We start from the raw sequence: 243,793 nt of genomic DNA on the forward strand, positions 1-243,793 counted from the left end.
GTAGCGCCACCTGTTGGGAAAGAAGTGTAGATAGTGAACGTGGATATGTGTCACCTGAATTAAGATGAAATTGCACAATGCATTTAAGACATATGGTAGCTTATGTAAAATAGGTTAGAAGAATTCAAATATTTTATATATTAAATTTGGTGAAGAAAATTAAAAATGGATGCGCTCCATTTGGCCATGGCAATGTGCTGCTTGGGCAACCATGGGGAAAGTTGATTAAATGGACTGCAGGAGACAAACAGGGTTGCAGGTATAGTGTTGAATTATTGAATTATTGAATTATGCAGCGATCATTGTGGCTAAAGGTTAATTTCATCTTCTAATTACTTTAAAGTGTTGGCTGATATAGAGACAGTTACCTTTTTTTGATTTGGATTCAGCCATGACAAACCATGTTCAAGGTGTCCTGTGGAGTTTTCCTCTAAATGTGCAAAACTTATGTTTGCACCACCACCATCCTTCTAACCGCAGCATAAAATATGACCATCATATTCATGACTTCACCCTTAAGAGTTGGTGTGAAGCTTAGAGTATGGTGGCTCTGGTTGTCCTGCTTCTGTTGTCTCCCGGTTAATCAAAAAATGGACATCTATCTGCTCAAACAAGTCACCTGAAACGTCACATACATGTCAATCAAAGTGGCCATGCTGTTAATTATGTAAAAAATTAAGCATTTGAACCGGTGAGTTATATAAAAATTCTCAGTACAGATGTCATGAACAGGGAAATTAGCTATACAGTCCAAAAAAAAAAAAGATTTTTTTGTACCAGGCTGTAATCATGTTCTCAAGTGATGATTTGAGGAACTGTAGTGTTAGGCACATCCGCATAGACTTCACTTTACAGCCATGTAAGTTGCTGCTTGGTTCTAACAAAGATGATGAATGCATATCTTTGCACATTACTGCCACCTGTAGATCAGTGGATTAGTGTGACACCATTGGCAGGAATATATATCACACCAATGGGGACCCACTCATAAATACTGCTACATGGCGCTAGAGGTCAGAAACTTCACAAGTTACCTACATGTTTATCATTGTGGTGATATGTAGTGTATGGAGTAGTTTCCTTGCCAATTAAGGTTGGCAGAAGGAGCATGTACTATTTTGTGTCAAATTTAAATGGAACGGCAACCACACCCACGCCACTTGGCTGTGCAGGTGGGGGTTTTAAAGACAACCTACAGCAATCAATCTCTTTTGGCAGGTTGGCCTACACTGAAATGTGCAGATTGAACAAAGGGAACCTTTAGGAAGAATGAATTTTGTTTTTTATGTCTCATGGTTCTGCAAAAATGCTGTCCAAACCAAAAATGAATCACTTGTTCTTTGGCACAAGGCTGAATTTTTTACAAAAATTAGTAAAATATGTGATCAAACCAAGTTCTGTACTTTTTGAGATATATTGCTAACTAACAAACAATCAAACAAACAAGCACACAGTCTTCAAATACAAAGTCAAAAAATAAAAAAAATCTCTCTGGCAGATGTACCAAAGAATACTTTTGTTCGTTCTGTCTCACTTCCACTGATGCCCATGTGTATGTAGACACAGGCTCTCTCTCTCTCTCTCTCTCTCTCACACACACACACACACACACACACACACACACACACACACAGCCATATCAATCAAGCTATTCCAGGAAGCCGGAGAATAGAGAGGAGATAGGCAGTCCTGTTCTCAGATGCAGGTCTGCCAAAGAAAAGCTGTTGGCTGCTGCCAAGGTTGAGTGAGCATATTGCCTCGTAATGGAAAAAGAATAGAGAAGCAGACACTGCACATTGTCTGAAACTCTATCAAATGATTCCTCTGTCTCTCTCTGCACAGCAACTGTGACACAGTGTCTGATAATGTTGGGCTTGTGTGTCTGTGTGTACCTATGTATGAGACTGAGAGTTGTGTTTGCCATCAAACGTGTGACATATTTGATGTGTTCAGTCATTTGGCATGCCTGAGTGTGTGTTGTGTGGTTTGGTGACTAGTTGTCGGAGCAGCTGTTGATCACCGATAAAAAATAAAAAAAAAGTTTCATTTTGCAAAAAACAAACACGGCGTAAGAACGCTGACAATTCCTGTACAACATCTATCTTCCTACGGCTGCACTCACACCTCTTACAAGAGACAAAAATAAATGTTCATCTGTCAGAGACGATGAAATGGACCATAGATTGCAACATTTCACACAAAATTACTTTCTCATCATCACAAATAATCTGTCTGAATGGGTTTATGCCCAAATATCCATTTCAATAACACTTTGTGGATGAAAAGGGGAAAAAAAGAATTCTAGATGTCGAGAATAAAAGAACTCACTGCACATCACTGGGAGCTGAGAAGCATCTTAAGTGGGATTTTATTAGTTTATTCATTAGATTAGAAAGTTAGCAGTGCCCTGGTGGAAAGATTCACACCAGACAGCTGCCAAGTACATTTACAGTTTTCTTTTAACTGCTCCTCGACAACAGCTGAAAGTGAACTGTTTGTGCACAGTCAGGATGGCAGGACCAAGAGCACTGATTCAGTTCCAGACAAATTCAGGTTATTCCAATCACACGTGATAGGGTGCATTAACAGAAGGAGAAATAGCATAGCAATTACTTCATTATTCTTTTGTTGTTGTTTTGATTTTAACATATTTTATACAGGTTTTATACAATACACTTTTATACAAGTATACAAGAAAGTTTAGACCAAAAATCAGAGCAAACAACTTGGGAAGTACATTACAGTATCATCTGCATACAGCTGATTTTGCAGATATGTTGTTGCTCAAGACCTTTTTGCCTGACTTTTGTATGTATGCTAATTAGCAAAAAATGTTTAACTGTAGACTATTATTTGTTTTTCTGATGATAACCAGCCTTGGAAGAGTGAAAATTACAAGAAATCGTGCCTATAATAAATGAACTTTTGCTGCATGATAAAGTAAAAAAAAAAAAAAAAAAAAAAAAAAAAACATAGTTGAAATTCCTGACATTACAGAAATTATGCTTTGTCCATCATCCATCCATTGCATGATATACACCAATGATAGGACTTTGATAAGACAGATATTTGTCATTACTGCAGGTCAATATCAGCATTTACAGGTTAAAAGGTCAAATTACAGGACTGATTATTTGACAGTGTTTTGTACAATTTCCAAGTCATCCATTTTCTTGGTCTTGGTCATGGGGGAGCAGGCACTCAGCAGGGACTGGGTTAGAAAAACAGTACTCTTGACATCATATCAAAATGTCAATCATTTAAACAAACATTAAATTGATTTTACTGTTTACTTGTCTGCAGACAGTCAGTGTCAGCATGGTTTACTTTCCTTAACAGCATGCACTTTCAATCAGACTGCAAGGTTATAAGGTATGTATATGGTTTTAATTTATCTTTGTCAAGGAAAATCCATAATTTTACCCTGGAATTAATTTTCATGATTTATTAGTGCCACATATCAATCTGTATTTAACACAGTTTGGCACTCACAAAATTAAGGTCATTGTGAATAACCAATGCGTTGAAGTGTTAAATACTCAGTGAAAAGCAGACTTCTTCTCTGTCTATTATACAAGAGGCAATTTCATTTTAAATGGATTTTAAATTAAAAGCCCATGGATGAAAATCTCTTCTTTCTTTTTCTTTTTTTTAAATGTTTTTTGGTGTTTATTTTTTATTTTCCAAATGTTTCTTGTACATAAAGGGCTTTGAATCTGCCTCAGTGAATGAATGGCATCATACCTGTGTGATTACACATCAGATTTTAAATAATGAAAATGAAAATACAGGTCCTGACCTTTAATTTAATTTAATTGTGGAAAATAGCTCTGAAACATAGCAAGAAAAGAGAACATCAAGATGTTTTGGGTTTTTGTTTTGGGGTTGTTTTGTGGAACTGCAGTGGAAACATATCAATCATTCGAACTGACCTCAAGCTCATATTAAACACACAGCAGGGATTCAGCTTAAGTTCTTTTCAGTTTTACACACCATCGAACTGTTGGCTTACCTTTGTCGACATTTGGTAGCCCGCTGAGCCCTTTTATCAGCTGCTGACAGGTGCTACACTATTAGTATCCGCTCATCTCAGTCTCATTCACACTCTCGCCACTGTGCTTGTGTGTGTGCATATTGGTGTGTCAGTGTCAAAAAAGCATTGTGATGATGGTGTCACTGTCACAGTATTGGTGTGTGTGTGTGCATGTTTTGAAAAAAGTGTGTGTGTGTGTGTGTGTGCGTGCGTGCGTGCATGCGTGCGCGTATGTGTGTGTGTGTGCGCGCGCGTGTGTGTGTGCATGACAGCGACACACAGAAAAAAAACACATTAAGCTGATGCTGTCATCTCCTTTCCCGACTTTCTTCTTCTGCCAACAAACAATACCCACCTGTGCCAGTTGCCATCACTCATGACTGTCTCTTCATCTCAACACAGAGCGAGACAGAGGGAGAGAACAATGGGATACACCTCTCTGTTTCCCACAACACACACACACACACACACACACACACACACACACACACACCTCAAACATGCCATGACATTTCATTAGGGAAGATTTTCAACACAATTTTCAGTTCTCAAATGTCAACACTACTGCACCTGTCTGTACCTGTTAGGTTTTGTCCTACATTTGTGTCATTCGTGTATTGTTTAACTGTCTCGTAATGTGTCAGCACCAATTAACCGGGGCAAATCCTTGTGCATTCTTTACAGCAGGCAGAAAACAGCAGTTTGATGCTTATTTCTTTATTATTATTTTTTTTGTTGAACAGATGCAGCACACCAATATGCATTTATACGTGTATTTATCTGGTAGCAGAAAGAAAGAAAAGAAAGGAATGCCATATTCAAAGCCTTGGTGGCCTTGAAAACAGAGTGAGCATGAAACAAAGAGTCACTAAGACCTACATTAAAACAATTACATATTTCTTTTAGAGGAACAATAATTCTTTATTGCTTTAGGAATGATGCTAGCAGCTTTGTGAGTTTCTGCTTAGGCAAACATTACATAACATGATGGCAATGACTATTGTAGCAGGTGTCATCTTAGTTTAGCCTGATAACATTTGGTAATTAGGAGTTAAGACTGTACAGGTGAGGTTGGTGGGAATCATTTTTCAAGTATTTGGTCGTAAGTCAGAGTAACATAATCAAGTTTGACCCAATGGTCAGATGCAAAAGGAATCCTGGAATGTAACCATTAATGTCTGGACTAAATGTCATTGCAATCCATTCATAGTTGTTGAAATATTTCAGTTTGAACCATAGTGGTGGACTGGCAGACTTCAATCAACCACAAACAACAGATTCAGATCATTTCTTTAAAATGACTAATTTAATAGAAATCTGCAGAGGAAATTTGCAGCAGTTACCTGATTAAATGCCTCTGTCTTTAAAATAGTTTTCTTCCAGCAACACCTAATAATATAAAATTAGAAAGACACACAACAAAGCGTTTATGTATGTCTCCTTTTCCTAACAGCCAAACCTTTAAATTGTTGCCTACTGAGTGTTTGCATCTTCGATTTGTTGTTGTTATTGCAATAATCACAGCAGTAAACACCCTATCTCTTTAATTGTATCATCCATTAACCTTTTTTGATACGTTATGATGCTTCTGTGTAATGTAAAGCTCCACTAAGCAAGTAATTTGAAGCAGAAATAGCAACACTTAAGTGCCTTTTAACAAGGTAGTCATCACTGTCAAGTTTTGTTCTATCAAGTCTTATGGTGCACAGATTTTTTTAACATGACTGAAGGCATAAGCACAAGTCAAAATAAACCGTAAATCAATGTGTGAGAAGATAATGGCATGGCATGATTGACGTCATTAAAGGAGTCTCAATTCCACTAAGACTAAAATTATGAGCTTTCACGTTGAATGCAGGGGAAATTAGGCCAAAAATAAATAGGTTAAATTAAATTAAGTGTGCAGCTACCCAAATAATTATATCACACATCTTTCAAATGTATCACTTTAGAGAAACCCCTTTGAGTGCAATTGCTTAAAAAATATTCTCATAGAAAATTGCCTCCTCATGCTTTGTGTTGTTTATCCTTCATGGTTTATTTCACTAATCCACAACAAGCCTGTCAAATATTCTGTTACTGTAGACTTATTTACAGTTTCATAGCTTTACTGCAGACTGTATGAAATAATTCTCATTAGGATAGAATACTGGAGCATTTCTGTTTTATATTCGCCATGGCCATTTAAGTTGAGGGCATTGTTTTCTTATTCTGTACTCCAAATCCATTTACCAATCTCTGCAGGGCTCTGTAGACAATCTTTAACCTGATTTTGGACTCACTTATTCTCAGTGCAATAAAAAGTGTTGCTCAGAAAATGTTTTGGATCTTGTTTGTGGCTGTTTGGTTCCATCTTTTTCAAGGATGTCAATAACTCTGGAGGACAAAGTACAACTTGACTTACTTCTCTGTGATTCATGCTCACCTTCCAGTTGGGTGCCAGTCTTTTCCCCGTTCCCCCGGGGCAGGCCTGAATGGAAAAGTGAATGGAGGCGCAGGTGAGACATTGAGAGGAGAAGAAAGGTTAATTGGTTTTGTTGACCATCTGTCTACAAAGGAGGAGGCGGGTAGAGATGGCACACCTCAGGTTGAACAGTAAGGACTAGGATTTACAGGCACTGATTGGCAGTGACCAGTGTGGCCACCTGTCCTATTAATAGAGCAAGTTCATCTCTGAGATTTATTTATTCTTTGCTTTTATTGCCTCTGTCCTTTCTTTGTACACCCTTCTGCCTTTTTGTACTGGCTGCATTTTTCAATCATCTCTTTCTTCACCTGTTTATGTACTTCATAGAGGTTGACTGGGTGACTAAGTAACTTTCTAACTTGCTTTCTCTCCATCTCTTCCCGTGCTCTATGCTCTAAACAAGGTGAATGAGCCATAGATATCCAGCTGAGAGAAAAGGAGAGGTAGCTGAGCGATGCCTTCAGCCAGTCTAAAAGCGTAGAAGTGCTGATTCCCCCGGGGGGCCTGCTGTACCTCCAAAAGCCTGGGAATCTCTCTGTCTGCACTGCTGAGCAGAAAGTGGGTATTTCTGTCAAATAAGGGTACCCACCCAAAGAGACACAGAAAAAGAAATGCAGAGAGAAAAAATAGAAACAATCATATACTGTAACCACCTTTAAGTCCTTTATGTGCAAGCTGGGACATGAAGTCACTTCAGTTTGATAAACTCGGGTTATTTCTGTCAAGCAAGTTAATATAACATACCTTAAGGGCAGCAAATAAAACATCATAAATAAAATGTGAATTTCACTCAGCTCGGAGCTGCAGTTTTTAGCCACTGAATTATGGTTGGGAATGAAAACTGGTTTGTTGCAATCCCAATAAAACTGGATATCTTGGTTGCTTATAGCTGCTCATGATGACCTTGATGGTTTAAGGTTGTAAGGTAGCACCTGCTGTGCACCCGAGAGTGTGAAGCAGGCGTGTGGAAAAAAAGACAAAAGCAAGTTCAGCCAGAGAACAAATAGAGCTTGCGGGCACATGGTCTGAGAAAACTGAAACCTTTGACCATTGATGTTGTTGAGCTATGCCCTAAAACAGCTGGGGCATAAAACATAAATAAAACATATAAAACAGACTTCGAAGCACAGATTTGATAACCATGAGTTTACACTTTTTTCACTTACATACAGCATTTACCACTGAACTAGTAATGTTATATTAATCAATGATCCAACCATCTCCACAGATCTTTAAGAGAGACACTAAAGGAAAAACTCTTCTTCATGGGAGACCAGACAGTTTATAAAACACTTTAGAAATATTCAGCTCACTACAGGAACCAAAGCTGAGAAATTATCACTTACGAGCTTCATCTTTGTGCGTTTCTGCAAAGGGGAGCAAGTCTTAATGAAAAGAGTGCTCACAGTGCTGTCTGCCAAAAGTTAGTAATGATTAAGGTGCTTTATCTGCAGGCTATATTTATACAACATAATATAAAAAAGCTGAGACCTGTACCTGACTAAACTTGACTCCACAGTTTATGCCAAAACATTTTTATCTCCATAGTTCTAACAGAATTTATAATGATAAGGTACTATAATGGGCAGATATAATGAATGCTATAACTTTTAATCATTTAAGTACATTTTCTCCAACTTACATACTTTTACTTGTAATGGAGACTTTTTACAATGTAGGTAAGTCCTTTTAAGGGTCAGAATACTTCGTTCACTACTAACGCTACTGAGTCTAAACAGCAGCCAGAAAAGGTTAGTGTATATGTAGTAGAGAATTTAGAGAGGACCACCAGATATTTTTTTGGAATGAGGAGACAAAATGGAGCAGACAAAAACAGGTAAAAGCAGGACTTGCTTTTTTCAGGTAGATGTAAACAGAATGTCTACTGTGTAGGTAATTAGACAACTGTCTGAGATATTGCATCTATTAACTATGTTAGCAAAGAAGACTGTTCCAAGGTTTAATCAGATTACTGTTATTTAACATCACTTTTATGAGGAATTCCATCATTCACTGTTCACCCCCCTCTGCAGCAACCCTGTCAATGAAAAGGTCAAACATAATTTACTTTACAATTGTACGTGGTGAGTGTTAAATGATGAACCTGCTGGGTCTCTGATTTAAATTGGGTGTGCGTGGGGGAGATTGATTTACAGCCTTTAATTCTGTGAACAGACTATTCCAGCACTACTCTGTACATTGAGTCTAAATGGACAACAAGATGAGACAATCACACATACAGTCAACCTAGAACAATTGCCGTTGAATACCTGAACAGGATACGAGACTGTGCCACACCCCATTCACTATATCATGAACAAAACAACACAGATGTATCTTAAACTTACAAAGATAGGAATAAAAGTACAAGTACAAAAACCCATAAAGTGTGATCATTTAGGGGAAACAAATCTGGTCTTCATTTAGGCCAATGAAATCAGTGTCCAAAATGACTCTATATAGCACATGCATTGTCTCCACCTCTAGAAAGAAGTGAAATATTTTCTATTCCCCAGAACTTTAATGACACTGCAGAGCCGTGGTCAGCCCGTGCATCATGCAGAGCAATAGCATATTCCATGTGTGGTGTGTGTGCGCTGCAGTTCTGCATTCAGATACACAAATCGTTAAAGCTCGCTTAATTTGTCCAACGTGAACTACAACACATGGACATTTCAGCATGTGGACAACATGTGTACTGCTGCAATTTAACAAGGATTTTATGGTGTATTTTAAAATCGGTATATGCATGTGTATAGTACTTGGTGTACATTGTTCAAAGTGGCCACAGCGGAAGAAGCCTGTAGGCTGATTAGGCAGACAGGAAACAGTGTTAGGTGGTCAGAATGAATCAGTCTTTTAGATTACTAGAACTTTTGGATGCGGTCAAGGGAGACACTGAGCTGATATTATTTAAAGATGGGTCACTTTTGAGGACATTCCACTGTTCATGAATAATGTTTCTGACCCTGTCTGCCAGAAGAGAATACTCAAACTGAAAGACACCTGACTCAGCTCAGTCTTTTTTGCAGAACATGATTTCTAGAAGTTATATATTAATTGAAACAATTACTACTTACTGTTACTGTTATGTGGATAAACACTTCATCTGCATCATTTCATTTCAATTTATAGAGTGCCAAATCACAACAGAAGATGATTTGCATGTAGAGCCGGTCTAGACTGCTGCTGCTCTCTCTAATATTATTTACAGAGACCAAATTCAATTCCCAACAAATGTTTATTAAGGATACTAATCAATAATGCATTAAACATTTCAGCCACTTTAGAAAATGCTACAGGGAAGATTCTGCAACTGTAAACATCAAGAGTCACTGTACACTGTTAATATATAGTCAGTTTTCTGAATTACAGAATGCTGTTGGTTAAATGTCATGCATAAACTGCATGTTTAATATTCTGCAAATATCTAGCTTTGTAGTGATCTCTGCCAGAGTGGCAAACGTTTAGCAGCTACATTTTAGCCTAATTAACACTGTTTGAACAGAGGTTTGTTATACTTGTTCATGTCCTGAATCTGTAAAAGCTTTCAGGAGGGTTAATTTGTTTCTGAGCAAGGACTTGTTGAAATGTTTTGAATACTAAAAAGGTAATACAGAGATCAGTAGGCTGCAAATTACTGCAAAAAATATATAACTTTGCAAGGCATTTTCTTCTGACAGTTAGACAAGTCAAGAATATTATAACCCCATGCATCACAATTAACTGCTGAGTTAATTAAACTGACATTCGAGCCACACTTAAGATAAATACAGTGACTAAATGTATATGTAATGTTGTAATCTGACACAGATTGCTTCTAAAACACAAATGTTTTGAAATGTCCCCACGATTAAGATGATGAATGGTGTAAAACATCAATATACATCACAAACACACTTAAAAATGAATAAAACAAAACAAACCCCAAACTTCAGCTATTCATGTTTTATTCCTTTCAGTTCTGTATTGTACAGTCTGTTTGTAAAGTTTGTTCTGCACTGGATGCACAGTTGTGCTGCTCCATAGCAGTCTTTTTGTATTGTCTAATCTTGTCTCTGGGAGCTAGTTATGGAGTGGATGTTGTATCTGTGTCATCTCTTTAACCATCTGAAGGCTACCTGTTTCCTCCTCCTGCTCTGAAAAGGTGTCAATTCCAGTGGTGGAACGCAGCTTCTGGAAAAGATCTTGAGGGTCATTTTTTTGCACCCTCTGTAGCAGTGCAGCCTTTTATTGCATTTCACCAGAAGGACACTGTTATATTCCTATGACATCTTCTGATCACAGCAGTGTGGATGATGACAAACGTCCACACAGGGTAGGCCATGCCTGATGAGAAGAGGTCAGAATGCAGGTGAAAGATTAGGTCCTTCCTGTTCTCCAGAGAGAGAAACAGTGCATATTCTCAGATCCACTCATTTTTAGAGAAGCATGTTGTCTGAAGCAGCTCATTTATCCAGCTGCTTGGCTTCCTATGCAAGTGTCACTATGAATATCCTATGTTGCATACCCAATGTCCAGTGTTGTCAAACCTCTTACTAAACACTGTAAGTGCCATTTGCCATCACTCCCTGCCTTCTTCCAGTCATGTAGATGTGCAGCCAGGCTAAAAGTCTAAGGCACATCTCTATGTTGGGCAGATGCTGCAGCATCTGGACATGGCCTACCCAGTCAAAGGCCATGGATATGTCATTGTTTGCTGTTTTTCATCTGTAGCCACTAACCAAGAACGTTTCCATAAGGACAGTTGAGGCAAAACCTAGGGGGGCAGGCATGCCGGTTCTTACATTTAGTTGGCATCAGTTTATTTTTGATGAATCTTTCCTGCATTTTTTCCAAGCATGGTGTTAATGAGATGGCCCTCCAGTCACTAGGAGTGCTGGGGTTTGGAGTTTTGGCACACATTTGACATACAGCTGGAAGTGTTCCATGCATGTAGGAATTGTTCACAATATGCGTGAGGACAAGGGACAGATGTTCAGCTTGGGCCATGATAGTATGCCCACAAGCTTGTCATGGGTCCTATGGTCCTAAGAGGGCACCTTTGATGAGACCTATACTGCTCAGGGCAGTCTCTCCAGTACACTGTAATAATGTGAAGATTGACTGGGGAGCTGGGGTGTTGGTTCAGGGTTCTGCATAGTAGCTGTTGATCACTTCAGCTACTTGTTTTCTTCCATCCCAGCAAACTGTATTTTCCCTTCAGAGCTTTTCTCACATATCTACTGATGATCTCTCACCACTCATTTTGATTTTCCTTCTTCTGACCCTAACATTTATTTATATTTAAATAGTTTTTCTTTGCAGCTTTCATGAGTCTTTGCACTTTATCATCTGCATTTGTTGAATCAGCATTGAACTGCCATCCATGTCTTGTCGTGTGAACTTGCCTCCCCCCTCTTTAAGGGTATACAGAATTCTTAGGCACTTTATGGTGAACACCTTGGAGTCAGTCTTTTCTGCCTCATGGGTGTCCAATCTGTACTCACCAAGCACCATACCAAGGTCTGCTTTCTTTCATGCTCCTCCAGTCTTCCAACTGTCCTTGACTGGCTATTAGAGGAGAGCAACAAACATTTGTGGTCACTGGGGCCAAGTGTAGGCAATGCAGTAAGGAGCTTATAAAACCTGTTGAGGTTAGTCATGATGAAGTCCAGGATTTATTATCTGCATTTTTTCCATAACCACCTGCTTCATATCTGGATGGAAGTTTTTCAACATCTTAATTGGCAGATGGTTAAATTCTCCACACAGCACCAGACCTATTTAAGGGGAGACTGGTCGGATCATATCCAATGTGTTGATGAGATAATCCACTGTCTGCTGCTGCTGCAGTGTTTTTTCATTCACCCCTGGCGGATGGTAAAGGTCCCTACAACCAAAGTAGATACAGAGCTGGGAATATAGAAAGTTCTTTCTCTTGGCCTGCAAGCTTTATTTAATTTATAAACTCCACTGCATGACATAAATACATTTATTATGAATTGCTACCTCACAGACATATGAAAAAAACTGCTCTTGTTTTTCTGAGAACATTCAGGACAGAATCAGGCAGACCCATCCATTAGTGATTATTCTGTAATGCACTTCATAGGCAGAGAGAAAGACGTGCTGCATCCTCTTACCTTTCAATTTATAATCTTACCTACAGAGGGTTCCTGGGAGTGAGAGTGAGAATAAAGCTTGGAACAAACCTGAAGTAAAGTGGAAACCTTCAAAAACAAAATAAACCAAACGTAAATGTTTTCACCATTTTGCACTGATGTTTTTTAGTGTTTGACAGTCGGGACATAAAAGACCTATCCTAGACAACACAATGTCAGTGACAAGTGGACTTTTGGTGACAGACAACCCCACACAGAATGCCTATTGACATTTGCAGCAGCTTGCTCAGTTCATATAAAGTAAAATACGCACTGAAAAGAATAAGAAAGTATAGCATTTGAATCTTAGATGGAAAGGTGTGACTGACGAAGACTGGTGACAAAGACTGGTAAACTTTAAGTAACTTAAGTAATTGTGCTGCACCCCCAAAGCTCTGACCCTAGAATCGTCCCTGACACCAACTGATACAGACTGGAACAGATCTGGTCCTGTTTGGTCCGATAGACACGCACAAATTATTGTTTATCAATAATGGGCTCCACAGTTGTAACAGAGTAAAAACCCAGCCATCTCTGCCAAGTTCTAAAAATAATCTAATAAAGTTAAAAGCACATAGTCAAGACAAATTATGAGTCACAGCACAAATTAATTTGGCCATGGACATTTTGAGACCTTCATCAGAAGAAACTGAAACTGTGGACTTCTTAAGATTGCATATTATTATCTTAGTTTCTTTTTTTCTGATGATGGTTTAATTTTGTCTTGATAAGTTAACAAAAAAAGTAATTCAGAGCTTAATTAAATCATAGCGTGAGTAAATTAAAAACTTAGATGACGATGAGACATGATCATTCTGTGACCTTTTCTTCAGCTAGGCAGAAGCTATTTTGGTATCTTGAGATAACTCAATAAGTTATAATTTGTCAGTGATAATAGGACACATGATGGCACTAAAAACTTGCAAGCACACACACACACTTATATTCAAGTTGAACCTCTAATTGCAATCATTGTATCTCACATTAGGATTGCAATAATTTAAAAAACGATAGAAAAAAACTTAAGCAGACAAGTGCAGAAGTCCAGATAAGAGAGCTCAATGATTTCAGCCCTAGTCTGTGACTAAAGTCAGTTTATTCAAATCATCAAGAGCAGCAAAGCAGCATTAAACCGATAAAAATAAATATACTCATAAAGGTCAGGTTATTTTTTCTCTTAGCTCCATGAGCAACTAAGATGAAAACTCCTAATCTGAAGTGACAGCTGAGAAGTCTTACACTCTGCTTTAAATTTTATGAATTAATAAAAAGGTGAATGGTTTTTTTAAAAACTGTCACATCATTCCAAATAACAAATCAAATGGTTTACACTGCAGGGTTGTATTGCAATGACCCTGCAGAACCCTTTCAACTTTTTCACTTCCAGGGTTTGGTATTATACAGTACACAGTGGCTCACTGGAGAGGCTTCCCGGGACACTTAATGTAACAGACTGTTAATGTTAGCAGTTCCACTTGTGCCTTTCCTGCTGTAACATGTTAAAATGTCAGTAGGTCTCCTGGTGTCTCTCAGGTGTGTTGCATCGGAGGCTGACTGAGTCAGAACTAACACCACACATCCCCCATATGAGGCTGCAGTCTCTTCATACTCAACCATGTCTGTTTGAAATGACCTTCATATACACAGCCAATTTAGAGAAGGAAACATGTTGGCCCTTGGATTGCAATGATGGAGCATACAGACGTTCACATCCTACACAAGATGAAATTTTTTCACATGGTCCCCTGACTTTTCATTTAGAAGCTTCAACAGGTTAAACTTTATTTGTCCACACTTTGAATACTTAAAAAAACGAATTAACATAGAAAAAGTTATACCTGCTTAGATTTAGACTGTTGTCTGCTTTGTCTTAGCCACACAGAGTTGCTGGCATGATGTAGCTTTATAGTCTTGGTAATCGACATAACCATCGGCAAATTGTTCACTGACAACACTGAGAACACATTTAATTTGTTCTCACTACAATATCAGCTCCTGTAATACAGTGACCACTGATAACAACTAAACCATGATTAGTTTCTGCATTGAAAGTTCTAGGTTAAGCCCAGGGAAAGATCATGGACTGAATTAAATGTGTCATGACCCGGCTCTAGAGCCATGACAAACACACATTTATTGTAAAGAACTCAACAACACAAACAACTTTTACCAAAAACAAACCAAAGAAACAATGGGGTGTGTTAATCAGTCAATCAGTGGTGAAGGCGCATGTATGCATGAGTGAAAATGGGTAGATGCGAGGTGTTGTGTGCCATGAAAAGAAAGAAACCAAAAAACCATGAGGCAGCCTGGAGAGGTGGGTGGAGCCTGCCTGAGAGAAGTCAATGGGTGGAGCTTTATACTCTCCCTAACTCCCAGGTTTCCACCTACAATCAGCTGGGCAAGGAAGCACACTCCAATTACCCAGGGAACCATCACAAATGACAATGGCAAAACTAATAGAGAACTACTTTCCTTATATAACATTTATCCAAAGCCACAACATTTGCCTAATCATAACTCGTAAAGTTGTCTTGTTGCAATGTATTGAATTTCTTGCAAGATTGTGTTTAGTATAACTCAATATAGACATTTATGGCAAAATGTTTTTTAAACAAATAATGTTTTTTTTTCAACTTGTTTCAGATTTTAGAAATAAAATAAAACCTTTGTTCACAAAGAATACTCTCAGCTGCTTAAACAGAAATTACACTTCAATATGCCAGCTCTTGTTTAGCTATTCATGATACTTGCCAAACCTAGCTTTTGAAGTAAAAAAAAATATGTATGTATGTACATTTCCAACATAATATGACAATTGTATTTAAAGAGATATGAGGAGAATAATTTGGCGAGTGGAAAGTTAAGATTGAAATCACTTGCACCTCAACCCACATGTGTTGCTTTATGACCACTGCCAAGTGGATCTTCTTATGTCTGACTTTTTCTGGCAATCAGATAAAAAAGGAAATCTTGGCAGCACCGGTGATTCAATTTTAATAATCCCAACTAAATAGCAGAGAGCAGTGAGCATTTGAATTAAATGCCACATTCAACACTGGCCAGTGACTCTGGGGATTTAAACACTCCTTATCAAATATAAATAATAGTATGCTGCCATTAAGCCACATGTGTGATTTAGATGGATGTGCCCATTAAAGAGTAGCTTAATGAAGTGTCTTTTTCTGTTCTCCAAAAGGTTCAGCAATAAAGTAAAATGAAGATCCATTTCTTTTCATTTATTACGGTTAAACATTCATTTAATATTTCCTTCCTTCTTCTTTGAGAATCAGGTAAGCTTTCAGTGGATCATTAAGACAATAAGGAGTCTGGATTGAGTCTGGGTCAATCACCACAGGGACCATCCTGAAAAGTGTTTATTGTGTATTTTATTAAGATTGTTGTTGACTTGTTTGCATCACACTTCTCAGTGATGACTCATTAGTGTTGCGACAGCTGTCAAAAACTCTGTTGAACAAATTTCATCCAATTGTCAATATAACCATCTGTTCTTCTTATTTCTATCATTAGACGTGTTTTTGTTTGTCCTTATGTGTTTTAACATTAGTATTCAGTCTGCCGCTGCCTTGATTAAACTCCTGGAGAGATTTATTTCAAAGGCGGATAATTACCAACATTATACCTAAATGCCGATTAGATGAGTATTTACCAAAATGTGCCATATAAGAACATCTCTGATATGTCACCTCTGTGGATAAGGTTTGGTTGAGTATTACCAGCTATCACTACTAAATTCAGGTAAGGGAAATATTGCTTTCCACTATGCATCAAAGAACAGTTAACAGTGGATCTAAATTATTACATTATTAGCTAAGTTTCAGGAGATATATTAATGTAGTAATTACAAATTATAGCTTTATTTATTATTTATTACTAATTCTACATACAAACTTATAGCCAATTATTGTTTTGTGATAAACAGCTTTTCCTACCATGTGTGGATTGTTGACCATACAAAAAGGGCTAAAAATTTGATTTTGAACAGTGAATTGTTGACGAGCCTGAGAAGACTCAGCTACTATGACTGTCAGACTTTAAAGAATAAGTTGTTTTAAAAATAAGCTGTTCCCACAAATTGTATCCTGTAGATTATATAGTATAGAACCAGGTGCCAGGAAGGGCTGATGAACGTGGCCATGCCTCATCAGCTGGAAACAATCAGCAAAAATGCTACAAGAAAAGATATACATAGAAGTCAGTGGCAGCAGTAACAGCAAGAGAGGAGTGCAAGAGGTCATCTTGTCAGCTGAACGTAAATACTATATAGAAACCACTGTAAATGCATGACCTCCCCTCTGAAAATATGTTTAACTATGTAGCAGTAATCCAAAGCAATCTAATTCTGACACATGATTTGAAACATTAAACAGGTCTAAAACCTCAAGTGCTACGATGCAGGGGGGCTCATTTCACAGACTTGGATTAAAACTAATCCTTGACGAGGGTATCGCTTTAAAACAGAGATCTCCACTGAAAGGGACTTTCTCTTTAATCCTCATCTGACATCATACTTCACCCTTACAAAGCTTTCAAAATTGTGCAAATATTTTTTACAGATTATTCTCCCTCTGTGACAGGTCCCATGTAATAGGACTGAGGGCAAACACAGGGCACATGAAAATGTTCATTTTTAATTCTGCACAAACCCCACTCACTGAACACACACATACACACACACACACACACACACACACACACACACACACACACACACACACACAGACAAACATGTACAAGGTCATATTAAAGAGTAAAAGTCTCCTTGTGGGGAGCCAAAGTGATGCATAAATGAATATAAAAAGTCCCTTGAACAGACATGTGTGTTTTCTTGTTTACCTTCTGCCACACAGAGTAATAAATTTGGACATTTGCTGTGAGTAAGCATATACTGCATGAGAGTGTGTTTGACATCCCCTCCAAACTACAGCATGTACACTCTGTCAAGTGAGTCTTTGAAAAGAACTTGTAAAGTATAGGAAACAAGAAGAGTGGATGCTGATAAAATGGATTTTACTTGTAGGTTTTCTACTGTCACACCATGTTTGTGTTTGAAGGAATCAGTAGGTATCTTCTGTTGTTCTTTAGTTCTTAAATATCCATTTTGGGAAGGAGATTTAGTCCAGAAATACTGACTGATATTCCAAATATTTCCAAAATACCTATTGGCTTTTATCCATATTTTTAGACCAATATTTTATAGTCTAGACACTGACTTGGCTTGGGAACCGAAGGGTTGCCGGCTCAGTTTCAGCACGGACAACAGTATGCAGCGTGGACTGGTAGCTGGAAATGAACTTGGTTCACTTAAGCAGAATACAGAATCCATGAAGCGGCTCTCAGGGCTGTCAATCACTCCACGTTCCCATGTCCATATATATATACTGTGTATCGTTTGTGGTTGTATTTCAGGGCTATATGTGTAAAATAGAATCCGGGTTTCTGATTATCTTGCATGCCTTTGTGTCTTTGAATGCTTAGGATCTCATTTGAAATTTTTAGTACCAACTGAGTGATCTCAACAGCTAAGGATAAACTCCATCTGATCACTGATAATGTAAAACATGATTGCTAATACAATATATGCTCTAAATTACCCAAATCAGAAGCTCACTTTAATTTCACCATTTTGCCTTCTTAAGTACTGTGTAACTTGTAACGTTGACGAAACACTGGAACATATGGCACAGGATGATCAAAAACGTCTTTACATGGCAACAGAGTAGTCTTAACAAACAGATGAAGAATGCAGTCATGTACACCACACACAAGCACATAAGCTGGATGATCTGTATTTTAGCTTTTTACTGAAGGTAACCATCAGTGTTCCCAGCAGTGTGAAGCCCTTCTTCATCGTCTCAGGATTTTCCTGGAGAAAACAGCATAAAAGAAAATGAGCACTTTGCTCCTCAGGAGCACAGTGGTTAACTACATCTGACAGAAACATAAGACCGAGGGGAAGTTGAGAGCTTGATGTCGGGCTGGCACGGAAGCAGAGAAGAGTATTTCAGCTGATGAAAGGGAATGCTTTAATACCTGATGGTACTAACTCTCTGTAATTGACCCCTTATGGCAGCTCTCTATAAGAGGATGATCTCCAGTGAATTGTAAGCGTTAACTTTTCTAGAAAGATATGTCGATTGGCAGAACGCAACAGGATGGGAATTCGACAGTGTGTGTGTGTGTGTGTGTGTGTGTGTGAGAGAGAGAGCGAGAAAGGGGTGGGGAATTTAAGAGCTTGTTGCTGCCTGTAACTAAACATGTCCATGTGTATCCATCTGTATATGTGTGTGTCTATATTTGTGTGCAAATGAAAGCAAGATCTGTCTATTTGTCTGTTTGTAAGACTATTGGTGCAATTGTCAAACATTTAAGGATTTACACTACAAAAAAATGAATCTTGCCAAACAGCATTGCAGTCACACCCCATACTGTGTATATATTACTGTGTTTTATCAGTAAATCAAGAAGGCAAAGAATTAAAAACAACACAAAAAAAACCTTTTTGAAAAAGAGTTGTATGAACTTTATGTTTCATTAAATAATACTGTCCATAAGCAGTTTACCTACAGTTGTTGATTTTGGAAGTTCCCACATAGTCAAGCATGAATGCACCATGACACAACATCATTAAAATTACTACAAGCAGTTTTTAACTGCTTATTAAACAATTAATTACTCATGGCTCTGCGACTTTAATAAGCAAACAAGACCACGAGTGAGAGGATTGGTTATTTCTGTATACTTATTCTTCATGTCTGACACCAGGTCTCATTCCCTGTGAAATCACAATTTATGGCACAGAGGACAAATGAGCTTATATTTACTTAATTTTCAGGGGCAATGTTTCACAGGGAGGAATATATTACCCAGTTAAGGAAAGGAACCAAGAAACCAGTGTTATATTTTGTGGTTATGGCTGGTGAAAGCAACTTTGTTCAACAGATCGAGAGAATTGTGGATAATTAAACAATGTTAAAATATAGTCCAGAGGAGTTGCTGGAATCCACTCTGGTCTTGGTAGTTTCATATTATCAGACTGTAGACTGTTTCATACTATTTTAGCTGCACATGAAGATACTAGTTTACTTACGTTGATGCACATCCACACTGTCACTCAGCCCTTCTTCTCCAGATAATTAACAAGGGATTTTATGAGTCACAATACTTGTGAATTTCTTCACACACTCACAACACAAGCACACAGACTGTGAGTTCATGAGTTCAAGGAAGCTTGGCACACCACTTTTTGAAGAAGCTATAAAAGAATCAATGAAACGACAATTATTAGATTTTTCCTGGAAAGCTTGCAGTTTCAATATCCTAATTGACATTGATATTGAAATTGATACTCTCTTTAATAAATGCCAGATAAGCTCTTACGGATTTATGAAGCTGTAGGTGCAAATGTCAACTCGATACCTCCTTGTTAGCACTCCATCCCAAGTTGAAAACGAGGTGAGAGGCCTCTCAGCAGGTTATCAAAAGATGGCAAAGAGGACAAAAATAGAACAACTGTAAATTAGTCACCTCATTAAAAGCAAAAGAGAGAAAAAGAATAACTTCTTATAAGTTCAGCCTCGCCAAGCAACATGTTTGTTCTTAGTCAGTGAGGGTCTCTGTCGGTTTGTGATTGTCGGAGGAATTCTGCGTTGGTTATGTGCAATTACTTAGTTGGCATTCAATAAAGCAGTGAAGCAATAAAGTGGCTTTGTGTTAATCCAAGTTTAATTCTCATGAATATTAGATCAAGAAGGGGGATTTCATATTGGGAAGATGTAAAATACTCACTTGAGATTCATTAGCAAGTATATAAAACTCGTGAGAGGAGGCTGTGCAGCTGTTTTCTTTGTGGGTGTTGCATGGATGCTCAGGTTGCCATGATTACTGTTGAACTTGATGGTCGTATAGTTTAAGAAGCTTTTTTTTTTCTTCATTTCAGTTAGTAGATAAAAACATAATTTTGACGCTGACAGACAAATCCATCCATTAAGAACCCGAAAAGGTCTTCTCATTCAGATAGGAATGAGAGAAGAAAGGAATGGACATGAAAACCATGAGTAAGACGGAGAGAGAAGCAATACACTGCAAAGTGAGCCCTCTCCAACACTGTTTGGTGATTTATCCTATTCCTTCTGCCCTCACAACCAAACACATCACACTCACAGCCTCCTGAGCGAGATCATCATCATATAATTGGTTTTAAATCAAGAGGAAGAGCTGAGATAATGCTTCCTAAATCGCATCTCTCAGCCAGGAGGGGGGCCCGAGGAGCCGACCCCGGGACAGTGAAGGGTGTTTTCTCTGCCATGCGCCTTAATTGGTTTATTTGTGATTTACCGAAGTGGATATTTATTGCATTCCAAGTCACAATATAAATCTCTATATAAGCAAAAGGGAAGTGTGTTATGGCACATGAAACAGTTCTGTCATCATGTACGGGAATGATGTTGCAAAATGTAATAAAACAGAGTACATGTCAAAGTTCATGCAGCATATGTACTGCCAGTGTTGTGGTAACAGTGCTAAGCATTAGTCATCCACCACACAAACACTTGTTCTGCTTTTGTTCCCAGTGAAGACAGTCAACGAGAAACTAAAGGGGCATTAAAAAAACATTCCAACATTGAATTGTATAAGGGCAGAGGATGTTGTTTAGCACAAGGGCTCATGAGCAATGTGACAACTGCAGGCAGGGTTCTGTGCCAGGAGCTTTACTAACAAAAATGGTAATTAAACTGAGGGCCATGAGTTAAATAAAAACTTAAAGTTGAAGTCTCTGAGTAAGCTGCCACAGCTTCACCTCAATTGGAACCTACCATGTGCCCATGTAAGCACGGGGTGAGCTAAACAGGTACAAGCAATAAAACAAAAGCCAGTAACAAACAAAACAGTTATCTAGGATATCTCGATTTTGCTGACATTCAACTTTTGCTATCCAAAAGTTAAGTACTCGCAGGTATTCTCCAACTTTGATAAAAGGGTAATCGACTGCAGGTGAGTTTCGCCCTTTCTTCCGCAGCTTCAGCGTGTTCTGACACTCGGTGCTTAACGATCTGATTATGCACACCTGTTCAGTGAATGAACAAATGAGCTGAACCAACACCACAAGCAAAAAATGAACACCATACATCAACGCAAGTAAGTGTGACTCTTTTCACAGGCATAATGCTGCGGAACACGTACAAACAACTGAAACAGGTTGACGTTCCCTTTTTTTGCATATTCTAACAGATGAATTTAAATAATAAGTATAACTTAACTTTAAGACTGCAAAACAGGAAATGTTTGTGTAGTTTTACAAATATGTAATAGTACGTTAAAGGTTCGGATTAAAGCATTTTTTTTTTCAAGTTGTAGCATGTTTTAAAGCTTTCACATCCATGGTAGACTGGAAAATCGAGACAAGAGGCTCTTGGTGTTTTCAGCTAAATTTTAAACCCTCACCTCTGGTCCGGATACATGCAGTCAAAAATTAGCCTCCTTCACAGGGTGGGCGAGCTCAGCCTTACCCCTAAAATATACAGGATGTCCAACGGCTCCGCTCCGGAACAATTGCATACTCAGCCGTCCGCCAACTCACACATAATCCGTTTGTGATGCGCTCAGGTGCGTCTCCGCTAGCCTCCAGAGCGTTGCGAGAACGCACAAGATCTCGTGAATTCACACATAATCGCGCGATATTGCCGGCTGTAGTCTCTTTGACTCCTGCAATGGCATTCCACGCCTTTTTACTGGTGTCCTTATAAAAAGGATGTGAGGTGTCATAAATGACACGCATGATAACCACTCACCTGTTGACTTCAGGTCGGCCCCGCCCATTATGACGTGTTCTTGTAATGAAAATCTCTCTCCGCGGTGAACACGGAGTATTTTATTTTGAAAATAAACCAGGGTTTTATTTTGTATTTTGTAGCAGATTTCCTTCCCCGCACGGTCTGCTCTGTGCTGAATTTATGCGGCTCTGTGCTGAATTTATGCGGCGTGCTCTGGCGTCCGTAAAAATAGAAGCTCTGCGGATCTGTTGCGGAGGGCTGCCAGTCGCCGCAGTCGTTCCGGAGCCGTGACGCAGCGGGACTGGAGACTGTGTGAGCTGACACATTGACTAACATTGAAACGTATCGGTTCCATCGCCGTGACGGAGCCATTCCGCATGCAGTGTATTTTAGGCTTTAGAGACGAGGTGCTCGGAGAAGCTTGGAGTAGAGCCGCTGCGCCTTTCTGTCGTTCATGACTGTACCAACAAACCACAAGTAGCAGGATGGAATACAATGTTTTGCACAATGTTCTAACTATTGTTTTGCTAATGCATTTACATTTTGAAACTTATGTATGGAAATAATAATACAGGTTCACTACAAACAGTTTAAATGCTGTCATTGCACAATCTGGAACAGCATGCATTACGCACCCATCCTGCACAGTTATTCATGCTGACCTTTGAAAAGAGCACTACGCCTCTACAAAATACTCATGGAAAACAGTTGAGGAAAAAAAGAAGCCTTCTACAATGGCCAGTTGTGACATGAGGTGACATTAATTTTGTCCTTTAAATGGGTCAAAAACCAACTTTAGGTCTTAGATCACCAAACTACACAGGAAAAAAAAAATCCCTGTGAAGCATCCAGGTGTATAATTTCATCTGTCCTTGTTCTGTCAGTGGTCCCAGCTGAGGGTGCTACTGGTCAGCATGTCCTGTCCTAATTACTCGGCTAGCAGGGAGGACCACAGGCCCAGATGCACTGGGACTCTTCAAGCGCTGGAGAAAAGGTCCCAGGCCGCTATCTGCACAAAAATACACAAATACCAACAAAGACGCACTATACACATACACAGAGACAGACACACACACACACATATACAAACTCCAAACAACCTGAGCAGAGGTGTAAACTCATCCAGGTACCAGAACTGCATTTTTAGTCGCACAGATATGTATGCACGTATGCACAAACTCACACAGGCAGAGAGGCCCATATGTAGTGGGACTGTGTATCCTTCCAGGTCATTAGCCCCTGACTGTCAGGGTGAGCTGAGGAGGTGGAGGTGACATGTCGTCTCCAGGTCTGCCAGATGTGCTGCTGACACTGCAGACAGACACAACACTTTTCACACACAAAGTTTGTACTGAGGGCATCTCCTGCACGGTAATGGAATCATCTCTTTCTTTGAAGTGTATTCAGATACACCAATACGGGATGAACACTTCATGAAAGTCTGCCAAAGGTATTTTTGGCAAAAAAAAATAAAGATAAGAGCAGAGAAAAACACTCAGCATTTGTCACATTAATATTAAATGTCTTTAATATATTTCAATTAAAACTTTAGATCTGTGTCAATGTTGTTTCTGCTTTGTCTGCATTTTGATCTCAACTCTCTGTATTTTGCAAAATTGTCAGTGTTAATTCTTTCTGAAAGTCAACACTGTGTCACTGCTTATGAACGTTTACACCCTTCCAAGCTTTTGATAGCTTTCAACAAGTGAACCTCAGAGCCATTTCAGTTCCATGAGACGACAAGCAACACTCCAATTCACACTTGTCATCTCCAAACAATTGCTACTGAAAAATGCTGTTAATGAAAAATCAACACCTATGATATAACACTGGATAATTTGTTGTGTTGTGTGGATGTGGCCACATATTGAAAATAAGCCATGAAGTTAAATTGTGGCTGTAAGAAATCTAATAAGTCATTTATACACTTTCCAATGTTCATTTTTTTCCCCTATAGATGAACAAATGTGCTACTGCTGGCTAAAATCTCTTTTCAAAACAGATCCCTCATCTAAAAATGACTCAGCAGGCTGAATGATTATATCATAAAATATTTTAACCTCGGGTCTTGACAACGTTGTACTTTAAACAAACAAACAACAATGACAGGTTGGGTGTTTTGAGCTGATTTCATTTGCCATGTACGTGCAATTGATCCCACACTCACTCCAAAACAGGAATTTAATGTTTTCCACTGAGGTAGTGTTTGTCATGTTTTTGATGAGACCTTAGCATAGATTAATGTGTGAAGTGAAGTGTCTGATAGAAAACAAAAGGTGCAACCTTCTCAAGGACAAAAATTGAGGCATGGTGTCTCAGGTTATATATATTAGGTATATATCAGGTATATTGACTCAATATATCTGCACGGCAATGTGTATGTGACTCCATCAATTATATTTGGATCCAAAGATTTTGAGACCACCTGCTTCATCATTTAACATGTGTCGAATGACGCAGCAAGACCAAATGTGAATTGAAAATTGCTTCTGCCTAACATGCTGCCTAAAACCTCTAAACACCTGTTATAGAAGTGTGTATTTATGAATTATTTTGCACGTCACATTCCACCATGAGTATTGATAACATGATTGTCCAATGTAGCTCAGTGCAACGTTCAGTCAGGAAGGCTATCTTCATGCCTCATTCATTCTCATTTCTCTCTCTGCCTCCCTCCGAATTAATCACTGACTACAGGCGTTTACTCTTTCTGTAAAACCAGCCAGATTTTATCACAATCTCCATCAGCCGATTATGTTGTTACTGTTAAATTTTAAATCTTTTCTCCCCCTCTGTCATTTCAATGTAAAATCATTGGCCATCCCATCTCCATCACAGTCACTTCAAGTTTATCATATTTAGTGTCATGGTTATTTTTTTATTCAAAATAAAATCTCTCATAGTTGAACTGTCTCAGGTATTTGGGTATTCTGCTGTCATGGCTGAAAGATGAGAGCTTTGTTTTCAAGTAGTGAAGAGGAGTGACAATCTTCTGGTTTCTATTTTCAAATCAGACCAGTGAATGCTCCACTCATAAAGAACACTTCGAGTTGTCATGGCACCAGACCTTGTGGATAAGTCTCAACAGCTTAAGCTTTTACTAAGTTTTGTAATTAACAAATATACAGTAAAGTTAGTCAAACCTGCAACATTTCTGATGCCAAACCAATACACATACAGAACGAGATAGAAGTATATGCCCAAAAAGTTGGCATGCTCCTGTTGCAGGACAGTGTAGGAAATGAGAAGAGGCTGCATGGGGAAAACAGAGCTACCGGTGGAGGAAATTTGGCAAAGTTGTACTCTGGGCTTCATGCTGCTGCCTCTGCTCTGGAGCTAAGTTGGCTGGTGTGAAAGGAAGGACAGCCAAATCCCCTAACCCAGAACAAATATGTCCAGTTAACTGCACTACACTGCAAAAAGTGTCAATGTGGACCACTTATTTTAACTTGAATTCAGGCTTATAGCCGAAGGAAATGTTATGATTTAACTTTATGAACAAAAAACTTTATCATAGAAGTAGGTATGGCATTTTTTAAGTTTAAAAAAAAAACTAAAATTCAAATATTTTAATGTCCTATGCTTTTTTTCTCAGCTACTAAAAAGTTTGTATCTATACTTTAAAATTAAGGTCAAACTAAATAGATTGGACCAGCTGCTTCAAAATAATTTGATCACCTCCAACTATTGCAGTATGTTCAGTTCTGGTGCTGTTTAAGGAGGTTGCATTTACAATGTGATTTCACCTCTTCAGGGCACATTTAAATTACTGTAGTCTGTCATACATTCTCATAGATATGCCTATTTGAAGCAAACAGATTGGCAGAGCAGAAACTTTTATAACTGTTAGTTTTGCACCATTTGGGGCTCATCAGTACTTCTTGAGGGGAAGCAACACATTTGCTATTTCATATGTGATAAATCAATTTAAACTGAACAGATACAAATGTGGTTTGTGTTTCATATACTTTAACTCCTGTGTACATGACTCATTCTGCCCCCCCTGTTGCACTTCTCATTTGCACAGTTGATTTCACCTCCCCTCGTCAGGAAAATCAGCAGAGTTGGAATTAATTTTGCTTGACACAACAGTCAGAAGTAATAAACTTTGTAATTTTAGACTTGTTTCACAGTCATTGTCAAGTCTCGTTTTTGGCTGTGAACACTGCCAACTGTGAAATATTATCTTTGCGTGTTGATGTTTCCTCAATCCCGAGGCCACGATTAGAATATTTCTGAAAAAAGGCGTAATGGTAGAAGCATGAGACTGAGGGTGTAAAAGAGCAACACCTTCAAAATTTGTGGTGCAACACACTCCGTATGCAAAATCTGAACTTGCATGTGCGCACACACACACTCTAGACAGGAAGACAACAGGCTGTTTTCACAGTCGTCACAGGCATGAACAAAAAACGTCTACAGAGACCCACCTAAGATACTGAGCATACACACACAGATGCACAAACAGAGAAACACTGAGAGTTTGAGAGAGTCATTGACTTTATCCCCAACTACACCTCCCCTGTCTCACACACACCTGTGCAGTTGTACACAAACCAGTGAGGTGTGTGTCTTTCTCCCTGGTGTTTGTCAGGTCTAATTAAAGAGCGAGTTGCTCACCAGAGGGGTTGATGACACATAAGGGTGTTTAATTAATATTCGAAAGAAGCTACAAGCCGTGGCAGTGTTACGGGACAGGCTGCTGGAAAAGCAAGAGAGGGGAGAAAAAAGGTAGTAGAAAGAAGAAAGAGGGTTATTTGAGGACACTTACCAAACATGAAAGATCAAAATGAAAAAGAAGTGACAAACATTGTTGGTGTTATCTCCAACCTCTAGTACTCCCAGTAGTAACCATAGACAGCGTAAAAATGGAGGTCTATCCATGACGTCACCCACAGGGGTCTGAAGAGCCGAATCTCAGAATGGGGTAACTCTGGCCGGAGCCATCTTGGCAGTCCTGCCTCTACCATGGGCAAAGACATGGCACATCAGTGGACCTGGTGGGCTGAATGATGCCTGGGTGCTCAAACAAACCACCTGTAACAGCACCCATCTGTCAATCAAAGCAGTCACGCTGATAATTATGAATAACTTTGATACTTAATATTTGATTTTATTTGTTGCCGTGCTCACTTGCTGTGTTGTGCTGTGCTGTAGTACAGTTGTATGAGTAGGTTATTGGACTCTAGGTTAGTGGAGACTAATTTTACCACTGACAAACTCCATGCCAAGTTCAGTCAGACTTTTCTCCAAAATTCATTTTCAGTACAGTTGTCACAAACATGAATTTGCTATAAAGACCAAGGCTGAAAACATGTTTTATTTCTCTCACAACTAGCATGTTAATTCAGAGATATTTTGTAATGTTAGCTAGCTAGTTGGTACCAAGTGGAAACCTCTGTGGCTGTGAAGTGAAGCCAATGCAAAAGTGCCAAGAACTGCAGTTTCTTGAACGGCTACTTGAGGCTGGCTATAGAACAGAAGTCAGTCTCTATAAGTCCTCATATTAAAATGTCCAACCTTACAGCAGAAATTTACATTATAATATTATTATCTATAACTAATTTTCCCGTTCATGACAACTGTATTGAGTTTGAATTTCTATACAATTTGCTTGTTCAGATTATATTAAGACTTAGAGTTATGCATATTTAACAGTGTGGACACTTTGATTGACAGGTGGGTGACGTTACAGGTAGTTTGTTTGATCACCCAGGTGTCTTTCAGCCCACCTCAGCTCCACCCACGATGCACATCTTTGTCCATGTGTAGATTACCTGTTAGGGGGCAGAGGCAGGACTGTCAGGATGTACCTCATTCTGAGTCTCATAACGGCTTTTATTGGTGACATCATAATTATTACATTTTAGATTACATTCAGATGTATAAACAATTTGCTGTATTTAAAGCAGCATTTTTGGGGGGGGGACTAAAGTAAGTCCTGGCAAATTATAGATTATACATCAGCAAACAACTGCCCACTTGCAGACATGCAGCATCATTAGCATTCAGTTAAGTGGCTAAAAAGCTCTGCAGAGCTGCAGGTGGGTGATAATTTTCACTTAGTTTGTAACTACAAATGGCCGCTTTCACTACACATGTAGTCATTTGAGCCATTCAAAACACTGATTAGTAGAGCTTTAAGGTTCAACACTGAGCAGTGTCGTGTTTGCACTTGACATCAGGTGCAACTTAGAGACTTCAAGAAGCCTTATTGATGGTTGGAGCTTCCAGCTTCATTGAATGCAGTAGAAGTAGAAAAACTAAAAGTGAGCAAGGTGTAATTGGATGTCGGGAGAGACCAAAGGGAGCGACGAAGGAATGAGAAAAGGAAGCAGAGAGATTAAATTAAATGAAAAACAAGCAGCAGAAAGAGAAGGGATGAAACAAAAAGAAAAAGAGGGAAAGCGTGTAAAATCACTCATGACCAGCAGTGCAGTAGAGGAAACTGTGTGGTATGGCAAATGAATTGTTCTGCAGGAAGCATTTTCATTTGATTGCACACACAGCACAAACCCACTGGAGGGGAGCTGGAGCTGCTCGCTGTGCGTGTGTGTGTGTGTGTGCACACGCACGCTGGAGTACTTACAGTGCTGTGGTTGCTTATAGCTTGGGATGAAGGGGTGACCTAACATTTTACAGCCACCAACTCTCCTTATGATCAAGTACCAAACAAAAAGATCATTTATTCATTGTTTTTCTTTTTTTTCCAAAGGAGCAGCATGAGCAGAAGTTCCTGAGTGCTTACTTTGTGATTCAACAAAAATACTAACAAAAAAACATTTTATGCTACATACTACACTATAGATCACCAGTGCACATAATTCAAGGCAGCAATTAAGTTTCCTTGTAAACATAATTGTCAAAGCAAAATTAGTAGCATGTACACCTCATTTCTCGGAGACAGAGTTGGTTATTTTCCACAGAAACTCACACTCACAACTGTCTTTTCCAGCGGTCAGAGCAAGTAAAAGCTGCATTTTTAGTCATTCTAGCAGCATGGCTCTGGGGATGGCAACATCCATTGGTTGTTTGGTTCACCACTTTGGTTCAGCCTGAAATATCTCACCTCTCAACTATTTGATGGATGAAATGTTGTACAGACAATCATGCCTCCCACCACTTTGGTCCAGACTGAAATATTTCACCTCTCAACTATCTGATGGATGAAATCTTTTACAGACATTCATGCCTCCCAGAGGATGAATCCAGCTGACTTTGTTGTTTCTCTAACTTCTCCTTGTTTCTCTTACCATCAGCAGGTTGACATGGTCCATGGTCTCCAGTCGATGAACCCTACTTACTTTGGTGATCCCCTGACTTTTCTTTTTATGGCACCATGAAGTTGACATTCATGGTTTTCATTTTCTATTCAGTTTAGTACAGAAATTTTCATCATCAGACTTTTCACTTTGTCGCCACCATCAGGTCAAATCGTAATTTGGTAACCTTGCAAGGTATTTATGGATCCATCATTGCCCCACGAGGACTGACTACGTACATCTACGGGCATAGGTTAATGCAGGTGTGTGTGACAATAGTGTGAGAATTGGGTATTTGCCCATGGTAGCTACTAAAGAGGTTAGCATAGAGGCTGCTAGCATCAAGTACCTGACCTTCTCCAAACAGTGAGTTTCGGGTTAACAAACCATCTGGTATAGTCAGATTAGTAATTTAGTAAAATAGTAAAAATCACAAATGTCATTCTGAATGCACCATAGACATCTTCAACTGTCTTGTTTTGTCCAACCAATTTATTATATAATAGATAATAAATGTGTATATATATATATATATATATGTAAATAATGTATTATATAATAAACTGTTAAGAAATGAATTGTGCTGGTAAGACAGACTTCTAAGGTGAAAAATTAAGACGTTAAGAAACACTTCTGTACTTTTGTACGTTTTATGCTTTATATGCTCTGTGTGCCTGTTGATGTGTGTTTTGTGCTTTATTCTCGCCTCTGTGCGGTGCTTATGTAACAAAAGCCACAGAGTACTTAATTAAATTTTGCTGGAAAAAAAAATCTCAGAAAACCAAAGACATGTCTGATGGGAACGTGCAAATTACATACTACAAGTGTTTTTAGTCAGTGGCATGTTGTTCCTGCTTAGCCTTGTCTCCGTGTCTACCCTCAGGCCTTTAACTCTGATCACTCCCAAATGTAATGCTAATGATTACTCGATTTATTTCGATTTTCAAGGTTTGTTCCTTTTTTCCTTTCTTGCCAGATAAGTAGGTACAGTAGTTTGTAGCTCAAGAAATACAGTTTATACCTTTAATTAATATATTTATATATCTTTCCTCTTTGCTGAAACAAAGCTTCATGGGATATTAAAGACAGTGTATTCATTGTTTGTTGTTTTTCCAGAGGGAGAGCTTTTACAAAAGTAGTATATCATATCATATTTTTCTTGATAATTGGTGCAAATAAAAACTTCAATTATGTTTATGATGCCTACTGAACATCCAGTACTCTATACTACACACACTACACTTATAGAAAGGGACTATGCACTACACACACACACACACACACACACACACACACACACACAAATGCTTCAAAGTTTTTCTTCCAACAACTGTCTTGTACACACACACACACACACACACACTTGGCAGCTCTGCCAGGAGGCTTTGAGTCGCTCCATCCTCCTGTATAGCTTTATTTGTTTTGTCATGAAAGCAAATTTTTGAAAACTGACACTTGCCGTAACGAGCATCTGTTTTCACCATCTGTGGGGTATGCAAATTAAGCCAATGAATATTCAGACAGGACTCAGTTTAGAGGCACAAGTCCTCAGGCTTGCTTACAGTTGGTGGAGAGAATCATGTGGACCAGGGAGAGGGGGGGTAAATCTTCATACCCCTGCACTCTCCACCCCTCTATCGTTTCTTTTTCAGTTTAAGCGGGCATATGCTAAATCAAAGCTCTGCTAATTTGGAACATTTTATGAGCTGACAGACGTGTGTGCTTTTTTCGTCCACTCCCATGGACATCTGATATACCTGTCCTTTGTGCAGAAGACTGATTTCCTGTTTCCTCCCACTGTGCTGTCGCTCCACTTCTCTCCCTATCACCCTCTATTTATCTCCTCACTCTCTGACTGTCCGCTATTTGTCTTGACTCTCCACCTTCAGTTTGCCACCTGTGTTTTCTCCTTTTTCCCTCTGTGCTCTGATGTTTCACCTGTTTTTTTTTCCTCAATTCTTTGTTTCCGCACTTTCTGTCACCTCTCGTTCCCTCTCTCCGTTTCTCTTTCTCTAACCCTCCCACTTCATTTCCATTTTTCCACCTCTCCTCCTCTGTTCACTTTCTCCCTACAGTGAGGGCATTCAATGAATAATTCAAAAGCGTTGCAGGATGATAATGGGAAATTAGAGGTGAGACTGTGTAGCTTGTGTGTGTGTGGTGTGTGTGTGTGCAAGATTAGTTGATTCATTCCAGCCAGGAGGCAACTGTAAGGGGCTCTTTATCCATATAAATGATGTCAATAAAGTGACACTTCTGTTTAAAGTTGTGATGTGAGGACGAGTGACAGGCGATTTAGTCATCTCAGGCTGATGGAGTAATGATTGCCGCTTAGTTGTTATGTCAACATTTTTGCTGAATTCCATTAGGTCCTTTCAGTCAAAGCTGGTTTAAGGGGAAGTTTAGCAAAAAAGCAAAACAAAAAAAAAAGCCCTTCCTGTCCTCTGATACCAGAGAGAGGACACCCTGAAGGGCTGCTATAGTTCAAGTGATGCTATAGACAGTTTAATTCATGTTCTTCCGTATTTCTGGTGCCTTTATTTCCACTGATTCATAACGTTTGTTGATTTTGGACACTGATTGTGCTTTATTGCTTAAATGTGCACCCTCTTCGTTCCCAACAGGCATGTACATTCTGCAAAGCCACTATTAGTCAAAGTACTTTACTGAGAATCAGAAACTGAGGGTGAAAGCAGCAGTTTCCATTTTGAACTCTCTCATTTAAATTAAAAATGTTTTTTCACTGTTCACACCAACCCTGACCTACAGTGTGGCCAGTTCAGACACGTCTTCTATTATTTACCCTGCAGAATTTCACCCTTTAACATAAAAAAAAATCAATAGTGTGGGAAGTTCACTGTCAAACTCTATGACATCTCGGTCTCTGCTGCTTTATGCTCAGCACTCACAGATCTAGCCTCGTACTCTGCAAAACAGCTTCTGGTCAGGAAGTTAAATCCAGCCAGGACCTCCTGGTGGTCCTGTATATCCTTGCTCTGAAAGGAGTGTTGTCTGCTGCAAGAATTCAGGTAAATGTGGTTCTCTTGTGGCAACATAAAACATAATTCATGTACCTAAAATGAGAAAACTTGAAGAAGCTGCTGAAAGTTATCAAATAGTTTAACCACTTAAAAATTCAAATAATGTCTTCTACCTATTTAATAACATTTTAGTGATTGCATTTATGATTAGATTTCAGTTTATCAGACTGACTGTATGTACAGCCTCCCTGCTCTGTGACTGTTGATGTTCACAGATTGTGTCTCTTCTGTCAGCACTCTCATTCACATGCTGTTTTTATTGTTGTTTGCTACCACGCTCCAATCGAAGCAGTGAGTGTGAACCATTTTGTTTAATTGTGCGCACAAGTCTAATCACCCTGCAACCCTGTCACAAAACTGACAAGAGTAATCTATTTCTGTTAGATTCTCAATTGAAGACAAATCTCTTTTAATGGATGCTCTGAAGTGCTGCTGTTTTTGTTTTGTTTTTTTGCTTTGCAAATGTTTTGTTTAATTGCGCATACAGGTCCCTACCCCTAACCTACCCTGCTCCTGAATTATCCCAGTTCCCAAAGGTGACAACAGAAAGTATCTCTATCTGTTTTTTACTCTCTGAATGGAAGATAAGTTTCCTCTATTGGCTGCTTTTGAGTGCTGCTGCTGCAGGCGAGCTCATTCACGCTCCTTCAGGGCTTCATTTAACTAACTAACAGTCTAAGCCGTGCAAATCCATCCAGCTGGAGGTGAACGGCAGAGCAAGCAGCTGTCAGATGCAAACTGGCCTCCATCCGACTGAATCCCAGGGCGGCAACAGCAGCAGCAGCAACACTGACAGAGAGGGACTGTCACAGAGAAATTGACCAGGGGGGCATTGTGACACTGAAAGGCAACTTCAAGATAGAGGTGAGGTGGGGATGATCATCTATGTTTACACTGTCATCAGTGTGCGATGTGCAGGTGGTTCCAAGCCTTGACTCTCCTGTTTATGTCCACCTCAGTCAGTAAACTACATAGCATATTGGCATAAGCAAAGCAATTTTACTATTTTAGATTCAAGGCTACATAATCCAGGTTAATGGGCATCTGACACTGCATGAATCAGTCTGACTCAGTTCAGAGAGATCTCAGAACATGAAGTCCATCTATCCTACATACATGAGGTAACAAAACATCTTTTCATTGGTCTTTAAGATTCTAAATGCTGACCATAGACGGGAGACTATGCACCTTCCATATGGTTTTCAACAGACAGTGTATGCTTAATTATGAAGAATGCAGAACTGAGACAAACAACAACAGCAGAGCCCCACCAACAGACTGACACTTCTTATTCTCTTTGGAGAACAGCCTGCATGTAGATTTAAAAGAAGTCAAGATACTAGACACATGACCAGCCTTTCGACTAGTAATTCTAATAATACTGCATGATTTTACATGTTTGGAGCCTGATGCAACCACAACATTGACAGTGAATAACCAGTGATGATTTATGATTTCATACCCAAAGGCCAATATTCAGATATCTCCTCTTTGCTGTGTGATACTTCTCCGGAAATGCATACTTCTGCATACTCAACATTGTACCAGCAAATGTACGTCTGCAGCTGCACACGAACGATGCATGGTCTGTCATCATAAGAGACAATGATTTTTGACAAGCTGCTCACATCTATCACATATCTCTTTTCTGCTCCATGCATCGTCTGTCTTCCTAATAAACTTTGTGTTTCCTTCCATTTTGATGCCTCTGCTAACCTCAGAGAGGTCAAACAAAGATTCAGCTACTGTCTTAGGATGATGACATCACACTGAAGCAGATGAGACAGAGACATCTGTCAGGATACAAGGCTTTGGCTTCAGGGTAGGAACACTCACACATACACACACACACACACACACACACAAACACACACACACACTTGTCCTCAGAGGTTCAGCCCTCAGGTGATGGAAAGAGAACATTACTCCCTACTCCACTGTCTCAGAGCCAGAGCCTCATCCATTCTGGCATAAAGATACACACACACACACACACATTTTCTCTTTTTGTGTTTCACCTTCTCTCACATCCACTTTGTGTCCTCAGGGGGGAGAAGTTCCTATAAGACGTCTATAACGACCCCTGGATGAGCCTCTCAGGCTTCCATATCTACTCTCTGTCCCATAAAGCTGAGGACAGCTCTGACAGAGAGCCGGGAGTCACCGCAGGCCTGCTGGATGCACTCGTAAAGAAACCTGGCAGCGCTACCTCATCACTACCAGAGTCAAAGCTGTGAATGCAGCCATCATTTAAAGTCTCTTCTTTTATACCTGCAATGCTGGAATACAATGGCCTGCACTGCTGTCGTAAACAGAGTCTCATTTACCATTACAGGAGATGTTTCAAATCCAAAGTCTTTCATTCTAAAAAGAAATGAAGGTTAAAATAGGAAGAAATGATACACTTCATAATTGCATTTATTTACTTAAGTGCTTTTCTAATTTCCATTTTATTTTCTAGCTCTAGTGACCCAGTTTACCCACAAAAATCTAAAAAACTAAATTTTATTTGATCAATAATCAATGAAAAAGATTATGAAAACTCCCACTCGACTGCATGTGCCCCATCACCTATTGAATATCCTACTGAACTAGACAGCAAGACAAATGATATAAAATGCCCCATACATTAAAACCTGACTTCTGTGAGAGAGGAGAGCCAAGAAAAAAAAAGAACACACATCAAGATATCATTCATTCCCTGGTACTACAATCATTGCAATTCAAATTTACAGCAATCCTCCTCTGTGCCAGGCACCATTCAGCGTTCATGTACCAAAGCTTTCAAAGTGCATCAACACTGACCTCTGAGCTCACCATGGGGATGAGCATCAGAGACCGGCAAAAACCAAATCTCTCATATTTTCCTCTTTCAAGGTCATGATTTAAACATAAAACCGCCACATGGGGGTATTTCTGTACCAGAAAAGAGATGAATATTCATGCATCCTTGGTCTATCTGTCGGAGCAAAGTTCATCAAAACGTGTCAGTAATTAATCTAATAAGCTAAAACATGATTTTACTGGACAGTACATTAAGTCTTTCTTTTTCCTTTTTTTTTTTTTTCCAGAGTGAAGTAGTGGCAAGGGGCCTGGTTATTATTATTCAAGAGGATATTATTCATCATTTTAAATCTTTAAAGCTTTTAGATGAATACAGATGAGGAGACCCCGATGAAACTGTGGTCAAAAACTGCCAATCCTGACCGGGATGCAATACACTGCAAAAAAAAATGTCCCCATCTTGACATTATGTTCTACTGGTACTTACTGCACAGAGCAATTACACTTACTGACCTGTCCTGTTTCCAAAGCAAATTGAGTTTGCACATTTAAAATTCTTATATAATTAAATATTATTATGTAATATATGGTGTGATTGGTCAATGGTCAATGTTTGTCTTGTTTTAAGATATTTTTCTTTGCCAGATTGCAAATCTTGCTTGGTATCTAATAATATTACTATGATAATAATAATAATAATAATAATAATTAGGCAAACACATTTTCAATAGGAATTGTCTGACTGAAATATTCAGATTTTTATGGATATGTTAGACTGTATTTCTTGACTGTATTTTTTTGCAGTGTAGTGTTAATCTTCCCAGTTCTGGAACAGTGGTAGACTACATGAGTCATAGGTCCCACTTCATATTTTTAATGATGCAAACATCATTAGCACTTAGGGGTGTTTAAATAAAAAGCTATGCCCCAAGCGCCCAATGAAATTAGACAAATATCCGCAGTCAGCTCCTGAAGGTATTCTTCCTCTTGTTCTTTAATAATTCTCTCTTTTTCCACCTTTTTAGCTCGTTTACCTTTCTCTTCTTTTTTAATGATTCACTGTAAAATATTTTAATGGGAATGAGTGGAATAAAATAATATTTCATCACTCCCCAGTACAGCCCCAAAACAGTTGGGTTCCGTTTCAGTTTCAGAACTAAACATTTAAAAATAAAAAGTCACTCTAAATCGTGCTCACAAAAGCAGGGCAGTGTTTTAACTGATAAAATTCCTCAGAATTCTTTATTTCTCCTTGTTTGAAGAGTGTTTTGTTGTAACCTCTTGTGAGTCATTGTTATCTTCTCTGATAATGTTGAAAGCAATCTAAACCACGATGAAAGATAATATCCACTTCAGTTCCTACTCACACACACTGAATATAACTTTAAGCATCCTCAAGTGTACTGGCCTAAAAAAAATGGCGTCTAACTTTACAATACAAGGTGTTACTAAAAACTTTGTGGCAAATGATGGACAGACTCTAAAACTCCTTTCAAACTAAATGTGACTGGATGGCAAATCAGACTCTAACGCAGTGTCACTAAATAGGTGCTAAACAACAGTGAATGAGAAGCCTTTGACCAAACTATTCAGTAGTAGTTAGATTAATCACATTTTAAAGCGAAAAGAAAACACGTTTTAAATTGAACTAGTTTCAAATGTTTTACAGTGTTGTGTATTTTTCTCCTCCTCTGCTCTTACCCTCCTCTCTCCTCCACACATTCTCCTATTTATATTTACTGAGGGACTCCAGCAGGTCCATTACTAGAGGTCAAGACACTATGCAGGGAAAGAGAGATTAACTCTTGGCAATTAGAAGTGAAATTCCCTGGCAATGTTTATTATCCTGCCCCCAGTCTTGTTCTGGGGCCCAGCTGGTGAAATATGGATGTACATTCAATATTTAACATGGGGATATCAAAGTGGGCCATAGCTTTAGAGCCAGAAAAGGGAAGAAAAATTAGGCAACTTTACCCGGGTTATTAGCAGGCATTACTCATGGGGGCGCCAAAAATCTCCAATTTCCTCAGTTTATTTCAGTGCATCAATGTTAGCAAAAACTCAAAATTTGGGATTCATGAATTAATCAAGATTTTTGCTTAATGGACATTTTAAAGCTGGGATCATCCCAATAACTGTCAATCCGATTCACATGTTTAACCAAAGGATTATGCTTATTTAATATTGTTTTGACAATCATGTTATAAAAGAAACATAATCGCTGCCTTGATTATATTCATCAGTAATATTTTTGTAGACTAGGAAGAGCTAAATTCATGGACCGTACGAGTTGGAGAATCGACTTTGAGAATCGAGTTCTACATATGGTTGGGTTTAGAAACCAACAGTGCTTTGGTTAAGGTTACAAAAAGAATAGGTTTTGTTGAACCTTGTTACACATCAAGTCTCACTGAAGTCACTGCAGAATTTTTGTAATAAAGCATAACTAAGTGATGTGGGTAAAAATCTTTTATAATGCATTAGTTCCTATGAGAAGATATTGTACTACAAGAGTGGATATTGAGAGTAGACAAGTTGTCAGTGAACATTTTACTGATCAAAGATTTTGGGACTTGGCCAGGTTTGTAATGCTGGCATCATTGTTACAGTGTTGATCAGGTGGACTAAGCCAGAACAGAGATGCATGGAGAAGGTGAGTTAAGTCACATTTATTGTAAGGAAAGAGAGAAGTGGAGCTGGAGAGGCAAAGAGAAGTTGTCTGGCAGAAACAGAGAGGTGACAGTGGAGGGCAGAGCCAGGCCAGGCTGGATACAGTAGATGAGAGTGAGTGGCGTGGGCAAGCTGGAGTTACCTTGGGGATTAGCAGGCAGGCGAGCAAGGAAGCAAGGCAAGATGAGGAATGATCCTGAAGCACAAGGGAAAGAAGAGCAGCGGCAGGCTCGGAATCAACACAATGAATTAATTTATTTAAAATTATTGTGGTTTGGGTTAAAATAAATGTCGAATTACTTATGCATCCAAGAATAACATGGCAGAGGTACCAGCATCCTAGTAGTGAGGGTCACAGGCGAGCTGCTATATTTGATGATTTGGGTATGAAACCAAAATTATAACCCAGATTAAGACTCCACTTTTACAGTGCAGTATGGGATTATTTCAGATCATTAGATACAGTATAATAATTCTTACTAGACATAAAGACAACACTACAAAACCTGATTTAATTCTGGTGTGTCCATCAGGTACTAAACACACCTCATTTAGATAATTACGTCACTGAATTCAGGTTATCAGGTGTGGATAATTGATAAAAACAGATAAAAACATACAAAACCACCAGTACTGTGATTTCATTTAGTCTTAATGGGACAATACAACCACATTAGAATAATTTAAATATACTATGGGGAGACAAATTGCAAAAAAATAACATTTAACTTATTATATATATATATATATATATATATATAATATATATATATATATATATATATATATATATATATATATGCATTTTAACACTCTTCCCATAGTGATTGACTTTCAACTCTGCGTTCCATTATTTATTTATTTATTTTTTTAAATTGCGGAGGTTAATGGATGAATTTATTCATGTAGTTCTTCTTTGTCACTCTTTTTCTGTCTGTCATTCGTTCTCTCCTCCATAGTCTCTCTTGTCCTCAGCACTTATTTTGACTCCTATGATGAAACAGTTCTTCAGCTTGTTGAAGGGGCGACTTGACACAGAATGCTTAAAAGGCACACAAAACTCTCCAATGTATAAAGGCCTATTTTTCCCCTTTATATGCACTTTTATGTGCATCTCTGTGTCTGTGTGTGCGTGAGCGCAGTTTTCTGTATAGAATATACTACAGACCCTTTCCAAAAAGTGTACTTATTTCCATAAGTCCATTAAAAAGGTTAAACTTTCATAGATTATAGATTCAGGGCCCACAATTTAAACGATTTTAAGTATTTGTTTATTTTCACATATTTTGGGCTTCCAGCTCAAAAAACCCATGAAAAAAATTACTTCTCAGTTTTTGCAGAAAAAAATAAATAAAAAGAAAGAAAGAAATTAGGATCACATCAAATCAATCAAAAGATGGTACTTTCTAAACGATATGTCAATGTTCAATACTTGGTTGGGAATCCCTTTGCCTTAATCACTGCCTCGATGCGCCATGGCTTTGGGTCACTCAGCCTGTGGCATTGCATGGGAGTTATGGAAGCCCAGATTTCCTTGATGCTTGCTGTCAGCTGTTTTTGGGTCTGGATTTCTTGATAATACCCCATAGATTCTCAATGGGGTTTAGGTCTGGCGAGTTGGCTGGCCAATCAAGCACTGTGAGGCATGGGCATTAAACCAGGTTTTGGTGCTTCTGGTGGTATGGGCAGGGGCCAGGTAACCAGGTTTTGGTGCTTCTGGTGGTATGGGCAGGGGCCAGGTCCTGCTGGAAGATGAAATCTGCATCTCCATACAGATCCTCAGCAGAAGGAATCATGAAGTCCTCTAAAACATTCTGGTAGAGACATTCTGGTAGACTGTTGCGGTGACCTTGGATGTAAGAAAGCAGAGTTTACCAACCCCTGCACCGGACATTGCACCCCAAATCATGACTGACTGTGGATATTTCACACTCTACCTCAAGCACCTTGGTTTCTGTTCCTCACCCGTCTTCCTCCAAACCCTTGGACCTTGATTCCCGAATGAAAGGCACACTTTACTTTCATCGGAAAAGAGGACTTTGGACCATTGGCCAACAGTCCAGTCCTTCTTCTCCTTGGCCCAGTTGAGATGCTTCCTACGTTGGCTCAGGCTCAGAAGTGGCTTGACAGTTGGATTGAGAGAATGAAAGGTTAGTGGGGATGGGGATCAAAACCCTCAGTGCTATGGACCACATCTATGCAAGATTATGTTACTGCATTAGATACAGCCTGGTACAAAAAACAGTTTTGGTCTCTGGAGCTAATTTCTACATTCATAACAACTGTACTGAGGCTGAATTTCTATTTAACTCACCTGTTCAGATTATATTAAGGCTTGAAGTTATGCATTATTAACAGTGTGACTGTTGTGATTGACACAGGTGGGTGGGGTGCCATCACAGGGGGCTTATTTAAGCAACCAGGCTTCTTTTTAACTCAGCTCAACCTACCCTCCACGTCTTTGTCCATTTTTGATTTAGTGAGGAGCCAGACGAGGCAGGACTGCCAAGATGTGTGTGTGATACCTTTTGGTTAATTCAGTTTTTTAATATAAAAAAATAGGATTCTCCAAGTGATATTCTTTTAATTTCGTTTTTTTATTATTATTATCATTTTTCTGCTAATTTCTATTTTCTAAGTTCTAAGTTTACTGCAGCAGTTGTAATACTTGACATTGACATTTCATGGCAGGAGAAGCATGGGTGTTACTAATAACATTAATGATAATTCAGTACCATGTAGGTGTGTGAGTCATGTCAGTGAAAATGAATGCCATTACTAACATTATTAGCAGCACCTGTGTATGTCAAGCCATGTCACGCCATGTGAGGAAAGGTCTCTGAAATGTACTTAAATGAAAACTTGAACTAAATGTAACATTCATCAACTAAAATTCAACATTGTACCTACCATATGAGAAAAGTACCACTTCCACAATCTTGCCAGATAGAAATGGTTTAACTTTGTTCAGTGGCATTGTGGGATCAGTCGGTATAATTATGTTTAAATTAACTGACAGAACCACTACCATTATTCTGTGTGTCTGTAAGGTGATCCAGCCACTGCCACCAGACCCAAGCAAACCCGGTGTGATACCAATTTTCCTCACTGATGTTCTTGCAGCTTTTCAGCTCTGTCTTGAATTCTATATTCTGAGAACCTTTTTGAGTTAGAGAGTCCAAACAGCCTGTAGTCCTTCTCAACAATCAGAAGCAATGTCACGCCAAGCCTGTAGTAATGCTACACTTTAAAAAAAAATAAATCTTTTAACACATAAGAAAGAGATTCTTACACTTAGAAAGTGCAAAATGGCAGTAGCTCTGATGACAAACTCAAAACGAATCAATCATTTTACATCTGTGCTTACTTTGTCTGCCATTGGATGCTAAGCAAGTAGAGTGCAGTTTGTTTGTTATAAATCATCTCTCTGTTCTTGCTGCTGTTAATGAGTGCAGTATCACAGAACTATTCAGTACATGTGCTGTAAAACCAAAACTGTCAGCTGAAAGAGACACAGAGCTGCACAGCTGATAGAATTCTCTTGAGGTTTGTTACTGAAAGCACCATTTGATTCATTGTTCATGTGAAAACTTTTGTTTTTTTTTTCATCTTGAGTGTCACCATTGTCCTAATTTATCATTTCATTTTTGCTGTGCGTGCCTTCCATTTTCATTTTGCATTGCTGTGTGGAAAATGTTCTATAAGTATGGATTTACTATGGCTATGTATTTGGATAGAATTGCAACACAGCTTTCTTGATTACAGCTGATAAAGCATGTTGATGATTAATTTTTACATCGAAGTCTTCACCTACAGAGTAGATATGCAAAAGAATCTACATTTTTTAGGATATATATATATTATAAATAAGATCTTGCAGCTCTTTAATGACATTATTTTACAGTCATGTACTTTGTCATCGTACTCTGTTCCACCTGCGTATATGTATAATATGTTCCTTCCTTCCATGCTGGTCTAATCCCTTTAGCTCTGCGAACTTCTTACCCACTGAAACAGATTTCTTGCCCCTAACATGTAAGGCAACATGCAGTGGCACACTATCTGTCCATAGCCATGTAAGCTCACACAGTCGTCCATGGCAGGTACACCACACTGTTTGCCCCCAGAAGATGGAATTACCCAGACAGCCATGGAGCGCTCCAGATGGGGGAAGAGGTGAATCGTAATGCTGTTTACATCAACACCATGCTGCCGCTACTGCCACTGCCTCACCACGCCAAAGATTAACTTAATCTCATGTCACAACTGTAGTGGAAACGATGCTTCCAGAAAGCTTATTTCAACAGAGGATTTTTCAAAAAGAAGGGGAGGGGGGAGAAAAAGCAGCTCGGACTTCTTTAAGTAGACTGTATCCAAGCGTAAAGTGAATTTCCTCCCACAATAAAAAGCGTGTAGATAGTGCTGCTCAGGTGGCGGGGGGCATGCGAAATAAATGCATGGCGTGTCTCTGTCTTTCTCTCTCTCTCTCTGCATTTCTTTTGTTCAGTGAAGATACAGACTCCTGTTTCCTGAATTTGCATTTATATTCCTACATCCTAGAAACCCAAATCTGAGTCAGTAGCTGTTGTCTTCTTGAGGGCACAGTGTTTTCCGGACAGTGAATAATCTAACCTAACCACTGAGTAATGATACAGCATTTGTTCACTGTTCCATCTTCTTTGCTTGTCCACAATAGTGCTCTTGCCCCAAATCTTCCTCTTCTTTTACTCTTGAATTCCTCTCAGCTCCAAAACTCATTTTTCCTTCATTTTCTTCAAACTTTGATCCTATTTCTGCTTCAGAATCTCATTCTGTCATGTCAACCACTTCATACGGTATATTCCTCCGCTTTCCTCCCTTTCCCTCATTTCTCTCCTTATTTCCAAACTATCTCCTTTTTCTCTTTACTCTCTGTCTGCTTCCCTTTACAGCTCCTCTACTTTCACCATCATACTGATTTCACCTCCTTCACCACTTCCTCTCCATCTTTGCCCTCACCTTGCTTTACAGCTCTCTCCCACAGAAACAGATGAAAATACTACTCCCACTCGTCCTTTCCCACCCATGAATTTTTCTTGCCTTTTACCAAACTCCAGGACATCGTAAGGCAGCCATTTATCACGGTGGCGGAGCTAAACCACGTGGCCCGAAAGTATTGAGGCGGTCATAAATCTGAGACGCGTGGGGGGGCATGTTTCAGTCTGTGCAGGAAAGGGTCAGGAAACATTCAGCACCATGTTCACCGTGACAGGACTGCAGATGGCATATAGAGTTTGGCTCGAATCCAGAGCTAATTAGTGGCATGTGAATTTTACCAAAGCATAAGCAGGAATCTGATCTTCATCTGCTGCTCAGCATTCATGGTAAACAGAGAGGATGTGTTGGAAAGCGTGCCATATAATCACATACAGTAGATAGAATACGTTGTTTCAATGACCACTAGTAGCACTACAGAGCAATGGGTTCATGTATGTGCTCGTTGTTAAGGGCTAGATAGGAACCCAGATGCGGACACACAAAGAAGCAGATGAACGAAGTTAAACCAGTTTATTGTTCTTAAAGGCTGGGTTTGGTCAGGGGCCAGGCAGGGAGGCGTGGCAGAGGCAAATGTAACACTCGTATCATGTACATGGACACATATGCTTAAGTGTAATGCAATACACAGGGTTTCTACCATAATCAGATTGTTTTGCAGGTTGAAACTTGGCAGCAATTTGTCAATTGAGAGAGTAAAGAAGATTGCTATCATGCATGCAAACAATACACAATTTAAAATATCCAAAATTTCTTGCAAACATTTTTTTTTTTTTGCATACAAAACTTTGTTTATAAAACTATGTTTGCAAGGAAAATACAGGATACCTTTAACTTCAACTTGCCTTGTGTTAACTCAACCAAAACATGCAAATACTGTGTGATGTTTGCACAGTACCTGCAGGTTGCATCTTAACACAAAATCAATGATGAATACAACTTAGTTTACTTTGTGTATATTTTTTAAATAGAAACACCTGCTATTTATCTAATTGTTTACTGTGTAATTCCAGTCTCTCTCTTATAAATAACTTACATGCAAATGAAACCAAAGGTAAAAAAATAAATAAATAAATAAATGTCTCCCTGTTTCCCTGTAACCATCCTGGATACTTGCCACAAGGCAAGAAGCACAGCAGCAGCAGCAACAGCATGAAACTTTCTTAGCATGAATGGAGCAAATCCTTCAAGTTCAGCCAGAGAACTCAAGATGCATTCATGTTTTCGCTCTGCTATGCTCATTTGCCACAAAAACTGCTTTAAAAGCTATCACAGCCCGGTGTATGCTTGCAGGGAGTAAAGAGGTTAGAACACAAATGCCAAATGTCAGCACTGTTCGTATTACAGTGTTCACATACAATATCTGAAAAACTGAAAATACAGTTTACAGACAGATCATTTATATGCTGGGGTACTGAGCAGTGAAAAAGTGTAAACAGCCATTTTCCCAAATTGCAGAAGACATCATCTTCAAAAAAACATTATGAACCGCACACTTTATTAGAATATCTAATTACCTTTTAATCTTTCTCAATAACCATAGGACCTAATGTAAATTAAGGATACTATATAACACTGGTCCTTGTCCTGTGGTTGGAAATTTTCTCCCTATATTAGCTCTGTGTCTACTGTGTGTCCTCTTCATTATGTGTCTCAGCTAACTACTCCATCCTGAGTACTTAAGCAGAAGTGAGAGCTCTCACATTACATGGAGAACAGAAATGAGAGTCAGCAGCTGAATGCCAACCAGTGGATTAAACATGATAATGATGTTAGAGCTGGGACCAGCATCTGAAGTGAACACTGATTAACATGAAACCATGTGGGTAGTTAGGACACCAGTAACCCTTCTGAGGATCTCTTAATCACACACGAAAGTAAAATGCACACACTGTACCATATGTTCTCATTCAGTTGATGAAGTACCGACAACTGTTTCTAATAGATTCACAGATATAATACTGTGTTCATAATAGTGTGTTTGTTTTTCTTGTCTTCTATACACACAGCAGGAGTGGAAGGAAACAAAGTGCATTTGCTCTCATTACTGCAACAATGACATTTTTGTGTACCTTTACTTATTGTAGTGTTTTTAAAAATCAGCATTTTTACTCAAGACCCAGCAGTTTGTGAATAGTATAGAAATGCACAATAATTAAATAAAAATAAGAATTATGTCCTTATGACCTCAGCACAGCTAAAGAAAAGCTTGCATTTTCATTAAAATGTCCAGTGTGTAAGATTTAGGGGGCTTTATTTACAGAATATGGCAGAAAGGGAATATGATATTTATAAATATGTTTTAATGAGTGTATAATCACATGAAAAATAAGAATTGTTATTTGAAGATATGTTTTTGTTAGCTTAGAATGAGCCTTTTATATCTACAGATTTATATCTCCTCTTCAACGGTGTCCACCATGTTAAACTGCCATGTTTCTACTGTAGCCCAGAAATATTCAATAATTCAATTGGGGCTTTCGCTTTTTTTTTGGCACATTCATTTCTCCATTTAGTGGGACTAGATGGTGGAGGACTTTGTAGTACAATGCAACATATTCACAGTGTACAGCAAACAATAAACTCATGGAGGCTGCAAACTCTTTCCAAATGACAATGTCAACAACCACTGTGTAGCCTAGCAACATACCCTGTGTGTGTGTGTTTGTTTGTGTGGAGTGTATATGGTCTATATGTCTCTGCATTGGCTGCTTCATTCTGCTGTTAAAGAGGCAGGTTATATGTAGCCTAATAATTTCTTGCTGGACCAGCCTCAGTGTGGCTCTTTTTATTTATTGTTGGCCATTATCATTTAATTATCGGAGTTTTGTCCTATTTTCTGGTTAATTCTAATAAGGCTGCATGGAGGAAGGTGGTTGTAATTGATGATCAGTATGCACAGGCTGCAAATGTTCACTAATAGAGAAGAAATATATTGTTGTTTCAGAACATGAACGGCTTGGTGGTGCGATTCACAATGAGGCTGTTGCTCCACTTGTGTACACACACAAACGTTAATGCACTTTATTCTGTAGCCAAAAGTGTTCTTTAATTCTAGTAGTTCTATCATATAGCATTATCATCACCATAAACCCCACACACATTTTTAAAAACCGTATCACACTAACATTTATTTTGAGTGCGTGACCTACTTTTTATTTCTGTCTTTTACGAGAGTACTTTTTACTTGAATAAAATATTCTAGTACTCCTTTCATCCCTGCTCCGCAGTATGTTTCTGTACTTTTTCTGTATTTACACATTTCATTTTTCTGCCTCTGCCTGCACCTGCACACGTTGTTAATAATCATATCTGAAGGACTGTGTGTGTGTTTTTGTGCATCTGCCATTCTCACTAAGCTGTCTTACTATTAACAATTGGCTCCTTTCTCAGTGAAGCTACCCCTGCCAGCTATTGTTGTACTTGCTAGCGTTGGCTGTGCATATAGTTTCACAGTAAGGGGCCTTCTGATGATGAGTTTGCAAAGGAAACAAGCCATCAGCTGCCAGATACAGCTCAGTGTCACTCATTCCTGGGCGCTGGAAGTATGCAAGAGGCACAGCTTTCCTGATTGTTTGTGCTCACTGGGTCTGTACTGTGTGTGTGTGACTGGAATTTACGGGAAAGGCTTTTCTGAGGGGAAGGTGCCTGTTGGTCAACAAACACGACAGGCACATAAGTAATTCCTCATTTGAAGATCAGTGTCTCACACTTTATTAATACAAATATATTTTTTACAATTAAACCATTATTATCATATCTGGCAAGTCACAGAACATTGATCTGAATGTTGGCTGACAATTTGTCGTTATCATTCGTTTTCAGCTAAAACATCTTCTCTTGCAAAACAGTATCTGCCAGCAGCAGCTGAAGAATTTAAGCTATTTAATGGTTATTTTGGGGCACTCATAGCTCTCGGTTAAGGAAAAGATTGTGGTCTAAGACTGAAAGGGTACACAGTGAGGGAGGCACAATGTGGGTCAAGATGTGTCTCCAGTATTCAAATTCTAGTCTTAGTGTTTAATAGAAATTAAATTTAGATGCTTTTTTTTTTTTTTTTTTTGCATTTGTATGTACTCGTCATCCATTGCATTCCATCCATCTTGAGACTTATTTGAGTAATGTCTGTCATCACAGTGAACATCATGTTCAGCATTCTCAACATTGTAGGAAACAGCAGGAAGTACATCAATATATCCAAATATTCGACGGTGTGGTTCTTTAAAGGGTTTTCAACCTAAGGTCAGGGCCTCCACAAGGGGGTCACAAGATGAACACAAGCCTTTCTAAACATCCAGCAGCTACGGAGCAACATTATCATAATTATTCACCTGATGAAAGTTTAGTCCAATATTCACTCTCTTCACCAACTCCCAAGGAAAATGGCTGGTTCTTTAACTAATATATGGTTTACACCAGCTGGTCAGTAACTCTGTATGCTTTTGGTGCTTGGCAGGTTCGGTGGGATTTAAAGATTTTTGTCTTTAAACTGCTGCCGACTGAGGACAATGCTGTAAGAGACCAAAACAGAAGAAAAACTGGGCTAAAATAGAGCTCAGCATTCTCCATGGTTTGTGTGATTCATATAATATTATTACAGCTACTTGAGGAAATTAAATTAACTTGGGAAATGGTTTACAGAAAATGGGTGGCTGACACTCAGTATGAAGTAGTTGCATTAATTGCATAGTTGGAGGTTCAATGGTCCACATGTGGATGTGTCCTTGAGCAAAACACTAAACCCCAAGTTGCTCCCAATGGGCAAACATTAGCCTTGCTATGATGAGTGAACAAGAGGTAAATTAGAGTACATTGTCCATTAATGTAGAAAAGTGCAGTCCATTAATGCAGAAAACAACCTTGAGTATGGTAGGAGACAGACATACCCCCCTCCCCAAGTCTTTTCAGAGCAACAAACAATGCACACATTTTTAATTTCCTTGAAATATAAAACAAACAAAACTAGCTTTAATAAGAGAAATCGCTTGAGATGATTTGACTAGAATATCAATGCTTTATTATGTTGTGTTCCTGTTTCCCTTCTGTTTTATCCCAGCCAAATTCAAAAAAGACTACTGTACTCAGTGGACAGGCTCACACTCACAAAACACACATGCAGACTTGTAATAAGCATCAGACTGCTGTCATAACAGCAGTCAAGAGCTGAATAATGGATGGGAACAAATAGAGACAATTACTTAACAGCTTGTCAATTCAATTAGCCCACTGTTTTAATGGCTTAATCACAGTCATCTCACCCCCTCTCGCTCCCTGTTCTCTGTCTCATTTTCCCTCCCCTGCCTCTCCTCCCCTTTTTTCTATTTGCAGAAGATGACAAGAGTGAGGAGGACAGAGGGAGAAATTAAGCAGTGCCCCGGAGATGCAGGAAAAGAAAGAGAAGGGGCAGGCAGAAAGAGGGGGCAGAAAGACGGAAAGAAATACAGAAAGCAAAGCAAGGGATAGATGGAGGGAGGGAGACAGTGAAGGAAATGATTTATAGGAAACAAAAGAGAACAGGAAGTAAATAAGGACAGAATGAAAAAAACTAATCAACACAGAATGGAAGAAGGAAAAAAGTTAGCAAAACTAAAAATTAGCGAAGACGAAGGGATGGAGGGAAGAGTAAATGAGGGAGAGAAAGGGGAGAGAAGAAAGAAGGAGGAGGGCATTGGTTGTATACTGAGGAATAGAGATAGAACAAGAAAGGGAGAAAGGAAGTTAGCAGTTAGGGAGGTAGACAGACAGGAAGAGGAGACTGGGAGGATGACTCTCAAACACCCTGCTAGTCAGCTCTGCCTGGATGAAGCATAAATGCAACATAACTCCCTCCACTCTGCTTCTGTCTATCTCAAACACACACAGGAATACACAAACATCTGGAGACATCTAGTGTTACATGTATTTACATCTGTATCTTTTTCTTTACGCGGCTGTTTGATTATTGGTGCATTTTTATGTCATAGATGACAACAAGCGGCAACAATATCAAGCTTCGCACAAAAAGGCGTTTGTACCACTGAAAGCTTTAAATTACATCCCACTGCTGAAAACTCAGTAAAAGCCTTATAGCTTCTTTTTTTTTATTTTACAATATTTGTTTGTTCATTTTTAAATAGACTTGACAGAGTTTTCTTAAGCAGAAACACTGTATATGAGGGCACTGAAGTTGTTGGATGTGTTGCTAAAATACTGTATCTCTGTAGCTTAATAAAAGCTCTGACACAACTTCACTTAATGTTGGACTTGATCACATTAGATCAGTGTTTCTCAAACTTTTTACAACACGTACCACCTCAGAAAATATTATGCTGGTGAGCAGATGGGGAGCAGTGTTCTGGATATATTGGAGTGTATTTATGACTGTGGATGATGTGCCATATAAAATTATGCTGCAGTAGTCTATTCTGGATGTGATGAAGGCATGGATCAAGGTTTCAGCAGCAGACAAGGAGAGTTATGGGCGGAGATGAGCTGTGTTTTTTTTTTTAGATTGAAAGGGGGATCTGGTGATTTGGCTGACATGGCATTCAAAGAATAGGCTGCTGCCGAAAATGACTCAGAGGTTGTGACTGTGTGGAGAAGGAGACAGAGTGGAGTTATAAATGGTGAGGCAGAAGGTGAGGGTAGTTTTGGTGAGGGATTTTGGTCCAATGATAATCATGTCTGGTTTATCATAGTTTAGTTGAATGTCTTGCAGTGGTGATGGATTTAGTGGAGATGAGAGACATGGAAGACCATGATGGCATGGGATGTTACCAAGGGGACCATGTAGAGGGTAAACAGGAGATGACCAAGCACTGAACTCTGGGGGACACCTTGGGTCAGAGGGTCAATGGAGGAGGTGCAGTTGTTGATGTTGATGAACTGTTTGTATTTGTGAGATATGACCATACCCAGGAGAGGGTAGTACCAGTGATGCTGAGGGAGGATTCAAGGCGATAGAGAAGGATGATGTTGTTGATTCTGTCAAAAGCTGCAGTGAGGACGACACTATCAAGGTGACCAGACTATAAGGAGAGGATGAGATTGTTGGTAACTTTAAGGAGGGCTGTTTCTGTCCTGATAACAGGTCAATGGAGATGACGTGGACCTTGAGTTGGGAGGCAAAAACACGTTCCATCAGAGATTAATTGGAGATTAGCTGGGAAATTAACATGATATCCAGAGTCCAGTTTCTGTCTAACACTACAGTTTTTAACTAAAAAAAAAAGTCAACATATTAAGAAAGTATTAAAAAAAAGTACTAAAGTACATTGTCTGTTGTACCTGGGACAACACCCAACAGTGATGTCAGTGATGTGTACTGATACACCCTGACAATTTAAACGAAAAGGAGTAAACCACAAGTGCATGTTGGATCTAATGAGGTAAAACCTACAGGAGACACATAGTCCCAGCTCGAGTAAACATTTAGTCAGACTGTTCTTTTGCATACAGGCCTGTAGTTAATCTTTCTTTCCCATTTCTTTGCTATCATTATCTGAGGCTAGTACCACAGCAATACACCTGCATTGTTAGCCTATTACCTCACTACTATCTTTTTTTAAATATGATCGTTTGTTTCAAGGCTTAATCATTACATATCAGTATGTTAAGATAAACAATTATCTTTACTTCATTCACTCTTTGTTGTTTGTACAAATTTTTACTTAACTTTGACTTGAGTCAAACATGATGGATTAAGTTTAGTAGCAACCATTTTTTTCATGTGTAAGTACATGGAAGGCAGGTTGTCAAGTGGATGGTGGGCACTTTGGTTAAGGATAAAAAAAGTTAAAGGTTAAAGGTTAATAACACATTGTGTCTCTGTGCCTTGAGTCACTGTTAATGAACACGCTGCTACGTGTGAATAGTTTAAGAAATATTTTACTACAAACTATTTACAGATGTTTAATGTTATTTGTTGTATTTAGCACATTTCCAAAAAAGTTGTATGAACTGTCAAGAAGCACCTGGTAGCAGCAAGCCACCATGCAAAGTGCTCACCTGGCTCTTGACATGTAGCCAGGAGGAGTCCAGGATTGAACCACCAAGCCGGCAACTAGAACAACCTGCTATACCTGCTGAGCCAAAGTCATCTGGCAGATATGGCACATATGTTCATTAAAAGTGTTTTCTCCATATGTTGATGTTGCATGTCATACCTACCTCTCTCTATCCCCACCGTCTACCTCTATATTGTCCACTATCTAATAGATCTATCTATGAGTCTTTGTCTGATCTCGAACAAAAAAAAGTGTATTTCATGTGTCAAATTAGTCATAAATAAATGTAATTTCCAGCAGACAGTGTTGCCAATACACACAGCGAGAGACACACATATACACACATAGCTAGAGACAAGGATGCATCCACACACCGACACACACACAGAGACACAGCGTACAGTCACAGCTACAGCTGCTACCCCATGCTTCTCTCACCCAGCAGCCCCAGCAGGGTTTGACAACAGCAGACTAGAACACGGAAACATGCAGTTGCCTGGTGTTTCAAATACCACAGAGAGCACACACACACGCACGCACACACAAACACAGACACACACTAACACGCTTCATCTTCATCACATACCGTCTTTGCTTCTAGTTTTTTTTTCTCTCTCTCCAGCTTCCTTCCAGCCGTTTCTCTCTCTCATTTTTCTCCACAGTTACATCTTTATACCAGCTTGACAGTCAGTTCCTTCCTCCCCTATCTCCTTTGCTTTTCTACTCTTGTTCCTCCCTGTCTCCTTCCATTCTTCCTCTTGCCTGAACTACCTCATCTACACTTCACACAGATGACAGAAAGTCATACCTAACCAGTAGCAGTGGGAAAGATAATTATTGTCTTCATCTCAGATCTGTTCATTTCCATTTTTTACACAAATCCATTTGCCACTTTTTCATCAACTGCTAAAACATTACCATTTGCACTACTCCGTGTTAATATTTATTATTCCTTATTTTTTCTAAATAAATATCAATACCTCTGCATCAATACAGTATGTCTCCTCTTCAAGTCCTGGAAACGGATCAGAAAAACTGGATTTGGAAATTGTAGCATTTGTCCTCAATGTTTCTGTAGGTCAATTGACTTCACAACGAGACACAAATGAGCTGACTAATGTCCTGTCATAATCACTGTTAAATATAACCAGTTATCCTAATGAGGTCATTAATTAAGCTAAGTAATGCATTAATTAGCAAATATTTGATGGCAGTATGTGTGCCTTTACATGACAAAAGTGATCTTAAGTAGGTGTCATTATTGTGTTACTGGCTTGTTTACAGTACAGAGTGGTATCACACTCCACGATGCTTTGATGACATAATGTACTGCATTACAATCTGCTATTGTACTGGGATGTTAACTCACAGTGCATAAATAAATGTAGCAACAACATCACTAACAATATGGAAATCTGAACCTGCAGAGCTGGAACTCTCTATTTAACGGCTGACAGAAACACTATAAGTTGAATGAAGAAGAGACACACTGTTCTCTGCCTGACTCTGCTGAGGAGTCCTTTAGAAAGGCTCTGTGACAGTAACATGGTGGAGACAAGGCAGCTGTCCACTGTGAATACATGGACTATCAATAGAGGGGTTGTCTTAAATGCAGTTCACTTGTTTCAGGTATGGTGGTCACCCAGATTTTATTTTATCAAAAGATTTTCTTTTCTCTCAGGAAAAGAAACTAATAGATGCATAATAATAATACATTCTATGGAATACTGTAATGGATGTCAGAATAAACAGATTTTTTGTGTAATTTTTCATGCTTTGTACAATACATCAAATACATTCTTGTTAGGAAGAAACATGACTCTAAGGATGTGGAAGTTGTAGGACTTCACAGAGGAGTGGATGTGAATCTTATTCATTATTCTTTTTATGCGTCCTGTGGTGCCAAAACCATTGGTGAGGTCTTGTGAAAAATGCTTGTGCATGTTGCTCAGTAAGAACACTACTGAACACAATATCTATATAACACCATGAAATCTGAACTTGATGTTGAATGAAAGAAGTATATTTTATATGTACATGACAGTTGTTCTTAGGTGGAGGTGACCTGTTGTATGTGTAGGCATTCTATCTGTGCAGCAACAACGCCTAATCATGTCTTTTCTGGGTTTTGTGAGCTCAGATAAATCCCACCAATGAACTACTCCCACTGAGGTCACGTTCACATGCAGAGTGCACCTTTACAGATCAGGCCCTAATTATATGTACAATCGTGAGAGTAAATTCAATTAAATCGGAATCACTCTGCACATTCTTGTATGTAAATCTGGCCCTTGATGCTTCATGCACACACAGACTCCAACTAAGACTGATGAATTTCCTCCTTGTGAGGTTATTTTAAAGTTTTCTTGCATTAATTGGCTTATATAATGGTCTCTCGTTAGCGTCTTAGTCATTCAGGTCTCTAGCTTGTTCCTATTAACAAACAACTTTGGATTTAGTTTGAAACATTGTTCTTCTGCAGGCTGCTTTGATCAGCACAAAGTTCACAAAGTGAAAACAAAGCCACCTGAGTCCTTTACTGCATCACCCACTCAGATACCAGATCAAAACAGCCTAATGGGAAAGACAATTACTTAACTACACACACCCACGGATACTGTTTTTCACTGTTATTGAAGAACTAGTCTATAACTATCTGAGCACATTAAATCCTACATGATCAGTCCCAGTCTGTTAATTAAATTTCAAGCGTTGGAAACGCCCAGAACGGTGAATAATTTGAAATGCTAATTTATTGTGTTTTTGTCTTTTACACTGTGTTTGTGAAGATGCATAAAGATTCTAATAAATTACCAATAACATAATTTAAAGTCCAAGCTATAACTTTTATGATTGAATCTAAAAAAGTATTAAAGTGTGTAAGATTTAGGGGCTCTATTTACAGAATGTGGCAGAAATGCATACTGTATGTGTATAATCACCTTAAAATAAGAATTGTTCTGGTTTTGCTATCTTAAAATGAGCCTTTTATATCATCAGATATACAGGGGAGATGGGGGCACTATGAAACAATCAATGGCTTTCCCAATACCTGTGCTCTCTCACTCCTCACTCTCATTCACTGTCTACTGTAAGTCGCTTGACCACTGCTTGTTACTCATTCTCCCACTTAAACCACCAGACACAAGCAAGCAAAGGAAACTTCTTTGTGTCACTATTTTGCAGCATAGATTGTGAGACAGACACAGAAGTAGAAGCATGGTACATGACATAAACCACACTACAACAGGGAGAGTATCATAGTTTAGTCCATGAACTCCATGAAACACGTTCAGTTTCGGTCTCATCATCCGATTGGCCATCGCAGCATGGCATTGGGCTGTGTTTTTCCAAAAGTTAAATCTGGCTCAGCTTCTTTGTTACAGGTCGCTGTGTTTATTCAGCACCACCTGCTGCACTACCCCCACTCAAATGAATGGAAAAGCCTCCATCACAGCTAAGGATTTGGTCTGAATCAGGCCTAAATCCTACACACTGGTCTTTTTAGATGTCTTCCTGCTTTTAGATCTTAGTGTGTATATTTCAGTAAAGAAGGTCTCAAAATAAAGGAACAATGATTTGCTATTTGAGATGCATCAGGTCAACCACTGAAAGAGGTCAAATTGTGTTTCCCCCCTGGCATTGAATTTGTCCTCACATTTAGAAAAATAGCTGACAGTGTAAAGCCAAAGCCACACACTGCATGTAAGCCCCAGTCCCTGAGGCTGGAACACATGGCGGCTCTAATAAGGAATAACACACTAATACCTCGATTTTAAGCCACTGTCTGAACACATTTACAGGCTGCCATTTAACTGGCTTCCTCTAATATACCTGTCCTCGTGAAGCTAATGCCTGGCTTCATGCCTGCCTCTGACCTGCCTCAAGTGACTGCCTTCACACAGCTCCCAAAATGTCCACCCTCCCTCCCACTGTTTATTTTCCTTATTAGCATCTGTTGGTCGCCAGTCGAAAGCGATGCTGGCTCTGCACATGATGCCACCACAACAGCTGCCGTGTTAAAGTGTAAACCAGAGGTAGTCAAACACTCGGGGGGGTTGGTGTGCCCTCCATCTGACACCAACTTCTCTGGAGTGGCTTCCTACAGGTCTCCCAGCTGGCACCATAATGGAGGTCATCTGGAGAAATGGAGTTCACTAATGGTTAAATATACTGTATGTCTCAAAAACACATCATGACATGAGGGTAGGGGGTGAATTTGCTTTTAAATTTAACAAAGGACACGGTCTTGTTTTTAGCCCCAGATTTTCTGCTAGGAGCTACCTAGCTAATAAAACATAGAACCTAAATATAAAGGGAAATCTGACATACACATACATACAGTACACACACCAAGACAAGATTAGCAGCAGATCCTTCAAGTCAAGTTAGGGCCTTCATAGCTCAGACTTTTTTTTGTCCTGCACATCCCACAGACACTTGATTGGATTGAGATCTGGGGATTTTGGAGGCCAAGTCAACAACTTGAATTCATGGTGTTTCTAAAACTATTCCTGAACTTTTTGCTTTGTAGGGCATTATCCTCCTGAAAGAGGCCACAGGGAATATAAGTTTACTGTTATTTTTTATTCATCACTTCTCGACCCAAAATAACTTGAATTAACTTGGTGTAACATAACTTGATGGTGTGTGTATTAGGGAGTGGGATGTATTATCTGCAGCAGTCTCACTGCGGGGTAATTATTTATTTTTTTAAAATCTCGACTTGTGGAGCTTTAAATGTGGTTTATTTCTTAATTTTGTTACTCTGTTTTGATAAGTGCTTCACAAAAGCATTTTTTCTTTTTAATGAAATCAGCAAGTTGATCGAGAGCTTAATAACACATTTATGATTGGGAATAGTACCAGAAGATATCAAGCCACATGAAAATGCAATTCACATGCTTTTTTTGTTTGTTTTCTTTCTATAAGTGGATTATTATCCAATGCTCTCCTTCATCATTCTGCAGCAAATCTACCTCCTTAATATCCCACCCCATCTTCTTCTCTTTAGTTTTTTCCATTTTATCCATCTCATGGGCACCCACTATACATATTATAGCCTTTATAGCCAACATTAGAAGGATAAAAGCTGAGAGGAGAGCCTCACAGGCAGCTGGCACTTATTTCTTAACAGGACTGCAAATGAAATTAAAGGTCGACTAAACTCAGTGCAAAACAGCTGTACAGCTGACTTTAGCATCAGCTTTTCAGTATTGCCATCTCAATTTAATCTGATTTTTAGAAATGTGTATAAAGAGTTTATCTAACTAAGACATTGATCCCGAGCACCTACAGGTCTAAATTTAACTTCAAATATCTGAACACTCACACAGGTGTTTTCAGTTTAAAGTTGAGTGGAGTCTTCGTATTAATAAGAAAGTTAAGTGTAAGTTGTACATCTAGACAGTATAAAGAATTAACATATATTCATGACATCACCCACAGGTTTCTGAAGAGACGTTGTAAGCTCAGTGTGGTGGTTCTGGTCACTGCCATTATGGCAGTCCTGCCTCTGCCGCCTCCAGGCTAATCTAAAAAAATGGGCAAAGACATGGATCATTGGTAGACCTGAGATGGTCTGAATGAGGCTTGGGCACACCACAACCCACCTGCACCTACCTGTCAATTAAAGCAGTCACGCTCTTAATTATGTATGACTTTAGGCCTTAATATAATTTGTACAGGTGAATTATATAGTAATTCAGCCTCAGTACAGTTGTCATGAATGATGAAATTAGCTAAAGAGACAAAAAGTGTTTTTACCAGGCTGTAAACATGTTTATTTCTGCTGTGAAGTTGGACATTTTAATACGTGTTCTGTAGTCAGCCTCATGTGGTCATTCAAGGAACTGCAGCTTTGGCACTTACGCACTGGCTTCAATTTATAGCCACCGAGGTTGTACCAGTTTAAAGGCCTTGTGATATCATAGTGGCAAGGTTTATGAAAGATTTTGTAGCTAATTTAAGATAGCTTCCTCCATTTTGCTAGTGTGACCTAAAGTGAGGAAGAGTCAACAGTTTGTACATACCCACACAGTCCACAATTAGAAAAGGTCTAATTAGACAACATGCATGGTTTTCCAATGTGTGCAACGTGGGTTTTAATTACTGCAATCACAAATAATCAGGAACATACTATTAAACAAGCAAATGAACTGCTGGAGGGACTGAACAAATGTTGCAGTAATGGATTTGCACCATGAGGTAAATGTTGATCAAGTGTTATTTGATGACGACCGTGAATAAATCAGCAGGTACACATATGGTTGATTAAAATAACCTTCTGTAGAGAACTAGAAATGTTCTCAAATGCTCAGTTTGTGTTAACAAGACCAACGATTTGATTTATACACAGCAAAGCTAAAACTTAAACCGCACTTCTGGTGGCAAATGAGTTATTTTGTTCACTTTAAAGTATCATTAAAATGATGATTCACCACCTCTAAGATGTGACCTGATGACGTGTGAGGGAATATTGTGATGGTTCATGAGCAGAGGTTGAAATGAGAAAGCTGGAGAGAATAATAATAGTGATGTTAGAGCTGGGCTAGATCCAGGGTCAGGGAGTAAGTAATTACATGGCGAGTGAATAATCTCATTATTAAGAAATCATAGTCATTGGAAGTCTTTTTTTTTTAAATTACTTAATTTCTTGTTAAGTACTGCAAAAGGTTATAAGGAAAAAAGATCTGAATGTGAGATTAGTGATAGTGATATAATGACAATAATAATTCAAAATTACAGTCTATTTCATACGTGGAACAGCAGTCTAAGACTCGGAGCAGATTCGCTTATTTCAGGCAATTCATCTTGCAGCACACATTGTGATTAAGTCTGCAGTCACACACATACAATCACTGCAATCTGAGGATAGTGCAAAAGTGAATTGCCTCGACTCAATTCTGATATATACTCTGATACCCGATAGTTTAGTGCAAAGATAGATGGGATGTTTAGAGCCAGAATAAATGTGCACAGCAGCAATGACAGAAAAGAAGATTGTGCTTTTTTTTTTGTACCCACTGTACTCCTGTGGGTTGTTATGCTGTGGTGTATTTGGTGTGTGTGGCATAAGTTAGACTGTTGCCAAAGTAATACCAAACACCTAGCCCAACTAGCCATCTTACTAGCATTACCTAAGTCTGCTTTTATGTTACCTGTAGCTACTAGCTGGTGCCCACACTAGCAGCCTGCTTGCTAATTGTATGTAGTAAATCAGTGATGCATGATAACCTGGTCAGCAACACAAACCATTTTGTTATTCAGTTACACAGACTGAGACCACGGATGTTACATTAGCAGGCTAAACTAGTTTGACCTGGTCTTTAATCCACTGCCTCCCTTCATCTCTTTAACAGGCTCCTTGAGGCAGGAAGAGATGCAGGGAGCAGGAGAGCAGCTTCAGAGACTTTGAAAAACGTCCAGAGAGAAGATGCCATTGGGGTGCTGCAGTCCTGTCAGACCAGCCCTCCATCCTTTTCTGCCCCACAGGTCTCTTCTGTTCTGCAGCCCTCCACCTCTGGTCAGGAAAGGGCCTCAGGAGAAGGGCAGCGGTACATGGAGCCTGTTGATCTCTCACCCACTCGTTTTAGTGCAGTGGTGGAGATGTTTATGGGGTGGATTAGAGACTCCCATACAACCCGGAGATGTGAGACTCCTGGGTTGTTAGAATATTTCACTCAAACACACATACACATACACACACTTACACATATAGTTTCTGATAAGTTTACTTCTTAGTTTGTGATAAGTTTTAATTTTTTAGTAAAGTTTTTATGGTGCATGAGAAGCAGCAGACATCAAGGACAACTAAACTACAGATGAGTCCCTAGAAAAAAGCCTTTCATCAATGAGAAGCAAAGAACAGTAAGGCTTAGGTTTGCAAAAGACCATAATGATTGTACCGTAGAGGACGGGTAAGGTTATCTTGTTTTTTGAGTCCAATTTTCAGCTTTGCCCAACATCTGGTCGTCTAAAGGTTAGATGCACACCTGGAGCAGCCTACAAGCCACAGTGTCTCGCACCCACTGTGAGGATTGGTGAAGATCTGGGGGTGCTTCAGCAAGGCTGGAATCAGGCAGGCCAGCCAGAGATTTGTCTTTGCAAAGGACACATGAATTAATCTCCGGACCAGGTTATCCCGGGAGAAAACTTGATTCCTTCTGCTCAGACGATGTTCCCCAACTCCTTTGTTGTGTAGACAGCAGCGCCAACATGAACATCTCTGGACCTCTCTGTGTGGACGCCACCATTCTGACTGGATGGAACTTCTACAGGTGAGGATTGTATAATTGTGATGTTTTGTCTCCAGCTGCATCACTCACACAACATAACAACATAGAAAACTTTAGGTCAGACAAGTTTGACTTTGTACAACTCTCAGCTTTTACTCTGCGATTTCTGTGAGAAAGAGACACCAACCAGAGATTTTATTTTTTATTTTTTGCCCATGAAGCACTGCACAAGATCTCCTGTTACCGATAAAAGCACATTTATCATGGAAGATGTGAGATTTTTGAAATGTTTAAATCCACATTGTTTTTACATATTTTACCATTAAGAATGAATCACCATTTTGGCAATATTTTCTGCAGTTTGTGATAAGTTTTAATTATTTTGTGACTTCTTAGTTTGTGATAAGTTTTAACTCTTTAGTAAAGTTTTAGTTTGTGGTAAGTTTTAACTCTTATAATGATCATAATAATGAACCTTTAATTTAAATTTATTATGAATCCATTCTGTAAAGGGCACCACAAAGCAATTACGTTTAGGACACCAAAATAGCTAGCAGCGTCCCCTATCGATAATATCAATACAAATAATGGTATCGGTATTAATCGATACCAGTGTAATAATATCTATACTTCCTGTATACACTGCTGCGGTTTCATCAAAGAGGCAATCTGACTGTCTGTATCTGTGCAAGTGTCCCGCTGCTTTCAAGTACCGCTCCCTTCACAGGCACACTTTGCTCCCTTCCTCTGTTGTGTTTTGGTGTTGTACTGTCACGTGACTCAGCAATGCCAGGCAAACAAGCAGGCCAGCCAGCCTTTGGTCCATGGATTATAGCAAAAAAAAAAAAAATTATTATTGCTTTGTCTGAAATTAGTTTGTCATATTGCCCATTTGTACTTTGTGAAATGTGTTAAGAGGTTATGTTACTTGACAGCATACTGACATGCTTTTGAACAGCTATATTGACACTATTCAATGTAATTTTCAGTCTATGATGTCAAACTGATCAAACAAACAGCGCCCAGATTTAAAAAACAATAAGTGCAACTTTTGCAGAATTGTGACAAGTTCAGGTATACTCCAAAGTCCAGACCAGAGTTGTTGTTTAACACATGTAGCACACAACATGAGACTCTCAGTGTCAGATGTGCTCTCTTGTGTTGACTAAACATTACAAACCGATTCTCAAAATGACACACAGGTCTGTGATGCAGTCAAAAACAAATTTAATTAATAACTTATAATGTTGCAACACGATGCTGCGGACAGGACACAGACAGCAGAGAGACAAGCAGCACCGTGCAGCACTTCAGACCATCAGGAGGACAGAGACAAATATTAATCTGTAGGTTCATGGACGTGTAGTGAGCGAATGAAATAAAATTGCATTTGTCTCACGCCCAATGTGTTTGAGTTGGTGGGAGTCAGTCAACTTACCACTGTGCAAAGTGAGGAGCAAGCAACACTGAAAGTCACAGTAAATGTGTGGCCCCTCTAGTCGTTGTGGCCCTATGTCTTTTCATTAAAAGCAAGTCTGTGCTGGCTCAATTTTTAGATCCCACAGTGGTGTGGATCACGCACAGAGTAAACGATATCACTGGCTGTGGAGTGTGACAATCTGCCGAAGAAATCATCAACCTCCTCAGATCTACACTGATCTCATAAATGGCCTCTGTGAACTTTTAATAGTCGGAAATTCGTCATAGTGATGGAGAGCTTTAATCCATGTTTTGTTCATTACTTGCAAATGGATATGTTCAGTTCACCATCAACATGAGCACATTTGTTAACAACATTGCTAATAGTTGTTGAGTCTGAACCAAAATGTTGGCCTGACGAAACAAAACAACTTTGAACTAGTTGACTGAGAAAGAGTCTATATCAATAACTAATGTTTGTATTGTATGAATCTTTAGAGTTGTGTCTGATGCCTTCTGCGCCTAGCAACCATCTCTTCAAATTCTAAACATTTGCATATTCCGGAACTAGAACTAGGCACATGAAAGACAAAATTCTGTGTTCCATGCAGAAAACCTATAAGAGCACACAAACACAAGAGAGATCAGTTCCAGACACACGTGTTGGATCGACGTTCCCTTGTTACTCTGTTATCGTATTTAAAACTACTTTAACTTTGGATCAAGACTCCCGGACTTGGAAGAAATCACAGTAAGTGAGAAATCCAGGCAAACCTGTAGTCGCTCATAAATTCAGATCAGGTATAGAGGGCACAGTTTTAGAGTTAGCACTTGAAGATAGACAGATAAAGTATCTCTGAGATAATTTCATACAGTTATTGACTACAATTAACAACAAATTGATGTTCTGGTTTGTAGAGAAGAATTACAGCATGCCACGGGAAAGTGAAGGATCTTCAATGGATGACCAGACTAGAAGAGGTAAAAGGAAGGCCAGTCCTGCCCCCAAAAAGGCCAAGAGGAAAAGGACAAGGGTGTCTAAATCTCCACCCCGAAACACCCCTGAGAAGAATGTCAACCGGAGAGTGAAAAGGAAAGTTAGAGAAGATGGAGAGGAGTCACCAAAGACAAAGAAGAGGGCATTTGACATTATTCACCTTACCCAGGATGACGATGAAATGGCTTCCTCCTCAGCGGACACTGGCAGAGGTGGGCAGATCATGTGAAAATGCTATTAATAGTAATGAGATTAATTTATGTAACTTTTTTCAAGCAGTTTAAAGTAGGGTAACAAATAGCAGAATGCTAATGCTTTACATGTGAGGGTAACAAATAGCACATTAACAGAAAAAAAAATAGTGGCAGTGTAAATTGGGATGACAATATTAACATAGATCAGTTCATCCAGATTACAAAGAAAATATTCTCTAGTGTAAAATCTGGTGGCAGATATTTTGGGATTATCCTGTCCACGTTTTGGAATATCTATTTGACATTTTGTGCATTTACACCAGCACAATGGAAGTGAATGAAATTACATATACATTTGGTGCTCACGGCAAATGGTGCCTAAAGAAAATTTAAAAGCAAAATTTATTTCCAAAAGCACTAGCCTGCATGGAATGGATATTTCACCAAACACACAGTGGGCTGTTTCTTTGGTAGTTCAAATAGAAAATGTTGACAGATAATTATCCTTTCCTAACAAGAACAGAGTTGTTGTTTTTTTAATATAGAATAAATGTTGCTGCTATTTTTTTAATGGTGTGAGCTCTACAAGCCAAACTTCATTCACCTCGACTGGGGTGGAGACAGTAATGTCAGCAGGTATCTGTAGACCTAGATGAATAAAATATAAACTACTGTGCATGGATTTAAAAAAAACAAAAAACAATAAAGCATAGTTATATTGTTCTGCTTTGGACAAAGCCAAGCCAACTGTTTCCAGCTGATCTATTATTCATTCAACTAAGATGTTGATGTTCCTCTTGTTCTTTCTCATCTGTAGACAGCAGCAGGCCTTTCAAGGAGGTGTCGGAAAGGAAACGTAGGAGAAAGGCCAGCAATGATGGAGGAAAGCCAAAAAGAAAGAGGAGCGTAGACATTGTGGAGACCACACAGGATGTGACCATAAATGCCTGCAGAGGTGAGTGACTAATTTAGGCTTTAGATTTAGGTTAATGTGAAGAAAAAAATGAGGATTTATATTTGGTATAACATAGAAAGGATTATGATTAGAGCTTTAGGAACATGTAACTGATGTTCCTTAACAAAACCTGTATGTCTGTATCTTTTCAGATAAATTTGAGGACAAATACGTGCAGCAAAATCAACTCGGCGAAGGAGGCTGTGGGTCTGTTTTTGCTGGCTACCGCAAAGCAGATAACTTACCTGTGAGTATTACACACACATACACACACAGATATTCACAGATATCACAGCATTGAGTGAGGAAGTACCAATTTCTGTTTGTGTCTTGCAGGTTGCCATCAAACACGTACCAAATGAGAAGGTGTTTTGCAAACATGTGGTGAGTGAGCAACACCAACTACTGTTGGAATCTGTAATTTTGGTTATCTATGAATCTACGAAGCCTTTTATGATTATTATTTTTATTTTTGGTGTCTCAGGACAATAATGGAAAGAAGATTTCAGTGGAAGTCGCCACTATGTTAAAACTTGCGGAAGGAACAACTGGAGTGGGCACATCAGCATCTGTGGCCCTTCTGGACTGGTATGACCTGGACAAGGAGCTGATCCTGGTGATGGAGAGACCAGTACCCGCCGTAGACCTCCTTAAGTACATCCAGGGCAAAGGAGGCTCCATAGATGAGAATGAGGCCAAGGTAAGCTGCTGGAGGTCCACTGTGTTAAGTATTTCTACATACAGGAATGTAACAACCTGTAAAGTAATTGCTGGGCATTGTGAACACGGCGTCAGTAAGATAATTCTGATATAGCAAGAAACAAGAAAATAGACGATCAGATCTCTGACCCTTCATTCCTCTCTTTGTGTTTCTGTCTCAGATCATAATGAAGCAGTTGGTTGATGCAGCTAAAGAACTTAAAGATAAGTGCATCTTTCATCGGGACATCAAGGTGGAAAATATCTTGATTGAGACAGGCTCAGGGACCCCCCGTCTCCGGCTCATTGACTTTGGACTCAGCTGTTTCGTCAAGGAAAAGTCACGTTACCACATTTTCTATGGTAAAATTTCTAGCTTCTACCCCTGTTCCTCACTAATTCCTGTGACCTGTGACATTTAAACAAAGCTTTTCCTCACCCTCATGTCTTATTGTATATTGTAGGTACCCCTGATCACATTCCTCCAGAATGGTTCCGTCGTAACACCTACCACGCTGGCCCCACAACAGTATGGCAGGTCGGAGTGGTTCTGTATGAATCGGTCCACGGAGAAACACGTTTTGCGACCAAGAGCTTCACCAGGAACAAGCAGAAAATCAGCAATGAGCTGTCCAAAAGTAAGAAAAACAAACTCACATGTAGATGTCTGTCAGCAGACACACATCTGCTTATTTTAGTTCACATGCTGATGGATTACTTTAGCCGTCTGCCTCACCTTTCTCATACCTATTTCTCTCTAGAGTGCCAGGATTTTCTCAAAGGATGTCTAGCCAAAGTCCCCGAAGACCGCCCCACCCTGGAGCAACTCCAGCTGCACCCATGGTTCAGGTAAACACAATTATTGGGCGGCACAGTGGTGCAGTGGTTAGCACTGTCACCTCACAGCAAAAAGGTACCTGGTTGCAACCCTCAGCTAGGGCCTTTTATGTGTGGAGTTTGCATGTTCTCCCTGTGTTTGCGTGGGTTTTCTCCGGGTGCTCCGGTTTCCCCCACAGTCTAAAAATATGCAGGTTTATAGGCTAATTGAAGACTCTAAATTCCCCCCCAACCCGTGTTTGCGTGGGTTTTCTCCGGGTGCTCCGGTTTCTCCCACAGTAAAAAAAAAAAACAGATTTATAGGCTAATTGGTGACTCTAATTTGGCTAATTGGTGACTCTAATTTGGCTAATTGGTGACTCTAATTTGGCTAATTGGTGACTCTAATTTGGCTAATTGATGACACCCCACCAACCAGTGTTTGCGTGGGTCCCCCCAGTCCAAAAAACAAAATGCAGGGTTAATTGGTGACTCTCCCCTGCCTAATAGATAGATTAGTGACATTATGTGCTATTGTGATCAATAAAAGCTCAATAAAATTTAAGCCAATACTTCATCTTTGCTTCATGACCACAGTTCTATTATATGAAGGTTTTGATCTAGCTCCAGTCTTCAGTCTCAGTTATAACTAAATACTAGAAAAGTATTGTGACAGTTTCCAACAATAACATTGCAGTGTATATTGATTGATTTTTGATTGATTGAAGTGTTTATTTCGAATATGCAACAACAATAAAAAGAAAAGTAAGGCAAAACATTTAAACATAGACAACTTATAAACTCCCACCTCTTCTCTTTAAATAATGAATGACAATACCAAGCTTCCTTGCAACTTGTTTAGATATACTTTTATACCCCCATCCAGCTGTAATTACGGAAGCGCATTGCTGCCACCCCCCAAAAAAAAATTCAGCTCAGTATCACGTAATCACGTGAAAAGTTTACGTTATTTCATGATGTGGTATTTTCACATTATAATGTGAAAGTATCACGTTATTTCATGATATGAAATTATCACGTTATTTCGTGATAGGCATTTATCACGTTATTTCATGATATGGTGATATTTTCACGGTATAACATGAAAACATCAAGTATAGTTTTACTTGATTTCATAAGTTTACCAACACGCGTCCCTCACGTCACGGTTCAGTCCATAAACTGACTATGGTTCCTCTACATAACTTAATTCAATTATACTTTAATCTTGGTTTGAGACATGGTGACATACTACAGTTGTTGAGCACTGTAGATAACATTGTTATCAGTATGCGTACTCTCCGAAGGATTTTGAAGAACATGGGGTTGTACCGAAGAAAGAATGAATCTGACCCTCTTGAGGTTGCATCGTTTCTTATTGTTCTTATCTCAAGTGAAAAACCATACATGATGTTTTCACGTCATAACGTGAACATATCATGAAATAACGTGATAAATGACTATCACAAAATAACGTGATGATTTCATATCATGAAATAACGTGATAATTACATATCACGGAATAATGTGATACTTTTATGTTATAACATGATATTTATAACATGAAACTTTTCATGTAATTACATGATACTGAGCCAAATTATATTTTTTGAAGGGTGGCAGCAATGCGCTTCCCTAGTAAATGACAATTGTACACATATTTAAGTTAGAGTTAAGAGCAAACAAGTCAAACTCAAACAAATTAAATACATTATATATTACTCATATTCAGACATTCGTATGTATGCAAGCATGCATACAAACAAGTAACCAAACCCAGCTCAAAATTGTCTGCTGCCGTCTGCCCATCCCCCGTCCCAAAGCACTCACAGGTGGCTCAGAACTGGTTGAGCAGTCTCTCCTAGACGCAGTCAGAGCAGGAGATCTTTGCTATGTATTGTTATTTTAGGTCCTAAAGCACACATGCAGACTGTAAAGTAGAGTTGAGCTGGATACTCTGCTGAAACGAGTATCCGGTACGGATAAAGCACTTTTGCAGTAGGCTAGTCACAGCGCCCCTCTCCTACACACATACACATGTATTGTGTTGCTGTGTCCTGCTCTGCTCACTCACACAGAACACCTCTCTGTCTCTCCCTCAGTCACTCAGGTTCACGGGTCTTTTCCGTTAACTTTAAGGGTTTCTTCAGCTTCAGGTTTGTTTTTACTTTGGTTTCTACTTACTTATTAACCAGTAGAGTTCAGGTAAACGTGGGTTTGTTCAGACGTGGTTCTTGGTACAACGCGACTTGCGTCTCTGCCTGTCGGAGATTTTTATTCTTTTTCTTTTTTAAAAGCTCTAACCAGTTTTTTACTTCATGCAGTGTCTGATGCTGTCTTGCTGTATTTCATTAAAAAAATAAAGGTAGAAGTGGTATAAATCATAGGCATATATCAGAGCTGCCAACTTTTCAAAAAAAAACTTGGAGTGAGATTCTGTAAGGGATGGCCAAAATTTTGTACCGTGCACCCCGCGCACAGACACATATGTGTTTTACCCATGTCGTGCCCTGCATTCTAGTGGTTTGCGGGGCCAAAAGCCATTGATTGGGGCGGCCTACAGGAGATGGACAATATTAGTTACAGTCTGTGAAGCAAAGACAGCTGAAGGAAATTTTGGATTAAGGAGATGCGATTTTCTGCATTCAAGTGGATTTTGAGGAGGTATGCTAAAAATGTGTAATACTTTATTCTGATTTTATATTCATCTGATCATGACTTGTAGGGCCTTCTAAACTTGAGCTAAATATTCATTAAAGAGAAAACCACTGTTGTGCCTATGAGTGTACTGTATGTACCACAATATCGCCTTATTAAATTATAGACTTTTGTTTAAGATTTGACCATGGTATTCATTGACAATCAGTAGTATTCAACCAATTACTTCACCCAAACTTAATCCATTTAATTATTTAATTAATAAATGTATTCTTAAGAGCACTCAGATTTATGTTTAACAAAAAAGTGACACAAGATTAGTTAGGGACAAATGCTTCACCATTGAAAGCCCACAAACAAAACAAATACTGAGCTTACAACATCAGCCTTTGAAGCAAAACATCATAAATCAGTGGATCATAAGAAAATGAAAATAACAATGACAGGTTAGGATTCGTGGGCAATGTTGTACTGTGGCCTTCTTGGAGTACAACAAGTCCATATACTGTTGAAAGTACAACAGGCCAATATTTTTATTTTCTTCAGCGATTGATGTTCCACTGTCGCTTCTCCTCCTCCGACTAGCGCCTACTCGGGACAGGAAACGCAGGAAACAGTAATCCACTGAACTCAGGGTGGGTTACAGTGGCCACTTGCGCTTATCAGCGCCACCTACCCTCGTGGAGTTTACAAAAAGAACGAACGCGTCTCTGCCCCATTTGGACTTTTTTTGGGAGGTGTAAGAAATTGGATGTGTGGCGTGAGAGCGTGTGAAGGCAGGCAAAAACGTGTGTCACACGGCAAAAGCGTGTGAGTTCGCAGCTCTGATATATACATAGACGCCTCATTGAGCAGGTTGGTCTGTTGCTGCGTTACGTTAGCGCGTCCACCATATCGGATGTGGCAGATCTGCCCTGAAAACTAATAAAAGGAAATGGACTTTCTAAAAGTGCTTTAAGTTAATGCTTATTCCCCCATTCACACACACACTAATATATCTGGGAAACAAATAGGCACCAAAAACAACGTATGTAACTTTTAAAGTGATGATTAAAAAAGTTTACTCCTTATGTTTAGGATATAAGTAAGCACCAAACAAACATATGTATTTTTCTAATGCTGAGTGTTTACAGCTACTAATGTGTGTAACACTGTTACTGTGATGATAAATATTGAACATTTAATCTGTGTCTATAATAACCAGATCCTGAAATGTAGATGTGACATGAGGGTTTTCTGAAGAGCACTAACGTTTACGTTTAACTGATTTTGATTAATCATTTTTATATTCACATTGAATATACAGCTTTTTCCGTGTGTTGCCACTCTGCAACCACTCTGCAAACATCAGCACAAAATGGTGGTTGTCAATTCAAAACTGTGTTTCTTGAACCTTCTGCTGCTGGAGAAGACATCTCAAAAGCAGACATGGACACGGTCTCATCCTGTGCTGCCACATTTCCTGATGTGCTTGGAGACACACCCCACTGCACCATCAGATGGCGGAAGATGGCCTGGAACTGGCTGGCTGAGGGATTGTTACTCCAGCCCCCTAAAACACATACAAACACCACATTCACATATACAGTTACCCGGATAATCCAATCCAATCCACTTTATTTATATAGCACGATTTTTAGCAAACATAAGGTTTCCAAAGTGCTGTACAACAAGATAAAACACAATAGAAACACAATAAAAACATGAAGTAGACAATAGACAACAAAATAAATAAAAACCACTACAAGTAAACTAAATAAAAATATGCATGTATACACATAAAATCAACACTCTACATGGTGTCAAAAGCCAATGAGAATAGGTGGGTTTTAAGAAGGATTTTAAAATGAGACAGAGAGGAGGCCTGTCTAATGTGCAGCGGCAATTCATTCCAAAGTTTTGGAGCTGCAACGGCAAACGCTTGATCCCCTCTAAGCTTAAGCTTAGCTTTACACGGGACTCACACAGGAGGCGTTACAGCAGCGTGACGGCAGCGCCGCAGTTTAGCTACGTCCTTTGCCCGGCGTCAACTCACACCGGACGCGTGTCAGCCGCGTTACGGCAGCGGAGCGAGCCGGCCGTATTCACGCGAGATCACGAGAGAATCCTGGACGTACGCGAGACCCCGCGATAAACAGTGTATAAAGAAAACAACAACAACAAACAGCTGACCTTGCTTCTCTGACGTGGAGGAGATTATAAAAAGGATGTGTTGTGTCATAAATGATTGTGTGCTGTTCCACTTCAACAATTAGTCTCTCGACGTTCATATTGAGACCCTTTGATCGATCTTTGATCACCTGGTGCCACCGGTCATTACGTAATGTTGATGTGAAGTTGTAAAAAGCTACATGAACTGTCTTATTTTGAAAGGGGGCGAAAGTTCATTATGTTGATTCTGTGTCAGATTTCCTGTCTGGTGTGCAGTGCTCTAGTGAAATTTACGAGGTTTAGCAGCGGCTCGCGGCAAAAATAGAAATGCTATGGAATCCTTGCACCGTGGCGCAGAGAGACACTTCTGAAGACGCGCCCTGTGAGTGCTCTCATTGACTAGACTGGAAGCTATCTGCTCCGGTGACCGCGGCGCAGCCGTAACGCCTCCGGTGTGAGTGGGCCTTTAGGCACTGTCAGAAGCAGCTGGTCAGCTGACCTGAGAGAACGGCTAGGAGTATAGGAGTGCAGCAGCTCAGAGGGGTAAGGTGGGGCAAGGCCAGAGATTAAATTGGGCCGGAGTCCTCCGGAGCTCAGCTCCACCTCCTCACCTCGGCTGTACAGCCAGGTGAGTTCCCTCTTCTGCTTCAGTGTTTACAATAATTATGAGCGTAGCTACCATTATACGACTTTTTAAAATCATTAGTTTTGACCTCCCCTCTTTTATCAAGTCAAAAATCAGTAGGCTACATCAGTCTGTTCACTCATCGCTGTTTCCAGAGCGCTGTGCCAGAGCTTCATTATTGAATCCGTTCCGCTTGTTTTTTGATATAAAACCCGAATCAATGAAACTGCAGTCCATGTGTTCACTGATACGCGCACATTCTCGCATACCGCACGTACAAACACACACGGTGTTGCTGATGCGCCAGCAGCTTACTGAAACTAAATGTCTATTTTTTCACCTTAATGTTTTTGTGACAGGGTCACAGAGACATAAAATGTCAGTTATAAAATCGTTCAGTTAACTAACTGTTAAGAAGCGCTAAACCCGGAGGTCAGCAGACCATATAGCATGTAGACAGAGAAATGAAAGGCAAAAGACAAGAGATCTAAGTCCTATTTGGAAAGTTGTGAATTAATTGTAATGACTGGCAACTGCTGATATTTGGTTTGATGTTGTGACATGTAAGAAAGTTTAGCAAACAATTGATGTAGATTTATGGTGTCAGATTTAATTAACTATGTGAATTTATGGTGTGAGATGTAAATAAGTAATGCAAATAACAATGTAAATTGATGGGATGTTAAAAAAAAAGATAATATGTGAATTGTGTATATTGTGAATACGTTTTACAAATTGCAGTGTAGATTGATTGTGAAATGTAGGCTGAATAAGTTGCCAATATGTGAATTGGTGTGAGATATAAATAAGTAGGTTATAAATTGATAAAATATGTATTAAACCTATGGTGCGAGGTTGTTTTGAGAGATATTGACCACTGTGAGTGAAGAACAGCTCCCCCTCCTTTCAAAAGCCAATTTAACCACTGCATATGAGTCTTTTATCAGTCGAAGCCGGTCAGACAGTGACTCCTCAGGTTTGATTCACTGTGACCCAGAGTGTTCAGGTTTCCCTTAGAGATACGCCGAATCCCTTCAGCACTGCCAAACCTCAGGGATGCTGTTCTGTAGTCGACATACAGCTCTGACCTCTCCGAACTGTGTCACCCTGTGTGATCCCCACAGAATCAGAAATCAGGAGAAAAAAACAGGAACTACTGACCGTGGAAGAGGTTTAACTGCAGTTTCCATCAGTCACATTTAGAGTCAGAGGCCATAATCTGATTTACAAGGTCAAAGAGCTTCACATATTTGACTGGTTTGTCAGTCATTAATGCACAGCAGTGGTGCCTCCATAAATTGTAACCCTGCCTCCTTGATATTGGTGTTTTATGCTGCAGATTTGCAACAGCAACAAAGTATGTTTATTTATAAATAATTATATGACTAAATTGATGAATTTCTAGATCACAGGGTTGCATGGCGTTTCCTAAGTTTACTAAAATGGTTGGTCATGCTTACAATAATGCACATTACTATCATATCTCCAAAGCTTCATCACCAGGTTGCTAGATTTGCTCTTTTCAGCTCACCTTGTAAATGAAACCGTTAAAACCCCCATTTGAACCTTTAAAACGTGATAAAGCAAACCTGCTTTTACAGGCACGAACACCATTTATAGGGCAGATAAAAGGAAAACATTTAGTTTAAAATTCCGTTTTTTGTTTTCTTTCACTGACACTGCAGCCTTAAACAAATACTCTGCAAATGAGATCAGCCCTCCTAAACTGAATGCAACCATTAATGTGATTAGTTACACCTGTGTTTGCCAAGTCAAAATGCCCAGTGTGGGAAAGGTCTTTTTAAAGAGCCTGAACAGAATTTATTCTGGGTGATTAAACCTCAGCTCAGGTTGAAGTTGGGAGAATCTATGCTGGGAATTACATGAGGTCATTCATTTGGTTCTCAGACACATTAGAATTTTTTTGTCTATGAAATGTATGAGTATAAATCATTCTGACTTCAGTGATCCCCTGACTTTAACTATAGCACCATCATCAGGTGAAATAAAAAAACTATCAAATGCTTTAATTTATGACTAAATACATGCTAAATGAATGCCACTCCCATCAGCCTCAGCTGTACTTTTTGTTTAGTGTTAATTAGTATGTTAGCATGCTAACGTGCTGGCCAAGTTTAGAGAATAAGTTTGAGATGAAAACAGGCAAAAGAGATGTCAGTGAATCACAGACTGTGCATGCCCACACAGATGTGAGGGGAGGTCTAATCAGCCACAATGATGAAAAACATCTGTGTGGGTGTATCAAAGCAGGCTGTTATGACCCAGGGTCATTATTTAGTGTTATGTGTTATTTTTGTGTTATTGTTCCTCCCTGCCTAGGGGTGGTGCTACCACCTTAGGGTCTCTCCCTCTCTCCAGGTGCTGCCTGCCAATTGGTTAATGGACTGGTGGATCAGCTATAAATGGCCGCCGCTGGATTCATTCGGCCTCTTCTCTTGACCTTACTCCCAACTGCACCAGGCCGTATTGTATTGTACTGTGTTGTGTTCTGTTAAGTTGTACTGGTCTGCCTTAGCAGACTTTAGCTTAGCAGTCCAGGTAGTAGTAGGTGTGAGTAGCCCTTTTGGTTTGTCTCTTTTTTTCTCCTGTTTATTTTATAGGGAGGCAGGTTAGAACCCTGTATTTTGTTTTCTTGTTTTGGTTAGGTAAGTTAGTTTTGGGTCAGATTGTTTGGCAAGTCACCGTCTTCCCTGGCATCCTGCTGCGACAGACTGTCCGGTAACGTAACGTGGATGAACCCATCGTCGGTTCGACAGGAAACTTCTCGTTACTAACACGGGACTCACACAGAAGGCGGAACGGCAGCGGAGCGAGCCGGCCGTATTCACGCGAGAGAATCCTGGACATACCCGAGACCCCGCGATAAACGGTGTATAAAAAAAACAACAACAACAAACAGCTGACTTTGCTTCTCCGACGTGGAGGAGATTATAAAAAGCATCTGTTGTGTCATAAATGATTGTGTGTTGTTCCACTTCAACAATTAGTCTCTCGTTGAGACCCTTTGATCGATCTTTGATCACCTGATGCCACCGGTTATGACGTAACGTTGATGTGAAGTTGTAAAAAGCTACATGAATTGCGTATTGTGTTTTATTTTGAAAGGGGGCGGAAGTTTATTATGTTGATTCTGTGTCGGATTTCCTGTCTGGTGCGCAGTGCTCTGTTGAAATTTACGAGGTTTAGCTCACGGAAGAAATACAAATCCTGCGGAAAGCTCGCGCCGTGGCGCGGAGAGCCGCTTCTGGGACGCTTCTGAGCCGCGCCTGAACTGCGCCCGGTGTGAGTGCTCTCATTGACTAGACTGGATTCTATTTGCTACGGTGACCGCGGCGGTGCCGTTACGCTTCCGTTCCGCGTCCTGTGTGAGTTGGCCTTAAGCTACGTCTGCCTGCCTATCACACAAAGCAGGAACTGTTAATACAGAAGGTGGAAGTGAAATTCACTTCTCATCATCAGCTCAAACTTCATTAGCAGAGCTGTCAACCAGAGACCTAAACTGGGCTGTATAACGTAGCGTATGCAATAAAATAAAAGTGTGTAATGGTGTCAGGCAGGCCTCAGTTTGAGAGGTCTGGAGGTTCTTTTGTTAAAAATATATATCTTAAGTATGTAAAATCACTTAACATAGCTATGATAGAAAAGAAAATATTTGGCATTATCTTTCAATAATGTGACGCCTGAGTCTAGACCTGATCTGTCAGACTTGACTGGATGCTCACTTGAATGGTTGAAAGGTTGAAAACACTGAGTCATTGTCACTTTCCAGTTTCTTACTATCAGTGAAGAAAACGGCAGAAATAAAAAACAAAGCAGGAGACAGAGGTTCATTACAGCAAAGAGAACCAATTGGCCACACTATAGTTTTTCCGATAGAGCTGGCTAACCACTGCTTTGGGTGATTATAGATTTATCTATCTCTGCTTCCTCTTCACCTCTTCACACATCACAGACTCTTGCTAAATGTTTCCCTTTGGGGATGAATCAAGGGTGTTTGATAAATTGTGCTCATGTACGAGAGGCTTTTAACTGTTCTCCGTGAACATGAAGCCACTGAGAGTCACCGGAGCATTTCCAATGGCTTTCCCCCATTATGTTTATGTCAATATTGTTGTTTTATTATGTTTTGATTTTTTTTTTATTTTTTATGTGGAGTCTTCTAAACTACACTGTTCCAGCGAGATTAAATATCTTGTTTTCAACTGAAGCAGATTCATTCACAGCACATAAAAGCTGCTGCCAGAAACAGAAGAATAAATAAGTTGCTGCACTAATCAGTATATTTAATATTAACAAAAGACTGTGTGAAAGTTAGTGTTTTAACTAGTGCTGTCAAAATTAACGTGTTAATTTTGGCGATTAATTTTAAACAATTAACGTGTTTTAAAAAATGTACGCAATTAACGTGGTTTTGTTTACAGTTTCTGGTTTGACTGTGTAGACAGGGAGATCTCCAGCTCTTCTCACTACCACATGGACAGTGGACTCCCATTTGTCAGCGAGCTTGTGCTTTCCACGAATACGTACGTTCCTGACAAGTACTCTGTCTCCAACGTCCAGAGCAGAAGGAGTCACACGCTTGTCGAACCTTGTTTTGTTCTTTTCAGCTACCCTGGCAGCACTTCTTGTAGCTATTTTGTAGCTCTCCTCAAGGTGGGATTTGAGGTTCTTTACGTACTGGGAGTGTGACTTCTGTTGCTCTTCTTTGACAGGTAAGCCGAATGCAAGGTCAACCAGCAGGCGTGGCTGGCGTCCGAACATTAGCTCATATGGTGTGAACCCAGTCACTTCACTTCTGGTGCAATTGTATGCGTGGGCCAACGGCTTCACAAAGTCTTTCCAGTGTGACTTATCCTGATTTTCCAGAGTGCCAAGCATGTTTAACAGGGTGCGGTTAAAACGTTCCACTGGGTTGCCCCTTGGATGGTAAGGAGTTGTTTGAATTTTCTGTATGCCTGCAACTTTACACAGTTCTTTGATTAGCCACGACTCAAAATCAGGACCTTGGTCGCTGTGCAGTTTCTCTGGAATGCCATAATGGACGATAAAGTTGTCCCATAAGCACCTTGCAACCGTTCGAGCCTTTTGGTTTGGTGTTGGGATAACCACTGCGTATTTTTTGAACGCGCAAATTTGTGCAGCTCGACTCTCTCTTTCTCACAGCTTTTCAACCTAACAAACAATATAAATATTAAAATTTATTATTTATTAATTTAGTTGGTATGGGATTTTATTGTTTTCTATCCCTCAGAGGATATTTTCATACCAGTCTTTGGCAATGTCTCCAGCGGAAGAAAGAAAGCGTGAGTGTCTCTTAATTGATTCACAGTGGCGTATGCGCCACCCTCTAGTGGAGTAGAGCACTGCACTCCAGTAACCTGTGTGGGTTACATTTACTTCCAGTGGCGGCTGACCCATAACCTTTGGTCAAATGCGCGGTCAAACATCTATCCCATAGACATATATACACAGACACATATACATAGACGTTGCATTGAGCACTGAATCGTACGTCGACGTCGCCGCCATTTTGGATGTGGCAAAGTAGAGCTTTGTTTCCCAGATATATTAGTGTGTGTGTGAATGCGTCTATAAGAGGCATTAACTTAAAGCACTTTGTAGAAAGGCGCTTTATGAAGTTGAGTCCATTTTCTTGTATTAGTTTACGGGCAGATCTGCCACATCCAATACGGCGGACGCAATAACGTATCGCAGCAACGGACCAACCTGCTCAATGATGCGTCTATGTATATATGTCTATGATCTATCCTAACTAAAGGAGAGTCTATGGCGGAAGGATGATAAGGACAGACTTTTAGGGGGAACATTTCATCTTAAAAAGTTGCCCGACGGCTCGTTGGACAAAAACAAGGCAATTTGCAAAGCGAATTTAAATTCCACAGAAGTAACACGACTTTAACATATCACCTCAAAGCAAAACACCCTGCTGAAATTAGCTCCACGGGACCTCGCCAGTCTACACTACAGGAGTGTGGCACTCGTCAGTATATTTCCTCATTCTGGCTTTTTTCTATTTGCACTGTGCATATGTGCACCTTAAGCCAATAAAATGAATGAATTTAAATATACTTTCTCTGTGTTTATTCTACATTAATTTGATAATTTTACATAAATAAATATTCATTATTAGCTTCAGTAAAGTAAGTGCAATTAATTTACTGATAAATTTATTGATAAATTAATCGCGATTAATTACAGACATTTTTGCGATTAATTAGTAAAACATTTTTCATCGATTGACAGCCCTAGTTTTAACATCTTTCAGCTCATTGTAATGGATCATCATGGATCATGGATTTTTAAAAGAAAAGAGAGAAAAAAGAACTTCCTACTAACTAGTCACAGCTTTAAAAGTAGATGTTACAACCAAGGATAATTAAGTTTAATAACTTTAATTCCTAAACCCTAATTTGGTGTAGGCAGCTCTGATGTGTGTAAAAATAATGAAAATCTCATAGAAATCAAATTCTTTTATCTTTGCTTTTTAACTGCTGCAGAAATATTCAACCCTCCTTCTACTCCTGCACTACTGTTGCCTCCATTATGAAAATTACACCACCTCTTGCACCCCTACTTATCCCTATCTCCCCCTTTTCTCCCCCGTTACTGGCAGCTACGACACCGCTCTCATAATTCCTCCTGCTATATGGCTGCCGTCAGGTGATGAAATGGTTTCCTTGACCAGAGCGGGGCCTAGCAGTTGTTTTAGTGTTTGGGTTTTAGCAGAGCTATAAAGCATCGCTGGCTAACCCCAGCTGACAGAGAGCTATATCTAATAGGCCTGTCGCTCTCGTGCCAAATCGCTTGCTGCATTTCAATTAAGGGCTCTTCAGGAGAGAAAAAGGCAATATCAAACATGGAGTGACTCAGAGGTGCATGCAATGCATACATACACAGCACTGACATAGTTCTTTGTAGAAGAGAGATATTACATGTAGTGTGAACAACAGACTTTAAGCTGCCATGTTATTGCCGAAGCTTCAGGGATGGCATTGTCAGATGAAGTGAAATAGCTTGACCTTGGTGATCTTATGACCTTTCATTTAGTGCTGTATCAACATACAGACAACACATTTATTAAAAAATCCATCATCAGAAAACAACAACACTACAGGTGACTGCATGAATACAGATGACACAACTAAAACACTTTCTGGACCCAAAAGAACCAAGGCGGGGCCAACTATTGATTCAAACTCTGACATCATTTAAAGGCCCCCTTCAGTCAAAAATGTGTTTTTGCTCATTCCTACTTCTTTGACCTTCATTGCACAGTGAGTGATTTATCTGCAGTTTGACACTAGAAGGCTGTTTTCACTTTCAAAGGGGAAAAGTTTGTGTGTGCTCACCTTAAAGCTCAGTTTAAGGACACCGCCATGAATGCTGAGGAGTGACCGTCACCTGCCGAGGCGAACTCACACAGTCGACCCTCACACATTTCTTTGCAGTTGATTGAGCAACTTCACCAGCCAAAGTTCCCCAAAGTTGAATTTTATGCAAAGTTAAGGTAAATTCATGCCTGTGAGACCATTCACAAACACAAGAACATACAAGCAGGTCAACTAGTTTGAAAGTCAGTTGTGGCTCAGCAAGTGCGATGTGGAAACTTCTCCAGTGCAAAATTACTTGGAAGAATGATGTGTCCAGTAGTTAAACCTTTCAAATAAACGATTTCCATATTCATAAATATTAGTATTAGAATTAGAGTAGTAGACTTTTTAACAAGGTAAAGTCTGGGTATAGTCTCCTCATGTTACCCAATGTTTTCTGAAGAGAATGTTTTGTGAAGCTTGGAGTGTGGTGGCTCTGGTGGTCTCCATCTTGGAGTTGAAAGATATGAATAACTCCACTCCTGCAATCAAATACATACGGGAGAGAAGCTCCAAGCTTAAGGAGCAAGGGGCATGACACATTCACCTTCTCTGCCTCTCACAAAGACATGACGGCGTGACCCATCAGACCAAGTACAGATTTCCAAGAAATTCTCTTCTTCTTGTTGGTTTCCCTCAGTAGTGGTTTATTTGCAGCAATTTGACCATGAAAGCCTCATTCATGGACAGACTTTTCCAAACAGTTGATGTCTGAGGGGCCTTTAACAGACCATTTCTGAGGCTGTAACTGTAATGAACTTATCCTCTGCAGCAAGGGTAACTCTTCCTGGGGCAGTCCTCATGAGAGCCAGTTTTATGATAGTGTCACTTGAGGAGACGTTCAAAGTTCATGTCATGTCTTAAAAATCCCTAGAATGTAATTTCAAGTAAGCAGTGCATTTCCTGTAATATTTTGTTTCGTTATCAGCCTACTATGTAGTCACATGTGATAGCAAGATAGTAAACAGAGGTGAAATGAATGATTACTCCAAATGGGAAAGTATTAGGAAGAGAAGTACATGATATTAGCTCTGGTTCTTGTACCAGTTAAATATTTTCTATAGTAGTACACTGTAAAAAGTGAAACAAAGTACTGATGGACTGTCATTTTCCTTTTTACTTCACTGGTTCTTGCCATAATATTGGATACTACAGTAGTTCAGTAGAAGTGATGGTCTCAAAGAAAGCAGGAAATTGCACTAATTAGCTTTGGACAAGGCACACCTGTTAATTGAAAATTGTTCCAGGTGACTACCTCATGATGCTGTTTGAGAGAAAGCCAAGAGTGTGCAAAGCTGTCATCAAAGCACAAGACGGCTACTTGGTAAAATATAAAAGTATCATTTTACAATTGAGAGAGAGACAGAGACAGGAATTAGAAAAGAAAACTCTGAGCTTTGTAGATGTTTACAGTGGGACAAAGCTGCAGTCCAGAGTTTGCATCTGGTCCAGTAAGTAAGTGAGTATAAACACTGGGTTGGTTTCCTATATTCCTATATAATAGAGGTTCATTATTTTGTGCATTGGCATAAAAGAGGAAGAGAAATGTTTAGTGTTGGGTGAACAAAGATGTAAGCCGGAGAAATGTAAATGTAATAAGTGTGTGTGTGTGTGTGTCCTTCTCTCCTCTTCAAGAAAAGCTTTAGCCTCTGTACCGTCTGTTCTATTGTGCAGCGACGGTGCCCTCATCAAAGTGAAGCAAAAGGGCGAGGAGAGGGTTCAGCATGCAGTACAAAGAACAGACACTGCAAAGGTGTGCGTGTGTGTGTGTGTGTGCTTCAGTCTGGCACCCACTAGAATGGCTGATTGAGATGCCCTTTGTTTTTCAGCTTCATTTAGAATCAAAATAAGCTTCATGTACACCGAAGTATTCGCAATAAATTTTCAAAGTGTCTCATATGGAAGAAAAATGTGCAGAACAAAAGAAATAACTAGCAGTAGACAAACAAGAAAGATCAGAAACTGTGTTTGATACTCAGTGATACTAAGTATTGAGATGGATTGTGTCAGTTTGAGCAAGCAACCTTTTTAAGTTATGGAAGGCATTTGTTTTTATTTATGGTGATAAATGTTGACTTGACTGAGATTGGGGTCAGCAGTTATGTCAGGTTGATGCAGCTTGAGTTTTAATATTAGATACAGTTGACTTTTTTCAGTAGGCTGTCACTTTTTATTACTCCTTCTTGTTCACTAATGAATTCCCCCTAAACCTGCCCTCTCTTTCACATGAAGTATATACAGTCAAAGTCCTTGCATGCATAAAAGGGATTGCGCATAGAAACATTGCTGCACAGCACTATAAGGGATCCAAAGCTCCTGAGGATACAGATACAGAACACCTGAAATCAGCTTGGCGTAAATACAAAAACATTTTTCACGCAGGGCTCAAATGTGCTTCACAGCACTCCACCTCACACATTCCTCTTAACTTTTTCTTTATTTATAGAACTGTCAACAACTCAACAGTTGGCTCTCCTTTGCAGAAAGGATGCACTACATTCAAACACCAAGGCTCCAAAAGAATAACAAATCTGAAGTGAATGATTACTTGAGACCAAAAGGTCTTTGTCAGCCAATGTTTACATCCTTGAAAGTTGACCAGAATGAAAGTAAAAGCAAATTGTGTACACTGTAAAAAACATCAAACAAACAACAACAATTACAATTATAGACATAATCTGTAAATTAACAATCCAACTGTCTATACTATTCTAAGTATGAAGCTATTAATGACAAATGAGTTATTTCTATCTCCGTACAGTTAAACTACTTTTTGCTTTCTAAAATCACACAAATTTATGTAACATCACTGCCAATAATGCAACTATAGCTTATTACATGCATGTTTATGTTTGTCCATGCTAACATTTTCACATTTTGTTTGTATATTTCAGGTAAATCTTATTTGACGTTTGACGATTATGCGTACTTTTATATTGTAACTCTATTTTTAGATACTCTTTTTTTTCACTACATCAAACAAAATACATAGACTTTTTAAATCTCTATAAATCTCCACTCAGAATCTGTAAAATTACAGTGTTTCCCTGTTTTCCCATTCTTCAAAATATTTACCGCTGGTGCTGGTCATTTCACCATCTTTTAGTATTCTTTTTACAGTGTGGTTGTGTCAGAAAAATGGGATCAGTGTTATAAAAGCCCCCAGGCAGAAATCTCTTATAGCCAGAGGAGAATGTTTCCCCCAAAGCTGAGATATTGTGGAGAGCAAACCAAATACAGGGGGCCAATTAATGCAAAGGAAACATGCCTAGAAATACACACACATGCACACATACATCCACCAAACAGGCTGCTTATCAGAGGCTGGGAGAGGAAGATCAAAGTAGCAACACACAAAGCGTTGAGAGGTACTGTATGAGATTGAGACAGAGCTGAGGAGTATGACACATGATGTGAAGGAGGGAGACAGAAATCAGGATAAAGAATGGAAGAGAGGCAGAAGAACAGGAGGAAGATTGATAGAGAAAAGACAGGAGGAGAAAGAAACAGAGAGACTAAACAGAGAGACTAATTGAGACAGAAATGAAATGCTCAGATCCAACCCATCCAAGAGGAAGACAGACACAGTCAAACGTTTAAAAGCAAGAGTTTCTGGATCTTGTGTGAGGTAGATTGTGACAAGAACTTTGAAGAGGACTTAAAACAGCCGACAGAATGAAGCATCTGATATGGAGAAAAAAAATTACTGCTTTTAACTGCAGGTTTCAGTCTATTACCGGAGGGGACAGGTGTACTTCAAACATCTGTTGTGAAGGTTGAGATATTTAAAATCATTTTTCTTGCAACTCACTCATTTTTCGTCTCAGTTCAGCCAGCACACTCCGGCCTTAAGACCAGTAGTCCTGTAGCAATCAAAAGAAAAGCATAGAAAAGTGGTATTTACCTGTGTGTGTGTGTAAAAAAAAATGTTCCTGAGCAGAACACATTTTAACAATTGAATACCTCTGCTTTATCTAAACTTCTCTTTTCTATCTTTGTCTGTAGCCCCTGGTCATTTCTCTGCCCCTGGCATGTCACTGCACCTCTCTCCTCTCAAACCATAAAGACGACGGCCCCAGTATTTTTCTTCTGAGCAGAGAGAAAAGCAAGAGGCTTCGATCTTAATGCCAGCCAAGCAGAAGATAAAGAACAACGGCGGTTAAGCTTTTTCAACACCGAGACACAAAATTCTGAGAGATAAAACAGAATGGAGAAAACATAAAGCCTGGGCTGTGGATATTATGTGCAGTTCCTGGGAGACCCTGGGCTATGAAACACACAGATAGGAAATTAGATATATAGGAAGCTGCAAACGGCACTCCACAGGTTCACAAAGGTAAAGAAGAAGAAAGATACCATTTTTTATGTTTGTGTTTTCCATGAAGAGAAGAGATGACCCCATCACTAACAGTGCTGCATGAGGTGCTACCAAATGTCTGAGAGTTTGAATAATTCCCAGTCCATCCAGGAAAAGAGAAACTCCTAAAGCTTCCATTGTTTTACTTTTACAAAGGTCCGCAACCTGAAACCCCCCTCTTAACACCATGCTGTGTTTGCACTTTCTGTGCCACCAAAAGAACCCACAATCTGCCCTGGATTTACTGCAATTTATCCTGAAAGTATCGTGGCATCCCAAGGGGGTAGGTGCAGTGGAAAGCCTCCCAGAATGTAGCAGGACAGCAGGTTTACAGACACCAGTTCTGATGTACACGTGTTTCCCTTAGAAAACTGTAATAAATCACAGACCATCTGCAGTTATTTGACTAAGTATTACCTGCAAAATGTGGTTCGACCATGAGGTGTTAGTCTTCTGTTGAGCCGGAGCTTTGACTCGCTGAATTCTTCTTACAACAACCTACCTCACCAGCAACACTGCTGCAACCTTCTTGATTGCTTTGCTTCTTCGAGCGTCTTATGTGAAGATGATGTTGTGCTAAAACACATAGCCTACACCAGAGGTCCGTGCCTACATACAGGCCAATTTGATCTCAAGAAGGCTAGACCAGTATAACCATTGCCTAAAACAGCAACATTTCCAAATGGCGCCATTTCTTTTAGTGTAAAGAAAACATTCACAGTTAATGGACGATACATTTACAAAACATTTGATGAACAGCCTGAAGTCTATTAAATTAAAAATAAGTGCTGTCTCAGTTTTTTCCATATTCAGTCATTCTGCCGTCATTATATGTGCGTTCTGTTGCAATTTACAGATCACTGTGGAACATTTAGTCAACTGTATTTTAATGAAAAAACATTATAGTTTTATTCTATTCTATTTTTTATTTACATCTTTTTTTTCTTTTCTTTTTTTTTTTGCAGTAATCAGTCCAGGGTTGGGAAGAAATTGTGTTTTGCAAAACCTCCTCAAACACACACAAATACACACACACATGTACACATTCACAGCTGGTAGCTGTAGACTTTAACCACAGCGGCTGCTGACTGGCTAAATTGAATCAGCTGGGGGTCAAGGGCATCTTGATGGAAGCCGATGAGGAAAGGTAGATACTCATTTACTCTTCTTCCCTAAAAATAATTTCCCAGAGTCCTCATAAACAACATCATATTTCTTCCCATTTGTACCATATAAGTTATAAGCCACTTTCACATATAACACATGAAGTGTTGCAGTAAAGGCGTGCACAATATCCTGTGCAAGACCAGATACAATAAACTTTTTTTATGGATGTCCAGTTGCTGCATTGACATAATTGCACTGTCCCATACTTTAGCTGACCTTTTCCCATCCCCCTGTATAAAACAATATCTTACACACCAGACACGTATATATACAGTATATAGAGAGCATAGGGTTGATGTTGAAGTCCGATGCTGCAGAAAGCCTCGAGACACACTCCACAGCGTGAATCTTCCCATTGACCTCTCCCATTGAGGAGGTGGCTAATAGGCCAGACCACATGATCAGATCACTACAGCAAGAGCTTTGATAAGCTCTGGCCTTAACCCAACTGTTTTATCTGCTATACCGCCAGGTCTCCTGACGCTCAATATATTGACGTCTCTGGGAAAACCGGATACCTGCTGGAATGAGGTTATAAAAAGACGGGCCGACCTAATCCAGCAGATGCTGAAAATACAGAAATTATTGCAGAGAAACCAAATGAATCAATATGTGTCATAATTGTCCTTGATGGGTAGTTTCACACAAGCGATCTGATTGGTCAAAGACCTATTCCAGCTGTGTGAATTACTCCCATAAAGCTAAGTGCTTTAGGTTGCTGCTGTTATTTCTTTCCTGGTAACTATGGGAGAAAGTTAGTGATCTGTCTTTCTGCTGAAAAGAAAAAAGAACTTCCAGACAGTAAACCTGCAGCTGTTTAAGCCATTCTCATAGTTAAGAATTGTTTGGAGATGTCATTACTTGACTGCATCTTGTATCTACCTGCATTACTGTCATAGAAAAGTCAGGTACAAGCAAAGATTGTGGCATTTGTAGCTCCAATTTATTTAAGATTATTTGCAGCAGTATTGAATATATAGTTATCTCTTCAACGTGAGAGAGAGAAAAACAATACAATAATAATGCAATAATCATTTTTACAAATGCACAGACAGAAATCTGTGATGTTTTCTCTTTTACAGTCGATAACACCTCATTATTTAGAACGATTATCCATCATCAGGGTCACAATGTTGGCATGGCCAGCATGATAGTTTCTTAGGTGGTTTGTTGTGTAAAAAGTTTAAGAAACACTGATATATAGTATATTTATCATAGTGTGAGTACAGGCCAAATATATGTTCTGATAATAATAAATAATCATCATTTTATTCACTTAGAATAAATGAGAAATTCCATGAAGTCTGTCAGCAGAGCATTTTTAGTAATTTGTGTGTTAGTTGATACATGCCTGGTACATACTTTTAAAGTTCATCAAAGAATATCCCTTTATAATACAGACTGATGTCTGTTTGTATAAAGTAGCTATTGTAGCTATTTTGTAAGTGGAAGTCATAAAAATTCAGGCTGATCAGGCTCTAAAGTGAATTTACCCTCCGTATGTAAGGAACCTCAACTGAAGGACGTTGGTCTTTGTTATGAAAGTTAGAAAATCCTTTTCAAAAGCTTCTGGATAACCATTGTCACGTTCTTCGCACTTCAGTGATTAAAAGTAGTTGTGAGTTTTTCCGGACGGTAGATTTCATTCACCGCCGTCTCTCAGATAGATTCGCCTGGCATAACTTTGTACAAATATCCACAAAGCCTGGTTATCTTATCTGCTGATGACATGCACCCAGCAGCATCACTTCTTCCTTTTTCATCTACAGGTTTTACATTTTAGGCACTTGGCAGATGCTTTTATGCACCGTGGCTTTTGATGAATAAGTAGGTTGGAGTACAGTGTCTTGAAAAAGGCTTTTTTTGACTCAAACCCCAAACCTGTGATCTTTCACGCACCATTCTATCTAATCTAAAGAAACAGAGGTGCCATTTTAAAAAGGTCACTGTGTAATCATTGTGTGCTTAATAGCTAATCTAACATTGATTTATATTGTCATGCCAAATTAAGACAATTAGAGAGGTCTGATACGGAGTTGGATTTTGCTGCAATTTAACTGCACAAAGATTATTAATGAGGTGGAAGAGTGAGTTTTATTTTTCTGTTCCATATCACTGCCAAAAGAAGCTCTGTAGGAAACATATTTCCTTGAGAAACACCTTTTATTGTTTTAGTCACTTATATAGTTTCATTTCTAAATATAGGCTAATCTGTGCTTTGGCAGAACGACTGCTAGCTGTAGGCGTCAATACTGTAACTTGTTTGTCTTGTGCTGGAGTTTAAAGTGTACTTGACTGATTTAAAGGAGATTTGTTGGTCTCCGACCAGGTAATAAGCTTCAGTGTGGGTGTGTAGCACTAATTCTGCTGCAGGAACAGACTGCGGCAGCTATTAATCAAAACTAGACGGTCAAAGATATGCGTATCCAACTTGGTATGTCTGCTTCCATCTGTCCTGTCACACTCTTACCAACTTTAAAAGACAGATGTGCTGTTAGTAAAGTTTTTAATCCTTTTGCTGTCCTGAAAATCCATCCCCAAAATCTCAAGTTTTGAATATGAGACACAGGATTTTTCTCTTTGGTGTTACTGAGACAGTCGAGATTATCGTGGCACATACGGTTCCCACCATCATTAGAAAAATCTAAAAGTACTGAAAGCTTTTCAGCTGAGATTTCTCTTTATTATACTGAAATGTCACAGCTGAGAGGAAAAACAGTGAAAAACTAATTGCAAAATTACATTTTTATTTGCTTGGGCAACATTTCAATGTGGAGTCAATTACACACTCTCATACATGCTCACTGTTTTTTATCTTACACAGTATGTGGTAACAGTCCACCATCACTGAGTTTGTTAAAGGACACGGCACAAAATCTCACAACTGAAACCCACGGGTTTATCTGATCAGTTATTTGTGTGTGCATGCTGCCTCCTTGTGGTGAAGCTACTCATTTTTCCTTTCCTGCATTTCAAAATTCCAACTGATGTAGAAAATAGAGCATTTTGCAGAGAAAGTACACTTACAGCTTTTGCTTAACATGATTTGTCTGTCATCCTCTTCCATTTTTAGCCGTATAAATATAAAAGGCTTTTAACCACAAATTTTCAGCTCAGTATGTGGCTGTCATCGTGAAGAGATTCAAACCTTTGAGCCTATTACGATCAAAGGAGATCAAAGTGTCCAGTCTTTACAGCCATGCCAACACAGTTAGGCTGGACATTTACTGCAAGAAGAGCTAGATAACACAAGGCTCTGTACTACAGAGCTCTATAAAAAGAACACTTTCTGAATCTGACAAAACTAATCGTTGATTTATCACCTAGGCAGGTCAAGCATAAAAGCACCAGTCACAAAAATGAAAGACACAGGAAGGAGTGTGTACACAATTTGTGCTTTATTGCCCAAAAGAGATTGCACTGTTTCTACTGTTGATTGCAAGAGCAGTGTTGATCCATAACCTTAACACACGACACCCCCTCCCCTCTATATATATTCTAGCTGAACAGCACAGTGCAAGTCGCATTATCTATCTACCCACTGTGTACCTTGTATACGGACGAGACAGCTGGAAACAACTGACTGAAGGTGACGAGAGATTGATAACGAGTATGTTGATTCGTGTGGCAGTTATGGCATTTCAGCTGAAGGCATGAGACGGCAGAAAAACAGACAGAAAAACAAAAACAACACGCGACTGTGATGAATAGTCAAGAGTCATGAGTTGGGGGAGGGGGAGGGGGCAAAAAAAAAAGAAAAAAAAAAGTGGTCCACTTTTGTTTTTTTGGGTGCTCATGTGAACATCAGGCCATGCAGAGCATGCAAACAAACTATACTCTGATAGTTAGTAACTTAAAATTTTTAAGTTCTGTGTGAGCATGAGGAAACACAGTCGGTACAATGAAGACCATAAATGATTGATAGAGACTTCACCGAAGTCATAAAACAAAGAGGGCCAGCCCCAGGATTTCTGCATAGCAAAATCTGGGCAGTAGAAGTACGAGAAGTACCGTATTAGACAAATACAAACTGATGAACAAAGACAAAGTCTGGCAATAAAATCTTCTCCCATACATTTTTTGCACATTCTAACCTCAACAGTATCTGTCTTCATATAAATGGGTTAAGAACATGACCAGATCCCTCCAGCTGTAGTTAACTTCCTGACTTAATGCTTCATGTGCAGCTCCATTTTCCAAACATGTAAAAAGGTATTTTACATCCCTTACATCATGTACAATGAAAAGGGGTCAGAGGAAACCGAGAAGATGGAAACAGTTGAAAACAAAAATGTATTTTCAAATATTCGTGAAAAGTTGTTTGTTACATTAAAAAAATGGTCTGATTAATTTTATATGAAACACTAATGAGTATTTCAACTTCATATATATTTAAATTATTTTTCCCAATGTATATTACCCTACTTACACTCAGACCTATGACAAAAAGACTATTTTAACAGGAGCGATAGACAGTTTTTGAAATGACTGCATATGTATCAGCTTCTCCTAGATTGCTGCTTGTTTGCATACTCACACCTTTACACTATAAAGTATGCATGACACAACAGGTACTTTGAAAAGCAAACGCTTTGTGCGTCAATTTATATTTTGGCTAGCTGCTGAGAGAAACAAAATGTTAGAATTAAGCATTATATTAACATGTAAATTCTTCCTATCCTTAAAGTGGAGATTAAACATATAAAGACTGTATGCAAGAGGCAAAAAAATAAAAAAATAGACCAACCATAAGGCTGAAACACTCCAAAAAGGACAGATATAAAAGACCCCTAAAGCAAAATATTAAATCCCAAGAAGTTATTAATTTAGAAAAATAATACAAACAACATTCAAATAACATAAGAATAAAAGAAACAGTGAAACTCTCTCTACGCAGACAACCGAAAAGTCATGAACAAACATGATTCTATCTGAAAGACATAATTAGACTCCCTGCTCTACAGCTGGGCCTGTAAAGCAGAGGAAAGCATCGATCAAGCTCCATGACAAAGCACAGCGTCTCAACAATGCGACTGGCCAGGCAGGGAGGCCAACTGGCTCTGTGCAGGTCCGGACATATTGTTCTCCTGAACGCGACTCAAAAGATGTAGTCTCGGGTCATCTTGAGGGACGGCATGGCCTCGTTGACATTTTGGTCCAGGCGGTGATACTCGACGGTGTTGCGCGAACACAGACCGTCTTTCCAGCGTCGGCTCTGAGCCAAGAGGAAGATCTGACAAAAAGAAGAAGAAGAAAATGCGGATGGAAATGGAATTAATCTGATAGATGAACGAGTTTTGTTTGAAGCCTCTGAAGCAGTTCTTTTATTTTTTTGAGGTTGTGGTGTTGAGAAAGCGCTCTAAATGGGTCGGCACAGTCCTCATTAGAAAGTAGAATGCTACAATGCTGGTGCAAGGTCCCAAATCTCAGATTCTGATGATCAAATTACGATATTCCTCATTTAGCTATAAACAACATAACCTGCAAATCAAAAAGATTTCAGAGATGTCAAGATCAAAAATGTTGCTAATCAATTAGCGGATTAATAGTTTCAAACATTTTTTTTGTATAGAAGCAATATACAGAAATAAGAAAAACAAATCACTGGAGATTGCAATCACATGCTGACTCCACAACTATCACAAATGAACTGGCTGCACAGCAAACACTTTGACCCGTCAAAGCTGGAAAAACGTGGGTGAACGTAATAACAGGAACAGCTCACTTCCATTAAATGTCCTGGTGACAGGGACTCAGAACATATAATAGCAGCAGCGCCCTGAAGTAGAATGCAGCTATTAGTAAAACACCTGCTTCAGACTATGACGAGTCAAAATGTCTGCTGTGCAACCAGTCCATTACTGCTGAGGTCTGCCCAGCTGTCGTCATGTCAACACTCACCTTCCTCTTGTTGTGATAGGTGATGTAAACGATTGCCACCAGGAAGGCCAGGATGATCAGGTGAAAGAAGAAGTGGGAGTCCTCGTCCTCCGTGCTGTAGACGTCTCCTCCTTTGTAACGGGTCACCTCCATTTCCTCTGGCTGCGTCAGCCTGTTCACAGTCTCGTCTTTGTCCTCTTCAGTGCTTGGATACTTGGGCTCCAGGGAGTCACCGTCGTCGTCGTCGGTGGTGTCGTACATACCGTCATCGTCCTCCTCTTCATTGATATCTGGGTAAGTATTTGTTGATTCTTTGTCAGAGGTCCCCAGCAGGTCTGGGTCAGTATCCTGTACAGTGGATGGGTTCAGTGCGATGGAGGACTTGGACTCAGAGACGGCTGTTTCTGCATCCACTATTGGTTGGTCTGACTCGGTGGTTTTGAGTGGAGGGGAGGGAGCTTCTGGAGTAGAGGCTGGAATGGATTCAGAAGCCACCGGTTCACCTGTTGTCTCAACTTTGCCTGTTGCATTTTCATCCACATCAGGCATTGTGTTCCCGTCACTGATAGATACTGGCTGTGGATCAGAGGAATCGAAGACGGTGACTTTAGCATTCTCTGTAGATGCTTTTGGTTGAATGGATGATGTGAGGTTTTCTTTAAGTGTTGTGAAGTCATTGCCGGCAGGTGATGCAGGGTTGTTGGAATCTGGTAACTCTGGAGTCTGACCAGGTGTCAAAGGCTCGGTGCTATCCGTTTGCTTGTCTACAGTGGTCAGAGGAAGACTCTGAGATGTGTTTCCCTCCGGATCTTTGTCTGGCAATGTCAAGTAAGAGGGAGAAACAACGTGAGACATTATATACAATAATAATATACAAGGTTACAGACTCAGGTAACTTGAAAATGTCCAAATTCAATCTAAATTTTCTGTTTCAAATCATTTCAAGAGCAACACTTTCATCTAAATCGACATCCTAATCACTCCATCACGCTTTTAAAATTAATATTCATTACTTATAGCTGACTGAAATTTCTACTTCTGCTGTCATGTAACCACACTGTGTGATCACATCAGCAGCTATGACTGGAAAATTAGCTTGCCCTCGTTCTCAAACTGTCATCTAAAAATACCCTCGGGCAAGGCAGTTAACCCTCCAGCTGCCGCAGAAAAGCTGCGACGTGGACATCTGTATCTAATAGCAGCTTGTTCATGTGATTGTGTAACAACATGCATTCCCTTACGGCTTGCCCTAATCCTCTAATGACCACTGCTAACAATGATATATTGTATTGTGAGACAACAATTTGTCAGCCAGCTATCTAACTTTCTATTGAAATCCACTGGAGTGAACACACTTCATTGCTCTCAATCAGACTGACAGATATTTTGACTGACATATTTGAATATGCATCCTTGTGAGGCTGATTTCCATTTTTAAAAATATTAACTCTCAGGAAACTCTACAGCGATTCCCGACTGCGTCTAGAAACGAGAGCTGTCTCCTGCATCTGGCCAGCGTTCCTGAATTAGTGACACTGTTGAACTCATAAGTGTCAACATTATTTCGTCCTGTGGGACTTCGAGGCGTTGCTCAGGAAGGGACGGGAGGAGAACACTAGGGACTTGAAGCACGGAGTAAGACATCCCCAAGAGAAGAAAGGGACTATTCATACACATGAGCCATGGCCAGCATAAATAATCACCGAACAGGAGAGCTTTGTGGCAGCAACGGTTGCAGACTTTGCTGCGTAAAAAACAGCGTGTAGGATATTCAGCCTTTAAGGCTGAGCAGCCGGTTCACACTCGACAAATGTTTTAATATTGATTTCCCTAAATGGCACGCCTCATTAGCAACTAATGCCGGATATGCCTCCACCCAGCAACTAAACAGCTTGTCATTTGGCTGTTTGTTTTTCCAAGTCAAATATATTTAGCAGCTTAGTGGCCGATCATGTAAAAGGTCATCCCTCTCATGCTTTCCAGTGAAGTAACACACCCTGCACACGAACAGAGAGAAAAATTGTTGCATTCAGACACTGATGTGATTTCAGGCTACGAGTGGGATATTGTAGGGAAAAGCTCAGTCACTAATGTCAGATCACAAGACTTGCGCGACACATCTTGATAGGCAGGGATCTTTCTGCATGAATATTTCATGGGAATAACTTGTAGAGAAACATCTTGCTCCTGTATCTTCGTGTCCTCTTGCTGTACCAGTCCATCGTTGTCACAATAAAAAAAAGCATAGTAAACACAGGTCATGCAATCAACACCACAGACCTTATCTCAACAAAGTCAAAGTCCATTTTTGCGAGACAAAGTCTGTCACTGAGAGCAGCCTTTCCTGTGCTCCGGGTTCCTTGATGGTACACTTTAAAAGCGGTGTCTTTAATGAGCGCTGAGGACTGACATTAACAGCTCAGATATATGACAAGGACATCTGGACCGAGTCACTTCATCTGACCACCACAAATCATTGCTGCTTAAGAGTCCCCACAGGGCATCACAAAGTAGGCCCTTAACTTAAACGTCTGTTATATGATAACCCCAGTGGAGATGCCATTGTAGTTAACTCGTTAAATACAGGTTTACAATGACTGGGAGCTTGTCCAGCCTCAAGTTTGATTAGAAATATATGACTTCCTGTTCCTTCTCTTGAGTCGTGAATTTAATGACTATGTCGACTCTTGCTTAAAACAAAACCAACTGAGGACACTCAAGGCAAATTTAGTACTTTAATGAACTGAAGAATAGCTTTTAATAAAAGTTATTTACGTTAGACAACTTTGTTTTTATTTTGACAATCTCGCCACGGATACGCTTCAAAACAAGACGGCCGCAGAGCAGTCACGTTTAAAACCTCAAAACTCCTCATATTCAGCAGATTACTTTATTTTCATAAAGGAACGGAGTAAGAAAATAGCGTTTCTTGACTTTTCCGTGTGGTCGCCTCTCTCTGTCTGTCTGTCAGCTGACACCGTGGAGGCTAACATGACGTACTAGCCAGCTAGCTCCCATAGCGTTAGCTCCCAGGCTAACTAGCTGCTGCTTGAAAAACAGTCACTGACCTCAGACACTTCACGAGACTACCACGTACCTGCCGTCGTGTTGCCAACTGGAGCTGACAGGCAGCTGCCGACCAACAGCTGGAGGAAAACAACCAGAGAAAGAGCGCAGATGGTTCTCCTGCTTCGCCCCATCGTCCTGCACGTCGCCATGTTGATGCGTGAATAACTGGAGAGGCGTGGTTTAGCGTGGCTACAACACCGTGCGTGCGTGTGCGTGCGTGTGTGAGTCAATCATGACGCGTGACCGTGCATGGGATGAGTCAGTGTGTTGTGCTTTCATCCAAACTTGAGTTTCTACCTTAAAGATCTGCTATGCTTATTTATGAGCTAGTCAAAAAAAAAAATAATATATATATATATATATATATATATGTGTGTGGAGAAATACATAAAATAATAGTCATAACTATGTTTTCATTAGTGCAAAATCACCCGAAAATAAGAATCGTTATGTTTGTGTTACTTTTAGTCAGTGCGGGTCCTTTTCCATGGAGTCTGCCATGATCACAGTAGCCCAGAATGGACAAACTAAACACCTTCTCCAGGCTATTTCGAGGTTTTTGGGTGTTTTATGGCCACCAAAGGAAAGAGAGGATGAGGCGAGGTGATTGCAATCAGCAACTACACCGCTACATCCTATGCAAATGATTTAAAATCGACATAGGTCACAAAATATTAGGATATGACAATGGGTATGTTTTAAAGAGGTCTCCAAGACTTCAACCAGAACATTTTGGTTAAGTCCACACAAGACTTATACCTTGTACAGATATACAAGTATTCAAAACACAGGTTCTTAAATCACTGTAAGCTTTCCTCACATCCAATTGACTAACCATTCTGGTAATTTGAAAGCAAAAATGTGAAGATCTGTTCTTTTTATTTCATGTCACTGTGAATCTTGGGGGTTTGGACTGTATATAACTGGACAAAGCTAATAATTTAGAGACATCACCTTGGCATCTCAAAAGACATATCTTATGTTTCAAAATTTTAATCACCAGGATATTTATTTGTGTTTTCACAACTTTTTAAATAAACATGGGTTTATCATCACAAGAGTCAGATCATTATGTAACAAAAGGCAGAAGAACATACAATACAATCAGACACTGGTTCAAGATGTTCTTTATTTAATTCAGGAAATGACAATACTGTCAAGTACACTAAGCATTATTCCCGTAACCAGTTGTGGAAGACTACCATTTCCTGTCCACTGTATTTATTCTTTTTATCCTCCTTCAAAGAAGTACTAAGACTCTTATCCAGAGAATTTTAACTGTGTGCATGATAGGTTTCCTTTCGTTTGCTCGACCAGGAATAATTGACATGTCATTGCCTTCATAAGACTTCACAGGTGTATTAAACTATGCAAGACTGTCAATAAAATAATATTCTTTTTGCTATATGTAACAAAACACGTTTAACACCAAATGCACAGACACAAACAAGTGAGACGAAAACACAGAATGTACACATTGGGGTGTAGTGTCTCTTAGAGCTACTGACAACTGCTTCAACAACATCAGGGACAGCTAACCCTTCCCATCGTATTATATAATCAAGACAGACACCAGAGCTCACCAGTGCAGAAGGGTGAAAATAAAACCACCATGACCATTATGACTTTTGAGCAAGGAGTGCTTAATAGCGCTATGCAACAGCACCATCGGGTGGTGAAAATACTCAACTGTATGCTGACTTAGTTGAACCTAGTTTTGATTTTCCCTTTATCTGCATTGGAAAGCAGAGAGACACAAATTAAAGCAGTATGTATGAATGTAATAAAATGACCACGAGGTGAGTCCAACATGATTGTACCCAAGGCTACCTTTCCCTTGCAAGCTACACAATTCAAGACAAAACTTTATGTTAAACGAGTGTAGTTTTGTTCCGTAACTTGGCTCCTTGTTTGCAAAATATAATGTTCCCTTAAAATGGTCCTTTTAAAAGTAGTAGATCGTCGCAAGAACGATTCGAACCTTATGCTGACTGTAGCATGTCTAGGGGGAAACAGGGGTTTTGTGAGGGCTAGGCTAATCAATAGGATTTGGATTTTTTAATATTTGTTTTTTTTGGGTGGGGAATGTGTTTGTGTGCACAGGGGGGATTGTATAGGCATCTGCCTCATCCTCATCCTCCTATGCCTGGAACTCGAGGCCGAGACCAAGTTTGTGGCCACCAGCGTTAATGTTCTTCCCATCGAGGAGAGCAGAGAGCGTCAGCTTGATGCCTGCAAGAACACATCACATGAAACACATCACAATGAGCCAGCCAAGGAAATGTATATGAATCCATATAACCTTTGCTATGTAATCTTTAAAACAGTCCGAAACAGTATTTTGACCACAATACTGAAGTTCCAACTTTTATGCTCGATCAGAACAGTTTCACACCAGCATTCAACCTTGTACCCCATCTTTCTATACGTTTGCCTCGAGTGTTTACCCTACTGAAACTGTCAATTACATGTCACATCTCTTCTAGTAACTGTTATATTTTCAGTTGGACTTCATCATTAGAATAATATGCATAGTAGCAGGCAGTTTGATGTCACTATAACAAAGAAATGCCTCAAAAACTGAAATCCGTATGTCGAAAACTAACTTCAGATAGACAACTTAAATTGGAATAATCCACATACACAATTAAATTGGCCGTGTCTTACTTGAGTAAAATATTCTAGTTTGTAAACATGGGTAATGTTTTTGTCACCACCCAACTTATAGCCAGACTGCACTTACCTGGCTTCAGAGTCTGAGTGTAGCCCAGGCCCACAAGGCTGGAGTTGTTCACCTTAGCCTGTATGGGAACCACAGATGATATTAAAAAAAAAATAATAATTCATACAGAGAACACCACATATCACCAACAGATACATTTATCATACCAATGCTGGGTAATTTAATATTTCCAAGAAATATGTTAACAAAATCTAAACTGATTCATACTGAATTCTGAAACTGATACTGTGACTCAAAAGTACCACCTCTGAAACACTTTCACTTCAGAATGGCACGTCGCCTCGTAATCACCATGTTACTAATAGCTGTCTCTGCAGCATTTAAGGACTAAGTCAGCCTGGGCCTTTCTGTAGCAGTCAGCCTGCTCTCACTGGCCTTTTTGGCTCAGATGAGGCTGATCTTGATGTATACACATTGGCATCCATTCTCAGGACATGCAGCAAAGATTATGACCTAGATCTAAATGGAGCATCATCACAACACGCTGTGGTACATCTCAGTTCATAAAGTCGACACCCAGAATGTCCATGTAAAGCATGCATTGCCTGACTCATGCCAGTTTTAGAGGCCTATGAATTCCTTGTAAAGAGGAAGTGGAAATTCCTAACAGGTACTACACTCACAGAGAAGGATGCATCAGAATCAATCTGATACTTGGCAGCGATGCCAAAGCGAGTGTTGCTGTTTCCGGCAGTCCAGGCCAAGTTGACAGCTGTCTCCAGCTGGTCATTCACCTTCTGGTAGATAGAGCCACCAAACTCAGTGCCATCATTTCTAAGGAAAAATAGCAGATTAAATTATAAACAAATGTGAATACAATGTGAAGACTGTTTCCCTACAAGAGAGTTTCTCCTCAAATAGATAAATTAAAAGGTTTTGTTTAAACAAAGTGAATGCCTTTCTTTGTATCATGCATGTGTATTAAAGAGCTTCTAAATGGGCGCACAGTCACTAATGTAAAGCCTACATTACACTTCATCTGACCTCACAGTACACTGACACAGACAGGTTTGGCCAGGGGCACAGCAGGAACAAGACTAAACACTGTGCCCTGTCCCTCCCCCTCGGTTTCTCACTGTCCGACACTACCTCACTTTGCCTTTTCACTGAGGACCTTTGCGCATGCCAACCACTCACTCCACCTCACTTGCAATATCGCAAATCCCATCACCTGGGTGTAAAAATAACTGCCAGGCACCTGGATGCCCGGCAGATAGCCAAATGGGCAACCAGTTTGTCAGCCACAAGGACAAGAAAACAGACTTCTGTCTAGTCGAGGCCAGTCGTCTGAGTATAGTATCACCCTGATGAAACATGCATGCATTTTAATGCTGCTTTTACTAATACTTCAAGAATCAAGGTAGTATACATTCACTCTCTTAGCTACCTTAAATTTAAATGGGCATGAACTGCAGCAAATTCACAGCAGAGGGAAGCCAACATGGGTGTGTGATACAATGAAATGATGCATGCTAGCACACTAATCATGACCATCTGCAGCTTTGTGTATTCTTACACATTTGTATGCAGCTGGAACTCGTCAGTCTTGAATCCGACTGCAAAGTTGCTCTGGGTGATCCTGTTCCTGCCAGCCTCAAAGGTCATCTGGTAGCCGGCCAGCCAGCCCTCGTAGCCCACCACTGCGGCGCCATGAATGGCTGTACCATTGATATCGTAGTTGACATCACAGCCAATGTTGATGTGGTCACACTTGTAGCCTGTCTTGATCTTGCCGCTCTTCTTGCTGGCAGGATGTTGAGGAAAGAGAACAGCTTTTAAAATGTCAGAAGCCGAGTCACAGAGCTAGAAACATCGCATCACACTAATGTGACAAAGATGTTAAAGAGGTGCGGATTATCAGGGCTACAGACTGCAACTTAGGCACATGCTAAATATTGTTTTTGTATATCATAGTTTTATCTTTTAGCTAGAGGGCACTAAATTATTATTTATTAAATGGTCAGCACAGCTAGCATCTTTTGTTTTAACAAATCAGCCTCCGTCTGTGACTTTCCCTCATGTGAAACCAGCAGACATCAACAGAAAGCTTTCAGATAAACTGCTGACTTAAGCTGCAGTAAGACATAAAAGAGCTGTTCTTACCCAGTGTTTGGCGAGAAGGAGGAATCGAACGTCAGCTTCAGCCCCTTAGCCAACTGTGGAAAAGGAAAAACGAGATACAGAAAGGATGATCAACTTGTGCTCAACAAGTGTGAGCTACTTGTTCAGATTAAACTAGTGCCAGTCACTACTTGAGTGGCATGGACTACACGTTACTGCAAATAGTAACCCAAATAACGTTTTTTATAGACATTTTAGATTTTCCTGGCCCCCACTCCTATCACTAACCTGATCTTCAAGGGTGATCTCAGTCCCAAGGGTGTTGTCAGTGTTCCACTTTTCTGTGAAGGTCAGTCCATGCTCCGCCCATTTGTACTTGGTCTCCAGAGATCCAGCGACCTTGCTGGTCTCAGTGTTGGCAGAGCCTGTGCTGGTGAACTCCTGTAGATGATCGTATTGTCAGAGTCCTACAGACAGGCCAAACTAGCCAGATACATCACCATGCTACATGTATTACGGTTAACAGATTTAAAATCATATTTGATGCTACACTGACTTTAAAAAAGGTTTTTAAAAAAAAACAAAAAAAAAAACATTTGATTAAAAGTTAAAGTGAACTAAAACATTATACATTTTTAACACCGTGTTAACAGCATCTTCTCAAGATCCATTTAAAAGTCGTATCAGTCAAACAGCAGAGTCTAAGGTGTCCAGGCAGCGTTTAGGAGATCAGATAAACAGCCACTTCATTATCAGCCTAGATAGTCCGGCTGCAGTCTGGAGTGGCAGCTCTGATAAACTCAACTGCAAACGACTTACCAGTCCATTCTCAGACTTCGTTTTCAAGTCCAACTTGATGAGCCCAAAGCCTGAAACAGACAACATTAAAGATCAAAATGAGCAAATCGGCAACTTATGATAACAACCATTCTGAAATATGGAAGAGGATTCTTAAAAGCCAAGCAGCGGATAGGCCTAGTCCTAACATGCAAAATGCTCTTCTATACCAACTCCATCAATATACATACAGTCAGAATAAATAATTGATTTTTTAAAAACAGTTATTGATTAGTTATGCATATGCCACTGACTGAATGTGTGCATTGATGTGATGTGATTGACTGATTGATGACCATGTAGTGTCGACAGTGCTGAATAATGGCTTGAAGGTTGGTTAAATACATCCTGGCTCCAGCCTAAAGCCTCATCCTGCCCTAACCAGCATTACAGCCATCAATTGATTCACCAAACCACACTACACGTGACCCAGAGATCCCCACGTTTACTCTTCATCTGCATCCAAATCTGCAGCCCACCCTAGGAAACGGTCACCACCTTCACAACTTCTCTAAATTTTTAGGTTTTTCTTTGAAGCTGACGAACTCTAAATGTGTCACATGACACGCCGACTAAGGCAGCAGTAAAACCGATTGTGATTTGCAGTGATTCACTCTTCATGGAACACATGAATCAGTCTGCTGCAACAGGCGGGAATTCCCTTGATATGAGGCGGACATCATTCAGTAACCCTTGAACACAGCTGTGTGTATACACAAAACACACCCCAAGGAAAGACACTCTCAATGCAGGCTCTGAACTACTCACCATGTGGTGAGCTAGTGGTACGCTATAAACAGTACACAAACTGGTTTTGAATATTTACTTTCGCTTGACATTTCAGTGAACACTGCGCTCCATGCAGGGACTGAGAGGAAGTGACGCACTGGAAGATGTTCTAGCATATAGAGCGGTAAACCAATAAATATTTCTACCAGTGGTGGAAGGTATAAAAGAAATGATATACAGCATGACGTGTAAATAAAGCTACTTCACTTACTAGAGCCTGACCAATATGAGATAAGTGAGTGAGGCTGGCTGCTTGGTGCTTACCATATCCCTTGGTGAAAACATCCTTGGCAGACTTTCCAAGGTCAACGTAGGTGGGAGGTACAGCCATGATCTGCAAAGAAAAAGGACCATCAAGGCTGTGACTAAGAACCAGACAGAAAACAAAGCAGAACAACAGTCTTGCTTAAAAATAACATCCCTGCTGTCCTCCCTCTGTGTTACAGCTTTAGGACAGCAAGAGGCCAGAAACAGAGCAGAGGGAAAGACACGGTAGACACAGTGTAGCAGAGGACTGACTGATCAGATGTGATGTGCTTGGTGAGCGAGCAGCAGCAGCAGCAGCACTGCTGAGAGAGCGAGAGGCAGGAGTAACTGGAGGTCACTGACAGATAGGAAAAGTACAAATCTGATGAAGTTATTGGCTTACATGAGCTACACACAGGAACACACTGATTCTAACACTTGCGCACACACACACATACTCCTGTCAGTACACAGGCCAGTTTGTATGCGGGTGTCACATTTTGGCATTAGATGTCAACGTCCAGTTTGGGGATTTTAAATACATTCGAATTAAATTCTCCTATTCTGTTTCAGACTATTTGGCATTTTAGGAAGATTTCTGACACTGTGGTCATTCTCCTACATCAAATCTGACGTTTCGAAGTGAAAGAACAATAAGGGCAACAGACTGAAGCACAAAGCAGACTCTTTGCTAACCCACTGGACTGCCTGCTCTCATGTATGTGTGCACGTCTTTGTGTTTCAAAGAACACCCCGTTATGCAAGACGTGTCTATTTCTTCATTAGAATAGATGTAGGTTTCATTTTTCAATAGCACGACAGCTATCGAGGCACACTTGTTGCGCAGGCCTATTGATAACATACATATTCATATTGACGGTAGATAAAGCAGGAATTTGAACAGCAAACTTAAGGCTTCCTATTTCTCAATTAACCAAGAACTGCAACTATTCTACACTATTGCGATATGTCTTCAGATATGATCAACTGAATTGTTACAACAGAACCATTGAGTAGTGGGTAAATGGCAAAATCTTACTGAATAAAATATTATATATATATATATATATAATATATATATATATATATATATATATATATATCTATATATATGTATATGTGTGTGTGTGGTGTGTGTGTGTGTGTGTGTGTGTGTGTGTGTGTGTGTCTGCAAGCAACACGTGAAGGGATTCTATTAAAATGACATGAGTGAAACGAGACTAACCCTGACAAATCTTCACTTGAGTGCCAGTTCAACATTACCGCTGGATTATATCCTTCGAGCAAGTTTAATCAAGTTCATAGGCAGCCACGCCTTTTTTTTTTTGGGCTCCTATTATAATTTGACTTTAACACATTCATTGCATAGCATCCATATGCACATTTCTCTGCACCAACTACTTCACCCCCTCTCAAATTAAGGCCAGCTCCAACACAACAAATGTCTGCAAGTCCCCGGCATGTTGTAAGAGCTGTGTCCACCCCTGACTCATTAAGCAACCCCCCTCATATCCCATGCAGCTTTATGTTTCCATGCATTGTGTTCATAAAGAAGCACTGAGACAGGAAGTGGACCATCTGCAGTGCCAGTTAACACGTACACAAATAGCATGTCCACTAAGCCATTCACCCCGTGCCACAGACACACATAGTAAGCCAACACTGCGCCTGAGTAGTTTTATGGCTTTCACACATGGCTACAGGCAGAAGTGTCAGAGGCTGTAGAGGACAAACCTAAATGTATGGCACGTCATGGAGTAAGTTACATTTTCAAGCAGAAGAGAGGGTTTATATCTTTGTAAAACTTTACAACAGAGCAAGGGCATCAATCATCAATCCCATGGCACGTTCAGGGCCATTCATGAAAATACCACACTTGACTTTGCTTCTAAGCTAAGTTTGGGCTCCATCACTGTCCTTCAGCACCACCTTAGTCGTAGTCTAATTCCCAATTCATCCATTGTGTGGCTGTGAGACAGCCACACAATGGATGTCAAGTGTAGTCTCTCTCTTTAGAGTGAAGACAAGTGTCCACTTGACCCAGACAAAGAGGTTTACGGAGACAGTGAAGGCAGCATCTCTCTGCCCTCGCGTGCTGGGCTAACAGATTAGCATTAGCCTGAACATCAAGGTGGACAACGAGCGAGTGAGTAAAGTTACGGACAAGCAAAGAGGACGTACAGAGTCAAGAGGGTACACTCGTAGGACAGTGGAGCTTTTTATAAATGTGCAGCTAGCTGAATAAGTGCCGAGCCCTGGCCTCTAAACTGTCCAATGACAAGACATTAGCCATCGAGCTAACAGCATTTGCAGAGGCAGCAGGCCTGGCATCTCTGCTGCTGCCCGACGTGCTGCATCTGACTCCGGATAAAAAAAAAAAAAATCAGTTCATGTGACGCAGAGCTCCGGTGGTCAAGAGGTTTGCTGGCTGACAGCAGTGACAGAGCTGTGGGAGAGAAAGAAAAAACGTCCTCTATGTTGTATTTCAGTATTAGACACATAACGTACCTCTGTGTGTCCCGGTCCGGATCGAGAAGGGGCTTGTCAACTGCACAAAGGGAGGAGAGAGGAGGAAGGAGGTGCGGCGTCATGTACGTTACAAGTCACGTAAGCACAAAGTGCAGTTTTGTCACCGTCAAAGAGACAACATTCAGTCAAACAGCGAGATGGTTCACTCCCCTGGTTGGCAGCGGAGAAGCAAAAGTACGAAGGTATCCACTGATCCCACACAAACCCAGGAGAGCCTTCCTCTTGTAATACACTACGTAGGTGAAGTAATAGAGTACGTTTGGTCACGTAGCTAAACTTTCTGTACTTTTACTGAAGTAGCTCAACATCTCGAGGGTACTTTGGCACTGAAGTAGTTTTACACTGTGATAAAGTAGGATATTTAATTACTACTTGATTAAGTGCTACAGAGTTTTCGACATGAAATATTAGGGTACACACAGGTGTTACCAACGTCAGTGTCATTCAGGTGCTGCTGTGGCGCATGTTGGTTCACTGGAAAGTCTCTGCTGCACTAAATGGGACGCAGCCTTAATTAGTGTCATTGGAAACACCTGCGTTAACCATACTGTTTCATGTCGAAATAGCTGCTGTGAAAAAGGTGTATTGCTGTACTTGGCAATGCCATCTGGATTCACTATTACTTCAATTCAATCATTGTTTAAAACAAGAATATAAAAAAAAAGTTTTCAAAAACATGTTGTGTTAACAGAAGCAGTAAAGTTATTGTCAAACAATAATCATGAAAATAGGTAATGTGTTACCTATTGTTTCTTACTATTGTTTTTTCTTGCCGTTTGGGAGCTGCGGTAACAAAAACAATTTCCCTACGGGGATTAATAAAGTACTTCTGTGTTCGCCTTCATACCCCTTCATCCCGCCCCGCGAAAACGGAAATTGCAGGTGGTGAATTATCTCGCATTGCTGCATTATCTCTGGTATCGACTGCGCATTGCCTGGACGCAATCGCAGTGTACCCCGGGCAACATGCAACTCCTGCGGCATCACGGGAAAAAAAACCAAATCTCATTAACAGCTGACCGGAGATCAGCTTTGTGCACCTTCACTACGAACCTCATCCCATAGTTCAGTCCGTACAAGCTGTCCCTGGACAGAAGAGACATTTCAGCATCTGTAATGTTACATCACATCTGTACATGATGCACTCACATAGAGCTCATAGATGACCTCTGATATTATGATGAAAGTCATTCACAGCCTACGACTACAACTATTTTTACTCACTTCTTTTGCTCTGGTATACAGTCCATCTTTAGGGTAGCTATTAAATATCCCTATTTTATTATCCATACGCATTTTGAAAAGCCTGCAGTTTGATTCAATCAGGGATCTCATTATTTAGAATAGAATGATAAATTGTTATCTAATTTCAGTCTTTGAAAGTAATTAAATATATTTACTCAAGTTCTTCAGTCTCCTGCTGCTTTCTACATTTCTGAGACAAATGTACTTTGTACTCCATTTACATAAAATCGGTGTACTATTTATAAAATATGATGCTATTATTACACATTAAACCACCCAACAATATATATAAAGTATACTGTATACAGTATATGAAGTTAAAAGTTTCACCTCCACCGGTTACAACTTGATGTTGCTGACATGTCAATGCAACAGCAATAATAATCCATTATTACAATCTATATAAATGACACTGAAATGCATCATGCTACAAAGATTTTACCAAAGGTTATCTGGGATGTGCTGGGAAGTGTATCTCCCTTAATGCATTCATTAAAACAATATTATGTGTTTAGAGAGACCCCAAAATGGTTAGAATATATAATAAACAAGATTTGAGGGGCACATGAGTCATAGACAGAGATAGAAGAAGTACTCAGATCTTGTACATAGGTAAAAGTAGAAATGCATTCAAAAGTTTTATTTAAATACATGTTCAAAAGTGTTGGCCACAAAGTATTTTTTAATTAATATTATTTTATTAGTATTAAGATTACATCATATTTATCTTATTTTATTCATATTTAGTTATCAAATAAATGTAGTCAAGTAAAAGTAATACAAAGTACAATATTTTGCTCTGAAATGTAATAAAGTATAATGTAGCAGAAAAATATTTTTTTACTTTACAACACTGGTTGTATATTCACAACTTAAGTGTGTTTAGTCTTGTTTTACCCTGCTCGGTTGTGAATGCTGAGCTATGAAATGTTTTGTTTAATTTTGTGTGCAGGATTTCGCAGAAACAGCAGTGCGGTTTAGTTGAGGGAACATTGCCAAAACCTTAAGGCGCTTCCTTTGCAACAGGCACAGCTGGCAGCAGAAAAGCTGACAATAAGACACCTCCAACTGTACCTCTTTCACCCAAATATAATTTATGTGTTCATTATATTTGCTTTGTATTTGATAGATACTCACTTCTGATATTTTTTTCTTTTTTTCAATGTCACTATAGCATAGTAAATCCAGATAAACCCCACAATCAAAATGCCTGAAGTAGTAAAAACTCAAAGCACTCATTAATAAAACCTCCCCTGCCTGATATAAGAAAAGTCAAGAGGTATAAAAGCAAGTTAAGCAATGTCTGATCGGGAAATTACAATCAGTCACCAACCACTTTATGAGTCTGCCTGCAGCTGGTTTATCTATCTGCTCTGTGAACACGTTTGAGTGTTACAAACCATAGCAGCATCCTTTCTGAAACAAAGAAACAAACACAGGATCCTGCAGCGACTGAGTTTGTACGTGTGCTTGTTTAAAAAAAAAATAAGAATAGAAATCTGATAAGAGTGACGGGGTTGAATCCGAAAGAGGCTGTGATAGGTTTTATCCAGTAGATGTCAGTGTTAGCAACAGTCTGAGAAAACTCAGTATTGCCAGTAAGTTGGGTATTTCAGAGAAATGAAGGCACTGTGGTTTAACTGCAGACTTCACTTCTGTGTCTGTATTAAGGATCAAATTTTAATTCAAGCCACAGTGTCATTTATTAAATGTTTCAACAACATTTTAAACGTCAGTTTTTAGCTTTTCTTTACAGCGATTTGTGGGGTTATGATTAATTTGTCAACTTTTAAAACTTAATAGACATTAGGATCAAAATTACATTTTGCTTCAACAAACAAACAGCAACTTTTTCATTAGAATAACACTCCAGTTTTCAGCTTTTTTTCACATAACCTATTGGCCTTTAAATGGTTAAGTCATCCCAAGAAATAAAGAAATCTCAACCCATAAAGGAATATTTAATCGTTCAGCGTATCTGGATAAACTCCCACTGGACAGTTTTTTTTGTTTGAATAAATTCATAGATTTATACAATCTAACATGAACTAAAAATCTTCCATAATGTTGTTTTCCTCACACATACATGAGCACATACTGAAAGATTTTGTGAAATATATTTGATTAGATTTTTTTTTGTTGTTGTTGTTGGGTTGTTGTTTTTTTTTGTTTTTTTTACTCAAGTGTTTCCAATTTATCTAGACTCAACTGCAAGCAAAAATATTCAGCTCAAAAATATTTGTCAAAGACCCTGAATTTAACCAATTCTTTATGGAAAAGGATTAACATGCAAAACATTTAGTTTATAAGATTAACTTAGAGAGAAAAGTCAAAGCCAAACATATTTTTTCACTTGCCAGGAGGACTTTATATTATTTTTTTAAGTACATTGAATATTAAATACGGATTAGTGTACCTCTCCTGTCACTAAACTTATTGACTTCAGTTATTTTATAAAGCTGCAGCAGACAGATGCATCTTTTTAAAAGTGAAACTTTTTAGATCGTTCTTCAAACTGGCTGGCTTTAGTTAATTTTCTTGCAGGACTGCAGTTTTTAACACATGATGCAATATCAATAGAAAATGTTTTGATGATTTTAATGTTTTCAGTATATGCTAAAGGCGTCTATGATGAGAAATAGTGATTAATAGCGTTAATTAAAGTCACAATTGCAAACAGCATGGCTTATAAAATAAAGGAGTTGCCTCATGACGAAAGAGAGGAGATAACTCATTTTTTACTCCTCCACGGACATCCACAGCTTGTTGTCATTAAACAAACATATTTAACTTATTTCCTGATGTGTATTTAGAAGTTTCCATCTCTGTTTTATGTTCTTGCATCACTGAATCTCAAGTAACATTTAATCAACAACTAGTAACATGTTTGTCGCCTGTCGGTCGCCTTCAGAGCCAGCCAAAATTCATTTCTAGATTATCCTCGAGTCATATCTGGATGCTTTGCTTTCATCCCCCAAGCTTCAAAGCCGACGCTACGCTCACTTCAAACAGCCGTCACCGAGTGCCAATCAAATCCTGCTCCAGAAGACAACAAACACTACAGAAAATGTTAATCAACCCGGGCCAAGCATCACCAAAGTAAATAAAATAAATTGTAAACAGATGCTATAATTTGCAGCATATGGATAAATAAGGCAGTATGTCATCTTTCTTTTCCTTTTTTTTTTAATTTGTTGGTTCACGCAGGGTCCAAACTCCTCTGCCTCTTCCACTTCCCTCCATCCATCCATCCATCCATCCATCCATCCCAAAACCCTCTCTTATGAGTCAGTGACTTCGCTCCATGCTGCTGCTTTTTCCAACTCAGGGTGGAAGTCTATAACCCAGACTCTGGGTCTCAGAGTCTGGTTAATACTGGGGCATAAATCACTTCACTCACATCCCTGTGTTCAAACAGTCTGAGACCAGTAACCTTTTTACCTTTGTTTCTATGGGATCAGACTCAACGCGCTTAAAAGGTTTTTGTAAAAGATTTAATGGTTCAAAGTTTCCACTCCCTCAAATTTGGAGGGATTTCTGCCATCAAATGAGACGGTGAAAACGATGACAGGTCCAAATGGATGAATAAAATCACTCATTCTGTCACTGGAAAAAGTCCAAAAGTACCAAAATGAAAACTACCGATGCAAAGCAATTTGGTTTTTATATTATGAACTGACGTATTTTATAATGAGACAGAAGAAACATAAAATCTCCAACATCCGTATGTGAAAGCAAACTCAACTCATGAAAGAAAACTCAAAACATAATCGCTCGTTTTAAAAACAACTAATAAAATAGAAAGATCAAATTTAACTTGAAATGGCACACACACATTTTTGAGTTGCCTTCATAGTTTATTGTATTTCTGTTCATTAGATAAATTGGATTCAGTCAGTTAACTGTAGCTGATAGTAATGTGCCAAACACCTCTTTGCTCGTTATAAATAACCAACCACAACTTGTCCTGTGACAAGCCCAGTGATGTAATGTCTAGGAACCGAAACAATGCGAATGTGTTTCACTAAACAATAAAGATCTGTTGGCTTTCAGTCTTTCGTCCTCCCCACATTGTTGAGACTGGTATCAGTGAGGCATTGTTCTCCTGTGGAAAAAAAATCTCAAAGTGGATCAAAAACAACACAAGGTTTTAGGTTTGTCTCATGTATTGAATTCTCATGAAAACTGTGAAGCTGTATAAATGTCACAGGGTCAACGGGAAAATCAGGTGGTTGCTCGGTTACAGAAGTTGACTTCAAAGTGGAAAACAGCATAAAAAATCATCAAAATCGTTTATTTGTTTTTGTTTTGTTTTGATCATCATCACTGTAAGTGGTTGACATGATAGGAAAAGTGAGCGACGCGTCCTTCCTGTCTGAACTTTGGTAAATAGATTGGAGGCATGAGAAAATGTCAAGACTCAACTGTGGTCAGAGCGCTGCTGTGGAGCGGTGACTCACTGTGATTGTGTGTGCAAGTTTGTAAGTGAGAGACAAGGAGAGAGAGACAGAGACGCAGCGTGTGTGTGTGTGTGTGTGTGCGTGCGTGTGGCACGTTGTACATGGCAGATGCAACGATCTTTATCTCTCATTCATGGCGTCCAAGGAAATGTAGCGTAAGCTGGTTAACAGTCATTTTCTCAGTATCTGCCTGGCAGAGATGTGCTGATAGTCACTGCCATGTCGCTCGTACAGCCACCTGCTGCCTTGTTCTGTGGAAACTGAGGTGATGCTGCAGCGTTGCCCAATAGTTCTCACTTTGCCCGCATGCTTCACAGTTCATTGATTGCATTTTAAATGCTACATAGTTGCATTGTGCAAGCAGTATTGCACAACTGGGGTAAAAGCACTGCAATTTAAAGGAGCAGTGTGGAGGATTTAGTGGAATCTAGCAAGTGTGGTTGCAAATTGCCATCCCCTCATTTATTTTCTAGCATAAAGGAGAAACTATAGTGGTTGTGAAATGTGCAAACACTGTAGAATGACGCATCTAGAGCCAGTGTTTAGTTTGTCTGTTCTGGTATAATGTAGAAACATGGTGGTTCAAACACGTCTGTAGATTAAGAAGGCTAATCTAAGGTAACAAAAACATAACAATTCCTATTGTCAGGTGATTATACACTAATGAAAACATAATAGTGCATAATTCATTTCTGCCATATCTGCCTAAATGTTACACACTGGACCTTTAATAGTTTCTTGAAATTAAAAGTTGCATTCACTTACAGATCGATTTACAAATTGAGATATTTTGGTGAAACACAACTTAAAACAATTTCAAATAAAGTAGATAAACATTTTCTCATTCAGGTTTTTTTATGGCTTAACAAATCTGGTTCTGATATAAAAAATAAAATGCAAACTTAACTTCTAAACACTGGTTCGGTGCTAATTGTGACACTCCCAGAGGTAAATGAATACTAGCAGCTTTAAAGTCAAAACTCCTTTGTAAGTAATAACAGAGCTCTACTGTAAGGGGGGGCCAGGTCGGCACCCGTGGCTGTTTGGTTAAAAGCGTTCATGAACAGGCATACAATACTCCAAATCAGTTCAAGTAAATAACTTATACTTTTGGCCACATTGATCAGGAAATGCTTATATTTTGATTCACATCTGCCGTTGATGATCACAATATGAAACCGCATGCTTGGCAGACAGAGAGGAGATCTGTGGCCCTGCCAGTACTTTAACCACAAACTATCAAACTGCCACGTCGAGGCCCCAGCCATACACTACCTCACTGCACGCAGCATCAATGTGCGTACTGAATACAGGACCCTGTAATCAACAAATTCTCCATATTCTCCCCCTCAGGTGCCTCGCCAACATCAAAGGAGGTAAAGGATGGCGTGGTATCTCTGTTTGCCTGTGCCTTATACTGTATAAAACAGCCCGGCTTTCAGCCCCAAGACACAGGCGGGGAGCAGCCGTGGAAATTGAATTTCACGACTACCACGTTGCTACCTGGAAGGTAGGGCTGTGGTTCATGTGTTTTGTAGGTTTCTCCTGCACCTGGTTGAGAGCTGATCACACCAAATGCCAGGATCAGATATGAAAATCCGTATGCCAAAGATCCAAGTTTTTTTTATTATTCTGTAGGCAGAAATGCAAAAAAGTACCATAAATGTCACTCATTTGAACTGAATTATTATATTTATATTAAAAATAAAAGAGTTTCTACTGATGAAACAAAAAATGACAGATTGCCCATGAAATGAATCATACTGTTTATCAACACAAAACCTAACAAAGTGAATTATGTGAGATATCTTTTTTTCTTTCTCAGATGACTGATCACTGATAATAATGTCATAACTGCAATATTTCTGACTTTCAAATGAAATTCTTATGTAAAAGTGTACTCAATTTAATTTGAGTCAAACCTCCTTATTTAGACATTCTTGAGTTTATTTCTTTTTGATCATTACACGCTGAATTAGTATTATTACATTGTTTTTTTTTTTAATGCCATTTAGTGTCTCTCATGTATGTACGTGTATATATTTGAGGTGGAGCAAAAGAAAAACTTGATGTCTGGATCCAAGTGAATGCTGCCGTACATCACACAGTTGTATTCCTCCCCCAACATGTCCTGTTTGTATCTAATGCAATGTTTAGATATTTCTATTCAATTCTTTATTCCTGTGCCACAATAATGTAATGTTTTTAAGTAAAAATATCTTCATTTGGGGGTTCTTCCAAGCAAATATTGATATATTTGATTGTTTGCGATTAAATCAGCATATACAGTATATATTTCTGCCACCCTTTAAAGTCTCCATGCTCTTGTCACCTCATTCATATTTCTCCAGATCGGCCCCTTTTTAATTCACTAATTTAAAAAAAAAATCTGCTTGAAATTATTCAACAATTGAATGAGTAGATCAAAGTACAAAGTCTTTGTGTTTTAATGTGATTTAATTGTTTCTCATCATTGTGGTTTGCTAAATAATCGCGTTGGCTCTTTGACACTTTGCTCAAGCGTTAAAGTTACTGGGGTTAATTACTGTAGCAAAGGCCCAGTGAGAGAAGCTGTGCACCAACTCAAAGTCGCTGGCACTGAACATCAAGCCCCGAGCTAGTAGCATTGGTGTGCTATTTGATCCTGACTTGAATTTCACATCAGAAAAATCACCAAAACGGGCTTTTATCTTCTCAGGAGTACAGCCAGATACTGAAAGGCAGCTGCTTTCCCTGTGGAAAATTCGAGATGAATTGCAGATGCAGGCATTGATGTTTCGTTAGTTGACCCATGCATTTTGGATTTTAATGATTTGTAATTGGTTTCCAGATCACTCAATGGACTGACACCTAACAAACTAATGTTCTCCCCCTAGATCCATTATACTGTACCCGCGGTTTCTATTTAAGATTTTCTTTTTTCTCAAACTGATTTTATTAACTTTATATTAAGCACTCTCTTTTAATCACTTTATCAAATGAACCTACTAGTCTTCTTTCTTTATTCAGTTATGCCTCCAGTGATCATTTCTCTGTGAAATACTTTGTTGTGCAATCTTGCAGTCACAAAAAGCATGTTTGATTTTTCTTGATTCTGTTGAAACAACAAGACAACCAAGATTTCATACATATATGTGAATTATAAGTATTATTACAAGTTAATGAATTCATTAATGAAAATATTTAATTGTCAGCTGTGACATCTTTTGTTTTGTTTTTTTATATAATCATTGCACTTGAATCTGTCTTGAACCAAAACTTTTTCTTTTTCAACAGCATGATGCCAACCTTGATTTGTTTTTTGTCTTGATTTGGTAGCAGGTTTTTGAGGTTTTTGAGGTTGAGTTTTGGCCATAGACTGTAAAAAACATGGACATTGTATCCATGATGTCACCCATAGGTCATTGTGAGGCACAGTGTGGTGGCTCTGGTCACCGTCGTCTTGGCAGTCCTGCCTCTGTTGATATGGCTTGTTGGTGGACCTTTAGGTGGGCTGAATGAAGCCTGGGTGCTCAAACAAGCCACCTACAATGGCACCCACACGTCAATTAAAGTGACCATGCTCTTAATTATGCATAACTTTAAGAGACTGCTGTTTTTGTACCTGTCTGTAAATGTGTTTATTTCCACTGTGAAGTGTTACATTTTAATATAGGAACTTATGGTGATTGGCTCATTCTATAGCCAATCTCAAGTTGACATTTTAGGAACTGCAGGAAGGAAGAACTTTTGGTACTTCGGCATTGTCTTCATTCCACAGCAGTGTAGCTTATTCTATTTAAAAACTGAACTTTCTCTGCTGTCTTAAAACTGAGTTAACTCAAGTAAAGTTGTATAAAAGCCCTTTGAATACTGTATAATGCAGTTTTTAACTGGTTATGAAACTGATGCCTCTATACAACTACAAACAAGACCATCAGCAAGAAGATCGGTTATTTCTATAAAGTTATTCACTATGCTTCCCATTGGGTTGGATTAGGTCAGATTTTCCTTCAAAGAGACGAAACATGCAGTAGAAACACACTACAGCTTTTGTCCACAGGGCCATCATCAATAAAAAATTAAAGTTCCTTAGCAGTACAGACAGATTTGTTTTTTGTTTTTGTTTTTTTGACTTTGGATATATGTAATTTGATACTAACCTTCATCATGGTTTACATTGTTTTTATTATTAGGAAAATAAACAGCCATGACTTATTATAACATATGCAGCAAGTTTCTATCATTTATGTTTTCTTCAAACTACAAAAGAGAAGGATCTCTGGAGAGATTTAACTCTCAGAAATGCATGCTGGGAAGTCTACTAATATGTCTTGTTTTCTTTGGAGTCAGAATTGCTGATGTTTATAACTTCTGAACTGGTCTCAATTTAAACACAAATAGAAATAAGAAAAATAAGTTAACTTGAAACAAATAAAACTTACATTTATATTTGAAATAAGCTGAGTGAAAAGATTAGTGATGTTTTACAGTGTAGGCTGATGAATTTATTCAGTTTTGTAAAATCAGTGATGCAATTTCCACCCTTCACCTAAAACCTGAGAGAGGGTTACAGTTTGTGACACTGAAGTGGTAAAAATAAATTTTCCATAGGGGCGTCTGATCAGCGCTAAGATCTTTCAGTGGTTGTGTAATTCTGTATGTCCTCAACAAACACGCCTCAGTGACTTCACAAAGCATATACTATAGATGTGAAGAGAGGGATATGTAGAGATGAGACAAAACTGTTGTCTGGGCATAAACATGCTGTTTGTTCAGATGCTGACGGTTAAATCTAAATGCCAGGCCCACCTCAAGCTAACGTGCAGACAGCCACACACACACAGGAACACAAGCCCCTCATACACCCACAAAGGCACACACACACACACAGATATACAGTGTACATCTACACTCACACAGACAGAGACACACATAGATTATTGTCTCTGTGGTTGAACTCTCTGACTTCGTCTACATCTTTCAATAGCAGAAAGGTCTCCATAAAACAATACACAAACATATTTTTCACATGTCTGTGCTTTAGTAACTCCTTACTCAATGAGAGTTTAAAATCTGAATCCATTTACATGTCTACAGTGCCCAAACGCTCTGTTGGTGGGCACCTGGTTGAAAACTGAGTCAATCAATCAATCACAGTTTAGCGCTCGGAAACCCGTCTGAAGTGCTTTCTTTTATTTACCCAGAAACAGTGCATGAACAAATGCCCCTTTGCAGGGACATCCTGTTCACAGATGTCACAGATGTATTTTCAGTTTTAGTCAGTTTAATGTGGATGTGGTGTAAAGCATTCATTCAAAATGTGTTTGTAGAACAACTTCCATACAAGTTAGTTTGACTCAAACTGCTTTAGAAGTAGGTGACAGAGAGATACAGATACAAACTGTGAAGCTATTAGAGACAAATGCATATGAAAAGTTAGAAAACTGAAATTATAATAAACAATAGTACAAAAAAGGAAATCGTGGCTACAGAGATATGCATGTAAAGGTCCAGTGCGTCATATCTAGGGGGTGCTTTTTACAGATTATAGAAATGAAATGCAATCTTCTTAGCTATGATTTCATCAGTATGACCATCCTAAAAATAAGAAACTTTATGTTTTTGTTACCTTAAAATAAGTCCTTTTATATCTACAGACGCCTCTGGTCCTCTTAACAGAGACCATACAGTAGCCTACAAAGGAAAAACGAAACACTGGCTGGCTGCATCTGGTCTTCTTCTTCTTCGAGTGGTTCACAGCCACCATAGTTTGTCCTTTATGCCAGGTTGCTATCTGCAACTACACTAGATACCACAGATCCTACACACTTAAACTTCAAATCAACACTTTTAGTTCCTCTCAATAAACGTAAAGACTTTAAAATGGGTATAGAAAAATATTCATTGTAGTACAGTGAACTTGTTGGTGAACTTACACGTACATCCCTGTTATTCCCATTTCCTGCTTCGTACAGTTCATTGTTTTAAATTTCTTTTATTGAATGTTCTGGTTTTAACGAGGTTACATGTCAACGACTAAGCAGGAAACAATCTATGTTCATATGAAATCTATACACAATCATTTGTACATCTTACAACATTCTTACAGCACCCCACATAGTTTATAGTTCATATTTAACAAAGCGTTGGCACCAACAGTTAGGAATGGTTTTGGTGACCATATGTTCTTATCACTAATAAGAACTTGATAACTTGTAATTTGACCAACAGGCCCAAACTAACCAACAAATTTAAGAAGTCTGGGGTTTGGAGTATGTCTAAACTTTTCCATCCTATTTATCATTACTCACAAGCATCCTAACTGCATCCAGAAACACTCAAGGCAAATTTTAATTTAAAAGAAACTTCATTTATATGGCATGCTGTTCAAATAATGCATTTTGAATTCCAGAAAAACTACAAAAAGAAAGCAAATTAAATAAACGATAAAAACAAGAATGGAATGCAAACAAAGTAATATAAGAATATATAGCTCCATCTGAAGTCAACCTAGGGCAAAAACAAACCAGTCTTTAACTTTTTTTGTAATCAAGATGGTTTCCTACATCAGCGAGATGTTACTTTAATTACATGTTATGACAGATGTAATTCATACAGTCACATCTCCATTCAGTCAGGCTTCGTTAGCTAGTCTGAAGTACATTATTATCCTTCAGCTCAGTCAATGAGAAAAGTTTTGCTTTTCCTTGATCCCACTGACTTTATTTCTGATGATGCAACCTCACACCACAGTTACTCTTCCCAGACAAATACATTTTGTCAGCTACACAGCAAATCCCTAAATAAAGGTTTAATTCAAAAATGTTAAAACCCTCAACAGCTATACATCTCCACGACATTCAAATTAGTACCATATCGGCTGAATCACACAAGAAGCTATGCATCAGGAATTGTTTCCGATTGTTTTCTGTGTGTTTATAACAACCAGACAGAGCCGATGTGGAGCTATGTGTGGTGACACATTTGTCGCCATCGCAACAAGGGGCCTATAATCTTCCCAATCAGGAAAACCAGAACAAATTGGGTTGTGCAGCGCTTCCAGTGTGCCATCACTATAAATCATCATCATGACCCCGAAAATGTACAAGTTGTCGAGAACACTCTACAACAACAGGGCCTGGGAGAATAATGTTTGTTCCCAAGATTGGTCCACAAGCATTGGATGATATACTGTGAGAAGTCCCATTCACATCTATTTCTCACACACTTATTGTATGGTGGAGTGAAAGTATTTCACAACCATAGCTTACAGGATCTGGAGGCTTTGGGTTTGGCCCACGTTCTTTTTCATTACAGGGTTTGTTGGCTGTGAACAAGCGTCAGGCAAATCACTGCAATTGTTTACTGTCACTGTGAGAAAGCATGGAGCTACAAAAAAAAAAAAAAAAAAACGCCAACACAAAGGCCAGACAGTGAAAATCCTGTAATAATCTACAAATAATATAATTTTTTTTTTTGTCTATGAAACTTAGAGATTCAATAAGACTACAACTACAGCCATGCTAGCAGCTCTGTAAGGCTGTACTTGACCACACTTTTAGCATGGCAGCATGGTCAAAATAATAATGCGGATTTGCAAATAATCAGCAGGAATAATGTTTATTATGTTCACCATTATGGTCTTACATGTTAGCACTAAACCCAAAGTACAGCTTAGATAAAGGGAAAACAAAGGAAAAGTTAAGAGATCACAAAAGTTATTGCAATTCACCCTGACAGGGACATGACTACCAAATTCAATTGCAATTTATCCAAAAGATCCTATTAAGATATTTCACTCAAAACCACAAATATCAACCTCATTGTGGCACTAGAGGAAAAGTGAGAGGATCACAGGATCAAAGTTATTTTGGGTTCATCCCCCAGGGACCATGAATGCATGTACAAGATTTTGTGATAGATAGATAGATAGATAGATAGATAGATAGATAGATAGATATACTCAAAGTACGTGATCTCTTTGACCTGTTGGTAGAGTACTGAAGAAATATCACCAAAATCACCAGGAGTCATCATCTGGGGGCCATGCTTGTACAAAATATCATGGCAAAAACTCACCAGAGTAAAATGGGATTCATCCTCCTCATAAGAAATAGACTTCAATGAGTATTCATTGCACAGTTTGAACTGACTGACTGACATTGTTAATCATAGAGCCAGATTCTGTTGACGCCACTTGCATAGCTAAAAATGATGCAGATCTGTTCCCATGTAGCAACTTTTGTTCCTATAATGAACAGTTGTTTCAACGTTGCCAATAAACTGACTAACAAACAAAAAGAATACAGAAACCAATGAGGTAAAAGACAATTTTCTGGGTCATTAATTTGAACAACATTGTATTAACATGCCCTGCTGTTAAGCAGAGGTTTTGGAGATATTCAGAATTTCTGACGAAAAAAAAAGAAAAGTCATTCCATAATCTCCAGATCAGCGCCAGGTCTGTTTTCAATAATAGCACTCTAATAAGAAAAGAACGTTTTATTAAGGAGCTAAACAGCAACACAAAGCAAAGAAAATTTGATTTAATTCAGCCAATGCTCTAAGTGTGGATTATGACAAAGAAGGGAAGAATAAGACTAGACAGAAGGAGAAATGAAATAGGCAAAAGGAAGTAGTAAAATGCAAGAAAAGAGAAAGCAAGAGGGAGAAGAAGAGAGGAAAGAAAAGTAATGAGTGGAAGGCAGATGCATAGAAGGAAAGGGAGCCAGTTCAGTTCCAGTTGGATATCCAATCTGTGTCTCAGTCTCTGAGTCAAGTAAAAACCATCAAAGCTTGAGGTTTGGGGACTCAAAAGTCGGTTCAATCTCCAACCATTTCCCGCAGCCTTTCAAGGGCTGCCAACCGTTTATTTGTTTTGGATTAATGTAATTAACCCCCCCGTTCCCGGTGTCGCGCAGAAGAAGCAAGTCACAGTGAAAAGATTACAAGGCCTCTGCTTCTCATACAACTGAGCCAACCCAGCACAGTGGCTAAGACATTTCATATCAGTGGGTTATATTTTGCTTTAGCTTGACATGTAAATCGCCCTCTGACAGTTCTCATGAGCACATCAGCAGACGCTTTGCAGTCGATGCAGTAATACAATAAATTGCAGCACAGGAATGAAGAATTTTCTGCAAATTCTCTGCATTTTAGCCACCCTACAGCTGCACAGTTACTTCCAGTTTTGTTGTTTTGTTTGTCATTTAGAATGTTCAAATATATTTACTGAAGCAGTGTCTTCTCTTACAACTCATTTGGCTTTACGGAAGTAGTTAAATTCGTATAGTATCATGACAACTTAAAACTTAAAAAGAAACATTTCTTACATACAAATGAGATTTCCAATCCTGTATTGCACCATAAACAGTTCATGGTGTAGCGTTGAGTCATGTGAAAGTCTTAAATTTCAAAATATTCTATTCAAAATCTCAGAAAACTATTGACCATATAATGCAAATTCTGAAACCATGCAGTGTGTTTAAAGTGGGTTTTATGAAAGATCTTCGACTTGGATCATAAAATTTATTCAGTCAATAATAAATAAAACGACATTTCAAGTATAAACCAGGTTTTCACAAACCAACTCATCGGCCTCGCCAAGCAGCCCGGAGCAATAACTCTTCTGGCGTCTATATTTTTCATGTGACAGAAGTCACAGTAAAAATGATGTGTGAGTATGTAATACATTAGTCTTCCAGCCATAGTAAAATGTCCCATAAATCCTGAGGGTTTTCTGTTTCATACGCTACATGTCCCTTCATGAACGCAGGAAAGAAAAGTATTGTGAAGATTTGGCGATCAAACCCAGATGGGACCAAAAATCTTTTTTCAAAGTCTGGTACAATGAATAATGTGTTTTCTGACTTTGCATAAGTTGGAATAACAACTGAGAGATGCAAGTTATGGTTTGATAGTACCTTTATTTTGACTTTATAGAAATCACAATACACACATCTGAAAAATATCTTTTGAATAAAACAAACTATTTATTAGTTGATGTATTAACATCCAATGTCAATTTGTCATCATCTATAATTGTGGTTGTCCTCATCTGTTAAGTCTATTTTCAAGAGTTTTTTCAGCACTTAGAGACATGTTATAACGTTATATAATCCTAACCTTATATGTTTATATCTGTGTATGTACACTGAGAGCAATGTGAGAGCAACTGGAGTCAAACTCCTTGCATATCGACACATACTTGGCCAATAAAAGTGATTCTGAATCTGATATGGTCTTTAATTTTCAGTGAGGTTTAAAGTGAAAGAGGAACTTTAACCTTCAACAGAGAATAATGCTGCATTTTCATGCTGACAAACTACATAAACCTCCCCTCATCTGTATTCTAAAATGATGTGTTGGAGCTCACACCTTTTACTGAGGGATTAATTTCCATGTTTTACCTCAAGAGGTCAGTCTAGCTCCCCGTGCCAGCAGTGGCTGACCAACTGAACTGATGATAACTAACACTGAAGCTGGAGAAAGAGGCTGTTTTCAAAAGAAGCAGAGCAGAAACCTGAAACTCTTTGTCACAATGGTGTTAATTAAAATCTGCACGTTTCAAGGCACAGAAACAGAAACATGTTTATCTTTATGTGCATGTCATTCAGATGCTGTACCTCTCCTTCACTAAATAGGTGACATTACAATGGAATATGATATGGTACATATATATACATGCTCATCTCTTTCCTGTGATTATCTTGTTTTCGGTCATTTTAGTGCTGTACAAAGGGAGGCCTCAACCATTGCCCTTTGAGCCTGGCACCTCAAACTGTTCCTTTGACCTGCAAAGTAATTAAATAAAAGAAACATTGAGAAAATAATTTGATGCTCTTAAAAAAGCATATATAACAAGATTTCCACAGGTGTTTGATGTATTTCTGTAGTCTTTGTAACTGGACAAATTAAGAAAATATCATCTCAATTCTATTTCCAGGGCAATAATAACTGACTTAGATAACAAACAACAAAAAAAAAAATCTTTTGACAATCTAAAACATCAATAGTAGAAGCAGGCTTTGGAATCAATCCAGCTTAATGAAAGAAAAGGGTTTCCTGTGATGTCCAACAAATGTACAGGGAGAAAATCCATCAGAGAAGACACAGACACAAACAAGGTTCCACCCACGGCATCTTTGAAAGACCTGAAAGCAACGCTGCCAAAAGACATGTCGGGAAGAAAGCTGCTTGTTTTTGTCTTAAAAAATCTTTTTCACCAGTTGGGCTATGCAAGCATTCAGGGAGATCATAAGGGTGGAATTGTCTTTTTTTAGCATTTGTCACCTTCATTAAACCAGTATGTGGTTAAATGCTTAAGAATGAAATAAAATAACTGCCCTTGAAATTCTTTGGCATTGATCTTAGTGCATTTCTGACTTGAGGATTTGTCTCTTTACCTTGAAGGGAACTGTTTCTGTTGTTGATTAAAACCAATTTGTAAGGATACAAATGGATGAAAGCATTTAAAATGTTATTTCCACAACGGGCCATGAATTAACTCAAAAGACTGACTCTGTAAGCTTTCAGTGCAGTTTGCAGAAGTCCTCTCTTTGAGTCTTTGCCTCCTCTTTCCATTGCTGCTGCCAGTTTGCTAGAGAAAACACTGAATTGCCAGGATGTTTTCTTTGTCCTTGCACGACACTCCCTACATTTGACCTTGGCTTCAGATGAGGCTGTTTGGGCTCTCTGTGATGCTAAGGAAATTTAACAACATCACAAAGAGCAGGGGGAACTATGAATACTCTCTCTCTACTACAACCTTCAGTACTGAAATACGTTTCACATTTAATCTGTGCGATAATGTTCTTGTAGCTACAATGATGTGGATGTACCTTGCAAGAAACTAACACACGACTGTGCACAAATTACAACATTTATCCTCTTTGTGTCTATTTTTACATCTTTGGCATTAGCAAGAGACTTAATTCTGCATCTATGTCTTATCTGGGCTTTCTTATGTTGCATGTTATGCAGGAATATATCATCCTGATCAGCAGGGTCAGCTCACACTCTAACTGTTTTTTTCTGTTCATATAAACACTCCACAGAGTGCGTTCAGTCTCTGGTAAAAGATTTTACTCATGTCATCACAGTCCTGCAGAATCCGTTGCATCTCCAAATATCTCAGGTTCTCAGGGAGAGGGACGTTTTCACGTTTGTGTGGATCATGACATTTTGCCATCAGTAGTCTGACTCCATATTTTCTGCATGTATAGTGAAGTGACAATTACTATAAAGAAAGGTTTATATAAGCCACTGGTTCAGTGCTGAAGTGAAATACAAACCCAACTTTAACAAAGGTTACCAGCCTCTGTATTTATGTATTTATTATTATTTATATTAGTCATTTATTTATTTAACTGTTTAATGTTAAGAATATATGAGGGACTTACCTGAATATGATTGTTATTGGATATGAACCCATAATGCACTCTGAACTGATACGAACAGCATCTGCTGTCTTTTCACAGTCACGTTTACCCTCAACATTAAGGACAATACATACATTCACATACAAGCTATTAATTAGAAAAATATAAAGAAGATTAAAAAAGATGCACAAGCAGATATTAAGTATATATTTACACTATGTTTTTTAAATGAAGAAGAGCTGAATGGTTTTGTGTAGGAAAGCATTCACCAGATGTGTCAGTGACTTTCTCATATTTCATCACTCATCACACTTCGGATCACCTTTATTTCCCACACACTTAAAGTGTAACACATGAAGGCCGTAGCTTTGCATTACACCCCTAGTACATTTAGTGCAATGACAGGTCATCCACCCATTTCCCATTACTGCTTGTCTTTATCATGCTCACAGGGGGCTGGAGCCAAACCCAGCTGGCATTTGGCGAGAGGCGGGGTACACCCTGGACGAGTCCCTAGTTCATCACAGGGCTGACCTACAGAGACAAACGACCATTCACGCTCATGTTCACACCTACAGGCAATTTAGAGTCACCAATTAACCTGCATGTCTTTGGACTGTGGGAAGAAGCCAGAGTTCCCGAACATTTAGGCATGGGAAGAGCATGAAAAAACTCCATACAGAAAGTGTGGAATAAAGAAACTTTGTGAAAATGTACTGTATATGGCAGATTCATTTGAGCTAGGATGCATTTTATTAGCCTAAGACACAGGAGGATTCTTCTATGGGTTGTTAAGTTGATTGACAGACTTTCCTCCTACTAGCACCTGACTGACATGATTTGAACCGATGCTCTTTGAAAGAGTGCAGGCTTAAAAAACAAAATCCACAACACGATACAATGCTGTTATAATTGACACATTAAAATGCATCAGTAATAGATTCTTTTTGGCTTCATGTTGTTGTTTGATGTATTGTTGTATCCCCGGTATATCAGATGACATTTGGAGCTACGTGGTTTTTATTGGACAGAACTGTCAGATGTGATTAATGCTTTGTGGGAGAATAAATCAGTGGTGTTTCAATTGAGGATCTGGAAATTACACTTTTTTCACCCGTTTCCACTAATTACTACTTCATTCTTCAAGTAATGTTTAAGTGTGTGTGTGTGTGTGTGTGTGTGTGTGTGTGTGTGTGTGTGTGTGTGCTCACGCACATACATGTAGAGTGCAAACTACTACATGTGTTTGCTGCTTCCATGCAGATGTTTGTCTGCACACATGTATGCCCGTACTGTGCGGCCGATCCCGAATCCTTGATCTTCAACTACATGAACAGGCATGGAAACACTCACACACATACACATGCGCACTCACAGACACACACAAACACACATACACATGCACATAGACTCACACACCCACTCCCCAAACCTAAACAATGATCCATCATACGATTCCACATCCTCCTCTGGGCCACATCAGTCCCTTTGCTGCGGAAAAACTGATCCCAGAATCGGCTGCTAACTGTCAACTGCAGGACTCTGAGCCGCCCACTCACCACTAGAAAGAGACCACTGTGGACGCATGCATTTAATAGGCCTGCCATCAGGGTAAATGGAGGCTTAGTTTGAGAGTGCTCTGATCTCTCTCTGGATTTGTGACGCTCCTCTTTAAAAAAAAAAAAAAAACCCCAAGGAGAGTGAATACAATGGTGGATTTGTCGAGGCTGTAATTGTGATTTTAGTTTTAGTTTTGTTCCTTGTCATTGTAGGTGAATTGTCTGGCATGTCGTAGCTGTCATCAAGGGCTTGTGTGTGGCGTGCGGTGTGTGTGTGTGTGTGTGAGTTTGCTCACATACATGTAGTTCTCTGCTCTTTTCTCTGGACACACGGAGCCACTAGAAGTGGCTGTTGGAAAAACATCCAACCAAACTGAGATGACACCACCTGGAAAACTTGGTTTCCCATTAAACCACTTAAAACACTGAAGAACATCAGCAAAATATTTTTTTTGTGTGTTTTAATGGATGGATGCAATATGTCAATGTGTGTGTGTGTGTGTGGTCATCATTAGCCACCACTACCCTTGAGCTGCCCACTGCACCAGTATGGACATGGCCACCCACACTCTCTGCCCTACTCTACCATTTATATTAAACTCCACATAATGGACCATCTGGGGACTCTGTATGGCTAAATCATTAGCATCACCACAAGTTCCTCTTTGTGCCAGTTAAAACGTGTCTTTCTTTTTCTTTTCTTCTTCTTCTTTTTTTTTTTTTTTTTTACTATTTTCCAGTCTTGCCAGCTGAGTCACCCAATATGCAAAGGTGGACGCAGCTAAGACAAATGTTGAGATTTGGTTCAGTGACAGTTTTAAACAACATGGTTTTCATGGGAGGCTGCAAACAGGGAATGGGTGTGCGAGTGAGTTTATTCTAAAAGTATTATAAATCTGTTACAGCTCTTCCAAGGCGAGTAAACTGAAGTAAAAAGGACGAAATGTATGATAGAAAGTCAGCTGCAAGAAGGATATTGCAGCTAAAATACGTTGGTTTGGTAATAAAAACGCTGCAAAGTAGCTGAGTTTTGAAATGTCACTAAAGACAACAGAGACAAACAATTGCTTTATGTTACAGCTGAGGAGGATGAGTGTGTCAGGAAAGAGCAATCATATTTTAAACTGTTCCATCGCCGTCAAAAATTTAGTAAATTTTATTGTGGTCTCACCATTGAAAGCAGATGATCTCTTGTTTCTTTTTTCCTAAATTCATCGGAGGCCAAAACCAACAAGGCAAAATTATGCAGAAGCAATGCAAGATTTAAAAAAAAAAATATTATAATAAAATTCATAAAAAACCAAGTATATCTCTGACATCAAACAGTAAATAAATGAGACCATAGCGGAGAAGACAAGCTCAACAGATGAATAGAATAAGACTTTGATTATTAACATCCTGTTTCATGCAGTGTGTTGTGTTCTGGTAGATGAAGCTCTGGGCAGAACCTTCATCAGAGACAGAGTCGGGCCTCTCTGGCTGTGGTGAACACACTAACCACTAATATCAGGTTGGTTCAGCAGAGGAGAACAACAGCACGGCCACACTAACCAGACAGCTGCAGTTTTCTGCATCACAATATGCTGGAAGAGGGATTAGCCACTCAGCTAGCATAATAACAACAACAACAATACTGATGACAATAGTAGAAATAATTATCATAATTACACTAAGTCCACTATACAGCTACAGCCACAGCTGCTAACATAAAAAATACTGTATACTGTGGCTGATCATCGGATATTTTATTTGTAAATCTTTTTTAGAAACAAAAGTTTTAATGTTGTGGAGAATTGAAAAAAAAGATGAGATGTAATTAACAATACTGACCTATCATCAATCATCAAACAGTTATATGGCTCTATGAGGCTGCAATGTGGCACAACAGTGCGTAGTGCAGATTTTGTGATATCTAGCAGTGCATTTGCTGATCACAACCCCTTCGCCTCACCCTCCCCTTGTAGGTATGAAGGGGAAACTATTGAAGCCACAAAATGTGCAGAAAAATGTTAATATCTAAAGCCAGTGTTTAGTTTGGCCATTCTGGGCTACTGTAGAAACTTGACAGCTCAACATGGTGGACTCTGTGGAAGAGGACCCACAGCATCTGTAGATAGAAAAGGCTCATTAGGCACTAAGGTAACAAAAACATGATTCTGATCTTTATAATATTTTATAATCACCTGAAGATGATAATAATAAAGCTTTAGGACCTTTAAATTGACAAAGAAAAACTACAGCAGTAGCTGGAGACATAAAACATAAACGCATAAACGCATAAAAATGAACAGTATACATTTTGTTTCCGTAAATAGATCTCTGATGCTTTAAGTGTTGGTTGTTGGATAATTGAACCTAAACAATTACATGTGTGTTTAAGAAAGGCTCTAATTACAGATGAATATTTTTCACACGGGCCTACTCTTTGACATTCATCTTGTGTGGCTGTCACTAACATATTTCATATTTGGTTTGGTCATTTCATGCAGAAGGAAATCAAAATCATGAAACAAACCACTTTAGAGGAAACCATTTCAAGTTGTGAGAGTAATGTGAGCATTTTTGAAGGATATACGCAGTTTTCTTGAGGATTTCTTAATTAGTGTGCTTTGAACTTTGCGGAGGTTATGAGATCTAACATCCCACTGAATACTGATCTGTGGCTAATTTATTGCTTCACGAGTTTCCTTTATTATGTTGGACATAAGATGCTCAATGTACTGTATGTCAAACCATGAAATCGCTTATCCTTATAGTCAAATATTACCATAATTGTCTCTACCGCCGCAAGCACTACTACTACAGCTGCAACTAATACCAGTCAGTACAACAGAAATATGACATGATCTGACTAAAATGGAAGAAGATGGAAGAGCAAATAAGAAGGGTTTAATGTGAAGTAAATCATACAATTGGGCAAAATAAGTCTACTAAATCTTTGAGGAAGTTGATATGATGTAAATCCAAAGGAATATGATGTTTTAAGGACTGGTAGTTTCATTTGAATGTGTTTAAGTTTGCTAACTTTATCTTAAAAGCCTTAAAAAAGAAGCCAGACAGACAATTTAATTCATTTTTTCCTTTGATTTCTCCACTATAACTATTGTGAATGTTAACCGAATATTATAACAGTGAGATATGATATGCCTCTAGGTGTAAAGTAGCCTTGTAGCACTTCTTAATTTCTTGATTTTAATTTTTTTTAAATAACTTCTTCTTTGCTGAATTCAAATGGTGGGAATTGATATCATCATGGGTGAAAACATGCAATGGAAAAATGAAAAAAGTTTGTTTCCTTTGCTACCAAGCTGCAGCTTTGTGGTTCATCAGTGTGTGCGCGTGTTTAGAGTTCGGCTGATTCAAATCTAATGTATCAAGCTTTAAGTAGCAGCCATGTAGCCTCAGAGATTACACTGTTTTCACTCTTCACTTTTTCTTCTTTTTGTTTTTGCAGAAGTGTGTGTTTGAGGCGCTCTGTGGTAAGAGGCTGCATGTGCACATCCTCATGCGTGTCTCACATATGCATGTTTCTGTCTTTCTGTAAATGACGTGTGTGTGCGTGTGTGTGTGTGTGTGTGTGTGTGTGTGTGTGTGTAAGGAGTGAATGACTTGGCTCCACATCAAAGGCCCCCGCGAGTCTCTGCATTAACGAGGCCCTTTGTTCCCTGCCTCCCAGATTACAGCACGTCTCTCCCTGTGCTGCCAGTGAGCAGTGTGTGTGTGTGTGTGTGTTTGCAGAGAGAGAGAGAGAGAGCGAGAGAGAGAGAGGGAGAGAGGGAGAGAGAGTGTGTGTGCAGGGCACAGTAACCTGTAGACCGAAGACTGAAGGCCAAGGTCTGATCCTCCTCCTCATCATCATCATTCTCATCTAATGGAACCAAAAAGAAAGCTGATGCAAGGAAAATTACAGTTTTTCACTCAACTCCATGAACTGGTTTAATTTTTTGGAATTCTGGAGAAAACTTTTATTTTTTCAATGTCTTGCTTTTATAAATGCTACCCAACATTATGTAATTCTCAGCTAATGACTTCAGGCTAGTTATCTGTTATCAACTTATTGTCGATGTACTCATTTTAGCTGAACAAACAAACAAAGCCTATCACAGAAAATTGCTCTTTCAGGCATATGGCTCTTGTGCAACGCATGTGAAATAAACAGAACGGCATTAAAAAGTTCCTTCAAAACAGTAGGCGTATGAAATAAAAACAGTGATCAGACATACATACAGTTTATTTGTAACATAAACGTGAAGAAATAACAACTTATCAGCAGCCTGTCATGGAATACATTTCAAAAATAATCCTCCAACCACTCGACCTGCCTTCAAACGTGATGCTTCAACCTGCAAGATCACCTCATCTCACCTCAATCGGCTCAGCAGTGCACTGACACAAACCTCGTGGCGTGTGTTTGTAGACACAGTGTGGCGCAGAAGCTCTTTACTGCTATTTCCAGTCACTATCAGACCTGTTTTTCATAAGCCGGGGCACGATTTGTTAATGCACGTCTTTAAAAGGTTCATGAACTGAAGCGGGCCTGAGCGGAGATGGAGCTGTTCCAACCACAGCTCGCTTGTTCTTTCCTCTGAGTACACAGGGAGAAGCGAGCACAGTTTTGTTCCAGAGATATATATTGTTTAAATTTTTAAAAAACGAAAGGCTGCCTCTTTTGGGGGGGTGGAATATCCTCTTACACAGTGACAGATAAGACTATCATTGGAACGGATTTGATGCAACTCATCAGTCGAGTCTTCAGTTACCAATGAAAAGTACAGTTTTATAGTTTGGATCTTAAATTTGGCCAAATCTGTCGTTAATCCAGATTACAAAGTGTATATAAATGTATTTGAAATTGATCCCCAGCTTTTATTTTTATGTATCCTTAACTCGAGCTGTGATATTTTTTATGTAGTTGCTGAACTTTCTGCTTGGTTTGTTTTAAGTTGCTCAGGATAAGACCAAAATGTACATTCATTGCATTTTAGCTCTCACATTGAACCCAAAGTCACAAATAAAGTGCTTGCATCTTCATCCACTGATCCTCCACTGAAGACCAGCGATGTGTTTTCAAAGCTCTTTTTCCTCCACTGTTTATGTTTGTTGATTTCACCCCCAAAGCCCTCCTCAGATCTGTGATATCAGCTCATAAATGTTTGATAAGGAGCTAACGAAGAGGTAAAGGGACTCTGCGCTCTGCTAAATCAAAAGAGAAAGACACATATCAAATCAGCAAACACTCAGCAAACTAGAACTTGAACAAGCCTCATTATCTGGCACAAGATTTAGGTCTTATTTTGCTTCACCAGTGTCTCTGCTCTGTCGGTCTGTGAGTGATTCCACAGGAGGACGTGCAGGTTTGGTGCCTTGCTCAAGAACATTCTACGACTGGAGGAAACTTTTTTCTCTGTTTCATTTTTCACTCCAAGATGTAACCTTTATTCTTTGTGGTAAAGTGTGCTGCAGCTGCTACTAATGTTTCCACCTCTGTGTGCCACTTCTTAAATAAGTGTTTGAAATTCTGAAATGATTCACAGGGTATTCAGCCTCCTACAGACATCAAACCCACCTTTAGGAGCTACGTGGCATCCCATCAATGGACTACTTAAGTCAGCCTCTTTGTTCGAATAAAAAGCTTTGCTCAAATTTCAGACAGTCTCTAATAGCAAAACTCAGACAACACATAAGATAAGTACGAGTAAATAAAGGACTCTAACACATGTGATTCATTTGATTAAAACCTGGGTGACACTTATTCCTCTACGTAGAACATAAAAATAATCTTCTTTAACATTTCAATGTTTTTTGCATGCAGACTGGTGGCTATCTTGGCCCACTTAATATTCTAAAACAATTAAACATAAATCTGTCATAATCTTTAATCTCACTTAAACCACTTTACTATTTCATCGCATAAACTTAAACACAAAATAAAACCGTTGTAAAGATTTGTTGAGGTTCCACATTGCTGTCTGGATGCAGCCTTGGAAGGACATGGTTTTGATTGTAGGAAAACTACCAATAAAAAGCACACAAGTGGTTCCAGTTAAGAGCTGTTCGCTTGGATGTGGCTTAACCCCAATGAAAGGACATGATTTAATTACTCTGCCGCTTTAATGCGCCTGATGTTTCTTTAGAAAGCACAGTATATATAATCTTTTTTTGAACCAACTGTGATTCATCTTTGAAAAAAAAAAGACATGTTAAAGAAGAAACATTTACCCCACCAATGATTGAGCAACGGAAAGAGACTCATTGAAATGATCTTCTCATGTAAAATGAGTCTTTTACACACTAGCAGCGGAGTCGATGTTTGTCTGTTGTGCTCTGTAAATCTGTTTCTTTAAACAAATGTTTGGGTTCAGGCGAGAGCAAAAGACGTTATCTTGTTTCCTCTTATACTTCCTGTCACCACTGTGACGATCCCCATCTCTTTGGTTTGTGGCCCCTTAAATGAAAGCAAGGTGTACTCAGGCCCCCACTCGTCAACAGGTTGAATGTACCAGTTGTGCACATTTCAACCAGAGAGTTTCACTTTATTCAAATATTTTTTAAAAGATTGAGGACATAAAATCATTCAGTAATTCTAAAATGTTCATGACCTCTCAGATTACTCCTGTAAGGGTCCAGTCCCCTCCAACAGAATTTTTTCTTTCACTTTTCGAGTTGACATTTTATGTTTGCTATGCACTTTGAATTGTATGTTCCAGCAAATATTTTTAACCAGAACATGTATATGACATAAATAATATCTTTAAATGTTAGCGTTACTGCAAAGTCAGGTATGTTTCGTTTCGCTACATGTCTGTAAGCTTTACATCAATGAAAACATACACATCTTTGCATCAAACACATTTCCTTTATCAGAACAACCGCAGTTATTGCCTTGTTCGGATATAGCACGCGCATCTTTCTCTGTGTGTGAAAAGCTCACCTTCTGGGGTCACAGCAGCTATGCATCCTTTTGTTTTCTGTCTGCGCTGCTTATCTTTTCTATCTGCTGCATGTATCCTTATTTGGCCTTTCCTCCCCGCAGATGATGTCTGATGTCACGACAGTCAGAGTTCGAGAGATTGTGTAGATAATGAGAAAGGATGCTCATGGTGTGGGCGAGTCCCAAAAACTCTGCACTGAAAGGGTAGTGTGAACTTAAAATATGACTAAGATCTGACAAGAATAATTAAACGACTCATAGTAAAAAAGTGTGTGTGTGTGTGTGTGTGTGTGTGTGTGTGTGTGTGTGAGTGAGTGTGTGTGTGAGAGAGAGAGAGGCAGAGACAGATATAAAGACAGAGAGTGTTTGTAGGTCAGCGCACCTCAAAATATGTCAAGAGAGAAAGCGTGCAGAGAGAGAGAGTGTGTGTTCATTTCTGGATTTTTGTTTCGTGTGTCTATCTGTGTGCGAGAGACACACAGGCTGACCATAGCCTACAGTCTAAGTTGAACCTGTGATCCCATGTGATGAATGTGCGTAACTATCAGCACAGATATTCATGGGAAACTGTGTTAAGTATCAGAGAGGGGCGAGCTCACGAGGCAGTGTGGCCCATGCAGGAGAGGTGCTGTCTCTCTGGAAAAACAGCTGTCTATATTTAATCAAGGCGAATAAACAAGGAGTTTAAACAACTCATTTATAATTTAGATTTGCATACATTAAAACTGCTCATTTTAATCTTTTTATTAATATGCATTGACGATATTGTATAAATATGCAGTTTTATGCAAATACCAGGCCCATTTTCTGTTTGTATTTAATTCTGTTTCCCAGCTGTGGATCATCATTTTCATTCAAGGCAACCGACTCAGATTAAGTCACGTATTAAGTCACAGCATGGGAGTGTATAAATATTTCTCAATTAAAAACTCTGAAGACCAGCTATGCTACTGTATCAGCATTAAAAATGCATTGGCGTTGGGAGGAAAATAGAGGAAGTTTGATAAGAAATCAGAACTCAGAATTCTACATCTTTGAACTATGTTTTTTCTTCCATCTTTCCCTCCTCCAATCAAGTAGTTGCAATAGCTAACACTTTTTGGAGACTGTAACAAAATCTGGGGGATGTAAGGACCAGCCAAAAACATGCTGTGTATCTGTTATTGATGAGCATGCCATGCCTTCTGATGTTTTTTTTCACAGCATGTCCTACATTTTTCTGTATCTCGCCAGAGCTGCCACTTTTCTGTCCATACAAATGAGGAGTTTTGTTACAAAATGTGAAAACTAGCAAGTGAACAGTTTGACAGCAGCCACTACAAAAGGACTGCTGCGAGAGGAGTAACACTCACAATACATAATTACCAACGTTAAACTTGATACCCCTCAAAAATAGTAACATTTGATGCTAGTCAGGCATTTTTAAATAGAAATATTCTCACGTTCATCTTTGTATACTAATGTATAATAATATAATCATCAACCTTTGAATGCAGCACTCATGACAAGGCACATGTCTAATGAGAACCAATCACAGAAAAGAGAGGGCAGGGTTTCACACACAAGAGACAGCTGATAGGATCCACTGCCTCCATCACCACACACAAAGTGAAAGCTAAATATTTCTGTGTGAAAATAGCAGCTATCAGTTTGATAAGATAGCAAAATGTTGCATGTTGTCAACAGATGAAAGAAATTGATGTAAGTATAGAATAAAATGCACAGTGAAGAGATCTGCAGTTTATTCTCCCATATTCCATTATCAGACACAGAATACCTCACTATCTTGCGTGTTCTTAATGTTAATCTTTATATTTATTATACATAATGTATGAGGGCTGATAATATTCTACAGCCAGTGACTGGTTGCAAAAATGCTAAATTGAAATACTCAAATGCAGGAAGTAAAGAAAAAACAAGTTTTCTATCTTTTAAATTCAGTGTTTATGTGTATAGAACCAATGCTGCAATACAAGTCCCTTTTAGATGAGTTGTGCAGATGCATTTGATGGAGCGTAGCTGATAAAAAGAAATCTATTATTTGTAAATTTTAAGATCCTAAAATTAATGATTATACATTAATGCTGTAGGATTGTTATACTTTAAGGTTTAATTCAGGTGAATGTGAAGTAGAAACCACCTCAGCTCAGAAAAACCCAGTAAAGAGCAACATTTGACAAAAATGAGCTGACTCCACGCAAAAATATTATTTCCCACATTTTATTGTGAAAATTAGTTTTCGCTCCTCCCAGTCATTGTCATTTGGCAGTAATTTCATTTTACAACAAGAAGAGATTCTTGTGCAAACTTCACTTTAGGATTATGGCACCAAGGCTTTGTGAATTATTATCATTTCAATATTGTAAATAAGAAATGAAAATGTTAGCAGTAAAACCGAGTGAAAAAATAACTGTATGCAGTTATTTAAAGATCAGTGGTGGAGTATGTACTTTTACTACTTACTGAAATAAAAGTAGCAATATCACACTGTAAAAGTACTAAAATTAAAAGTCCTTTAAAATGTTAATTTTTTAAAAGCATCAGTAGCAGCATGAACTATGTAAGTATCAAAAGTAAAAGTGTTGAGTGCAGAAAGAAGTCAATGTGAATGTGTTATATTATACTTTTGAAATATTATTAATGCATTAATGTGTGCATTGCATTTTATTGTTGTAAATGGATGCAGCTAATTTTAACTACATGTTACTCAAGAAGATACTCAAGAACTACCTCAAATGTGTACTTCAGTGCTTATTTTATAAGATCATTATAATTTGTATGCAAAATCTTACATTGTACAGTAACCATATCTGCTACATAAATGTATTGGAGTAGTAGTACAGTGGCGTGAAATGGGAATACCCGAGTAAAGTACAAGTAGCTCAAATGTGTACATAAATACAGTACTTGAGTAAATATACTTCCACCACTGGAAATAAGGAAAACACAGATTTACATATATATTTCCCGAAACTGCAATATTAAACAAAACAATCAGATGTTGACATTTTTCCTATAGTGTTAGAATATTTGTTTGACTTTTAGTGAAGTTTTGGTGGCAAAACGCAGCAGCCCAGGGGACCGTGGATAGTGTGAACACGGCCCTGGAAGTCATGAATAATGCCTGTTCAGCTGAGCTCGGGGAGGTGATGTCTCTTTAAGAGACTCAGCCCTCTGCCGAAACAATCGTACAACCCCCCAACAAGTCATCGGACCTGTCAATCATCCGGTCGGCGCCCTTTGATGTCGGGACTCCTCTCCTTGTCTTGGGCTCAAATGAGCTGTTTGCTGTTGTAGGGAAACATTAGTCCTCTACCAACCAGCAAGCCACATCTCAACTTTTTTTTCTGCATGTGGTGGGGGTTTCTACACTTTGGAGGCGCCCTAGACTGAGGAGATTTAACAAAACCTTTGATTCTTTTCTTTATTTATACTTTTTTTTTGGGAGGGGGGGTTATTAATATTTTTAAGTCTATCATATATCGCAGGGTGGGGGGAAGTAGACATGCCTCAGCTCAGCAGCGGCGGCGGGGACGACCTGGGAGCGAATGATGAGATGATAGCGTTCAAAGACGAAGGGGAGCAAGAGGAGAAAATCCAAGAAAACGCGTTTACGGAGAGAGACCTGGCCGACCTCAAGTCCTCTCTGGTGAACGAGTCGGAAATAAATCAAAGTCCGAACGCAGCGGTAGGTGGCACGGAGTGTGTGTGTGTGTATAACACAGAGAGAGTGTGTGTGTGTGTGTGTGTGAGAAAGCTTGTTTTATTTTACACGCTGCTGACAAGCGTTGAATGAGAGCGAGAGAGAAAAAAGTGCGCTGTGAAATGCCTTCAGGGTTACAGTAGTAAAAGTTCCCAGGCTACCAGAGGTTTACTACAATACAGGGATGCCAAATCATAAAAAAAACACGCCATAAAGTATGAGAAAGGTTGTTTTAAACTCACTCTCACACTCTTGGACACTGTTTTTCTTCGGAGGGGTTTGTATCGCCCCTTTTCTGAACTTTCTCCCGGAGTGTCTCATTCCCTCCCCCGTGTTTGTTGTCGGTCCTTTGCAGGCGGTCAGACGGGGACAACAGGGCGAGCAGAGGGGCTTCGCAGAGAAACACCGGGAGCATCTCGACGGTGGTAAGAAAGAAACATGTACACACTCGCTCTCGTCTCATAGCCACTACTGTCTGTGAAAACAGCTGAGAAACCCCCTCCTCCACCAGCGACCCCACCGTGTCAAAGAAGTGAGGAGTATTTTGGTCACGGGGGGACACGTGTTGCAGCATTTTTAAAAACAACAACAACAACTTCAAAGAGTCGTTTTTCAGGTGTACACTGCAAAAAGATGTCCACGAACGTGTTCAGCTCTGCAGTTTATCTCTCGCATCTATGGCTTGGCGGAGAGATTTCCTCTTGTTTCTGTTTCGAGAGAGAGATTCATGTTGTAAAGCTTGCTTTACATGTCAGTTTTAACAAGTTACAACTTGGCCTTGGATGTATTTACATGGGTGAGACCTGCCCTTTTTTTTTTTTTTTTTTACTGTGATGTGTCAGGATGCATAGATTTCCAGATTTTTTTTTTTTTTTTTTTGCAGTGTAGGCTCTTGCCAGACTTTGCCAAAAGTGGGGTCAGCCAGGGTCCTTGAGATGCTTATTTAAGGGTTTTCTTTTAGGGTTGCCACCCAAAAGAACAGACCAAATTTCCCTTTCCCTCCCTAGAAGAAGGCACATTTAGAGAATGTATACATGCCGGTTTTAATTACAGGCGTCACTGTAGGCTGTGCTCGCTTGTGTAACTCATCGCAGCCGTTTCTCAAAGGGAAAAATTGAGCAAAATCTATCATCAAATGTGGATTTTAAGCATTCAAAACCCCCAAAGATGAAAAATCTTGCTGGCTATGAATGATGCTGATTGGAATAATTTGTGTTCTGTCACCCTGGGACCATATAAAAACAAGTTTTAGCACCTTTTGGAGAAGGTTAACAAATGACAGGGAAAAGGGTGGGACAGTAAAAAAAAAACTTTTGTCTCTGTGTTTCATACACAACAGGTATAACCTAGTCATAGCTGACCTGCAGAGAGGCCTCTGATGCTTATTATGGGGTGGTGGTGAGAGATAAATTAACACATAGGCTACAGGAGTTCACGCCTCTCAGACTAGGTGGCGGTTGTAACGCTTTTGTCTCATGTATTGTCGTCTGGTGCTCATACAAGGATATAACATGTAGTAACCAGAACACTTGTAAATAGTTGACCTACTTTGTATGCACGTTTATTTTGGATGTCAGGTTTTTCTTTTTGTTCTGAGGCACATAGCTAAATCTTTAAAGCAGCGTCGTGGGAGTAAGTATGAGATAATATTTAAGTTTTAATCCTTATAGGGTGGATACAGTGTTTCATCCATTCCATAAGAAACTTATACATGAATTCAAACCTTATAAAACGATATATGTCCTCTTAGAGAGCATTAGAAGTTTCTTATTTAAAGTAACATTTTTAAAATGATTGACTTTCTAACTCTTTTTCCTGTCTGACCTCAGTGTCAAAGCACCAAGATGGAGGCATGTACAAGACGCCGACGTATCCAGGGTATCCGCTCCTGATGCTGCCCGACCCTTACTTCCCCAACAGCTCGGTTTCTCCATCTGTAAGTGCAACTCTGTTTTAATTCTCCTGCGGGCTGATGTGCATCGGTCACTGTTTAGTCTCCTCATGGTTTCTTGTGTCAGCAGCTGAGGGCAGTCTGAGGTCCTTATCTGTTCCCTGTTTACGTCCTACTTTGGTGCAAGTTTGTGCACTTCTGCTCCTATTTGTATTCTTTCTTGGAACTGAGTCCAAACACTGAACACATGGTTTTGTGCTTCAGGAGGGGATTTATGTGATCAAATAATATTCATCGTTGGTGCTGAAAAACAGAAACATACACCCGGGGATGGAGATGTTTAGAGCTTGGTGGTTGCTGGCTAGTGTTTTTTTGTATTTTATTTTATTTTTTCTGGCTAAGGTAAATAGATCCTCAGTAGGCAAAACTTGATATTAACAAACAGAGATGATACAGACGGATAAAGTGTTGGTGATTTTTCTGATCTTTTTGGATAAAGGCGTGAGCATTAATTTTGGGTATTTCTGCTTTTTCCTTTTATAATTTTAATTTAATTTGTTGTGGATCTAGTCTTGTAAATTAGTGAACCGCCACTTGCATCAGCTTAAAAATCTGCAGTGTCTTTACCTGTTGGATGGGCTCGGCACACTATGTCCTCATTTATAATATTTCAAACATTTACGTCTTACAAAAATAGTATTTTTATCTCTATATACTGATTTTATTTTTGTGGTTCCTTTGTGGTGAATCAAATGTTCCTTTCACAGTCATGCTCCTTTTAGATATAGTAATATGTGATTGAGATTCCGTTTATGGCGTACTCCATAGTCGATAAAGAAACAAGAAATGAGGCAAAAAAGGCAGAATCATATCAGAATCACAGCACTGCAAATCACTCACAAACTTTACATGAGTTCTAATTTAGCTTTGAACTGTGCTGCCTCCCCTCCGACTGCCTCATGAAATAGAGCGGTATTTAAAACATGCTCGGCGCCGCAGCCTCATGAGGAAAACCAGAGAGAGAGCTTGTTTTTGTTTACGCCTTTGCTGAAGCTGGAATATGATTGATGTCGTCATCACGAACCGTTTCACGTGACGTTTTCCATCTGTGTGTACCGTGCACAAATGACAAGAGGTTTGTTGCTGCCTTAATAGCTGTTCTGAGTGTTAAACCGTTGCAACAAACACCAGAAAGACTCGTGGACGGATTTCAAGTCGGTAGTATCACTCATCCAGCCAGACAGCGTTAAAAAATTCATCATAAAATCCCTTCAAGTCACCCATAAGAACGAATATCCATGGATGGGCTGACTAATTGCACCAAACATGAGCAGTTGTGCCTAATTCATATTTCACGTGCTGTGTAATCCTGTTGCCTGAATTAACCCCCTGCTCGAGCAGACAAGACATTGCTAAACAGCAGAGATGTCTGTTTATGAGATCACATGTACGGTAGGCTGATCTAATGTGAGGCACAGTGAATTAGGAATCTGCTGTAACACAAAATCAGGTTTATGGCCAGAAAATGTGATTTGCTAATGACACCTTGAAGTCTCTAAGTGTTTTACCACAATGTCCCCTTCAAAGTCCAGGTCAAGACCCGGCGGCTAGTCATGGGAAATGTGAAATGGGTCACTGAAGGGTCAAAGAAAAAAACAAAAAAAGGATGACTATCTCAAAGTAAAATAATTCCTTGAAAAACCTCAAGCTCCCCACATTGTTTTAGAAAACAATTTTTTCAAGCTCTAGTCTATGAAAAAACAAACTGTAATTTTAGCATCGAGGCTTTCTGCGAACGCAGCGTCTTAGCTCCACCGTAGTCGACAAAAGGTTAATGTGTTTATACCTGAGTAATATATCTGTGTGACTTTAAGCTGCCTGGTTTGAACTTGCTCGCCTGTTCAAAAAAGGTTAGGTACAAACTTTGTCTTTGTTTTTCTTGGTATAGGAAAATCCTCGACGATAATCGTTGCACTTGTTGGGTCTAACGCCCGAAGGTGCGTTTGTTTGCGAGAGCGGCACGTGTACGCACGACAGCATTCTCCCAGGAAATCACATTCTGTAACTCTAAGCCTGTTGTTCATACCCCCTACACCGAATAGAAGTGAATGAACTACTAGTACGAGAGAGCGTATTCATATTTCCTTGAACATCCTTTGTACTCCTCATTGCATAACGCGGCACATCCGGCATCGTGTTAGACAAACATGGTGAGCAAGTGTGATGGCATGTGCGACTCATCAGTGCGTCTCTACTTCTTCTACTTGGCTTCACAGTCTTCTCCTCTCTTTCTCCATCCCTGGAGCGCTGACCACAGAGCCTCTCAGAGATTGTTTTTGTTGAGGGTGGGATGGTGGCGGGGTGGGGTTGGTGGAAGGGGGGTGGGGGGGGGGCTCCGTGGTGGCAAGATAAAGAGCACTTTCTTTCCCCCGTGTGTCTTCGAGACTCCACACAATGCTCACTTGTTGCTGCTTCCCTTGTAATTAGCCCGCTGGTTTTGAGGCGGTAGCGGCGTATCAGGCCCCGTCTACCTGCCACTTGAAAGGACTGAGAGTAGTGGTTTAGAGGGGTTGGGGGGAGAGCGGGGGGGTGTTGGGGTGGGGCAGATGATTATGGATGGAAGGGATGGATCGGAAACTATAGGGTCTAGGAGAATGACAGAAAAAACGGCTTGTGTTTGGTGTTTTCCGAGTGTCGTGATGTTAACGCGGGACAAGGCAACACATGTTACATCTTTTGAAAGGTCCCCCGCTTTACTGCTGGTGTTTTATGGCGTTTGCACCTCTAGGAAGCTCACGGTGACGTCTGCAGAATTCTCTTTTTTTGATTGACAAGAAGCACAAAACCCGAAGATGTCTTATGTAACAGTCACATAAAAAGCAGCATTCAGAGAGATGGCAGCAGATTTAGCTGAATTTTTTTCTGTCAATCAATGATTAGAAGAATATTTAAGCACGCATGTTTTATGGGGCCTTCTCTGTAAGCCTACCTTTTCAGTGATGGTAGCAACTTTTTATCCAGCTGTCCCTGATTTGCTCCTATGCATCAAACTGATATTTTATCAATACAAAGTAGTTCATGAGTGTAATTGCATGTTTGGAAGGTTGCTAGATTAAAAAAACAATTCAGTGTAGAATCAGTTTGGTCAGTCTTTGAAGCTGTCTCAGCCGAGCAATCGTGTATTCATCGTGCAGAGAGATTTATATTTAATGTAGATAGTTTATTCATCTTTAAGTAATTATTTAAAGCCGAACATTCTCTGCTTTCAGCTCCTCAAATGTGAGAACTTTCTCTGTTTTTTATCACTGTAAGATGAATATCTTTGTGTTTTTGGCTGTGGTCAGACAAAACAAGACGCCTGAAGACATTACCCTGAGATCTGAGACGATGTGAGGGTTTTCTGATGTCTTATAGGTCAAACGATAACTTGTGAAAATAATCTGTAGATGAATCGATAACATTCATTAGCAGCAGTCCTTTTATGTTAGATGCAAGGTTATACTATTATTAGTTTGTTTGTAAAGAGGCGATGATGGGAATCTTCCAAGTCAGTGGGAACCGAGATGTTGTCAGCATTTACCATTTTTATCAGCAAAACAAATTTCTCAAAACCCCTGTGTATTCCTGTAAACTCCTTTTTAAACTGTTAAACTCATTGTGAGAACATCAACGACATCAATGACTGTAAGTCAGATATTAATTATAATATATTTGTCCCTAACCTCTCCCGGATACTGCGTGGGTTGTTGTACAAAACTAATGTAATAATTCTATCTGATTTTCAAAATATTTGATTATTCATGCCTTTTTTTTTTTTTTTTTTTTTTTTTTTTGGAAGGTTTGAATCCAAAACGTCCAGGGACGTCAATCGTTTGTCTCAGTCTGATCTCACAGAACAGAAGCTCTTCTGAAGAGATTAACGTATCATTTTCCATGTTCACATGAAGCAGATTGTCTGAAATAGACAAAAAGGATGGATAAATCACAACCCTTATTCTTCTGGCATTAATTTTAACATCTCATGTATAAAAGCTTCTAATCTCTGTTAAGAAGTGAAAACTAGAGACTGTCGAGGCGGCTGCAAAGTGTTTTCCCTCTGTATCCCATTCAGCGATAATACTCATATTACAACATTTCATGGGACTTTTCACTGTTGTCATATTAATGTAGATATCAGCTGTCCTTTTGGGGGATGTGGCCAAAGAGGGAGATTTGTGGGATTCAGAGATATGACTAAACTGCCTCAGCTTGTTGTCTTTGGATAAAGCTTTATCCGGAGTGTGTCAGACAGTGCATATTGTGTTTGTTTGTTTGTGTGTGTGTGTGTGTGTGTGTGTGTGTTTGCTCTTTCATTACACTAAAGTCATTTGTATGTATCTACGGTTTGGGCATCTTTTCTGCGCACACGTGTGTGTGTGTGTGTGTCTTCATCTGCATGTGTCCTCCTTAAGTTTGTCGCCGTAGGCTTGTGTTTGTATCCAGGCTTCATGGTGTGTTTTATGCGCTAATGTTTGCTGTATGGTTTGTTTGTGTGTGTGTGTGTGTTTGTTATCCAGAGTTTGTGGATGCAGTGGTATGTGTGTATAATGCTGTGGATTACCAGCAGACCGTGTTTATGAAAGGATCATGAGTCTTTGTCGTCTCCAGGAGTCAAACCCAAGGGAGGGGAGATCGTCAATAAAAACTGAGCATCGTCCTCTCTTCAGCATCATCTCTCTCCCAACTCCTTTCCTATTTTCCTTTTCCACCTCTCCATCTCTTCCAGCTCACGAGTGCTGCCGTGCGGCTGAGCAAATATATATTTTGGTGTGTTGATCTGTGGTTATGCTAACACTGTCGTGTGTTGTTTTTAATGGTCGATTATGGTTTGCGAAGACATTTCATAGAAAGTGGACCAAATGCAAGAAGGAATAGAGAAAGCAGAGAGGAGCAGGGAAAGAAGAGTTGAAAAACAGACCCATCATAGGTCTGCATCACATTTTGGTTACCAAGTGTTATTGTTATTGTGGACTTATTTGTATTAATACCAGCTTATTGTAATCTAATGACCGTTCTTTCAAACAAAGATCTTTGTAGACAACACAAATGACTAAGCTCCCCTTTAGATTCCCTCTAAAACTTCTAATATCAAAGAAAAGATATTATTATTATTATTATTATTATTATTATTATTATTATTATCATACCGTTGTTGCCGCGGAGTCTGATAGCACAACAAGTGGCAATCAGAAAATAGCAACGCCCCTGTGGGTTAGAACAAAGAAACAGCAGAAATAAAATAGTAGAAGTCACATTGCATCATAGTTGAGATTGAAATTAGCGGGTTGCGCATCCTCTAAAACAACAAACAAGTGTCGTACATTTCCTGAGGTGGCCAATGACTCACAAAGAGTGACTGGTGGTTAGCGCTTATATTTTGACGTAGGAAGTATTTAGATGAGATTGAATTATTATATCAATAATTATATAATATATCATTACCAAGCTTTTTATGAGATCAGCTTCTATGTCCAGGCGTACAACAACTCACAACCCGGATTGAAGTTTTTGCATTCAGATCAGTTTCAATCAGCCGAAAACCGTAAGAAGATAAATCAAACGTGATATGGCGTGATGAAGTGACGGTTGACTGTTAAAGACACTCTGTTGCCAGACTGCGAGACGTTCAGCCTGTCCTGTTTGCAGGTCATTGACTGCAAATTGAAAAGCAATTAAACCTAGCGTCTGATATTCGGCGGCATGCAGTTTTATTCACTGTCAGAGAGGCTGTGAAACTCCCTCTGATGTGGAAGCTGTGGTCACACGAAGACGTCAACAAGCTCCGAAGACAACACACCGCTCTGAAACACTTTCCCGCTCTCTGTACCTGGACGAGGGCTTACTGTATTAACCAGTACATTTTGGGAAAGTTAAATGTTGTTGTTGTTGTTGTTTTTTTAATGCTGTTTGACAGTATGCAAACTTAGTCACAGGAATTTACAAGCCGGTGTTTTAACAGCTCTGCGTGCAGTGTCATTATCTTGTTTGGGGGAATTTCCTGCTCATTTGACATTTCGTTTCACAGACTAAAATTGAAAATTGACAGGAAGAGTACTGAGAGACAGTTTACATGTTTGGGAAGGGTGGGGGGTCGTCATTTCTAACACCCCAAAGACTCAGCTGCAGTGTGTTTTTTTTTTTTTTTTTTTAAATTTTGAACTATCTCAGCTTTCAAAATGACCCTTCATGGCTTTTTATGAACCGAAATAGAATTTCCAAATCTTGCAAACAACAGTGGAATAACGCACTTCAGCTGACAGCCTGTTTGCTCTGTATTTTTTGGGGAGAATGTTAAGTTTCATGCCTCTGCCCCATACACTTCCTCATACCTCCTCCTCTCCCTCGTATTCATTCAGAAATCAGCTGCTGTTGCTAACAAGCTCCCCTTCCCCACCCCCCACCACCCCCTTTTTCCTCCTTGTATCTCCCAAATAACACAAAGTCGATCCTCCAAGATCAAGGGAATGGCATGTGTGTGTGCAAGTCTCTAGGATCTTGCCACTTCCTTGTTTCCCATTGTGTTGCGGTGTTGACAGGGGGGTTGTTCAGCCAGCCCCTAGTCCCTGGGTAAACAATGGCAGCAACACAGGCTGAGGCCTCTCTAATCCCCCCCTTTATGCAGACCCAGGGGCTGGGATGAGCGGTGCTGGGGCCTCCCTGCCTCTGACTGGTTACGATAAGGACCCCGCCACTAAGATTTAAGAGGCCTAAAAGAAAAGCAGCTTTCACTGGAAGGCAGCAAAAGCTGGGGTCGCATTGGAAATCTTACATCTCCAAGTGTCTTTAAGGACTGTTTGTTTTTTTTACATACACTGCCATTGTTGCGATGTATGTAAGTGTGAGATTATGATTGTGGAAAGTCTAAGATTATGAGGTTGACGATAGGACGGCAAATCTCCATTATTGCTCTAAGCCAGAACATGCAAAAATCTGTGAGTGTGGGAGAAGTTTCCAACTTTTACATCACTCATTTTTTTTGTATTTATTATATTTCTAACAAAATTTAAACCACAGAAGTAAGAAAAATTCTCCTCAACAAAACTATTTAATCTAGAGAACTAATATTAACAATATTAACATATTAAACATATTATATAGACATATATTAACAGCCCCACACCTGATGAGATTCAGGTGTGAGGCTGTAACTGAGGATTATTTTAAACAACTGATCATTTGTTTAGTCTTCATCATGAATTATTTTAAACAACTGATCATTTGTTTAGTCTTCATCATGAATTACAAATTCCCAGACATAAGGTAACCTAACCAGATATTTAGTTTTGTCTGACCAGCACAAATATAGATAGAATAGATAGAAATATTTATTTTTCTATCTAAAAAGCAAAGGAAATATATTCACATTTTAAAGCTGCAAGAAGTGACATTTATGTCTGAAATAATCACTTGAAACATACCTAGATCTACATTCAACCAAGATCAGATAAAAAAACAAGTTGTATAATTATATCTATAGAAGTGGAATCATAAATCAACACGTGTCGCATCACAAAAATGCATTTAATAGCTAAATAATATAGTATAGAAGTATCTGCGTGTGTGGTCTCGTCACAGGTTAGCACCTTCAGTCGGTCTCTCAGGTAGCCCCCCTCTGCTTTGAACAGGAAATATGAGCAAGAGATCAAAATAGATGTGGACGAAGACAGAGAGTTTGAAGAGGGACGGCTGCAGAGGTAAGGGGAAGCATTATAGATGGAGGGGGGGGGTGAAGAGAGAGGAGGGAGGAGGGGGATTAAATACAAATGACCATAAGAGCGTCCTTGACGCCCGCCGGCTTTGATGTAGCGGGCTGTGAAGACGCCTAAAGAAACTGTTCAGACTATGTAGAGAGGCGGAAATGTTTAAAAGTATATCAGAAGATGAGGGGAAAAAAACCCTTCAGATGGCCTCGAGGTGTTTATACCTGTAATTATTCATCCACTTATTTCTTTCCGGCACAGAGGGAAGGTGGGACTGGGGGGGAACTGTAGAGCAGTAAAAGACAGGTGTTGGCAAAGGAAGTGCGGTTTTGATTGATATTATTAACTCTTTTTTTTTATATATATATATCTATATATTTATATTCAGACACATTATTCCAGACATAATCTTACGTGTTGACCCTTTTTATGTTTACATAAACCGTCTCTGAAGAGAACATCAGATTAATTGTGATACCATGCTGCAGTTAGTGTGTGGGGGAGAAAAAAAAAAAAAGAAGAGCTGAGACGGTTGGTAACTTCATGTGGTGTCGTTAGTGCTAGTGTTTCTCTAGATTAAGACCACATTTCCCATAATTCCTCCCACGCTTCCTGTCACCAAGAGGATGCTAGAGGTCAAACATGTTGCAGGATGTTTTTGTTTTTTCCATCCGTCTTTGCACTTTTGCTGCCACCAGCCATCTAAAATAACTCTGAGAGCTTGAGCTCCATTTTTTTTTTTTTTTTAGTGAGTGGCCACATTTCATTTTCATGCTGTAAAGTAATCTACCATTGTGCCGTAAAGCAGCAAGAGGGATTAACTCTGACCCGGTGTTATGAAGTTCAGACAAAATTCAGATAATAGTTTTAAGATTGACATTTTTAGTCATTAATTAAGTAAAATTGCCACACATTTACAGGATTTGCTGCTTTATTATTATTGCCCTCATTACAAGTTTCACTTGAGAGGAGACAGAGGGCAAGTTTCATACTCTTTGTTTAGACCCCGGTGTTTATCTGTGTGGTCTTCATGAGGTAGGTGTGTGTGTGTTTGTCTGAGTTGCGGGATGTTGCACCCAGGTGACTCATTGGCCTGCTGGAGTGAACCCATGCAGTTTCTCCTGTGTCGTTGTTTACAGAGTGACTTGTCCAGGCCTCCCAGATGGGTGTTCTCAGCTTGTAGTTAATCAATGACAGCATTGTCTCTCTCTCACACTAGCAGATCTGAAAATAGCAACATAAATCTACTCATTAATACTTCACACACGCTTTGTTGATCATTTAAAAAAAACCCACCGAAACCAATGACAAAGCCTGCAAAAAATCTTTTGGCTCCTATTAAATCACGCTGAGACCATTTAGGTTCTCAATGCTCTCATTCATGAAAGCCAAGTCTAGACTCATAACCTGTCTTTGTCTATGACGTGTTTACAATGGGAGCTAGCCTAAAATGTGTGGTTAAGTTAGACAACATACAATAGTGATACGGCACAATGAAATAACTGCACTAAAACCGACAAACATGACAAAGCATTTCCTGCAGGATGGTACTGAGAGCCAACATTTTTGATATCCTTAGTCATGCTCGTATTGTGCCATAATTTAATTTAACTAGATCTAACAGATCTTTTCGAGATGTATTGGACGCGATCACAACACCATGTTGAGTTTCCGTCTGTATACAACCTAAAGAATGTATAGATTTGTCTTTATTAACCTTTAATCTATAAAGAATTACCTTCTAACTAGCAGTCGTAAGTAATTAGCCACCTGCTTGTGTAGCCTACTCTGTCATTGTTTTCATGTTTGCATGTTGAGCAGCTCCCCAGAACAAGCATGTAGCCCCTTTGTTTAGCCGGTCATCTATAAAAAGGCTCATGCACACACAGACCCACACCACAAAGTTTGTAGGTTAGTGGCTCACAACTTGTAAACATGCCGAGTCCCTCCTCCCTCTCGCGCCCAGGGTCAGCGAGGAGTTTCAAAGTACACTGCCGAATGAACGGCTGCAACTATCCGCCTGTCAGCCCACCTGTATAGAGATGCATGTGTCCACTTGGACTAAATCCACCCAGTGCTTGTTTCTCTGTTTTTCGCCTTATGACAAGCAAGTAAAATACGATAAGTGTATTTCTACTTTTAACCCAAATCTGAAGTGAGGCTCCTGCCAGTAGAAACCTGCAGCATGTGGATTTGCTTTATCTGAAACACTGATGTCAGTCACTATCCATTTCCTGACAGATTTGCTGTTGTTTCTGTGGGGAATTGGCTGATATTGAGGTGATCACACTCTGTGGGTTTCTGTTAGTGTGAGAGTGACTTTCTTTTTCTTTTTTTTTCCTTTTTTTTTTTAAAGAAATCACATGACCTATGGGAATTAAAATCTTCTTTCATTTCCTCTTCATCACTGTCAATAATCAGCCTGTCGAACAGTTTCATATATACTCTGGCACTACCTTTCTATATTAGTAGAAGTTCACACTCTATATATAGCCTCACACATACACACACACACACAATCACCCTGTACTTTCCAAAACAAGGAAACTAAATCATGTATAACACCAGATTGCTTTTTTCAAAGAGAGTTACAGGAATAAATCTCTGGTACATTAATACAAAGAAACTAATTTGACACATAAAGATGTAATGACATTTCTCAACAGGCCAAGTCAACTGTATTTATGACCTCGGTCGAGGCCAGCGTGGATACAAAGGTCAGATTTTGCTTTATAGGAGGTGAGAAATTGAGTGTGTAACTCAAATGTGTGAAGTATGTCTGCGTTATGCAAAGCTGTACAGGAGGAAGTTAAGACATTAAACATTAAAATGTTGAGATGAGGCAGACAATCTAAAAAATATTTAGATATTATATAGCAGAAAAAAGGAGTCGAGCAAACACTTCTCGTTACCAAATATGCACTTCATTTTGTGCTGGACATTACTCTACTAATGCTGTGTTGTGCCTGTGTGCTGGCGCTTCTACTGTTTGCAAACACAGTCAGTGTGACGACCATATGCGATCGTACATGACAATTTGCCATGTGCTTTGACTCTTTCATCTGTCCCTGTAAGGAAATTTACAACCTGTTTACACTCTGAGAGATGGAGGGGTGTGTGTGCGTGTGTTCCTTGAGTGAGTGTAACTAACTTCACATGTTGGTGTGTGTGTGTGTGTGTTCTGTGGATCCGATGTAGGATGGTACTTTGATTGTCGTCTGTGCATGTGTTGCTCAGTTGGTGGGTATTTCTCATCTACTGACTTCACTCTTGATTTCACAGTGCCTCTTCTTTACGAGGGTTGAGGGGGGCAATGTGACCTTCTAACCTCTTTCTCACTGCGCTGTTTTCTAATATCCGGAACTGTAAATATATTCCACTGTTGCTTGAATTGTTCTCCAGTGCGAGTACCCTTCAAGTAAGAATCCCGCTTGTATAGTCGTTGCAAAAAACTGAAGTTAAAAACAATAACTCACCGTAAATACTCTAGATGAGATCCCTTAAGACAAAATCCTCTCAAATTTGGGGTCTATGGCCCAATGGGCATCTATTATGGTGGTCTTTGACATGAAAAAAAGTTGAGTATCCCTGTTTTATCCATGCAAACATATAAAAACTAGTGCACAATAGACAGACACTTTAATGTACTGATGAATTTTTTTAGACGTGTTACTAATTTTCAGGTCATTTCTTCCAGCTCTGCTGTGACCGATGGTTTGCTTACAGATGTTTCTGATTGACTCCTCGTCTGTGTCATCTGACAGTCTTGTTACTTGTGACTTAATGATTTGAGTACCACGGTGCTCACTGACTCAAAAGCAGACAAGAAAAATAACTGGATACAGTCATTTTTTTAATCATCATTGTATGTGGGTAAACATCCACATTTAGTATGTTGATGTTAGTAATTGATAATGTCCTGTGCTGACCTCCCGACACCACTCATCTCACCCTCCAAACCTCGGCCGACCTTTATCATCATGTTAATGTGCACTCTATTAAAATAGTGCTCATAAAAATAGTCGACTGAACGAAACTCAAACCCCGTCCTCCTCCTCCTCCTCCTCCACCCCGTGCCCGTGGCTCTGCCCAGACCAGCTGGAGCCTCCACAGCCGCATAAAGCAACCCAGCACACATGGCTGTGATCACACACACACAGGCACACACAGGCACACACACACACACACACACACACACACACACACATGCATACACAGGAGCAGAAGTCTAATCCTCCCTCATATGATGCTCATCTGCTGAGGGAAGGAAACAGTATATATAGATATCACACCACTAATACTGTGCTTGCATACTGAAATCACACACATTACTACACAGAGAAACACACTGATGTACAAGACATACACTGTCTAGTTTAGTAGTCTTCTGTTCCTCCGTCCTCTTCATTCACGCTGACACACTAACATACATTGTGCACGCACACAGCATCAGCTTGTTTCACTGCTGTAGTTCTAGTTTTTTATAACAGCCTGAATGTACAGCCATCAAACAATACTTTCTTTTAAGAACCGTAACGAGTGACACCAAGATTGAGATATTTAGGCGTCTGATATCTGCACACACGAGTGACAAATTTAAGGAAGAACCTAAATAAAAGAGCGTGGGAACAACACATGCAGATGTCCCAATGGCTCACTGAAAGGTTTGAGCATGAAAATGATGTGAGCCACCTTCACAATCACCAACTCTCACCTGAACACGGAGAGAAACATTTTTCAGATGACCGGACCAGACATGTACACTGTGGTTTACTCATCAGCTAAATGAATTACTCTCCGTTACTCAGCACAGCTCCAAAACCTCTCTGCACCTCACATCTTGAAATTGTAAACGAGACTTGTTTTAACGAGCAACCATTTGGAGGTTTTTACTGACCATCAGCAGCTAGTTTAGCCCCGCAGTAACTGTACACATCTTTTCCTGGATGTTCTGTCTTCACAGCGAAGCTGCGAGATTCACACGTGCCCTCTACCTCACTAACCGAATGTGGGCGAACTAGATGGCTAGCTAAAAGGGACATTTCTCCTCTGTCGGTGGAGTCCAAGCTGACACATCTCGGTCCAGTTGAAATTGTTATCAGACCTCCATCCAACTACTCGTCCTCCAGGCCATTGTAAGACTCCTGCAATACAAATTGAGATATCAAAACATTGTAATCTACTAATCTTGTAAAGAAAGTCAAATTCTTTGCGCAGGGAAGACGAGCGCCCTCTTCCTTCTTTGTGCCGTAAAGCAGCAGATATCCTGCAAGGCTTGTCGATGCCAATGCGCGTCACTGACTGTGTTATTAGTTTAAGGTAGTTACAATAGTAATGTTAAAATGACCATGTTGTGCCAGAAGAAAGAAAATGAGTCCCAGGTGGGTGTGTTTCAGTTTTCCTGCCAGGGGTGCGTATGTGTGCCACGATTTCTCCAGTCTGTGTAAGCTCATATGTTTTGGCACCGTGTCCGTGTGTTAATGTCATTTTTAAGCCAGAAAAAGGAGAGGGAGGAATTCCCTCTTCAACAGGTTTCCTCAAAAGGAGCTCGGCCATGCGTCAAATTGATTTCCTACCTTTGTTTTGCAATGTTTTGTAGGGTATGGAAAGACACCCATCCCTGCGTTTTGTGGCCATGGGAACCTTTTCTGTTGGTCTACAGAGAAAAAACAGTCGGGCTTTCAAGAGATGTAACACGCAATTGTAATTTTCCCTATCGGCGTTCGTCCTGTGATGGAGAAACGTTAAACACGCGTCCAATGATTGCGTCAGAATTACAGAGTTGATGGGAATAAGAGGCCAAGAAGAAGGAGAGGTGGCCTTGAGGAAACTAGGAGGGGTGGTGTTGTCTTGAAAAGGAGTAAGGGAGGGGCGGAGGGAGGAGAAGAAAAGGGAAATAGAAGGAGGAGTGAGATGCTAAATAAAAAATAAAAGCGAGATGCTTTAATGGCAAACAATAACAACAAAGTTGTTGCCACTGGCTGCCAGAACTTGATATGTTTTAGTTTCAGGAAGTTATGGCTCATAAAACATTTTTATCAGTGTTTGTAGGTGTGTGAGAAGCTATTGTGGTAAATCGGCTTGTGTGAGCATTTTTTTTTTTTTTCTTTAGGGCCAAACAAAAACTAGAGCAACTGTGATGTGCACTGCACTGTGGTCGGCGTGTGTACGTATGTGTGTGTGTGTGTGTGTGACAGTGTGTGGGCGTGTGTGACGGTGTAGGTGTTGCACATAGTACAGGACATGTATGTGGGAAACACTGTATGCACACCAAGGACAGATGAAAGGGAAGAGGTGGGTGGGCAGGAAGCGAAGAACAAAAGAAACACATCATCTGATTTATCAGACGGGTATAGATTTGGTCGATCAGATGGAGGTGAGGAGAAAGATGATGGAGGAAAAAAAAAAGGATGAAGGTGCTGCAAAAAGAAGTTTGAAACAGGCGGAGAGATTGATAAAGCGAGAGAGAGAGAGAAAGAGAGAGAGAGAGAGAGAGAGAGAGCAGTGAAGGAAAAGACGATAACTGCAGTAGCGGAAGGGAGTTAGCAGTAAACAATGAGAAGCGGTTACCGCGTTGTGCACCTGGTAAAACAAAACCACAGCCCCAGTTGAAACAGACTCTGACACCTTAAGAATACCTTTAACCGTTTCACCACCGCACTCAAGGAATAGGAACATAAATCCAGTCCTAATTCAAATCTTGAAAGCCAGTTTTTACTTTCAACAATAGGAAGTGGGATTTGTTAAAAGAAACCAAAGTGGGCAGCAGAGTTGCCACAGCCGAAAATGATCGAGACTGAATCATTTCTCTGTGCTTGTCTTTGATAGATTTTTTTTTTTTCCCTCGTCTGCACTGAGCGACAGGATGCCTCTCTGCCTTCTTCTGTTATGTGTTACAGAAATATTAGGCTTTAAATTAAATATCAGATAGCAAACTATGTCAACCATTTTCCACTCAGAAGTCACTTCATATTCTACGTTTCAATTGGGGTTTTTCACTCATGTTTCTTATAAATGAACACCTGAAATACCTTACGGATATCAAAGTTGTGACTTTTTTTCCCCTCCCGAGGCCTTGCAACAATATCGAATGTGCCCTTTTATGTTTGAAGATCAGATTCCTCTTTCATTAAAAATAAGCAGTAACAGTCATATTGATCAAATATGGAGGAAGAGTTATCTTTTGCACATTTTCTATTCGTCCCTCAGGGTTACCAGAAATTTGGGGAAAGTACAGTATGACTGCTTGTTGGGGAATTTAACAGCCGAACTAACCTGAAATGCCACATATTACCCAGCTGTATGCTAAACATCATTTGAATCGTCCAAAACTCAACCAAAACCGGCATAAATGTGAGCTGTCTGTAGGTGTTGCTGAATCAGTTTTCAGTTCCTGATTATTTGAACTCTGACGCCGATTGTTGAAACCTCTAAAGAAGTCAAGAGTTATCGATAAAGACGCAAACAATAAATCTGACGCAGAGCTGAAAACTTGATGAAACTAAGCATCCATCATCTTCATCAAGCTGCAGATGTCACACTGTAAATTCTTGTGGAATCGGCGCCATTGATTAGGCTTTTTTCTCTCCTTTTCATTCAGAGGGAATAGAAGACAGACAGACGCAGTCAGTCAGACTCCATCAATGACGTTTTTATTGCCCCCTTGCCGAATCCCCCTCCAGACAGAAGCAGATTTACAGCAGGCGCAGGCACAGTCAGTCCATTGTCAGGACCCCAGAGGACTCATTCGCTCCCCTGCTGCGCTGCAGAGCGAGGCGACCGTCACTCCTTCCCAACTCTCCCTTCTGTCTCCCATTTGTGCTTCTTGCCCTTCGTCTCTCTCTCTCTCTCTCTCTCTCTCTCCTTCCCCTCATCTCCACGCTCTCATTTATTTTTTGTTTGTCTTTAAAAAATGTGCCCGAGGTCTTAATGCTGCCAATTAAAGACAGCCATAACTCTGACACTGTCACAAACAAGCAGCGCAGCGTGAGTGCCATCCCGGCTCCAGTTGATCCCCCCGCAGAGTCACATTAATCCCAGGCCAGTTGAGGGAATACTGGTTTCAATTAAGCATCCATTAGCAAAACATCAAGTCAGTGGTATGCTGTTTTGATTAGAGGAAGCAAGGATGAAGACTGTTGATTCTATTTTTCTCTTTCTTTTGTGAATTACACCACATGGGGAGAAAAATCCCCAAATGTCCCTGAATACTCCCCACTGCCACTTAGTTTATTTAGAAGACTTTATTCCAAGATGAGACGTCGTCATGTGAAGGAACCTGCATTAGTCATTGATCATCGGCATTATAAATGTACACAATGATATCTCGTACAATGATATTGCATTTGAGTAGGATATATTCATCTGTTTTTGAATGATATAAAAACAAAATATTCATACATAAATATATGAAACTAAAGAATCTTAATATTACTTCACACAAGTTAGATTCCTGTCTTCCTTTCCCCAATCCAAACCCCCAAAACTCCTTCTCCCCTCCCCCACATCACTCTTTGCACAAAGTTACACTGTATTTAAGACAGTTACACAAACAGATATTTCATTTGCATTAAGTTTTTATAGGCGTTTTATCAGCAGGGGTCTTAAGATAACCCAGAACAAGAAACGGTAACGTGGATTACTTTATTTAAACCTCAAATATTGGTTGTCTCAAGATAAACTGTTGCGAAATGTAACGTGGTTATTGCAATCATCACCAGTCTTCTTGCTTATGGCAAGAGAACCATTAGTACCGACTCCAGCCGAGGTTAAGAGTGTGTTTTAAATGTTATCTGAAGCTCGGTGAGAGGAGTGAGACTTCCATTTTATATTTGCAATACAAAAAAAAAGTACTGATGGCAAAATCGTCACTCTACTTTGACAATAAGGGTCTTCTCTGCAGCTCTATGTGTGTGTGTGTGTGTGTGTGTGTGTGTGCAAGTACATCTAGTCCTTGTGTGTGTCTGTGTTCGTTGTGTACAGTTAGGCGAGGTTAAGCCTGTTGTGGTTTACCATGGAAAATAAAGGCCTCAAGTCTCATTGTCACCTGAACAACACACACACACACACACACACACACACACACACACACACACTGCTCCTCCCTAACCGTGTGCTGCTCTTGTGCTGGTGGAAAATTTTTTAAGCTTCATTTGCTCAACTGCCCCCCCCCCCCCCCCCCCCCCCCCCCCCCCCCCCCCCCCCCCCCCCCCGCTCCTATTTTTTTTTACCACTTTAAATGGAGAAGTTGCTGTCTGCAAAGCATCTGACCTGCAATGGAAAATACTTTGTAACATAAAAACATAAGTCAATACAGTTGCAGAAAGTGATGTGTTTTTAGATGATAAGAGAAATTACAATTCTGGCTTGAACTAGCATTTTTTTTTTTTAAAGGTCTTTCAAGGAGGAACATCAAATCAAAGATTGTTCATTCTTTGCATCAGTACTGTAATTATTCTGTCACTGGTGGCAGTGAGAGTAGGAAGGAGCAGCATGTTTGTGTGTGATAATTAATGGGAGACCAGATTTTTTTTAAAAACCTCCAACTCCGTTTGAGGATTTTGTCATAAATTATTGCAATTTTAGTTTTTAAAATCACTTTGTTCTTGTTGGAAGCATCATTTTCCCCACAAACTTACCAAGCAGGCAAAGAAGGTGGAGGTGGCGCACATTCATCACCTGCCGTCATGGAAAGACGTGTTGCATAACAGATCAGATAGGCGGCAGAGCAAAGCAAAAAATCTCGTCCGCTGAAAAAAACTAAATGAAATGATCTCATAACGCGCTGGGCCGTGGATTTGGTGCTCTGTCGTGAGCCAGTCATTGTAAAATCACGGAGTATGATCAAGTGAAGTAATGTTTTGAAAAGCCTGTTTGTGCTTTACAGCAGCATCACATGCAGTAGCTGGAGGGAGGAAAGGAGGGAAGCAGTCCAGGATGGGAGCAGTGATCTCTGGTTTGGCCTCCGTCGAGCTCCTTGGTTTTTTGGTTTCCAACCATGTTTCTTTTGGACCGAGATTAAACGAGCGAGGGAGAGAGTGAAAGGGAGATAGGAAGGAACTTCTAGACCAAAAAACAGATAGATGGAGCGAGAGACTAATGAAGAGGTGGAGAAGTTTGAAGATCCAAGAAAAAAGTGAAGAGGGCCGACGAATCTTGTTTTATTGATCATTTTATATGGAACAGGATTAATAATGTCCAAAAAAAGGGCACTTATGTACACTTTTAGTGCCTTTTAATGAACACGCCGACAGCAAAACCAGCTTCTAACTCAGAAAACTTTCCACTAATCATCTTAAGTAACACAATCATTAATGCCTAATATTAAGGTCCATTTAGTAGTGGTGCTTGAGCTTTAAATCACACCACATCTCTGTGACATCTGGGCAAACTTCATTTGCAGATGAAGATCATGTGATCAAAAGCTCTGTGACGGTTACTAAATGGACCTGGAGGTGAGATGTTATGTTTTTTTGTCAACCACTGTTTCCGACGTCAAGAAAGAAAACAAATGTGCATCTTTTCTCAGTTTCACGCTAATGAAACAAACTGCAGATATCATCTTCATTCATGAATTCACGATGGTCAGGTGTCCAACAAGCCACAGGCTGTGTGACGTCGCCCGAAAGCCCTCTGGTTTGTGAAAGATTCTATCATGTAAAAACGGTACATGCACCCATCATTGTTTTCGACTGTTGTCTGCACTGTATTGTACGTGGGGACTATCTGCTCCATCGTAGGGCGGTTGGAGCCTGGAGGCAAAGTGAGCCATAAGGGCTGCTGATGGTTAGCCACTTGGCTCGGGTGGACCAGCGCTGAGAGAGTAGAGGCCCGGGAACAATTATGGCTTAGTAGGAGTAACAGAGCTGAGCCAGGCAGCTGCTGGTTGTTCTCTGAATATGCTGTGTGTGTGTGTGTGTGTGTGTGTGTGTGTGTGTGTGTGTGTGTGTGTGTGTTCAGGGGGCGTCCAGAGGGAGGGAGCGGTGCTCTCACACACAGCCACATATTTACATTACAAATCACGACTAAACAATTCAGCCAACCACAGATGCAAACATCAGACGTTTATAGATGGGATGGATGGATAAGAATGATGGAGGGATGGATAGAAGAATGCGGGGACGAGGGCACAGAAAACAAGATGGGAAGGACGGACAGATTTAAAGATAGATGAATGGAGATGATAGGTTTTTTTTTTCTGAGGAACCTGTCCTACCGTTACAGACAGCTGGCTTCCATTCATTTCTCTACAATATGAATCACTTCGCAGACTCATGAAACTTACAGTGAAAACCAACTTTGCATTTTTGTTAGGGCTGTGACTGGCAATTACTTTCATTACTGATTTATTTTTTGATTAATCAGTTAACTGTTTGGTCAATAAAAGGTAAATAAAATGCCCAAAAAAAGGCCTGTTACAATTTTCCAGAGCCCAAGGAAACATCTACAAATTGCTTGTTATGTCTGACCAACAACCCAGAACCCAAAGATATACAATTTACTTTTCTAGAAGACCAAGAAAACAAATAAAGACACATTTTAAAAACCTGGAATCAGTGAAATGTTCTAAAAGAAAAACGACTTTAACAATTAATCGGTTCCTGTAATTGTTGCTAATTAATCAACCAATCAATTAATCCTTTCAGCCCCCCATTTGTTTTTGTCATAGTTACATTATCATGGCATGATGAAGTGCACATGGATTTGAGAAGTCTGCACTTCATCACCATGAGAATGATAATGCAGCGTTGACAAAAGGCATGCCGGACTGGATGTTCACAGTGGATGGATTACACAAACAAAGTTTCAAAAGTTTGCCAACTGATTGTCATTGCTTTACTGCAGTGAGTGGAAACCAACGGCTTTATGGAAAAATATATTCAAACATCTTAAAACGCAATTGCATGGTTTCCCAAATGGTTAACTGTGATGGAACAAGATTGGATAGATGGAAATAGTGACACAGGACAAACAGGTCGACACATAAAACCCACATAGAACCTGTTGAACATTTGCTGGTTTGAATTATCCAGGTATGGAAGTGGTGTGGAACATCATACTTATAGAGAGAAGAGAAGTCACATAACTTTGTTGCAAATATTGCTTGTGACTGCTGCTTTCTATGGTTGCCACCACAGCTGTGGAGGAAGCTTTACAGAAATCGAACAAAGTCCTGAGACGGAAAATTGCGGGAACATCTGACACAGAAAACCGTCTATGGCCTCAGTTCCCACATGACGCCCCCGCAGGGAAAATTGTCTGAGGATTTACACGTTAAGGTGCACAGAGTGAACTCTTTTTGAGGGGCACAAGAAAAAGGAGTAAAAGGGTGAAGGAGTGAGCAGATGACAAAAGCTGATTTAAAGGCAGAGATCCCTAAGTAGAGCCAGCCACTTTATTTTGGGGTGATAATTACACGCTGTGGGCAAGTCACCATGTTATTAGTACACATGATCGATAGCAGAATATCAAACCCCTCTGTTAGCCAACCGGGCAGCTTGGCAGGCACTCTGTAAACCACAGGCCTGCCCTGCTCTCTAGGGGACCCTCATCCACAAACACACACACACACACACACACACACACACACACACACACACACACACACATTAAAGGCACGGATGCTGATTTTCTTATAAAATCGTGAATGCACACATTCTTAAATAGGCTTATGGAAATAAATGGATACACATATAAACACATGCACATGCAGTTCAAACACATAAATAAGTGCGCACGCATAGTATGGCACAGAGAACGCTGTGCCTCAGAGATGGTGAGTGGTGACAGGCGGTCTCTCTGATGCTGCTGCACAGCAAGGCCCCCTGGGCCTATGCATGCAGCTCTGTGGTAGATGGACCAGCACTGGGCTCTCCAAGGGTTTTTGGACAAACTCCACATGTGGTCAGCTGGATGGTAGCGCCCTCGCTTCACTCTCCCAACATACACAGATGACTCCGCATGTCGAAATCCTCAACACAGTTTATTGCCCCAAACTGAGAGAAAAAGGCTATTCTCTTTCTCCTCAGTCTTTATTTTACTGTTTTAAAGCATCAGAATCAAACAAGAAGAAATGTTTGCTGATTCTGAGGTGTCATTTCTTTATTCCTGCACCTTTTGAGAGATATCACAAATATAACAGTGACCCTGCCATCATCATAGAAGTCTACTGATGTGAAAATTAAAGTTAAATAGCACGATTAACTTTTCATGGAGCAAATTTGTGTCGTTTCAGAGAGACTGAACTTCCTTCAGTTGATGAAAATGTACAATCACTTTGATTTTAGACATATTAAACTTAAAGTATCAGGTTATAAATCAAAACTAAAATATCTCTGAAATACCATAGATAGATAATCAAAAGGTAAGGATGATGCAAAAATATAAAATAATAATAAAATGGGCTTTTAATGCCATTTAAAAAAAAAATAAAATTTAAATTTGATGTTTAGTTGAACTTTCTGCAGTTTACTATTGTAAAGTATTTTTATGGCCCTTTTAGCTTGCAGTCAGCCCAAAGGTCCTGACTTTATGTCGGATTATCTGAGCCAAATGTTGAACTTTGACCATTCCCTCAATGCTATTTGCACTTGTTTAATCTTTAAAGAAAATGAAAAAACAAAACAAAAAAACAAACACTGTCACCGTTAGAGATTCAATAAATATGAAAAAAACAAAGTTAATAAATCATCTGACCACCTCTGGATAAGACAGACTGTCTGGTAGGATGGACCAGAGTCTGCGCAGTTAAACCTTGTGGGGAGTGCATCTCTTCTCTCCCAACACCTCTTTGAGTTCCTGGAGATAAAAGCAGCTGGCGCAACATCAAATCAATAGGCCCATCAATGGGAACATCTCCTGAAGATTAAAGAGAAACTCGCCCAGAGACAGAGAGGGAAGGTAGGGTGCTAATATAGTACTAGACATGGTCAATGGAAAGAGATTTAATTGATGTGGAGAAGGGATGAAAAGTGAGCATGAGGGTGAGAGCTGACGATGTGAGAGTCCATTTGTCTAAATATTTATCAATTCTAACATCTTAATTATTTATCCACATTTTTTGCAACACGCATCCTGTACTATATTTATCTGTACATTAGTGTTTGTATCCTCTCCTCTGTCTTCCTAAACCTCAGGCTGCTCAGCTCTCCTTTGTAGTGTTTGTCTTCTTTTTTTTTACCCTCTGCTTTCATTATCCTGTTTATCTGCTTTTCAAATTTCTTGTGTTCGATCCATTAAAAGACATTAAGCACCTGTGCTGAACAACATCATCGCCCCTACAATGATAAGTAAGTCTGTGGGAGCTATTCAGACCCATCTGTTTATTGTGCTTCTTCGTGACTGACCTTCTGACTTGACACATGTAACTAATAACATCAAACATGGCTGAATTCCATTCAGATCTCCCAGTTCCAGTGCCCTGGTAATGTGTATGGTGGCGCACTGGCACACCTAATTGGAAGTGAGCCATCACTAATGTTATTGGTTACACCTTTGCTTCTCCTGCTTAGACAAGACAAAATTGTTTGCAGTGAAAATTGCACAATATGTGTACCAACATAACACTTAGTTATCAGGAATCTTAATCAAATAAAACGAAGAAAACAAAGTGAGTTTGTTTATAAATTGGAATATTTCTTGAGGGCTGCAATGATTACTCCATTATCGATGAGTCATTTGAGCTTTCATTTTTTGTTAAGTCACCCCCTGTAGACAATGGAGGTAGTGTTTCCACCACCTTGTTTTGGGTGGTGTCAATCTTCTTGCTTATCATCTTGTTTGTTCATGAGGGTCTTCCAGAGGCGTCTGTATTAAATTGAGATATTAAACTGGTTCATAACCAGTTAAAAAGCCTCTTTTCTTGTTCAAGCTTCTCCAGTGTGAGAATTTGATGCTTTTCTTTGTCATACAGGGATGCACACTAAAACTGGACTGATGGTTGATTACAAGTATTTTAACATACCATCTTGGACTGAGAGAAATTATAGCTGACCGAATCAATTGACTGAGAAAACAAACGGCAGATTAAACATTAATTAAATTAATTTTGAAATCAAACTAGTCCGTACCTGTCTAGAAAAGACCAGAGGTTCTTTTTGACGAGCTCTTCTTGAGCCCAAAAAGAAGGCTGCGAGTCTCCACCAATGTCTTTATTCCTGCCCTCAAGAAACCAAACTAAAACTACAGTCTGCTCACCACCCTCAGCTCTGACATTCATTAGCTTTTCTCAGTTCTTCCCAACTCCTACCAGAACCTTCTGTCCAGAAGTGAAACCCGATGAAGCGCTGTGTGCATCCCTTCAGAACAACTTGTCACAACCGCTGGCATATTTTGCGCCACCCCCCCACCCCTCTCATAAAAACCCCATCTAAATGAGAGCAGCATGTGGTGGTGGTGGTGGTGGTGGGGGGATATAGTTAGGGAATGTACAAGGCATTCAAAAATATTCTTTCATAGTGAGGAGACCGCAGGACCGGGCCTGCGCTGAGCTGGTCTGTGTGGTTGTGGGCCGGGGTTTGTATGCTCTCTATCTGAAGCCACATCAGAGCCCTGGGCCCTGTGTAATGTGATCTGGATGGGCAAAGGAGGGTTCCCCCTTGGATTCAGAAGAACCGCCGCTGAGGTGCAGTGCTGGGACGGGCGGTCAGTGATGTAAGGCAGCGCTCGGTAACAAACAATTATGGCTGTGGGTATGGCGACTTCTCAACGGGGCTGTTTTCTGCCACCATGACGGCGATTTGTGTCGCTGCATCGCTTACTTCTCTTTTTGTTCCTCTGTTTCCAATTTTCTTTCCATCTTTTCGTGTTCTTGATTGTCTTCCTTAGCTTTGTGAGTGAGCACGTGATGGATATTTGGCATCTAGAAGGTCAGGTTCAACATCAAACCTCAAAACTTTTTTTTTTTTAAATATTACTCCACCACATGAAAACTGTCTTACAATCACAGTGGGGAATTCCAGCATGTACATGTGCACGCTCCAGCTAAGGATGAATAAAGTCATTTGATTTTGGTTTTGCTGCACGCCGTCGTTTCATCTGTTCAGTGTCAAAACTCCAAACTCTGTCCTCGCTGTTTTGTTCTGTCCATCTCTTTTTCAAATCTTTCTGCTCTTTCCACATTCTGTCTCGCTGTCTCTCTCTTTCTTCTTCTCTCTTTTATTCATCCTGCACTACCCTCCCATTTCATCCCTTTTTCTCTCTCTCTCTCTCTCTCTCTCTGTCTTTCTCTTCCTCTTTCGATCCCCCCGCTTACTCAAAATCTCCAACAAACAAACAAGCAGCGGGGTGGCTCGTGTCTCGTATCTATAATTCAAGCCAGTCAAACTACAGCAAGTATTTTTGCCAAACACATGAAGTGGATCTCTCTGCATTATAGAAAGAGAGAGAGAGAAAGAAAGAAAGAAAGAAAAAGGGAATATGTTTTACCGCCATGGCCTGGACTCGATACACAGGACGAGTATCCCAGCATTCAGTTGAAAGATTAAAATAATGTTTATAGCATTTCTGCATTCTGTTTTGTTTTGATAGAAAACACACCAGGGAACGGCATTGGATGATGGAATAGGGAGGACAGCCACTTTGCTTTGAGGATGACATGTACTTAAACTCTTAATTTTAATGTGAAAATATAGACATAAAAATGACATCTGCTTCTTTGCAAATTGTATCAAATCTCAATAAACTGTCCCAGCAGTCGGCACAGAGTCGCAGTCTTTCGGCACCGAAATCATTTAGAGGACAACCTGAAGAAATCGAATGCATAAGAATACACTTTCTACAAGAGAATATTCATATTTTGTCTTTTTTACCTCAGGGCTTCTGTATTTTGCTCAAACACTGATGCAGCTGCATAACAGTAACTGACTGCTGGCGTTATCCATCATACAGAAAAGCATCATATCCCCCCTGAGACTAAGCCAAACCACTTGTGGTGACAACCACTTACAACCATAAATGAGAGTCGAGGAAAACTAAAGCTGTTTTTCCAGGTGTTTGGACCAAACTCCAGAGTATAGTTTTCAAGTCCATCTGATGTTCTGAAACCGTTCACTTCTGGTGAAAGGAGTCCTGTATCATTTAATTTATTCTTTTGAGCCCCTCAAACACATGAACTGTGCAAACTCACAGGAGCAGTAAATTGTGTGTCGGTTAAAATTCTTCAGGTTTTCACCGTGAAATCAGTTTATTATGGCTGAGTATACGCAGCGTAACATTCAGGCTCATTTACAGAGGCAGATTTGTGATCACAGCAGCGTCTGTTTGGTCACAGATGATCACTGTAGTGTATTTAATCAACACATGTAACCCGTAGCCCTCAAATCCATCTCAATCTCCAGATCATTTCATCAATTCCTCGATCAATCGTTTGATCTGTAAAACAGAAAATAATGGAAAAAATACACGTGGATGCTGATGGAAAAAGTTTGGGGAGCTCAGGGTGACGTTATTGAAAGTCTGTTTTTGTTCCCCGCGACAGAATCAATTCAAAAACATCCATTTTATTATGACGTAAGATGAGGAAAAGCTGTCAATTCTTTCATTTAAGAATCTTAAACAATTGCAGATTCATTGTTATAATAATTAGTAGAATCATTAATAATAATAACTGTTTTTAAGGGTCAGAAGGGGTCAAACAAGCTGTATTTTCTGGCTTTCTGCTAGTATTGACATATCAAAACTCCACATAATATCTATATGGATAAAAATGTTCATTTGACTTATTTGCACCCATGTTGTGTGTTACATTGTTTGTGTTCTGACCACAGAAATGTGGGTCAACCGATCTTAGATGAAGAGTTGGGACTTTTTTTGCGGCCTGCGGTTGAAAGGAGGGTGGGAAGGGGGTTGCGTACACTGTTTCCTCACCGCTGCACGGCATGTAGAGAGGGGACCAGCCCAGCAGGTGGGCCAAGAGAGGTAGAGGGGAAGAAAGGGTGAGAGAGTGAGAGAGATGGGGCGCACTGCACATCCAGAGGAATCACTCCAGCCGCTGGGGTAAAAGGAATTAATCAGAGAGAATAAATTAGGACATGAAAGGCGAAAGAGAGGGAGACAGAGCAGCATCTACCCCTCCCTCTTCACTGCCATCTATCCATCCATCCATCCATCCATCCATCCATCCATCCATCACTCTTTTCTTCCTACTGTCTACTCCTTTTTTTCCACATACATCTATCCATCCACCCATCTCATCCATCAACCGTCTCCTTTTTGTGCTTCTTCTAGTCTAGAGCTGAAACAATTAGTGGATTAGTCCGTCAACAGAACATTAATCGGCAGCAATGATCAACATTAAGGCTTCAGTTCTGGTCTAACTCTGAATATTCTGCTGTTTTTTTGTCTTTAATGATAATAAATTGACTGTCAAACTAAATCGATTTAATCTAAGTGTACTTTAGCTGTGTTTCCACAAGGAAAGTACTTTTAACCCAATCAAAAGCAACATGTAGCCCTGCTTCACTTTGCAGCCTTGACAGTTGGACATTAATTTTACATATTCAAAGACTTATTCAATTGTGGAGGCTGTTCTTAGTTCTGCAGAGACCTTGAATCTCTAAGACCTTTCAAGGATTTCAAGAAAATGCTATTCATCAACTTATTCACTATCAAAATTAGTTCAACTTTTCTTTTCAGCCGTGGAAGAATCCTGCAAAGAAAATCTGAATGTTTTGTAAAGAATGATTGAAAAATAGATGAAAAAGTTGTAGAAACATGGGTCAAGAAACATTCTTGTGAATTAAACAGACACGCTGCAGTTATAGTTCTGGATTTTGGTCTTTAGTCAGTTTGAAGTTTTGTAAGGGGTCAAAGGTCTCCTCTCTAGGCACTTAACATTGAGACTTCTAAGGAGACCCTTTAAGTGTTCTGGGTCAGCCCTCCAGTGCAGACACTGATCATCAATGATGATAAATAACTGCGTTCTCACAAGTGTTTAGTGCAACAACCGTAATCACTGGTGAAGGATTGTTTTTAAAATAGTCCCGAGTCGGACTGCTTGATCTCTCTGTGAGACGCTGAAAGGACTGAGCTGATTGGACAGCGGCCTCAGCGTTCTGGTGTGTTACTCGAGTCATCTGATGATTCCATTGTCAATGAAATGTGCTTGCTTGATTAGTCGATTGGACTGGCTAACTATTATTGATCAAGTCATTTCACGCAAAATGGTTCCAGTTTCTCCGATGTTAGGCTTGAACGCCTCTCTTCAACAGCCTTTTGTTAAACTTATCAGTATCTTCAGCATCTTGAGCCGTGTCATTGACACAAGTGAAGCAGGATAATCTAATGAAGATGGTTTCCACACTCATTCGATGCCCCAACTGTTAATAGCTGTTAATGCCCGTTTGCGTGTGAGGGTCGAGGAGGGAACGGACATTGACTTTGTTCTAGTTTGGAACTTCGGTGACCTCATGACCTTGCTTTAGTGTCAAGGTTTATTCTGATTGGATGCGGCAATTAACGGTTTCTATTTTTGTGTTTCTGAAGTGATTTGAGAGAAAAGTCACATTGTGTATTCTTCTTATAAATTTAAGGCGAAGTATAAAGCTTCAAAAAGTCGATTGCTTTTAATATTTTTAACATTGTATGTATGTATGTGTGCAAATATGAGGGGAAAAAATGCGTAGCCAAAAAAAAAAAAAAAAATCCTGTTTGGGTTTGAGGATATGAAGGCCATTCAGCGCACTCTGCCTCCCGGGTATTTCTTTTGCATGGCCTTCAATACTCCCATAACACACAAACGCCCAGGGAAGAGATTATTTTGATACAAACATCAAAGCAGCAGATCAGACAGAAAGCACCGTGCACGTGAAGTGAACCGGTGGCCCAGAGGGCAGAAAGCATGTAAGCTGATTGAGCTGTCTGCTTCCCCAAAACTTGACTCAACAACAGTTGGCATACATGAAGAGTCAGCCATGTACGACCACCTCGTCAACGCCCTGATCGCTCGGGAGTCACATGCACTAGTGGAAACACAGATATACTGTACATGCACAACGTGCTGTTAAAGATAGCAGATAGCTGATTTTGGATTTGGCTTTTTGTGCAAAGATGCAGAGATGACTTATTTGTAGATTTATGTTAATAATAAGTTGTTAAGCTTTTAAAGTCCACAGAGATTTTGTCTTTAAATGTCTTATTTTATCTGATCAACAGTCCAAAGCTCAAAGATATGGCATTTTTTCTTGATTAAAATAAAATAATCAATCAATTCCCAAACTAGTTGCCAAATAACTTTCTGAATGTCTATTAATTGACTAGCATTCTAGGACAGTTGTATTGTCCCACAGTCGCCACATTTGCCATTCATAATTTTGTCACTTTTTTGACTTTGAAATTGCCGCACCGCTCCTTCCTGTCTGTTGTAAATCTCAGGTTTTGCAGGGTAAAAAAAACTTTCTTCACTTTCTTTTCTTGTGGTATCCGGTGGATGGACATATTTGTATAATGAATGCATACTGGCACACAGGAAACACGTCACTGCAGGGGTTTTTTTCTCAATGTGTGGCGGCATTTCCCATTTTGGCACATGTTCTGGTATTTAGGTTGAGCTGGTGAGTGAAAGTCCTCGGCAGCCGCACAGGAAAGGTTTCGCAATGAGTGAGCGATAGACGCGCTCAGTCATCTTAGCAGGGCAACGATACCACATAAGTTGCGAACGGGATGACGATCACGCCGGGGATCTTTAAGAAGAAGAAGAAAAAAAAACCTAAGCTCTGAGGCTTGGTGTTTTTGTCCCTCGTACGATACAGTAGGTGGAGGAAAAGATTCTCCAAAAAGGTCACTCATGATTGGGTTAAACGTTCATCCCAAACCGCAACCAGATAAACACAGTTGTGGAAGTTTGACATTTCACACTGGAAGCAATTCTGACTGGCTCGCCTGAGAATAAATGCCGCCATGGCAAGCCCCCCTTTTTCCGTTTTGACAATGCTGTTATCAAACCGCTTTTTATATGTATATATTTATATATGTTTTTTTTTCACTCCCACAAGACAGACAAATATGGCTGTGGCCTGAAGTAGTCGCAGCATCTATTGTTTGAGCAAACCAAACCCTGGAGGAAGTGTGTCTCAAAGAGGATTTACGTCCTCTGTGGTCGCTTCATTTCCTCCCGTCTCCCTGTGTCAATATTTTTGTTGCGGATGATCGCCCCAAATGTCACAAACAAGTTGTTAATTGTGGAACGTTCTGATAGAAATAAACAAGTACACCATTAATTAGCTCGCTTTAGTACCGATCATTAGAGGTAACTTCTGCAGAGTAAAAAACCGTCACCGCAGTCTGGAGGAGAAAGTTGCCTGCTTGTCTGTCTCCATCCACTCATTAAGAGAGTAATAACTCATCTCTGAATGCCATCGCACTGGCTGGATTTGATTTTGCACGCAGTCACATCCATGTCCCCTCGGAGTTGGCTGCAGCAGAGCAAGAGTGTCGTCTCTCATAAAGAGCCCAGAGGTTTTTCTCACCACATCTGAGTCTGAGCTGTGATATCAGATTAAGCGTAAAAAGTGGATCTCCCTGCACTCTTTCCTGTCTCTTTTCTCTCTTTCTCTCTAGTCTGGTCAGTAGCACCGCTTGTATTAAATATAAATTCTGCTACTGCTGCCATCATTGCCTCTTCTTATCATATGCATGCATGCTAAATATGCATATGTGCAAGAGAACTGGGAAGCTGTTTAAAGATCTCTCTAAAGGAAATTACATGAATCGTGAATCAGGAAGGATGGAAAAGCAATTCCAGGTGAAAAACCGATAAATACAGTTCAAATGAACATCTTTCAACCGCATGTCTGCAAAACAAATACCATTTCAACCATCACTCTGCTATGACAAGTACAAATAGTGACCGTTTCTGTGGCAGCAGTTGTATTTGCAGATCTAAAATCATTTAGATTTAGTTCCAAAGTCTTCACACTGCCAGGAACAAAATGTTGGTGGTGAATCCACGATTAATTGATTTATTATGGAGTAAATTGACCGTAAAAAATACTGGAATCAGCTGCCAAGTAACCTGCGTGTCCTCACTGGTAAAAGTAGTTCATATAAGAGGAAAAATCTTTCATATCTTGATCCAAACAAATAACTTTTCCCTATCAAAAACTTAAAACTGTTCCATCCTTCCTGACCCACATGCCGGACCAAACCCTGGCTGAAAAAAAAAAAATTGTATATATATATATATATAAGATGAGTAAAAAATGAGTAAAAACTGGAATCATTGTTCGTGAACGTCACATTTTGCTGTAGAATGCGTAGTAATATGTGTACACACACACTCAAAGATCGCTTTCTGTGTGTTACTTACAAACAGCGGTTACTGATTCATCATGGCCGCGGCCCAGATGTTCCAGTGGTGTGTGGCAGCAGTGGACGGTGGTGGTGGTGTATGCGTGTGCATGTGTTTGTGTATTTGCATGCACACCACTGGGCGTGTCCTTTGCATACATGCATTCATGCATGCATATGAGCATTTATGTGTGTGTGTGTGTGTTTTGTGTGAGTGTGTAATTGGGGAGTGGGCAGGCTTGTTGGGGGGTGTTTGGCCCTTTTTTAAACATAGCTGCGTTGTTATGGTTGCTTAGGCTTTGATGTTGTCCAAACCTCCAACTAAGAGGCTCTCATTTTGGGCTCTTGACTCTGGAGATGGCAATGACTTCCAGATTGGGAGACCTACCCACCACTCAAGACTTGACTGCTGGAGTGGGATGGGCTGTGGGGGGTCAAGATGGGCAGAGCAGGTCACCCTGGTGGTACTGGGGTCAATGGTGGATGTACTGAAGTGTAAATGTAAATCAACAAAGCACAGGATTCTAACACCACAGCATTTGCATCCTGCGTCCCATGTGTTTCTTAAAACACTCGCTTAAAGATGGGAAAAGATAGTGGTTTTGGTTATAATACAGAGAACTATGCACCGTGCCTTGCACTTTAAGTCTGCATTGACTTTTTCTATGTTTTACCAAGACCGCAATCTTTTGCTAAACTTAACCAACTGCTTTGAGTTGCCTGAACATAACCATGAAAACCTTTCCATATGAACATTTCGTATTGGCGGCAAACAGTTTGCAGATGTCTTAAATATAAACGTCAGTATAAGAAGTCAAGGTTGTTTAAAGGTCCAGTGTGTATATTTGAGGGTACTGTATTTACAGATTATGGCAGATGTTTTTGTCTTTATATAATCATGTGATCTTTAGAATTAGCTTTTTATATCTACAAACACCATGGGTCTTCTTCCACGGAGTCCACCATGTTTCTACAGTAGCCCAAAACAGACAAACTAAACAATGGCTCCAGGGCGTTTCAGGGTTTTTTTTAGTTTCTCCTTCATGCTGGGAAGGAGAGCTTGAAGAGACAGGGTTGCAATTAATAACTATAGCACAAGATGCCACTAAATCATACATACTGGTCCTTTAAGTTTCACACGACTGTGATGTTAAAAAATAATTGAGTCTCTGAGTTTGTGTTCTGAACTGAACCGATGTCAAATCATAGAGAAATCATAAAAAGTGCTTTGGTTGAAGAATTACAGCATGAGATCAATATGTTCTCAAGTGAACATGCTGAAACATTTAAATCATTATTTATGAAATGTGGTTCTTATTAATAAATTATTTTGACAAAAGTAAAAAAAAAAAAAAGGATGCTTTATTTCTGTTGTCTCATACAAAACAGAAGATATTTTCTGGCAAGTAGTCCAGATTTTTTGTCCTCAGAAAGTCAGACCCCCTTTTTTTTCTGTCTTTAGTCACACAGGACAGTTTCAAAATTGTTCTACCCGATGTCAAACGGTTCAGGTGTTTCCCACAATTCTGCCTTTTCATGTCCATGCATTAACCTTTCCTCCTGGGAGTCGATTAAAATCAGATCAGGTTGAATCCAATACCAATCTAATCTAATATCAGCGTGATCTAGGCGACGAGTTTCCATGAGATCAAATGCTCTGTGAGATTCTCAGGTCTTCTATGTGAGGAGCTGCCACCTCATATTACCCCCCTTTCTCTCTCTTTCTGCATACCTTCTCTTGGTTTCTCTGTTTTGCACTTTCTCTCTGCATGCAGGTGTGGGGAATTTTACCGCGCTTTTAGACTCAGAGTTTTTTTTCCCCTCCTGTGCACCCACAAACACCCATGTGTATATGCTGTGTGTGTGTGTGTGTGTGTGTGTGTGTGTGTGTGTGTGTGTGTGTGTGTGTGTGAAGTTACATTCACATAGGTGACCCTGCCCTCTGACCTCTCAGATGATGGAAGCATTGAGGTATTTAGAACAGTGCAATTGTGTCTTTCTAAAGGACAATAAAGGGGTGCCCCAACTACCTTGACATTTGACATGCACCACTTTGACAAAGAAAAAAAAGACATTGGGTGAAATAATCACAGATTATTTTATTTTTTTCCTACTGAATAGCTCCTGAAATTAAGGTTGTAGAATGATGGAATTCCAGTCTGCATTGGCGGTCAGGCTCTGGACACATCTACAGCTTTCACATTTTCATATTTTAATTTTATTGTGAGCATCTGACCTGTGATCAGTGGGGCTGGTGTCAGTATTTTGGCTGCAAACCAACTAAACAGGTGCCTATTAGAAAACATCTCAAGCGAATTAAAACCGTCAAAGTGAAAAAAAGGATGCTTCATTTCAGAAGTTCTTTTGTCTGCGTTGGTATTTTATTTCACTTTCATTTCAGATGATCCAGGAAATACAATGACAAATTCTTGAAAGATGTAAAAATATAAAGCAGCTACTGTATTAATAACCATTATGACTGGAATTGGAGCTTTCATAGTCATTTTGAGGTCACTACTCATAAATAGCAGAAAATGTAGAAAGAGTTCTGAAAGCGTGATACGAAGAAGATAACCTCAAAACAAAAGTTAGTTTCATCTTGCAGACCGTTTAATGTTTTAAGAAACTCTCTTGGCGCCTCGTGCATTTAGAATATTTTCTAACTTGTATCACGCCTTCCTTTTAAGAGAAGCCACCGGTTTGTTATTTCTCAAACAGCTCGTGCGTTTTCGAGAGCCAATTCACAGATCACAGAATGAAAACATGATTTTATAAATGATTGTTTTCGTTGGCCTTTGACAGACGGTTTATTAAGTGCAATCTCGATTCATTTGATGACAAAACGTGACACGGTCGTGCTCAGATGTCTTTGTGAGAAGGCTCTTTCCAGCAAAGCAGTTTGATTGCAGCCACTTGAAAGGATTGCAGAGAGCAAGGTGAATTCACTGTTAATTCCCGGCGACCATCCGTGTTTTCTTTTTTTTTTTTTCTTCTTATTTATTTCCACCACACCAGGGCAAGGATGACTGTGAAAGCAAGAGAGTGAATGAAGTGTTTTCAATGTGCCATCTCCGTGAAATTTGAGATTAAAGACATTAGACTCAAAAGCACTCTGGAAGAGGGGAACAAAAGAGAGGACGTTTTAATTTCCGCTTCAAATATAAAAAGAGACGGATCTACTTAGTGTGTCATCTGAAAACTAAAGAATACATTAGAGGTGTTTTATCAGCATATGGTCCTCTAAATGAAGGCGCGCGCGTGTGTGTGCGTGCGCAGTTATAAGTACGCAACTGCGTTTCTTTGCACACATGTGTATGTGAAATGCATACGTGTGTGTGTCTGTGTGTGTGTGTGTGTGTGTGTGTGTGTGTCAGGGTCAAGGTGGAGGGCCGTCATTACAAACAAGTGATGTCTGAGATCCCATTAACTCCTGTATTCAGCAGCAGATTTCTGTTCAAATAGAGTGAAGATAAAAGGCAGCAACAATATGCTGATAAATCAAAGGCCTTTCAAGTGAAATTAGACTACAGAGACATTGAGGGCTACATTTACGATTTCCTGACGCACATAAAGAGGTGTTGATATCTAATTGGAATTTTTTTAAAGTAATCGCAGCTTTGAAGTAATTACATCTTTGATGTAATCAACAAACAGGAGATTTATTATTCAATGCTGCTGTGGTTGGTGTTTGGCCGAGGGTTTCTTCATGTGTATGGCTGCTTATATGATTAATGTATGCACGGTGATACATAGTATGCCATGCCCTCTTTGAAAGAACTACCGATATAAACAACCACTGTTTATTTACTTTAAAGACATTACGTAACTTAAAGGCTTTTCCTTCCTCATAAAACAAAGTCTTTTTTTATTGTGTAAGATTTATGAGGCTCTGTTTACTGTATATTCATCATGGCCGTAGTATGTTTTCATCAGTACATAATCGTAAAAAAAAAAAAAAAAGAAGAATTACTACTACTACTGCTATGGCTCCTAGCACGAGGCTTTTGTATCTACAGACGCTGCAGGTCCTCTTCCACAAAGTCCACCATGTTGAACCGCCCTGTTCCTACAGTAGCCTTGAATGGACAAACTAAACACTAGCTCTAGATAAGGTTTTTTGCATGTTTCAATGCTACCCTATTTCATGTTCAAAGGACAGGGTGGGGCGACAGGGTCATATTTAGCAACTACACCACTGGATGCTACGACATCCTACCCAGTGGTCCCTTTTAAATTTGACATTAGTTTCATCCGTATTTGTTAGCTTTGTTAGCTTTTGTTGGGATAGATGGGCTTGCACATTGCGTATTACAGTGCACACTTCAAAAGCTGTCCTCTCTGCCATCTTGCCGACGGTTCAAAAACACTCTCACACACACACACACACACACACACCCACACACATACAGGTAACGTAGGTCAGCAGGGCACAGACGCGCCTCCGCTGACACATCCGCAGGTGGCACAGTACTGTGACAAAAAGCTGCAGTCAGAATTTTTCTTTCCTTGTCCGGAGAAATTCTTAAAGCAACGGATTACTTTTTTTAAAAAATAACAAAGTTACTGCACGAAACGAACGCGTTGCGTTACACGAAAACGTTGTAACGCGTTACCCACAACACTGATTACTCCTGGCAACTGGCAACATTCCTGCGAGCCACTTGTAACAACACTGCTCCACAGTGCTTCTAGTGGTTAAAAAAACAGCGTAACCTGTTGCATATTTTATCACTTTGGTAGGTAAGAAAGGTATTTCCTGCAGATTTAAAAGAAGCTACCTCACTTCAGTTGCACACAGACAAAAACAAATTATGTGTGTGTGAAACATTACAGTGTATATAATATACAACACAGCGTCCAGAGTGACTGTAGAGTTGTTTGTTAAGGTCAGCACAGACATAAAGATGTGTGTTGCTGCGTCATGATATCCCTGTCCCGTTTCCTATTTGGTAAAGCAGCGGTTTTGTCACTTTCATTCATCTTTGCCATGACAGCTTCTTGTGTCTTGACAGGCGTCAAATGATGCAATGCTTGCACAATGTGTCCGGTGTGTGTGTGTGTGTGTGTGTATTGTGCCCATAGTTGTCACAGTAACATCTTTGGAAATTCCAGGTTTTAGTGAACACAGTGAACGGGAAATGTAAGTGGGGGGAGGAGGGAATGTAGGGAGAAACAACTTTGTAGAGTGCTTGGTGCTGCACCCATTTCCAGGTGGTTACACCTGGCCAGTCGCTGCAGACAGTGGGGCGTGTCTGTCTTATTGTTCATTTCAGAAGCGGCAAAATTGTTGGAAGCACATAATCCATTTGTACCATTCAGACTGTCCTTACACTTCTGACCGAGCACATATTTTCCTATTAAAAATAAATAAATAACTCAAGGTTCAGCCGGTCACAGTTAAAAACCCTGTATTTACTATTGATTTGTACTATGAATTTATTCCCTGACGATTTATGTCGGCCTGCAAGGGTGGGTAATTCTACTCCTGTAAATTAAAGGGTGAGTGAACTTTTCCCTCCACTGCGTGTGTGTGTGTGTGTGTGTGTGTGTGTGTGTGCACCTGAACATGTGTGCGCGCGCGCTTTTGTGTGTTTCCGTTTCAAAGATACTGTAAGTGTTATTCGATCTTTTTTGCGAGTGTGTGTGTGTGTGTGTGCGTCTGCCCCACACATGCGTGTACACACTTGTCTGTCTCAGCTAAGGTAATTATGTGTAAGTTGTGTGAGTGTATGTGTGTGGTGGGGGTGAGGATGGGGGGGGGAGGGAGGAAGGGAGGGGGGGATTTCTTTTAAATACAGAGGGGTTGATAATTATGGGTTAAATGAGTGCTCTCAGTCAGCCTCCCTGAGTGTGTGTAAAAAAAGGAAGGCGCAGCTAAAGCCACTTCAAGGCCGGCTAATTACCCCGAGGAAGAGAGGAAACATAAATGGACAATTTTGCGGCTATAATGTTACAGCAAAATGGCTACATCAACCTCAGCACGTGAAACGGAGCCACAGCTTACTTTTGAAGGCTCCTAGCAGCCCTGCACAGATGTGTGTGTGTGTGTGTGTGTGTGTGTGTGTGTGTGTGTGTCCATATGTGCAAAATCTGTGGACAAGCAGAATATGTGTGTGTGCGCATGTGTCTGTACACGTCTTGTGAGGTGAGTGTGATCTGTGTGCAATAGTTTACACCTGTGTATATTCTGTGTGCGTATAGCAGCCACAGCCGCCTCTGTGAATGCTGATGTTTGTCACTGCTCTTTTTTTTTTTTTTTTTTTTTTTTGTTACACGCCAAAACTCATTTAGATATTTGTTGACTCGAAGCGTTTTACATTCAAGCCTCATGTCACCAAACGCACCATACACTCTTGTGACACTCTTGCTGACTACCCAGTTTTGGGATTTTCCCTGCAAAATGTCATTGCTGCTGCTAAAATGTAAAAACAGCATGATGTTCTTTTTCCCTGGCCGGGACAGATCTATGTATCTCCAGAAACAAACGAGAAACCTTTGATTTGTGTTACATACCGCACAAGTGGCGATTAAGGAGCTGCATGTGAAAGTTGAATCGCTTTGAAGGCAACAGAATCATCAAGAGATGGGACGATGATATAAGATTAAAATCTGACCTCACATACGCATGTGTGTAGAGTCAGGATACTGAAGGATCGTAGATAGAAAAGTGGTCATTTTAGGTTTTAGGTGATGAGATCAACAAAAGCTGTTTGTGAAATGCTAAACAATGGGCAAAGTTTTCAGATATAAGGCAGCTTTTTATGGCTACGTTAAATGTAAAATCCTCAACATGTTATCCAAAATTTTAAACATACTTCTCTAATCCAGACATATTCTGCTGTTATAAATAAATACCATGTGAGTGTTGCCTATTTACCAGTTTTTGACTTCTAAACACCCCTTAATGTTAAAAATCCAAACGTTCCAACACATCCAGCTTCATGCTGACTAATCAGCATGTTTCAGAAATGCCTGAAACAGGTTGTCTCACGTCTTTAGCTTATTAGTGAAAAACTCATTTTAAAGGTCCAGCGTGATTTGTAAGATTTGTAAATATTTCGTTGCAGGAATTGAATATAATATTCCTTCGTGTGTTTTCATTCATGTATAGTCACCTGAATTCAAGAATCATTGTGTTTTTGTTGTCTTAAGATGAACCCATTATTTCTACAGTAAGAGCGGGTCCTCTTTCACGGAGTCCGCCATTTTGAACTGCACATTTTTGTACAGTAGCTCAGAACAGACAAACTACAGCTGATCTAGATATGACCTTTTATTGAAATTAATTTTTGCAGTTTTTCCTACATGCTAGGATGGACAGAGTGAGACATGGGAGAGTATTCATCAGTAACGCCACTGCTAGGTGCCACTAAATCCTCCACACTGCTCCTTTAATCTTTCCAATTGCTAACTTTCATCTTGAGCACAGCATCCACAAAACATTAGTTTGTGCTGTCGGAAAAGCACAAGAAGAATCAGTGAGGTTAAAGACATTAGCACCAGGTACGACTCCTCTACTTGTTTTCATGGGTAAATGAATGTTCTCACCTTAAAACCTACTTAGCATAGTGTTTAATAAAGTGTCACCATGACAACATGTCTCTGTTCTCGCGCTTGTAAGGGGGCCAACAAGCCATTCTGTCGAAATCTATGCATATTCCTCAACCCACAAGGCTCCTCCTGCGTCTCTGAGTGCTTCTTCTTCATGTTATTATGAATGCATACCACCTTATCTAAACCCACTCCACCAGCACCTCCACCCTGCTCCCGCACCACCTCCTCCCCCCCGCACCTCCTCTCCCCCACCCTCAAACCTCACGCCCTTCGGCTCTCCGGTACAGAGGCAGTGCGTTTTGTTTTCATGTGTCTCAACATTAAAAGCGGTTTAGCAGTTTGATCTTAGCAGCCGTGTAGCATACGCATGAGGGGTCCATTTGTGGATGTGTGTGTGTGTGTGTGTGTGTGTCTCTGTGTGTGTGTGTGTGTTTGGCGTGAGAGAGAGAGTTGAAGATGTTGATGGATAGGAAAGAAGCTGTTGAAAGTGTGCGTGTGTGTGTGTGTGGAAGGGGGGTGAGTGCATGTGTTAATGTGGAATGGAGCGTGTGGAAGCTCTGACTTTAAGTGATAAGGTATTCACTTTGTAACTCAGCAGGAGGCCCAGCAAGTAGCACTAGATCTGCCCCTCTGTAGTGCTGATGTTACACACACACACACACACACACACACACAGACACACATGCAAATAGTTCCACACACACTCCGCCACACACACACACACACACACACACACACACACACACACACACACACACACACAGAAGATCGTCCATCTCAGTGTGCAAAATAAAATAACTTAAAAACTTTTCTCAGAAATATTCATATACATGAAAATCAGCATCTCTGCCAAGCTTTCAAAGGCTTTATACAGCTGGGACACACACACACACACACACACACACACTTGCACAGAAAGAAGCATATTTATACCCGCCTCCCACAGTAACAATTACAGTACCCAGTCCACACCACACACACATATACACACACGGCCCCGTTCAAACATATGCAGTGTAACTGTGTCCCAGGCTGCCTGGTTAGCTGCCTCCAACATTGCAAACCGCTGTGACATATCGTATGTCGGCCAGCATGCTGTGAGCATTAACAATAACTGGATTTCACGTAAGTTATTGAAAGCCATTTGTAAACAGAAACATGAAAGCAAACAAGCTCGCACGCAGCCTTCGCTGGATCATCAAAGGCTTATCGATCAAATGGGCCTCCTCCTCCATCTCCTCCTCCTCCTCCTCCTCCTCCTTCTCCTGCTCCTGCTCCACTGAAAACCAATGGGAGCAAAGTACAGCCCATCTGTTTGTTCCAAACCGTGTTTTAAAATGTTCAGCTTTCTTCCTTTCTATCTTTCATTCTTGTTCAAATGGATTTCTGGATCGGCGAGCGAATGCAAATGTTCCCACCGGTGTAGACAAATGCAGAAAATGCTGAGAGAGTCTGACATTGGCATCTTAGTGAGTCTGTCTTAATCTTGCATCTCGCAAAAGCAGTGATTAAGAGAAATGGAGAGATAGAATTGAGATTTTTCTAAATCATATCTGGTTAAAGGTCTTCACGATCTTCTCGAAGCAAATAAAATAAAGCAAAACATGCATCTGTGCGATGTGCTTTGATCGTGTCCGGCGGTCTTACCGTGAATCCTGAAATTCGTCACAAATGTCGTAAATCAGTCCTGCAACATAGGTCTTCTTTTCATTTTTTTTAATCATCACCACACTGACATGTGGGAACTTTCTATCACAGCTTCACACTGCAATATGTGATCGTAATGAGTAGGTGTAAAAAAGAGAACGCACGTGATGAGAAAGTCTCAAACTCATCGAGACATTTTTAGTGTGTCAATCTTTTTAGTGTGTATAGCAGTTTCACAAGTCGATCCGAGGACTTTGGTGTGAAACAAATTATGCAAATTGTATGAAATCATCATTCATATTTAAGTTAATTTTGCATCCTTGTGTCTTTGTCCACAGTCCAACAAAGTGTCGGTGGTGCAGCAGTCTCACGGGATGCATCCGTTGACGTCCCTCCTGCCCTACAGCAACGAGCACTTCAGCCCGAGTCCTCCGCACCTGCCCACAGACATGAGTCAGAAAACAGGTGAGAACACACACACACACATATGTGCAGTACATACCTGGACACACACACAAGACAGAAGTTTACGGTCACACACACGTACTGTAGGCATAGACGTGGAGACGCACAGACAAATAATCGACATAACTGATGTTGAATTTCTGTCGAAATGCAAATACACACATTTAAGAGGTCTCTTATATATATATATACACACACACACACACACACACACACACACACACACAAGTAAACACAGACATGGTCCAGACAGCTGCTGAACTGTTGCTGAAATCCTCGTCCACATACACACTGCAAGCTATTTGTTCTGTCGACACATCATTAATCTCACACACATACACACGCGCTGGTTGTCGTATTTTACGAGAAAGACACACACAAAGAAATGTAATCTATGTAATATATTCATATTCTTGTTCTCTTTATATTTCTTACCCCCCCCCATCCCTAACACACACGTATTATATTCATGTTTGTCAACCCCACCTCCCTTAGACACGCGCGTACTCAGGCACGCACACACTGTGTGAAGTGGCAGCACCGGCTCCGTCAGCCTGTGGCGGTTCCTTGGCTGCTCTGAAGTGGCCTGGTCCCTCTGAAGGGACCGCCAGCCGCACACACACACACACACACACACACACACACACACACACATAAAGATGGAAACAATTAGAGTGACAATCGCACAAGCCATCGCCGAAGCACACACAAGGTTCTCCTTAGCAAGCGCTGTACATACAAACACACACTGTACTCTGTTTGAAAGTCACAAACAAACACACCCTGACATTTAAACACTGTAGGATTCTTACTCCAAGACATTGCTACAAGGGTGCCAGTGTTGGTTGGTCAATCCGCCTCTTCATGTGTCTCACTATACAATATATCTAAACTACTGACCACATTACTGTTGAATATGTGAACGCATTCATCATCCCCAGAGGATTTATAGTCACAACATGAAATTACTGGCGCTGTCAGGTCAAAGGTCAAGCTTTGAAAATCTCTTTTGAAAAAGACAAAGATTGTCATTGACTCTACTGAGCACGTTCATTGTCCCCAGAAGACGAACATGGCGTACATTCCTAGAGGCAGGTTAGGCAGTGAAGAAGAACGTGTGGAATAAAAAAAGATAGTGTTTCTGCTTTGCATTGTGAGTCTGACAGTGTTATAGAAGTACAATGCTGTATACACCACGGTGCAGCTAGCTGTGGGGTGCTGGTTGTCTGTTAAACTCAAGGTTGGTAGTTCAGTCCTCGACTTCTCCTCCCCACGTTGACGTGTCCTTGTGCAAGACCCTGAACAACAAATTGCCCTTAGAGGCTTGTGTGTGTGCAATTTACTTGCAACATCTGTAAAACTATTGACAGGGCACCTCAAAGGCAAAACAAAGATTCATTATTGAATTTGTATTGTGAATTTTTAAACCATACAAGCTACCTACTATAAGCTTCAGGGAAGGAGACAGATGTGCACGAGGAGGTAAACCTTGAGACCTTGAGGAGAAAAACTTCTTTTTTTCCGCAAATGTGCGGGGTGAGCAATGAGTGGGCGCCATCCTGGAACACTTTATACAGTTCTCTTTATACATCCAGGACCTTTTTATTTTGACCTTTTCCATGATATTTATTGAGCACATTTATTGCTTTAATTATTTGATGTAATTCAGTGTAGTTCCCTTGGTTTATGAGTGAGGTTTATGAACTACACTGCAGTTTGGAGTTTTGGCTAATAGTGACTAATAGTGAGTTCAGTTCGAAAGGCACATTCAGTACTGTCCTGTAAGAAAAATGTGTCAGAAAATGTAAAGATCCAGCGTGTCAGATAAGGAGGGTCCTAAATGGCAGAAATGGGATATAATGTGCAAAATCTATTCATTCATTAGTGTATAATCACCTGAAAATGGAAAATGGTGGGTACTATATAATATATGTGTCTCTATATTTGCTTGCACTGTAGTTTCTCATTCACACTGTTGTTGTTGTTGATCCTATATCGACTGGTCTATTTTTGATGGATGCCATGTCAAGCAGCACAGAACAAATGACAGAAGTCAGCCACAGAAAGGATATAGAGAATCTGGTCAGTTTTCAAAATAAAACACCCTGTGCAGTCATAAAAAAACAGGCAAAAGGAGAAACATTTTAACTACGTAGCCTGTTTCCTCGTGGAAAAGCATGTGTACCAAGGACATCTGAGCAAATCTGAGCATGGAGGGTGGACCAAAGCAGACCACAACATCATAGAGCAGTGCTCAGTGGACTCCAGGGGTAACACTGTCTGCTTTTTTTCTTAGCCACGTCGAAACTGAAGTTTCTGAGTCTGAATGAGATAATTGAGGATTTTGACAGTGATGATGACAATAAAAGAAATGACACTTTTGTTGTTTTGTTTTTTTTTCCAGTGAAAAAGAGTTGAACAAAAGTCTTTTCTAGGCCCTGATTAGATATCGGAGTCTGACCTCAGGCAATCTTTTGCCTGCTCTGTCTGGAAAGCCCCTTTATGCTACAAAAACACTCTCCTCATCTGTCTTTGTGTGTGTGTGTGTGTGTGTGTGTGTGTGTGTGTGTGTGTGTGAGACGCTACCACAGTGACTCAGCCCTTAATGACAGACTGAGCCACCTGCTTCTAACCCCCTTACACACACACACACACACACACACACACACACACACACACACAGCTAACACCTGGCTGCTGCACATAACCTTTCTCACATCATCTTGCCTGATTTCTGACTGCTTTTCCACTCAGGAACATCACGCAGTGCACGCACACACAGACACTCACACTCAGACACAACCATACCTCATTCATAATGTCATTCGTCAGCTCGTCACAGGCAGGGGTTACCTCATCAGTGATGTCATTTTTCGGCACACCTATCTACTCCTCTGTCTTCAAACTCTTCTCCCGCATCGCTGAGGTCAACAACGATCAATAAAGCTTTATACCCGTTGACAGGAAATTAGTGGATTAAAGCTAAAGTATGGGGAGCTCTTTGGAGGCACTTCTTTTACCTGAAGTATCAACTCCTGAGTGCCACAACTGGAAAGCTGATGTTCAGTTCAACCAACCAACTAATTTGTATAAACTATGGAGTTGTGTGAAAAGTGAAATGATTCCTGAATTCACAAGAAAAGACAAAAAAAATCAAGATAAATGAGGAAAATAAATATATAATCCAATAATCATCTCACAACCCCTTATAAAAATAAATATATAATCCAATAATCATCTCACAACCCCTTATATTTTTCATGGTTTTGATGCTACTGGTCCAGCAGAGAGAGTCCTAGAGAGAGCATTCGGTAATCTGCAGGGACAAAGAGAACAGGCACAGGCACCTACACTCAGCTGAATCATCCTGATTCATGCTTTCTCTGAAGTTTTTCCGACAGTAATATGAGTCACCTTTATTTGTCTTTAGTAATGCAAATCTACTTTTGGGCTTTCTAATGGAAACATTTCCAAATCCATTCAAATGTTTTATTCACTTTCAGTCAGACAATCGCGATCAGACTGAACTGTTCGTACAGTTTCAGAGTTTCATTTTTCCGACACACATTTTCCAGCCAGTGCATTCAGTGTATGTGGTTTCAGTATGTAATTTTTTTTATCACAATTTGAAGATGAGTATATGCATAGGAACCGTAAATCCATGCAGGTTTATATCAGCCAATATAAAAACTGCATGAAATAAATTTAGTAGTACCTATCTTTGTCAAGCCTCTCTCAGTGCTGTCACCACCTAATCACTCCTAATCTTCATCATTTGTAGTCGGTGTTGAATTCAGGTTTTCTTTTTGTTCGATTTTTCTGCCTTTGCTACTGTCATATCTGCCATTAGTTCTTATCCAGCAGCGTAGCATCATTTGGGGTTTCTGTTCTTTAAAAAACAAAATCAAATTTGAAGTCACTGGCATTTCAGATACATCTCAATAAAACATTTTATTATATAAAACAGTTATTGCCGCAGTGCTTCCTGATCAAAAACTTTTTCCCTTGCTAAGGATCCATTATTTTCTGATTTTGCGCGGTTATAACTGTTATAAGTATCATGTTTTAAATAGATCTTTTGATTGTTCACTGTCTGTTAACAGTTTTCAAATTATAGTTATGCATTTCCTCGGGGTTCACCTTTTATAGATTTCTTATAATCATTTAATCTCTTGTCATTTCTGTGCTCTGCCAGTTTCCCTCACTCTCCAGGCCTATAATTATACCACTCATGCATCACATGCATGTAAAGGCTAAAGGGAAAATCAGACATGTGCTTAGCATTTTTCTTTGTTCTTGAATCTTTTTTGTGGCCTTGTCCTTCTTTCTACATCACCAGTGATGTGTGAAATCCCAAGCTTGACCACCAGTATAAATCATTTAACTCCAGTTACTCTCTCGCATTCAATGGCATCATGTTGTCCTTCCTGCTTTTTATGTCATCACGTTGGTGACAGCCAATAGGATTTTATTCTGATAACAGCTCATTGTAGGTTGCTATAATATTCATGCAATATTAACAGTGAAAGTCTTTTCTGCTCAAAGTTGAAACCTCTTTAACCATCTTTGTTGTACATTGAGCTCGCAGCTCTCACTAAATTCTCACTGCACAGTTTATTATTAATTTTCATTGTTCCCTAGTCATATTTCGGCTTTCATTTTCCCTTTAATTTCCCCTTATATATTGTAACACCTGTCTCTTAGCTTGTTGTGTTTGATTTACCAGGCATAAAACATATTCATCCACTTAAAATTGGCCATTGAAGTGTAGAGGAATCTATGTCAGACCATTTTTACCTCTTTGGGGTATCAGAAACAACATTTTGGTAAAATACAGATTTTCCTAATCCCCGTTCTAAATTTAGCGGCAGTGCAGTTTCCAAACATGACACAGGATGTACAGACTTTGTCACACCTAAGCCCCCATCATCACCCCATGATACTGCAGGAGACTTAAAATAAGAGACACACAGTGACTAGGATGCAGGGATGCCAGTTTCCGTGGTAACAAGAGAGCCTGTGTCTGTTTATACTCCCGTTTTTGTGTTCTCATACAAGAACGCTAGTTAGATCACAGCAAAGTAAAAGCTCACTTTAATATCACAGTTATGTGTGACAGAGCAGGCCACAAGAATGAAAAAAGTGGAATGAAGGATCTTTTTAAAAATGCTCTCAGAGAACAGATCATTTTAAAATATTTCTGTTTTTACTTATTCTCATAATTCAGATTTTTACCTCACCAAAATCTTATGTATGTTTAGGAAACACTTTATGATATCTTTTAATTTGTCAAACCAGGTTTCATTTTTTAGTTTTTTTAGTTTAGGATTTGGATAATTGTGGTTAAGAAATGATTACTCATTACTCTAAAAGGCTGTGGTGTTTGACATTGTGTGACCCAGCTGGTCAGTCCAGTCAGTTCAGTCGTGTCTTCAGTCGACCATAACACCACATTAAGCATGTGTTTCAGAAGTAGTTGATCGTAGTCGATCCACCACCGTCACTTTGACTGTTTGTCAGATATGACTGTTCGCTCGGACAATGGAGCGTAAAATACAGAAAGAAAAAGAAGAAGTGAAACGTGTCTGCTCTCTCTTTCACTTTAATGTGCAAGATTGACACGGATTAACTCTTGCCGTATAGTGGGCATGTGGGCTTGAGGTATTACTTTTAGTGTGCTGCAGAAAGAGTGTGAATTGCATAACGCATGTTTCAGTCACCTGGACGGGACCTTGATTTGCCATTACATTTTTGAATATTTAAGTGTGGAGTGCTGAGTATTTTAAGAGTTACTTAATGATGATAAAGATTAAGGCTGATGAATAAGGCTGTGTTTTATGTATTCTTGTCAACAAAACCAAAATCAAATTGATCCTGCTAACAAGTATCGTCTGCGTAAAGCTTGATATTTCTTATTCCCCTGTGCTGTACGGCTCCAATGTTGTACAAAAACTGCTCGGTGAGCAACACTACTGCAGTGGGCAACGTGTTCCTTCATTTCCATAAACACACACTGTGACCCAAAATAAACTAACAAACACACATACAAATTCCTGCCGCTATAAATACTCCCAAGAGCACAAAATGTGTTACCGTTAAAACCGCCGAAAATAGTTTCCAACGAATACACTTTTTATTCCTGTTTGAGTAATGTTTGTTCAAACCTACAATACCAATTTTTGGAAATTATTTCTTTTATTTAACTATATTCTTTTATTTTATTTTTTATTATTTCTATTTTTTATTTACAACCCAAATCTTTCTTTTGTTTAGTTTAAAAAAATGAAGTTTCAGTTTTCAATTCAGGGGGTTCATTTCTAAGCTCAACATAGCTCTTAATTCAATCACAAATATATTAAATTATTGAATTAACATTTTACATTTACACATTTGATTTCGTTTCAGTCACCTGATTTCCCTCCAAAGGTGAAATCTACAGACTAAAACAAAGCACAAAAACATACAAATTAAAAAAAAAACGAGTGAACTTGGAGAGCACAAGTGAAAACTTCTATCCTGACTGGCTATATGTTCCCATGTTGTGATTTTCGTTTACATTTCAGTGACGAGAGTGTGAGTCACTCTGATTAAAAACAACATGAGAAAAAGAGAAGCTGTGTATTGGAAATGAAATGTGATGAATAATGAGACCCAACTTTTACTTTTACTGTGACTTTTGATGTTTGGACTTAACAAAAGTGACTGTTCCTGTACTGTAAGATTTGTCAGCACTCATTACTGCCCTTACTGTAACAAAACACTACAAAGTTTCTTCTGGTCTTGAGCTCTTTTATGTACACCACACAGGCTGGTTGTCAAGTCATTTAAAGGCTCAGATGCTGTAGCACTTGCACTCTCAGTGGTTATAACCACCGCAGCACATCATCAGTGCAGAAATACTATTTTCAGCTCCTCGACACTCAGCTCAACAGCACGCGTTCTGATACCGAGCTCACGCAGAGCTTGGTTTGACTCAAATGGTTTCCCTTTTAAGTGTTTCCCGAGACGCTGACATGGAGACCGTGAGATAGTTGCTGTAGTTGTCATTAGACGGGTGCTTTTAAAAGGGGCATTCCAAAGAAAACTGCCCCATTACTGCTGCCAATTTTCCCCTTCAGGTTTCCCAACAACAAAAACAGGGCTGATAGCAAAAACGTGACTTACAGAAACCAGCATCATGTTTCCATCGCGTTCAAGTGTGACTTATTATTTGATTAACAGTCAAAATAAAACTTTTGTACATTGTGTTTATGGTTTTCATGTACAGTCATTTCAGGGAACATGGTTGATTTGGAAAGAGGATGTTAAGCCAACACTTTAATCACCAAGTGCAGTATCAACATTTATTGTTTTTGATGCTTTTATTTATCAGTATTTTTAACTATCTATCATAAACAGTTTAATCTGTTAAGTTAATTTAACAGTTGACTTTTATCCTGTACAATTTTAACATGGACAGAAAAATCTATACTAGCCTCAGGGCACATTCAGACTGACGATAGGCCTCTGGCAAAACAACAAAATGGCTGATGTCAGTGCACTTGAGCAAGCTATCTGTGAAAAAAGACCACATGCAAAGATACTGCACTGCTGTTTGTACTTCACCTCTGAGGCATGGCGGCAAAGATTTTCTGTTTCAGTGCTTGCAAAGTAAAGCGCAAAGGTAACACACTTCTACCTGGAGTTTTATGTTTTCCCCTATTCTGTATAGCTTCATTATTTATTATAATTAAACTCTTCATCATTAAACTGGAGAACAAATGCTGAATTCTCTCAAAATTGACATAATTCAAATATTCGATTGTGTTTTCAGTTTTCACAACAGAACAATTTTTACCTTCCGCCCACCGTTAGCAGTGCGTGTGAATAATTTCAAGCTTGGTAATTGGGTGTTTCTTGCTGAAGTGCACCTTGGGAGTCATTGCTACCTTTGTAATCATAAGTACCAGATATTTTCCAACACAGTTGTTAATCTTTTGATGATTTAAACAGGGACGTTTCATGTCCATGCAAACCATAAAAGCAGTCTAGCTACTGTCTACTGTGAGTCTGTGGCAAAAAATAAATGGCTCACTTGAACTATACTGACGCAAAATGTTGCACTTTGATTGATGGACTTCTCCAGATCATGTAGCACAAAGTTGAGCCAAAAGTTGTTGGGTTTTTTTGTTGGTTGTCGGTTCTGCATGTGTGTCTTATGGATGTAAACGAGGATTCCGTGTTTTGTCACGCAGTCCTGTGCAGTCTGAACACCGCCTTAGGGTAAACCCTGTGTTTACAGCAAGTGGAATTTTCCCTGATAACCTTACCTCTATATGTTGAACTTTTATGTTTATATGTCTCGAGTTCGACACAAGCTCCTGAGAAACTTCCTCCATTACGTATCCGTGAGACTCGCAGACCTGTGATTGGAACATGTAACACCTGGGATCAGAGAACCAGAGAAGTCCCCTCTTCCTCTTTAAACCATTTGTCACGATGTCTATGGAGTAATGTACTGTGTAAGACACTTTGAATATCTGGCTGGGAAACCATGACTGTCTTGTTGTAAACAAATTTGATTCATTCATATTTAAGCTTTCTAACGCGTAATTGTTTTGACTGACGTTTATTTGTCACATTATTACATATAGATGTAGATGACTAATAGTTGTGTTGACAGAACAGAACATCTTTTTTTATCTTGTTTACATGTATGTGTTGTATGGTGGAGAAATAAACCAGGGGAGGCAGAGGAGAAGGCAAGAATGAATGTGAAAGAGATAGGGGGATGGATGAACTCTGGGAACGGCCGAAAGGGAAGGATGGAAGAAGGGAAGGAAAAGAGTTGTAATGGAGGAGGGAGGACCGAGGAAACAAAAGAGAGGTAAAAGGTAAAATAGAGGTGAGAAGGACGGAAACGAGAAGTTGGAGGGTCTGGACAGTGGAAAGGCGTGGCGGGACAGACAGACAGAGGGAGGGAGAGGAGGACGGATCGGAGTGGTGAGACAGGTCGACTGACTCAGTCACATTCCTGTCGTCCAGATTTATAGTGGCTCGGGGTCCTGAAACAGGCCCGGAGCCGCGGCCAAATTACAGTCATCTAGAGCATTCCACTGCTGCAAACACAGGTTAGCAGCCGGGCCGCGCTAAGTGCTAGGTGCTGCCTGTTGACAAATGACTTCCTTTGAAGGGCACAAAGAGGGAGACAGAGAGAGACTGGATATTTACTGTGTGAGGGCACCGAGTCGAGCTGTCTGTGTTTCTTTTGTTGGAAAACATTTTTGCTAAAAGTAGAGATGAAGTATGCGAGATGGTTTGTTTGTGTGCATGTTTGGGTGTGTGTGTCTACCCGTGTCTGTGTGTGTTTTTGAAATGTGGGAACTTTTACCACAGCCAGTAACTTTGTCTAGTATAAACCAGTGAAACCAACTGGCGACATCATCTCCCAGTGGAGGGTCCCTCTCACACACACACACTATCATCACATGCACATACTGTGACAGGATGGGAACAGAAGTGTGTGTTAAGGGCATCTTTGTGCCTAATACCGGGTTCCCAGACTACTAATAGCACTAATAGCCCATCATGCCTGGAGCAATGGCCAAGAGCTGCTGACCTCACCTGTGTGCATGTGTGTGTGTGTGTTTAAAAGACAAAAAGATTGCAACATTTATGTGTAAGTGTGTGTGTACTTGTGATGTCGACAAAATAAAAGAGATAATAGAGTGATTACACTGATGTTAATGTATGTGTGTGTGTGTGTGTGTGTGTGTGTGTGTGTGTGTGTGTGTGTGTGTGTGTGTGTGTGTCCATCCTCCAGGGGTTCACAGGCACCAGTCCCAGGACCTCTCAGGGTACTACTCCCTCCCTCCAGGCGGCGTCGGCCAGATCCCTCCCTCCATGGGCTGGTGAGTTTCACACACACACACACACACACACACACACACACACCTAAACACATATCTGTACACGCTGTGACTCACTCAGTCCTTTGTGTACTCACGATGACCTCGTTATAGCTCAGAATATTCCCCTAAAGTTAAAGGAACACATCAGGTTTCTCTGTTACATAATGAGAACTGACATATAGCAGAAACTGTCTGTTAAACAGTTAATAGGAAATTATTCCACAACTAAAATACCAAAACATGTACCAAATGTTAAGATTCTCTTTTTAAGATTCTTTTCTGATAAGATTTTGTGACACTGAACTGATTTGTTTCTTTTTTAATTTTGACCTGTTAAGCAAACAAAAGAAGACAATTTGTGGGTTAATCAAGAAAAATAATCATCATATCAATCAAAGATGAAAATAATCAGTTAGATGCGGTCGTAAACTGATGCTGCAAAAATGAGGACAAGAACTGAAGAGCTGTAATATTCTGAAATTCACGAAACATTAAGATATGCAGTCTCCATCAACTCACTGCATCACTTCATTGTTTGCAATCTCGCGTCACATCTCTGCTTAATGTTGGATTTAAAAAATGTATTAGCTGATAACTGATAATACTCAACTTCTTATCTCTGTAAGGATAGCAAAGTAGTGGATAGTATTCATTTTTTTTCAACCAAGAAATCACTTGTTCCAGCTTCTCAGAGGTGAATTGTTTTTCTTTGTTTTCCATCACAGTAAACTGAGTACCTTTTGTGTTTTGAACTGTCCAAACAATGTCAGCTTGCATTTTGGGAAATTTGATGATCTTTTCTTTTTTTATTATTATTTTCCAACATGAGACCAAACATTTAATCAATTTTATCAGTAATAAAAAAAATAACCCTCAGTCCCAGCCCTACAAACATCCCTCTGCTGTTTTGGTCTAATTATAACATCATTTGCACCATTAATCTGTAGCTCATATAACCCATAACCCTCAAACATTCATTTTCCCAAACGACACTTCTTCGACCTTCCCAAATACCATCATCATCCTCCCACAGCATCGCATACATACACACATTCACGTACACACACTCTGACCCAGGTCAATGTTACATACATCACTGTCTCACCTGGTGTCAGAGCAGCTAACCCAAGGCCGTGTTGGCATGGAAACCACCTCCTTTGATCCTCTATGTTTAGGGCTCTTACATCAGTCTGTGGCCTCTGGTCAAAACAACAGGAATGTGCACAACTGCAAACTTTAAATGAAATGTCAGTGTGGAGTAATAACTTCAGTGCTAACAGTCTAACAAATACTAAAAGTCTATCTAGTCCCAAGTATGTTTTATTGGCAGGCTCAGGTATATTCTGGCCTTAAATAAACCAGCAAAAAAATCCCAAAAATAAACATAAAAATTAGCATGTTTTGGCCTTAATCCCACTGCATTGTGTTTGGTTTACAGTGGTATAATTCCTCTTAGCATGTGTCTTCATTTTCCCAATTGTTCCTCATGGGGAAGAAGCAGCGGCGGCCTGCAACGGTCACATCTGTTCCATATTCAGTTGTTTCATTTTCGAGTTTCCATCAATGCCGAGTCGATTGTGAGCTCGCGGTGTCATGCTGGTTGATTGTGAACTTATAATGTCAGACTTCAATTGATTTATGGATCAACACAAATCCATTTATTACAACCTACAGTATCTGTGCCTGGACAAAATCCCCTGCAGGAACAGTTAAAGGCTTACATCAAATGTCACGGAGATTTTAAATGGAAGCTTAAAACTTTGTGTGCGCATTCACTCACATGTGTGTCTGTTTTTCATGTTTGTGTAGGACGAGCTGTCTGCCCCCCTCCACCCCCCCCCCCAGACATTTCTCAAATCTGTGATTTATAGACACTTTATCTTTTTCAGACATTTCACTATGGATTTATTATTAACAGCTAATCTCCTTTAACCCAGATTATCTTCTTTGTTTTGGCCTCTTGTAGTGTGCGTCTTTGTTGACGGAGGAGGATTGGAGAACATGGAGAATGAGTGGTTAAATGTCAGACTGTTTTTTCTTGTCTTGACTATTAGTTTGGTTTTTTTCTCCTTGTCCCTCCATGACCACCTCCACATGTCCCCCCTTTGGCTTGCTTGGTCGGTTGTTTGCTTCAGGAGGGGGGTCAGGAATTATTGCAGATGTGTTTTGTTGTTTGTAAGAATGCAGCTGTACAGTGGCGACTGCTATGGCAGGAGCACAAAAAGACATGTTGCGTTATTGAATACAGTGTGAAACGAGAGCTGGAGGGAATGTTCTAAAGCCTCTTTAACTTCTACCAACTAAAGCAGAGTGAGACTTGGAAAGCACAGCCTCCTCTTAGCCCTGCAGAGTTGACCAATAACACTGCAGTATAGTAACACTAGCAGTTAAAGTTGCATTTTTACAGCTTGGCAATTAGAATAGACAATTCTAGTAAAAGGTTACACATCACCACGCAAATGACTGTAGTAATTAGAGAGTAAAGGACATCGGCCTTTGTTTGCAGAAATACCTTGTTTGCTTCGTCCTCCATCATTGAGAAACTGAAATTACAACGACGTGGGAGTTTGAAGGTCGGGTGTGACTAAAAATTCACAATTTATGGTCACTCTTTGATTTGATAGCAGTAAAAAAATGAGCTTTCTTTACCAATACACCCAAAGAGCAGGAGAGCAGCCGCAGGTCTCGTTCGGTGTCAGAACAAGCTGTTAGTGTTGGAGACAAAGCATGAAAGCTATTCGCGCCGACATTTCCACTCCGTACCTTTTTACCGAAGCCATCGGTTTGCTAGCGAAGTAATTATTTTGTTGTCACTTAGTCAAAGTGTAACAAAGATGATCGCTCGAGGCGCTAGCACAATAGAGCATGAGGCCTCATGTCATTCCCAGCATACCTCTGTCCAGCCATGCCTGTCACATGGGAGGTGTTTTGGCGTCACAGGAGCTGGTGTTTGTAAGAATATGAATTTGTGCGACCTGCATGATGGTGTATATATGAGGGCTGGTGTTAAACTGCCTTTATCTAAACAACATTTGACCTGTGTTGTGTGTAAAACAGGACTGTTACAGCATGAATGGTCTCTCAAGGAGCTGAGCACAGTGATCCCTGGATCTCTTCCCAGCCGTAGGGCCTCTGCTGCTGGGCTTTACTGTTTGTGCAGCGCTGCCTCCCGCAGCTACAGACTGGATTCAGTGGAGGAGAGGAGGACGAGATGAGACGTGAAAGTGTGTGTGTGTGTGTGGTTGTAAAGGTGATTTAAATACTAGATGTGGATTGGAGTGTTTGCATACGTTGAAACATAAGGATGAGTCAGATGAAGAGAAAGGCGGGGGGGTTGCATTGACTCTCAGGAGGTAGAAGTGTGGTTTTATACATATCAAAGGCTCCCCATCCCCACTCTAGACCTCCCATGGTGTGTGTGTATGTGTGTGTGTGTTTCTGCTCCCAGTAAGCCAAGTATTGACACACAGCTGTCAACAGTGCTGATCCAGAATCTCGGCAGGGGATCGTCGTGCATCACAGCCTCAACGGGGCTTCTACAGCAGATTCTTCTATAGATGTGAAGAAAGACCAAAGAAGCGTTAAAGCATGAGATTTCACTTTATTGACGGATTAGACTTTTTCTAATTTGCTGGTGCTGCAATTCATTTCACGTAGTTATTTATTTGCATGTTACAAACCATAGCAAACATACATACACATGTACATAAAACACTCTTGCCTATATATATATGAAAAAATAAAGAGTTATTCAGGAAATCATCCATGTTTGTTGACGTTTTCCAAATGCAAAGAAGGATAATAAATGGTGCAATATGCCAGTTTAAATTCCCCAAAGCAATGCTGATGTGTCATAGTGTGTTGTTTAATTTATGTGTGTATCTGATTTTGACTGAATTTAAGGATGAAATTGCATTTAAATTAAGATTATAGTGGAATTAAATTGACCATGAGGGCTAAACATCCCCATGGGGATCAACAAACGTTTACCTGCAAAGCTAAAAGGCACCAACTTGTTGCCGTCTCTCCCCTGTGCTGTGCCGTGGCAGGCAGAGCCAGCCAGTCTATCCTGGCCTGTCCCCCTGTGGATTCAGGCAGCCCTACTCCTCCAACCTCTCCAGCGCCTCCTCCTACTCCAGGTATCATAGCTGGCTGGTCGGATCAAGCCAGACTGAGCCAAAAAAGTAAAAGCAAAAAAAACAACAACAACGCTCTGCATCATTGACTCCTGTTTATAGCACATTCAAAAGGCCTGAGCAGGAGTTTTCCATTCGCCTTTCATGGCAAACTCGTGTTCAGCTTCTGTGTCAGCTTTCATTGGGCGTCTGCTGTAAAAGTCCTATTGGAGCCAGCGTGCTGTAAACGGGACGAGGGGTTTCGCCAAAAAAACGAGCCGAGTTGAGGCAAACTGAGCCAAGCCGAGCCGAGCTAGCCGCTGCAGCAGAATACAAAAAAAAAAAAAAAAGCTGCTCTTCTGTGCTTCTGCACCTTGAAATACAGTCAGGACATTAACAGCTTTTCCCTCGCTATAGCACACCTTTGTCTCTGTTCTGTTTCATTTTTGTGTGTGTTCCTGATCCCTGACCCTCACTCATAAAACTCAATTTTAAAAAAGCAGCAGGCATTTATGTTTCAAGGACGCATAGGAACACGAAAAACACAAGTGTGAACCATGTGACCCTGCTGTGAGTTTGAGAGATCTACAGTGTTTTCATATTGTCCAGCTAGGTGTTTTGTGTGTGTGTGTGTGTGTGTGTGTGTGTGTGTGTGTGTGTACTTGCTTAAGCTGTCTAATTTGACACATTTGATCCTGAACCGCTGTTAAATAGCTCTGCACACACACACACACACACAGATTGTAAGATGCTTTTTTGCTGCAGCGCTTTGGCGGGTCATCTGCTGGGTCTCATACACACAAGGCCTTAGTCACCCAGCAACCAAAGGTCAACCAAGCCTTCATATAGTTTGTTTACATGCCACAATGGGTGGGTATTTCCACAGTGACTGTCTCATTGAAAGAAAATCACATCAAATAATAATAGAAATAGAGATTTAAGAATCCAAAACGAGAAAACAGTCTCATGATCATCAATTATATGATCTGCATGTCCGATATCAGGTCTTTATTCATGCATGATGAATTATGTACTTCTGTTGCTAATACCTGAATCTATCAAGTGCAGCAGACCCCACCTATGAGCTGCACGTTCAAACAAACAGTCTTAATATTTTTTTGCCAGCAGCTGACGCTTCATTGCTGCTTCATTGTCAGTCAGGCTCTATTTCCCCCGCTTTCTACCTCCACAGTCTGCAAAGGTGCTGAGACATGAAACATGCTTTGTCATGAAAAATATTGGTCTTGTATTAAAAAAAATTGATCTGTCTTCTTTAAGACTTTAAATTAAGTTGACGATGAAGATTTTTTTTCGAAGTGAATTCAGACTTAACACAACACAACAAGATGTGACGGAGTATTCTCCTCGTCGCCTCACCTCCTCTTCAGTAATGCTATGATGCCCTCTAGTGGTGATGGATGCTTACATCTCCTCTGAATAAACCTAAAGAACCAAATCACACATCTTAAGTGCCGTGTTCAACATTAACACCAGCCACCAGTTGTGTATTTTTTAACTTTTTGTTCACACAGGCAGGATTTCTGTGTTTACTTACTATTTGGATTATAAATTTAATTTTCAACCATTGCAGACAGCTTGAGGAATACACAGATCTGTTCTCTGTCAGTGGGGAAAAGAGCTCAAATGATCAATGTAGAGGCTTTTTACGCTTTCAGGCTCACTGCTTACTTAAACTCTCGCTCTTGCTTTGACGCTCGCTGTCCTCTCCGTCCCCTGACACAATGCATTTCTCTAAAAATGACTCTTTGACTCTTTGTCATTCTCCACCTGTTTTCTTACCCCCTCCACCAGGTTCCCTCACTCTCTGATGCTGAGCCCTTCAGGCATGCATCCTACAGGGATCCCCCACCCAGCCATAGTGCCACCTACAGGCAAACAGGATCACGAACAGTATGACAGGAGCATGTATGTGTAAGTATTGCACGCATTTTAATGCCAGTCTCACTTCATTATTGGTTCTTATTTTCTTCCTGTCACACTCACCACACTCCTCTTCTCTTCTCCTTTTAAACTTTTTAGTTTGTGTGTTTTGTACTAGTTTATACTGTGTTTATGTCACTATATTATATCATTTTTTCCTTGTATGGTTTGACTGTAATTTGAAACTTGTGTTTAATATGTTTGTTTACTTGACTATTTTCATGCTAATACACTCAAAGGTACTCAAATATTTGTATTTTTTTTTATTTGTCTAGTTCTGGGATACATTAGATATGCTTATAAGTTTAAAAAAAAACTTTGTTACTGCTTTTGTATCTGTTCATTAGCATAGCTTAGCATAAAGGCTGGAAACGGAGGTAACATGTGAGCTAGTAAGATTTAGAGGAGCTGGTAGGCTAGCTGTTTCCCCCTGTTTCCAGTCTTTGTGCTAAGCTAAGCTAACTGTCTTCTTGCTGAAGCTCCATATTTAACATACAGACAAGAGCACGGTATCAATCATATCAACAAATCCTTGGTTTTTAAAACGGAGTGAATATGTATTTTCCAAAATGTTTAAAAAAAATATATATTTATATTGTATATTGTTTCCTATAACCTATAAAGTGAAAGAGGAAAAAGCAGACTCTTCATCTTCGCTCACATTTTCTTCCCCCGTCCTCTTCCTTCCTCCCAACTCTCCCTCCTCTTCCTCTCTCCACCTCATCAGGAAACCGCAAGACGTCAAGCGGGAGAAGGAGCCCAAGAAGCCGGTCATCAAGAAACCTCTGAACGCCTTCATGCTCTACATGAAGGAGATGAGGGCAAAGGTCATCGCTGAGTGCACATTAAAGGAGAGCGCCGCCATCAACCAGATTCTGGGGCGAAGGGTGAGGGATGGGCACACATTCAACAACCGAGCCAAACAGACACACACACACACACACACACACACACACAAGTAAACGCAGACTAATCCCGCTTCCAGGTCAGTCTGTAATTTCACACATGAGGAACATGAGAGGAGTGTGGTAATATGAACTCCCCTCACAGACTGGTAGTACTGGGATGCTGAAGAATGATAAGACATCATAGTACGTTTATACCATCACACCCACCTGATGCAGATCGACTTTCCATGATTGTGATTTTCACTTTTTTAAAAATTATTTTCTATTGTCTCTAACACTTTCTCTCATGATTGTTTTTATTTCGGTGTGTGTGTGTTTGTATGTGTGTGTGTGTGTGTGTGTGTGTGTGTTTCCAGTGGCATGCACTGACCCGGGAGGAACAGGCCAAGTACTACGAGTTGGCCAGGAAAGAGAGACAACTCCACATGCAGCTCTACCCGACCTGGTCTGCCAGGGACAACTATGTAAGGACTTCCCTTCTTACTCCTCCTTTTTTTTTCTCCTCCTCCCTTCTGACTGGAGAAAAAAACAAAACAAAAAAAACATGATACGTTGACAACTTTGAGCTGATTTTTAAAAAGCTGATCCGTAACCAGGGTGATGTAAAAATGTTAAGTCAAGGAGGCTCTCTCACTTTGTTTATGGAAAATTGTGGAAACGTGATGATTTTTTTATACCTGGGCTGTCGTGGGAATCATTTCTAGAGTAAAGAAGTCATTTAGTTGCTACGGTTACAATATTAAGCTAGCATTTCTTAAAGACTTTGTATAGTGTTTTTACTTTATATTATTATATTACTTACTTACTTACTTACTTACTTACTTACTTACTTACTAAAAAGGTGCACTGTTGTAATCATTATATCAATGTTAGGATATTAGATTATAAACACAGGAAGTTGTACTTAGTTGTTGTTGTTTCTTTTTATGAAAATAAGCACCAATGATTTTCCTTCATAATTAGAATAAGAAGAGCTAATTTGAACTTTGACAACTTACTATATTATGCAGTATTTATGATATTAGAAGCGACACACCAAATGCTGCGATTAAGCAGCTCCTAGAAGCATAACTCTGCATTTGACAACATTTGTTGACTTCTTTTCTCTCTGGTTTGACTCCCTGTAAATGAAACCAAGATGGGACAGAATGGGATAAATAAACCAGAATGAACTGGGTAAACTGGGTTTGATCATATTTTATAGTTCTCACATCAGAGCTGAAAAAAAAAAAAAAATTACACAACTTACTTCCCTTACTGGCTACTGTCTCAACAACCTGCATGATTATTGGCTCCCAGACCCTGTCAGTCAGAAGTCATAAAACATAACTTTTATGGCATGAAATAATTGAATAGGTCTCCCAGAATCTAGGAGAAAGTCAAAACCTGTGTGGTGCATGTGTTTTTAGTCTAATGTTTTGGGGGATGTGCTGTATCTGGGCTGCTGTGTGCCTCTGACTTGTCAGTTTGCTGTTGAACTCTTGCAGGAGGCGGGCCTTAGCGGGGTCGCAGGGGAAAAGAGTAAAGCTGATTGGGTAGGGACACGTCTTATGGTGGATTTATGCCTCTGTGGTGGGGAGGGGGAAAAATGAGTATGTGAAGAGCTGCATGAAAGGGGTTGTGGGTATTCTTGTGCAAAGTTTGCATGCACCTTCCAAAAAAATCTTAATGACTCACACACGTCAGCCACGCAAAAAAACGACACATGAGTAACAGCAGCTGCAAAAGCAGATCTGATTGGTTCCGAAATCCATTTCACCCAAGTCTTGCACGTTGCCATGGTTATGACTAGTTTAAACTTTCAAACACTGAATCACACAGAGGTATAAATCGACCCGTTTTGCTCAACTAACCGAGAGCAGGGCCGCATGGCTGGCCTCGCTGCCTTGCTGCTTTAGTTTTATTTATTTTTTAATGGGCATCCCTTTTAAAACACAGCATCTTTATTTGTGTTAAGTGTAGCCAGACAACGACACAGTACGGTTCTACAGACACACAACCTTTTGACACATTTAGGAGTTTGTTTTTCTGATAATTACAATATAAAAATGACGAGGGGAAATGTGTCATAATCAGGTGATTTAAAAGGCTTCGGTTGTGACAGAAGCTGCTTTTCAGTCAGAGCGGTAACCTGTTTACGCTTCTCTCTGCTGTCTTTGTTTCGCTACATCTGACTGAGCTGAACTCTGTAGACGGGGCAGGCATGACAGTTATGGTGACACTTTACTTTTGGCTGTGGTTTATAACACGTTTTTAACATCCGAACGAGCGCTTCATGTCACAAACGTGCTTGCCGACTTAGTGCTAATGTCATCCTCCATTTAGTTTTTCATCTCATTTCATTCGCTGCATTAGGCAAAGTCAAGGTTAATGAGTAGATACTTTCAAAATAAAAGTCCAAACTAGTAGAGTCCTCATGATGTTCTGAATGTGTTATAAACCCGAGCTGTGGTTAAATGTGATCATAGGTGTAGGAGATGCCGTGTGCATGGAGCTTTGAGCATCTTCTAAGCAGCTCAACAAGGCATAACACGGTGGATGATTGTTCATAACTCGTGTATGTAAACATCATCCACACATGGTGGCTTACTGACAGCTCGTCTTTACAATGTTTAACTTTAGGGGCACTGGGCAGGTAACTTTGGACTGTATGTCTAAGTTTGACCTCTTTCCAAACATCACAACTCTCCATGATTTATCGTAGTACCAGCGTCTGCTAAGACCAAATGTATTAGGGCTTCTTGGCTGTGCTTCAAATATTGTCTGTTTCATTTTTCAAGACCCCCCCCCCCCCTTTTTGAGTCCTCATCACTCTCCACACCTCCGCTCCTGAAGTTATATAAAAAAAAATTAAAAAAATGGACCTACTAGCAAAACAAGAAGTGAAGTTCCACATTCCGCCCCCGCAGTTGTGGAGGGTTTCTCCTCCGAGTCCTAAAAAAGCCTACATATAGTACCCGCATACATACACACACACACACACACACACACTCACGTACGCCCACAGACACAAAGCTTTCAGAAAAAAAGGTGCAGTTGCAAGAGGAGTTGTTGTTGTAACCGCATAGACAGTGCTAACAACGAGCCGAGGAGGGCAGACAACGAAGCGTAGGCAGTAGATCTCTGTACCCACATCCTTCATCTCACCCAAATATGAGGCCTCACTTCACCATCCCCGGATCTGTATGAACAACTCTGATGTTTACCTCAACAGTCGCACATTATAGTCAGCCTGGAGATAACGAAACGCGAGTGCAATTATGAAAAGACAGTTACTGGATGATCTTTTAAGAGCGTTTTTTTTTTTCAAGGCAGGTTTTCTTGGAGTGTGTCAGATCCCCCTTTTTACGCCACGTCAGGTTTTGCATGAATCGAGCGTATGATGACATTAGTGATAACGTTTGTCTTTATCTCTCTTGCTTTTTCCTCGCTTTTGTAGACCATTAAAGATGGTTGCCTGACCTGGTTGCTGGTTGCTGCTTTTAACTTTGCTTTTTTTTATGTCACATGAGAAAACTCTTTTTTATTATTATTATTATTATTGTGCTGTTGATTTAAAAAAAAATACAGTTTGGGACTATGTTCCATTATAAACACTCACTGTCACTCTCAAAGGGGGATTGCACTTGAGGATAATAAACAAACATATTAAGCTTATCAAGAAAGCAAAAGAGGCATCCAGAAATAATGTATGGAGGCCACATCAGACAAAATAAGTAATTCATTGGGGGGATTTTGTTTTGTTTTTTTTCTCCCACAGGGCAAGAAAAAGAGGAGAAAAAGGGAGAAGCTGCAGGACTCCAATACAGGTAAATCATCTGAAAACATCTTTTTTTGTCTGAGCATAAGAAAACAAATGCCCAGTGTCGACTCTCTAGTATTTGAGAGAATTCAGTTGAGCTTGAACTTGCGTTGGCGCTGCGTAAGCACGACATCTCGGTGTCTTTGAGGCAGGATGTGTCTCTAACGTCAAAACCACCCACCCACTCTCCTTTCCATGTAACCTGAATTATAAACATTGTGGACAAAACGTTATCTCCTGATCTTTGCTGTTTGAGTTTTGTGTGTCAGACATCATGACAGTTTCCCCTTTCCTTTGTCATATTAAGGCAGACAATCAAGACATATTTCCCGTCTCTTATCTATAGCAATGTAAAAAAAATACAGAGAAGTAGTCCTCGACATGACCCTGGTAGGTCAGTTGTTGTATGTGTGCATGATAGTAATTGGCATGAGCAGGTAGCATCAAAATTGGAAAAACTTGAAACCGTTCCCAAGCATGGATTTCAATGTTTTTCTAACATCAGACCCAACTTCTGCCTCAGAAAGATATGCAGCGACGTGTATTTCTGGATTTCCCACAGTCTTTTCCGGAAAGTGAAGACCTTTTAAAATCCTGTACTAACAGAGTGTCACAGCCCGGCTGAGTCTCTATTAACTGTCTGTTTCCAGGATGTCTGACTGTGTGTGTGTTGGGTGGTTATTCCGGCGGTTGATGATGTTTTGCTATGCTGTAACCGGCTACTAACAGTTTGACCTGATGGCTTTCTCTGAACGGACAGCCCTGTTGGTGCTTTCTCCTGCCTTGACAAACTCTTGTGTCTCTTTCCTCCTTTGTTTACCTCTCCTCTCTTTTCTCCTCGCTCTCTAACCCCTCTTCTTTTTCTTCTACTCCTTCTTCTTCGTCTTCTTCTGCTCCTCTCTATTTTTTGCTTTTCCTCCTCCTTGTTTTGTGCATGCTGTGCATTGTGCTCAGACCCGGGCTCTCCTAAGAAATGCCGGGCTCGCTTCGGCCTCAACCAACAAACGGACTGGTGCGGTCCTTGCAGGTGGGTACCAAACATCCACTCCATAGCACTGCGCTGCTCTCATCCAACAAATTCCTCACATCTCCTCCCATTTAAGCATCTGTCAGTGAATGCATCACTCCCCCCTGATGGGGTCTCACTTATTCAAACATTTCTCAAAGGCGGAGCTGTTGCAGAGGTAGCAGTTATCTCCTAAATCTGAAAGCATTCTAATTTTAGTATACTTTTTTTTTTTTTAACTTCGAAAAGTTACCAAGCTTCACCCACTGAGGATTCATTCAACCAGTGAGATTATGTCTGCCTCAAGACGAGCTCTGTCTCCAAGGAATGTTTGAAAATCCATAGCTCTGCATGCCGTCTGTCACTAACTTTCTGCTCTGCAAAAAACAAAGTAAAGACACATTTTCACAGTATAAAAAGTATCAAAACATCCGAAAATAATAGCCCTCCAGCCTAATGGACTTCTCGGATGAGAACTTGAGTCACGTCATGTTTACCGTCAGTATTCTCGTCAGGTTTTCTTTTGAATCTAGGCGAGGCATCACTCTGGATTTTCTTCTGTTTCTTTGTTATTTTCCTGTTACGTCTCATCTTAAAGGTCAAAGGTGGTTTGGTTCTGCACTGCTGTTATAATGCTTGGCATCATAGAGGCCCTGTAGAGTGAATGCGGGTAAAGGGGAATACCACTCAATAAAAAAAAGTGGTGCTTAAAACAAAAACATACTTTCATGTCAGTGGAGTGAAATCAAATAGAAACCTTCATATATTTCTCTGCTTCCTGCTGATTTTTTTAATCAAAACTGCACAAAAATTAGGCCTTTTATTTTGTTCCTGGAAACACAGATTTATGAATTTATATGAGTTTGTGCCATAAAATTCCCAAAAGTCAAACATACCTACAAGGAAAAATGTTGAACTTATAATTCAGGACAAGACTTAAGTTCTGATTGGACTAAAAACATGAAACCATTACAGTCATAGTATTATTTAGTAAGTGTGCCACAGCTGTGCATCCACATTTACTTGATGTGCCTTTTCTCAAACTTACAACAATCTCAATTCTCAAAGGAGAAACATGGTAATAATACGATATAACTCCTCAGAAGCAGGCCTGTCACCACGTCAGACCGCTCTCTTTAAGTCACAGCAGGATTAACATTAGACAACAGACAAGAGCTTCAACTGCAGGAGTCAGGAATCTGTGCGGTTCTGCAGAAAAAGCTGCCACCACAGCACTGTAGCAACTCCGTCGTCTTCCCCACCATCACGTCATGGAAATCTAATTGTGTGCGCGTGTTTGTGTGCGCGCGTATGTATGTGTGTGTGTGTCGGTTTGAGAGAACAAAGGGGGGTGAATGTGGTTAGAGCAAATCCTTATCACCACAGCTCAACACACACACACACACACACACACACACTCCCTGCAGCTTTGCATTATGACGGCGTTCTCATGCCCATCTGCTTTCAACTTTCTCCATTCATGCGATGTGGTAACAGGCGCCTTTTGATGGTGAACTCTGACATTTAGAAATCACTTTCTATCGCACTCTTCCTCCCTCTCTCTCACTCTAAATATGGCCCAGCGCCTTTCCTTGCGGTTAAACCTGGTGATTCATATCATATTCTGGTAATGATCATGGGATCCTGTTAACTGCTTTGATGCTGCGCTCAGCGGTACACAAGTCTGCTTTTAAGTATAACACCTCAGAAAGCACAGCACGTCATTCCTGTTTGCAATATGTTTGGTGCAAACATGGAGAACATTGCACATTTTTTGCAATAAAACTGTTTATGATGCTTATAATAAGAACACGGTCAACTCCATGACGCCGACTGTGTTTCAGTTCATTGTTTTAACACTAATACCAATAAATAAAAAACAGATGTAATATTGTGAATTCATTATAAATTTGAGTGGTATTCCCTGCTCTCAAATAATAAATCATTCATCAGTATACTGTGCATACATTTGCATTATCCGACATAAATAGAAATGTTTGGGAAATGTGCCTCTTCGCTTTCTGGCTGAACAATAGATGAAAAAAATATATATTAAATATTATCATATTTAGTTCTATGTTCACTGTAGACCTAGAGGCTATTAGCTAGCTTAGCTTAGCCTAACCTAGTTTATCTTGGCTTAGCATGAAGACTGGACACATTCTGAAATGGCTAGCCTGACTCTCTGTACAGTTAAAAAATAATATAAAAATAATAACATTAATGCTTTTAAAGCTCAGTAATTAATTAAGAAAAATCACATGAGACGAAGTGAGGTTATACTGAATATCAGCACGGCTGTGATTCGGTTTGCATTGAAGTATCCAGGCTCCTTCCCTTCACCCTCTTCTGATGACCATTCATAGTTTAGGTCAAATGTTACTTGTGGGAAAATGTTCATCTTTGTTTGTTACAATTTAACATAGATAATGAAAAGGTAATTAAATGAATTTAGAATATCTATGAAGCGGAGTGATACGTGGATTTAAAAGTCCCAGTGATGTCGTGCTCTATATCAGGATGCTCATGGAAAGCCTCTTGTCCAATCAAATTACTTGGTCGGTTATATCTCGTTATGTAGCCCTGAGTTATGTAGTGTAACTATCTATTTATAAACAACTGTTTATAAATCCATCCAGCACTTCTGTGCAGCATCTCCACCGGTTGCCTGGCAACCTTGAGGTCACAACAAAACTCCAGCAATTCACAGCAACGTTCTCCAAGAACTAGTTCCAGCACATTGCTCCCCCCTAAAGCCAAAAAGTCTTGCTTTTATATTTCTGTTGTGAACATCTCAAACTAACGAGAAGCGACATGTTAACCAGAGAGTTTTCGAGGTGATGACGGTTGTCATTTTGTACTTTGGACACAGTCGGGCTAGCTGTTTCTCCCTGCCTCCGGTCTCCATGCTCAGCTTCTCTCATCTAATTCTTGTCAAAAACAAGTATTTCCCAAAATGTTGAAACATTTCTAATGTTTAAAACTTTTTTTTTTACCCGAGACTGAGACACAGATTGTTACTTTTTCCTAAGAACAATACACTCAGAAACTTTCTTTTATATCTCAAAAATCATAATTTAAAGGTGTATTTCTGACACTAATACTTTTCTGTTGTTTCATTATGATCATATCTTCCTGTTCATTGACATCGGTGTGAATGATGCATCTTCACTAAAGCCTGCTGACGTTTACCATCCACACTTTATTCACAGATAACTCTCTCTGACTGTCCCTAGGAGGAAAAAGAAGTGCATTCGCTACCTTCAAGGAGGAGGCTGTCCCAGCCCAACTTCTTCAGATATAAGTGCTATAGACTCTCCCCCCTCCCCGTCCCCTGCCCGCCACCGTCTGTACCAGCACCAGCGCCCCCTTTCCCCAGGCTGTTCCCCACCACCGCCCACTTCCCCATCAACACGCCTCCCCCTATCTCCGCCACAACACACACGCTCGCACACACGCTTACCCCTGCAGCAGTCTGTCGGCAAGCGCAGCGACCTCCGACAGCCCGTGACCAAACACACCCACACACACCTGGAACTGTCCGGCAAGCAGACGCACAGCTTGACGACGGCGCTGTCGGCCTCCAAGGCCGCAGGACTTTCTCTCAAAGTGCTAACAGAGACTCAGTGATCGCTCCGGTCCGCTCACATCCCTGACACACCCCGTTCACCTCAGCTTCCTCCAGAGGCGTGATGATCATCATCCTCACCTGCCTTCATTCTCATATGTATCTATACCCTATTCCTTATATTAAAAAAAAATAGGAGTAACCAAGTGGGGCAGGGTGGTGTGAGATCAGACCTTCAGCTCCTGGTGATAGCCAGCCATTAGAGTAAGATGTCAAGTGTGTCTCAGTTCAGAGGCCGGATCCTCAAAGTCTGCGTTTCTAGATCAAAAAAAGGTCATTAACGTGCCAAAGAGGTCTGTTCCATGTCTGAATCAAACATTTAGGCAATCCTTGTCAACCTGCAAGTCTGGAAATATCACATAACCACATCACATTTGACAGTTTTGTCAATCAGGTGGTCACCAGTCAACCTTGTTTTAATGTAAAGTTAAAAAGTTCCGAAACATTCGGATGTAGCAGAGTTTGTGTCCGAGAGACAAATCTCTGTTAGGAGGGAAGCCTTTGTCTGGTGGTCCACTGAAGGATCTACTTTTTAAGCCACACCCGTTGAGAAGATCCAAGCCCTGAATTGGTGACTGAATCTCTGCCAGACACAGAGAGTTCCAGTTATTCAGAGGCAGACCTGCGCTGGAGGCAGAATTAATAAAAAAATCCGTTGTTCTTTGGCTCCATCTGCTGCAGTCAAACATGGCTAAAAGATTAGTTATGCCTGGAGGACAGCTCTTCCTCTTGAGAGATAATTTTACAAATAAGACTCCTAAGCCCCCTTGGTGCTCGGTTTTTCTTTTATTTTCTTTCTTTCTTTCTTTTTTAAAGCTGACCCCATGCTTTGACCCCCATGACAATCACTAACAAAAAGTATTGTAAATGAGCGCTTTCTTCAATCAACCACATCAATACGGACCTAAAAATGACAAAAGAGCTAATGATCAAGGTGAGAGGGTTGTTACAGAACATTCTGCGTTACATACACACTTTTATTCATCCACGACTATCACTCAGACCAAACCAGAGGGAAGCACAGACCAACCAGCCTGACCAGCCTGACCAGCCTGACCAGCCTGACCAGCAGAACCTCAGGTCTAAAGAGAGGGACAGATTTTTTTTTTTTTTTTTTTTTTTTTAGCTGCCATTTTGTTAACAGTTTGACTTCACTTTCATTCCATTTCCATTTTTTTTATATATCTAATAACTGACATTTTCAGCAGGAGAAAAGTATCATCATTATACATGACAGAGTATCCCCAACGTCAGCTCCTCTTAGGCACTTTCAGGCTGTCAGTCTCGAGATATCAACGTTACATTTTTCTTCTGTTTTCTCCCATTTCTTTGGTATTTTTGTATGAATCCCACATGATTTTTAAAGGTCAGATGTTTTGCTGGTGGGGAAACCCTCAGAAAGATGAGAGGGTTTTTATTTTAATTTTAAAAAGTCTTTTGGCTGTTTTTCTTTTGACTGAACATTTTGCAGCTGCGTAAACTAATCTGAGACCAAATGGGTACTATTATATTGCATTGTGTTGTAAAGTTTTATAAATGTTGGAATTCCCTATTATAATTAAACTTTTATATGTTTTTATGTAAAAAAAGAAAAAAAAATAATAAGTGAAATAACCAAAAAAAAAAAAAAAAGATTCTTTTAGTTTCTACCATTTCTGAAAGCAATACATTTTGTGTTTGTCCTCTTGTTACTTTTTCTCAGTCAAGTGTTACTGCGGCAGCGTTCAAATGATATCTTGTGTTCTCAATCCGTGCATGTTCCGACTTAAATGTAACAAAAAATAGATTTTGACAAAAAAAAAAAAGGCTTTAATTTGCTGTTCCGCTTGCAGCTTCGAACTCCAGCTTACAATTCTGTGGACTGGAGGCTGAGCTTTTGTACAGCAAAACTGTTTTCCTCCAGCAGAGAGAGCTCTTGTGCTAGAAATAGCTTGTTTTATTCTAAGGTTGCTCAGTAGTGGCAACGCCTTGAAGATGTCTTTTTTGTATTTTTTATGCCTCAAACGCCTCTGATGTATTACTTGTTTTCGTTTGATGTATTAAAGTGTTTTGAATATCTTGTCCTCGTCTACTGTAGTTAACACACAGGATATTAATTATTTTATATAACGGCAAGTTTTAAGTCCATGTAAAGGCAATTCTGAGATTCCTTTCAGAATACATCAAATATGTTGGAAAATAGTAAATTGTGACTTTGAACAATATAATTACTGAAATGTGGAGTTAGAGGTTAAAACAGTTTTTCGCCAGTTCTCAGTCCAGGATTTTTTGGGGCGGTCCTAAAGGGTGGCTCGTTGACACACTGAGGCCACCCTGAGCATACAGTTGCATTAAAAAGTTAAGGCACCCCTCTGATGAGCTCATTAAGCCTTTAACTTCAGGTGCATCCAATCATAACAAAAGGTATTTAAGGCAGCCAAATTCAAGTTGTTGTTCTTCTCTTTGACTCTCCTCTGAAGAGTGGCAACATGGGGGCCTGAAAACAAGTCTCAAATGACCTGAAAACAAAGATTGTTCAGCGTTATGGTTTAGGGGAAGGCTACAAAAAGCTATCTCAAAGATTTCAGCTATCAGTTTCCACTGTGAGGAACATAGTGAGGAAATGAAAGGCCACAGGAACAGTTCTTGCTAAGGCAGGCCAAGAAAAATATCAGAGAGGCAAAGACGGATGATCAGAATGGTCGAAAACAACCCACAGACCACCTCCAGAGTGAAGCCTGGAGAAGCCTTTTCTTCGCAGACGCCACAGATTAAGTTGCTTGAGGTATGCAAAAGCACATTTGGACAAGCCAGCTTCATTTTAGAATAAGGTGCTGTGGACTGATGAAACAAAAATTGAGTTATTTGGTCATAACGAGGCGATATGTAAAAGAACACAGCATTCCAAGAAAAACACTTGCTACCCACAGTAAAATTTGGTGGAGGTTCCATCATGCTGTGGGGCCAGTGTTAAAGTTGAGGGTCGCATGGATTCCACTCAATATCAGCGGATTCTTGAGAATAATGTTCAAGAATCTGTCACAAAGTTGAAGTTACGCCGGGGCTGGATATTTCAACAAGACAACGACCCAAAACACTGCTCAAAGTCTACTCAAGCATTCATGCAGAGGAACAAGACCTATGTTCTGGAATGGCCATCTCAGTCCCCGCACTTGAATATCATTGAAAATCTGTGGGATGATTTGAAGCGGGCTGTCCTGGTCCAATATACCTTCAATCAGGATCCAGACACTCATTAGTGGCTATAGGAAGCGTCTAGAGGCTGTTATTTTTGCAAGAGGAGGCTCTACTAAATATTGATGAGTTTTCTGTTAAGGTGGCCAAATTTATGCACCAGTCTAATTTTGTTTTGATGCATATTGCATATTTTCTGTTAATCCAATAAACCTAATTTCACTGCGGAAATATTACTGTGTCCATCAGTTATTTGATAGATCAAAATGAAGTTGTGGACCCAAACACCTAATGATTTATGAATGAAAATAATGGAAATTGACAAGGGCGCCCAGACTTTTTTCATGCAACTGTACCTCTGCACCCCTAGCAGAGAGAGATTAATTCATCTCGCTCAGTGTTTCAAAGTTAGTCATGTCATTTTCAGAACTCATCTGACACGTTTCAGTCACTTCAAAATTGCTGCTCGACAGCTCCCAAGAGTGGGTGAGGCTTCAGCACAGTCAGCAGACAAACTCGGGACACATTTATTCTTACTTTACACAGACTTTGAAGTTACCTCATGCCCCTTACCATATAGAGCAGGTCTAGACTCAACAATTCCCACCATGAGCAAGCACTTGCTGACAGTGACAAGGAAAAACTTTAAACAGGCAGAAACCATGACGACACCACAGCCATCTGCTACGACCGGTTCAGAGGGAGGATGAATATAGAGAAATCAAATGATCCTAATGGTCACACTCCTTTGCACCTGGTACTCTTAAAAAAATGACAAACACCAACCCTTTTTATACATTTTATTTACTCCTTCAATATATGTTTGAACATCCCAAAAGCCAGCATCAGAGCTCATCTGACAAAAAAAAGAAGCTTCCAATTCAATAAAACGGGATTTTAGGAGTGAGATATCCGATGCTGTGTGACAACGCACAAGTACTTCGAGTCCAAAAGGACATGATGCAAAAAAAACATCTTTCCACCTCAAACTTCACTTTTTTTTTCCTTTTCTTGAAACAGCCCATCCTCTCTTAACATTGCTTCACGTAACATATGCATTTACAGAGCAAAAGTAAAATATTCACCATTTCCATTGTCAAAAAAGCCATTTTATTCAATCAATTAAACCTAAAAGAACAAACATGTCCAGTAAAAAAGACAACCATTGCAGTTAATAATTGGGAAAATATGAAAGGACTGTCTTCTAATCTTTAGGGGTACAAAGCCGTGAAACCAGAAACCAGAACTACCGTTTTTATGTGAATACACAATGCGTGGAAAAAGAAAAGAGCTTTTTTTTTTTCTTATTTATTTAAATTAATAACACACAGGCAAGTTAAAATTGTCATGCTATCAGTATACAGAAACTGTGGGAAGTGGGTATGTGGCTCTAAATATACTAAATGCAACTATTGACAGCTATGAACAACGCCAGTGCAACCAGTTAGCAGGGACAATTCCTATTCAGTGTGGTAGTGTTTGTAGGATGTTCTCCCCCTTTACTTCTCTTCACACCACTGGTTCTCTTTGCGTACCTGTGGACGAGAGGACGGACAAAACGGCTGAGTTTCCGAGAAAATACGTGAAAGGCAGGTCAACTGTCAAAGCTGTGATCCATCACAATAAAAATGGCTTTTTTTAAAAAATTATATTGAACATTATTCCAAAGTGATCTATTCATTTCTCATGATTCATGTGAGACTTTGTTGGTTTATGACAGACAGGTGATGGTTGGAATAGCTTACCTGGGCTTCCTCCTCCTCTGTGAAATCATTTTTGATGTTAAAAGTCTTCCTGATCTCCTCTGGGGTTTTGCCTTTGATCATGTTGGCCACCGTCTTGCAGGTGACGTCTAACAGGCCTTTGATGTCCAAATAGTTGGCGGCCTGAAAAGACAAAAAAAAAAAAAAAAAAAAAAAAAAAAAAAAAGAGAAACGCAACGGTGACATGATGAGGAGCAGCGGGGGTGGAGGTGGCAGGAAATAACTGACTGACACTTTGGCATTTCAAGGAAAACATCAAAAACTTGGAGCTATATTAACAACCACCAAGGGCGATTTGTTTTGGAGGACGCTAGAGTTGTTGTCTTTCCCACTGTGAAGGTCTAACGCTGATCAGAACTAAAAGCATGTTACCAAAATTTTAAAAAACAGCAAGAGGTCGCACTGATGCGGGAAAACACCACGACTGTCCGTCAACGTAACGAGAACATACTATTCCCAAAATCCAGAACCGGTCATGTGCAAGGGGCAGCCTCACTTTCACACAGCTCTTAGTGACATTGGCAGCGAGTGAACTAAACGCTGAAGAGTTCGGTTACACTGCCAATGCCAACAATGGTCACTGCCACAAGTGTGAAAGTCAGCTAGACGTAGATCACATACAAGCAGAGAAATGCCAACTCCACCCACGCCTATACAATAAACATGCCGCTACTCATGTTCATTTATACACAGTATTTATTCAAATAAAGGTTTATTCTGTTCTTAATTTGTTTTGTCTTTGTCACAAAAATAGCAGATAAGAGACCAGATTGCTAAGTAATATCAGTTAGAGTAGTAGTACCATTAAAATCTTGGCAATACACAACGATCCATAATTAATACCAGGCGAAAATAAGCCCCGTTAATCAGATCATGATCCAGATCGTATTAATTCCACGTGTAGACGTGGTTAACATCCAGGAAGGCCAGATTTGACTAATAGATCCATGAAGAAACAAAGCACAGCATCTTCTATCACTTATGATTTTATAACTCTGGGGAGTTATGACAACATCATTTTATCTTAGATGAGGTAAACAGCAGGGATAGTGCGTTTGTGTTACAAAACATAGAAAGAATTATCAAGAAAAGTAACCTTTCAGTCATTCGCCACTCCTGCTGTGTTCCAGGAAACAGAACACCTGTTGAACCTTACAGTTAATGGTCACTGACAAAGCCTTGCATTCGTTTTCATACGACACGGGAACACCCACTGAGCTTGTCGCTGCCTCTTCAGCATCCCGTCCCGCTTTGTGCACGTAAACACATTTAACACAGCGGGGAGGAGGGCTAATCAACTCGAGTGACGACTTGTGTTTCACTTCCTGGAAGTCCACAGCTTGTTCAACACCTATTTCCCAATCACGCCCGGACACTGCTTAGGTTACCTTTCACATGCCCTACGGTCACATGCTGCCCAGAGAAAAACAGTTTAAGTCTGTGAGCACTCCGTGTGTTTTTTCTGCCCAAGCCGCCAATTTTCCAGATGTTGCTAAGCAACTTTTGTATCTGTTAACCAAATGAAAACGCTCCGTGCTCAGAGCTGCAGCAGTGAATGAAATTAGACCACAGGCAAATGAGCAGAAGAAACACACACAGTCAACTTCGCAAACAGGCACTGAGGCAAAATAGAAAATCGACTTTATGTGAAAGGTGAAAGTGAAGGTCCTCAGAATCAAATTATAGAACACCACGCTGCCCAGCTCTGCCATAAAAAGCTAATAATCTGATCTCTCCCTAGAACACTTTAAATGATCGATCTGAAAGGTTTCTTTTATGTCCATATGAACAACATTTTCCAGAATGATAAGATTGAAACTGAGAAAAATCAAATTGTATTCATCATGTTAAAAAATAACATTGTGGGGATTCAGTTCTTATCTAGGCTAAAGGCCTGGCTCGTACCAATGTTAACTTTCCAGTTTTGTTTTTTGGTTAAAGTTCAGGTTTAGGGTTTGGCATTTGGCAACAGTTGTGGTTCAGGGTGAAGTATCAAATAATGAATACTGTAAATATTATGTATAACTGGATTTACCAGAATGAGTTCAAACAAGGTGCCTTGGTCCACTTTGAGGAACTCCTGGTCCCATACAGGAATGTCATCTGTCCTCTTCTCTTTGTTCTCGTCATCCTCTGGAGGTGGAGGGTCATCTTTGTGATGAGTGCACCACTGAATCACCTGATGGAAAAACACACACACAATATTTTAACCAAGGTAATGCATATCAGCAGTCATAACAAGTCAAATATATATGCCATGTATCAGTGCTGTATTTCAAAATGTTTGTTTCACGTTCTTATTTAACTTGTAGCAGTAATATATTGATGAAAAGTGTGTTAATTAAAAACACAGTCCAGTTCTCCAACTGACAGATGACGACGAATCTTAAAACTGTCTGAAGTAACTGGAGCTCTGAAGCACAAGCATGGACGTGCAGAAGAGACAAAAGAAACAAATGATTAGTGCTTTACCGACAGGAACAAGGCGGCAAGGGGGAAAAAAAACAGTAGCTTGTGCTTCCGTACGTACAAATCTGACTCATCTTTACAGAATGTGACGGCAAACGACATGTACACTCAGTCGCTAGTGGCTTTTGTTAGTCACCTAGTTAAAAACAAAAGGAACTTTAATACATACCTCACATTCATATACACCTGTAATGATCAGTGTTCAGCACTGATCATTACAGGTGTGTATGAATGTGAGGTATGCTGCGTGCGTGTGTGTGTGTGTGTGTGTGCGTGTGTGTGTGTGTGTGTGTGTGTGTGTGTGTGTGTGTGTGTTCTGTACCTTCTTAAGGATAGCAGCGTTCACATTAGGAAGGGGAACTGGGTCGTCATCTCCTTCATCGTCCATTCCCAAATCTGTCCAAAGAGTCAATGAATGTCAGTCTGAGGTGGTGTCTACCATTAAATGGTGCAAATGAAAGAACAAGTATTGCTAAGTCAACCCAGAAGTGACAGTGTGTTATAGTTTAAGAGTTTTACCTTCCAACATGGTCTTGATGGTGACAGACTGTTTGGCTATCTCAACATCCACCTCGAAGATTTCCCCATCGGAGCTCTGTAATTTTATTGTGGGCATTATCTGCAGGGAAGAACGAACGATTAGATCATTAGACACGTTTTTATAAAGATGCAACTACACGTATATATTTATACAAAACACGATTATGCAACAACAGCTGACAACAATTCTACGTCTGGTCATTGCTAACGTTACAGCTAGCTAATGCTAATACTGAGCTGCTGTGCTAGAAAGAGTACACACAGTTCACAGTTACCAAGCCACAGCAGCAAAGAGACACCCGGTATGTGTGTAAATATGTTTTAATGTCACCTACGTGTGTGTTGTTATTAGCAAGAGGAAGCTACCTCCGAGCTAACCAACGTTACATTTAGTTAGCCACCTGTTAATACAGGCTAATCGACGGGAGTGCTAACCCGGTAGGCATTGGCTTCCTCTGACAGCTAACTGAAGGATATATAAACACATTAGTGTTTTAAACACCAAGTCCGAGTGTTGAATATTGTCCACACTGTCTGCCTTGTGTGTTTGCGTAACCAAAACAAGTGTCTAACCTCGGCACAGTGCTCAGCTAACCAGGCGGCTAGCATTACCATGCACAATGCTAGCGTCTTAGCCTAACGTTAAAGCTAGCGCCATGTCAAAGCGAGGCCTCCCAGCCAAAGGCTGTCCACGCGAAGATGTAAACAAAATGTAAGAAAAGACAAATTCCCAAGCGTGAGCGAAACGTAAAGATCACATTCCGATGTGCGGTGCCACGTTTACCGTTTATATTTGAAGTCGGATCCAGAGGTGAAAATTCCTCTGCAGTCAACAGCAGGGCCTGACAGACGCGGACGCACTGATAGCGGCTGGAAGTCTCTGGATGAACCTGGTGAGCCTGCCGCCCGAAGGCTGACGATCGCTTTGTCAGACGCTGAAGGAAACGAGGGGGGCGGGCGGCCGTATTAAGACTGCTTTCCCCGTTTATCTAAACAAGTTTCACTTGACTTTTACTTTAACTGATAGAAATATGTTAATCGAGGATGAATAATTGATTGCGTCTCTTGTACTGCGTGTAGCATCTGTCAAGGAGAATAGTATGAAAAGTGTATCCTGGCAACGTTGTGTCATATTAAACAGCAAAGAATGTGCAGTCATTCAGAATCAGAAATACTTTAATAATAATAAAAAATATTTAATTATTATTATTTAATTCTGTGAATAATGAACGTTAATACGATTGTATGATGCCTGGAACATATTTTCAGCATGCATTACTTGTAAACTGAGGTGAATGTGACCTTCATCAGGGGCTACAGTCTTAAATAAACTGTATTTATAATTGGCCTTTGTGCTGTGTCCTTTTTAATCTGTAATAATTTGTTTATAAACCACAATGTTACGTTTTGAAGTTAGCTTAAATTGTAACAGCAGTTGCCAGGTTACTGCAGGTTAACCTGCACGAGGGAAAACGGATGTGACGCAGTTCGCTACATTCACCACTAGAGGGCGCGGGAGCTCAGTTTGTTGTCTGCCGAGGAGTTTATGGATCAAACATTGTTTTCTTCCTTCAGAGAGGCCTTTTTATACAAGTTAAAGTTTTATTTTCGTCTTGATAATTCAGGTGAAATTAGTTTTGTTTAAAATATAATTTTACGGCTTTCTTCCTCATAGTAAATAACATAGCGTTCACGTTTTAAATTCCTATTGGACTAGATTGTCACATGACTAGGAAACGTTTTCTTTTTTTTAAATCAAAATAGAATTTGTACAATAATAACAACGCGGAAACAGGATTAAACCTTTATAAAATAATAACAATAATAATAATACATTTTATTTCATAGATGCCTTTCCACCCAAGGACACCTTAGAATAAATGAGAGTAGACGGCAAATAACAGACTAAAATAAAATTAGATGAAAGAGCTAAGGGGTCTCTGAATTATTCAAAAACATTAATAATGTGATTTGTCTGTTTTCCTAATGTGAAAACCACAGCAGCCATTTTGATGTGAAAGAGGGTCAACACAGGTGTTACCAATGATACTAATTAAGGGCAGCGTTAATTAGTATCACTGCTAACACCTGTGTTGACCCTGTTATTTCATGTCAAAATGGCTGCTGTGGGTCTATAAGGGTTGTGCCCTTATCAGGAAACGCTGTGTAGCTGTGACAACCTTACTTTGTTAAAATAACATATTTTTACTGTGTCTAGTGTACTTGTTTGTGTCACATCGAGTGCAAATGTTACTGAAATTGACACCCTTACTTGCCAACATACTAGCACTATCACTCCTCAGCCCAAGATCAAATGTAATACCTGTTCTTATCAGTGTAATATCTGATACGTCTCCCACCCACGGACCATAGATTGAATTGATTTTTGGAACAGGGAGATGGAACATGGGCTTGCTCCATCCTCTCTGTGTATTGACCTGGTATTGCAGTACTTCCAGGAATGGTGCACCCTTAATCAAAGATTTATGTTATCAAACTAGGGCTGTAGATTGTGTTTTTTATACTGATGATGTGCCTTACAGAGGCTGCGTGTCTACTGTATACTGCTTGTTTTAAGGGCCAGAGGTTGTAAAGTGGTGACGTTATATGCATGCAACTATTTATCATGTGTCAGAGCTTATAATTGTGTTCAAACTGATATCCTTACTGGTGATAAACTGATTGTGGGAGACATAAAATGTCTATTATTTCTTGATCAAAGTACATTTTTGATAGAAGATATTTAGCTGTGAGACAGTTTAGTTGCCATTACAGTAACACTCTCCAAGGTCAAGGTCATTAGTGTGCAGACCTGTCCAAAACACTCATCCTGAACTAATGCCTCTGTGTTAGAGCTGCCAGCCAACCTGCAGCCCAGATGGCTGACCTACTCATTTGGTTGGCTGACGTCCAGCCGGTTCACTTCAAAATTAAATCACAGGTCAAAGGGACCTTGTAGGCCAGACCATAACACTAGTTGTCAAGTGATTCAGGGCAAAGTTTTCCAGTATTACAAAAAGAAGAGAGAAAACAGCACAGTCACATCAAGGAGCCACCTTTATCTTTATTATTCAAATGGTTCGGTTAATACAGTCTCTGTAGTTCAGAGGGAGTCAGTGGGTTGATGTGGATGAACATTCCATCATCTATCATATAGACCAAGCTGGGTGACTGCATAACAGTTTTCCTTAAAAGTTACACAGGACAAAGAAAACCTTGTGTAAAACTTGCCTGATGGGGGCTTTATTTGTAATTTTTTAAAAAATCAAAAAGGAAAAAAAAAAAAAAAAATCTGTAGTGTGAAATACTTTCCTTCTTTTGACATATGTTACATTTCTTTAGATTTACAAAAGTGCAAACAGATCATGTTCAGATCTCCTAAATATAAGCCATGGCATGTGTGGTTCAAACAGCCGCATTCGAAGTAGCAAATTTTTTCGCCTCGGACCTCGGTGCCATCAGTCCAGCTACACAGGTACAGGATGAGGAATTTAAACATCACTGTTGTTTTAGGGGCGGGGGGGTTTTCAATACAAATCTTCAGCAATGAATATTGTAATGATTATGGCACACACCTTTTGGTCCATTCATAGACACACAGACATTGTTTTCACTAAATGCTTAAATAGGTCTTTGTGTGGATATACAATGTGCACTGCTGTGTAGCCCCACCCCCCAAGTCTCCCACCCTCCTTCCTCATTCATGTTGTTATCAGTTGAAGGTCATACATCATGGCAATACTGGACCTGGCTGTACAAAGGTCAAAGGTCAGACTTTACAGGAAGTAATCTGGGGTGCGGCGAGTGACATGAGGCTCCCCTCTGCGAGGCGCCGGATCAAACTGCAAGCTGGGTAAAAAAAAAAAAAGAAATAAAAAGAGCTATTTCAGATAACACATACACACATCACAATTTGCACATATTTTTAGTTTTGCAAAAATGAGAAAAATTTGTCCATTTTTTTAAAATCATACTTACAATGAGTATTTGAGGGTGTCGTCCAGTTCCATGATAGCTGCCTGGTTGCCACAGCGGTAGCAGTAGTTTGGAGCACTAAATATTGTCACCACATTCCTCTCATGGCACCAGTTGTATCCCTGGGGGAAGCAGAAGCAGTTAACCAGAGATGTTTATTTCAGGAGATAGTGTTACTATAATGCTTATCTAAAGTGTTGATCTCAGTAAGAGTACTAGCTGTATACAGACACCCACCTCCATAACCAGCTGGTGGGCACGGGACACCAGTGTGAGGCGGTTGGCGTGGTTGAAAGTCTCAGAAATGTCCTGGCCGAAGGTGTAGCCGGCTCCTCGTGGGGAGATTCCCCAGCCACCACGGTCATCAGGGTCTGACCACAGCAGGTCACACATGGGACCCTGTGGAGGATGAAGCGGAGGCATTAGCAAAGAATTACCTGAATAGCCACCATCATGTTTAACTGCATATATGCTGAATTATGGGGAAAAAGAGAATATCATCCTACTGTTTCTTTTTGGGTTTTTTTTATCTTTGAGTCAATCCCTTCATTTTCTGTTCAATTCATGATTTTATTGTACTTAATGTTCATGTTCCTGGCCTTGAATAAGCATGTACCCACAGATTCTACACATTTATATATTATCTTTACCTCATGTGGCACTTCCTGTAAACGGTCCAGTGCTCTGATGTGATCCAAAGTATCTATGGACGGTGAGAGGCCTCCATGAAGGCAGAAAATCTGGAAGGGGAGGAACATTTCAGCATTAATATCAAATACAAGTACCATATTTGTATCGATCAGATAATCAAAACAATATTTCCTAAACTAGCGGTTAGACCTTAATGTTAACTGCAGAAAAGAAATACAGGGCACAACTTAAAGTCATGATCAGCTCAGTCTATATATATTATATCTGTGAAAGCCACTGACGTGTATTCTCACCTGAGAGTCTACCAAGGCAGTGAGGGGGAGATAATCGAACAGGTCTGTGAAGTACTTCCAAACGTTGGCGTTACCATACTTCCTTAGGCACTCGTCATAGAAGCCGTACACTTGTGTGATTTGTCTGCTCTCGTGGTTCCCTCTGAGGATTGTGATGCGCTCCCTGTAGCGTACCTGAAACCAGAGCAAAGACCAAAGAACAAATGTTCATTTTTCATGAAAAAGGCCAACAATTAATTTGTGGTTCAAATTAGATGTGTGAGGATGTTTTAAATTATTACTCACCTTAAGTGCTACTAGTAAAGTGACGGTTTCTACGGAGTAGTACCCTCTGTCTACGTAGTCTCCCATGAACAAATAGTTTGTGTCTGGAGATTTCCCTCCAATCTTAAACAGCTCCATGAGGTCGTGGAACTGGCCGTGGACATCGCCACACACTGTCACCGGACATCTCACTTCCTGGACGTTTGACTCCTTGGTCAGGATCTCCTTTGCCTGCAGACAAAAAGATGAAAATGTCTCAAAAGGACAAGCAAAAGTTTCAATTTTCCACAGTTTATATACTGTGTGCTGCTTTACGGTGTTTTGCTCACTGAAATGCAGGAAAATCCATGTGATCCTGCTCTGTAATCACATGCTGTGTACACTGTAATTTTCCATGTCATTCTTTGTTCTCCATCTTTATTTCAGGAACAGACAATTTCCTGCCAACCTCTGAGCACAATTTCCACCATCAGCCTCCAGTGGGGGTCTACATTAAGATGCTACAGTGATTACAACAGCAACATCACCACTATAATCTCTCCAAGGAAATAAGCCCCTATCCTGTGTGTGTGTGTGTGTGTGTGTGTGTGTGTGTGTGTGTGTGTGTGTGTGTGTGTGTGTGTGTGTGTTTCTAGTTTCCTGTGGGCCTGCCTTGCAGCACTTGGAAAGACAGCTCTGGTTGCGCTGCAACAATTCGTAAAATCAATTAGTGCGATGCTCCAAAAGCCGAGAACGCGGTGGAAAACGGTTGCTGGCGTTTCCTCTGATTATTGCTTCAAGAGGACTCCGTTATAGCTAGGAGGGCAACTGCAACACGACAGTCAGCCACTACATCTAAAAGTAGCACTGTCAGAAATGTTTTTCTTGGACACTGTTCATTCTACCCAGAATTCATCATGGCGTAGTTTTAAAACCTGCTGCAGCAGTGTATGACTCAATGTGTTGCCTACAGCCACTGTTTTCAGAGGAAACACTTGGTTACTGTTGTCTGCTGATTCAGTGCAAACAAGAGATACACGCACACACAGATGACATGACATGCAGAAGATTCTCTGGGTTTTCAAGGGATCACTCTGTTAACCATTTTCACTAATGATTATGTAGCTATTATCAGTTACTTGCCACATTGAAACAAAACTAAAAATAGAGGGAAACCTTTAAACAGTACCAATACTAAATGTGGGGACCCACAACAAGGCCTATTCCTGGAGCTTGGCAGGTCTGACTAAGAGGTCAGTCAGCTAGACGAGCTCTTTTAAGGAGCTTTGAAACGAGTAAATCCTCAGCTCTGAGCTACATGACCGCCACACATGTCTGACATGCAGAGGCACATTGAAGATATATGGAGCAAGAAGAGAGACAGTGATTCATGTGCAGAATGAACAATGGAAACGAGGAGGGGATAAAGAATCACACTCTTTATAGTGCGTCTCTACTCCAGATTTAGTTTTGCCTTCTACTCACAAAACGCCTGGTGTTTTATCTGTGGCACGCTTTGAGCAGGCCCCCCCCCATCTTTTCGTACTGTTGCCTTTGAACAACAAATGCAACCATGGTGAGAGAAAGAGATAATTGACATTGACAGAGTGCTGAAGTTGGCCTGTCACCCAAGCAGATGGGACAGAGAGAGCCAGAGCGACGAGGACGGGACTGCAGCTCTGCACAATGCTGACCTATATTACACACACACACACCATGTGGCAAGATGTTTTTCAGTGACCGGGGTGTGGATAATAGATTGATCAGGGCTTCTGATGCTAAAGCAGAGTGAAGATTCATTTTAGCTGGCATCTTCCTGCCAATTCTTAATGCCATGGTGTTATTTCTAGTATCTGTTGAGGCATGAAGGCTATCAACGATTAAGCTATCCTGTTCCTCCTCTGTTTCAAGCAAATCTCCGTTGATCCTGCTGGAAATCCTCTGATCTAACATGTCGAGCAGAGGACTTTTCCCTAAGAAAACATTCCGGACACTGCGTTTAAACAAAAGTAGAACTATCCAATCAAAGACAGTATCCTTAAGTGATGTTCCTTCCATCCATCATTCATTAGGACATTCTCCACGAGGTGCTTTGCCTGTGTATGATACAGTAAGAGGCCTGGCTCTGTAACCTTACACTCAGAGGTATGAGTAATATGCTCAATGACACATCAGATATCGCCTCTGTGTCCTAAATCTGCCCAACTGATTAGAACTTGGTTAACGTGCGTTTTGTGTGAGGTCAGTGAACTATAAACTATTTTAATTGCTGTATGTTGTGCTGAATCATCGATTTTGTTTCTATCCACTCGAGACCTTTCACCTAGATTTGAAACTCTGCACTTGTAAATAAGCCTCATTAACTGGTTTTATGTTTGGTTGTTGTAGTAGTCCAACAAGTTGTCCATTCTCAACAATTCTCAACCCTTCCTCAGTCTGGCTTTTTGTTAGTCTGTGCTCCAACAACAGCTGAGCAAGTATGTCCCTTTCCTGTACCGAGACATGCTGTTTACTTGGATATACCGAATTCTGAAGATGCTTTAGAGATAATCCATAAGACTGTAGGAAGTACACAAATTCATTGTGACTGTTACTCAGGCTACCGGGATAACCTTTTCGGCTCATGCCAGGCCAGCCGTGAATGAAAAGGATGACGGCAAAGGTTACGCAAGTACCTCGCCCAAAGCACAGACCACACCTGTAGCAAAAATGCCACAGAGCGGCTGTAGGGAGGGAACCTCTGGCCAGATTACAGCCCGAGACGTCAGACACCACACGCACACACTCAAACAAACTGCTTAGCCGAGTGCCAAGTAGTGAAGTCAGCGTTTTTTACGGCTGCCGCAATATAATCCCATTAAAGTGGGTAAACACGGCCAGAGGTTCTCCTGGAGACAGCTTGGAGGGAGTTAAGCCTGACGACTAGGCAGAACTACAACCACAGTGATGAGCTCACTCAGGACAATAATGCTAGTTAAAAGTTAAGCATCTTCCTGACAGCAGCACTATAATCAGTGTGACAATTCATTTGTGGATTTTGCTGAGATGCGTTTAACAACTTCTGTCGACGTCAGTCAGTTTGGTTAGTTACTTTAACGTGATTTTGATAGCACTGTTACACCACCTTTCTGAATGACTAAGTGATGCAAATTTAGTCCCTTGTATCAGACCATGTAAGAACACTGATCGTCATTTGGGTCAGCCCTCTCGCTGAATGGTTTTTCTGAGTAAAACCATGACCTCATTTGACAAATAAAGCTTTATTTGCTATGCTGACTGGACGCATCAAACTGGTTTTAGAAAGAGACAGGTCACGGGACTTCTGGTCAACATATCGCCACATGACCAACGTATAACATCATTCTGACACACTTAAAATGATGTCATATGGTATTAATATTTGAAGAGAAGCTCAGATATCCAAACTTCTATTCATCTGTTTACGCTTCTCTACTGTGCTCTGCACCATTTTCTGCCTTTTATAAGCCTGTCATGTGTAACACTTTGCAGATGATTTACCTAACTCAATACAAGACAAATGTTCTGGATCGAGCAGAAGCGGTGCCTCTTAAGGAAAAAAAAGACTGGGCTTGAAATGTCTGAATGGTTATGTAAAGGTTTATTTTTGAACAGCGGGAGGAAAAAGGTCATGAAGAGGATACATCTGTCTGAAGCATGCGTTATGCATTTAATTAAACTGCCTCTGTAATTGACAGATTTCCATTGAACAGAGTATTGTCTGCAGCCAGTGTTTGGTTAAACACTATTAAAAAGGATCGCACAGATGACGTCACTTCTCTTACAAAATATCTCGAGCCTTAACAGGGGGGGGGGGAGATACTGCAATGCTGAAAACTGAACAATTTGCATTGATGACAAGATCAATCTTAGAAGTATCCACATGTCTGTGCACACTGGAAAGCAGAAATGAAAAGACGAGGGGCAGATTACACAGCACATCTCATTCCTCCACACCCCCATACATCCCAAAACAAGAGACGGCTGCTCTCTGAGTCACAATGAACAGTTTAATCCTGACTCACGTACACTCTCTCTGATCTCCTCTGCAACAATAGCTTTGGTTATGTCGGTGATGCAATTCAAAAAAATCAATCACATCCTCTGCTATTTTTAAATAGCAGAAGGGGGGATGTTGTGTAGGAGCATTCTGCTGAATATATTAACAAAAGTCACAAAGGAAGGGAGAAAGGGATAGATGCAGTTTGGAGCAGTTATGACAAATATCCAGCCTGTGAGTGAGGAAACTGTGCAGCTTTCCTTTTTCCTCTCCACCTATTTTATGGCAGTGAACAGAGGAGCACAACGGGAAAGAAAAACAACATTATTTGTGCAGTTCCTTCGTCTGCCTGTTCCTCCTCGATCGTGTTTTTCTGTGGGTTCATAACACAAACAACTAGTAGGATTGTCTTTGGCTCAAGACCAGGCATAACAGCACTCCTGCATTAACTAGAAGATGGCACAAATGAATAAATGTGGAAAATAACAAGGACACACCAAGGACAACTTTCAGAGCAGACGTTAAGACTGCCACCGCGCTGGGCAGCACTATGGAGAGAATCCATTTTGGGATCTCGACCCACAGAGTAAGAAACTGTGTTGAATGATGCATATTAAACTCTGGAACTGACCGTATCAGATAGAAAAAGACAAAAAAGGAAAACAAATGCTAAGATTAACCGGCCACTTGGAAACAGCATGCCATTAACCTTCAGCGCACAGTACTCCTTCCAAACATGGTAGTGGGCCTAGTTTTTCAATCCTTTTACGAGCTGAGGGGGACAGAGCTGCACTGAAGACTGAAAAACAACAAAGGAAGAATGTGTCCAAATGTAGCCTCCGTTATCAGAGTTGAGCCCTGTAACAAATGGATGCAGAAACAGCACAAACTCATAACACTGGACATCCAACAAACAGAGACAGAGTTGTCCACTTCTACAGCAATATGAGCTTAAATAGAGTACACCATCCGGCAGTAACAATATACTGCACCTTATATAAAAAGGGTTGTATGACTTTTTTTTTAGAATACATACATCTTCAACAGATGGGAACTTCAGGATCGATTAAGAGTCTCTCCATTTAACCCAAACATCTAAAGCTGGAAATCAGCAGGTGGTCTGAGCAGAGGCAGAGCTCCAGCTCAGACTCAGAGAGTTCAAAGCAGGAGCACAGCAAAAAAACATGTACGGTTATTGAAATCATTGTACATGTATGTATGTATGTATATATATCAGTTCAATAAGATATGTTCCTGGCCTCTATTCAATATGCTGAGTCAAGCTGACAAAAACGACAGTGTCATGAGGAAAAAGGCCAGTAAACGAGTAGTGTCAGGACTGGTCGGTTACAAACCAGATTGGATGTCTCCCTGTATCTGTGACATGTGAAAGAAAGCAGCCATCCTAAAACACAGGTTAGTAAAAACCACAAACAAAAAGACGAGTTACCACTCCCCATGATGTGAGCAATTACACGGTGTCATGTCATGTTTATGGGTGACAATGATCTACCCAGGGCACAGGTCAGTGCCACTACTAATTGACTAAAGAAGTAAATAAGAAGCTAAATGAAGGACAGGGTCAGAGGTTTATTGCAACTTTTTGGAACTACCTCTGAGACCAACTTCATATCAGTTTTTTACCTGCCTAGTAAGTATTTACCAACCCTTTCGAGGCTTTACAATAGATTTAGGTGCCCACCTTTCCTTCCCTGGGTAAAATGTAGTCAGTCAGTCAGTCACATTGTAATTAAAGCTGGAGTGGACTCTCACTGCCACAGTTAGCTGTGGCTAAAAGAGATGCTACAGGTCACAGTGACAGTGGGCTGTAAACGAGGAATGTGACTTGAATCCACACCAACACTGACCCGTCACGGCTGCTACACCCACAGCCACCGACGGCGTGTGCTTGTAATTCATTATTTCTAGACAGCAGACGATTCAAATGGTTCAAAGGAAGAAAAGAGGACACCACTAAGCAGTCGTAATGATGAAATGGTGAAATGTACACTATAGACGCCATTTTAAGAATGTCTGGAAGGCGTCAGTGAGGAGAGGGAAGACGCTGACAGTGAGTTGTAGGTTGAGGAGATTTCTTTTTTTCTTTTCTATTTTTAAATATCTCACCTTCTCGCATAGCGTTTTCACTTGTCCCTCGGATAGCTGCTTGCACTCGTTGAGCTGCTCGATCCACTGATCGATTTCTTTCGTGAACGCCTTTTCGTCCATGTCTGTGTTCGCTTTTCGGGGTCGCTCGCAGTTCGTTTCGCCGACACGTTCGCCGATTTTCGGTTTAAGAGACGACTCTCCCAGATGTTCTCGTCTTTTCCAGAGCTTACAAACCGGACACACAAGCTGCTAATTACTCTCTTACTAAAAAGACGCGTGTAACTACCTCTGGGCTTGCCAGGTCGCTATGATTTGACTGAATTGAATCTGGAGGGAGGGGTAGGACAGACGTCAGTTGGAGATCCACCCTAGAAGCTTGTTTTTGTCGAGGTGCCTGCAATAAAATGCCGCACTTCCGGTTGTGACCTTCAGAATAAAAGCATTGCTGCTGACCAGCTGACTGTTATGAGTGACACAAAGGCCCAAAACATTCTTGAAGTTACGAACTGATGAGGAAAGCTGTGAAAACACTTGGTTGTCATTTTTTAATTGGACATTTTAATGTTATTTAATTATTTGTGTGTTGTCTGCTTTGTCTTTTGTTAGTTTCCACCAGATAGATAGATAGATAGATAGATAGATAGATAGATAGATAGATAGATAGATAGATAGATAGATAGATAGACTTTATTTATCCCAAGCTGGGAAATTACAGTGCAGCAGCAGCATTACACACAGTGACGATAGACAACAAAAGAATAAAAATATAATATAAAAAGCAAACTATACATAATAAAATATCAAAATAGTAAATAAAATAAAATATATTGTACAGAGGTATATACAGCAAATTGGCAGTGTTGATTTGTGCAAAGTAGGGAGAAATGTGAAGTGACCGTAAATTGTAAATTATGACCTAGCTGTTGTTATACAATGTGATGGCATGTGGCAGGAAAGATTTCCTGTATCTGTCCCTTCAACAGTAGCAGCCTGTGGGAGAAGCTGCTCCACTGTCTGTCCACTGTGTGGTGGAGAGGGTGCTGTTCATTGTCCGTGATTGATAAGAGTTTATTCAGCGTCCTCCTCTCCACCACAGTCTCAAGAGACTAGGTTTAAAGCAGCATATGTGTCCAACTTGGTAGTAGTATCTGGTGTTGATACTGATGAATTTATACACACTGATGTATTTATACATCATTATCAGTATCACTGTCATGGCTAAATGCTTTGCACTCAGGGCCTAAAAGAGTCTAAAAAAAAAAAATACAATGAAGGAAACCAACAAGAAGAAGAGAATACAAGAAGTAGTATTGTTGTAGGACCAGTTAAAATCTGGACTTTGTTCTGATGTGTCCAAATGTAAAATGTTTGGTTCCAACCACCAAGTCTTTGTGAGAAGCATAGGAAGTGAACACGTATCTACATGTGTGGTTCCCACTGTGAACTAGTATAAGGAGTTGTGGTGGTATAGGGGTGCTTTGGTGGTGACACTGTTGGTAATTTATTAAAAATCCAAGACATACTTAACCAACATGGCTACTATAGCATTCTGCAGCAACACACCATCCCATCTGGTTTGTGCTTAGTGGGACCATTACTTGTTTTTTTTCGACAGGACAATTACCCCAAACACACCTCCAGGTTATTTAAGGACCTTAGTTGAGTGATTCTTGCCAAAATGCCAATACAGTACAACTAATGGTCTTAAATGCATTAAGAAGGTAACTACCTCATGAAACTGACTGAGTGAATTATAGCAAGTGCATAGCTTACATCAAAGCAAAAGGTGGCTACTTTGAAGAATCTAAAATATAAAAAACATTTAGTTTTTTTTTCCCATTTAGGCTACCACATATTTCCATATGTGTTATTTTATAATTTTGATGCCTACAACATATATAAAGTAGTAAAATCATGTAAAAACATGAAATGAGAAGATGTGTCCAAACTTTTGACTGGTACTGTACCTGGCACCTGATGGATTGTAAAGAAGGCAAGGTGATTTTTAGATGTTATAGATCTTTACAAAATAAATTCCTCCTGTGTAACAAGTACGAAAATAAGCCAAACACCGTCATGAAAATGGATGTATAGCAGCATTCACATCCTATTTGTGGTGTAGACATGACCTCAGAAGAATAAATACACTTTAATGAATAGAATAAACTCAATGATAAGATGGGATAGTGGAGAACTTTCCCTCCCTTTTTGCCACCCAGCTTCCTGTCTCACTCTAGTTGATTGTGTCCAGCTTGCCGCCGCAGCAGCAGAGCGCAGCCCGACACAAATAGCAACCGGAGACCGATGACGGCAATTCCGCCATTGGTTCCCGGCGCTGCTTCCTCTGCAGTTTTATTGGCTCACCGTTCAATAGAGAAGTTACCAACACAAGCCAGAAAGAATACATCATCGTTCTTTGGAAGCATGTTGTGAATTTTATGGTGTGGCAATGATGTCAGCGTTTGACATGCAGCCAAGAACATTAGGTAAACAAAATCAAAGGCAACAACTAATCCCTCCACTGATCTGTGTCCATATGGTTCAGTCCATTGAGGTATGAATACAAGCTATTTAATAACCACTTATCGTGTTTATATGATATATTTAATGCGTAGCCAGTAAGTCAAAATTAGTCGTTAATCTCATTCAGACTGTTGTCCTGTAAAGCCTATTTATTCCTCAGCCTGAAATTCAATTACTCTTGTCTGTTTACCCAAAGCCTGACACAGTTCATTCCTTGTGCCATAGACCCCATTGTTGTCTAATAATGATCCAAACATGAGCCATAAATGAGTAAGAATCAGAACTGGATTTACAGGCAAGTGATTTGCCTTGTTATATATGTGCATCACAATAAACAATAATAAAATAATAAAGATTAAATAAAGATGACAGCAAGTACTGCAGACAAGAAGCATAACATGTTTTTTTTTAGTGAAAAGATACATTATGATTAAATGTATTTATAGCACTGCGACATGTTTCTTTATTGTAATACACACGCACACTGTGCTGCTGCCATAAAATGTGCATTAATCTGCGCTAAAAATAGTCTTTAATTGTACTGTTAAGTCCTGTTTGTGACCCATTTACAAAGATTTCCATCTTCAGCAGGAACAGTAGTGGCAAACTTTCCACGCTATGTTTACATATTAGTGAGAGAGGCTGCTTTATTATAAACACATGACATCACACACAAGGCGTCTTAAAAAGAAATCTGTATGTTTCTGGATTTTCTGGCCTCAAGACACGTGTTTATATGGAAACTTGCACAAGCTTTATATAGACCTATAAAAATATGCTGTCATCACATCATGTAAACTCTAAAGTAGGCCTTTCTTTGGGTTATAAAACAGCCTCAGTTAAACTGACAATATAACAAAGCAAAAATCATTTCAGGAGGATGTACTGTGTGGGATAGTGTTATCAAATGTTGAGCAGAGCTTTGAATATAATAAAAATAAGCCTTTTGTCTGCACTTTGTCTTTATTGTTCGAGCGTAAAAGATTCAATCAAGCCTCAGATTGTGATCCAGTGAACTTTTTTTCTGGGGAAAAATAAAAAATTCCGACAATAATTTCCTGTTGTCTCGACTTCATAATCCAAACAGGATATACGTGCCTGCGGCTGGATTATCAAAGGTGCAGTATGTGCTCTGAAGAAAATGTTTTGTTCCTTACCTCAGCAAGCTGCGGTCCAATTATGCCTGTGCACTGCCTCCACAAGTGTCCATATCAGGAGCACATTCATGAATAACTATCCCCATAACGTACGAAATCACAAGACACAATCACGAATCTGTAATGTGATCTAAATCTACAAACCATATGGCTGAAATGCATATTTGTTTTCTTGCTAAAGGGTTAGATGAGAAGACCGATAGATAGAGCCAGCTTAGCTTAGTAATAGCAAACGACTAGCTTGTTAGTTATTGATCGTTCAGTTACTTCTTCATGCACTGATATTTATGCTACAAAGACACATTCATCAGCAATCCCCTTCCACTTTCTGGAGCCAAGCAAATGAGAAATGACTTACATTATTTTGCATGTTTAGTAGTTTGTTTGCCTCTTTACTAATTCTGTAAGATTTGTGCTCTGACCGACCCCTCTTTGTAGTAAAATTACAGTAGAGAAGGGCGACCATAAATCATTGCGAGGGTCCTGTGCCAAAAATGTGCCAGGAGTGTTAAAAGCAGACCGAGTTAGAGGAGACAGAGGTCATAGGTGTCATTTTAAAATGAATAACAATACACCATGAAGAAAAATAAGAGTATATTAACATATGCTCTGGTGTTTGTGTGTGTGTGTATGTGTGTGTGTGTGTGTGTGTGTGTGAACAGTCGACACAATATATTTCCTGGTCAATTTTGGACCATTATTGAAAATGCAAACCTCACTCTCTACTACAAAAAGACGCCAGACATGAAACGAATGCGATCAAAGACTGAATCTGCCTTTCAGGGCCACTTGCTGATGCACTGAGACACCTTAATTAATAATCATTGTACCTTAAATTAAAACCTGTTATGTTCCTTTGTAAACACGATGAAACACCACGCAAGATGATAGAGGGTGACAAATGGTGGAGGCGGTGGGCAATATGGAAAGGTTGCTTTGTTTTACTGCTCCACTGCTGGCACACAACCTCAGATACAGTAGGCATGTTACTTTTAAAATGGACAGAATATTAAATACTTGCTCTTATCATCATTTACAACCATCAAACATTAGAATTAGATATACCCCCATAACTGTGCAGTCAAATCAACACATACTTTGGTTCAAAAGAGTTACAGCAATCACACCGTTCCACAGAGGATGTGTGTGTGTGTGCTGTACTGGCACATCTCTCAATACGTTCTTTATTAAAAAACAAATAATAATAAATGAAGCGTGGCAGGCAGCACTAGGCGCCGCTGCATCGTGGTTTTTCTGTTTTTCCTAATTGAGCCTTTTCTGCAGCAACAAATCATGTAATCATCCACATTTTCATAACTGAAAATTTCTGTTTCAAGACAGAGAATTATCAAGAATTCTCTGATTTGCACAGACTAGAAGCAAAAAGCATCAGCTGCATCCTTGAGATGAAAAAAACTAACCAGTATTTCTCTCTGGATCATGATAATCCATTTCATGTCTGGGTTAATAATTTTTTTTAAAAATTGGGATCGTGACTCTGTTTTCCACATTACGGTCCACGGTCGTGACTCATGATAAGCCTTCACTCCATCACCTTTCAAGTCTCTTGAACAGTGACCCTGTGCGTAGCCTATTTTAGATCATGACAAGCATTCTCTGGATCGTTGTTTTCCACATTAACATTTCATCGATCACTTTGTAAGCAAGCTCATCTGGCTGTCTGATTGTTGTGGCCCTGGTTTCCCCTGGTCAGCGGACTGGGCAGACGTCCAACCTGGCACACCCCAATGGCTCATTCACCCTCTTCATATGACCAGCCTGCCTTTATTTATCTCTTTGTGGTGTTTTTTTTAGCTGAAATATGCTGCAAATAAGAGATAACAAGTCTATTTTGTCAGCAACAATTAAGTCCATTAAGCTTTTTTATTTTATTTTCCAGATTCTGCAGCCTGACGTGTGTGACACTTTATATTTGTGCTTCTGAAGGACCCACACCACATAACAAAATGCCATCTTTAACATGTAAACGTAAGTTAATCATATGAAAAGACATGTTTGACAGGTGGACTACATAATTGGTTAGCTTTCATCGTTAAACTTTACTCAACCCCATGCACATCTCCATTGATGACAGAGTGTCCCAAAGGTTTATTTCTAGATATAGGAGTGACGACATGTTGACCAGCATTGCATAAAGAGGCAAGAGTCAAAGGCAAGCAAACACAATACACAAGCTTAATCCAAAGTAACATAACCCTTAACTGCACTGTGGCGGGACGGAGCCACCATGAGCTCCAACATGCCATGCCAGGATACACCAGGATACATGATTCCCCACCAATCAAATGGCTGCAATTCATCGGTGGGCTTTAGTCTTTGTTGTTGTTCCCGTTATTCGGGTACCTGCTGCTGCTGCTGCTGTTCAACATCTAAATTTAAATTCTCTGTGTGTGCCAAGGAGGTTTGGATGAAAGCCCTTTTAATTCCAGGCGAGCAGATGCAGGCCGCATGTTTGATGATGATGCCAAGCTATCAGGATAAAATGGCTGAAGACTTTTATAAACAACACAAACATGTTTGCCTGTGATGCAGCAGAGGAAATGATCATGATGAATTCGTTGGGTGATGATACTTGAGGTCAGAGAGGCAACCTGGTTGTGCAACAATAGCTTGTCAGACATACATAACATTACATCAGCAATGAATTGTGAAGTCATGTGATGTGTTGATTTCCTCTGCATAACCTTTAAAAACTCTAAATAAGGAGAGACAGAAAGAGAGACTGACTGCAAGAGACAAATACGTACGTACAGATACAGAGAGGAAGTTTAATGCAGTAGTACTGTTAGAAACATATGAATGTATAAATGTACTACAATTAAACAGGTCAACTTATAACTTATATAACTTATAATGACTTTTAGGAACTTATGTCATTGCAGCTACAAGAATACAATAAATCAATACAGAAAAATGCAACAAACTACTAAGGTTACAAAACATGTGAAAAAGTAATGTGGCTCATAAATATATTCATGTAATATCCTGATTATAAAGTCTGATCTTCATTCTTTATAGTTTCACTGTTATAACCCGATGTTCCCCCCACATTGTTCGTCCATCTATCTCATGATGTTTTTACATGTCAGACTAAATATAGAAATAGAGATATAACAAAAAAAGAAAGAGAGGGAGCAACAACCTCTCTCTCTCTCTCTCTCTCTCTCTCTCTATTTCCACCAATTAGCTTCTAGTATTGTGTCTCCAGGATACCTGAAACCATGACAACAGCAGATTACTGTCCCCATCTGATATCTTGAGCTCCATCTGGTGTTACCAAAGAGGAAGTCCAGGCTGCTCCTCCTCACTGACTTTGAGAACAAACTTTGCCCCCATATACGACCACGGGCAAAGATTATAACCCCTCTCTCTTTACAAAAACAGGATGAAGACCATGAGATGCTGTTGAAAACTCTGGAAAAAGAAAGTGAGTTGGGGGCTCATCAAAGTTGTTTTTGTTTATTTTTTTCTTGTTTTCTTTGTTTTTGTTTGTTTGTTTTAGTGTCATTCATATTTCAGAATGATTGATAAGAAAACGAAATGGCCAGATAACTTTGTGGTGAATCAGGCAAACAAACACTCCTTTTTACATGTTGAAACTTTGTTCGAAGTGGAGAGAGCCCACAGTCTTGATTAAGACTTGATTTTAAAAGAAAGAAGATTAACAGAGGGCAACAACGGTGCAATCTGCCCAGTTTGCATGTGTGGTCTGGTGCTAAGACAACAGTAAAATCTGTACTTCTTTGAGTGTGTATTAACATTTAATATTACTCTCTACATCTTATACTCTGTCGCCACCCAGGGTTGGATATAAGTCCACTGTTTTACCTGCCTCACTGAGACAGTGTATTGCTACACAAAACACTGTTGTTGCATCAGCAATGAATGAGTTGACACTCATAATAACCAACATTTGTTTTTGTGCATTCCACATATCAACTTATTGTAGAGACTGTAAGAAGCTTCCAACAACAATAATATAAAAACTATGTCTGGTGGGGGAAAAAAACTTGTATGAGGTTTCTTTGATGATTAGATGAATCCACATTCTTTGTTTATCTCTTCCTGTAGTCCTCAATGAGACACAACGTTCTGTCTGGAACACTGAAATTAAGACATCCTGCTCTACATTACAAGAGATAAGCTACACGATAACAAAGACCATGCATCTGTAACCACATTAGTGTCTCTTTGATTAGTGTTATCAGATGGGCATATCAACATGCTAACATGGTCATAATGACAATGGTAACATGCTGATGTTAAGAAGTATACTGTTTACCAGGCTCTCCATATTAATTAAAGGGATACTTTGGGGCTGCATGAGGTGTAGCACAGTTCGAAGCTCTACAGTTTGTGGAAAAGAATAATGCCGTCTGATGGCAAGATATAACGTTGAAGATTTTCTTAATATAGCATACACTTACACAAGCATACACAGCTTTTCTGTGAGGTAAACCTTTTCCATGTGGCTGAAATCCATTTTTATGCTGACCCTGTTGACAGCACATTTCTTAGCATCTGTGGTCTTTGTCCACTGAGGGGGAGAAGTACCACACACAAACTCACTTCAAAAAACCCGACCTATCCCTTTAATGTGTTAGCATGGTAACCAGTTGTAGCCAATGAGCACCAAACACAAAGTACAGCTGAGGCTGATAGGGTAGCAAAATACCTGATGATGGTGCTAGAGGAAAAATTAAGGGATCATCAGAGTTATTACAGTTCATCCCATGGCGGATACGAATGTTTGGACCAAATTTCATGGCAACACCAACAAGGTGGGCTGAAGCACCTATTAAAGATAAATATCATGCATTTAAAACTACCTCACATTTTCACTCCTCACACCTCATGAAAAGATTCTGTACATTCGAAATGAGGTTATAATTTTAATCAGTTTAAACTTCATCACCGTCACTGAAAGCACCATTGCCCTTCACAGATCCTAAAATCTGACAGAGACACTCTGACCGGCTGCATGCTTCACCGACTGTCCAAACACTCACCCAGTCAGCTGTGTAATTTAATTACCACCATCGCCCATGTAGATGTAACGAGACATCACAGCTCTAATGAGACAATTAGCCTTTACCATCTTAAAGCTTCACTCCTCGTTCACACTGATGGTTGTAGAACACATTAATGGCTCCATCACGGCCCCGCCCTAACACTCAGACTGAAGTCTTCCAGCCGTCGCCAGTAGGTTTCTGTGGAGACTAATGGATCATTAGAGTAAAACTGACGAGCGAGGTAAAAATGCCTGAGTGACCTCTCCATCCACAGAACATGAGGGAGAGTAACAACGGGAAGCAATATAAGGTCCAACCAACATACTTTGTGAATGTTGAAAGAAATGCTAATATTTTTCCACTGTTCAGTTGCAGGAAAGACATAATGAAACAATGCACTGCATTAATAAAAAGCAGCCCTACCATGTAAATGAAAACTACATTCATTTTAAATCCATCACATTAGGTAGCTGTGATTGGAAAAGAGCTTTCATCGTGGTACAAAAGGATACACACAAACAAACAGCCAACAGCAGGTGAGAGTGGTATGTTATTTTAGATCTGTGATGTCAAAGATACCTTAGATATCAGTTGTCATGTGGTCGACAAATATTTCTGTTTCAGATTTCAGTTAGGACCCAAGCGACCAACCTCTGTGGCTGCGAAGTAAAGCCTATGCAAAGTGCCAAAAACTGCAGTTCCTTGAACGGCCACTTGAGGCTGGCTACAGAACAAGTCAGTCTCTATAAGCTCCGCTATTAAATATTACTTACAGCAGAAATAAATGTGTTTACAGCCTGGTCTCTCTATAGCTTTTTTTCCCTGTTCATGACAGCTGTACTGAGGATGAATTTCTATTTAAATCGCTCATTCAAATTATATTTAAGTGTGTAGAATTTAGTGGCATCTAGTGATGCGAGAGTGCGAGAGAATTTAACCGACTGAGCACCTGTCACCTCTCCCTCTAGGAAACCTACAGTGGCTGTGAAACTTGTGAAAAACGCATAAAGTCTCATCTGGGCTGCTGTAGAAACATAGTTGTTTAACATAGTATACTACATGGAAGAGGACCCGCTCCATCTGTAGATATAAAAGGCTTTTTCTAAGGTAACATGAACATAACAATTATTATTTTCAGGTACATTAATGAAAACATAGTTATGAATATTATATTTCATTTCTGTCAAGAGATCCCCTTATATGTTACACACCTGACCTTTAAGGCTTAAAGTTGCATGCATGACAGACCAAATCATCGGGGAGGCAGAAGAGGAAGGACTGCCAACATGGCAGTGGCCAGAGCCAACTTCAAAACAGCTCTTCAGAAACCTTTAGGTGACGTCACAGATATGACGTCCATTCTTTATACTGTCAATGTTCGTACACCAGAGTATCAGTTAGGACCCACAGGATTCAGGGAGTTAAAAATGATGAATGTTATGTATCACCAAATTATTCTGCTGAGGTGTTCTGTGTCAGCGTTTCTGACTGGACTATCTTGTTATTATATTTTGCAGGAGTATCTTCTCATTATTATACAGTATTTTCAAGCTTCTATGGCTTTTTTAGGTTTAAACAGATAAGTTACACTTAATTTGAAACATATGTTTGAAGTGTCACAGGAATATATTTAATTGGTTTACAGAATGAAAATGCATATACCATCCTTAAAATAAATCTCCCTCAATCATGACCATACATATATTGTTTCATATGCAGTATGTTGGTTTATTGTGAGAGAGAGAGATGAGAGATGAAACAACAGTCTCGACAATCAGTTTGTTACTAAGAGAAAGCAAAACATAATTTCTCTGCCCTTTCTATTAAAAGCACCTGACCTCAGCTGTGATACTTTATTCCTGCCTATTTTGGTTGGATCCAGGCCTTTGTCCAGCATCTGAGATACAGACACGGTGTCACATTTATCTTTATGAGAGAACTAAAAAAAAAAAAACCTATTACTGTTTAGAAGAGTACGCTTTAAGCTTTGTTCCAGAGTTGAATCTAAAGTACTAAGAACGACTGTGAAACTGACTGTAATGGATTAGATTGATCCATAACAATCACTTTCATAGTTCTCTGCCTCCCTGAATGAACACTATTACACAGCTGATAAAATCAAATTCTCTGCTGGTGATGAAATCCCATAAATAAACCTGTTTACTCTCCCGAGAGACTAGATGGCAACACATGATGTAAATGTGTTTTGCATTACATAAAGATCATGCTTTTCATTCCTGGCTCTTGGGGGAGCCAGAAAAGACTAAGCCAGGTCCTTTTGTCTATGTGTGACCTACATTCTCAGTGAAATGCCAACAGGGCGGTGGGTCTATTGACGGCTGCAGTCTGGACTGCCACAGGGAAATGGTCAAGAGAATGATTAAGATAGATTAAATACTGTTATATTTGCTGGAGATTTGAGTGGGATTTCACTGAAGCCTTAAAAATGACTAAAGTGATTGATCAATAATTAACATAGTCCATCCACCCATCTATCCATCAGCCATATCCACTTATCCTTTGGAGGATGGCAGGAGGCAGAAGCCGATTATAGCTAACATTGGAAATAAGAAGTGGGATACCGATTATTGTGTCTGATAATTGATTGATTGATTAACCATTTCAGCTTTAGAACTGTAACTTTCTGATAAAACATTAAAGCACGTGGTAAAAATACAGCAGTGGCAGATTAATATTTTTCTTTGTTTCTCCTTGACTGTGCAAGCACACTAATAGTCACACTAATAGTCTCATGTTTACAAGGGGCCAAGAGTAAATGTTGCACTCTCTAATTATAATGCAACTCATCTCACAGCTACACATGAGATGCACGACCTTTCCTGGTACGATAGTTTCATGATCAGGAAAATCCAGAGTTCAAAACACATCTCGATCAATAACAAAATACATATCCTTAACGCCAATGTAGAACAGGTGATACTGTATGGAAAGGATTGAGGATTGAGCAACCTGTGGAAAAGAGCAAGTGTTGCTGGATTGGACACAAAAGCTGCCACAAACATCACCTAACAAACTCTAATGTAACCCCCAAGGAAGAAGAAAAAGAGGTCACCCAAGAAACAGCTGGAGAAGAGGTGTCTGAGGTGGTCTGCCTCATTCTGAGGGGTTCATCTTAAAACCTGACATTTCCATTTTAGATTCCTGCAACATTTTATTTCGGCAAACTCCATCTCTACATCAATGAAACCATTTTCTTACTCTGTGACCTTTGATTTCATTTCTTCTACTGTATGTTGTTGTGTTGTTCTATTATATTACTCTTTGAGTGAGTCACTCTTGATTTGTTCCGACTGTGTGTTTTTTTTATTGGTGCTTTTTTCTTTTAGTACAAGTACAATCATATTTTTCAAAGGTTGCAACATAACATGTTTAGTCACAGTGCTTGATTTAAAAGTCAGTCTATGTTTCTGCTGACTTGATGTTAATCATTTTATAGGTCGGATCATGCAGGCAGAGTGCATTAGCTACTGATGGATTACTGGGGTGTAAATTTAAAGTAAGCCTGGTATTGCTGAGAAGATTATTAGACTGTTGTTGCACATTATTTTTTTTTTCCACCTGTCATCTGTCCAGAGGTCAAAGTGGGTGACTGTATTACGGTTGTATCTTCTTTAACAGATTTTTCTCTGATGAATGATATGAAGGATGCTATTAGTCCATTAGTCCATTAAAACATGTTGCACAACTCCACTATGCTTTACGCGTCACATTTAATGTTGTGCAGCTATCTTGCATTCATCAGGGCAAGATATCAGAAAACAAAACACTTTTACAGAGACAGGAGAGCGGCGAACATCTGGTGAGGTGAGTTAAGCATGGCCTACCGGAGAAGTGCACCTTGCTGCGCAGTCTTAAAGTTAGAAAATGAATTATACTGTTACCATGACAACAGACAAAGATGATCATTATGTGCCTTGCATACATGTGTGATTAATGTTGTATACAATTAGAAAAGCAGAATCACATTGTAATTACTTATGACACGGGCTATTGTAACAATACAGATGGAAACTAGGCTAACAATAAGGTCTCTATAAAGAACCATATTTAGTCACGGTCACTCTATATGTCACTATAGAAATGAAATGGTCATGGTTCGGTGGTTTTAAAAGGACTTATCCTGTAATATCCTGACTTCTTTGTGTACGTCTGTAGTTCTCAACCAACAGCAGAGGCCAGGGGAAAATCTGTTAATGAACCACAGGAGATGGTGTACCATCAAACATTATAAGGTTCCACTCATATGACAGACACACTGCAGTGTAAATAAACTCTCTGAACTCTCTGTACTTTGGATTTCTGTAGTACTTTCAGTGTATGTATTGGTTGGATTGAGTGTGTAATATACAGTGTATTTTGTTAGATTAGTGTGATTTATGAGCTATTTGTTTTAAATTGAATGTCAAATTTCTAAAAAAAAGTTTCTTAAAAAAGATAATACTGGGATGTTACAATGATAATAGCTGCATAGTGATTAAAAACAGGAACACTTGATGATAATATGAGTATTGTTGCAATAATATAGTGTTTTCTGGGACACAAAAGATGCTAGAAAACAATCTATAGATATAATAATGATGGTCACATCGGTTCAAAGCTTGAATGTGTTTAAATGCCTCTATGGCAGACTGCTGGTCACCTTTGCTTGCAGCATATGAACACAGCGTCTTTTCAGATACTGTAGTGTGAAGTTAAATGTAGGTATGAGGTGCAACGCCTCAGAGCAACAGAGATACATGTAGGGTTTAATTTGGGAAGCGTTATAATTAACATTTCACATCGACTTCGTGTGTGTGACATAAAAGGGGCTGTACTTGTTTTGGCCAACGCTGTAAGCAACCGACGTCACCGCATATAGCTAGCTAGCCAGTTGTTTGGGTAGAAGAAGAAAAAAGGGCTACAAGCGGAAGAAACGCCGGATTTGATTTCGGGTTGTATTCGGTTTATGATCCTGGTTTAGTTTTTTTTTTATTTTATTATTATTATTATACATTTTGAATAATGTCGACCCCGGCAAGGAGACGGCTTATGAGAGATTTTAAAAGGTACCGCAGCGTTTCGGCAGTCATCTCCTCTGTGTTTGTGTCTGTGTGTGCGGCTAGCTGCGTTAGCTTAGCTTAGCGGTAGCCGTTGGTGCAAATAATAATAATAATAATAATAATTACTGTATATAAAAAGCCTGGCTGGAGTTTATTGCCAAATACACACGGTGATTTATATGGTTTATCTCTGTAAATTGCATCGATAGGATTGACAAATGAACGTTTGTACATTTTTAAATGTTATTTGGCGATATCCGAAGAGGCTACTTTGTTTTTCTGCAGTGTTTTCTACCCGGGGAACAACGATGGGCTTTTCGTTTGTTTGTGTCGGTGCAGTTTCGACTAGCTGAGGTTTGTGCTTACCCCAGGGGGAGGGGGGTTACATTCGGCTGGATAAAGGGCTTTAAATCCAACAAACCCCCTTTGTCTTTCTTCAATAAGCTCTTATTAGAAGCTAAACGTGACTTATTTACCCTTTAATATCTCGTCGCAGCCTTCAAGTTGTGTGTTTTTTAAATTCAAGCAGCCTGGTTCAATCTCACTTGGTAGCAACGTGGCTCCCAGGTGTTGCACAACTCCCTGTGTGTGTGTGTGTGTGTGCTAAGAGGGTGCTCCATTTCAGTGTTTAAGGTGCCTGCGACTTGTTCTCAATGCAGAATTGAGTAGTAAACAATCCCAATATCCTCCTCCTTCCTAAGCGATGATGTTATAAAAGTCCTGCTGTGGAGACAAGACAACAAGAATCTGTTGTTTTGTTTTTTTTGTTGTTTCCTGGGAGAATCACACCTGGCAAAGGGGGCTGCTATCTTCAATCTGCTTGCTCCATATGGTGTCCTATAGTACATGTTTGTGTGTCATTCACACACACACACCTGTCAGTGGAAAAAAGATCTACCTAAGCTATTCTACTAAGAACAGCCGATGAAGCAGGCCAGATAAAGTGTCACCGTAACTCTACTCTGCCGTGCCCGTCCCCAGGTGGTAAACTGTAACACACCGAGACAAGGAAAACACAATGGCACATTCCCTGTTCAAGTCTGTGTGTCCACGCCAAGGCGGGTTTGAGTGAACTCAGCCCTGCGTGGCATTGCCTTACGTCTCTTGTTTGATCTGTAAGTCAAATAATTTGCTCAATACGCGTCTTGAAACTGACCTTATGTCATTGTTTGGACAGCAGCCCTTTGGTGTGATGTTTTGGCTGAGTACCGCGGATGTGAAGTGACACGCTGGTGTTGAATTTCTTCAGATTTTATTCAGTAAACCATCACTTTCATGTCTTCCTGAGATGTATTTTTAGAAGGGATTTTGACGTTGTGAAACTAACAACCATCATCGCCCCCCCCCTGGTACCTTCTGTTTCTTTTTCAGCCCCATTGCTCAGAGCCTTTTAGTGAGGATTTATCTTTTACAAGAGCTTACAGGAGTTTGTAAGCTACAGTAGTTGTAAGTTTTGGTTTGGGTTGAAGCTGTGTTTTCTTCATCCTAAAGCTCTCTTTAGCTCAGTCAGGTGAGTTTTCATGTTGTTTAGTTTCTTTAATCTGCGTAGTATTTTCTCCATTATTCAAGTTGTTAGTTGCTTGCTCTCTAAAATGTCAGAAACAGTCCAAAACCCAGAGGTATTCTGTTTACAAGGATATAAAACTGAAAAAACAGGAACGCCTCCTCATATTTGAGAAGTTACTGAATGGTTCATCGTTTTTTCTTGAAAAATTACTTGAACAGTGTATTGAAAAATCAGAATGGTTGCTGTAAAATGTACTACCAATCTGTATTAGCTAGAGCTGATGGCTATGGTGACGCTGGTTGGCCAATGTTTGACAGCGGGTCTACAGAGTGATGAAGTTAAAGCATGTATCTCCGTATAACAGCTATGAATTACAGACTTTTTGGCTTGTTGCCAGGGGTTGCCAACCGTCACTCTTTAGGATGGACTGTGTCTCTTCCACTGGTGAGGGAAGTTGAGTGGAGCATCCCTCCACCAGCAGAGAGCTTGGGCAGATTATGGTAAATTAGGTTAATTGCAGTGGGTCTGTCTCCAACTAGGGACATGGATCTACACTCACACATAGACACACAAATCAGCCTGTCTTGTTTTAAAGCTGTAAGCTCGTATTAAACCAGCTTTTATACCAGGTGTGGGTTTGTAGATCTAAGTAGTCTGTGGTGATTCTGGACTGGGCCTATGTGAATGTAAGACCTTTTTAATGTGACGCAGTAATGTCCCATTAGTTTCAGCAGGTGACCAGATAAAGTAAGTTGGCTTACTCTGAGGAGTGAGCTCAGTTCAACACACTGCCTTTCTCTGTCAGTGTGGGCTAAATCCACAAGAAGCATGTTTTACAGCCTACGCTGATCAATAGTTTAACAAACCAGAGGCTCTTTTCAGAAATTTAAATTTAAAATGTTGACCTGCTACATCTGCGTTTTGTTTTTTTTGTTGATGTCTTAGTTGCTAGGCAGTTGTTGCTGTAGCGTCTTTGCATTGCACTTCAGAGCGATCGCCTGTCAAACCGCTCTGGGCAGTTTTCTTTGTGGAGCTGGAGCTAATGATTATTTTCATAAATGCTAAATCAATCTGCAATCATTTTTGGGTTGCCAAGATAAACACATCAACCTGTAAGCTTCTAAGTAAATGCTAATAATTTTGTAAATGGCAAACCTGGTGGCACACGTTTTACAATGATTTAAGTTGACCATGCTAAGAGTCATTTCATTTTACCTCGGGCCTCTGACATTTTCACTAATTTCTTACATTTAATCAACCAAATAACTGATAAACAAATCATTTGCAAACGTAAAACACATCACCTCCTTCACGAGCCTGCCTTCAGCTCGGCCGTTGGTGTTTCATATAGATTAGCGATGGAGAATACACACAGACACTTCTTTCTTTCAGAGTGCGTATATATATTTGCGTATATCCTGACCATGACAGTGTTAGTCAGAAGCCATTTCAGGTGAAGGTTGACTCGGTGGCTTAAGTGCTTGGTATGATCAGGTCTTTGATGCTCAGTCATGGTACAGTAGTGCTTCAGATGAGTGTGTTGTCTAAGCTTCTGTTAACTGACATATGGCAGGAGCATGGGCAGTGTGCAGTTGATCCTGCAAGCCTGACTCTCTGCTGAACTTATGTTGATACAGCAGTTCGTGTTTTGACTGATAATTACCCTGCAGTCAAGGTGCTAATTAAAATCCTCCCACTTTCTCCCCTCCATGTTGCTCCCCCTCCCACTTCGTTCTCCCCCTTTTCCCCCTCTCCCATTTGAATCTTTCTTCTCTTAATGTCCCTATGTCTTTTTTTTTGCTCTTGTTTTTCTTCTTTCTTCCTGCTGCCTTTTTCTTTCTTTGCTGTCTGTCCTTCCTCATCTCCCTTAGTCTTTCCCTTACCATTGTTTTTTTTCTCTGTCTTAACCAGACTTCAAGAAGATCCTCCCACCGGTGTGAGTGGAGCACCATCAGAGAACAACATCATGCTTTGGAACGCTGTTATTTTTGGGTGAGTCATGCTCTAAATCCAACTCCGCCCCGCTGTCTTTACTGTGCCACTGTGATTGTGATGCACAGAGTCCCCCGACGCGCCCACCCCCTTCGCAGTATTTAAATATGTCTGATTACAGCCCTGATTGTGGGACAGAACAGTCTCAGGACTCAGCAAGTCTTTGAGGGAATTGGATGGATTTGGAAGAACGGGTTGGGGATTGAGTTGAGGGGTCAAGGGAGGGGAGTAAGAAAGAAATGATTCTTAAAAAAAAACTTGTTGTTGGTGCAGAACTTTGAAGAACGGAAGAAGAAAGGCGCTTTTAAAAAAGTAAAAAAAAAAAAAATCAAACTAGTAATAGGAAAACGCAAGCAAAAAAAATATGAAAACCTCAAGAGCACAAGCAAATTGCAAGCAAAAAGAAATTGGAAAACTCAATAAGCAGCAACAAGGTGCAATAAAAACAAACCAGGGCAACACAGAAATAGACCTGCTAATAGTTCCTCACCTAAGTCAAAGGGGACGCTGCCAGAAATGTGAAGCGTGTAGGCAGCTGATTTAATTGGCCCCTTTACACAGACTGTGAATGTAAAGAGCTGAGTAAATAAATCCTCTGGTGTCTGCGCGGAGTAAGTCCTCGAAGAGTCGATGGATAATGGTTCTGTTTTTCTACAAGCTAATGCCTTATTGGTAGCAGTGGGGATGTTTTGGAATTTTTAAATAATTGTATTGCTTTCCTCTCTTTGCTTTCCTGTCTTCTGCAGGCCTGTGGGAACACCGTTTGAAGATGGTGAGTTCTGCATTTTTGATTTATTATATCCATAAAGTCCACGCTCAGTGGGAGCACATTCATCCAAGCTCTGGATTTGAGCTTTCTCCTCTGTTGTTGTTGTTGTTGTTGCTGTTGTTATTGTGGAGTTGCATCATATAATCCATCTATTACAGCCCTTCTGGGCAGTGTGTTTTGAAGAGTTACACACCTGAGCAATCAATTCCACAAACTCATAGATGTTTTCAGAAAAATACTATAGATAAAATGATATTGGACTACTTTAAATCTACATTTGAGACATTATCCAGAATCACCACAGACTACTGAGGTCTTAAGTCTATTGAAGTGAGATTACAGCTCTATACACATTTGATTTGTGTTGAAACAGTCACGATAAGTTTAAAGAGCCAACTTTCAGCTTTAAGTCAGTTTTTAAAGGTGTTCACATTTATAGTGTCCCCGCTCCTAATTTCTGCACAGTGCAGTGAGGGTCTGATACTGTACTATTGCTAAGGATATTTTCTTATATTAATGGATAGTTGACTGAAATCAGCCCTGTGTTAACTCGATGCAAAGGGCTGTGTTGCCTCAGGTATCAATGAGTAATTAAATCCAGTCCAGGAAGTCCATCGTGGCTGATTTTTTTTTTTTATTTTTATTTTTCACAGAGGGCTCCTGTCAGTCTGAACACGTCCTTTCACCACACTCAAATAACACTACACTCAGAATTATTAACTCGAGCAGCAGCAATTTATGGAACGATGACACGACTGCATTGTATCATCACAAAAGTTAAGACACAGATAATTTTTAAGATCCTTGAAAGTTTGTGAATTTTAGGGATGGGAAGTGGTGATGAAGGTCTTGAATGGGTCACTGAAAGTGCGTCAATTATATATATTTTGTGCATGAATAGAAATGGAAGTTCTTAACACGGTACAATGGGGATGTGTTCACACATTCAAGCCAGAACTTCTGTGAAGCCTGCTGGTTCTCATCCTAAAAACCCTCAGTGTTGTAACAGTCATTAACTTCAATCTGTGTCTCCCACCGTGCTCAGTGTTGGGTACCTGGATTTTAGAATGGATCTGAATTTGATGTTTTTAAAGAAGGTGTGGGAACTTTGGTACTGAATGATCTCCAATTTTCATCTGATGTGAACTTGAACGCCCTTTAATTAAAGCTGCTCTTTAACCTCCATGATCATTTATTCATTTCAATGACAACTGAATAAGCTACCACACACAGAACTGATGTTCTGATGAACTCACAGATGTCTTACACAGGGCCTGCAGCTGTTTTAATGAATGTTCTCATAACATGCAGATTATATAATTATATGCACTTCCACGCACCTAATTTATCATTTGTTCCATGTGTTCGGTTGCTAACAAACTTGCAGCTCTGCAGTATAGTACACTACGAGATATACACATTTATGCACATATACACACTTTTTTTTTTTCATTGTACTTTCTTTGCTTGTAATTATGACTTAGGTCAGGCAAGAGAAGTGCTGACTCAGAGTTTATTGTTTCCTTGTTAGTCCTCTCCCTCCTTTTTATTCTCCTTTTTTAGCCTGCAGAGTCGACATCACTGCCTCAGTGAAGGATTAGCTTCCCTTTTCCAGTTGAGCCGGCTGTATTTTTAGCATCATAATTGTTTCTCTCGCTTTCTCTGGACCCCCCCCCCCCCCCTCTATGCTTCCTTCATATCTGTATTCTCCTCACAAAATGACTCGTGTGCACCCCTCGCCAATCTGTGTCCCTCTCTCTAATGTTCGCTCTGTCCCTCCTCCTCCTCCTCCTCCTCCCTCCATCTCTCCGCAGGAACATTTAAGCTTCTGATAGAGTTTTCCGAGGAGTACCCAAACAAGCCTCCCACAGTTCGGTTTGTTTCCAGAATGTTTCACCCAAATGGTAAGCAAGCAGAGCTGCCCTAACAAACTTGCACGCATTGATTAAAGCCATCTGAAAATAGGAATAACTGTCTGTGCTCACTTTATTCATAGCCAGTGTCTAAAGTCGAAACCAATGAATTGAGTATGTTAAATGAGACACGTCATCTTGTTGACAGTGGTACAGAGGCATAATGGTATTCTCTGATCTCATGATCAATCTGGTCTGAAGTTTGAACGTGTCATCTCTGTGTTTGCCAGTTTATGCAGATGGCAGTATATGTTTAGACATCCTTCAGAACCGCTGGAGCCCCACATATGATGTGTCGTCCATACTCACCTCCATCCAGGTTGGTTTGGTTTCGACTGCTGTCACACAAAGGACTGCACTTAACTTCTATTCTTGACATCTATGAATACATCGGTCTGACTGAAATATGTGAGATATCGTATTATGAACACATTATAGACGTCTTTTCCAACAATTCAACCCAACAGACTGTATAGAAATCCTCCTGCCAGCCAGATATGTTGAATAAATGTGAGGTGAATTATTGAAGTAGAACTTTCAGATGGGCTCATTTTTACTGCACTTCAGTAAATTTATCTCCATTCAGTGGAAGTTGAATTATCAAATTAGATTGTTTCATTTTATTAATCCTCTTTTTTAATGTGTAAACTATGTTTTCTGTTCCCATGAGAGGGCCAAATGTCAGCGATCAGACTAAATGTGATTAAATAATAATCCTGGCTTGTGTATTCATAAAATGTTGCATTGAATACAGGTATCCTTCTCATTATTCCACCCCATTCAGAGAATGTGTCCTGGTGACGTCGATTTATTTTTCATCACTTTTCTCACTTCCGCAGTCGTTGCTGGACGAGCCAAATCCCAACAGCCCCGCCAACAGTCAGGCTGCACAGCTCTATCAGGAAAACAAGAGGGAGTACGAGAAGAGGGTGACGGCCATCGTGGAGCAGAGCTGGGTGGACGTCTGAGCCTCACTGCTTGGCTCTCTACTCCTTCCTCTCCATCACCCTCTCTTCATCATCCCAGTACTTCTTTCATTTTTACCTCATCGAGAAAAAAAAACAGCAACTATATCAGAAGAACTCAAGTGCCACCGAGGGGGGTTGGGGGGATGAAATAAGGAAGATTAAAACAACCAAACCAGAATGGACATTTACTTGCTTGCCAATACATTTGAGGAAAACGAGGGAGGGGAAATCAATCTTATATTTGTGTTTCTTGTCCTTAATTTTACTTTTTTTTTTCTTTTTTTTTTATTATTGCATGATGTGAAATAAGTTATTGCTAACAGAATTTGTAATATATCTTGTTGTCTGGTTTCATTGATGCTGTTAGTGTTTGAGTTTTACAGTTTTCTGTTTTTTTTCCCTTTTTTTGGGGGGGGGTACTTTCTGCTGGGGTGTACACAACTTGGCTGTTTTGGAAAAGGCAGGTTGATGACCAAATCAGCGTATATCGAATGTCACGGAAGAATAATGGAGAAGGCTGCTTTCAGAGTTGCGATAGTCGTTATTCTTCATAAATGCAGCTGATAAAAGAACAATCCCAGGTCTGTTCCAGCATATCTCTGTTATTTTAAGAGACACTGTAGGTTTGGGCTCACAGACGTCACAGGCTCCAACAGCGCCAAGTCTCCCTTGCACTGATGACTCATGACTCCCTTGCAAGGCAGCTCTGAGCTTTTTATTTTAATCATTTCTGCTCCAAGGTAGAAGATGAAGTTGGAGACTGAGTGTTATGAGAAAGTAAATATTAACACCAGGATGAGACGGGATTAAATTGGACCATGTGACTGTGGAAATCTTTAGCTGAGGAAAAACTGGATCGGCCTTTAATTTTCCTGAAGTCGGTGAAGAGTCGGTCTTTTTGCTGTTTATCCGGCGTCATGCTGTCATTCTTAAGTGTTCTCAAAATGTGTGTCTGGCACAAGAGCCCCTGAGTTCAGGGAGTCAACAGTGCTTGTCTTGAATGGTGGTGCTGTATCATTTCCCATTATGATTCAGTTCATGGCTAACAGGAGACAGAGGTAGCAAGTGGAAAAACTGCAAAGACAATTAGAATCAGTGTGACGTTAACACATGTATTTCTACACCATGTTCTCTACACATTTTCTCTAATTTACCTTTTATTGGTTGTCATAGATCAGAATTTAACTCAGAATTAGAGTTGAATTGTTCTCAGCTTCTCCTGACAGCTCATTTTAGGTTTGTGCCCACATGGTTTTCTAATTTCACTCTCCACAGAAAGTAACTCATGTTTTAATGCTTTTGCCTGTGAAGTGTGTGAGCGTGAATGAAGTGTCAGTGCGTTTGAGCGCTCTCTTAAAATGACACAGCTGACATAAATTAACAAATGGGCAGAGGATAAAAGCAGCACAGTTCGATGCAGATACTTTTTGGCTCTAAATGAGCGCGGTTGAAAGAGGGTTGACGGATCAAACCGCCGAGGTGAAGACGCTCACGTGCAGTTTGAAGCCTGTCTCCCCCAAAAGGCTTAAGTTGTTTTTATGCCTGCGTTTTGTCTGTTTTATTTTATATGTGATGCCCAATTTAAAAAAAGACCACTTCAGCAAAAAAACATGACTTAACCTTGCCCAGCTCCAGCTAAATAATCCATGGAAGACAGTCATCATAAAACAAGAGTTCCTCTTTTCTGAGACAGTAAAGGTCATATCGTGGCTAGTGACTTATATCACCTAAAAAGCAGAAGGGATATGTTATAAAAAATTTTGTGAATTAAACAAAAAAATGTATACTTATAACAATATGCTGTATAAACATAATAAAACACATTTTTCAGACTTTGAGACCGTTTTTGCTTTTGTTTGTTCTCGTTTAAATGGACTTGCTAAAACCATACTTGAACTTTATTACGTTGTAATTAACACACCTACAGTTCTGATTGTGAACAATTTCTCAGACCTGTGTGTGATTAATTTCTAAAACCAACCCGAAATGTTTACTCCTTCTTAGGAAAGATTCATCATTACATTACACCCTAGCAGTACATTACAATCCCCAAATCATTCCAAACTTCAGAGGGGAAACACAATGTTCTGTTGGTTCATGTGCTTAGAAATGATATTTTCCTCTAATAAAGGAATAGAAAGTCTGCTTAGAGATAAAGGTCAAGTATGATGCAAAAACAACCCTAAACTGAGAATGACAAATGTTTTGTTCCGCTTGTTGTCGCGGCCATTAATCAGACAGATGGAAATTATGCAGCGTCACTCACTCTTTTGAAACAAATATCCTGGTTTCTCCTTCAGTTACCATTTGCTTGAAACATGCCTGGCAGTGACAAAAGAAAATGTCAGCCCTAAATTGTTTGTTTACTCATAGAAAATCTCAAACAGCACAGAATTACTATGATCCATCTTAACACCAGTCTATGAGAGAGCCCGTGAGAAGAAAACATATGGTCTTTATTGTGCTTGAGGCATGGACAAGATCCAGTGACATCATTCATCTAGATTTATTAAAAAAAACAGTACTAAAATCGATGAGTACACTTCAATAAAAAAAGTAAAATGGTTTTTAAAAAAAAGGATGAGCAATGAAGCTCCAACACTGACAAAACATGTTTACCGCCTCTGTATAATAAAGTGTTAAAAGTCTGAGTGACAGTCTTTCTGCTCTCAATAAAAAAAGCTTTTTGATGTTTACACTCTCATCACATCCGTAATAAACAGTGTAGGACTGTAAACCCCATGTGAACTCGAGTCTGACTTGTTACAAGCACAGCCTGTCTGCACATTAACAGCCGAGTCCAGTCTTGATTCGACACAACCAGGCGGGACTGAGCCGGTCATCGACCCTGTGATGGAAGAGAGAGGAAAACATGAAGAATATATTCTCTGTCTGCACATGTGGAAGTGTGTGTGTGTTCACAGATTGTACCTGTTGCTTCTTCATAATCTCGTCTCTTGTCTTGAAGACTGGTGCATCCACCACCTCGATGCCTTCAGCCATTTCCTTCACTTTGTCCAGAAGCTGTGTGTTATACCTGCCGTGAGTGGGAAAGATGTTATGACCTACAGTTATCCATCACACGTGGTTCATATTGATTCTGAGAGGGGACAGTGTACAGAAGAACAAGTTAAAAGTACCGGTAGATTGATGTACAGAGAATTAATAGACTGTCATTTTATTAATCATAAAATTATTTTGGAAATGAAATGATAAAATTGATTTACAAAAAAATATCATTTGAATTATTAGTTGGTAGTTGGTAGGGGCGTGCTGATTTCCTTTGTCTGACATGATAAAAGGCTGCTTCTACTACTTTGACATTTCATTACCCAAACAATGAAGAAAACAATCAAAAAGATTAAGTGATAATGAAAATCATTAGTTGCAGCCCTAAATCATCATTGTATCCATTTTACAGTGGTTACATCTTGCATTCATTTATTCATTTTAATTCATACCATTAAAAAGAAAAGTACATAAACTTTGGTGGTCAGTGTTTATTTCTGAGCAGACTTTTATGATTCACTGAACCAGCAAGTATTGTTTTTTTTTCCCAAGAAATGTCAGTGCAGAAATACCAAAACATGTTTACTACATAACAAGTCCACCAGAGAGCACTGACAAGTTGATCTTGTCACAAATTGAATTAGGTAATTATCAACGTTTGTTGTTGTTCATTGTCAGTCATTTATGATATTTAACAACAACAAAAAATAATATCTCGACATCATCTCGACAGCTGCAATATGTATTCAATGCAGCTTGTTTGTCGTTTTGGGCGGCAGTAGCTCAGTCCATAGAGACTTGGCTTGGGAACCGGAGGGTGGCCGGTTCAAATCCAGCATGGACCGAAAATATGGAAGGTGGACTGGTAGCTGGAGAGGTGCCAGTTCACCTCATGGGCACTGCCGAGGTGCCTTTGAGCAAGGCACCGACCCCCCTAGACTGCTTTGGCTGGCTGCCCATCACTCCACCATCTCTCTCCACATTTTGCATCTCTATGAGCCTTGTACTGTATGTGTGTTTGGGGTTTTTAAAAAAAGGCATGTAAATAAAAACTGAGTGAAAAAAGAATTTCCTCGTTGAGGGGCATAATTAATAAAGTATCTCTTCTGCTTCTTGTTGTTGTTTTACGGTCGGACACAGGGGGCAGCAGAGAGCTGAGCTGTGTGGAGTATGAGACGAGGAAGACTCTGCACCCGAAAGCACGCTTGGACAAAAGTAGTAAGAAGTTATACAAACAATATGTGTAACTTTTAGAAAATAATAGTGAGGATTGAATATATCTAAAGTAAACGTAATTGAAGCTAGTGTTAGGCCGCTAGCTCTGTTCTCTGCAGCTGTAGTAAAACAATCTGGTCTGACGGAGTTTCGAGGGCTGTGGGACACTTTGATTACCCCTAGCTCTCTAAAAAAAACATCTGTCTGATAAAAGCACAGCTGTACTGTCGTGAAAACACCTCGTGTTTACGTACCGACAGCCCATGAAGACGTTGTTAGCCCACACCATGGACAGGGACAGCAGCTGGTCCACGTCCTCGATCTGGAAGTCGTTGACGTTCCGCAGGATGAACTCCCTCCGGGCCTGCCACTGTTTCTCAGTCTCACAGTAACCTCGAAACTTCTCCACCTGGTCGGCCAGAGCTCGGTTTTGTTGGATAAAATCCTCCACGTCGGTAGACATCTTGCTCTTTTCTTCGACTCAGTCAACAAAGGCAACGTCCTGTGTTTGCCAAGATGGTCTCGGATGTTGTTTTTCAGATAAGCATGTTGCAAACAGCGCCACACAGCGGATCTGACGGAGCCCTGCATGAACTCACTCACTGTTTGGCTGGGAATACTCAGATTCAAGGTCCAGTGTGTAAGATTTAGGAGCATCCATTGGCAGAATATGGCACAAATTAAATATGTTCATAAGTCTTCTTTCTGTTTTTGTTTGTCTAATTTTGAGTTAGTTTCATGGCCACCATAAAATCTCAATGCATGAAGTTTACACACCGTGCAATATGTTATTTTGTCATGTTAGAACATTAATCTCAGCTGCTATTTGAGGACTTAACTTGGGTATTTATTTATTTATTTATTTATTCAGTTTATTACACATCAACAGCATTGCAAAAGTTTGACAATACTTCATTATCACTTGCCACTCTTATTTCTGGTTTTAAATTCTACCTACCCCAAAATTCAATATAGTAGCTGATATAATAAGCCTGTTCTCATTGCAAATTATTGCAACACCCTTTTCATTAGTGTGGCAAATTATCTTAATCTATCAAACACAGGTGGACCTGATACTTTTCGAAGGCTCTGTAGCATCTAAGTAAGCCATCTAAATGGAGTACAGGCGTTATTAATGTTTTAAAATGTTGTGAAAAAGGCCTGTTTGGGTGTTGCAATCCATTAAAATTGAAGAAGTAGCCCCTCACTGCCTTTAGCCACTGAGCAA

The 243,793-nt window shown here is 39.9% G+C and overlaps 8 protein-coding genes, 1 long non-coding RNA gene and 1 other non-coding gene across 22 annotated transcripts; 5 read left to right on the forward strand and 5 right to left on the reverse strand.

The window, feature by feature from the left end:
- The first annotated feature begins 61,474 nt into the window (after nucleotides 1-61,474).
- LOC104939382 (serine/threonine-protein kinase pim-1) lies at nucleotides 61,475-64,849 on the forward strand. Of its 2 annotated transcripts, XM_027273283.1 has the most exons (9): nucleotides 61,479-61,620; nucleotides 61,788-62,078; nucleotides 62,878-63,015; nucleotides 63,168-63,262; nucleotides 63,352-63,399; nucleotides 63,500-63,715; nucleotides 63,897-64,077; nucleotides 64,179-64,352; nucleotides 64,476-64,849. In XM_027273283.1, the coding sequence occupies exons 2-9, from the start codon at nucleotides 61,802-61,804 to the stop codon at nucleotides 64,565-64,567; spliced, it is 1,221 nt and encodes a 406-aa protein (XP_027129084.1). In that variant the 5' UTR covers nucleotides 61,479-61,620; nucleotides 61,788-61,801; the 3' UTR covers nucleotides 64,568-64,849. The 2 variants fall into 2 exon arrangements, with proteins under 2 accessions (XP_027129083.1, XP_027129084.1); XM_027273282.1 differs by having other exon boundaries at nucleotides 61,475-61,620; nucleotides 64,179-64,849.
- Nucleotides 64,850-86,276: 21,427 nt separating this feature from the next.
- cxxiih5orf15 (chromosome XXII C5orf15 homolog) lies at nucleotides 86,277-92,028 on the reverse strand. Its single transcript, XM_010746807.3, has 3 exons — nucleotides 91,878-92,028; nucleotides 88,802-89,595; nucleotides 86,277-88,133 (listed from the first exon to the last, which is right to left on the reverse strand). Exons 1-3 carry the CDS (start codon nucleotides 91,996-91,998, stop codon nucleotides 87,999-88,001), a joined length of 1,050 nt encoding a protein of 349 aa, XP_010745109.3. The 5' UTR covers nucleotides 91,999-92,028; the 3' UTR covers nucleotides 86,277-87,998.
- Nucleotides 92,029-92,959: 931 nt separating this feature from the next.
- vdac1 (voltage-dependent anion channel 1) lies at nucleotides 92,960-101,554 on the reverse strand. 2 transcript variants are annotated; one of them, XM_027273678.1, is made up of 10 exons: nucleotides 101,475-101,554; nucleotides 101,034-101,073; nucleotides 98,544-98,613; nucleotides 97,473-97,522; nucleotides 96,942-97,094; nucleotides 96,696-96,748; nucleotides 96,109-96,336; nucleotides 95,216-95,366; nucleotides 94,593-94,650; nucleotides 92,960-94,081 (listed from the first exon to the last, which is right to left on the reverse strand). In XM_027273678.1, the coding sequence occupies exons 3-10, from the start codon at nucleotides 98,608-98,610 to the stop codon at nucleotides 93,990-93,992; spliced, it is 852 nt and encodes a 283-aa protein (XP_027129479.1). In that variant the 5' UTR covers nucleotides 98,611-98,613; nucleotides 101,034-101,073; nucleotides 101,475-101,554; the 3' UTR covers nucleotides 92,960-93,989. The 2 variants fall into 2 exon arrangements, with proteins under 2 accessions (XP_027129479.1, XP_010745108.1); XM_010746806.3 differs by lacking the exon at nucleotides 101,475-101,554 and having other exon boundaries at nucleotides 101,034-101,191.
- Nucleotides 101,555-130,827: 29,273 nt separating this feature from the next.
- tcf7 (transcription factor 7) lies at nucleotides 130,828-200,245 on the forward strand. Of its 11 annotated transcripts, none has more exons than XM_027273346.1 (13): nucleotides 130,828-131,299; nucleotides 131,670-131,739; nucleotides 133,144-133,250; nucleotides 172,768-172,894; nucleotides 182,697-182,784; nucleotides 186,834-186,968; nucleotides 188,712-188,831; nucleotides 189,568-189,727; nucleotides 190,105-190,212; nucleotides 191,236-191,283; nucleotides 193,509-193,557; nucleotides 194,505-194,577; nucleotides 197,793-200,245. In XM_027273346.1, exons 1-13 carry the CDS (start codon nucleotides 131,117-131,119, stop codon nucleotides 198,184-198,186), a joined length of 1,662 nt encoding a protein of 553 aa, XP_027129147.1. In that variant the 5' UTR covers nucleotides 130,828-131,116; the 3' UTR covers nucleotides 198,187-200,245. The 11 variants fall into 11 exon arrangements, with proteins under 11 accessions (XP_027129147.1, XP_019120104.1, XP_019120108.1 ...); XM_019264559.2 differs by having other exon boundaries at nucleotides 186,834-186,923; XM_019264563.2 differs by having other exon boundaries at nucleotides 197,769-197,935.
- A 1,898-nt stretch (nucleotides 200,246-202,143) lies between these two features.
- skp1 (S-phase kinase-associated protein 1) lies at nucleotides 202,144-207,234 on the reverse strand. The gene is made up of 6 exons (XM_010737702.3): nucleotides 206,915-207,234; nucleotides 206,110-206,209; nucleotides 205,913-205,986; nucleotides 205,157-205,300; nucleotides 203,104-203,244; nucleotides 202,144-202,893 (listed from the first exon to the last, which is right to left on the reverse strand). Exons 2-6 carry the CDS (start codon nucleotides 206,204-206,206, stop codon nucleotides 202,858-202,860), a joined length of 492 nt encoding a protein of 163 aa, XP_010736004.1. The 5' UTR covers nucleotides 206,207-206,209; nucleotides 206,915-207,234; the 3' UTR covers nucleotides 202,144-202,857.
- Nucleotides 207,235-208,421: 1,187 nt separating this feature from the next.
- On the forward strand, nucleotides 208,422-208,605 carry LOC113744427 (U2 spliceosomal RNA). The gene has a single exon (XR_003461518.1). It is a non-coding gene; the product is annotated as a U2 spliceosomal RNA (small nuclear RNA).
- Nucleotides 208,606-209,169: 564 nt separating this feature from the next.
- ppp2cab (protein phosphatase 2 catalytic subunit alpha b) lies at nucleotides 209,170-217,813 on the reverse strand. Its single transcript, XM_010737690.3, has 7 exons — nucleotides 217,438-217,813; nucleotides 211,335-211,544; nucleotides 211,050-211,223; nucleotides 210,756-210,845; nucleotides 210,343-210,504; nucleotides 210,109-210,227; nucleotides 209,170-209,979 (listed from the first exon to the last, which is right to left on the reverse strand). Exons 1-7 carry the CDS (start codon nucleotides 217,537-217,539, stop codon nucleotides 209,907-209,909), a joined length of 930 nt encoding a protein of 309 aa, XP_010735992.1. The 5' UTR covers nucleotides 217,540-217,813; the 3' UTR covers nucleotides 209,170-209,906.
- A 6,590-nt stretch (nucleotides 217,814-224,403) lies between these two features.
- On the forward strand, nucleotides 224,404-227,233 carry LOC113744295 (uncharacterized). The gene is made up of 3 exons (XR_003461424.1): nucleotides 224,404-224,547; nucleotides 226,757-226,867; nucleotides 227,101-227,233. It is a non-coding gene; the product is annotated as an uncharacterized LOC113744295 (long non-coding RNA).
- A 3,742-nt stretch (nucleotides 227,234-230,975) lies between these two features.
- ube2b (ubiquitin-conjugating enzyme E2B (RAD6 homolog)) lies at nucleotides 230,976-240,075 on the forward strand. Its single transcript, XM_010737679.3, has 6 exons — nucleotides 230,976-231,198; nucleotides 234,611-234,691; nucleotides 235,438-235,463; nucleotides 237,275-237,364; nucleotides 237,604-237,692; nucleotides 238,213-240,075. Exons 1-6 carry the CDS (start codon nucleotides 231,155-231,157, stop codon nucleotides 238,339-238,341), a joined length of 459 nt encoding a protein of 152 aa, XP_010735981.1. The 5' UTR covers nucleotides 230,976-231,154; the 3' UTR covers nucleotides 238,342-240,075.
- A 701-nt stretch (nucleotides 240,076-240,776) lies between these two features.
- On the reverse strand, nucleotides 240,777-243,096 carry cdkn2aipnl (CDKN2A interacting protein N-terminal like). The gene is made up of 3 exons (XM_010737670.3): nucleotides 242,820-243,096; nucleotides 241,273-241,378; nucleotides 240,777-241,189 (listed from the first exon to the last, which is right to left on the reverse strand). The coding sequence occupies exons 1-3, from the start codon at nucleotides 243,026-243,028 to the stop codon at nucleotides 241,181-241,183; spliced, it is 324 nt and encodes a 107-aa protein (XP_010735972.1). The 5' UTR covers nucleotides 243,029-243,096; the 3' UTR covers nucleotides 240,777-241,180.
- Nucleotides 243,097-243,793: the final 697 nt, after the last annotated feature.

The sequence above is a fragment of the Larimichthys crocea genome, chromosome XXII (genome assembly GCF_000972845.2).
Source record: "Larimichthys crocea isolate SSNF chromosome XXII, L_crocea_2.0, whole genome shotgun sequence".
Taxonomy (NCBI): Eukaryota; Metazoa; Chordata; class Actinopteri; family Sciaenidae; genus Larimichthys; species Larimichthys crocea.

Coding starts and splice junctions, on each gene's coding strand:
- LOC104939382 (XM_027273282.1), top strand. CDS start 61,802: ATGCCACGGGAAAGTGAAGGATCTTCAATGGATGACCAGACTAGAAGA. Junction 62,079..62,877: donor CTCAGCGGACACTGGCAGAG/GTGGGCAGATCA, acceptor TCTCATCTGTAG/ACAGCAGCAGGCCTTTCAAG. Junction 64,078..64,178: donor ACGTTACCACATTTTCTATG/GTAAAATTTCTA, acceptor TGTATATTGTAG/GTACCCCTGATCACATTCCT.
- cxxiih5orf15 (XM_010746807.3), bottom strand. CDS start 91,998: ATGGCGACGTGCAGGACGATGGGGCGAAGCAGGAGAACCATCTGCGCT. Junction 89,596..91,877: donor AGTTGGCAACACGACGGCAG/GTACGTGGTAGT, acceptor TGACATTGCCAG/ACAAAGATCCGGAGGGAAAC. Junction 88,134..88,801: donor CCTATCACAACAAGAGGAAG/GTGAGTGTTGAC, acceptor TCTTTTTGTCAG/ATCTTCCTCTTGGCTCAGAG.
- vdac1 (XM_027273678.1), bottom strand. CDS start 98,610: ATGGCTGTACCTCCCACCTACGTTGACCTTGGAAAGTCTGCCAAGGAT. Junction 97,523..98,543: donor TGTTTTCACCAAGGGATATG/GTAAGCACCAAG, acceptor TGTCTGTTTCAG/GCTTTGGGCTCATCAAGTTG. Junction 94,651..95,215: donor ATTCTGATGCATCCTTCTCT/GTGAGTGTAGTA, acceptor GTTCCCATACAG/GCTAAGGTGAACAACTCCAG.
- tcf7 (XM_027273346.1), top strand. CDS start 131,117: ATGCCTCAGCTCAGCAGCGGCGGCGGGGACGACCTGGGAGCGAATGAT. Junction 131,300..131,669: donor ATCAAAGTCCGAACGCAGCG/GTAGGTGGCACG, acceptor GGTCCTTTGCAG/GCGGTCAGACGGGGACAACA. Junction 182,785..186,833: donor ATCCCTCCCTCCATGGGCTG/GTGAGTTTCACA, acceptor GTGCCGTGGCAG/GCAGAGCCAGCCAGTCTATC.
- skp1 (XM_010737702.3), bottom strand. CDS start 206,206: ATGCCCACAATAAAATTACAGAGCTCCGATGGGGAAATCTTCGAGGTG. Junction 205,301..205,912: donor ACGCTGCTATCCTTAAGAAG/GTACAGAACACA, acceptor TTTTTCCATCAG/GTGATTCAGTGGTGCACTCA. Junction 203,245..205,156: donor CCTTGTTTGAACTCATTCTG/GTAAATCCAGTT, acceptor TTGTCTTTTCAG/GCCGCCAACTATTTGGACAT.
- ppp2cab (XM_010737690.3), bottom strand. CDS start 217,539: ATGGACGAAAAGGCGTTCACGAAAGAAATCGATCAGTGGATCGAGCAG. Junction 210,846..211,049: donor CTGCCTTGGTAGACTCTCAG/GTGAGAATACAC, acceptor CTCCCCTTCCAG/ATTTTCTGCCTTCATGGAGG. Junction 209,980..210,108: donor GACACCCTCAAATACTCATT/GTAAGTATGATT, acceptor TTTTTTACCCAG/CTTGCAGTTTGATCCGGCGC.
- ube2b (XM_010737679.3), top strand. CDS start 231,155: ATGTCGACCCCGGCAAGGAGACGGCTTATGAGAGATTTTAAAAG. Junction 231,199..234,610: donor CTTATGAGAGATTTTAAAAG/GTACCGCAGCGT, acceptor TGTCTTAACCAG/ACTTCAAGAAGATCCTCCCA. Junction 237,365..237,603: donor CAGAATGTTTCACCCAAATG/GTAAGCAAGCAG, acceptor TGTGTTTGCCAG/TTTATGCAGATGGCAGTATA.
- cdkn2aipnl (XM_010737670.3), bottom strand. CDS start 243,028: ATGTCTACCGACGTGGAGGATTTTATCCAACAAAACCGAGCTCTGGCC. Junction 241,379..242,819: donor AACGTCTTCATGGGCTGTCG/GTACGTAAACAC, acceptor CACTCACGGCAG/GTATAACACACAGCTTCTGG.